Raw genomic sequence first — 288,358 nt, 5'->3', positions numbered from 1 at the left:
CCCACCCCACTAGACACACACACACACACAAGCACCCCTCCTATTTGACAGTGTGAGGAGGTGTACAGTATAGGAAGCCCTGGTGTCAGCACTCCTGTCCTCCCTCAGAGCTCACAACACTACTGCAGAGATTAAACCCTGCTCTAATGTATGGGAGAGCACTACCGGCACAGGGCTGCACACTGTGTGTGTCCAAGTATGTGTGTGTGTGTGTGTGTGTGTGCTGGCAAGCAGCCATTATGAGGTTTTCCTGCTAAGCCCTTATAATTGCCACTTTCACAGCACTAACTGCATGCTGCATACATGTCAGCGTGTATACCTGTGTGTGTGTCTTTGTCTCTGTGTGTGCTGGTTTCTCCCTGCACTGCTTTATACTGTACTGTATGTGTGTGTGCAGGGGTTTGGATGTTGCTCCCGAAACTCTATGCGTCAATTGAACGTGGCTGAGCATCCCATAACAGGGATATCCATGGTCACTCAGGTTAATATCCTGCAGTTAAGTCCCTCTTAGGTAAGTGGGAGTCATTGTTGCAGGAAGCAAGAGTGGAGCTAAATCCTTCTGATAAAAGAGTAAGTATTGACAGCTGTGTAACAGAACTGAATTGTGTTGTCATCTCTGTACAGTATCTTAGACACACACACACACACAAATACTCTTTTGCACTCACTCAAACGGAAAAAAAGCAAATAAGACAGATCTTTCTCTCCCTCTCTCCAAAAACCCAGCAACAATAATTCGGCCGCAGTTACCGAGGAAGGCTGACGGGGAGACAGTTCCGTTGCTACGGGAGACCATGACGCTGATCCCGGTTTCCACGAACGGGACGGAGAAATCGATGACCTCAGAACGCTCCTCATTGATCGTCAGAGATCCGACGGCCATGACGGCTTTCTTATAGACCACCTTTGAGGGGCAGAGGAGAGCGGAGAGTGGAGAGGAACGTGGGGATAAAGGGAGGGAGGACAGATGGATGGGTGGATGAGAGAGATGAGTGATGGAGGAAGGAGAAAGCGGTGAGGACAGGGAGAAGTTGGGAGATGGATGTGAAGAAAGAGGAGGAAGACAAATGGTAGAGAAGCAGTGGGGAGGGGTGGAAGAAGGGAATAAAAGGAAGAACATTAACATCATATTGTTCAGGTATTCACAGTGGTTTCCCACAAGAGAGGGACTCAAATGCAACAAAAAATCAACATAATTTCAAAAGACATAGCCACCACATGAAGCTACAGTACACTCATTATTGTGTTTGTATCAAGTGACTAAAAAGTGAACTAGGATTTGAACAAAGGGCAGCCAAACAAACCGTCAGACTGACACTGATTTTTACAAGATAGCTCTTAAGTTATACGCTGCAGTAGTCTACAAACTCCATGTACCCTCTGCTAATTCATCTTAAAGGATAGTACAGTAAAAAATAAAAACAAAAAGGAAAAGTAAAAAGCAAAGCCATGCAGCAGAATGTGAATTTCATTGGTTGCACATTATTAAAGTTTTTAATCTGAGGTTGACTCTTAATCAATATAATCTACATGCACACAAGCGTCACCACTGAATGAGATGAATTTCAACTGAAGTGAATAAAGACGCCATAAAATATACGGACAGCTATAAAGCTTATGGTGTTAAAATTTACCTTCAAGTTGAGGCTGGTAATTAAAGCTATGCAAAGGAGTTTTCTGCTGGAGTAGCTAAGAATGTTTACTTTCTGAGCATTTACAGCTGCTGCAGAAGCCTCATAGATGATTTTCTTTTTTTAACCCTGCGAAAGTTTTGCAAAGTCAACACTTAAACATTCTTTTGGAGCATACGGAGCAAGAATATCCTTGGCTTGTATTTTGCATTTCGAATGTCCTACAGAACTTAAAGTGATGACGAATAATATTGTTCCACATCAGTTCGGCATTAAGCATTGCCACCTCTTTAATAGAATAAACTCTGCTTAGACAGGTTACATATTAGTAGAGTCTGAAAAAACTTCTATTGACTGAACTCAGGTTTAGGTTGAATTACACACACACATACAGTACAGACACAAACACACACACATTGAGGCATGTCCATCTTACCTCTCCCACCATCCCATTCCAGACATTGTTAATCTTCTTGCCATGCTTGCCATTGGTTACCAGGTACAGGTCATAGGTGAACTTTACGTATTTGGCAATTTTCTTCAGAATATCGATGCAGAAGCCTTTGCAGCACTTCTTGATGTATGTCCCACCAGCCTCTGTTGTGTTGCTGCAGAAACACAAACAAGAAACACACCCACACATCATTAGATGATGATTTTGAACAGCAGCTGCTTCAGTCAGGTATCGTCTTTGGTTCACCCCTGTTGGGAAATGTCAGGGAACAGAACAATTCACACAGTCCACATTAAACTTATATTGAGTGTGAAGTGAATCCGCTCTTTGTGAAGAAAAACACTGACCATGTAAATCCGTGTTTTGACTTTAGACTCATGGGATGAAAACAAACAAAACAGGATTTGCCTCTCTTTCCATCATCCTTGTTAAATTTTTTTTGAATGCACCAGTGAATAAATGTCACCCTGGGACTTTTTCACCTTTAAGTTGAAGTTGTTCTACTTAGAAATGACATCAGAAGACTTGAAAAATATGTTTCTCCTCTCCTTCTACCTCTCTGTGTCTCTAGAGAAGGGGGTTGTGACGGCACTGCATCTGCAAGCCTTGTACCATCTGTGTGTATGAATTTGAGAGCAGGAGAGTTCAGACAGTGTTCACACACACACATACAGGCACGCGCGCACGCACATACGCACGCACACAAGAGTGCACATCAACTTTCAGCCACCTGGGACTCTCATTTAACTTTTAGATGTGTGCTAATTAGGAGAAGATAGCCTCGCCCTTTAGTTTAACAACAACCTGGGCACAAACTTGATGGAAAGTGAGAAAAAAAAAGAACATGCCACATATGCGGCTGTGACTCTGCAGTTACCTTCAGAGCCGAAACTCTGTCACTTTGAAACAATTCTGTAACGCCAGAAATTATTTTTCTTTTTTTTCCGCCCCAAGTGCAAACTCCTGTGTAGTCACCATTGATCTGTCAAATGAATGTCATCCCAAGTGGATTTTTTCTTTCCTGTATCAAAACTTAAAAGGAATTTCCTCTTTATGGTCTAATAGGTTCACACAAGACAGAATAGGTTCATTTGAAAAAAGATGGAAAAAAAAGAAAAGAAAAGAAAGAAACACTGCTGGCTGGCTGATCAGTCAGCAGTTGTAAATGACTCTTTTTTATGAAATGTTGCAATCACCCTGGGGGGTTTTCTACGGATGTAACCAGAGAGTATATGAAGCAGCTGTTGGAGCTCATTTAAAATGAAATAAATAAGCAAATTCTCAAACAAGCCATGTGTCAACAAAATCAGGCTAATTAATTGCCATTATAGGTTGTGGTTCCTCATCAAAGGGTAAAAATTAAGACTTTTGAAGAAAAAAAAAATCCTTTGTAATGTGACATGTGTTTGCTGCACAAAGCTTCCAATGTAGCACAATCGTTATGGTAACAACTTCCAATAAGATAAGGCAACATGGATTAACGGACAGTTACAAAGCTGGACTATGGTGGCTTGTGGTTCACTGTGTATAGGCCACTTGAAAGGCATTCAATAACTTCAGTAAATCAAATTTCGATCTCTCATTTTCTATGCCGAAAACCAAAGAAACATGACTCCTAAGCATGGTATGTTATTACGCTATGTTATGCTACGCTACTGTGACTACATGACAAATAGTGGCACAGAGAGTGGGCGGGGAGCGCAGGGAATGGAATCTGTGATAGCAAAACAAGGACAACGAAGTCAGCTCTCCGGCAGGTTCAGCTGGCAGGGCAGTGGCAGAGCAAGCATATAGGCCAGAGCTGTAATAGCTGCATTTATGAACACAGTGTACCCACTTAGGCAGGCCATAGTACAGATCAGGCAGTGAGAGCATGTGATGTTATGGAGGCTGTTTGTGAAGTTGCCAGGCCAACTTGATATAGAAACACTACAGGGCCTGAGGGGTCTCCAGAGAGGGCAGTGTGGGTATATGTGTGATTGTGTGTATATGTGTGTGTATTACTCTGAGTATGGCTTGTTCTTAGGCCCAGCCTGGATGAGTGAATTTGTTGGTTCCGCATGCATGGATAGTCCACCCACCACCCCCCTCCCCACCCCCATCTACACCTCCCCTCACCCACTCCTCCCTCTTTCTTTCTGCCCCTTCCCTTCCCTCCATCTATCCGTCTTTCTCCAAATGGACAGTATGGATGCTTGAGTGGGAATTGCGCTGTGGGAGGGAGGAATGCACCCGGATGCATTGGCCTGTGAGTGAGTGGACATGTGGCAACAGAGAGTGTATATGAGCTTGTGTGTTTGTCTTCCTCCTTGGAGATGCTTTATCCTCCGCCCTACTTCACAGTGATTCTGGATGAAAATCTCTGTTGGCCTCTTCCCTGGGACCCTATTACCACCTAATCAGCTCTCTCTGTGTGTGTGGCCATGTGCGTAGTAGTTATAGACATTTTGTGTACATGCATGCATGTATATACTGATAAGAGTGACACAAAGTGTAACGTCTACAGTATGTCCCAGTGCAGAAAAATTTTAGTATTTTTGCAAATGGGTATGAGAGAGCACAACATTGAAGCCATACATCAGAAGTGATAATGGCATACTTGAAACATGTGTTTGTAGGTCTGTGGGTAAAGCCTCAAGTTAGGTCCTTTTACCTAGTGGAGACTCTTTTTTTGAAAGTGAATATCCACTATGTGAGGACTGAGGATGGTGTTTATGTGTAACTAGAGTTTATGATTAAAGTTTCATCGCTGCTTACAACTCAAACACCAACAAAAACCTGAAAATGTGTGAAAATGACACAAAGTGTAAACTGTATTCTGTGAAAACCGTAGCCATTGAAATACAGATTTGCGGCAAAAATGCATTAGGTCTTGTAAAATGTTAGATGTCTAAATGATGTTTTTATGTTAAAGTATGACATAGCAGTAAGTCTCCAAACAGGTGGGTTTTGCAATTTTTTTTTTTACAATATCTCTTCCATTCATTTTCTATGGGAAAATTCTCACTGTTTTTCACCATGGTTACTCTGCTGAGAAAAGTCATGGCACACCATTCCTGATCAGGCCATGTTTGGATCTATAATTTATCTGGGTTTTCTCAAAGCTCCCAAACTAATGAATAATAATAATAAGAGGTACAGTATGTAGGATTGCAACATGCCTTCAATGCTTTCCTTCAGAAACTCTCAAGCTCAGCAATAAACACAAAAATAGTAAGTGTGTGTAAGCTACTCTCACTGTGATTGTGTACACAAAGTACATACTATAGGGGGAGGCTAGAAATTTGGGCATTAGAGAGAAAATTGGTGAGGAAGGAAGTACACTGCTGAGTTCAGCAGTTGCCTCCATTTTCGGGGAAGGAAAGACACGGCTGCATAGATCACTCTTGCCATGCTCATGAGAGAGCGGACACACACAGTGCAGGGGAAAATGGAAAATGTAATCTTTATCACCTTGCGATTACCAAATACACTGAAAAAAAATAGAATTAAAAATGGAATTAAAATTTCTGTCATGCTCAGTCCCACTTGGATGGATGTGACATTATATTTTGGTCTGTGTCACTGTGTCGAACAATAAAAGTTACAGCCTTGAACCCACAGTACCACAGTGTGAAACAATTTGTGGAATTTCTCATTTAATCACAACGCATTACATTTTTTTTGGAGGTCAATGCCACATTTGACACTGACGATGGATAGTTGTTCACCGCATTTAGCTTGTAGCTTTATGCTGAGCGGAGTCAGTCACACTTTAACTGATAATAAACTAAATTTGACATTATCCAGTGCACCATTTCAAAGTGATAAATCTGTCTATCAGGGTTATCTACACCATCAAGCGTTGGTACTTTATTTTGTCCGGAGCATCCTTTCTGAACATATTATGTAGATAGATAAAGAGCAGACTTACTCTTTGATATGCTTTCTGCAGGGGACAGAGTTCCTCATGCAGGTACCAGTGAGCCTCTCTACGTCCTCCACAATAACGAAAGGTTTCTCCTCCAAAGTGACAATAGACAGGTGGTTGTCATCAAGCTCAGCATCACCGAAGGAGTTGAAGCGCGGCCACACCGGGTACTTCAGTGTCAGGCTGCCATTGTCCAGTTTTCCCATCTGGAAGGAAGAAGAATGAGGGGGAAAAACAGGTGAAATTATAATAAATACGCTGCAAAGTCTCTCACTGAGGCAGTGAGGTAGCCAAAAATTAGAACAGTTGAATTCACATTTTAGGTATTTATCCAATACTTCATTAATATTGTGCAGGCTGGGAGTCAGCATCTGCCTGAAGACATTTTCTGTAACAATGGAACTGGCTGTTGCTGGATTTCAAGCCATGAGCTCACACTGAAAAGACAGTGTCTCAAAACATTTATATCCCACAGCCCTCAGAACAAATTTAAGCAGACAGGAAGTGGTGGGGAAACTATGTCCACCAGTCACTGATCATAACACGGCACCATTTTTTTGAGAAACAGAGTGTTACTTTTCTTCACCTGTAATAAATAATAACTCAAACCAGGCAGGAAGTAGAGCTGTCAATGTTACATGTGTTGCCTACGACTTACACATACAAATATGAATACATGCTGCTGACAGACCATAATAAATGTGGCTTCTGGTATGGCTGTAGGAGCAACATAACAGATTAAAAGCATGGTGTCTAGGGATGCATGACAAAATGCACACACAGGAATAACACTGTGCAGTATAGCTCTGAATGCAAACATATATAAGGAAGAAAGTGGGGTGGTTGCAGTATGATAGTGCTGTGATGCTGTTAATAATTTAGAAAGTTTTCAGAGCAGTGATGTCACACATTCCCCTATGGATGCTCTTTACCTATCCACAGCTGTCAGTGAGTGCATGTTGTGACTGTGTGCGCGCATGTGTCAGTGCGCATACGCTATTTACGTATGTTTTTGTCAGACAGGGGAGTCAGAGAGAAAGAGAGAGACAGCAGCAGGCAGCTAGGCTTTTGCTCAACTCTCAATTATTAATGTTACAGGAGCCAGAAAATAGCAAAACCTCGCTCTGGCTCTACCTCCATTTCACAAGTCTTTCTTTTTTCTCTTCTGTCTCTTTCTCTCTCATTCCAATATTCACACAGCTGCGGTGTGGAGTGAGGTGGATAACTTTATAGCCAGTTTGTGTGTGTGTGTGTGCGTGTGTGTTGCACTAATAAACACATTCGGCATGTGTGCATGTGTGAGTAAAATCTTATTTGGAAAGTATTAGAAAGTTAAGCGCACACCATGAGTCATAAATATACAGTAATATCGCAATGCTAATATGTAACCTCTCTGACCCCGGGGCCACAGGACAGTGGTTGTTAGCCACACGCACGCACACACACGCACACACACACACACACACACAAGTTGCTTATCCTGCATGCCTGGCTAAGTCATTAACAGGCGAGCAGAGAGGAGGAAGTGAAATTAGCATTTTAATTGTTTTGCTTTGAGTGGTTTTCTATCCTCTGACAGGGATTAGAGTCTTTTCTCCGCTCTTAGACGGCACCACTGTCAACAGCTCACTCTGCTGTCGGCTACATCTCTCAGTGTGTGTGTGTGTGTGTAGGCATTTGTTGAGGAGGGGAGGAGGGGAGGAGGGGAAGGGCAGGACGGTACGCTGAGGTGGCATGTGTGCTGTTTCTTGTGTGTCACCTTCACTCTCCAGGGAGCAGCCGCATTTGTCTATCTGTCTTACCCCAGCTGTTTTGGATTTCACAAGTGAGTGAGTTTGGTGGTCATATCTGCACACACGCCCATAGTGTGTGTGTGTGTGCGCGCGCGTGTGGTGTCTTTGGGGTGGAGAGAAAAATTAGGAAAAGGGATTGGCAATGTAAAAGTGTGCACGATAAGTACGGCAAAACTTGTGTGACAGAAATAAAAGGGGACTGGGAAAAAACAGAAACAAAAATGCTTGAACTACACAATATAATGTGTAATTTAATTAACACTCTAAATTAACATGTTTTAGCCCAATTTGTCATCATCTTCACTTTTTTTTGGCTTAGTTTCCCTTCTTGTTGCACCTTTAACTGTCATCTACTGTATTCAGACCGCACACCGAACCTGAAAACTCACAACTCAAATCTGAAGCATTCAATCATTACATAAGCTTTTGAGGAGTGGCCCTGATTTGGTTGGATGAGTCAATAAACTCTGAGGAGAGATAAATGCTCTGCTCAGAAGATGTTTGAAAAGAAGAGGAGGAGGATGAGGAGGGTAAGAAGAAGCTGACTTCAGCAGCTATTCTGATTTCCTGTCCTCCTGCTCTCCTCTTCCCCCTTCCTCTCTTTCTCCCCCTCTCTCTAATTAAAGAAAGAGGGGTTATAAATTAATGCCCGGAGAGAGGGGAGAGGATTCTCTCTCTATCGACCGGCCAGGCAGCAGAATGTTGAATCTACCGTTATGAAATACCAGATATTACACACACACACACACAATACAAAGAAAGTAGTGCATGTGCTTGTGTGTAAAGTGACAGTTAGGCCAGTGGGAGGTTATGATGATAGGGCCTGTGGGATTACTGCATTATAACAGCCCATAGCGGCAATCCTATCGCATCATCACCCTGCGACGGGTTTAGAGCCACTTGGTGATGAGATGACACTCTGCCCCAGAAGAGCTGTGTTTTGTTTCATCTACTACTCTTCCTTTTGTCAGCTCAAACCTGGCCTCCTTTATTCTGCTCTCTCTGTTCTCCCCCTTGTCTTTCTTTATCTTTATTTTTTGAAAGGCCTTGTTCTTTGTTCCTGCATGTCGTGCTCTCTATTTCATCTTTTGCACACCCTCCTCTTTCTCTCTCACAGTTTCTGTCACAGTGTTTTTGACCTGCACGCACGCACGCACGCACGCACAGGCGAAAACACAGCTAAACAAGTGACTGATAAAAGAATAAAGAAAAACAAGGGTCGGGGCTCTTACACTGAGCACCTTCTTTGTGCCAGTCTCACTGGGAGAGTTATCGTTGTGGCAAGTTGCATTATGGGAGAATGAGTTCCTAATAGCGTGGAGAAACCCATTCAGTCATAAAACAGTATCTGTCACTCCTGTCAGACAAAATTATGTCGGCAAAATGGATTCTGCTCTCCCTCTCCTACGCTCGCTCTGTTTATATGTGTGAATGTGTGCGTGTGCCTGTGTGCATGCATGTGAAAGCATGCACGTGCGTGTGTGTTTTGTATGTGTGTGTGAGAAAACAAGGAGAGAGAGAAAGAAGATGACGGAGTGGAAGAGCGGAGAGAAAACTGCGTGCATGGATTAAGACATCTTTTCTTAAAGTCAAGCTCTTTTATTAAGACTCAGAGAACAGTGATGCCTGAATAGGAAATGCATGTGCGTGTTTGTGCGTCAATTTGGGAGTGCGTGTGTGTGTATTTGTGTGGACACACGTGGGCTTTTCTGCCTGTCTGCTCTCCATATTGTGATTCTCCAAGCACAAATCCCATGCTGTCTGTAATAATTATTTTGTGAACTGGCTGCTAACACTGCAGCAGTTCCTGAAGCAATTTACACACTCCAACTACTCAGCAGGAATAAAACACAACATCCTGGTTCTGATCGGTAAATAAACTTTTCTCATCCAGTTGCTGAAGTTATACTGTAACTCTGAATATAGGAAAGAAATGCATAATCATTTCTGCCATACCATTGATTATTAAGTTTCTCCTGCTGTGACATGGTATTGTGTTTTAATACATATTTCAGGGTTCCTACAGTACACATTTGAAATTTCCAAATTCCATACTTTTTCCAGACCCTAATTTCCAGACTTCACGTTAAAATATTCATATTATTTGTGATATGAGTAAATATATATATATAATATAAAAAAAGCATGCAATTTATCATTTATTTTCATTATTCTGAACGTGTTTGCCATTATGTAGCCAAATCATTTCCTGGAGATTGTAGCTAGGTACAATAGCGCATACAAAATAATTAACCCAAATAACTTCAGATGAGACCAAACCCAGAGAACTATTAAGAAAAATATATTTCCATATAATAGTTTCCATTTTCCATACTTTTCCAGACCTGGAAATGTATAAAATCAAATTCAATACTTTTCCATACTTTTCATACTTGCGTAGGAACCCTGATATTTATACACATTTTAATACATGGTCTCCTCCACAACCAGCATCCTGGACATCAGCCCCACTTTGGCTTTTTTGACTGAAATTTGAAATAGTTTTTATGGATATCCCCTTGAGATGAACAGCCATTTTGTTTACAAGGGGGATAGGGGGTGTTAAAAGTGTAACTTAAAGGCATTTTAAGTGATGGAACAATGATAACAAAACCGTTCAATATGTATTTTAATCACAGATCCGTACATATGGGTTTGTGTGTTTTCTATAAAACTTACTAGTTTGATAATGTGTTAAAGATTAATTTAGTACAGAGGATTAGGGCACTACTATGTCCTGATTTTAAGAAGAACCATAAGGAAGCAACAGCTCAACTGTTCTGGGATCAGTCCAAAGATTTATCATCTTTAAGACTAGTAATGTGTGGGATTATGAATATTCAGTTAAAGCTACATATTCAGATTCAGATCAAAGGCAAATACATATATGAAGTAAACATTTTGCAGAGTCAAGCCACTCATGTGTTTGTGCACATGTTAATATGGAAAGGGTGGGGGAGGGGGGGAGTTATAAAGTAAGTTTTAACCAAACCTACTCTCTGCTCGTGTGTATGTGTGTGGATTTTATCCTCAAAGTAAAACTGAAGCTCCATTAAAACTCTTTGATACTCGATTAATATATTGCTAAAAAAAATCATAGCATGCACCATCTTGATATTATGTGTCGGATATGACTTGTACAGCACTTTGTTCAACAACGGTTGTTTTTAACTGTGCTATATAAATAAACTTGAACCATCTCTTTTTCTACACAGACTGGAAAGCGCCTGCTGACAAGGCCACATCCATCTCATCTTCTTTCCTGATACTGTATCTTGTGATTTCTTCAGCACATTTCTTCCAGATAAAAGCTTAATTTGGGATAATTCCCTCATAATGCCACACTGGATCCAGTCAAAGCCACCCACATGAAATGCTGCAATCGGTGCCTCTTTTGAATTAAACTGTAATTTACTGGTGAAAAATTCCAACACCGTACACATCCAGCCAAACAGCGGTTGAAACTTTAAATGACATTCTTCCCAAAACTTAAAAATCTACCGTCTCACCAAGTGCATACGTGTTGCAGAGAACAGCAGGTGCAGGTGCTTTGAAAACCTGAGTGCTAAACACCTGTAGTGGGTGAGAATGCATGTGGCGATTGCTCAGTTCCACGTCTCTCTTCCTCTGTTTCCCTCTCTTCCTCTTTCCTTCTCCTTTTTCTTGTGCTCATTTGCTCTTGCTATCTCGGCCCATCTGTCTCTATCGCTCGCTTGTCTCGGTAACGCTCCATATTGCTCCCCTCTTTCTGTCTCTTCCTCCTCTGCCCCAAGGGGACACATTTTATATTTTTAGTGCATATCCATATTTTAGTGCAGTTACTGAATTTTTATCTCTTGATCATCATGGAAGTCTCTCTCTCTCTCTCTCTCTCTCTCTCTCTCTCTCTCTCTCTCTCTGTGCCGCTGATTTCTGGTGCATGGGTGGGACGGCTGCACCAGATAGAGAGAGAGAGAGAGAGAGAGAGAGAGAGAGAGAGAGAGAGAGAGAGAGAGAGAGAGAGAGAGAGAAGCTCCCAATTATGTTTCCACTTTGGGTCTCCGTGTCTCTCTTGCCTTCAGTCTCTTTCTCTGCACCAGAGCGAAGTGGTACTGATCAATTTCACAGGCTTTCTGTTTACAACAACACACTCTACCTCCCCTCAGCACACCGACAAAGGGTCTTTTGTGTGTGTGTGTGTGTGTGTGTGTGTGTGTGTGTGTGTGTGTGGGTGGGTGTGTGTCAGTATGAAATATGAAATAGTGAGTCTCAAAGATTGGGTGGAGACTGTGCGGATTGCGGCAAACTAAACCGAATACTGTAACACGCACAGATGTGACCTGAATAAAAATCAGATTGGTTGAAACACAAGTCCCTTGAATGGTGTTTCTGTCAATAACCTGTGTGGGCGGGGAAACATACACACACACACACACAAACAAACAGGAGCAGTGACCCTTCGCCATCCCAATAATGGTGGTCTAAAGTTTTGATTAACTGACCACGACAGCTAAAGATAGACAGAGTGCCCAGATTATCTGGCTTGGGAGAAAAAGTGAAGGAGATGGGATGGAGGGAAATAAATGGAAGAGATGACGGAAAGGTTGTGGCAGAGAGGAGAAGTAAAGAGGTGGGCAAAGAAGATCAGGAGGAGAGGGAAAGAGGGAGAAGACAGATGGGACAGTGAGGTAGGATGCAAGATGTCATGAGAGAAAGAGACAGTGGGAGGAAGGAGACAAAATGTGGTGGGGATGTAAAGGAAGGAAAAGACGAAGAGACAACATCCATCTTCCTTTCTTTCTTATCCAAATCCTATCTTTAGCCACACCTCTCTTTTTTGCTATTCTTCTCTCAAGCTTGTCTTCTCAGCCTCACCCACTCTGAGCTATGAGCAATCGGGGCATTAAATATGAGGTATTTAAGCCTGCATGAAGCCCAGCCAGATGTAGGTATAAAGATACATTGCTGCCATTTAAAGTCCATTAAAATGACCAGAATAGTCAGCCATTTAAAGTGGCCATTCTTTATATAAGTTTCCTTCCGTTAACCAGTTTAAGAAACCTATGAGCGTGTTGGTAAATGAGCTCATTGATCAACATCAAGTGCTGCATGATGAGACAGAGGCATCATTTTTAATCCTGGTCTTCAGCACTTTTTGCTGCTTTTGTTCATGCAATTTATTTCTGAGGTCACCTGCCAGCCAATGGCTTTAGACATTAGTGTAATGGCTTTTTTCTGTTTCTACAGATAGCAACCTTTTGTCTGTTAAGCCACCATGATTATCACTGCTGACTCAGATTTGCACGTTTGGCAAAATAATAATAATATTAATGATGTAATAGAGAAAGATAAAGGACAACAAAAATATAAATAGTAAGGAATGATATTAGAATAATGAAAAGGCAAAATGGAGAAACATACAATAAACAAAAGCAATAAAAATGCAGAGGAAAACACAAGATGAAAGACAGCCAGGATTTTTGTTACGAGTCCCCCAGTAGGTTGTAGGAACCTTATCACTCAGTCACATTTGCCTGTGCTCCCGCCAAAAATTACATACATTTCACATTTCATTAATTTATTGCACTATTCAATTATATTTTCTTTATTTTTGAGCTCCCTGTTGTAAATGTTGTTCCCTTTTGTTCATTTAAATGATATAAATAAAATAAAATAGTCTATCTAAAAAAAGGGACAAAAAATATTAGAGTCCATCTTAAAAATCCAGCATGTGGAGAATAAACCTCCAAATTCCTAGAAATATTAAGGTGGACTCGAACCCTGTGACAGGGATGTGACACACTTTTGCACACATACAAGCACCAAACCAAGATACAAGCAGTTACAGAGACCTACCTTCTCCCACTCTCTTTCCTTGTTGAGAACAATGACCACCAGCTTTGGGTTTTCCTGGTAGCCATCCTCTGTGAATGACAAGTCTCTGCCATCCCATGTCACATTCATCATGTACCTGAGAGTGAGAGAAGTGGAGGAGGACAGTGGCGAGGAGTAGTGGGGCAGAAAGCGATAAGAGATACGATGAGGAAGAAGGAAGAGGTGAAGGTTGAAAAATCAGAGAATGAGGTAGGGCATAGAAATGAATGCAAGTGAGAAAAAACAGAGGAAAAGGGATATTGAATTATATTAGCATGAGAAAAAAAATCCATTTACAATCTCCTAGTATTGCTATCCTGAAATATTCACACAGGCTGTTTTGCATTGAAAGTTGTACGGCCATGTTTCATTCATTATAATTATATTCCAGAAATAAAAAGCAATTGGACAGGACAGTCAAAGTATAAAATCTGTAATAGTGAGGGATCTATTCAAATCCAAAAAATGTGTGTGCCTGTGTGTGCACCTGTGTGTGGCCAAAATTTCTAAAAATGTTCCTATCACTTCTAAATTACAGGATTATCAGCTACAGACACAGGAAAAAGTCTGAGAATGAATAGCACATATACTGTAGTGATAGTCCATACTATCACTACACACACACACACACACACACACACAGTAACGAGTGACCCACATGGCAGGTCACATTAGCTAAGATGGAGGGCAGTGGGAAGATATTCTTGGGTCCACATAGCCTCCACATTAATCATGGCTGTCCTTCCTCACTCTGTCTCCCTCACTCCTTCTGTCAGCGGTCATGTACAACACGGCAGAGACGGCTCCTCTTCTCCTCCTCTTCTGCTCCATTCTGGGGCTTCATGCCGACAGGGCACGCTCCAAGTATGGATGTACATGCGATGTGGCTTTGAAAATCCACAGCAGGTGAGCCGTTTCACACAGTGTAGGACATCATACGGGAATGTGGCTCTATATGAACTACTGATGTTGTACAAATTGTGCCTTGACAGAGATTTATATCTTACTTCATTCAGAAAATTAATTGATTAGAAGGCAAATTTCTACTGTATCTATTTGGGTTAATTAATGTGGTCTTTTCCTTTCCTTTACATAATGCCAAATTCGCTAAATATAACAATGAGTCACAAGGCAGAAAAGGCAATAGGGCACTGAGTGGGTGTTGTGATTGAAATGATCTGATTGGCCTATGAACAACCAGGTGAAAAGTATTAAGGCATTTGATTGGACGGGGTGGGGATGCAGCGCTGAACCCAATTATGTGCGACTACAGCAGCGAAAGAGGGACTGGGATCAATACCAGCATCCAGACTGCTCTCTTAGACAACAGCTCATTCTGTGCTTTGTAGCCATGTATGTGGAAGACACAGACACACAAAGAGAGACACACAAACACAATGGAAGCCTTTGCTGTTTTTTTCCCCTTTGTTTACTTTACAGTTCACTCTTTTGTTGTTCATTTGATTCATTTCCTTGCTCTTTCTTCAGGAATCTCTTTTTTGACACAATCCTGCAAAGAAAGTGGTGTTCAGTGATCCAATAGAAAGCATTTCAGGTTAGTCTGATACAGCTGTGTAGAAACGTATGCTTGATGTTAGAAGAATGAGTGGGGCATCCTGTAAGGTGAGTCTGTAAACAAAATTATTTTCTGCGGCAGCTGGTGAGGTCAGTTAATCCCTCTCTGTCTTGATGTGAGACCCTGATGTGTTTTAACATCGTCGTAGTTCAATAGTGGCAAATTTGTGTTTGTAAGCGAGAGCAGGATGCAGACAGGATGAGGAGATTGCACGTGTATGTGTGTTCATATCTGCAAGTATGTTTGGGCTGACGGCCACTGAACAGGTGGACCTGATAGGGCGTTGCTAGGATACAAACACAGACGGGAGTGTGTATGCCGGAAGATGACCCTAAATAACCCTGGATGAACATCCCTGCACAAAGAGAAACACAGACAATTACTTCGCACACCTCAACCATTCTCCACGTAATGTTTCCTCTCCTGTAGCACTAAGATCATAGTATGATCCAATTCCTCTCACTTCCCAGCCTCCATTATATCAGTAATCTTTCTATTCATTGGGGGTGGAGGGGGGGACAGGAGAGGTAGCAGACAGCGAAGAAGGGGCAACAAAAAAAAAAAAAAAAAAAGTGAGAGAGAGCATGAAGATAAGAGAGACCAAGTGAGAGAGATGGAAAGAGGAGAAGTATGACGAGGGAGGAGAACTAAGCCTCGACAGAGTTAGGATAAAAATATCTTCTGTGTTATTTTTTCCTTCCTCCATCTTTTCTCTTTTTTTGGGGGAGTAAATGGGGTTGCGATGGGAGGGGGGCACTGCACCAGAGTTAACCAGCGCTAAACATACACTGCAGCACGCAAGTAAGAGCAGACACATAACACTGCATTACAGCAGCAAGTGCCAGATACTCTGCATTTGCGCTGCTTCCTTAATCCTTCTCCACTGAGCAATGACAGAGCATTAATGCTGTTAATAATAAAAGACAGCGAACATTTCCAAATGTACTCGGTCATTGTGTTTTACATAGACCAGACTCTCCGTAACTGCCGGCTCCTCTGGACGCAGCCTTAAGTCCCTCCTTGTCAAAGGGCTCTTGACACATATGATATAATATCTCAAGTGTTCACTTACTCCAAGTTGCTCTGGATCTCCCCATGTTTGGACAGACTTAGCTTGCAATACAGGCTACATCTTATCTGAAGTGGTTCCACTGCAGGGAAGAGTCTCCACAAATATATTAAAATGAATGATGAATGATGACTGTACAAGGTGAAGCAGATGCTAGTTTAACAGTGTGTAGGCCCCTCCTGTGGCCCCTGGTGTGTGCGTGTGTGTTTGTGTGCAGTAATTTTCCTCCTTTTTTTGTTTGAGTTTCAGCAGCACAAGATTAATGCTCACAATTACATTTTGTCTTTTCTGAGCTTGCACTTGCACCATAAAACGCAACACGTGTCCACACTGCAACCTCAGCAGCATTTGCTTTGTTGCACACAATAGGGTTTATGTGGGTATTGGCCTGGGATCCTTTATACTGTGGCTCAGTTGGAATATCATGGGTTTTCTCCGACGAATCCAATTTAAGGACAGGAATCAGTGCCTAACTGTAGAGCACCTTCTTAGATATCCTTTCCAGTTTCCACTGATGAAAAATTAATAATCTTCCTGTGCATTGGGATTTGCAGTAGTTCACACAGCCACTGAATATACTCCCTCCCATGTCTCCCTATCTCTCCCTTCTCTGAGCATTCAAAGCAGAAGCAACTTGATGGTTCATAAATCTTTAGGATGTAATGCACAAACTGTTGATTGCATGGTGCTTAACACCATGCACCCAACAGTTGCAGCCTACAAAGCCCAAACGCAGTAGTTACATTTGACTACACTAGTCACAGTTAGCCTTAGTGAAGTAACTTTACCAGCTTTTTCCTTGTAATTCCAAAATGAGCTTTGATGATCTAACATTTTAACAATAGAAGTTAATATACTACATAAGACAGTAGTTATATCTTATAGTGGGGAATCTGACACCAGATACTATACTTCCTTAAACCTACTTAGCCTAGGGTAGATAATCCATGCATTTTCCAAATGTGAAATTGTTTTTAGCTGCCTAATGCAATAATAGTTGGACTATAATTGACATATTGGTTTGGATTGAAAATAGCAGCATCTGCCTTTTTTTCCTGTAAAATAAATGTAGCTCTGTGTGAATTTGCCATGTCATTGATTTGATTAAAAAAGATTCAGTCTCTGTCTTGCAGACTGTTACCTACAGGGGAAGCTAATGCTCAAGCAGACAAGAGATATTTGCGGGGTAAGATGAGCTGCTGATTTTCATGATTGCAGTTACACACACTCACACCCACACGTACACGCAGCATGTGTAATGTATCAATGACTCAGTCTCTCACTTTGACTTCTAGTAGTGCTTCTTCTCGCTCACTCACCTGAAGTGTTTGGAGCTTTGTACCTCCAAAAACCTGAGCGTTTACAGAACTAAATTGTGTGCCTTGTTTATATTTGCTTTTGTGATTATTAGTTTCAACACAGTAACAATGACACCAGACGTGAAACTGTTTGTTGTTTCATGATTTTCACCATGAGCTCATAGCTCATCTGTACCAGCACAGGGGGATTTGAGGAGGTAGCCATAGTAATTATAATAAAAGTAAGGGAGGAAGTCAGTCAGGTTACATAGTACAAAGAGCAACAAAGTCCATTTTAGACTAATAATAATCATCGTTATATTTTCTAACTATGACAGCTCCACAACCTTGCATTATCTAGCTTCATCAGGTTCGGTTGTCGTTCAGCTTCGGTGAGATAAGCTTCTCCCCCACATAATTATTACTGTAACTATAACGATGAAGGCATAGCGCTCCTGCCACCACTGGGGTGTTATGTTAGAAAACAGTCTTATAGGTAGGTGCAAACTGATATGGACATTCAGGTTGGCTGATTGTTTGAATGTGAACAACCTTTCACAGTGTATATCGGTACAGTATGTAAATTCCTGATCACCTACTGTGTGTAAAGGTATTTCTCACAAATCCCATCAATTGCTGACATAAATGTGATTTGAATACCATTAAAAACACACACAGAGTTAGCAATCAGTCATGCAGTAATGTCGTATTTAAGAGCAGTTGTTTCGCACCTGTAACAGAAAATATTCACAGGTTATGTCTCTGAGTCTTGAGGAAAATGACAAAACAGCAATTTTTGTACAACATATAAAGACAACATGAACATTCAAATACATATATTGGAAAATTACTACTCTGTGATGGCATCTTATTAACTAACATAAAATCTGTAAGGGATACCCTGTTTTCCTTTCTCAGCTGCATTGTGTGTTGTGTGAGCACAGCTCATATGACAGCTGGCCCAGGACTCAGTATGTGTGTGTTATGTGTATGTGCCTGTATGTGTGTGCTTTTCTTGAGTTCTGACCCTCATATATCACAACTACAGACTGAAATTACCTGTCAGAACAAACAGACATGCACACGCGCACACACACACACACACACACACACTCACAGAGAGAAAGAGAGAGAGAGAGTGAGAGAGATAAATAAGTGCTTAAGTCTTTTAAGGCACACTGTTCACCACAGCAAGGAGAGCAGGACACAGTAAATCGGTCATGACAGAACATTTTCTAAAGGGGGGGATATTTTTCATGTTTCTAACATACACACACATGCGAGCACAGACACACACAAACCCTCAGACATACACATACCATCATTTATATGGCTGCACAAGTTGTCACTTGGTCTGATTGCTGCACTGGCCAGCTCTCTTAGTCGGTCATTTGTCTCCTGTTTTTATTTAATTTTATTTTTCTATTACTCTGCAAAACATATTCATCTTGGACGTGTCACGGTAGATTTATCATCACAGCTGTCACAGGCAGCGTGAGTGAGGTAAAACTTCAATGAAAGACCACACGGCACAGTTCAAGTCACCAGAACAACAAACTTTTCTGTGATTTCAGCACTGACTATCAATTTTATTCTCATCAAACTAAGTTTATCTCTGTTGTGACACATTTTTGGCTCAGTCAAGGACAGATGCAGCTTAGCCACTGTGAATCAAAGTGTTGTCACAAATCACAGTCCTGAGTCTGAGAGGTGTTCGAGCAGAGAAATGAATGCATTTTGCACATGAAGCTGATCACTAGTAAAATGACAGCTTGTTTACAACAAGGCAGTAGATCCACAGAAGAACCTGCCTATAATACTGCGACCACAGTCTTATAATGCAGCTCTGTAATGCGTCACACTGGAGCTATACATGTGTTCTTACAGCTTGTAAACCACCGAGTGAGTGTGTGTGTCTGTGTGTGTTCATGTACGTGCACCCACTGGTCATGTTCTACTATCTCCCCTGACAGCCGTTGATGGTCTAACAACCCACACTGGCTCGTCGCCCCGACCTAAGCTTGACCAATCATGTTCCTCATGTCCTGGCCCTGAAACACTATTGGCTGGGCTCTCTCACCCACAACAGAGCCATCTGTGGCTACTCATCACCTGGGTAACAACCTGAGGCAGCAGAGCATGCTGGGAACAATGTCAGCTGGCTCCAGATATTTGGTAATTCTCTTCGGTTTACCTGTGTTTCCTGACAAAACGAGTGTTATATCTGTGGTGAATTGCCATTTAAAGTCCTGCTGAGGTTATTAAAGTTGCAATCAGTCATACTTTACTGTCTCTTTGCACAGAATGACCATAATTTAAGAGAAGAGGGAGCTCATAAATGTTGCCGAACAATGCCGGTTACTCCTCTGTTCCCTAAGTGACTACTGCGATTTTAAGCTCTCTAAACAGGCTGAGTCAAGAGTCAGCCCAGCAGTAAATGCTGTAATCTCCAAGGCTTCCTGAACTACTCACAGTGCACAATGCATCTTGTTTGTTTTCTGCAAAACCCCGACTCAAAATTGGTTGAAAGCCAGAAAGTGTATCAGACTAAAAACATCTTTAATATTGATGTAGTAGGTAGCAGGCAGTATATTAGCTACTCGCATAAGTAACTAGTGATGTAATGTTCCAGTACATGAGCCAAAAGAGTTCTGATTTATTGAGCAATGACATGAAAACTTTTTTAGACTAGACAAAATTTATAGGCCCTTGTTGTAAACTGCCTGAAGAAGAACATTCTAGTGTTCAATCTTGACTTAAACTAATATTAGTTTAGCAGAGGAAATAACTGGGACCTAATCTGATCCAAAAGTTCTGTTGTTACACTAATGCCAAAACACTAAGTGCCCTAAATGTACCTGTTGCATTATTCATCCCTTGCTGCATCACTCTCGCTCAGCCTCTCATCTGACTTTGTTAGTTACACAAGCATTTCAGGGGATTATGGGTAAAAACCAACAACTAAGCCTCCAGAATACAACCCCCCCACCCCCCCACCCCTCCCCAAAAAAATAAAAATTTGATTCACATTGGACAAGTTGTTTTTTCTTTAATGTTGGTTATTTTGGCTGTATTTCAAGCTTTCCTCTGACAAAAAAGTAGACTTAAGTGATTTATGTTTACTTACAAAATAGACCAAAATTATATTTATGTGCCATCTTTGCCAAAATTTTGTGCAGACTGTTAAATAGCAAACACATTTGAGTGCTTTCAAGGGTGGAAAAAGATGCTCTTTTTCATAATTTTCTAGTTAAACCGTCTTAATTGTGAGATAACATAATATTTCAGAAATTTGCAAAATGTAAAGTTTAAATATCACAAATCTTAAAAAAAAAATAAAAAAAAAATACAATATTGGATGTAAACACAGGTCATGTGTGTCTCTCTCTCCTCTGCCAGATGGAGAGCCAGACAGTGCTGGCAAGACCTGCAACATCTCCCACTGGCTGCTGGGGAGCGAGTGCATGATGAGAAAGAGAGCAGATGAGAGTGAATGAGAGATGGAGAAATACATGAGAAGAGGAACAGAAGGACTCATCAAGGAGCGCTTCAATTTTGGAGAGCACTCATTTGTAGCGGCTTCCCGCTGCTACTCCAGTCTCAGTTTTTCTCTTTTTTTCCCCCTCTTCCTTCACTGCCTCAACTCCCATTCACCTCTTTCATTCTCCTGTCTTCCTCTGACTCCTACACCTCCTCTATTCTCTTAGCTCTAACTCTCAATCCTTTGGTCTTTCATCCAGTAATTGCATCACTCTTCAGTCTCGATCCTTGAAGCAAACTTGGTGGAAACTTGGTGGAAGTCTCTAATTACTGAGGACAAAGGTGTAAACAAACAGACTGTTACATGAAGCCACATACTTACTAGAGCTGCAAGCAGGTATCAGCGGGGTCCAAGTCCCCCAAGCTGTTTATGTCGGACCAGTTTGTGGCCAGTTTGCAGCAAATTAGTGCCAAATTATGAACAGATACCTTGGAGTAATGTGAAGAACTACTGCCCTAAGTTTCCTAGTGAAAGTAGTGATTTATCCAAAGATATGCAACACTTCCTACTACAGGAAGTTGTGACTTTAAAAAAAAAAAAAAATAGTTGTTGATAACTTTTGAACATGAGCATGAGATTCTGTGTCCAAAGTGCAGATTGGACTTGAATTTTGAATCTTCGAAGAGGACTTCGAAAAAATAGGTTTTACACATTTTGTAATAGGTGTGGCTTATATTAGGAGACTCAGCTACTTTCAGTGTACTATGTGAGGGTAGAGGCCAGAAACCTGTAGGTTGACATTTGTCTCTCTCACTCTCTTTCTCTCTCTCTCTCTCTCTCACACACACACACACACACACACACACACACATATGCATCCACACTCTTTGATGTTATGAAAATACTAATCTATTGTAATTCTGTTGTTTCTACACTGCCCTTCTCCGTTGCTCACTGTATTTCACGGTAATCACTAGACATTGATGCCAGAACAAACACATCCACACACTGTCTTTGCTTACTTATGCAGTGCGCTGGGTGGCAGCTTGCTTGTCTTCTCCATCTGGCCATAACAGGATGTTTTGGCTTCGGGGATGTCGCCATACTCCTCCAACATGGCTGCCGCTGCTGACGTTATGATCCCTAGACCGTCACGAACACGCGCCTCCAACGGGTAGTCCCAGTCATCGTACGACACTGAAATCATTCCTGACGGGAAGTCGTCGGGCGTTATTTCAGGGTTACCAGTGGTGAGTGACGGCACAATCCAGATGTATCCAAACCCGGTGAGGCCCAGAGAGCGAGCCTCATCCAGGATGTAGACCGCTTCGTCCTTGGAGCAGTAGAGCAGGACCACTGGGGACTGGACCTTCTTGAGCATGATCTGAGACCGGCTGTCTTCCTCCACTGCGTCCAAAGTGATGATATTCTGCAGGTCCCAGCCCACAAAACTAAAGCACGAATAAAGGGGACAGGAGTGAAATGTTAATATTTAACTAATAGACTATTAACTTTGCTCAGGTGTTGGCAAGGGCAGTTATAATTATCCATTACAATTAATATCATTGTTAAGTGTGACGCGAATACTAATAGGTGTAAAGTGCTTATTGTCAGGGGAAACACATTAAGGCTAAATGGAATGCAAATGCTAAAGCTGGTCCTGTATAATGGCGCTCAGCAGGATCCAGCCCACACAACTAAAGGACAAGGAGAACAAACGCTGGCCTGTTAATGTGAGAGGGCCGGTGCAGTGCCTGTGGTCAGTGTGCTAATTGGTGACAACAGCTATCACAGAATAGCGCTGCTATCAACATCATCATTGTTAGCGACCGTGAGCTTCTGTCTCACCTTTTGCACAAAAGTAGGCTCATTAATATTGCACCTGCACAACCATGTGGCTGAAGACAGCTGTTTGACATCGAGTTTTAGCTTTGTGGAGTGTCGCGACTATAATGTTCAAAGCAACTGTGAAGGAAAACAGATTTTTTTTTTCTAGTTCTGGAGCCAGTTAGCTACCGTGGGTAAATGTAACAAGTGCTCATTAAAAAGATAATGCATTTGTTAAGTATCTTTTTTCATCCAGAGGGACTGACTGCTCTTTTTCACAATGTCCAGAGCGATAATATCCAGCAGCTCCCAGAGCGCAAGGCTAAAGAGTGGCGCAAGCAGAGGAAATGACAGTTATGTTAGAAATTAAAGAACATAATATGTCATAAACTGGCAGCGTGCTCTGGTGTCAGGAGCACAGGTCCTTCATAGAAGAGCTGGCAGAGTGAGGGACAAAGAACACACACGCGAACACATGCACGCACAGACACACACGCGCACACGTTATATTGTCAGAGTGGGATGCGTGGGGCAAGGGAAAAGAGGAGGAGCAGTTAACCCTCATGTAAGAATCTAACAATAGACAGGTAGTGTAACATGAGAGTGATCTGGGACTTGCTGTCCTCTTCATGCTGTCCAAAGTGATGATGGTCTACAAGTCCCAGATGACAAAACTAGTAAAGAGACACAATGACACACAGAGACACATTCACAGAGAAAGACAGAAAGAGAAAGAGAGAGAGAGAGAGAGACATCAATGAGAACAATTAAGGGCGGATATGATACAGGTATGTCCAAAAGAATGTTCAGAGATGATCCAGATCATACACTTTCAATATAAAACCACATTGTACAGACAGGATGACAGACAGCAGATGGCCTACACCTTCTGTTCTATATGTAGCCACCACCAAAATACAGATTCTGTCGTTGCATTATTTATCTGGCAGTGCTACAGGTACTAATACAGTGTGTCTAAATGGTAAAGTCTTGACTCACTCTGTTGGCTGGTCTAATTTTCTGATGTGAATGATGGAAGTTAATTGGTGTTAAAACGGTCTTCCTATGACTAAGTCAGCCGAGCACTGACACAGGAACTAACAACAGGTTATTGCAGGTAATTGGGATAATCATTTCTTTATTCATGGATGACTGTCTGTTATTTTCACAAGGAGGTCAACAACACTTTTGGAGGGTCTAGATGTTGACACTAACCTCTAATAAATTGGTAATATAGTCTTTTTTTATTACAAGCCTGTGCATATTCCATTCTCAAATCTAGTGTAAACAAATGTACTGTATATGGACTACATGTTGATGTTAATGGGTATGCTGATGTAAAGAACCTTACTCAAAGGAGCCTTGGACTTGTTTCAAGCTGGAAACAGTTTTTGTAAATGTATTTTATGAAGGCAGCAGTATACCACTGTGCAGGTTCATGTGGGTAAAATAAGATTAAAAGAAACAATGGGGAACTTGTTACAGCCAGTTAATTGGCCAACCTTCTGACTTTGCTTTCTGCTCCCCAAATTATTGGCACATTCACAATTTTCTTTATGTTTTTGTTCCTTACAGTAAATCTCATGATCTGGTGTGAAAAACAGAACAGTAAACATGAGGTCGATCTATACATCCATGTGTATGTGGTTTCCTACATCAGCAATTAAAACGTTAGGCAGAATCAAAGTGTTAAAGTTGACCACATTCCCTCCCAAAGCTTTTTGAAACACAGGCTTACATGGATGAATTTTAAATGTGCAGACTCATACTTGTTCATTTTTTTCAATAACAACAGCAACAGCTGTTATGGGGACAAATTCCTATAATCTTTTTTAATTAGACATGTAATGACCTGTTGCCACGGCTTGTAATAATCGCAGCTCTAAGTGTCATGAAACACAGACAGGCAGAGAGTTTTTGAGCTCCTGCTGAATTTGACATAAAGAGTAACTGCTAATGAAAAAGACCCTCCTCAGCTGGGCTTCTATATATCACGAGTGCAGCCACCAACCCTTGGCAACATCTCAGTATTACTGAACATGTATCACTCATTTGACATTTTTTTTCTGCCACAAATTATGGCCCTGCTGCTCTCTTCTGCAGTTTTCTATCTATCGCTTTCTCTCCCTGTGGAGAGCTACAGTATCAGTCAAAATGACCTAAAGTCGCAGCTAACAACATCCAAACCATATGTGCACTGAGGCCACCTGCCATCTACATTCATTTTAAAAAGGCTGATAAAATCCTTCAAGGTTGCTGTTTTTGAAGCACATAGTGGAGGAGAGGGGAAAAAAAGCCAAAACATGCAATAATTCTCACAGAAAGAAAACTTGCCCATTCTCTGGGGGAATCTGCAGTGGTAATAAAGAAGATTACAGGCTTGGAGAAATGTCAGCAATGGGAACTCTTTAGAAAACATACCTACAGTTCCTGTTATCTTCAGTTTTTCTTGCAAACTGTTGGCACTGAGAGGGAAGAATGGACTCTATCCAAAAGGTTATGTAATTATACTGCATATAGTGCATATACATATCAGTCACTTATCAGCACTAAGATAATATGTTGCCAGTGTTTAAAGGTTTTATTGCTTACTTCTTATTACATTTGCGGAACAGTTTATGTTTTAGTGCATTTAAGTTTCATGTTTAATATCAGTGAAAATCAATTTTAATAGTGTCTGTCTGTTGGTTGATCAATCCAACACTTTGGTCAAAGCTCAACAGCTACTGAATGGACTGCTGTGAGATTTGGTGCATGCATTTGTTTATTGGTGAAGCTTATGCATTCATCAAGTCAGAATTACTGTTCTTCCATTGCTTTATGTGCGCAAACAATACACCCTAACAAAGATGGTGAACATGTTCAACACGATTGCAGCTTAACATCAACATATTAGCACTGGCATCGCATCCATGGTAACATACTGATGTTAGCTTTTAACTCCAGTAGAGAAGGGCAGTAGGCACAGCCTCTCAGGACCCGTCTTGGTTTTTACTTTACTTTATTTGACCAACTCAGCCTGTGCTCTATCCTCTACCCTGAGCTTCTCCAAATGAAAAGGTGCCACATGGTTGTAACATCTTGAGCAACAGCTTTATGCTGCAACACCATCTTGTCAGCTACTGTTGTGAAAAAGAATAATGATAATATGAATAATACGACTTACAGTAAGAAGGTCAACCTGTGGAGGGCCATGCTAAGTGACAGATCCTACCTGTTGTCCACGGTCGTTTTCAGGATGTTGATGAACTCCTGGTAGCCAGGGAACTTCGACGTGACGATGGAGAAGATGTGCCAGTCGTACTCCTCCATTATGTTCAGCATCAGCAGAGCCTCCTGCTGGATGGAGGCACCGAACTGGAAGAATGTCGACTTCACATCCTGAGAGAAGAGAACAGGAGCAAGGCGTGGAGGGAAGGAGAAAGGGAGGATAAAGGGAAGGAGAGAAGAGACTTAGTTAAAGATTTATTTGGATTTCCTTTTTTTTTTGTCTCACTCTCCATCACCAAACTGCATCTTAAAAAAAAAAAAATCAATCTATAGCGCAGCATTTAAAGATTGGCACATTATGAGTATGCAGAATCTCTCTCTCTCTCTCTCTCTTTCAGACACACACACACACACACACACACACACACACACACACACACACACACACACACACACACACACACACACACACACACACACACACACACACAGATAGAGAGTAATAAGCTTCTTTGTGGAGGAAATATATGGATGAGGGGCTCAGAACAATTCAATTAAGTCCAAATTGGATTGGTGCAGTACTGGCGGGCTGCAGAACTCTGTGGGCCGGGTTCTGGGGGAACAAGGGCTGCATTCACTCTGAGTCACTCGTATCCACTCCATTAAACCTGACTCAGAATCATTTGCCACTTAATTTAGCCAAACTATGACATGGGCTTGGACAGAACAGACAAGCACCATTACAGGTGGACAAATTAACTCTATTCATTTATGTTGCGAGGTTTCCTTTTCAGTGACTCATTAGGGTGTGGAGGTGGAGGTGAACAAACAAAACATAACAAAGACAAAAAAAAAAATACGAGGGGAAGACAAAAGCACAAAGCATCACAAAATGTGTGGAGTGAAAAAGACAAGCCTTGTCTTTGGTTGTTTATTGTGTGATTTGAAGTGTGTATGTGGGTGCCTTTGTGTGTGTGGATTTTGTTGTGGATTTCTGTTACCATGAAATGTCAAGTTCACACATGGCTTATCTTGACACTACTTGTCTTTGGGAGTCTAATTGTGATAGACTTGCAGGTCGTTGTGTGTGGTGTGCATACAGAGAGAGAGAGAGAGAGAGAGTGAGTGTGCGTGCGTGTGTGTGTGCGCGCGCAGTGGCAACCTGACAGCTAGAAAAGAAAAAAAAAAAGCATGAGGTCTAAGAGACACAGAACAAAAGGTTGGTGCGAGAGATAACTGACAAATGAAGAATAAGTGACTCTGCCCCGGTGTCACTTTGTGAGATGACACCTGCTCTCAAAATGAAAAAAAAATGCACCACATGCACTTGCACACACAACAGCGACACACGTAAATGCACGTGCTGCATGTACACACTGCCTGCAGGCTGGATCTGCAGTAATTCATCCACCATGTGACTAAACTTAAAAAAAACTGAGTTGGTGTATGATCAAATTTACAGTGTATTAGCACTGATACTAAATCCCCGTTGAAAACACATCTTAAAGGAAAAATAAATTACATAAAAACATAATGTGGTGTTGTTAATAAGGTAGCTTCATTACTGATGTAATCTCCAGCTGTAATTGCAGCCTTATTGTCGGCTACATTTGTTAAAGCACATATTCACTGGTGCAATGTGAGTCACAGCTTCCTTGGTGCAGTTACATTAACCTTGTTAATTTGTTATTGGGTATCTGCGTCGAAAAATAAAAAATAACATAAAACAGTGTATAAGCTTGCGTGTGGTGGTCTGTCAGACTGTTTCACAAAGTAATGTGTTGCAAAATTAAAATAGAAACACTTTGCAATCAAGTTTTGGTGCCTGTGTCATGTCTTATGGAGGCAGACTGCTGGAAATCCCTCTTCACATTTAACTCAAATGATATTGCAAGCGGCAAAAATCCAGCTTTATTCACATAATTTTTCTATTATCTAAATGAATACACAGGTAAAACTATTTCTATGATGTGCAAAACTCTGATGGAATCTCAGCTACTGGTGCCACAAAGCCTCCTTCCACAGTGCAGATGACATTAACATCTCCGGTGGGTGCACCTGTCTGAAGCTTGTGGGCCACTTCAACCATGCAGCTTCACACATTCAACACTGCACTCTCTATCTGCACTGCTCACTGCAAACATCAATAATATGTCATCACTGCTAAACACTAGCAGCAGCATTCGAGTTAGTCCTTCCCTTTAGAAGACACCTGTAGGCTCTGATTACAGTTTGCCATCAAGTCTGCTTCACTGAGGAAATAAGTCTAAAAAAAACTGCATCTGCTGTCCTGCTGATAAGACACACACATCCAGTACATTGATTCAAAGAGAAAACTGCAGGATTATGTAACTGCTGACACATAATGAGTCTATCAAGACAGAGAAACGTCAAAGGTTGTCAGTGACTGATGCTGCATGTAAGTGTATGAAACTTTTTTATTAAATTATTAACTTTCTGTTATTTTTGTGGTCAGTGCCCCCCTGGTCTGCTGGTCTATTACTATGCAGCTCTTTTTCCATGGACAGATTTCCACATGTAAAAGAAAGGAGGGCATTAGGGGAAGGAAATAGATACAAGTAGAAAGCATGGGCCGAGTGTAGTGAGTGGTATTTGTGGCCATATCAGTGTGCTGCATGTAATTTCATCGCTACATGCATGACCTGGCATTTCCTTTTCAATTGTGCTGATAGCCTCTGAATAATGTGAGTGTTCACTGTTTGAATTATTTGTGTGTGTGTGTATGTATATGTGTGAGTGTGCATAGTGTCTCCTCTATCAAGACTCGTGAGTGCTCTTTAATGGTATCGTATCTGTATGTGAGGCAGGGCGACTCGATGCTCAGACTCAAGTGCTCTTCAGACGCTCTCTCTGCAGCCGTGTGTGTGTGTGTGTCCTAATGGGCTAGAAACTGCAGCAATGCTTGAGCATGGTGGGATAGGAGAGAGGTCATGCTATAAGACATGTCACTTCCTGTCTTCATCACAGCAGCGGCCTATAATCCCACACTTTGCTCCAACATACAGAGGACTGGGACCAGCACAGGGCCAAAAGGAGCACAGAGCAGTCATGACAACTGTTTGTTTTTTTCCCCCTTTTGTCCTCTGCTGTTTAGATGCTGATATCTACACCTGCCAACAGCAGGGAGTTTTTCTGTTTCTGTTACACCACTGTGCTGAAGACTGCTCACGCTGAATTTATATATTTTCCTCAGTGTGAATTTTGCAACAGGGTTATTAGTTCAAGACATAGCAGAATTCTGTTCATGTACAAAAAGCAGTATTCACAAAAAAATCTAAAAGTTTCTGGAATCTTAATCATTGTTTTATAGTGAACAGTGACAATATATTCATACCGTTTTTTGCACAATTAAGTTTGCAAAATCAGCCACTGGTTATGAATAATAATAGCGTTTTGCTATTCAGTGCTTTGTGTTTGTGTCAGTGTTTCGTGCATGTGTGCATGAATGTATGATTGTGTCTTTGCCTGTCTGTGCCCCCATCTGAAAGGATTCAAGCATCAGGCACCTCAGGGGAGGGAGCTAAAATCTACCAGAGACCCAAATAGAAATCTTCCACTAGGAAAATATTTACTCTTCTCTGGTTTCAAATTAGACTGAGCATGTTTGTGCAGGCCACAAACACTGCATCTCATCGCAGAGACTTGGTTCAAATCTCCCCAGCACAATCTGGAATGAGCCTCATTATTTTATCTTAAAGAATGACAGTTTATTTTGGCATGACCTGTAATTCAGTCGCCTCTATTGAGCACTTGACTGATGCGCAAGTATTGACTCTTGCGGACAGGAGTCTAAAAAGGCCTGAATAAAAATGACTGCTCTGTCTCAGGCAGAGAGGACAACCACACCTTCTGCCACCTGATGACTCCCCCCACGTTTCTCCTTCTGGCATGACAATGGGCTCCCTGCATTTCATGGAGCTTTATTGCTGTCCAATCATTATCTAATCCAGTATGTATCAATTATAGCCTATTTACACTGCTTCACAGTTTTTTGGAATGAAGCTGAGTGAGAAAGTAAAGGCAACAGGACACTGAGGAAGGAACGAGTATGGCAAACAAATTGTAAAGTAACAGATGGAACATAAAAGAAACAATGACTGAAAAAGCATGCAATGATAAAGAATTAGCAACACAAATACTAAAAGAAAGCAAATTAGCCTGAGAGTGGCAGACAGAGAAAGTTCCACAGAGACATGAAATTAGAGACAAAAGAGGGAGGGGATTCAGATGCAGGGTAGACGGAGAGAGAGAGAGAATGAGAGAAAAGAGAGGCGATGGGTAGAGCAGTGGAGAGGGGACTGATGGAGTGACTAAGCAGCGTATGATTGTTTCTAATTGGGACGGCTCACGATCCGTGACATCAGAAAACAGCCAATCATATCCTCTCATTTCACCCTTGTCAAGTGTGACATGTCTCCGTTTCCCACTCACACCTTCAGCTCGCGGCGCCCACATACACAAATGCACACACGCACAATATTATGTACATAAACACAGTCTGTCATCCCACTCACCCTGTCTATCACATTCGCAGTCTTCCAACTCTCAAATTCCCCACACACACGCACACTTACACACATACACGCAGCTAAAATGATGCAAACACGCACCTGCCCCGCAGGGCAGGACAGTGTGTCTAAGTTGAGATAGAGGGGAGTTATAAATAGTAGTCCTCATATCCTCTTCTGCTGATAGCATCATGCACTGTCTGGTCTGATGACATACACACATGTACAGAGGAGTCACACACACACAGATGAGTGTCTAGTGAACTGCGTGTTGAGTTTGGGAGGTACACACTCACCAAGATAAAGGGCTGATAGTAGCTACACGTGCACGCCAAAACCTGCATATATTTGTCATGTAGGAGATGTCATATTTATCCGCATATCGCCTCAATCTGCCGCAGATACCCTGTTATCTGCTGGGTTTAACAGCTCCGCAGTGTCCACTGGAGGAGAAACACACCGATATGACAAAAATTCCTCAGTGGCCAGTTACTAAATATAAACAGACTGGCATAAAAATAGTGGCGGCAAAACAAAAGAGGGAGAAACGCCTATGGAAACAAATTCAAAATGCCAAGTTTACAGCACTCACCATGTAATCCGCACAGAAACAGCCACAGATTACTGTATCAACACTCTAAGTCTGCTATGACCTGACTGAAATGTGTTGTCTGTGCTGATATAACATTTTATAGCTGTAGGCAAATGTGTGTCATTCAAACTTCGAAAAGCAATTTTCTGCCGTTTGTGATCACCAAAAGTGTAAAATGTCCCTGGTGCCAAAAATCATGACAGGCGATTACCCAATATGACAATGGAAAGTGCAGCATCCCACACACTGTGGACTGAATCTGGCTTTGCACCCTGGCCTCGCTGTAATCTTTTTAAAACTGTCCTTTTGACAATCTACTGTAGCCACTTTTTAATTTTGCTGTTTGGCAAATGAAACAGGTCTACAGTATCTGTGTGTCTGCAGGGCTGGTCTGGCACTGATACAATATTAGATAGACTAGTGCCAAACAGATCCACTGAGTGTAGAAGATGTATACACTAATTCCAAAATGTGCAAAATGTGTCAGCTTATAGGCTGGCACCACTCGCTCCTGCCTCCCATTGTGTATTTTAGAGGAAGAAAATAGAGGAATAACAGACAGGCCAATTAGAGAAGCTAAACTTTGCCGAAGTAAGTGCTGCTTTGTGACTTGAATGCATCCCAGGCTAAAGAAATGAGCCATATTCATATGTTTTCCACAGTGTGTTCTGTATGTTTTCCAAATAGACGACATCACTCGACTGGCAGTTTCCAGCAGGAGGAAGTGACATCATCAGCTTTACACCGATTAGGTATAACATGACCACCTTTCTAATATTGTGTTCGTCACCCTTTTGATGCCAAATACGCAACAAACTGCGATGCGCTGTGTATTCTGACACTTTTCTATCAGAACCAGCATTAACTTCTTCAGCACTTTGAGCAACAGTATCTTGTCTGTTGGATTGGACCACACGGGCCAGCCTTTGCTTCCCAAGTGTACAGTATCAGTGAGCCTTGGCGGCCCATGACCCTGTCGCTGGTTCACCGCTGCTCCTTCCTTTGGGCCACTTTCAGAAGTTACAGACCGCTGCAGACTGGGAACACCCGACCAGACCCAGTCATCTAGCCATCACAATTTGGCTCTTGTAAAACTTTTTCAAATACAGATGTTTGACTCTGCACCTATACATGGGTACCATAAAACATTGTCACAAAATAGTTAACAACACTTCATTTGTTGAATTAATGAAACAGAATTTAATTTCTTTCCTTAACAATATCAAATTAATACAAGAAAGTGAAACATGTGATGTTTTATTCACAATTCCCATAACTCTCTTCTTTTATGGAGACTAATTTAGGCGATGCAAGGCGACCTCCATGTGGGTCGTTCATCTTACTGGCATAGACCAATGCACTGAAACCTAATATTATGCAAAGACAGTAAAAAGTCTACCTGATGAGATCCCGCTCTGCTGCAACAGTTTTCTTTGAATGTGCAGTTAGAATGGTTGTATGTATATAAAGCATGGTACTTGAATAAGAGCCTCTTAAGATCTATATACTTTAACATCTAATGTGGAGCTCTTTAAAATGTACTTATTCTGTAATTCAATAGCATCACATCCTGCGATATAAATCATTTTGAACAGCACAGTGGATAGTGAGAAAGGAGACACATCTCAGTCTCAGTCATAACAGCTGCCTCTGAAAACATAATAACCAGCTTAAGTTTATTTTCACTCAAGCTGAAGTATTATATGTTTCTCTGTGGACTCAACTCACTGCTTTATGATACTCTTTAAAACCACTTTGATAATGTCATCTTGATGGCATCAAGCCATAACAATGTTATTCATCATGTGGAGGAGGAAGAGCACTGATACTCAGACGTCTGAGATGTAGACAAACTGCTTTGATAAAGTCACAGGTGGGATTTAAGCAACCGTATTGTGATGGACAGATAGATATTACCACCTTTTCTTGGAGCAGAAAGTGAAACCTGCGTCCCTCTAAGAGCTGCTTGGCAGAGGCGTGTATTTAGAAGAGACACAAACAACTGCACTTGTGGAGGAGGAATGCCTCTTTATCTTGTTCTTTCCATTTCATAATGGCCAGAAAGGAAATATGATTGCTCTAACAACATTGCTTCACTGTCTTTTACTTACAGCACGTTATGCAAGTTTCCTCTGTAAATGGCTCTGTCAGAGTCTTATGAAAGTGCGGAGCTCATTGTCTCTTTGCTAGATTACAGTCTTTTAAACACGGAGCAGATCTCACAGTGCCACTGTGAATAAGAGTGTCTGTTCTTTTAAGTGTGTTTGTGTGTTGTGGAGAACGGGTGTTAATAAACTGCTCGGTGTGAACAGAGGGGAGCATATATCCTTTGTTTGTGTTAGATAATGATTACAGGGAAACAGCAGCTTTCAGCTGCAATATAGGCTGCACACACACATACACTTACGCACAAACAGATTATTAAACAAGGCTGTGTTTGACGTCAGAGAAGAATATTTTTGGCATGAACGCAGTCCATTTTAGATAACACACACGGAGGGAGAAAGAGACCTATGCAAAGTTTATCACACAGGAGCAGTGTCTGTTTGCGTGCATGTGCATTTGTGTGTGTCTGCATGTGTGTATGGCTGTGGTTCCTCTGTCAGGACTTTTTAACAAGCAGTCGAGCCCCCACGGGGAAACACTGACAAAATAACATCATCCCTCCCCTCTCTTTGTGTGTAGCTACCGTCGTCTGTGTGTGCCCTCCTCTCCCACTCACTCTCTTCTCTAATAAGTCCAATATCTTCCTCTCTGTGTCTCCCTTTCTTTTCGTTAACTCTCTATCCAGGGGCTCTGTCTTTTCTCACCTCCCTCTATCCATCTTGCCCTCTCCCACCCACTCCCTATCTCTTCTAATAAGGCCAATATTCTGCTACATTCCTCTGGGACCTAACCTTACATCTAAGCAGGAATGGCTGTTATCAGTGTGGGAGGATAACTTCACAATTTAGCCAGATATTGTAGAATAAACAGACACATAAAAATGGCATGATGCTTCAATTGATGCAATGCCCCCAAAATACTCAGTTCTCTTTGTTGAATTCCCACTGTGGCTAATTATTATTTAGTAGTACAGTGTTGACAATCGGCCTATATTTAGATGTGACACAATAGTTCCCGACCCCAGGGTCAAGACCCTCACAAGGGGTAAGAAGATAAACTAGAGGGGTCGAGAGATGATTAGCGAATGCATCCAAATATGCTAATAAAGCAGGACAACCGGGCCTTGAGCTGAACTAGTCAAGGCGAGTACACGCTGCTTCGTTTAAAGGGGTCACAAAAAGGTGAACACCTCCATAATTTCTCTTTTAAATTGCATCATACTGAGTAATCCGATTACTTTATCCTCTAAAGCTCTGCTTGTTATGTGTCTCTGCATCATTATGCCTGCCTTCACTAGACTTTGACATATTGTGCATCTCACACCTGCCACATGCTCAGAGATGATTGGTATCATTATTACAGCCTCCACAGTCATAATGGAGTCATCATTATAAAAAATAAGATAAAAAACTGCCATAACCATCATAATTAATCACTGCATCTAAGCTGTCCAAGCATGTTCCCCTTATATCCTTCGTTTTCCTTCCTTCCTCTCTCTCTCCCTTCCTTCCTTCCTTTTTATTTAAAATGTTTAGTTATTTTCTCCCACTTCTTTCGTCACTGCCTTCATTCAGTCTAATCTCACATTTTTGAATGAACAAAAAAAAAGAGCAAAAAATCCCACTGGATGAGTAAAGGTGCTAATCACAATGAAATAGGACTTTGAATTAGAAGTCGCAGCACATCCTGATCCTCAACGCAGTGAATACCTAAGTAATATTTCAACATGAAACCTCTTTGTCAGGATTACTTGTTGAAACATGTTTTCTTTTTAAAAGTATTGAATAAAGTAATCCTGTATGGAGGCGCTCTGTGAGCCTTATGGGGTTTTAAAGAATTGAAGCACTAACAGTAGGATGGGAGTTCAATGGAAGGCAACAGGATGCAGAGAGATGAAATCGCGAACCTAATCTAAGGAACTGTTTATTAGGACAGATAATGCACAAGAAAGAGGCAGTTCACAGAGGAAGACACACATTTACTCAAACATAAAGGCACAAACAAACGCTTGTGTATGTGGTCACACTGTGACGCGCTCGCTCTCTCTCTCACACACACACACACACACACACACATACTCTCTCTCTCTACTCAAAATAAAAGGGATTTATAAATTGTGTGTGTGTGCATCTGTGCCAGAGGGCTGTGTATCATGCTGAGTTCATTCCAAAGACACAAACAACATAATATAAACCTCAGCTCAAACAGAATGGATAACACCGACTGCCCAGGAAAAACAAGAAAATCAAAGGCCTCAAAGGCCAGATTTACACAGAACAAAACACCTAGACCTACATCTATGGAGTCATAAAGCAGCGCAGAACACAGGCTGAGGTGATGTGAGGAAGCAAAAGTCCTGGGGGGGAAATCATTTTTTATCTTAATGTCACGTTTCCAGGAACAACATTAGAGTAGTTTAGCTGAATTCTCTGCACAGCACAGTAGTGAGGGAGTTTAATCTTCTAGTTACAGTAAAAAAAAAAAAACCAATGAAATTCAATGAAAATGAACTGTGCCGGGTCAACACCACGGCAAATATTTTGATGTTGAACAAATTGCCGACACTAGCGCTGAGCAGTTTTTCCAAAATAAAAGTTGTGATGACATTTAATCGCACCCATAGTTCAGTGGAAGCGGAATTTAATCATCACACGTCAACACTGTTTTTGAATATATTTCAACATGCACTATTACTGTCACATCAGATTGCAAACATTGTGCATGCACTCGTGTGACCATTCACCTCTGGCATGTCGCTAAATACTGTTGTTTTGTTTGTTTTTTTCACATGCTTGCAGAAGCTGTGTAAACTGTGCATTAGTGTGTGACTCACTTCTGAGTTTTGTCCAACCATTCCTCTTCCCTCTCAGATGGACATTGCTAACTGGGTGGTTAATAATTTGAAATCATCCAGCAGTATCCTGTTTAGCAGAGATATGGCAGCCACAAAGGCCTGAGGCCAGAGGCCACCGTTTTTCAACTACAACATACAAGAAAATGCTTATTCACTTTCTTTTGGCAAGTTAGACGAGAAGATCAATACCACTCTCAAATCTGTCTACTCAGTAAGAAGCTACAGCCAAGGCATGGTAAGTTTAGCTTAGCATAAAGACAGGAACCATTAAAAATGCCCAGAGTTGCAATTCTGCTCTCAGCTCTTATCTGTGGGTTATAATTGATGTATATAGAAATCAAGTTGTTTAACATTGATTTTAACCATGCAGGAAAAAACAAAAATAAATATTTTAGTGTATGTATTTTTGATATATATTTGTAGCCTTCTTCATTCTTAATTCACGAAGCACATAGAAGGAAAGACGTATGACAGTGTAAAAGACATGCCAACCCCCATCATATTACCCTCTGCTTCTACTCTGACATACAACTATGAGAGGGCAAATCAATAGCGCATAATGTGCTGATAGTTTCCCCCACAGAGATGCATCAGTCAGCTGTTATGGTCATCACTAACTACGCTGGCAGTATCAGTGATTCATCACCGCTGCCACCGACAGACAGTGACACTGCGAGATCTACTTTGAAGAGGACGAAACAGAGCGGGACAGTTGGGCAGGAGGGAGGGGTGGAGGGAGGAAGAAGGGATGGATGGATGAAGCGAGTGGTCAGAAGACAGCAAGGAGCAATGTCGGAGAGCAAGAGGGGGGCGGGAGATGAAGGATGGAGGTGAGAGGGCGCTGTATAAGAAGTGTGGTGGGTGATTATGTATTAAAGGAATAGTTCAGCATGTTGCGGAATGGGATGAGAAGATTTTTTATCTGCTGTCTCGTTTGTTGCAGTAAGAGCTTGTGTGTTTAGCCTATGTTAGCATAAAGGCAGGAGGCAAGAGCAAAGCTGCAAGAAGTGCTGCTGAATTTATTTAATTCATACAAAGAGAAATGCAGCTGTTTGACCTATGGTCTCTCGGTAATAATTTGAATCTACATCTATCGCCATCCGAAAAAAAAAAAAGCAAATTACATCTCCCAAATGGTAAGGAAATCCTGCACATTGCCAGTAGTGAAAAACAAACACGTTTTTGAAATACGCTCACACACACACTCTGAAGTATTCATCATCAAAACATAAGAATGAGAGAGAAAGGCTGAATCTAAGTTGTTTCATGTGGATACATGAGCTTGTGCACACGCCAACTTTGCTTTACATTAACCAACAGCAATATAAGTGCTATGCCCCAAACTCCATCATCATCTCTAAGCTTTCCCATTTCCATTTGATTGGCTGCCAGCGAGGCCTGCAGAGTAATTGGCTGCATTTCATTGGCCAAGCAGACGGACAGCACCCCTGGGAGGAGTCCATCGTGCTATATCTGTTAACAATGCGTACAGACGCACAGAGTTTTTACACATACACACACACAGGGCCGGAGGGGAACTCCCTAATGCCTAATGTACCTTTTGCTATCACAGATGGGTCACTTACATTTGTGGGCACAAGAGTGATGGAGAGAGAGAGAGGGAGAGAGAGAGAGAGAGAGAGAGAGAGAGAGAGAGAGAGAGAGAGAGAGAGAGAGAGAGAGAGAGAGAGAAAAAAAGTGGAGTGGAAAAGATTAGAGGAGAGGGGACGGCAGGAAAAGCGCGGAGGATTGGATAAAACGAGATAAGGAAGAATAAAGGAAGTGCGAGAACAGAGTACAAAAAGTTCAGCTGTATTTCAGCTAATATACAGTGACTTGAAAAAGTATTAGGAAATTATTTCTGAGGCTGCACTTTGTGTGACTGTGTAGCAATGCTCTGAGGAAAAATGATCATGTTGAATTACAGACAATGGAGGAGAAAGATTTGAAAAGGACTTAAGTGTATAGTGTCAGGGAAAGCACACCACAGCAGGGCTTCAGACCCTCACCACATCTGTGTGACGAATATCTGCCTGTGTAGAGACGTGTGCAAAATTATCTCCAGTTAATATCACAAAATGAGTTTAATATCATTAATGTGTCTCTATACACAGTTACAGCTACAGCTCTACATTAGTCTGACTAACATTCCCAAGTGATGTAGGTTACTGCACTTAACTTCTCAATATATCACATTTAATTTATTATTAATATACATATAGTATACACTACCAGTCAAAAGTTTTGACACACCTTCTCATTGATCTTTCTTTATTTCTTTTATTACTTTCTACATTGTAGATTCATACTTCAACGTCAAAACCATGAAAGAACACATATAGAATTATAGTAAACAAAAAAGTGTTAATTAAAACAAAAATCTTATCTGTGACCTGACCTAAACCTACAGTAACTGAGATGGTTTGGGATTAGTTGGACCGCAGAGTTAAAGCAGATATCAGTGGAATGTTTTTGTTAATATAAGTCCTAAATAGTCCTATTTTCCGTCAGCAATCACTTACTGTACATGAAGTATTTCAGCCTAAACACGAGTCTCTCCGTCACTCTGCTCTGCTGTAACCCGAGGAGAAAATTTTCCTTGTGGGATACAAGTGTTATCCAATGAGGAGAGAGAACGGCATGAAGGGCTGTGTGTGCAGCCAAGGGATGCGCGTGAATGTGGTGACGTAGCACGAGGACCAATTGATGCCTGACAAGGGCGGGGGCGGGGGCTGCTAACTCATGGTGCGTTCAAAGAAACTCGTACTTTGTGTTTTTCCTTCCTGTGAAGTCATACCAGTTCGATCTGGTACGAGTTCACGGGTCGGAAGTTACGAGTGGCCGTTATAGGGAACTTTCACAGACAACAGGATGGTAAAAACACGAGCTACGGGTTACCTGGAACGCTACCAAGTCGTAGTTGTGACTTGAAGCTGTAACTTACGGTTTCAAAAGCCTGCCTTGAACGCAGCATTAGCCGAAACGGCCGCGAAGCTGATATCTGCTTTAAGGCAAAAAAGCCAACAAGTGGCTGGGTAATTTTTTTAAATTTTTTAATTAAGACAAATACTGTTTTTTTGTGAATCGATAAAATTATGTGAATAAGTTGCACCAGTGCAGTCGTGTCAGTTCGGGCTGCAGTATTGGAATGACTTCTGTGATAAAACCTTATGTAACAGTCTTAAATATTGCACCCCTAAATGCAGTGAAATTCTGATTTCATTTCATTCTTTTGTTTGTGGAAGTGTTCTGGTTTTATACAATGGGCTCTATGCACAGTTCCACTACTTCCTGAACTTAAGGCTGCTCTTTTATTTCCTGTCTTACATTATTGGACAAACTGATTAATCCAGGTGTGTCTGAGTAGTCACAGTGGTCAGACACACCTGGATTAATCAGTTTGTCCAATAGTGTAAGACAGGAAACAAAGGAGCTGCCTTAAATTCAGGAAGTAAAGGGGCTGTGCATAGAGCCCATTACCCCTAATTAACCCTTCCATTGGTATAGATATAAAACAGCAGTGGAGAACATTTCCTCTTTTTTGCTGGGGCCGACTCCATGATCTTAAGACAAGCCTGATAAGCAATTTGATTTATTTCTCACTCACTAAATGACAATGCAGTTCACTGGTTTTGATCTACAGACCCATTGCAGTGGAATCCAGGGTTGTGGATTTGGCAGAAGTTGCGTTAAAGTATCTGAAGGTCAAATGCATAAACTTCATGACATTTTCAGCCATTCACTCACAAAAGCTGTGGAGACCGGACTGTGTCACATTACAGTCTCCATTAAATCCATCCATTTTTTGGCTTAGTGCTTCTTTTTAAGTAGCTTTTATTCATAAGCAGCTTTTTGTGCATTATCTTTGAATTAAACTTTTGAACAACAGCATATGTGTCAAGATGATAAAGACAAAGAAGAGGAAAAGAAAAGAAATCCATCCTTATCACAGGAGGGTTGAAACAAACATTTGAGTTCACTTTTATTCCCTTAAGGTGCCGGGTGAAGCAGATAGGGGCAACTGGTAAAGTACACATTTTGTTCAATGCGGATATAGTGTCTTGTGCAGCAAAGCAATCACTTTCACATTCATATTCCATTCTACTGTAAAGTCCTGTTCAGCACACTGCTGTCTGCACATCTGAGGAAAAGCTAAACAATACCCGACATTTATCTATTGACATTTTAATCCACATGTTGCTATTATGTGAAGTTGTCTGAAGTGGTAAAAACAGAATACTGCAAGATATTTATGTTCATTATAATTTTTCAATGTGTGTGTCCATGTAGAGAGAAAAAGAGCAGCTACTGTATTTTTTTCAATCCAGTGTCCAGTGTCAATAGGTCAGTGTGGACAATGTCATTTCTGTCACATTGGAAGGGTTTGTTTGCATGTTGGGAAAGTCTGAGTTATACTTAATAATTATAGTTAATAAAAAAGATGATTTCATGCAAATCGTGAATCTTAATGACATAATTTGCGTTTGGGACCCTTCAGGCCTTTGTATACCTCAGCATCTTGAATCAGTATCAGATGAAGTAGGTGAGAGCGGGCTGTGACTGTCATCAGCCTATCATTATTTGTTATTCCACACGCAAAAAAAGTAAAACTTACTACAGTGAAAGGAAGCTGTGTTAATTTATCAAAAAAATATTTCCAGTTTGATTTTCAAGCATGCAGCATCCAGACTCACAGTGGTGCGGTGTTTGACTAATTTTTTCGGTTGATCTTTCTTTGCTTTTCATTAGAGATTAATTGACTTATTTGGATTATAGACAACTCATTGATTTGCTGGTTCAAGCTTTTCATGTGTAAAAATGTGATGCTTTCATTTGTCAAACTGAACATTGTGGGTTTTGAACTACTGACGCAAAGACAAAATCAATTAAACATGAAAATAACGGGCTGATTCATTCATGATGAAAACAATTAGCAGAGTGGAGCAAAGTAATGTACATGCACACCACTAGTCAGCCCACTGTCAGCTTAACGTTGGAAACATTCTGTTGCATCTGTATATAAATGCTACAAGTGGCTGTCAATTGGAGATGTATGGTGTGAATATGAAAAGGAGCAGTGTTGAAGATCAGTATACTGAGACAACGTTATCTGGATAAATGAATAATAAAAAGAGGCAATTTAACTAAAGTGTAATGCAGTCACAGAGTTAACATCCAAGTGTGACAGAAAATAAAAATGAGTCATCTGTGACGTTGGTTTGAGGCTGACAAACATTTTGGAGGATCAGGGTCGTCCTCACGTGGCCCCGCTGTGATCTCTCGTACGAGGACGGAGGACAGTAAGACTATCTGACTTGAGTCGTGAGTGGAGAGGAGCATCTGTGGATCACTGCTCACACCACAGAGGGAGAGAGACTCAACTGGGTCGCAGACACATTTTGTACAGCAAGGTCTGAGCTACATGGGTTTGTGAAGGCAGACGCTAATGTTTTCACAAGGATTTGGTGTTTTTCAGTAATTTTGTTTGTAAAGCATATCAAATATACGGTGGCCCTGAAGTGCAAATCACAATGGCAAATCAGAAAACACAACAACAAATCAGAAAACACCACAACAAAACGGAAAGGGTAGGTACCCTACATGAATCGTTGCTGATTGGACGAAGGAACTGGTCTGTCCTTTGAACCGGAAGGACATGTTTATTCAACAGCTGCAGCTGTGCTGCGTTTCCCTTTCTCATACAGTCGTACACAACATATTACCAGTGATTTTCAAGTCACAGTTCACATCTATAGTCCCGCAGTGAATATGCTTCTGTGAGTGATCTCTACGTATACCAGCCGCATAAAAAAATAGGAAGTTAGGAAAATTGGTTTAAATATTGGTAGCTAAATCACTCCGTCAGTCGTCTCCTTTCTCGTTCTCTCTCTATAGTTGAGCCCGCTGGGTGGTCGGAAAAAAAAAGCTCCAGGAGAATTATTCTCGTTAATTTATTAGAGATTGATCTCAGGTCCAGATAAAAACCATCACACTGTCCAAGTCGGACCGAAGTCCACCATTTGGTGATATTTTCTTCACTTTCTGTTTTTTATGTGGCTGGTACGTAGAGATCATTCACAGAAGCATATTTGCTGCAGTACTGTAGATGTGAACTGAGACTTGAAAATCGCTGGTAATATGTTGTGTACGACTGTCAATTTGTGATAAAAGGAAGCACAGCTCAGCTGCAGCTGTTGAATAAAGGAACCAGTTAACCAGAAACCAGTTGGGCCAGTTCCTTCTTCCAATCGGCAACAATTCATGTAGGGTACCTACCTTTTCAGTTTTGGTTAATGTTGTTGTCGTTTCTCTTTTGTTGTGGTGTTTTTTGATTTGTTGTTGTGTTTAGTAATTTGTTGTTGTGTTTTCTGATTTGCTGTTTGGATTTGCACTTCTGGGCCACTGTACAAATGGCATTTTGACCATCATGGTAGAGGAGAGGAGAGGAGAGGAGAGGAGAGGAGAGGAGAGGAGAGGAGAGGAGAGGAGAGACAAAGTTGCTGACCCACTTTACAGCTCCCAAAGTTTCAAATCCTCTTTAAAGAGAGAGTGAGTTGTGGCCAAGAATTTGGCAAGACACACATACACTCACGTACTCATCATACATACATTATATGCATGCACAACCACATATACAGACATGCATACACACACACACACACACACACACACACACAGAGACACACAATCTCAAGCCTGTGACCCCAGACACCATGAATAATGAACCGAGTGCTGCTTTTATTTAACACCGCATTAGCTCTTTACATCACCTAATAATGGCAGCACTGAACCACACTAACACACACGCGCAGAGAGGCACTCACACTTCTGGTAGTGCTCGATACGGTTTGTTAGTTTTCTCATTTGACTTGGTTTATTTTAGTCCTGCAAAACCCTCTTTCTCATTCCTCGTCCCTCTGATCCTCCTCCCATTGTCTTTCGCTTTTATCTTTGCTTTTCTTCTCCTTCATCTCTTTGGTCTATTCTCTTCCTTTCCCTTCCCATAACCTCTGTTGGTATATCTCTTCCTTTACTCGTCCCTCAGTCCTTCTACCCTCTCTTTCTCTCTTTCTCTATTTCCCTCCCTCCCTCCTTCCCTGGCCCGCTCACTCTCTGTCTTAGCGTTTTGTTGGTGTCAGAGATAAGATCAGCATGTGATTGGCTGGGCCAGATAAGAGATAAGACTGTGTTTGTTTATGGAGCTTTTCTCTCCTCATCACAGTCCCGCAGACTGCAGCGACATTAATGAACATGCATACACATACAGTCACAGTGACGCACACCGCATCTGGGACAAGAGGAGGGAAGATTGAAGAGTGGAGTAAGAGAGAGAGAGAAGAGCAAAAGAAAGAAAGAAAGAAAGAAAGAAAGAAAGAAAGAAAGAAAGAAAGAGTACAGTTATGGGAAAAACAGTTGCCCTAATTTGCAAATCAAAGACATTATGAGTCACATATTTATAGCCAAATCAGCCAAAGGGGAAAATATTTCTCTCTTATTCCTTCTCCCCTTTTTACTTCACTTTCATTCCCCAGTTTTATGTCTGCATCATGCTGCTTGTTTGTAAAATGGTGGTCTTAAAATGAAGTCTACTTTGCCCTTACTACCCTTAAACTTGAGTTACTGTTATTTCTATCCTCGTTGGTGAAAGGAGTTCTTTCCAACAATATACAGTATTTCACACTTCAGCACTCAATATGTCAACACACACTGGTATATTTTTTATACATGTTAAGAAAACCTCATTACACATCAACTGGTAGCTTGAAAAACTCCACATCACCCTTTAGTGGGCTTCTCTCAGTGACCATTGGCACTTTAGTGGTGCTGACAGTCTATAGTGAGAAATACTGTAGCCTCATTTTATACAGTTATACAGTATGTGGACATACTCGACCAAGGTACCAGGTAAGGGAGATATTTACATGTGTCTGGCTCTGTGTTCTGCTTGTGCTTTTTCTGATTGATTTAGAATGAGGTGGACTCTTTTGGGAAATGTATTTTCACACACTAATCAGAATTCAACAATATAAGAACAGTAATCACCGTCAGATGGTAATTGTTGGGTTGATTACTTACGCTGCCAGGCAGACTGGTGCTAATGAAATCCCATTAAAACAAACTAACACAGACCTTACCTTTGCCTTTAAATGGGGTTATTGCTTGTTTCAGTGCAACAGTTTAAGACTAAAGAGAAATACTTAAAACCAAGAAGGAGAAATCAATTCACATGTGTGTTTTTTGTTTTTGTTTGTTTGTTTGTTTTTTCTTACTCTGACATTATGAGGTCTGTGTTGGACTCTAGCAATAGGGGTTCTATTTCATATATATGCTATATATTCATTGCATTGTGCATATCGTTTTATTATTGTGGAGGAAGCCTAAAAAGGTTACTGTCATCATTATCCCTGCAGCAGCATTAGGTCTATACCTGTAACATCGCTACTGTGTGTGTATGTGAGAAAACGCTGAGGTAGAAGACAGGTGAAATGGAAACAATAGACCGCTTATATTTTCCTTCTGGGGACATTGCCATTATGGGTCACCAACACTGATGCACAAGCGCAGGCACACACACACACACACACACACACACACACACACACACACACACACACACACACACACACACACACACACAAATGTTGTTTACGTTTTGCTCAATAATAAAACTAAGGCTAAGGCTCCAGTGTTGGCATTACTGCACACAAATTCCCCTCTTTGTGTGGATGTGTGTGCATGTGTGCGCGTACTGCACACAGCATCTTCTCCCCCCCACTGTCTGGAGGCTGTACACACCACACATGCCATCATGTCTCCGCATGCAATGAGGAATGAGCCTGACATGCTAGAAAAAGACTATTTCCAGCACATACATGTAGTTAACAGTGTGTAAACAACAGTGGACATTATGTGATTATGTAATTGTGTTTGTTTGTTTTTTATATCTTTCTGAATCTCTAACAGACAAGCAGAGGCAAGACGAGTCAAAGAAAGAAGAGACCCACAGCAGAGCCCTGCAGAACCCCACAGTGGTGTCTGCTTAAAATTCCCTATAAAGACAAACTGAGTCAGCTACCTTCTGAGTCAGAGGCACTCAGTGCTTAGGGCATTCAATTAAAACTGCATGATCAACTTTGTTAACAGCACAGGTAACAGGATTATGATTGAGCTATATTATGCGTCTGACCTTTTAATGAGATCATTTATGACTTTAAAAGTGTCTGTCTATGTGATGATCTCACATGTCACTGATAATATAAGGTTAAGTTTTTCTTTGCTCATATAACCCAACACATAGACGCAGTATAGACGTGTACAGAAATAGCATATTTCAGCACATTACAGCCTGCTTAGTCTCTGCCATCCTGGAAATAGAGTAGAAATAGAGAAATATAAGGGACCTTAGGTTGGCAGGATGACAGACAGTACTGAGCAGTTGAAAGGTTAGTATTTCAACACCTGGCAGTGACAGACTGGCAGTTCCTGAAGATAAGTACCCCAGAGAAAGAAAGCAGTTAACCTTAGTGTATCCATAATCTAGAAGCTCGGTTTTCTGCAAGTTGAAAACATTGATTTTTCTGATGGAGCTTTACACTGAAATACATGATTTTTTAAAGCAAGTAACACAAGCAAATCACAAGACCCCCGGTTCAGTAAGCTGGTGAAAATTAAGGTTGAAGTACATGGCCTTTATGTCATTGCATGAATAAACCCCCTCACCACCACCACCACCACCACCACCCCCTCCATGTTTGTGGACATTACCAACGCTGGCGCTGACAGCAGTGTGCGGCTGTGCGCGTCAACTGTGACCTCCCCATTCCCTTTTGAAAACAACCACAGCTCCATTTTTCCAAGCAGTGGTCTCTTTTCAAACACACTGCGCTGTCTGCCTCCGATTTCAAACAATAAGCTGTCTTCTCTCCTTTGAAAAAAAAAACTGGGAGGAAACAAAAAAAGACTTGACTGTCTGTCCTGCTTTAACAATGCAGTGGAATCTTACAGTAGATCCCCTTTGCAACAACCCAGGGAAGACCCCTGCAATCTAACTGAAAGTGATAGGCCTGCATAGAAGAAAGGGCACAGTAAAGGAGTGGCAAGAGCAACACCTAACCTTTAACAGGCTGCTAAAGCCAGCGATCAGTGGAGTGTTAAACCCGGTTACACAACCAATAATTGACTCATGACTGTTCGCATTCACGTGTCTGTCGCTCTCTTCCTCCAATGTATTTCCTCCCTCTTTAGGTATTCCTATATTTCCATCTCCTCTCTCCTCCCGTCCTTCCACTCTCCCTCTGCCGTACAGTCTTTATCCTATTACAGCCTCCTTGTGTCTGTGGAGCAGTTTGAGACACAATGAAAACTGGCAGGATACATTACTTAGCGCCACTCTCCTCCCAACCTTTCCCGTTCTCCCTCCCTTTTACCTTCCCCCTCTCTTCAGTCTTGCTTTCAACAATGAATACATTTTTTCATCATACTGTTTTTTTCTACTCCTCCTTTGAGTTTGTCTTGCTCCAATTTTTCCTTCCTTGGTTGGTTTTTTGTGAGCTATCACTTCCTTTTTGTTCTGCAGCATGCACCTGTCTGCCAGTGACTGATTAGTCCTAACTATTTATCTGTCTGCTCACCTAGCTATCTGCTGATGTCATCCACTCCGTGCTGCATTCATGTTGTTGCCAAAACTAATGGTTAAGAACAACCTCGACAGTGTTTCCTCCTGCTGCTGTTTTTTTCCTTCATACAGTAGCTATTCAGCCTTCTTGCTTTAGGCAAGAAGATGGGAACATGGTGGATAACAGGTTGATGTGCAGCAGGAATTTGAGATAGGGCAACACCAACTGCTGCTGAGTGTGAGCACGTGTGCACAGTGAAGGTCTTCCGAATGGCTCAAGGTTTACATTGGTTTCTAGAGATAAAAAACAGCTCAGGAGAGAAGCTGTGACATTGAAAGCTTCTGAGTTAGCACCTCTCGAAATTAGATTTAACCGGATAGGGTCACTACAAGTCCTCCAACCTAGATGATCATTTCGGTCATTTTGTTCCTGTCTTTGGATTTGACCGTGGAGTGTACAACCAGCAGATGCACAGACCTTATGGTGGTAACATGTGGTTAAGGTTTGCCGAATGGTTGTGGATTATCAGCTTCCCCCAGGAGACAAATACCTCTTTCTCCTTTGCTTTCATCAGCTGCTACAAAGTCGCCAAACATTACAACACATTTACGGGTCATAATAAGGTGCTTGTCTTTTACAGGACAGTCTTAAAAAGAGATTCTGTATATTTAGGGCCATGCCTTTAAAGGCTGTGACAAATAGCTCTGTCACTATTGATATTTTACTTATCCATCCAGTATACATATATATATGTATATATATATATATACCCTTATGTATCCATGTATGTATGAATTCATGATTTAAAGGTTAGTAGCCTGTCTCAAATGTCCTGTGTTTCAGTCATTACAATATTGTGTATGAGTAAAATGCTATTTACTGTAGCCATGGTTTTAGATTCAGCATAGATGAATTGGTGTGATTTGTTTTCACTGATGATACCCTCATAAAAGCCACTATCAAAAGCTGCAGATTGATACATACTGCCTCTCCTGTTGTATCTCCACGATATTCCAGCTTGGTCTGACTATCTCTATCCCTCTGTCAGGTGCTCTAGGTAGCTTGGCAGCGACCCAGAGCAGTCCCCGCTGATGGGAAGGGCTCTGAATAAAGTAGAGGTTTTATTTGACGAGCCCTGCATGGGGACCTGATGGCCGACTGGAATGCTCCCAGGGAGTGAGAGAGCTGATCTCTTTATCTGTCCGTCCTGTATCCTATTAGAGTATCACCTTCCATCACACCCTCCATTGAAAGGATGAGAGCAGCTTTTACTAAGCTGCACGCTCCCTCTCGCCCTCTCTTTACCTTGCAAACTGCCGCTTTTGCCTCCTCTTCCCTCACATCTCTTTCGTTTCCTCTCCTCGTCGGCACACACTTTAACTGTTTGGTCTGTCATCTCTGATCTGCTGCTGCTATCTGTGTTTACATGTTACATAAAGTATTCAAAGATGACGTCTAGTGTTTTAGGCAGAAACATGACTTGGTTAAGAGAGACACAGAGGTCACGGTGAAAAGAAAACTGCTGTGGAAAGATGGAATGGGAAGCTGTCTCTAGCATCCAAGTTTTGTTTTGTTTTTTCTTTTTTACACCAAATCATCCACCTTGACCTCTTCCCCCAGAGGTTTTCTGGGTTATAAAAAACATCACACTATCTTCCTTCTGGGAGACAACTGACATAATTTGCATGGCCACAAAAGGTCCTTGTCAGGTAAGAGTACACATTTGTTCATCATCTGAACAGATGACCATTGCTGTCACTTTTCTATTCTTTCTTTTTTTTTATCCTCACTTTTTTATTTTTTCATAGTAGCAGCTGCTGGCCTGAATACTGCTGAGGCTGCACCGGGTCCAATTTCTGGAGCAACACGCAGACCCCAACAAAGAGCTGATACCCAAAATACAGTGGCAGAGAGATGGAGAGAGAGAGAGCGTGACAGAAGAGTTCCCGGTGCCCAGAACCGTCTGCCAAGAATCGATGAGGGATAGACCAATGACTACAGAACAAGCCCACTGGTACAAACAGTTGCAAACTACTGTACACACAAACACACACAGGAGGCAAACCACCCAGAAAAGACCAGAGTTGCTGAAGAAGAGTTATTCATTATCAGTTTATCCACGTTTTTTTTCCTCTTACTTCATGTATAATACAAAATACATACAGCATAGATATTTTAACATTTCCGCATGAAGCTTCATAATATAAAAAAATCTTGTAGCTGCATGTCTCATTCATTTATTCAACTTTGCGTGTGTGTGTTGAAAGCAGGGAAAGTGTGAGAGAGTGAGAGGAGATGTTGGTCTGTATCTATCAGTGTGTGTGTGTGTGTGTGTGTGTGTGTGTGTGTGTGTGTGTGTGTGTGTGTGTGTGTGTGTGTGTGTGCGACATGCATGTGTCCATGTGCGTGCGAGCAGCAGCCAGATTGACACCATTATGTCTTCTCTCCCTCCCTCCACTCCATAAGCCAATTCACCCTCATCACTCTGCTATTAAGCAGCTTTGCATCGGTGCAGCTATGACTGCAACTGTGGGAATGTGTGTCTGAGAGTGTTTGTGAGAGCAAGTGTGTGTATGTGTGTGTGTGTGTGTGTGTGTGTGTGGGGGGGGGTATCTTACTACAAAAAATGTCCTCATCTCCCTCTAATATCTACAGTACACTACCCTCGTTTCACTCTCCTGCACTCTCCATTTTCTGTCTCCCCCAACTCCCTCCGTCTGTTTTTTTGTTCACTGTAATCTGTTCAGCTGACCCAGTCTTGAACTTTTCATAGCATTCAAACAATAAGGTGAATGCAACAGAACAGTGAACCCCATTTTAGGCAATGGTACAATAATGTATTATGGCCTACTTTGCTTTGCCAAATGCTATTTATTTACTACAGGGGGTTTGGATCACAACAGAGTGAAAAATGTCCGTTTTAGTCATGGTTTATTGTGAGAGGAAACATGCAGAGCTGATAAGATTATAGTACAAAGTCAGCATTGGTTCTCCTGGTTCATTATTCACATTAAAAGAGCACAACAAAGCAGTTACAACTTTGGTGCAGTTGTCAAAAATAAATCTGAAAGTATATGGCTATTGGTGTTTTACTAATATATGACATAATCTAAATAGTGCAGGAGATTGTTAATTGTTCTGTTAGACAGGAAATATTAGTAATTAGTAATATAATTATACTAACAACAACTCCCCAATTATGAGTACGTCATGTAAAATTGCATAGTTAGTTTGACTCTTCTGCATAGCAATACGTCTTCATTCCCTCCCCCTCTCCTCTTTTATCTCACTTCCTTCTCCTTTACCTCCTCCGTACCCCGCCCCCTCTTTTTTTCCTCCATTCCTCTCCTCTCTCCTTTTCTTCCCCCATTATTCCTTTTCTCTCACCTCAATCACTCATCTCACACCGTGCCCCAGTCCTCCTCCTTCCCACTCTTTCTCTACTGCGTGTGTGTGTGCACATATCTTTGTGTGCCCGTGTGTTGTCAGGTTCACTAGAGGCTCAGTGGCAATCGATAAGTATTTGGGCAATGGCTCAACATAATTATAGAGGGATACTGAGAATCACCCTGACTGGACTCGGTGTGCGTGTGTGTGTGCATAGTTTCTACCTGCCAATGGTCACTCTCGCTGGCTCCACTTCCCTGCGGCCACCAGCCTTCCAAAAACTTCTTTCTCCATTGCAGTGCTGGTACTTAATAAATAACTATGATTAACTAGCAGTCATGTTTCCAGTCTCTATTCTCTAGCTGCAGCCTTATCAGAAATTCTTGATGTGTCTTTGCAACCAAAGCCTGATATGGGAAACACAAATTTTAGATTCAAACATGCTGCATGACCCTATCAACCATCTCTGTGTACTAAAAAATACTCCACTGTCAGATCCACATCCCAGTTGCCAGATTTATTTCCTTTTTCAAAATGTACTTCAAGAGAAAAAAGGGCAGGATCCAACCTCTCTAAAGAATGAAGTACACATCAAAAAACGGCCTGTGAATCAATGATGATTGCAGCTCTTGGAGTGTGCTGTGGTGCCTCTGATAAACCGTACACAACTTGGAATCATCTTTATTATCATGCGACCTGCCCGTGCACTATAATAACTCTGCTAGATATAAAATAATCAATTCGGAGTTGTCTTGTCATTATGATGGTAATACTGTTAGTGCAAACCTTTCAATCACACTGAAAGAGAGAAAATAAGGCAGTACCTTTTGTGTAGCACTCACTAAATCCAACAAATAAACACACACACCCACACACGGCAGGTTGTGTGTAATAAAGTGGGATTTTGATGACAGTTGCATCTGTATTTGATAAACAAGCCCTTCAGGCAGCTGTGGTATGATTGCAGTACATGACAGACATGATTATGTCTTTTAAGGACAAACAAGTGTTTTGGGTGGAACATTAAAATCAAACAACTCAGGAGGGTTTTTATAAAGGTACTGTAGACAGGGAGTGTGTGATGCATATTAGCAATGAGTGGGACACTGAAGAGGTGTGGGGGAGGAACAAATAGAGACAAAGATACATGAACACACACCTAGTAGACACACATGACTACAGTTAACATGCCTTGAAACATAATTACATTCAAAGAATCACGATTGATTCCCACAGTACTGAGACAGCCTGCAGCTCTGAGTCTCAGGACACAGTGCGCGCACACACACACACACTTAACACACACTTGACTGCTAGAGGGATGATGAAGCTCCTTTCATCCCATTTGTCCATCCGTGTGTTTGCTTGCATGTGTGTGTGTGTGTGTGTGTGTGTGTGTGTGTGTGTGTTAAAGTGGCACAAGGAGGGAGGAAGCTGAGAAAATCACATCACTCTGCTTGCAAAGCCCCATGGGACAACAATCACAGGGTATTTCAGGAAGTCTTTGAGAGGCAGACTCACCAGGGACCCAGGTGTGTGTGCATGCAAGTGTGTGTGTGTGTATGTGTGTGTCAGAGATAGAGAGAGAGAGAGTTATCTGAAAAGGAGGTACACAGACTCAGGACATCTTTGGACTCTGTCACAGTCCCAGCTTCTTTTGCACCCAGAGCACGACATTCAAAACTTTACTGGAAAGTCAAGTGGCAAAGAAGATAACAAAATGGCTGACCCGTCACTGCTAAATAAGCTTAAGTGAACTTCGCTCACACCAACATAAAGCTGCTATTGGGGCTTAATAAAAGATTTAGAGTTGTTGGTTGACAACCAAGACATTGCGTCAAAGAAACTATAATAATCCAAAGCAATTTAACCCCTTTAAACTGGGCAGTATAAATGATTCTATATAGGAATAACAGCGGATTTGTCATCTAATGACTGGAGAAGATTAAGAGGAAATTTTTCTGAATTTTTATCAGTTTAGCATTAATTTCAACTGGTAAGAAAAAAAAGTGTGATAACTACAGAATTAGATGGCTGAAATTTTTTTTGACTGTTTATCTGATAATTGTTTTAATTTTCTGCCCAAACTGTCCTGATAAATCCTTGTTTAGGACAAACTATCTCTAAAAATACTGATTATCTAATGTGGAAACCTGTCAAGCTAAGCGTGTAATTGTTTTAATGGTTTAAAAAAAAAAAAAAAGTGAGTTATTCAGCTGCACTAGGCACAGTTTTCATCTGCATGTATCTTAGATGCTAAATATATACCAGGATTAAGGTTTGGATGATATTCCTATCTCTCCACAGTGAAGAATGTTTAAAGTGACACTTCTCTTCCCTCCAAAATCCTACCCTCCTTCTCTCTCTCTCTCTTTCTCTCTCTTTCTCTCTCCCTCTCTCCCACTCTAAATCCTGTCTTATCTCAGCCTGTCCTTCCCTCCAGCTTCTTCTCATCATTCCACTTAAACTCTTTCACTAATGAGTTCCTCCTCCTCCCCTTCTTCACACTCCTCTTTCCTCCCTCCCTCCCTCCCTCTCCCCACACTCTCTTTGCCTTTTGTTTCAGGTCTTGTCTTCCTGTGGAAACAACAGGAAAAAGTCACAGAGGTGGAAGAGGGAGCTGTTCTGCACTGCAGCAGACACGTTATGTTGCTAATTCCATCTTTGTCATGGGCATTTACTTCTCCACCTGTTTTTGTGTCCCTTTGACTAAATGTTTGATGTTGTGGGGCAGGTCAGCAAAGAAGGGGGGGGGGGGGGGGGCAGGGATGGCTCCTTCCCTTAGAATAATCACACTGCAATAACAGATTTCTAATGAGCTGGGGTCTTTTCTTGTTTTTACTGTAGCAACTACAAAGCAGAGACAGGGCAGCTGTCATAAATAAATGAACACATAAACAAAAAAATACAGTGGCATGGACGAAGAAAAACACAACAATGATTGTTAACTATTGATCAGTGGACATGTAACCAGCATTGCTGGCTGAAATTACAAGGCAGTTATTAGCCAATTATACAACACACCCACAAGCAATTGGAGTTTGAAGGTTCAATACCTATGTGGGTGTCAGTGATCATAGAGGGGCTAATTTGATAGATTATATTGATGACTAAAGACTAGATAGGGAGCGGAGCGCTGCTTGTTTGTGTGTGTGTAGCAGTGTGAGCTCCTGTGAATAAAACACCATGTTTATCAAGAAACAATGCAGTAATAAACAATAACTGCTATTAATGAACAGTCTTTCATTTTTAACATGTAATCTTGACATTCATAAAACAAATATGCTGCCCTCTGATGCTACAGTAAATGCTGCTATTATTACTGTCACAGCGAGTTTCCTCAAACCTCAAGATATTGTAATTTTTTTTCTCCTACACTCTAGAAATATTGTATGAAAGAAATCTCTGCAGGTGGTGTCACCAAAAAGTCAAGAATGTGAATATGAATAGAGTCGATATTGATTTGTTTATGCAGAGTCGCCAAAAACCTTGATAAGAATTTGAAGTTGAATATCTCACATGCTCTTACTGTCACTTTCACTGTTTGATCCTTTAGCAAAACGCACATTCACACAGAATCATGTCCGCAAAAGCACCTTAGGTACAATATATCGTACACAAATCCATCACTTGGCCATTGCAGCTTAGAGATGGCTGATGACCCTGCAGCAGTGTGTGTGTGTGTGTGTGTGTGTGTGTGTGTGTGTGTGTGTGTGTGTGTGTGTGTGTGTGTGTGTGTGTGTGTGTGTGTGTGTGTGTGTGTGTGTGTGTGCGTGCGCTACACAACAAACTCCCTCTCTGACACTTGACCAGCAGAGAGCACGCTCACAGCACTGCCATGCAAAGCACAGCAGTAACGGCAGATCTTATATACTTTAATGCACTGGTATGCATTCCCCCTCCGTCTAATCCCTACGGCTCAACCCTTACTTACTCTACTCCACAATACATGTAGTATATGATACCGATAACTAAATATATACATTATCTTCACAGAGGCGATTTGCACTCAAACACCTCCTTTGCTCTAACACACTGCAGCAGCAGCAGCAGCAGCAGCAGTGTCAATCCAGGATATTTACAGGATTAGGGGATCGTGTAACAGTCGCCTCTGTATGTGTCAGAGCTCTATCTCTACACAGTAAATGAGTTTGGGGGTTTTTTCCAAGGAAATTTCAATTTCAAATATCAAAAGTGACAGTAATTTGCAGTTTCACAAATTTAATGGGGTTACAAAATCTATTGCAGTAAGCTACGTAGATGAAATGGTTATAGCATTCAAATGCACAATAACACTTTTTGCCCTAACTTGCAATAAAACTGATTGTAGGTGGTAAAATAAAAGACTCGGTTCACCATTATAGCTCATACATCATTGCTCTTGCTCTCAGACTTTGCTCAGTGATAACCAAACTTAATACTGAACATAGGAAATCTGTGAATTTTGCTCTGCACTTGAGCTGAGTAGATCAGCACCACAGGCTGCTTGTAAAATTTACCAGACTTCTAGCTTTTAGTTACCCGTTATCATAAATGCCCAAACAGTCATGATAAACCAGTGATTATTTCAGCTGAGCCCATCCAGGCATCTTTCTAGCCATCTCTCCCTTTGTGGCCAAGGTTAGTGGATTTCCGTGCCCTCCTGTTTCTCTCTGGTTGAAGGAGGCAAAGACTCAACGGGAGCCGATCGGGTGAATGGCCAAATCTTATTTCATGCTTGTTACACACGCGCAGGAGAAAAAAAAACACACACAAACACACAGTCATCCTTTCGTTAGCCGCAACAGGCTAATTGGGCTTATAGGCAGAGAGCAGCCTGGAGCGGGAGGAGGAGGCAGGGGAGGGAGGGAGGGAGGGAGGGAGGGAGGGAGGGGCGGCGGCGGGTCGAGGAGGTGAGGAGGAAGAAGAGGCTGTCATTATGAACACTGTGGATGGAGGAGATAAAGGTTAGTGTTATCGAATCCTGATGCCCCACATTCCTTCCCCTTCCCTCGTGGAGGAGACGGAGATGGTACAGATACAGAGGTTGAGAGAGAGAGACAGAGAGGAGGAGGGGAAGGAAAGACGTGAGACACAAGAGAAAGAAAAGAGAGAAACCACTTCAAAAGACTAAAGAGGTGAACTCGGACAGTGTGTGTGGAATATATTTGTGTGTGAGTGCGCCATGGGTTAAATGTGTGCGAGTCGTTGTCTCATAACCAAGGTCAGTTCGCCTGAAGGCAGTTCATCCCAGTTGGCCCGACAAACATTGATGCACAGGGACTCTCCTTTCTCGCCATTTTCCCATCATGCCGTCTGCCTGGCCTTTCCTCGTGCTGCTCTTCTGCTTCCATTCTTCCCCCCCTTTGTCTTTTTTTTCTCCTATTTCTTTGCCCTTTCAGATTTAAACCTTATTTTCTTTTGTTCCAGTCCCTTTCCACTCTCTTGTCCCATCACAGCCTCTCTTTCCACCGAAGAAGAAAAAGAAAAGCTCTCCATGAAAACAGTAATCTCCCACTATAGAAACAAATCTGGTTTGTGACTAAACCCTCTTTGCTTCCAAAATTCATTTGTCTCTCTCCTCCTGCTTCACTGAGACCTTTGTGCTTCAGGTTTCCCCCTTGCTATCTCTTCCTCTATCTTCTGTTTATCCCATGTCTCCATAACCAGGGCAGAGACAGAGAGGCTCTCCATTATCTCATAAAGCGACACTCCTTCCAAACAAATACTTGAAATTCACAAAGCTTCGCTCAGAATTCACTGGAGGCAAAGGGTGGGAGGAAGTCTCAACAAGATGGAGCTGTCACTTCAAAAATCCATGTTTTTCTTTTAATGTTTTTGATCATTGGTGAATTGCTTGCTGTGCACGTACTTGACTTAAACGACCCCATATCAAGTGATGTCGCCTATAGAACAGCCTCTAAATAAATTACTCAACTGAAACTTGTGTTTATGACATTGACATCACATACAGTCCCATTTCTCCTCCCTTAACACTAGCACTTGGTTTCGAGGGAGAACCCTAACCCCTTGACGATGAAGTGAGGAGATCTTACCCTACGAAATGGGACACCATTTAGCGTAGCCGAGCTGTGTTCACCTACATCACAGTTAAGCCTTTCCTTAACAGGCAGGACCTGGAGATGGCGATCAATGCTTTTATCAGCTCAAGATTGGACTATTGTAATGCTCTGTACATTGGTGTCAAACAATCTTCACTCTTCCGCTTCCAATTGGTTCAGAACACTGCCGCACGCCTTTTAACTGGCACTTCACGCTACAATCACATCACTCCTGTCCTCCACTCCCTCCACTGGCTTCTAGTTAAGTTCAGAATTTTTCCGTAAGCACAGCAGAGCTCTTCACTCATCAGATCAACTCCTCCTGGAAGTCCCCATGACTTGCTGTATACAATGGGGCGATCAGGCTTTAACTGTGGCCGCTCCTAAACGCTTTCACCCCAGAACTAGGAGCCATGAATGATCTGCCAATTTTCAAATCCAATCTCAAAACGTTTTTTTATTTAAAATGGCTTTTAACACAGAGTGATGCTGTGACAACTTCTTGTTTTACATGATTTGATTTAGTTTCTGTTTAATGTTTCAATGTTTGTTTTATTCTTGGTGTGTTCTTAAGTTTTAATTTTCATTTTATATCTTCTGTAAAGCACGTTGATCATTACATTAGATTCTGTAAAGTGCTACATAAATAAACTTTGATTTGATTCGATCATGCGTAGCAACGACGTAGGAGCCACAACCTGTAGTGGGTTTTCATTCAGGTTTGAAAACGCCAGCCCCAGCAGTTGTGTTACTTTTTTCGTTTGATGAACCAACGAGTCCTCTGTGCCCGAACTGTGTGTGCGTGCACAAATGGCAAGTAAGTCTCTTGACTCTTGACTCTTGAAGAAGAAATGCAGAAAACAGAAGACACCTTCGCAGCTTTTCATCTTGTACTACGTTCAAAGTCTGCACCTGGCCTCTCTCCGTTTTAAGGCGTGGTTTTAAGGGTTGGAAAGGACTTCCCCTTGCTCTTAGAATTGGTGCTACTGTAGGGCCAAAATCGAGTGGAGGTGGTTAAAATGGGACAGGGCCGTAATCTTTGATTTAATGCCATGTAATGTAACACAGGACATGGAAAATGCTGATCCCAGTCCTTTTTATAAATCAATAACTATACCTATGTCCCATCATGTGACAGATAAGCACTTTGGAGACATAAATGAAGGATGCTCCATTCACATGTCGAAGTCATAAAAGTGAACCAGCGTGTTCAAAATGCCACTGATGATGGTTTTAACTGCAACTGTGACTTTCCTGCTGTGACACGTCAAAATATCTGCTGTGAGAAAGGCAGTCCATTGTTAAAATCTGGTTATGAGTAATAAATATGGTTTACTGGGAACTTCCTGTGCAAAATTGAATCAGAGTGCATCTCACTTTGTTAATATAACAACAGAGTCTGGGGCCGTGTCAATACAAGGGTTGAGCACTTACACTTTGTCACATTCCTCCTTTAAAAGTCCATATTCTTGATGACGTTAGTGAGTGAGTGTTGTGTAGGTTAAGCAGGGTAAGTGAGGATATAAAACGCACTACTGCAGCTAATCTCTTTTATGACAGTAAGTGGCGATAATGCTGTGGTATGGTAGCAGAAAATGGGAGAAGACAATTTGGTTTTTTCCTGCAAAACACAGAGAAGGGAGACGACTTTGTTTATATTTAGCATCGATCCTCCTCGTCTGAAAAATCAATACTGTGTAAAAAGACACACATATTGTTGTATCAATAGTTATATTATCAAGGCACCCTCGTCATTAGTACTCAAGATTCAAACTCAAAATGAAAAGCACTTGCCTGTACACCCACACAGGCAAACAACACACCAACCAAGACACGTGCACGTGCACACACACAAAATCTTTTGCTGAGTGCGAAAGACAAAAGAAGCAGGCTTTATTGTCTGAATAATTACTTTACACGCCACACTCACTCTGGAAGCAACCACAAGACACACAAGAAAACACAACATACTCTGGAACAATCTACACACACATACACACACACACAGAGTGGATTACACATCTCTCTGTGGTCGATACCAAACTCCGTCATGCTGCTTTTGCCACCAGGAAACAACATAGCAGAGGAGCAAGAATCTGTGTGTGTGTGTGTGTGTGGGCGTGTGTGTGTGTGTGTGCGCGCGTGTGTGTGTGTGTGTGTGTGTGTGTAGGATGTTTTCTCCTCATGCTTTAAACTTGGGATGTTCCTACAGTCACCCCATGTTCAAGTACAGCTCTGATATACACACAGCACATGCACACTCATGGGCGTATCTAACACACTTATCATGGAGACTATGATCCACAGTAATGCAGCCTTGCGGCGCTCAGGCGTCTCTGTTGCGACTGGCACAATGTTGATGTGATGCTCCCTGAAATAAAATGCAGTTTCCATTGTTTTGTGATAGGTACCTTGCACGCACACACACACACATATATGTATATGAAGACTGAAGAGCGATGTGTATCTACAGTACACTAATCTCACAAATGTGTCATTTTCTGTTTTTTTCCTACATCTGTGTCTGATCACTCATTTTTTGTTGCTATTATGGTTTTTTTTTGTGACTTCCCTCTTTTTCTCTGCAGGAAAACAGTGAATTGGCCCTTTAAGGCTATGAGCAAGCTCCTGCCCCTACTGAAGGAGTTCAAGTGATCTGAGAAGCCAGACAAGTGTATCTGAGCAACTGATAGGAAACATTTTGTCTGGACCAGAGGTCTCTCAAATCAGATGACACCACTACACGGGGAAGTCCCCCTGCTGTGAAGGTGGTGGATTTGTATAGGAGCTTCACAAAGAAAGAGGAGCAGCATGCAACCAAGATGCCTCCCTGTGGAGGTATGAAGGACACATCCAATTGGAGAACAACCCCGAGGGCAGACCTAGAACACAGGGATTACATTTCCCATCTGGCCTGGGAACACCTCATGATCATCCAAGAGGAGCTAGGGGACATGGCAGGGACGAAGGCTGTCTGAGCTTCTTCTTTCACTGGAACTTCAACCAACATGGATGGCTACTTCTAACAAATAACAATAACGATACATTTCAGGTTCCTTAACATCTGCTGGAAAAGCCTGTTCCAATATTTTGTCAAAATCAGAACAGATGCGACACGAAAAAACAATCCACGACAGAAGCTTCACACTGGTGATAGTCAGGTCCCTCTGTCTGTCGCTACAGCATGACTGACTTAAGACAGGCAACATCTGAAGAGGAAGAAACTGAAACCAAACTGCTTCAAGGCCAACGCAGTGTGTGTCTTTTTCATTAATTTACTGTATCTAATCAAAACAACCAAGAGTGAAAGTTGATTTTCACTTGTTTGTGTGTTGCAGTTTTGTTCTCCAACAGATTTTAAATTGTGATTCAGAGTCATTTCATTCACCTGTCGGGAGAAGAAATCTCTCTAACTCTTGGTCTCCCGGTCTCTCTCTCTATGGCAGCTCTCATCTCATCTATCTATCTACTGTATGGAAATTCGTGTGAAAAGTAACCTTGTGTGAAACGCTGACTAAAGTAGTATTAGACCTTAATCTGGGCATGTGTTATGCATGGATTGTGTTGTAACAGTCTTATTCATCACTAGGTTGATCCTTTTTATATCCTCACCAGTCACACATGGCGTTTTCTCTGCAATACCGAGGATATCACACAGAATATCTCCTTGTCAATCAGGCCTCATTATCCGTTCTAATAAATTCACTATCACACAGCCGGGGCTCCACTGGACCAGCTGCAGATGCTCACTGACAATATTTCGCCACAAATCACGGGGCAAAAATCTTCATTAGTGTACTATTTTCTGTACTTACATGGTGAGATACTGTGGTCAGATTTCATTATCAGGGACCTGGCTCTGCTCGGCAGAGCGACAGATGCTGCCAACACAGAGACAGCTTTGCAGCGCTAGCCTCCGCTTTCTGGCATGGACATATGTGGGTTGCCGGGGGCTGCGGCTGTCACAGGCTGTAGATCTTCTCAGAGCTAGCTGATGCGAGCGGATGGGGTCGATGTGATTGGTTGATAAGAACAGAGCTGTTTCGTGTGTGCGTGTGTGTGTGCATGTGTGAGTGTGAGAGAGTGAGGAAGACAAGCAGAGTGGTTAGTTGAGGATAGGTGTGCTTTTTTTTTTTTTTTTTTTTGCATCATCAACATCTGTAAACCAACAGCGGCACCCAACGAAACCCACATACACACACTCACGCACGCACACACACACACACTTATCATCTCCCATACACACACATATTTAAAACATGCACGTATCTTCCACACACATGCACAGGCACGATAACACAGTCTGAAAGCCAGCCATGAAAAATGTGAAGAAAAAAAAACTGACTAGGAGAGACAGATGAAAGGAGAAATAAAGGAGGTGTGATTGCAGGGCTGACGAGAGAGGACAGAAGAATAAAGGATGAGAGAAGATGAAAGACAGAGAAAAGAGATAAGGCAAAAAATATGAGGAGCGAGGGATGGTGAGGGAGGCAAAGAGGGGAGAAGGAAGGGAACAGAGGAGAGCGCAGGGGGAAGAAGGGAGGGAAGAGAGGTTAGCTGGATAAGTGGGGCAGTGCTGCAGCGTGACACATCAGCATTCTGAGCACAGCGACACAGAGCAGCGCAACGAACGCAGTGGCACCCACAATCTCTCTCTCTCTCTCACTCACACACACACACAGGATGCAGATACTGTATGTATAAGACACACGAACAAGCTTCAAACATGTACGGCACTGTCAGGAGGAGCATGCATCAAACACATTATCGCAGAAAACACACACAGAAACAAGCTTTAGGTGCTGTGATAAAAGCACAAATAGCCGGGTCGAGTTATCTATTTTAACACACACACACACACACACACACCTGGGTGTTCCCTGAAATCAAGTAGCATCTCAGACTCCACCAAGAGGATGCTGATGTGACTAAAGCAGCCTCTTGTTGCTCCGTGAGTCTCACTCCACTCTGTCAATGCGCTGATCAGGATTCATTATCTGGATGTTTGATTGACACTGGTTGGTTGTCCAATGGGAATCACAATTCTTAAAAAAAAAAAAATATATATATATATATATACTGTTTCTTTATTGCTTGAATAAAGAATAAATCACAACCACACAGGCAGGCAGGGGCCAAAAAAAGGAAAAAGAAATCCCATGGAAAAGGAAGAGAAAATCTGTCTGCATTCATTGGATAATCCATCAGTTCTGTGTGCTGTGTTTTTTGTTTTGCTTTTTTTTCTTTATTACGTGTCCAGCCAAGAATGACAGAATCTGGCTGTGGTAAAAATGTGTTTTTAAAGCTCAACCAACAGTTGTAACAGGTGTTTGTTTTGTTTTGTTTTTTTCTTTTTTATTGCTTAACTATCACTGCTTTCTGGCTCCATGGGACCTTTCACTCCATCAGAGAGCTCATTCAGAACAATAAAAACCGACTTATGTGAACAACCCCACTTAATTAAGATATTAAGTCTAAATCAACATTAAATCACTGCATAGAAAACTGACTGCAATAACTCCACAGACAGTATTACAGCAAAAAGCACAGACAAGTCCATCAGGCTTAGCTGAAGTTACAACGACGGGAATCCGATTTGTTTTGACTCCCTCCTGCCGCCAAAAACTCATGGGAGCCGAGGAGATGACAGGTTGCCATGAGTGTATCCAATAAATAAATACGAGTGGCAGGAATGGATACAGGTTACTGATCTGAGCAAGTGTATGATGTGATTTCCTGACTTTCTGTCATCTCCCAGTTGTAATATGAAAATGACTGTGTCAAAAATACAACACACAACACAACACAACTGGCCTTCACTGAGGGGAATATGTTGAAGGCTCAAACAGGCTACAATAAACCTGACCAAACATTAATAATGGTATCCAATAACAACTGAGTTTGAGGAAATCTTGAAAACATCCATAAAATGGCCAGAGGTGAAGCAGTTCAACAAAAAAAATAAAAATGGAGTGAGTGTACTGTAAGTAGTAACCGCATCCAAGAGGTAGACAGGTGAGGTAAAGGTCAACACACATTCACTTCAGCGATCCATTTACTGACAGAATCTCAAACCCAGTAAGAAAGAGCCAAGCTGCAGGAACATGGATTAAGTGAAATGATCCAGAGAATCAAAGAGGGGGGTTGTCTATGATTTGACTCCAACTACTGAAGGATCAGTGAGAGCCAGTGTCCGTGCTGCACTTTAGTACTTAAGTAGAAATGTTTGGCAGACAGCAGAGTATGTCTTAAATTCACTTTCTGTCACTCCAGGGAGGGGATGTAAACGGCAAATATTGACTTCCATCATCTAGCATGAGGGAGGTTTTTCCACATAAGTGTTTCTAAATAATTGAGAATGAACATTTTGTCATTAGCTGAACAAATGGTTTTCTTTATTTCTATTTCAGTCCGGATTGAATGAAATTGATTTTTTTTCCCTTTCTAAATAGGTCCCCTCTTTTTGCAGGATCTGATTATTATGGGAAAAGATACATACAGTATTTGTGATGTGTGAAAGATTAGATTAGAAAAAAAAAAAGTTGTTTTAATGATAAAAAAAGAAAATATGTTCTGGTATTTTTTAAAGATATTTGCCTGCTCTGCTTTTCATAAAGATATGACTAATCACCAGATCTTTTTCCACCCACTGCTAAGATCAGTAGCACACACATATTACAGTATACCAAGGACGATTCAGATCCTGCAGGAAATCTCATAATTCATATACATGAACTGTACATGTTTGATCACTGTTTGCAGCTCCCTGCCTTTATGATTCACTAACTAAATAACTGAGTAACTAAGACTAAATGCAGACATGTGGAGATGAAAGCAGGGTGCAGCTGAGAAGCTTGAAGTTTAAAATTTGATAATGAGCTAGCCCTAAACTCAGCATCAGCATCAGCAGTGTGCTGCTGCATGTAACACAGTGTGATCTGTGAAGCAGATGTGAGTAATAGGGAGCCTCTAGTGGTCAGCAAGGGTAACTACAGCCGTAACCACACACCCTCACACTGTGATAAGAGCATGCTGATATGCTGTGAGTTTGGTAATGAAATCCACAGTACAAAAAAAAAAAAAAAATCAATCTCCTGAATAGGCCTACATGTACTGCCACAGGATATCACTACCATGTAGATGGATTCAATTTATGGTGTTAAAGCAGGTGAACTGCTATAGTTTAACCCTCTCATCTGCCTCTATCTGACCCTATGACCTCTGACCTCTCTGTGGAGGGAAAATAAAGATAAAGGCCATTCTCATTCCAGGATCAATTAGGAAACTATTGACGATCTCATGCTGCGCCGTCTACTGCAAAGGTGACTAGATGGTTAAGACATAATGACATGAAAGACCTCAAAATGTCAGTAAATGTATATGAGTGTCTGTTTTGTCATATGAACAGGGTTTTCATTTTATAAGATATGAAGAGGGTGGGATTAGGGAGGGGACTTGTGATTGCAATCAGTGAGGAAAATGGAGCGGCCTTTGATCAGAGGAAAAATAGAGTAGGCTATGCAGTCTGAAGCAGCACGCGTCCATTGTTCCTATGTTTAAACAGTATCTCAGAAGTGAAAATTAATCACTTGTGTGCAGTGTGTGTGTATTATGTCATTGCTCAAAATAGTTTTCTGTGGAGAGAATAAGAAAACTCCAAATCAAGGGGTAAAAAAATTAATATATTATTATTATTTTCTTTATATGGAGGCATACTGGGAACTGCTCCAGATCGAGTCATGCTTCTGTTCAATGTTGTTGTTGGACGAAGAAATTAATGTATGACAATGATCCAGAAAAAAAGGAGCATTAGTAATATTTAGCACTCTCTCTTCTGGCCTTGGTCACTGAGGAGCCGTCATGACTTACAAGAGCTCGGGCATTTGTCCATGTGCGAGGCTGGAATCGCCTCACTCTCTTTCTTCCTCGATTCCTCTCTGGCACTGAAATTTGAAAGGCTTCACTGAGCATGTATGATTTTTATTTTTTTTCTTCCAACCAATGGCCCGCCCGTCTCACATTCTCAGTCTCACACATTCACACAGGGCAGCTGCCCAACCGGCCTCTCAGTAGAAACTCTACAGTCAGTGCAGAGGTAATGGGACAGTGACAGACGCTAACAGTCCCTGTGCAGGTTTTCCCACTCAGGCTGCAGTGTCCAACTGGCGACCTTCCCAGCACAAGGCCATTTTGTCCACTTTGGTGCTAGTGCCATCCATGGAAAGAAGTTTTTTTTTTTTTTTTTTAAGATCAGCTTGGAGGAGACGTAGAGGCTTCATTCTAGTTGCTCTTCCATCTACAAAAAAGATGGAGAGGAGCGCCCAGAGAGGGCTGTATAAAGGAGAAAGCTGAGAGTCTAAATCTACTTTATCCTGCAGTATTAAAGGTACACTCTGTGTGTGTGTGTGTGTGTGTGTGTGTGTGTGTGTGTGTGTGTGTGTGTGTGTGTCTGTGTGTGTGTGTGTGTGTGTGTGTGTGTGTGTGTGTGTGTGTGTGTGTGTGTGTGTGTGTGTGTGTGTGTGTGTGTACGTGCAGAGAGAAAGAAGATGACCTAGTTAGTTGTGTTCTCAGTCTCTTTAGAACTGTAACACCCACAGCACTTCTGCCTCAATTTAGACTTAATTAACAATAACACACATGCACATACACACTTTTTCTCTTCCTTCCTCTCTTTCTCTCTACTGTCTCTCTCTCCCACATACACACACACACACACACACACAAATGCAACTATATGCACGCACATAATTACTTGACACCTGAAAATACAGTAGAGAAGTGGAACGTATTAAAGCTAAGACTCTCTATGTATGTATGCAAATGCTTAAGCAAGCATAAAAATATGACTGTACCAACTCATCATTCGCTCTCACACTCTTCTGGTATCTGACAGACTGGTCAAACTGGACTTGAACTAGCAATGAAAGTTGTGGATGTCCAAACATGAGCCTAAGACAAAGAGATCTCTGATTCATCCAGCACAGTTTTTGCATTAATAATGTCAGATGTAGCGTCATCGTCTGCTGGCTCCACCGTAGCACCACCCACCTGATTCTACCTCGATCCGCGCAAACAGAAGCTGCTGCAGAATTAGTGCCACAATGTGGGGCTCTCACCCTACTTTCTGACAGGAGACGATGTGAAATGCTGAACTGAGCTTGATCACTGCGCTTGAAAACTCAGTCAGCAACATCAGCCTGATGGTGAGCTAGAATCTCTGACGGCTGATACAACCCTGAATATTTGGAGCAGTCACAGCCATTTTGAAATGTTTCCTCGCACTGTTTGTGTTTGGTACATCTGAGAGATGAATAAAGGACATTAATTTCTGAACTGCCGCTGAGCATTTTATTTTTACTCTATCATAGTATCCATTTTCATTATTTTGTACCTTTGTGTTTTTGTCTGAATTTACATTTCCACTGCTTTTGTTGTAGGGCAATGGAGCATTTTTCATCTTCATTTTCTCTCTTACGTGAGGGCAAGAAAGAGAAGGTATATTCCACTGTTTGAAAATGACTTGAAATGTTGTAGTCCAATCAGTCTTTCTTTTCAACACCAACAACATGAATGAATATTTGGATCCTGGCCAACCCATATAAACCTGAGTAAAGCAGCCCATCATCAAACAAATCCTGGTTCACTCCGCAGGCATGTTGTATGATGCGAGCATAATTAATGAAGCCATACGGCGAGACCTACATTTTCCTCCTCCTTATTTGGTCTCGCTCATCTCTACTGGCCCCTTCTCTGTTACCTCTCTTTTTTTTTCAACCTATCATTCCCCTACCTCTTCCCTTTCCCCCCATCCTCCAGCCCCCAAGAGGAAGAGGCAGATGGCAGGTCAGGTGAAATAAGGTGAGGAGAAGACATGGGGGAGGTGTGGGGGAGGGGGCAGGGGACCAGATGAGGGAAGGAGGTCACAAAAGTTGGGGTGGCGGAGTGGATGATGGAGGAGAAGAGGAAGCAAGAAGATGGTTGAGGGGAAAAGAAGATGAGGGGAAGATGACGGTGGGGGAGCTGGAAGGATGGGCAGCAGGAAAGGGGGAGGGGATGTCAGCGCAAGAGAGGAGCTCGAGCTACGAAGTAAGAACTGGGGGGATTGCAGAGATCGTGTTTGATATGATTCATTATGGGAATTACATGCATGTGCACTGTGTGAGCATTAAGATACACAAAACCCCATAGTAGATATGGCTGTTGGAAACACGTGTTGAGGTGAAGACGAACCCGCAGCCCGCTGACTCGCTATCTAACAGTCTACACACAGAGACAACCAGCACTGAGAAGACATGGGCTGAACCTACTCATGCATGTGCACATGACTGTCAGCCTACTTATATATGCATTCATTGGCATGTGAGCGTCTGCATTCTCGTGCAAACACACCTACACACGTTTCTCTCATTAAAAGGACCTGATGAAACTGAATATCAAGTATACATAAAATTTAAAGAAGGTGAAATACAAAAAAAAAAGAAAGAAAATCATACAATTATAAAGACATAATTAAGCACAGGTCCTTTCAAACTGCCACATACTTTACCGTCCACCTGATAAGGTGGTATTCACCTGTGCATGGTGACACCCATTCTACAGCTGACAGAAACTCAATAAACTGACAGCCAGACAAAAAAGTAATACACTGTACTATCATATCAGTTTATTTCATGATATTATATTATTATAACTTATGTTCATATTAGAATAACATTTGAATAAAACAGCACTGTTGGAGAAGTAAAGGCCAGGAGATTTACTGGACAAACAAGCACACCATTATTGCTGATATCTAATGAAATCTATTTTTCAAATATATTACAGCATTGTACTAAAAAATCTTTGTAATCTCAGCTCATAAGTAACATATTTCCTCTGTGTGATAACGGCCTTGCCTCGGTCCGCATACAGCAGTTCACAAGGTCAGCTGGGGACTACGGGCCTGGCTGGTTTGTCAATACAGACCACCTATCGATTACACTCCCATCGATTTCTACATCATTGGGAATAGAGCAGCCAGGTTTCTCTGTGATGTGTCTGACAATACAACAAGACATGAACATCTGTCATTTACTGATCTGTTACTCAGCTTGTCCCGCCTGACACGCAGTAATCTCCCAAAGGTGAAATCACTGAGTGCATAAATTAATACAAATACATGAGAGCCATGTGAAGACAAACGCGTGTAATAATATACACGATCACTCAGAAAAAGGCTCACACTGAGACGTGACTGTGGATAAACTGTGGATGAACACACAGCCTACTGCAGATCAGAAATAAACTACCGAATCCTCAAAACCACATTTCACACAAATATCATCTATTATCCACTCAACCATCACAGAGAGAGTAAAGCTCTGACCCCTAGAGGCAGCGTCTCTGTCAGAGTCTGTGTGTGTGTGTGTGTGTGTGTGTGTGTGTGTGTGTGTGTGTGTGTGTGTGTGTGTGTGTGTGTGTGTGTGTGTGTGTGTGTGTGTGTGTGTGTGTGTGTGTGTGTGTGTGTGTGTGTATTTTGCTGCTATTAAGATGCTGTGGCTCTAAACAGTCTGTTATTTGATGGGTCCTCTTATAGAATCATCAAAGTGCCTTCATTTAATCAAAATACTCAACTTTTCAATCCAGGTGCACAATAATAAAAACTCCCTGCAGTTACACACACACACACACACACACACAGTAGTTGCAACTTCGAAGAGAGTATAAAACAAGAAAATCCAATCTCCTGAAAAACATATCAATTCAAAAACACAAAGATGAAGTGGGAGACGTTTCCTCCAACCCGCTTCCTGCCTTACAGTACCATTACTGTCCGTCTACAGTAATACATTAAGTAATGCTGTGGCCAGCCAGGAGTTAAAAGCTCATTTGGTGAAAGAGACAAAAAGTCGAGCGAGCCAACGCAGAAATCGATGGAGCTAATGTGATTTAATAAGAAGCTCTCTTTACTCCTGCGATGCCGGTGAGCCTTGATAGATATCTTATGCTGCAGCTTTGGCAATTTCATTTGGAACACATTCAGGGTCTTGTGGTGGCTTTAACAACAGTAATGGAGGACGGTTGTGAGGGGGGGGGGGGGGCAGTGATACAGACAGAGAGACAGAGAGAGAGAGAGAGAGAAAGGGGAAGTGAGAAAAAGAAGTGGGCAGCAACTGATAGGTGAAATGAGAGGTGATCTGGGAGATGCACAAACAGAGCTGAACAACAAATATGGAGGTAGGTAGTTCATAATATTACATGGAGATGGAGGGGGCACACACAAACAGTATACTGTAGGTTTGATGCTCCTCTTAAAAAGTCCATCCATTACAGAGAGGTCAATACAGCCAAATCTGGACATGTGTGGTGCCACAGCGATATACAAATACTTGTATTCTCCTCTTCTCATGTATTGTACACATGATGGCAAGAGACACACAACAACACACACACACACACACACACAACTCCACACACAGAGATGCGCGACTCCATGGGGTAATTAACTTACAATGGAGATAAACGAGGGATGCGGGTGGTGGTAGGTGGAAGAGAGAGAAATAGAGAGAGAGGGGATGGAAGGATTGATGTACTGAGAGACTGTTAAACTGTCATGCGTTTTACACAGGGTAATGAAATCTCCCCATTGTCCCATTTTGCAGAGAGAAATGGGAAGCCGTGTGTGTTTGTGTGTGTGTGTGTGTGTGTGCGCGCGTGTGTGTATGTGTATGGTACGTATTCGAGCACATGTCTTCGTCTTGGTGTGTGGGTGTGTGCGTCCCTGCATGTGTGTTGGTGTCAGACAGAGAGACTGTGTGTGGGCATGTGTAATGCATGTGCCAGTGAATGGAAATGTACTAGGTGTGTGTGCGTATGTGTGTGTGTGCGCAATGTCTGCAGTGAATTATTCAACAGTAGAGATGTTGCAATAATGGCAGAGTCAGCAGAAAAACTGCAGGGCCTCTGTCTGCCAAGAGCTGTGAGTGTATATGAGTGAGTGTGTGGGGAGAGAGATACAGGGGCGATCAGGGTACCAACAGGCCGGAGGAAGAAATGATGCGGGACGGGTAGAGGCGTGAAAAACGAGTCAGCATCAGGTCACAGGTAAATGATACAGGCGTCAACAACCTTTCTTTTCTGCGTCCTCAGTGTAATTTTTTAAAATATAATTTCCATGTGACTTTCAGCTCAAAGAGGTCTATATAATGATATAATTATCTAATGTGAATTCACTAATTTACCTTTATAAAATGAAGAACTGTGGTATTAAGTCAAAAAAAGAAACTGCAACTCCGCCACTAAATCTGGAATCAAAATGCAGCACATCATCAGAAAACGCTATGGAAAGAGCTGAGAGGTGTAAATGTATCACAAAATATTTAAAATAAGACGTATCTTTCAATCAACAACAACCATTCCTCTTTTTTGCAGTTTTTGGTTGTTGGAATAAAATAATTTGTTTTTAAAAATGAAATAAAATGTTCAAAAAGACGGGTGCAGAAACACTGCGGCAGCAACCAGGTAAGGCAATATGGAAATCATGTGTGTGTTTGTGCGTACATCGAAGTGCAGGGAAGAAAACTGAGAAATTAGGGCAGAGAGGGGAGGGTGGGTAGAAAAAATAGAAAGCAAACTGAGACATAAACATACTGTCAAAGAGGAGGAGAACAAGACTGATAATGCAAGTGGAAGAGAAAATAGATGCAGAGACAGTGAGAGACAAATGAGGCTGAAAATACATATCAAGCTGTTCCAACTTCAGACAGAAGGGACATTAACAATTAAAACCAAGTGATGCAAAACAGGTACCATATAATTTGGTAATCAATTAGAATAATATTATTGAACATCCCCTGTTAATTGTGGCTTGTTTGTTATGCGGAGATGGATGCTTTCGCGTTTCATGCCAGTGAAGCAATTTTTACTTTTGACAATGTGGTGAGAGTGACACAGACCAACAGACATGGAGAGGTGTGTCTCCAGCTGTGGTTTTAATGGTGTGTGTGAGCAGAGCAGATGGAATCGTTAGCTCCCTGGGCCATCAGCCCAGTTCCTCTCTCAAGCATACATCATCAGTGACACACGCCCCTGAACTCACCTCAGCATTAGCTCTGGAATCACCTCTTCTAACGCTCACTTCACCCAAACATATAACTCAGTGTTATTTAACCAAGTGTCAACATTATTACCTGCTTTATGTGCTGGTGTGGTCACTTCCAGCTCACCATGACCTGACCTTTCCTAATGTTATTCTATGTGTAATAAAGCAGCAGTACTGCATTTCTACACACACCTAGTAAACACCGCTATACCATAGGTTTGTTTTTGTTTTTTTAAACAGCATAACACACTCCAGTCTAGACAAATAACCTGTGGTGAAACATCTGCTTCTCCAACATGGACTTCATCTCTATCAGTGCCAGAATATAATTGCTCTTGTTCCTCCTTGTTTCAGTGTAAATACAGTATGTCAACAATGATGGTAGCTCACCAACATCTGGCCAGTGATCCACAGAGTAACTCCACTGAACAGAGGTGGATGGTTTCAGAGAAAGTCCTGCTTTTAATACGCAGATTATGTATCAAGATTAGCAGCACTCATACATCAGAGAATCTTTCAGATGTGTGTGTTAATGTAAAAAACACCTGCAGGGGCGCCCTTTAGCTTAGTGGGTAGAGCAGGAAGCCAATATGCAATGGCTTTGGTCCTCGCTGCAGTTGGCTCCGGATCGAATCCTAACTCGGCTGGCCATTGGCTGGCCTCCGCCTCCCCATTTCCTGTCTCTCTCGACTATACTATCAATTAAAGGCAAAAAGCCCCAAAAAATATACTTTTAAAAAACCACCTGGTTATTATTGGTAATCCATTGATACATATGATATATTGACACAGAGCTATACTGCAACAAACCGTTTGCACAATTTTATCAAATAAAAATAATCATATTGTATCATAATAATATGTCAATTCTGATACATAGTTGAATATAGTGAAAGTGAAAGAGAAAATGTCAACATTTATCCCTGAAACACAAATGTTACATCACTTATCAAAAGAAATGTAATGTGATGCATGACCTGAGATGACTTTGACTCCACTAGTTCAAGATTCAGTCATTTTCTTTGCTGGGGCAGCATCAAACACCATCATTTTAATTCTTCCTCCATTGAACTGTTTTCTTCCCCAAAACATGCAAATGTTCTGGTGGGAATCCACCAAGAAACAGGTCAGTGACCCAAGGTCTGAAAATCTTACTCCCTAAACTTCCCATTACTCACTTAGCATACTACACGCACTGCATGACCAACCTCCAATGAGTTACCACAAGTTGCATCATAGCCTGAGTAGCATTAGTGACACAGGCCTACAGTAGTGCCAGTCACCAGATAAACCACAGCATTATAGTAGCACTTTGTTGGTTCAATGCCACATGGATGTACAGTAAATAGATAAATAATAGATAATAAATAAAAAAGATAAATCAAGCATATTGGCGAGGCCATTCAGTGCAGTCTAATGGCTCCAGAGTCACTGACTATAAGGACCCATTTTAGCTGTAGAGCAAAACAGCCAGGGAGAAAGAGGAAAGTGGGAGACGGGGAGGGGAGAGTAAAAGAATAGAAAATGACAGAAATGCAGCCAGAGAAATGAATAGGGAGGGACGAAGGGGAAGAGGAGAGGGAGGGGAGCATGTGAGCGAGGGAGAGAGGTGAGTAAAGCTCCTTTGTTTTGCTCAGAAACCCATGAGGGAAGTATTTGAAAAAGAGAGAGGGAGACAGAGAGAGAGGGAGAGAGAGAGAGACCGTGCTTTACACTGCACTGCGCCATGCTCCTTTCTCATATTATGAGTCTTTCTCCATCCTCTTTCAAGTCTCTTTTTCACATGAGCATACACACCCAGATGCTCGCAAGCACACACTCACACACGCTCAGTAGTGAGACATAGCGATAGATAGCCCCCTAACCATCTCAACAGTGGGACTGGCAGAATCAATTATGGATAGATTTCAAAGAGAAGAGTGCATATGTCTATGAATTATAGACTCACAGCCACACACTGCACACATCACACTGGAGCAATGGAGCAAAGCACAGCGCATGTTAGAAAAAGGCCTAGCATCGCGCTAAATAGATTGTGAACACGCTGCAGAATGGCGCAGCATGCACAGTTGCTCCTATGTAAAATGATAAAAGATACACAGATGAAGCTGTCCCGGGTTACACTCTATACTGTACATATTTGTTGGCGTTTCTCACAATAATCTATATTGATCCACATGGAAGTAATTGGAAAATCCTTGGCTGTGCCAGAGCCTAGTGCAGGTTGTGTGTTGATGCACTGCGATGTGCAGGGGGGCAGCTTCTGCAACTGGTTAATGCACTTCCCTGAGGCTGAAACAATCATTGCGGTGATAGATGTTGCAACACGCCTTGACAGGTCTCACGGAGGCAAGAAGAAACCCCCTGGAACACATGCGGTCTTTTCACCGTCTCCTTCGTGCACTTTTGTGTTCTTTTCATTGTCTTTTCATGAAGGTGCACTATATGTAAAATCCAAGACACTGCTGCTGCAGAGCTCCTCTAGCGTAAACTATACTGTATACACTCTTCCTTCACAGCAAAAGATGACACTATTCCCCCCCTGACTGGCTGGCAGGCGAAACTCTCTCACGCAGACAAAATGGGTGAAGCCAACTTATCCTGCTTAACATTAAAAGCTGAATAAATAAACAGGAGGACTCGTCCCCCTCCTCTTCTTCAAATTGGCTCCAGTTGTGATGCAGCACAACCGCTCATCCCAACTCCGCCTCGGCCAAGTAAAACCCAGACACTGGCACAGCTGTGCTGAGTAAAAAGATATGGTAGTAAATTATACAACGCGTAATTTCAGCCAAGATATCTGAAATCCGCGATTCCGAGTGTGCTGACAACTCCTATAAAAGTAACTGTAGTTCACAGGTTGCTATGACAACGCTCCCCAGTAAGTGCAGCTAGTTAGTGACCTTTCTTTGTCTTCTCTCGATTGCCATTTTTATGTATGCAGATTATTTTGAAGCTAAACTACTCAATTAGTGCGCTGGCTTTGTTAGCGATTGCATAAAAAGCAGAGATGCAGATGCTTCTTTCTTAATGTGTATTAATGTCATCATGGACGCCCTCTTGGGTATTACTGCTGTGGCGTGCTTCCTTTATCATTTCAGCGCAGCACAGCGCGGCCTGGTTTGGCACTTCTCATCACAGTGAGCTCATATTCTACCTCCCGAATCAGCTTTGCTCAGTGCATCTTGGCCGAAAATAGTCCGGTTTGGCTCAGGTTGAGTCAATTCTGAACTGCACATTCACAACAGATGATATTTATCTCATCTGGATCAAGGCTGTTGCATCACACAGTGAGCAGCAGAGACGTATACCGTGTAATTTTAATGTTCAGATACCATTAAAATCACTATAAAACACAATTCAGCTTGATAACATTTTCAAAATATCGCAGAAAAAAAAGAAATGTCTGCTGATGGCAACCCTCAACATTACGGAGCAAAGTTTTAAATTTGGTTGCTAAACAAAGAGGATGAGAAGAGAGGATAGATAGAGTATCAGGGGATCTGATGGTTGACAGCATATTTAATTGGTAGCAAGGAGGGCAGACGTGTCAACGCTGTAAACGTGATGAATGGCGAAGGGAGAAAGAGGAAGAAGAGAGAAGGTCGAGATGGGGAGGGGGGGGTTTCACCTTTGCTTTGTGCTTTCATATTTTTCATCCTGTTACACGTCATTGAAATTGAGAAGTGACTGAAGCCCATCCAGACTTATAGCTCTGCCACCACAGCAAATGAATGAGATACTGAACGCAGTACTGAACAACCAACCTGACAAGTGTGATATTTTAGAGAAGATACACATACAGTTTAAATGTGGTTGTGGTTTATTCTCATAAAACCTTTCCTTTGGAAAGTATGTCACAGGACCAAGGCCAACCTTTTTTTCGCATAGAGTCTCATTCAGAATATTACACCTGTTAAACCTGTTCAGTCACATTAGCCTACTGTGCAGCATGTACAGGGGACATCATTTTTCTCAGCACTCGTGTAAATACTTCCATGGGACTTGTCGATCAGGCTGATTACACAGGAGGGAAAAGGCAGCCCCATGCAACAGCAGCCTGTGATTCATGGCTTTCACTACGGCGCTGTACTCTGTACTTAGTCAGCTCAGCATGACAGCCAAATGTTCTCTCAACACAGTAACAAGAAATACTGTAGGCAGGAGAATTTTGTTTGAAAAGGAAGATCATCATCCTCATCTGAATTCTAGTTTATTTGGTCAATCTGGGTTAAAAGAGAAAATAAGGGCATTGAATGTAAGAGGTTTTTGCATGACAACACTGTTAAATAAATATCTTACAGTGAATTACCATAATGTGGAACTATATCACCAGCTGCTTGTGATTCATAAGTTTCAAGTCTGGTAAATTTTTGTCTTCATTATTTACTGGGTACAGTATATCTCAATGATATTACTTATTCAGTGTAATATCAAAGGAGAACTAATTAAAAATCTATGCACAGAGATAATTTAATTATTAGCAGAGCTGCATAATGTGTCACACATACTGTATATGCACGCATGCATGTGCAGAAGAAGAGTAAATGTGTGTAACCAGTGACACACAATGCTCTCCTGGTTATAGTTGCTTAAACACATCTTTGTGTTGGATCGACGACTAAACCCTCCACTGAGATTTTTTCCCACACTCACAGCAACAACACATTTCCTCTTTCCTCAGTATTTCAGTTCTTTGTGTGACTCTCTTGTTTCTGTCCTTTTCTCTCAGTGATTTGCTTTACAGTTTATGTGCATTTCTGAAAGGTTTCCTGAGATGTCTGCATACAGTATGCATGACATCAAACTGGACAAACTGTGAGAATCTGCATGATAAAAGTAACCTATAATGACACAATAGTGCTCATTTCATGTTTAATTGTGAGTGGGGTTTTTTCTGTCATTTGAAATTGTGTTTATTTACCCTTTAAAGGACCTTTTGTGCATTTTGCCAACGCTACATAGCCAACATTAGCATTAACACCAAGTTTTGCAAAAAACTTCATTTATTTACTCACCAACAGCTCTTGCCTTGCTTGTATTTCAATCACTTTCTTTTCCTTACTGAAGTTAGCATGCTACCCAGCTACTGTAGCTCTAACCCAGTAGAATCATGGCATCACTTTCCAATACCGAGTCATTATAGCATCCATACCCTGAGAGAGCAGTACTGCTAAGAGGGTGTATTATAACCTATTGTACTGTAAATACATTGTTGGTTGAAATTCTTGGTAGGAAAAGTAAGTAAACAATTGTTAATTCTAACATTGTTTAGCAATAGCAGAAGTTTAAAAAAGCTCATTTAAGAAGCTTTAAGACCAAGTATTATACCAACCCAAGCATTACATTATGTTGTTACACTAAAAAAAGATATCTGCCCTACAGTTCATCATTCTAAATCAACAGTGGACAACCTGCCATAAATGAATAAGTAATACTGTATCTTAAGTGTACTGCATACACTACTAAATATCAAAATTACAGAATATTGCCAACTATCTCTAGCCTTCAAAGATTATTTTAAGTCGCTGTCTAGTTTTTGACTCAGAAATTAATAACTCTCCTATCGACTGCCATCTTATCTGAGTCTATTGCGTTCTTCCCTGCTCAACACTGTCCTCTCATTGTGAACTGATATCACATCTCCCCTGCCTCCTCGCCAATGAGAGCTGCTGGAGTTGAGGTTAAGCAACAGAAAATTAGTCCCCCTGACCATCAGTTGCTCATTATTCTTAACCTTCATTTTACCTGATCTTTATCTCATTCTTCAGTTTCTGCATAATAATCCATCTCCCTCTTCATTCCTATATATTTTGGCCTTAACCAGTTGTCAGGCTGATTATCTCCCAAATGGGAGGGTGCCATCTCAGACATCTAACAGTTGCCTGTGAAACTATAATAATTAGTATCATTTTCCTACAGTACCATTAATATAAAAACTCAAAACTGCACCGTGCTCAATTATGTTACTTTTGCACACAGATTTAGGTTATTTCGACACCCAAATCTAAACTGTGTACTAGAGCTACAGTAGCTTGCAGTATAGCTTGCAATAGCACAAATCACTCTGGAAGTCTGCAAGTTGTAACATGCGTTTTAAGTAGATGCACAACATGGGGATGTGCTCTAATTTTCAATTTAAGAATTATTTAAAATTGTTATGATTGTTGTAAATTACAATAATAAGGGATAAAGGATAACCCACCCCTCTCTCCCTCCCTATCAATCACACTTTTTTCCATCCAGGTGCCTCCCTCCTCCCTTAAGATTCTTTTCCCTCTGCTGCTCTTCTAAAACATTTTTCAAATATAACAACCCTGTATCTCTGTCCATATTATTCTGACATGAAGTCTACATCCTCAATTCTCTTCAGTCCGTTGCTCATATCTTCCTTTCTCCTCTCCCTCATTCTCCGTGCTTTCTATCAAAGTAGAAAGCACCTCTCGTTTTAATCGTTCTCTTGTATTTTTCTCACTCCTGCTGGTCTGAATTGATTAAAGTGTTCACATAGGTTTTCCCTTGACTCAACACCACAACACACACACGCATCACCCTTCCGTTGCCTTCACACCCCTGCTGACATCATGGCCAGCAGTGTTACTTTCAGTGTATCCATTAGCACCAACAGTGGCATCACCATCTCTCACTCACTCACACACACACACACACACACAAAACGCCACACACAAACAGTAAACACAGACCACACCACCAGATGTTTAGAGACACACACAAACTCTCAAGCACGGACAACACCAACATTTCACAGCTTTAAACACCTGGAGAAATGAGGTAAAACTGAAGTAGCTAGTATAATATCACACAACATGGAGTAAGCAAAACAAATGGAAATGAGCAAGAATAATGCCAGCAAAAGCTGACACAGATGTTTATCCATCCATCTTTTGCCCATAATGTACAGTAGACCCAAATTTGCTTAATTTTCTTCTTTGGAAAGAAATGATTAATAACATCTTTGTCTTGACATACTTAAGAAGACTCACCTACAGTACCATAATGACTATTTTTCACACTCTCTAGGAAATAAAGGATGCCAAAAAAGTGTTGAAAGTTTAAGAAACCCCACGAGCCAAAATATCTTAATGTGCAATTAATTCAAGTTCATATAATTATTCTGAACCTACCGTGGCCAGTGATCATAAATTAAGCAGAAATTCCTTGTCTTTATTTTAACATAACATTACCACATTTTCATATTAAATACCTCATTTTCCATACATGTTCAAAAGCTTCTGTGGGACTGATAATGTACAAAGTCAAAGATATTCAGGCTGCTTTATTTCCTCTAAATGTTCAAAAGAACATTTCCAGTTTGTTGTGGAAAATGTGATTCTGCTGTTGAATCAGCCATTCAATCAAGCTCTATGCTGTAATTACCTCCTTATCAAATAGTACAGACTATTACTGTTTAGAATTTATTCATATGGTATCCCAACAAGCTCAGTTCAAGCACCGGTGGGAATGTATGTGACTCTAAGAACCACCATATAATTATTGTTCAACCTCATTATGTTTGCTGTGTCAGTGCCTCAAAACCACAAGATCAAAACACACAATGTGTGAAAAGGAAAGGTCTTTTGTTTCCTTATAGGAATTGTTATTCATTAATATCACATTCTATGTCCAAATATAGACACGGTTCAATATTGTGCTCAATGCGACTGTAAAAAAGGTAGATAATAAGGATTATTGGGCTATACTACACACTCATCCAGACTGGTTTACAAAAACGAGAAGCTAAACCTCACCATGACATGTGGCGTAGCTGTTCAATCACAACACTAAATGAAAACCTAAATAATGGCAAAAGATATTGTGTCTGTTTCTTTGCCAGAGCTGCTTGTCCTTATTGCCTGAAGAGAGCCCAATGGTTTCATGCCCTTTGGAGTCCAGAGCTGAGTCGGGTCCCAGGACAGTCTTTGGCCATTATTGTTCCAGTCTGCGATGATTAGCCATTAGGCTCCTGTGCCGTGACATGCCATTGAGGCCTCACTTTCCCTGCTCGAATTTCAGCCAGAGATGAATAGGAAGAAAAAGATGAGAAGAAGGAGAAAAAGGGGGGGAGGATTAGCGAAGAGAGGGAGAACTTTCCCTCCCCCTCTCTCCCAGGTCCCCAACTAACACTTGTCCAAACACAAAGCGTTTTATCCTCCACTGTGCCCTTCCTTAATATCACAAGCTTCAAAACGTTCAAGCACTCGCGATTGTGTGAGAGTGTGGGTGTGTGTGTGTGTGTGTGTGTGTGTGCGTACACGCCCCATTGCAGTTCCTTTCACTTTCTCTCTTTCCTCCTCTCTCCTTCGTCTGTCTACGGGGTTATTGGACTTAGCGGCTCTCACAGAGCTGTTGATTTAGCATTATGTGTGTTAATGCAGGAGGCCAGGACGAGAGGAGTGCTGACTCCAATACACTTTAAATCCACCACATGCCAATAGATAGGATGACACCTGGACCTCTAGCTGGGATGCTCTGATGAATAAATTAAGTAGCCCTCATCTCTCCATCGATCTAAATGAACCTGCAGTGTGTGCGTGTACATGTGTGTGTGCGGTTATGTGCGCGCTAATGTGTATAGTGGAGGGCAGTGAAGTATGGGCAGGGGCGGACTGTAAATGTGGAAATATTCGTGCTCAAGAAAGGTAAGGGATTTGTCTATGTGTGTGTGTGTTTGTGTGTGTCCTCTCTGCTCAGGCCACTTTTTTTTCATACATCGATTGTCAGGTTAGAGAGGCTCAATATATGTATGGCAGCTGTGATAGCATCTTTAAGGCAATTAGCCTTGGGCACAAGAGTAGATACTGTATGCATACACACACCTACACACAAACAAAATGCACAGACACCCACCCAGCCACAGATTAATGCCTGCTTATACCTTAAAAGTGAGATAAACACTTAAATATATCCCCCCTGACTTTAGAGGATCTGGTGTTGTTAGCCCATGCTACAGGTGGACTAACAACATAAGTCTAGAATTTATAAATATAAATCAGTTCTTAGAGAGGCAGAATGAGACAGGGGTTGAAGGACTCACAGAAGACAGACTGGGAAAAAAAATGTCATAGCTGATACAGCAGAGGCTGACATATCCTGACTTTCTTTTCTCCAGTGTGGATGATGCTCCTAAAATGTTGTATGCTACACCTCCCAAAATACAACTCAATCTGAGTTACTTTAAAAAGAAAATATCATTTTAAAAATGGCTGAGAGGAAATAGCTATGACAATGAAACTGATCTTGATGCTTAAAATTAGGGGCCAAAGCCCAAAATATTAAACTTTATGACAGTAAACAGTTGGAAAAAAGCACAGGGTTCATCTTGCCCACAAAAAACATGAGAAAAAAGTTGGTAGACGTGGTCTCTCATGGCTGCAGCTGGAACCACTGTGCACAAAAGGTATTCACAGGGACAGCTCCTCCACCTCTGACTCAGAATCAGCACCATGGAGAGTTCCACAGCAAGCACTTTCTCATAGCAGAGGTTTAAATAGAAAACGCCTTGTTCAATAAGACTTACTTGACCTGAGCAGTTGAGGGCCCATCCCTTGGGGGTAGTTGTAATTGTGGTTTTTATTACATTTCACTTCACATGACTGACGCATCGAAATTGGGTAAGTAGAGAGGGAAGAGCTTTTGAATTCGGACCCATCCTGGATGCATATACACAGTCCCTGGACTGTATACGCTTGAACAAGCTTGTGAACTCCTGCAGAACTGTCTGGCAGCTGTTAAAGCTGTGACCTCTGAACTGAATGTGAAAGGGGACCTTTGGAAGAAACGCGTTTGAAAATGTCATCTGTCACCTCCGCTCCCCAGGAGTTTTCTGACAGAGCGCTTGTTTCCTGGCCCGAGAACAGCGGTCCGACACCTAAAATGGGCAACTCCACTTCCTCCCTCAGTCGTTTGCATTTCGCAACAAAAAAGAAGGTTGGAGTCGTCAGAATCATCCTATTCAGTACGTTTAGCTCACTTTTCATCTCTGCACAATGAACCTAAATACATTACTATAAATAGAAACCACCTCCAAAAGTTTCACAATCACTGTCTGAATGCAGGGAAAATGAAAAAAAAGGGAAAGAGGGAATGGTGTGAACTCAGTACCTGGAGCTAGAGACAGCAAATGATGAAAGAAAGTGAGGAAGAATAATAATAAAAATGAAAACAAAATGTGTGATGAACAAATGCATTCCTAAAGTGGAAAAAAATAATTCTCTCACTCCATCTCTCTCTATACCTCTGGTTTTGCCATTTGCTTTGCCCATCTTTCTACTCTCCTCTGTGCCAGCCAGTGACACTCTGAGCTGCTGCTCTGACTTCATGCTGTGCTGTTTGCACGAGTTACGTGTCTGTCTGCACACACAAACACACGCTGTATCAGTGTGTGTGTTTGTCACAGGGGAAACAAACCTGATTTGCTGCTGGGGTGGAGAAAGCCTAATAATAAGGCAGGGCAGGCATTGTTAATACATGTGTAGTGTATGTGCCAATGATGTCAATAGAAACAACGTTAGAGTAAGCTGAAAATTGTGTGTATATGTGAGCATTAATGTGTGTCATGACAAAACCAATTGCTCCTCACTGTTTTCCTCTGAGCCTCTGTGTGCGTGTGCGATGACGTAACACAACCTACATTTGCTTCCTTCCCATGTGTGTCTTTATTTGTGTGTATTTTTCAGCCTCCAAGAGATACTATTCAATGTGTCATCGCGGTGACTCACACGGATGTAATGTGTGTGTGTGTGTGTGTGTGTGTGTGTGTGTGTGTGTGTGTGTGTGTGTGTGTACGTCTTTCTCTAGACAGGTATTTATTCAAAACCTCTGTTGTGACGTTTGTCCATCCTACCAACTGCAAAAAAACAAACAAAAAAAAAACCTCACTTTAGGGTTAATTGTTTGGTTTTAGAGTTCTGATTGAAATGAGGTCACAGCTGGGGGTTAGGTATTTAGCTGTCATTGCTAAGGTCAAAGGTCATGAGACTGCATCATGTCAGTGAGCGTCCTCAAAGCTACAGAAACACGTCATTTGGTCGCTTGCTCTCTATGTTTTCTTCTGTGTCCAATGAAAGAAATACATTATGGCACACTGGTGCAATCAGTCATTTTCCATGTGTATAGTATCTGTGTATGTTTGTGTGTGTGTTTGTGTCCTAAAGTGAGTCCACAGGCTGGCACTGACCTGCTGTCCTGACTGACTAAATAAGCACATGTCTCAGGACCTACTTACTCATGTTCCTCACAATAATATTTCTTACATTGAGTCAGTCACAATGCTTCAATTCTTGTATCGTTTCATTATGATTATTAATAATCTATATCTGTAGCTCTATTCAGCCTTACTTTACTTCATGCGTACTGTTTGTGTCCCTCCTGCTGTCATTTCACGCCCACCATAAAAAAGGCTAAAAACAAACTGATTATACACTATAGCACTGGGTCGAACAAACCAGGAATAAAACATGGTCTCACATTCACCACATGGCAACTCCACTGAGATGGTCATGTTTTTATGTATAAGTCATGTTTTGGAATGTGGTTTCCATCACATTACCCACAAGAACTGTAGCTTTGTAGATCAATCTCTTCTTTTCTATTTTTGTTTTTTACTTTATGATTTCAATCAAAAGAGGACAAACACACATTTAGAAAGAGACACCTCCATAAAACTGGTGGATTCACGAGAGGCTACTTTAAACAAGACTGGTTAAAACAGGAGCGGCAGAGGTTCGAGATGTCTGGTGTGTTAGTCTCTAGAACGGGTCAAGCTTCAAAAACACAAGGTGCTACATTTCCCATAAATCCCCGCGGCTCCACAGTACGTTTCATGAGATCGTTTGTAATGCCACTGAAAGCTCCACAGCATATGGCACGGGCTTAGTAGAGTCCTCATGACAAAAAAACCCAACCTGTCAAATTAATGCGAATACATTAGTGCAATATGTGCTTTACATTACTGTCTAAAAGATACATTAACAATAGAAGCCTCTATTGAATAAGAACACTTGGTTATTAAGTCCAAATATTGTATTAATATGTGCACAAAGTGAAGCGTTGATGAAGTTTAGAATGTACAGTTAAAGTGTAAATAATAAAATCAGGAGTTAAGTGCCGACTTGTTGATTTCAGTTACATTCTGCTTTTGAATTTCAATTTGTCATTTCCTGTTGGTGACAAAATAGACAAAATCTTAGTGGAGAAAACTGAGAACGTCCTCAACATATCAGCTATGCTACTGCTGCATACATCAGGTTGCTGCACACATTTCACTATGCTACCCAGATGCAGGGAACTTGCATGCACTTATGGTTTGTATTGTGTGTGAACCGCTGCTGCTCACTACTATATGCAGGAGGCTACTTTAATGCCCTTAAAACAAAACTTATTCCTCCATCTGATTTCCCACACTTGCTTCCATGCGTGACGTCACACACACCCTCACACGGGCTTAGTCAGAGAGCAGCAAAAACCTAAATCCACACACATACTCAGAAAGAGAGAGAGTGACACACACACACATTCACATATACACAGCAAGAGTGAGAGAGATTAGGAACCCCAAGTATTCAAAAGAAGATTTTTTTCTCTCATTCACCCATTCACACTGACACACGCACACTCACACACTTTGCACTCCTTCAAGTAATTGTATTGAGAACGACGAGTCAGCAGAGTAGTCTAAGCTGGCATGTGGGGTTATGTGGAGGCTGACGTACGCACACACGCACGCACGCACGCTCGCACGCACACACACTTGCAGGCAATAGCAGCACTGCAGCTTCTTCTTTCACCATCTTACTCACTCTCTGTGACTAACTCCTCTCTCCTCTGCTGTATGGTCCTCTCTCACACTGAGCGCAGACAGAGAGAGAAAGGTGTGGTCATCCCTCCATCCTCCCTCTCTTGTTACCCTGGGGACTGAATCAAAAGCTGCACTATTCTACAAAGGGACTGTAATTCCTCTTTAAAGGAGAGATGATGGTGGGGAATTGTATATCTAAGCTGTAGGGAAAAAAAACCTTTTTTATTCACATCTGCTTCAGAAAAACTACCCGAACATAGACTCCTATCTTTGTAGCTAATTTACATGCTGTTCCTGTTTACTGAGGGCAACATGTTTGTCAGTATTCTACGCCTCCATTTCGTCCTCCCTACCTTTCATACCTTCTCTTCCTGTCATCCTTCTCTGTAACCCTATAGTGTTATTATTCCTCCTCTTTCACATGTTAATGGCTGGCATCATAGAAAATGTATTTTATCCCTCTCTGGAAACATTTTCTCAGAGCAGACCTCACTGACAAAAGAAAGAAAGAACATAAAAAAGAGGTCTGACCAATAAACGTTCTGCAATTAAACCTGTTTCCCTGACCTGTTGGCTCATTAAGCAACATAATATCCCCAGCAACGTGGAAACAGAGCCAGCATCAGCCATCGGTGCTGATGACTGATGCTGCTGCTTTCTTAGACGATCCAACATGTAAATGAAGCATGAATACTTATAATGGCTAAAGTTGCTGTTTTGTGCAGTCAGACACACAACCAGAGAGAGAGAGAGAGAGAGGGAGACACAAAGCAACACAATGTCAGTTTGTTTCAATGGAGAGATTTGGAAAAAAAAAAAAAAAAAGTTTATCTTATATAACTACAACACGAGGAGAGACAGCTGAGATAAAATAAGACACTTTGTTGATTCCAATGGGAGATGAATATTCAGAAGAAAACAAAGTCCAATCACCCAATCAGTGCTGAATGTGCTCATTAGGACTCTGTCTGTATCACTACGTCTCCGTGGACAAATATTCCCATTTCGCTGTAACTTGTGTGTCGTGTCAGTGTTGTCAAAAGGTGCCAGAAGAAGAAGGCGTCAGTATTGGAAACTACCACCTCAGTAAATATGTACAGCAGATTTGCCCATTTGAAGCAGCAGAGCGGGTTTAATTATCCCACCCGATTCCCGAATCAAGGATTTCCAAGCATTCAGTTAATATCAAGACTGATTCAGTACGTTATCGGAATAAGAATGTAATGCAATAGAGAATGCAATTTAAAAAGCAGGCATTTAAAGGGAAATTACAGCCGTTTTCCCCCACAACCCCATTCTAGGTTGTGACCCAGTGGAGTGCACAGAGACATGACTGGAGTGGTTAGAGGCCCTCGCTAATCACCACTTGATGAGAGTTCAAATCCCAAACCAATCTCTTCAAAATAAAGACAGAAACTTGATTTATTGAGATGAATGTTTGTCACACACACACACACATACATACATACTGAGTCAGAGGGGAGATGAGGGGTGGGAGAGATAACGAGAAGAGGGTAAGAGGGTTAATGACTGTCTCCAACACAAGGCCAGCTAGATCGCGCTCTCTCTCTCTCTCTCTCACACACACACACACACATACACACACACAGGTCAGAGTGATGAAATTGCACATGATAAATTGATGAGCCGGCTGATGCTACACCTCTTGTCCTGCTCCATCTCTTTATGTCACACAGGCCTCCCTGTCGGAGAGAGAGAAAGAGATGGAGGGAGGCGGTGACAGCAAGACAAAAGAAGGGATGAGAGTAAGTGAGGTGAGAAGAGAAAGAAAAGATGGGAGAGGGAGGGATAGAAATAGAGAGAGTGATTGTGTTTAAGCCAGCAGGGCAGCTTTTTGTCTTCCTAATGGAGCCATTACCCAAGGGTGTGTGACCCCTAAGGGTCAATCTCACACACACACACAGGAGACAATATAGATTATGGTATAAGTAGCCCTGCCAAGAGCTGAAGGACAGGCGACGACACTGTGTAATCTGTGTTTTATTACAGTTTTTACTCGCTGATATGTTCTGCCACTCTCTCTCTTTTCTCTCTCTCTCCACTCCTCTTCCTTTCTTCCACTCCTCTCCTTCAGCCTATCTCAATCACTATTTCATATCTTGAGAAAGATGTTAGAAAGAGGAGAAAAGAGATTGTGATTACATTCCTGAAATAATGAAAAGACTGCGTGGGAAGGAGGAGAGTTAAAATTTTTGCCTCAGCGCTCATTCCTCCTCTCTTCCTGTTGCTTTTCCTCTCCACCTGCCCGTCTCTTTTCTTTTACTCATTTACAATTAGCCACATTCCTCCAGCCAGATCCCCTCCTGTCCCACTCGTCCTCTTCCTCCACAACTCTGCTTCAATATCCTAATTCTCTTTCTCTCGTTTGCCAACCTTCCCCTCTTGCCGTCTCCCCCTCACTTTCCCTCTCCCTAATTTAAAGTGAAAGTGACCTTTTTGTGCAAATAGGTGTTGCAACAGTATACACACACACACACAGTAATGACACCCCCAGAAAAGATGTCTGGGAGATACCCTCCGCTGTTTAGAAAGTACACCCTCATTATTATGCCACTGTGTGTGTGTGTGTGTGTGTGTGTGTGTGTGTGTGTGTGTGTGTGTGTGTGTGTGTGTGTGTGTGTGTGTGTGTGTGTGTGTGTGTGTGTGTGTCCATCACTATGGGACATGAAATGCAATTTCACATGTCCTTGGGAACATTCCAGTCGGCTTCAAGCAAATTACCTATTCAGCAGTATCACACGTTTACTAGAAAAGGTGTGTGTGCATATGTGTGTGTCTCATGTCTAGTGCAATAACAACTCAATCTGAATGTTTATAATGTACACAAATACTACAATACTAGACAGCACTCAAAAGTGAAACTGGAACATGAAGAAACACAAAAACATCCACATGTGCAAAAATGTGTTTTGCAGCTAACTTGTAATGCCTTAGATGTAAAAAGAGAACAAAGTATCTGAATCTGATTCAGCAGTGAATCACTCTGACACACACACACACACAAAGCAGATGGACAGAAAACAGCCTGCGAGTCTGTGTGTCTCTGTTATTATCAGCACTCTGAGCGGGTGCAGTTGTAGAAAACAAAAACCCCAGAGAGGAGGATCAATTACTCCATGTACAAGACCAGCGAGATGTTTTCATATTAGACTGATGAAGTGTTGTGCCATCAGTACTGCAATATAGGCAGAGAGGAGAGAGAGGGAGCGAAACAGAATAAGAGAAAGACAGATGCAGAGAGAAGAAGAAAGAGAGGGAGAAAGATGGGATATGGTTTGAGCTCAGTTTGCCTCGGAGGAGGTGGAGGTGTGTGGAAAAGGAGTCTATTTTGTGTGTGAGTGTGTGTGTCACAGGAGATTTCGAGTGACTGAGAGTGAGCTGAGCTGAATTAAGTTGTAAATTGGGAAGGTTTGATTGCGCCCAGACTTGGTTATCACTCAGCTGCATCATCTCCAGCAGCCTGGTTCAGAGATACCGCGAGGAACAATGATGGAGACAGATTCTATATACCGTCAATATGAGAGACAGGCAGAGAGGGGATGGACAGGGGAGACGGACGTGGCCAGGGAACGGAGGGAGTGAGGGACTGAGGGAAAAGACGCAGTAAAAAAAAGAGGGGGGGAGAAAATGGAGGAATGCGAGGGGGAGCCTCAGCACTGAGTGACTTCAATAGCCTCTCCTCCCTCTCTCAGCCCATCGCTGCCTCTCAATTAAATTCTAATCAATGGAAAAGCCTCATTATCCCCACTGCCTGCATTGCTGTGGAATTGATCTCTGTCCCCGTGGTACAGCCATACAATGCAAAATTATAAAGCTTTTGGTAAGGAGGACCTGGAGTTAGTGCATGGTATCTGGTCTCTTATCTTGTCTCATCAGCGTGTGTCGAGGTATTGTGGAGAAATAAATGTAGCTGCAAATGAAATGTCAAAATGTGGGAAATTCACAGGTCAACAGCATCAACAGGTGAGATTTTCTTTCTGCAGTCTAACAATGCACCAGTTTTACTATTACAGCTAATTTCATCCCAGTTGACAATGAACCTGTGACCACTGTCAGGTAGGAAGAAACTGAACCTGAAAGTTACGACAGCAATGTGTTGTCATAGTGATTGTTCGTAATGGTTTCTTATAAATTCCTATAAAACTTAAAAGAGTAACTAAACCCCTCAGTTTTGGCTGACGTGCGTCTAAGCTGGAAATTCAAAAAATGCCTTGATTATGGGCGGAGCTCCAGGAGCAGCATCCGCAGTCGGTCTGCCGGCTCCCAGCTCCGCTGCCGTGCCCATGCAGGGGCCATAGGCCGGGGCAGAACCGCAAACGATCCACATCCAGCCAGCCCGGTGCTGAGGGGGCGGGGCTAACAGTCCGGGTTCGTGACGAAAGCTGTCTCCAAAAATGTCATCGCCCTCCATCTCAGCCAATAGCTAAATTTGATTGTAATAGCCGGGTTTCAACCCATAGAGGGCAGTCACTCTTACATTTTTACAACAAAATACACCAAATTGAAATATTTTGACTAAAATGTCAAGAGCTGGACCAGAATCAATCGACAACACTACTTCATACCCAAATATATACAGTATGTTTTCAGCAGAAAAAAGTGGTTTAGGGGTTTAGTTACTCTTTACAGTAAATAGATAGATTCATAAATACTTTTCAATTAACTTTCAACAATGACATAATTATTTTGTCAAATATCTGTCAGACTACAGGAGTTATTTTGTTTGGCATTTGGGACTGACATTCATTATTCTCCTGTTTTTCTTCTATTTTCTTTTTTTGTTAAATTTGAAGAAGTACCACAAACACAGAAACTAAATAAACATTTTAAAAAGCTATCTGAGGGGCCAAAAATATAACAGAATGTCATTACAATTAAGCTAGTGAAGGATAAATATATTAAATTTATTTATTTTATCAACTGAGTGGTGGTATTGGTGTTTTGTTTTTGCTGTTGTAGAAAACCTATGTGAGTTTGTTTCTTTTTATACACAATTTAAATTATTTAACAATATAATTTATTGATGGGCCGTTATATTTTTATAAATCTTTTACTCTATGTTTTATAACAGTGTTCCATAAGAGCTACGTTTTAGGTCTATATGTAATTTTTTTATCCACTATATCCACCTCTGCTAGTCACCAACACACCTGCCTGGTGTCAGGTTGTCGTATGACTTGACTTCAAGGTGATCGAATCCTTGAAATTGTGAGGAAAAAAAACTGTGTTGAATATTTTGTAAATGACTGATTTAATTGAATTTTTTTTTTACAAATGTCTGAATTAATTTTATGCTGCTACGGTTTCCTGTTGCAAATGGTTTTTGTCTGCCGTAGAACAACAGTGTGGAAATGGTTCACTGTTTTTTTCAACTGAAAATCTAGTGATGACACTCTTCAAGAAAACCACATGTATACACATACGGAGAGAGAGATGAACACACTCACAATGTACAATGTGTGTGACAGAGAAACGATAAGCATACTTTCAGACAGAGACAAGGACAGAGGTGTCCAGGGGGAGGCCTGTTTAGAATGCACCTGCCGACGACCCCTAAGGATCAGACAGATGATTCGCCACAGGGTCAGGAACGCCCAACAGCTCACGCACACACGCGCACACAGTACAGACAGAATACGCGAGTGCAAGCAAAACAAAAACCTTGAAAACAATTTATCATCTTTTAAGGCCCACACATAAACTCTCACTCTGTCTTTGATAGACACACACACACACACACACACACACACAGACACACACACACACACACACACATAACAAAGAGAGTGAGTGTAAAATGCTGTAGCAGGCAGAAATGGGGAAAGAAAAGCACAAAGGGAAGGATGATGAGAGAGAGAGAGATCCCATCATAAATGTTCTGGGCTCTTTTTTGAATGTATTCATTTGTTCAGTTATGAGAGGAGAAGAGAGGAGAGGACTGTGATCCCATTAGGCCATTTTATCGCCACACCCCACTGCCTTCCTTTAGCCATCACAATACTGGCTGAATAATCACACACTCTGTGCGTGTGTGTGTGTGTGTACACTTTTATGTGAATTTGGTTTTTGCACATGCTACAGTTACACAGTTTCCAAACATCAGTCTCAGCCCTTTGATTCCATCATTCTTTTTCTCTTCCTATAATTTGCTTTGGTTGGAGAATACTGCAAAAGTTTCAGCACCTCCTTCTAAACGCACTACTCTTGTCTTTATGTTCTTTTTTTTTGTTTGTTTTTGTTTTTAGTTTTAAAGTAAATCATAAATGACGTCTCATTCCAAATGTTATTTATGAGATCAAATGATAAAGAGATAACCGAGAAAACAATTTCTCTCACCACATGTGTGCTGGAGACTCTGCTCAGATTATTTGTCAGATGATAGTGACAGGTACAAAGTTTCTAATTAATTGTTGAGAGAGTTGTCTGATTTCGCAAAGTCGTACAGTTGTACTTGTGAATGAATGAATTATTACGGGTGTGTTGTCTTGACTTTGAGCTCTTATCTCTTTTATCAATGGACATTTGTCACTTGAAAACGATACTCAACACAAAGAGCAGAAAATGCAACACAACACATGGACAATCTGGCAGGAGTCACATTCTTGTGGCACACACACACACACAGGCACAACTGAGATAACAGAAATTACACACAGTCATTACAACTTCTTGCATTGACGCAAGTAGTTACACTATGTTCATTCTTGCATAGGGAGATGTGATACAAGCTACTGTATAAGTACTTAAGTTTAGAATAAGTATTTTTGCTTCTTCTTCTTCTTTCTTTTCTTTTTACACATTTTTAAGTATTAATAAATGTTCCTTTACTTTATCTGTGTGTTTCAAAATATTTTGTAAATATAGACATTGAAAAAGTATTACCTTCGAAGGTGAAGAACAATATGCTAACTTCATTGACAATGATTTGCAGCAACAACAAAAAAAAATAAAGTAAAAAATAAAAAATAAACTCTTTTAATACCCTCCAATACTGGTCCGGGGTTGAAATTTTGAATTTCCAAGTATCTAAATAAGTGCCCAAGAAAGGGTTATCATTTATCTTCATTTTTGGGAATAAATACACAAAGACACACCTATGCAGCACTAGTTAACTCTGTTTTCTTCACTAGTAAAGTTGCATTGATTGTTGGACTGAGGGGAGCTGAGTCAGCACGGATAAATGAACAACTGTATAGAATAAGAAACTGTTTTTACTGTTAGGCTTTAAGATGCAGCACACATTCACAGACACACACTTACACAGAGGCATGCATGCATTAAGTAGAATGCTAAACAAAGAGCTTCAGCCGGCCGTAGTCTGCAGTGACAGTGCCGCAAAGCCATCACTTATGTGTGTTCACAGACAGTAATAAATGAAAGTCACTGTGCTTCTGGGAGACCATAGTTAAATGAGGGAGCTTTTAGTCTTTATCAATAGCTAACTGTGCTTAACATTATGTGTGTGTCTTGGTGAGTGGTCGCATGTGGTGTGTGGCCTCAAAAACTTGTACTTTGCAGGGTCGCTGAGGGGGCTGGAACCAAACCCAGATGACATTGGGTGAGAGAGGGGGTTACACCTTGGATCACAGGGAGATGAATAGTGTTCATATTTACACCTAAAGGCAATTCAGAGTTGCCAAAACCCAGAGAGAAGCAGCACAGGCACAGGGGGAACATGTAAATGATATTACTTCCTGAGACAGTGCTAACCAGTGTACCACTCTGCCGCTTGTTCAAGTAAATGAGGAAGTAAATGATGTTTGGAAAATCTGTGCAGTCATTATGTGTGTGCGTTAGGAGGCGGATGATGTTTAGTAAAATAGCTGGGTTTGTGTTCTTTATGTGTGAGCACGCATGTCTCTCTCTGTCACAGCATATTTCTCAGTGGATCTGCACTAACAATGCCCTCCCATCCTCGCCAAGGTTGGACTGAACAAAGATTTCAAACACACACACACATATTCAGACATACAAAGAAGCTCCATCTACGCACAAACACGCAATATGTCACCTCATCACGACTCTTCATCAGCCGTTCCAAATGAGAAAAAAAGTCAGCAGTGTCGATTTATTCAAACTGCAGTCTGTATTCATTCAGGAGTTTCAGTGTTTGAGCACAGAAAGTCAGGGTCGGCCAGGCAGAGTGGGTTTACTGCAGTGAACAGAACAAAGGATCACTTCTCTCAAGGACAGCTTACCTAAGCTATCACAAAGTGGTGGTTTATCTGGAGACGGTGTTAGGAGGAAGTTCAGCCCGAGGACAAGGAGTTGGTTTGCTGGGAAGTTGGGCAAAAGCTGCACTTTAAAGGCGCACGTGTATCATCATATCAAAGGTTGTGAAGGCTTGTCACTCAAATTCTGGAATAAGATATCTTGAATAGAATGTGCCAGGGTGCCTACAGTTACTCCCCCTGTATAACATTTTATAAAAAACAACCTTTTCACAAACCAGTGATGGGTACGAGTTCATAAACCATTAAGAACTTTGCTGACGTCTGTAGTAGAGGACCATAGACAGGATTTTTGAAATAAACACTGAAGTTGATCTGAAGATGGTCCCCCTGCAGCTTCAATATGGTAACTGGTTGGTTTCAACTCATGCCCCGCAACACTGACTGAAGTTCTAAGTTGGACCACATCCTGTATTTGTTTGCAATGTCAGTGTGATCGCATTCTAACAGACATTCATGCATCTATGTCAAAAAATGGAGAATCAAATGGATAGCTGTGCATAGAAACAGGAGGATAAATAAGGAGAGAAAGTCATGAGACAGATGTAAAACTGTGTTTTCACTCTTTTCAGTTCAATCTTGAATGTTCAATTGTTATAATTAATACAAAAGTTGTGCTAATAAGATTAAATTATTTGGTGTCCATGTTGTTTTTGGGTCTGGTGTGGGCCAGCAAAATGGCAATTGCTCCATTTAAAGGAAAGAAAACGGTCCCATTAAATAAAGAATTGTAAGGCCTGGTTTATTTAAGCAACTGAAATACATTCATTTTAAAGAAAGATTAGCATAATGTTTAATTTTTAATTAGGACGGGCCTCTGTTGACTGCTGGTAGAGACAACACATTCAAGCCTCATTGGCAGCAAACATTGCCACTGGGCAAAAATAAATTACTACAATATCGCAGTACTTCCTGACAAAACTGGAGTCTTTTTTTTTTTTTTAAGAAAAAGAAAAGACCTCACACACAGAAAGGATGCTCAGGTAAATTACACTTCTATGGCCCCATGGAAAGGTTACATCGCTGCTCGCTGCTGTGTCTTTAAAAAATATGGGGGTTAGGCTAAAATACCTCCCTCACACCACAAATACTACGGACTCTCTCAGTCCCTCTTCACATCGCTCTCTCGTTTCACCCTCTCTCTTTCTACCTCTCTCTCCCTCTCTCTCTCTCTCTCTCTCTCTCAGGTGTTTCGCAGGTAAAAACCCCATTTCCCTGTTCCCCTTAGGGAGTGCTGACCTAACAGTCGGTGCTCCCCGGAGCCCCGGCTAACTCCGCAGACCCATTTGTCAATGCTGACCCTGAAACACTCCCTCCTTCCATCCCCCTCCATCCGTCTTCCCTCCCTTCGCATTCTCTCTTCCTCTGGTACCTCTGCTATTTTTAAATCCTCTGCACATGTCTCACTGTACGCCCGTCCTCCCAAAAAGGCTATAAAAGCGCCAGAGGCTATATAAGATGGACAGAAAGGGGGAGGATAAGGGAGAAGGACAGAGAAAAAGACAGAGAGAGAAAGGGAGAAATAGATGAAGAAGACTGAAGCTGATGCTGGAAAGACGCTGGGAAGTGGAACACCAAACTGGAACGTATAGCAAAAATAATGTGTCGTTAAGGGATGAACTTTTTTAACAGTTTCATATCGTGCAGCGTGTAAATGAGGTTGCTATTAGAAAATCTTAAAGCTGTACCCATCGTGGAGGATTATCATCTGACTCTGCAGTTCCCCTCGGCTTTATGGAGCAATTTAACACTCTCCGGCTAATTATTTTGGTTTGTACAGCCCACGGCTTCATTATTTTCATTCAGTCTCATCAAAAATAATTTCCAATTGCCACAGCAGGCAGATGCATTCAGCTAAGAAGCTACATAAGCCTCACTCCACCATGTTAGTGGACACAGTGGAAGATTTAGTTGTCAAAAAGGAGGAGTTGGTGGAGATCAAAATGGAGCTAAAAGGGGAGTAAACTTATGGTTAAATATTGACCAGTTTTCCATTTAAATCACAAAGGAAATGTAGCCAACACAGTTTAGTTGTGTTTAATCAGCATTGACTCAAACCAGATTTAAACAAGCAACTGTTTCCCCAACATGTTCAACATAACAAGGTGATGTCAGTATTCTTACCCTCTATTAATGTTGCTGTAAAGCTTTTCTTCTGTGAGTTTAGCTTGAATTATGTATCTAATTACATAATTCAAGCTAATAACACTATTTGTCCAGAGGGGAAAAGAACCAAAGATTAAAACATATTCAATGGTATTACTTATTTAACTTTTGTAAAGCTGGTCTTGTCACCTTGAACACCAAGAGGAGGACTGATCTGAGGGTCACACAGTGCTGGTAATAGCAGAGGTTGCGTACATTAATAGGATGCACACTGACTTTTCTCAGTAAAACCTTATCGCTAATAACCACACACTATCAACTTAATTAAAGGCTGCTTCTTTAAAAGCCCCACAGCCACTCTCCGGTTTTCTACACACTTCTTATTCTATCTGTAAATGTCTCACTGGTGCACTCTCTTTCCTTCCTTCCTTCTTTTCCTTTCTTCCCGCGTTGCTTTTTCAAGGTGAAAGCTGTTGAGTCACTCTTTCATTGTCCCCCATTCTCCTCCCCTTTATCTTTGAAGTGAACTGAAATCTACAACACTACGATCTAAAAGAGACAAGCTCACTGCACTAAGTCAGTTACATGATGTGACACGACACTTTAAGGACTACATATTAAGGACTCTGCAGTTAAAAAGAACCCAGAGTGCTGAGACAACTTGCAAATGACCTGAAAACTAAAAATAGTTCTCTCCAAAAAGTCATTCACTGCAGCATTTAAACTAGGAAGACAAAAATGTAGAGGGACGCATTCATAGTCAATGAGGCCTACATTATAAGCTACTGCATAACAGTGTTTGCAGAATACTTGCAAATCATGTAGCTGTCAAACTGACTTAAAGCAAACTGCCCCCCAGGTTTCATATGAAACATATAGTACATGCATCATACCTTAACTTTACACATGAAATGTCAGTCTAAATCTCTTCCACACGTTAGATGTGACAAGTTAAAACCCACAACAAGCCAAAGGGTGGATAAAAGCGTGAGCTGCAAGTATTAATATTTTGTTACTCTGAGTTCTAGAAAATGAAAAGTTTGAAGCACTTGTAGCTTCCAGCCCACTGTCACACTAAGAGGACACTCCAGTTTCACGTCAGGCTCGACAAGACCTCTTAAGTTGTCTTTCATGTTAATGGATGCAATGCGGCATCCTTTTTTTTTCAAAGCTGAAGTTTTAAGAGCAAAGTGCTGGCTGTACATTACGTTGACTGAGGAAGTGAAGGAGAAGTGAGGCAGACAGAGACAAATAAACTGAGTGTGCCAATAAAACATGAATAATGCCATTTTCCTGAGAGCCCCCCACGGTGCTCACAGCTTGTTCACTGCTTGTCACACAGGGACGTTCTTACAAGTTATCCCTTTTTTTTCTTCTCCATGCATCCATCCATCCATCCTTGCGCCCATCTACTGCGCTACTTCAGAACAATTAAGGTTGACTTCATGCTCCACAGGGCTTTCCATCATAATGGAGAGACGAGTGAAACAAGGAAGAGGCTCGTCGGAGGGATATTTAATTCATGTCACTCTCACTGCCCGCATCTCTCCATTCCCTGTCTTTTAGCACAGCTCACTGCCCCCAACATGGTGCAGTGCTGGGCTAGGCTACACTGCGCTAACGCTAAGGGAGAGACTATGGTCCATTTTAATGGAATTGTGTTGCTGTGAGAGAAGGGCTCTACACAGGATGCAGGGAGCAGGCGAGAGAAGCAAGCCAGCCCTATTCTAACATGATTGTGCTCGTTCACTGCAGACACTGCGGAGTAATGTGGCCACAGCATTTCTGCATGACTGTGTGTGCTGTATGTATCACTGTGTGTATGTGCGGTTGTGTGTGTGTGTGCTCTTTAAAGTCAGAAATAGATGGAGGAGGAGAAAGGGAAGGAGAGGGAAAGAGAAAAGGCATTAAAGGCAGGATAGCTGCATCAAACTCTCTGCTCCTGAAACCTAAAGCAGTGGAAGAATGGCATGGGACATAGCTTTGTTACATACTGTGTGTATGTGTGTGTATGTGCACGCATGCATAGAGAGAAAAGGGAGCGTGGCGTGCAGCTGTTGCCAACTCCTTTCGACACGGCTTCGATACGGCGAGAAATCTCTCACAACAATCTTCAAACACTTAAGATCGAACAAGATGGAAAAAGAAGGAGAGGGGGGGGGGGGCAGATAGACTTTCAAGATTAGATGAGAAAGGCGGATGAGGAGAGGAAATGAGGATAGAAAAAGAAAGCTACAGAGGAATGCAGGAAAACCTGCTTTCAAAAAATAAAACCCAGAAGCACTGTGAATATTCTGCTGTAACAAAATAAGATTTTAAATGGGACAGGCTGCACTGTGTTAAAGAACAGAAGAATTATTCCTTTTTTTCAGCTCTTTAATTCTGCTCTTAATGTTGCATTTGGCCTCCTTTATATTCCTGCTTATCAAAGACAAGTTGAAGAAGGTGATATTTCAATTCATAGCGGCTTTGTCCTCAGTGTGTGTTCTGGTCTTCTCTGGATAAAACCTCAGCGAAATGTCTCCTGCTCGATCTCCCACCCATCTCATGACCTTCCAACATCGAGCTTGAGGAGAGGGAGGTCCATTTTTCTTGCTTGTCTAATTAGATCAAAATTAGAGCGAGTGACTACTGCCTGATCCCCAAGCATAGTGGATTATAATTCAAATCCCAAAGCTGTTCAAAAGGAAGACATTTTAGTATGTTTTCTTTTCTTTTTTAAAAATAAAACACAAGCTGAAACACAAGTGGAGAACAGAGTGCACCAATAATCACAGTACAAAGAGACTACACTGCGCCAAAGTAAGAGACTCTAAGTGAAATGTCTTATCAAAGGCTCCCAGGTTTCCCTCATTATTACTGATGTTGAGGTCTAAACCTCCTACAGTAATAGTCCATCTGACCTGATTTCCAATGCTGCCTCTTTGAATTCACATTGCTGTCAAGTTTGGGGAACTATCAAGGAGACTGTATTACAGTGGCCAACGAGGTCAAACATGCTGCAATGGCCCAAACACATCCATGAGGAGAAACAAGCTGTAAATTTGGAAACTATGCTGATTCAAAAACAGTATTTTGGGGCATTGCAGTGTGTTGTCTTTGTCACTGTACTGTAAAAGTAGTCTCATACTCAGACATAATTTGCAAACCCAGCAGGTGAATTTATCAGCTGAAGCAACAAAAAAAAGCCATTGGCCTACTTGTAGATGCAGTTATTTGTGAGTTTCACTATGGCTAGTGCTACATAGCTAGTATTACTGTTAACAGCTGTTTCCAACAGATTCCCACAGTGTTGCATTTATAATTCAACAGGTCACTCATGCCCTCTGAGCAGAGCTACTTCTTCAGGGCGGACAGGACACTCAGTGATTTGTATAAATGACGAGAAGGACAAACCAGATGGGTACTAGCTGGTTAACATATTAAGTTAAGTAGCAGAAAAGTCTTAAAGGGACAACGAGGAGTTTCTATTCGGTTATAAAAAAATCTCACGTTAATTTGGATGAATCTCCGCTACCCACACTTGTTAATGGGCCCATTTTCGATAAACATATCATTCTGTCTCTATCGTTATTTTGTTATTATTAGTGGTGGCGGAAATGCTGGGCGAGCCGACCAGCGTTTCCTTCGTGGCGAGTCATGAGAATAACGCCGCCGAATTGCCGTTTATGGTCGGAACTATGACGGTATGTGATCGTCTTCCAACCACTGACTTTAATTATTGATGAATGAAAACATGAGTCCGTCTTGCGCCAGTCAAAGAACTTTACGGTGCGCGCGGAGGCTCATAAATGTAGTATGAAAACGCTACGCTTTTCCAAAACTCCTCGTTGTCCCTTTAATAGACAAGAGTTTATGTTTGTCTTGGTTTCCACCACTGGACACAGATTTTGGTGAATAAATTAATGAAGTTTGATCCTGACCAGTAAGTTAACAACTTATTGCACTTTTCACTCACTTGTAGTTTTATTTCACTTCTCTGGTGGTAATGATGCAATTTGTTTTAAATACTGTTTTCATTAATTGAGCAGATTTTAATTTTTTTTTACAAAAAATGTTTGTATTGCATTGTTTCCTTACATACATGTGAAAACAAAAGGTCAAACTTTGTTGGAGATTGTCCTGGAGTCATATCAAGATGCATGTCCATGTGGGTGGTAAATTTTTAAACCCTAATTATAATCTTGGTCAACTATCTAACTCGAGGGAGTTGTCAATCCATTCTCCCCCATCTGAATGTCGTGATGGTTGAAAACAATTAGAGCGATGCGTTTTGTGTTACAATACATATTCATGTAGACATAAATAAGTCATCAGATCAACATCCCCGAGGGCAAAGTTAGTTGATATTTATCTGTGTGTATCTCAGCAGCATGAGTGACAGTAGGTGGTAATAATACAGTCTGAAAACCAACCTCTCACTCACATCTCTGTCTCTCTCCTTCTACCGTAACTGTGATTGACAAGTCCTTCTGAAAGATGCTTCTAGTTAATAAGTAGCTGTCGCTCATAATGAAGCAGTTTGCAGTGTGCACCGGGAATTATGATCCACTGAGGTTCTGCAGTTTAAAAACTGAGTGTAGACAATTTAATCGGACAATTTCAACGTTTGGAAAATGAGGGAATGTGTCTTTGAAGGCTCCACGCTGATGCAATTGCCTCGTGACACAAAGATGAGGAATGAAAAGACTTTCACAGCCTGCAACTGCATGCATGTGTTATCTGTATATTAGTCAGGCTTAAGCTGAGACGACAAAATTCTCTCCTCCAAAGCTGTGATGGCTGTGTTATTCTCCATGTGCCTCTTCAGTCTCTCGGTCGCCAAGCTTACGTTATATTTATTGTAGGGTATTTCTCCTGGCTTATGGTGGCTGACAAGAGTCGAGTCAAGCAGATCAGAAATTCAATTTAGTGCTTAGACACTTGGGTTAATCAACAAGAACACAAAAAAGATGGATAGACGGACCCACCCCAAAAAGGCACGCACACAAAAACACACACACACATTAGGCCGACAGTCGCTCATACAGAAAAAAGACAAACAGACAAGAGGATTATTCAGATGTTAGCCGGGCTGTCGTTTGTTTACCCTTGTAACGACACCACAGAATGACAATGCATACACGTACAAAGAACACTTGTACAACGATAATGGCACTAGCTCCAAACAAACACTCTGAATAGATGTTAATGTTGCAGCGCGGCACTGATGATCCCGGTTGATCAATTCCAGCACATTGCCGCCCATCAAAAAAGCTCACTGAGCACGGTCCGGGCAGCATTAGAGCATCTCTCGCAGCAGGAGCCGCTCCGGCAGAAAGACAACGGTGACAAAGACGACTAAGTAGCAGCAGAAGGATAAAATGGAGAAGACGAAGTACATAAGGAGATTAAAGACTAAAGTAAATGCCTACACGAGTATAACATCAAAATCAATTTATATTCCGGTTTAGCTATCACAGAACTGAGTGTTAGGCCTCCCATCTCAAGCTTTGTCAATTAATTTAAGAGTTGCCTTGGATGCTGCAGTGTGGGTCATAACTTTTATTTTTACCAGGCCAGGGCTAACCCAGTCAGTGGGTTTTATTACAGGAAAGGGCTTTTACAGCTGCTGACCTGACTGGTCAACCTGGCTAACAGCTGTCACTGTTAAAATGCACTCTTCTTTTGTGTGTGCTTGTGTAATACTGTATGCAAGGTTGTGTGTGTGTGTTTGTTGCTGCTCTCAACTCTTTATAAACTGTTGCTGTACCTGAGGCTGATGCTGATGCTGAGGCTCTCCTGAGGAGAAGGAGAGATAGACGCTGTGAGAAAGAGAAGGAGGGCAAAAATGGGTGGGGGACACAGAGGTGGGAGGAGAGAGGAGAAAAAGGAGAGCCTATCGAAGAGGAGGGGAGGAATAAGGGTAGAGTGAGAGACGGAGTGAGAGGCTCTGCGCAGTACAAATACAAACTTTGTGCAGTTTGGAACGGATGCCATTTGGGAAAGTATAAGCGAGAAGAGGGAGATAAAGGAGAGAGAAAGAAGAGGGAAATATAGTCATAGAAAGAACTAACAGGTCTGTTTCCTCTAGTCCCTCATATTCATTCAAATCGATTCCCTTTGAGAAGTGAGAGGCAATTTCTCATCTGCACGACAGCTGCATCTAGCTATCGGAATAATACATACTTTCAGAGATACAGCACACACACACACGCATAAGTGTTTTCATATTCACAGTCACACACAGGCACCGTCATATATACACACACACACACACAAACACCATACAAAGTATACAAAATAGGGAGAGCTAACAAGTAAAGTGTTACCATGGGAATTTCACTGAGGACAGTCTTACTGAGTTAATAGGATATGTGACAGCACCCCAGTGATGTCATTATCGCAGTCTGGACCCACACACACCAGCACACAAGCACATACACAGCTATAGATGCACAAATTGCCTTTGTAGGCAAGGTACAGTATTGATAAAGTGCAAAAAAAAAACGGTACAAAGGCACATCCGCACCTCATTTATTACACACACACACTTGAATATTTTCTGCAGAGAGGTGTGTCCCAGTGTGGCGAGGCCTGTGTTTCAGCAGGCTGAAGATGCTCTAGTTAAATGACAGTGTGATTTAAGCCAAACCAAACCAAACGTCTCCTCACACTAATTGGACAAACTCATAAATGATATAATAAAATGTTATTTCTACCCACACACTCTCCGTCTCTTTCGCTCCTTCCTTGCCTTCCACTCTGATTTGTTGTTTGACACGAGCAGGCAGCAACAAACATCAGAGTGAGCGTGTGTGTGCCTGTGTGTGTGCGTGTGTGTGTGTGTGTGTGTGTGTATAATTATACCGCCTGAGGGGAGACAACAACAGGGATGGATGAATAATGTCCTTTGATCACAATAACACCACACACACACACAAACATTTGCATTGACTATATCAGTTTTGGCAGTTACATTGGATGTGTGTAGTTACATGTAGTTGATATAACAAACTTTTTGCAGCCACCAACCTCCATGACAGCTGCCATTTAACACACATACAAATTTACAAGCTCAAGACATGAGCAGTACGTCTTTATCTTTTATCAGTATACACATAACCAGAGAAAAAAGTCCTTATCCTGGGATCTATTGACAAATCTCACTGTTACAGATCAATACATCACATAGATAGATTGGAGTGTCTTGACATGTGTTTATTGGATGCAAGTCAGTGCTTCTTTGCTTAATGAGTTAAATGGAAACACTGAGTAACAGTGGCTGATGAAGGGGGTAGCCATCTGAATTGTCCGTCCAATCACAGTGTGCGTTTCCAGCAGATGACTTGTGAAGTCATTCTCAAGGATAAACAACGTTTAAAATATCAAACATTTCCCTGGTCAAGTAATTCTCCCCAAAGTTTAACATCTTGGTACATACTGTATACAGTCAGCTGTGTGCTCTGTCATCATCTTTTGTAGATATTGATGTTCGTATCGATTGGTTTCAAACACCTGAACGTTCGCCCACATCCGTGATTTGGTAAGGGGATTGAATCAGGTCTGGGGTTGTGCACACTGAGTACGAACAGGGAGCTCATCCTCCCACAAAGCCAGAGAAGCGAGCAGCTTTGTTAAATTCTTTTTTTTTTTTTTAAGTACGGATCAGAAATTGACTGACACAGCTGTGTACACTGTGGTGTGCCGACAGAACTATTAAAACTTTTACACACACCAGTGGCAACACACTACCATGTAAAGCTCTGGCAAATATCAGGAGCAATTGTTTTTTCAAGATCCACACAGACATCATGAAGATAAGGAGGGAAGAAGTGAACGGTTTTCCTGCCCTGGATTCCCTTTTGTCGTTGTTTATTTTTATATCCAATCTACATCTCAGTCTTAGGCTTTGCTTTGAATACCAAAGCATCTGAAATGCACGCTCCACTGAGCATCATGCACAATATTCATTAATTTGTTGGAATTGCTGAATAATTAATCAGCCCATGCAAATGAGGCGTAATTTTTTTTAAAGCAGAAGTAAGCGATCCGGTCGTTTTGGCTAACTTCCTGTCAGCCGATGGAGTTAGCAGTCCCCGCCCTCGTCCCTACGTCACCACATTCACGCGCATCCCTTGGCTGCACACACAGCCCTTCATGCCGTTCTCTCTCCTCATTGGATAAAGGTTGTAGGATACAAGGAAAGTTTTCTCCTCGGCTTACAGCAGAGCAGAGTGACTGACAGACCCGTGTTTCAGACCAAACACTCTATATAAGTGATTGCTGTCGGAAGATATAACTATTTAAGACTTATATTAACACAAACATTCCGCTTACTTCTGCTTTAAGTCACTCAAGGGATAAATTCTGTGTTTGTGTGTCCACGTGGCAGTTACAATCACATTGCTGTGCAGGAGTGAAGGCATCAGGAATGCACTCCCTAGGTCCCTAGGTCCCTAACCCAACCAACCTAACCATTACGAATGCACTTAACCTAAACACATACTGTACTTAACCAATTGCTTACGCCAAAGCTGAGTCTTAATTCCCAAATAGCCATTTAAACCTGTGGGGTCCAACGGCCACCACACACACACATACAATCATACCTACAGTGTTGCATCGCTGGGAAACATTAAAGATCATCTCAATATTTTTCAACCCTTTGAACACATTTTGTTTTATTCAAAAGCGTCTCCCATCGCTGCTGTTAACACATCCGGTGCATTCAGACTGTGATTAAATTCATGAGGTGGGCTCTGAAAACAGAGGGAAAACCAAGAGAAAAAAGAAACATCAGAGAGCATCAGACAGATCCGACTGGACGTGTCAACGGGCAGCTCCGAGTTAGAGACACTGACAAAGACTTGAGAAATACAGAGTGAGCAATGTCCATGACCAACATGATCCAGTTGCCATTAGCGACCTCTGAGAAAGTCAATAACCATTTAGCATGAGAATAACATGAAGCTGATCAACAAGCCAGGCCAGACACCCACCCACGCAGCTACAGCCTGTGAGGGAATGAGAGAGTGCAGGCCTTGAAAAGTTGATGCAAGGGAGAAAGGTGAAAACAAAATTGACAAATTCACAAATAAAAGATAAAAGGAATAACAGTGTAAGGTACTGTAAGAAACTTCAGCAATGAAGATAATACAAACTATGTTTTCTTCCTTTTCCTTCCCACCCAGTTTTAAGGAGCTGCCAGGGTGGTACCTCCAAGCTGAACTGCTTAGAATGCAGTAAGAGAAGACATTTCTTTCCTTAATCAATAATGTATTCTTTTCAATACAGGCAAGTGATGCATTATTCAACAAAGGCTGAGAGATGTATGTAACGGGCCAACACTGGGAGGTCCTGCAACATTTATCTAATTAACAAGTAAAAATTAAAGCTAACGAGAAGGATGCAGAGATGGGTGTAGGGACAACAAACAGAAAAAGAGAAAGAAAACAGAAAAGAAAGGAAAAGGAGAGAGAGAGAGAGAGAGAAAAGAGGCGCGTAAATAGCATCTTTTTTTTTTTTTTTTAAGGGGAAGCTCTCAGATAGTATTCTCCAGAGGTTCACATGGAAACGGCTTTGACTGGAAGTCATCAGCACCAAGAGATTTAGGCTCCAAGTGACAGGCAAAGGAAACACACACACACAGGGATGGATAGAGAGAGAGAGAGAGAGAGAGAGTAAAAGTATATTCAGTGCATGCAAAGGCATTAAATCATATATGCAGGGAAATTTCTTACACGTCTCTGTACACACAAGTATGAAGGCGTAATCGTGAATAGACAAACACACTGAGGGTCTTACAAGGCGTAATCATTGGAGGCGAGCTTCTCCTCATATTTCACATGAGGATTAGCGAAAATCTGCATGGAACAAGCGGCAGAAAGGCTCTGCTACTTACACTTCAGAGGGTAACCGTGTAAACCTTAACCTACAGAGGGTGAGGAGTTATATAAACTTTAAAAGGAGGGTAAAAAGCCTATGTAAACCCCACAAGGAGAGGATATGATGCACTGGAAGAATCCTAATCCTTGTTTGGGATAGAAAAACACACACTATATCATTCACTTAACAGATTTAACTGTCGCTTACAGTATATTTTGAGTGGCAGATATCATATACGTTAACACCATAACAGCCATGATCCAGTGTCTAAGTGTTAGGGTCTCTAATCATAAGTTCTTAAATGTGTTTGTTGTTTTTTAGACATTTATGGAAAAATTGTTTTGCTTCAATAAATGAGTATAACAATTTACTCTAAATATGTAGCAGCTAGTGCTTAAGTTTTAGTTATGTTAAAATACGACAGAGAATTAGTCTACAGCATTTTTGATAATTGACTACTCATATATTTGGTGGTATTTGTTATTATCTTGATTTGGGGTTTTGGCAGTTACAATCAACACTCCTGACCTGCAGATCATAAGGATAATCAGTTGCCATAAATACAGCTCATAAATGACTTGTGGGACCGTGATACTTTACTCCTCATATTTCAAAATTTCGCTCAAGCACTGCTGTTGCAAATTTCAATTTCTGGTAATTTTTAAGTGTCATAAACTTCAAATGTCCTGTTACATACAATCCCTATTATAAATTATCTTACAGAATTTAAACCTCTTCAGATGACCTTTTGGATAAAAACCTCTGGCACAGAGTACTGACGGTTGAAAATGACTATACACATTTGGTTCAAGTGGCTCTGCAAAAATTTAGTAAACCCGAGAGGTTTGAAGCGTTTCAACGGCATGAGGAGGCGACTGAGTTTGAAAGTAAGTGTGAAAAGTGAGAGACGGCTGCACATGTGCATCAGTGTGCAGATGTGAAGCTTGCAGACCGACAGGACGTGAGGCAGGAACTAAAAGGTGAGCAACAAAACAAAGACGAGACAAAGTGGTGGGTCGAGCTCTTTAAAGTGGATCATTTTCCCCTTCTCCGCTCCAGGAGGAAACACTCCTGCTGCAAGGAGCTCAATTGCTGCTGTTTCAATGACACTTGCTGACGGGGAACGTGTGTGTGTGTGTGTGTGTGTGTGTGTGTGTGTGTGTGTGTGTGTGTGTGTGTGTGTGTGTGTGTGTGTGTGTGTGTGTGTGTGTGTGTGTGTGTGTAGAGGTTGTGTGGCAGGTGCCAGTTAGGACATTCTGTAATTCCCCACCACTCAGCCTTCGCCTCTGGTCAAACTGAGGGATTATCCCTCACCCCTTCATTTCTCTGCTTCCCCTCTCCATGTCCTCTTTTCCAGCACTCACCTCCTCCCTCCTTTGTGTTCCCTCTCCTCCAACACTTACCCTTTTCTCTCCTTCCCTCCTCTCTTCCATCTGGTACGGCATCATCCTGCACTAACTAAGACATTTGTACATTTGCCGTAAACAAACGTGATAACTGCTGGGAGGTTCTCCACTGACCCCCACGCTGAAAGTTTTTTTGTGGGGAAACGAGGTCGGATTTGGTGGGAAATGTGCTGCACCACTTAAGAGTGAGATTGCTTTGTGGCATGAGATAAGAAGTAGGGAGTTATTCTTCCACTGCGACTGGTGCTAAAGATTTTCTTGCATTGGCAGGTCTTGCGGAAAAAGAAAGGTTTATAGAAAAAATAAATCATCTTGCAAGGAAAAGACCAACACACTGTAGGGGCAGTGGGCTGTAGGAGGGAAGCTACAGTGTGTGGTGGTTACTTTGAAAAGAAAAGATCACAACTCATCTTGACCATTGTTGCATTTGTTCACTGTAATTTCACCAAGGTGCTGTGCTATAAACTGCTCGACAATGATACATTGATGCTTCAGAAATGCTATATGTAGCATCTTTAAGGCTAGTCTGTCTAACACACTGTCTGGTAAGCCTGCTTTGATCTTCTGGGCAAATGACACAGATAAGAATATCCCCATTGTGAATCTGATGAATTCCAAGAGCTAAGCACTGCCTAGTGAATCCACACTATCGTGCTCTTCATCTGGGCCTATTCACAGTTCAAAGTGACTGGCAGGCGAGGGGCTTGCCCTATTCAGATGCGAGAACCAATCCAGACTCTCGCTCCTTGTCTGAGGGAATCCTGCACAATGAATGGAGGCTTCCTAGATTATAGCTCAGCGCACCAGTCAGACTGCTCAAACACCCACTCGTTCCGTGTTTCTTCCTCTCTTCTCACCCTTCTGTCTTTACTCGTCACTTCTTCTTCCCTCCCATCTGTTCTCCACCTGCATTCTTCCGACACTTCTTTGCAGATACTTACCTCATCCTCCTACCCTACTTTGCTTCCTCCACATCACCTCTTCCCACCAATGTGACCTGGGTTTCTCTATCTATAGGGCTCCCCTCGCAGTCTATTACTGCCATTTTTCAGGCGGCAGCCAAATATGTATAAACTGACAAGTTAGTGTTGTGCTTCGTTTTCTCCATCCACCACAGCTGCACCCAGAACTTTTGACAATTCACTCCAAACGAAAGCAACCCATCTCAATCTATTTATCCACTCATCCATTCAGTCTTTGTACTTGACCATCCATGCACCAGCAATCAACCAATCAACAAACATCGCTCATCCACACCCTGATCCTTCATACACTCTTACATACCTTATCAGCCATGATCATGGACGACCCTCCATGGATGCCGAGGATGGGTATAAGCGTCTGCGAGGAAATAAAATCCAAAATCTGGGCAATGGCCTCCTGGTCGGTGCCATCCCCAAACACCACGCCATGGATTTTGGTCCCGGACATCAGGTCGCACATGTGAGTGATGATGCTTTTCGGGTCGGTCTCATTGACCAGCAGTGTGACCACGTTGACGTCGATGGGGTCCTCCTTGCTCCACAGCGCCCGGATGTCCCGGTCGGAGATGTAGCGAGTGCGTCCCAGGATCACGGCAATGTTCAGGACAGGCACTTTTTCCGAGGCACCGCCACCTCGCTGCTTTTGGGCCGCCGCGGGGTCTGTAATGAGGGTCACCACCACCAGGAGGGCCAAGGGGAGCAGCACACTATTACCACCACTGCTACAGCTGCTGCTCCTTCTGCTCCTCCTCTTACTCCTTTTGCTGCTGAGGGACATACTGCCAAACCACTTCATCCCCTGCATGGAGACAGGATGAGGGGAAAACAGAGTAGATGAAGACGGATAGAAAGAAGAGAAGGAGATGGGAGGGAGAGGTGTGGACAGATGATGGTAGAGACAGAAAGACAGGGGAGAAAAATTGTTAATACAAGCCCACACACTAAGGTAGCATCCTTCTTCTTTATTCTACTTTCCTGTAACGTTATTAAACACATAAACCTTGCGGGGAGGGAGGTGGCCTTGAGAGGAAGTTGCGGAGGGGTGATAGAAAGAAAAGATGACTAACAAGTATCTACTTTATGGTCACGACAGCTAGGTGCAGATGATTCAGAAGCAAGCCATGCTATTCAGAAGAGGCGGGCAGACATTTATACAGTTTACAAGTGCAATATCTCAACACTCCACCTTCAGGATGGATTGACGCACGTCTTATGAGGAGGAAGCTGGAGTGACAGTCAGTGAAACTATGCTGAACATTCAGATCCTTTTGATTGTATTATACTTCCTGCCAGTTGGATGATTCAATTACATTTGCAATGATCTTTGCAGGACAATGGGTAATTTGATTTTCCTATTATGGAGTTGAAACTAATCTCACAGTACAGTACAGAAAAAAAAAACTACCTAAAAAATTCTAACTCAAAATACTTTATGACTCAAAGGCTAGCAATATCAGCCTTTCAGTCTGTCCGTTGCCGGGTCGACTGTTGTGTGGGCTCAGACTTAAATATCTCAATATCTGCAGGATGGATTGGGGAGATTTTTAGACAGATTAATGTTTCCCAGGTGACGTTTTCCTTTAGTGCCACCATAAGGTTCACATTTTGTGTTTTTGAATGAAATGTCTCCACAGCTGTTGGATGATTGCAATAAAATTTCACATTCATTTCCCCCCCTCAGGATCCCCCGATGAGCTGTAATGTCCTTGGTGATCCATTAACTTTTCATCTGGCTCCATCAGCAGCTTTCTATCCAGTAGTTTTGCTTACTACCGACTACCTTTGCAAAACAGACACCGATCAGCCTGCTGTCCTTTATGGTGGTACGAACATATCTTTATATCTTCTATTAGTGTTGTCCTTGTGAGGATGTTATTATGTCATTAAGATGTTTAGTTCAAAGCATCACTATGATTATGTACGGCCTCACAGAGTACCTAAGCTGTAAACTTTAGGTCTTGTTCACAGTACTGTATATCCAATGTGGACACACCACTCACAGCCTCCCAACACGAATCAAATGATGACTCAAACATTATATCCTTACTGCACTAAACCTACAGTACCCTTATATATTCAGGCAGTTTTACTTACTCCTCCACTGAAAGTATAAAAACTTTCAAAAAGTGGTACACCACATTTTCAATTAAATTCCTAATGGAAGGGGCATCATATTGTAAGCACAACCATTTTGGAGTTGTTTATAAGAACTGATAACAGAAATCCACCCATCCAGAGACTCTGATGTGACCATGGAATAAAATAAAAATGAAAGAATATGCTGATGTTTCCCCATGATGCTCCTTCTTGGTTCTTCACCTGTATTTACTCGATTCTTATATAAATGATCCAATGCATAGGGTGGTGACACAGCTGTCAAATTCACAGAGTTCAGTTTGTGTCCCTAGAGGTAAGTAAGAGACAAATTACATAAAGGCTGAAAAGAACAGACTAATATAAACAAGAGTGCTATAAATAGCTGGGGATGCCAGATAGTGTTCTCTTTCGTTTTTTGAAGTAGCACTGCAGGCCTCGGACAGGGAGGCAGAAGGTTGGGAGAGAAAAAGATGGAGGAGAGGAGAAAGCGGTACTGTAGGGGGTTCCTCGTTTGACAGAAACGTTGGTGTGTGTGTGCATTTGAGATTGTGGCAGCAGGTAAAAGTGAGATCGACAGGTAAAAGAGTGACAGTGGTCATCCTGCAGCAAAGGAAACACTGGAGTGAAGTGACATCATCATCTCGCAGAAGCCTCACCACCCCTCTCCCCACAGAGATAACACTCACTGGCCTCGACACCCAGTGCTCAGGGAGCATGAAACAGTGAGTGAGCGCGAGCGTGTGTGTGTGTGTGTGTGTAGGTTTATCATCATGTGTAAGACACAGAGCAGGTGTGTTGAACAGTAGAGCGTGAGCAAAATCAGAAGGGCATGAAACATATGGTCACATAATGTGTCCATGCGCACTGTTGAAGATTTATGGATTCACCGACGATGGGGCCGCGCGTTTTCACGTCGGCGTGGAGCCCGTTGGCGCGTGATTGATTCCCAGGAGACGTCGTTCATCATGCCACTGTTGGAGGCAGTGCAAGATTGAAGCGCAGAGATCATGAGATCATAAGAAACTTGTCTCATTTACACGCCGTTCCCAGCCATTAACGTAATTGACAAAACAACACTGAACACAGCGGGATGCCCACATGTTGCTAACCGATGTATTCTCAGAAACAGACACAAAAATAGCACCAGATGTAATAGCAAACAAAAACATGGTGCAGTTACTAGAGGGACAATATGATGTCATATCCATCTTTCGCTAAACAATCTCCTCCATACTGTTGCCTGTGCCACCTGCACCTTCTAATTGACATCCTGGAAAAACATTTAATATGGCTCCTGATCTGAAAACTACTTTACTTTATACTTTGTTAAAGTAGTGTGATTAAATTAATAGACTTTTTAAAAACTGTATGTTTTAAGTTCTCTGTTATTTCTCAAACCCTGTCTGTCTCAAATAAAGAGAGAAAGCTGTAGATTAGGTTATTTTCTTTAGGCTAGGATTTGTCATACCTGGTGGTTTTGCAGTGAAATTGAGACTCTAGTGGAAGACTCTATTGTGAGCTGAATAATGCATGTGGGCTCCCTGTGTCTTTAAACAAGCAGAGGACTGTGCCCCCCACAGCCCCCCCTTTACCCAACTGAGCATAAATACCGTTAGAGCAGACCTGAGGATGAATCATCCAAATCTCAGTCCATTCACTGCAGAGAGAGCACCGACGCCTAATGGATTCCTATTGTCTCTGTCAAGAAGTCAACATCTTCCTTATCCTGAAACTGCTGTAGGTTTACATGATGGCATCTGGCGAAATCAATTAAATCCACAGGGCGGATATCCATTACAACCACATACTTTGTTTTTTTTTTAAAAGAAAAATAGTTATCCATTCATCTATAAAAAAGGTACTACATAGTTTACATGACTTTTTCATCCTGACAGTGTATAACAACTGTCATTTATAATCTTCGCCAATGAACATTTCCAAACTGGTCCAGGGAATCAAACCAGCGTCTCTCCAGAGTGCAGCCTAGCTCACTAACCACTCAACCGTCACTGCTCCCATTTTGACCCCTGAGGAGAAATCCAGTCTTTTAGCTGCATACATTTTTTAGCTACAGAACAGCACCCATGGTGATGGTGCCCATTTAAAGTCATGGCGTAGAACACTTAAACAGGACGGGGTCGTCTTGTCAAGAGGGTTTCAACTCAAGGACTCCGGTTGAAGGACTGTCATAATTACTAGACATATCCCACTGCTGCTGCTGGAGCTGCCGCCATCCCTTATATATTATGTCTCAATATTAATATCACTGTATCACTGAGACCATCAAACTCTGTTAAAATGCATTTCATCAGCAGTTTCTGGAGGGTGTAGCAGAGTTAAAAAGTCAAGAAAATCTAGGCAGAGGAGCTGAATAAGAAATGCTCAGAATACTAAACAAACATCCTGTTACCTGAATGACTCCATATATTCTGTACACATACACTGCACACACAGGGGCTCAGGGAAATGTTTCTATAGGTAGCAAAGCCCTGTTTTTTTTTTGGATACTGTATACTGTCCATACATCGAGTGATGGAAAGAGGCTAGATAATTTCAGGGCATGTGCCTTAAAACACACACGGTAGGTAGTGCAGTAATGATGCTTGGCAAAACCAGATTTATAAAAAAGAAAAAAAGTATTAAACTGGTACCAATTTGACGTATTATGGTATTTATAGTAACAGGCGAGTCCACTGTTGACGAGATTATCTCTCAGTTCCAAAGGGTGGTGTGGAAATGTGACTAACAAAAGAGTTTTTTTTTCTCCCTCTCCTTGTCTCAACTCTGCAGCATCATTGGGGGATTTCAGGGAGAGAAGGATGGTGGAGGAAAATGCACCAAGGAGGAGAAAAACACAGAAACTGTGGGAGAGAAGTAATATTTGAAAAAGAGATAGATTTTTTTTTTTTAAAGAGGGAGGAAGAAAGAAAGGAAGTGGGGGAGAGAGAAGAGAGAGGGTGAGGGAAAGAGGGAGAGGAGAGAGTATCCCCCAGCCAAATCGGATTGGGGCAGTTTGTCGTCACACAAAGGCTACCGTTTCCTGGCACCACAACAGTAAATGATGTTTGGCAGGCATATCCATAGTACTGGCTATCATTCACACAAACAAACACACACACACACGTACATACACACACACACACACACACACACACAAACTCATATCATATTTCCTCACACAAAGCACAAACTGCGCATGTATTATTCTAAAATCAGTCACTGTCTCAGTGATTAGTGAAGAAGAAACTGAAAATGAAACAAAGGTTTACTTATTTTTCTCGTTTCTATATGAAACACAGTGCACACACACATACACACACTCTCACTCACTCACTCCAGCAGTGAAATCTCTTGTTATACCATTACCACAATTCCCATAAGGCTTTGCCGCCACAAAGCCCGCATTTCTGGTCCACATACAACTAGGTTTCACATGCATCAATAATTCAGCCACATTATCTTTACATGATGATTAATATGATTGCATTTACTGCTGCCATCGCATTCCTTCTTCCTAAATGGCATTAAAATTAGATTCACATAGTGTGCACACTCTATGGGTATGATTTATTTACAAAGTCAGTTTGATACTGAGGATGATAAGTGTGTGTTTTACTATGTCACGGCCCAGAGGACACGTGTGTGCGTACATATATATATATATATATATAAATAAATATATATATATGTGCATACCTTCCATCCTTAATATTGTATGTATTTTCCATCTCTCACTGGCTCCTTCCATTACTCTGCATTCATTCATCGCCCATTCATCTACTCACTTATCTGTCCATCCTTCCTTTCGTCTTTCATATCCCAGTATCTCTCCTCCGCCTGTTCTTTCCCACTGCATTGAGCGCATAATGTTTCATTCATTTTAATTCGCAGCCGCTCTTTGAGGACCAGATTCAACAAAAAAAAACAGAACATAATCACAATCATAGCCCAGTGCAAACTACAAATGTAGGTGTCTAATAAGGATCAGTGCTAATAGTGATAGCAGAGAAGATAAAAAACTGTACACCTGGTGGGCAGCTGCAGTGACAGGGAACCAGAAAGCAGCTTCTCAGTGAGTGATAAACCCCAGCCAGCCTTCGGTGCCGTGCAGAACTTGAAACATGGCTGCACATACACAGCACCTCCCCTCCATGGCCAAAGAGATGCTACAGCCCCATGTTTTGCTTACGTAATCCCATCTCCAAGCATCACTCTCAGGTCTGCGTCTCTGCAGAGTCCAAACACTCATTTCTTTCCTCACTTCTCTCATGGTCACACTGTGAGCTGCTCATCCTTTCCTCAGCAGCCACGTTGCTGGCTAAGCATTGTCTGACTTATTTGACTGTTTGTTTGCTTGTTCCTGGCGTTTGGCCTTATTTGAGATCTTTTTATTTATAATAAAACTGCATCTTCAGTGAAGCCACCCCCTTTTCATCTTTCTCATTTTCTTTCACTCTGTTCTTCTTTTTTCCCATCCTTGTGCATAATCAAGTGGTTCCATCATTCTTCTCTTCCAACTCTCTGCCAAATTATACAAACCCTAATTCAAAAATAACTTTCTTCTTTCTGCCTCCCTTTGTTCATCTGTCTAGTTCATCCATCCCAAACTATTTCCCCTCTCTGCCATCACTCATCCTGGATGATTCCCCTTTTCTTCCATCTTCAGGTTCTGAGTCCTACCATACCTTATTATCTCCAACAGTTTTCGACGTTTTTTGTATGAATGCAATGTACTGCTTACTTCTGGACCTTGCTAAGCCTTCATATACAAAGAATCATAGTTCTTATTTAATTATAGTCTATATAGTCAACAAATATGACACAAAAGAAGCTTTCACATGTACTATTCTCAGCACTTGGGTCCAGAGTAGACTCTTTCCCAGGGAACTCTTCTGCTGCACAGGAAGTGATGCATTTTACAGCAGCTGCTTTGGTTTGTTTGACATAGTCGATGTAAGACATAATATTTAGCACGACCAGAAACAGACGCTTTGGCTGAAGAGATAAAGAAAAGCATGCCACCTACAGAAGCTCAACATTTGTCCCAGGACAAAATGTCCCAGTACCACCTACACTGTTTTGTGACACAGCTAATCTAAATGCTGCTCTAAAGCATGACAGCAAGTACTGTGGAGCTCCACAGTGGGTGCATTAATTAAAGGGCTACTCCACAGATTTTACACTGTAAAACCCGTTTAATTATCACTGAGAGTAAAACACAGTCTGCACAAACAGTTGCATGACTTCAGGGGCTCTTACACCCTTTTCTGAGAAATGAACCCTACTGTATAGTGATGTAATCTGGGGTGATTACACATTTGTAAAAACCTTGTGAATTGGCAGTTAGGGGTCTGCAATACCCGAGCAAGGGGAGTGGAACTAAAGATGCTATGGGGAGTCATTATGGGACATGTAGGATGCAGTGTTTTTGAGGGCTGACCCAAGGACTAACCTTCACCCCTTGAAGGAACCCCTGACATGGAGAAACTACTCTCCATCTCTTGTTCTGACATTCTTCTCATTTGTCACCAGATTCCTCCATCCATTTTCTCCCAGCCATTCCCTCATTCACTCTCTCTCTCTCAGGCCCCAGCCATCTGCTCCGTGTGCCCTGACGTGTGCATGAGCGCCCATGAGAAGCCCAGTGGAAGTAATCGTCTGTTACCACTCAGGCTTCAACATGTTGTCTGCCCACTGCACATACCTCTTTAGCTCCCTACAAACCTAGTGTGTATGTGGTTGTGTGTGTGTGTAAAGAAATGTGTGTGTGTGGGGAAGAGAGAGAAAGAGGGAGAGAGACAGAAACAGACAAAGAAAGAAGTGAGATCACTAGTATTCTCTTATATAATAGAGGTGAACAGTGCTCTCTCTCTCTTTTTTTTCCTGCACCTGATGCCCAATACACACCTATGCCTCTGAGCCACACAGAAGGATGACACTCTGTACTACAGTGTCTCATCACTCCTTTATTTTCAGATCTTTCAGTGCTAATTGCATCAGTCACTTTCTGCTTCATTAACATGCAGGAGGCCCATATCAGACCATCGTCTCTATTTCTGAATTTTACTCTCTGCTTCATTGGCGTGACATGTAACTATACATTCACGCTGCCAAAGCATACAGAAAGTGATTATGCCACTTTATGACCCATTATGGTGTAATGTTAAAATACAAGTTGTCAGTCGGAGCCATCAGATGTTGGTTTGGTGGGTTATTTGTTGTCTGTCTGTTTTGCTGTTGCAGCAAACGACGGAGCTTCTCCTGAACCTGCTGAGTCTCAGTCTTCACCGAGAGGACTCCCATCTCTGAAGGCCAGAGTCAGAGGTGATTTCAGGTTTTGTTCAGCCATGAACGACGCAGATAAATCTGAAACACGTCAGTGCTGCTTTGCAGGAGCAGCCTGTTCTACTTGAAGACAACTTGAATTTTAACCCTTTACATGTCTTTTTTTTAGAAGAAGCGTTCTCTGACTGAATAACTTCAGGGGCTGTGGTCAGCTTCATCTATATGTAAATAAAGGTGCTATTAAAAATCAATCTCATCCACGTCTCTCTCCCTCTCACACAGTTTTCACTCCTCCATTCTTTCATCTTTCATACTCGCTGCTTCTGTCTTTGACAGTGCTACTGATGTATGATTGGATGGATGGATGCAGTAATACATAATAAAAAATCAAAAACTCTATCTGTCCTAAACACACACAAAAAAAGTACAAGCAAATAACAAGGTAGGGGCCTGGATTCACAATTTACATGGGTAGAGGTAGTGGGTTACACTGTAATACATTAGGCTATTTCCTTTTGCTGTCATAAAAATATGGATTGCCCTTCCATGGGCTGCGGCTGACGCCTTTATAAAGAGAGAGAGAGAGAGAGAGAGAGAGAGAGAGAGAGAGAGAGAGAGCTTCTCTGTGATAGGAGAACTGCGCTTCATCAACGTGACTGAGTCCCGAGAACAAGAGAAAGGGAGAGAGGGGGAAGAGTGGATATAAATTCAGACTCCATTCGGTTCAATGGAGCCAACACAATACAAGTGCGACCCCTAGTGGTGCAGCGAGGGCCTGCCTCCTCCACTCGTGGCCAAGACGCTCCTTACAGGCTAGTTTATTTAATTTTTTTTTAGAGCCGAGCCCGTTGTTCACTTTCTGTCACGATTCTTACATTAGCCTACATGGACACAAGGGTTTGGCCTGAAAATCGCATCGCAACATGAAACCATATAGGCGCTTTGTTGACAGAGAATCTCCCTGATGTGACGCTGCTGCTCCGTCCTGGTATGGGATGGAGAGGAGCTAGAAGTTGTGCCAACCACTGCCGCGACTCGAAAACTGCAACGTGTAAACCCAAACCTCTGGATATTATCACCAGAACTACCCGTATTTTTCATTTAGCTCTGCGTTAGGCTCATCTTTTTTTGTGGGCAAAACCTATAATTCGCACTGTTTGTGGCCAGCCATACCAGGTGATAACTGGAGATGCTGTGCAAGTGCCCAACTACCAAATCTGCACAGCTCTGTGTATTTCACCTGTGCGGCCAGTTTACTAATGCTTATGCGATTGTGTTGCAAGGAATGCACGTGTTAAGGCTGCCCTGGCCGGCTGAGAGATGTTGGATACAGATGCGCTTAGAGCCAGCCTGCGCTCCGCTCACTGCGCCAGCCGCACCGATTCTGAGGAAATTATAACATTTGACGTACAAGAGCCGAGGGAGAAGAATTTGTTTTTATGTGTTTGTTTGTTTGCATCACATAGTGCCTGTCTGGTGTCGTTTAAATCCCAGTTGACAGTGTTTTAGGGACAGCTGTGCTCTCTGTGGTGTGGGTGCCGCACTTTGGATAAAGGGACGCCTGTGGGTAAAAACCCGCACGACTGATGAGAGAGAGAGCTAGAGAGGGAGAGAGAGAGAAGGGGGAGGCAAGGGGTTGGCTGAGACGGCGCACGATCACCCCAATCCCCCCCCAAAAAAAAATTCAGAGAGAAATAACAGACATGGCAAAGTACTTACAGCATCTCCCTTCCACAGAGCTCCAAAACAGTAGTCTGAGATGACATTGCAACAGTCCCCTCTCTCCTCTGAGAAACCATGCAGCCTCTGATGGTGATCACTCTCACAAACACTGCACAGGAGGAGGGGAAAAAATCACCGAAATCTCTGGCAATGAATTATTCCCACCGTGTCCCCAAAAAAATGAAAGAAAGAAAAATGCTGAATGAAATCCCACGTTTGAGCACTTCACAGGCGCGCAGCGGCGAATAAATCACTGTTGTTGTAATCCAATCTTCATTGTGTGTGCGCCTATACCGCGGATTCTCCACTGCAATATCTGCTGGCCCCGCGCATTGTGTGGGCTTAATACCAGCCTCTGTACGATCAGAGCTCCCGGTATCCTGTTATTCCTGTCCCGGGCGAGGAGTGGAGCGCAGCGGAGGGAAGAGGCAGGCGAGCAGCCGCCGGACGCACACATAGACGCACACGCACATTGACTACTACAGCAGAGGCTCCGGCAGCCTGCAAACCGTGCATGGGACCCGCTCCCAACGTCTCTCTCTCTCTCTCTCTCTCTTCCCCGCTCTCTCCCTCTCTCTCGTCGTGCACGTGTGTATGTGTGTGCGTGACAGTGTACTGGTGTGCTGAATGTGCACGCGTGCGTGTGATTTGGCGTTTTGTCTATGTGTATGCCTGCGCGCTTCTGCAGAGGCAGGGGCAGCTGGATAGAAAGACGGACTGTCGGTCCGTCGGTCTGTCGCGCTCTCTCTCTCCCTCACTCTCTTTTTCTCTCTCTCTCTCTCTCTCTCTCTCTCTCCTGCGCTCTGCGCTAAAGCTCCTTCAGGATGGAAGCAGCTCACACTAATACACGCAGAGTTGGGCTAAATCGCACACACACAAAAAAAAAATGATTCAGGCAACAATTTCACCCTCCTCCTCGGGACATTTGACCATCTCCATTCACATTTTTTGTCAAGAATAAGCCTCTCTCTGGTAACAGCTGCCTGCCTCCATTCATGCCTTTTGGGATGTTCATGCAGTCAATCCATCCGTAAAACTGGAGCACAACAGAGCAGATAAGGCTCCACAAAAATAACACACACCAACTAGTGGTGCAAAAGCTAATACAATATTAATTGGAAATGGCAAATGAAAGTCAGCAGCTCCACCTTCACCCACCACCATGGATTAGTTCAAAATGTGGGGAAAACACACACACACACACACACACACAGGGACAGGCTGTGAGAGTGAGAGCAGAAAGCAATAAGTTTGCAACATAGGCTACAACAACTTCAAATGTTATCTCAAAGCAACAGTGATGGGGATAAGGGCGTTAAAATAACGGCGTTATGGCGATTGGCTACTTTTTTCAGTAACGACCACGAGTAGCCTAGTCCTACGTTTCACCGTGCCGTGCGCCGTTACTCGCTGTTATTATTAATAGCCTAATTATTATTACTCAAGAAGTCCCGTCACAAAATAATACACCCGTTTAAGTGTGCGTTAGCGTTAGTTTTTTCCGTCCATTCCGTCGGTATAAAAGCCGTTTATCAGGAACTAACCAACTCACTCAGTATTCCTCCGCACAGGCAGGCTCCGCGACGCTATACAGAAAAATGGAAGGTTTAATTCCGTTACTAACTCAGTTACTTTTGGGGGGAAAGTAGCCTACCTACTGTAACTAGCAGGCCTAACTATAACTAGGCCTAAATACTTTTTTTTAAAGTAACGTGCCTAACACTTAAAACCATCTGAGAAGTGAAAATGGTGTTTATGCAGAGAAATGAGCCCCAGTTTCTCATGAGCACCTGCAGAAGAAGATTCAGCTCCCTCTCCCTCCTTCACCTGCGTGTAGTGAGCTGTTTACCTGTGCATTCCCATGGAAGTGCTTTGTTGTTGTTGTTGTTGTTGTTGTTGTTGTTGTTGTTGTGTGTGGAAGTCTTCCTGCATTCTCCTTCTTCTGTTTTTTATGGCGGTTGGCAGACAGTTTTTACTCTTCCTTTATATATTGTATGTTTCTTTCAGCTCCTCATAGTTGCAGGTGAAGTTTCCCGGGTGGCAACGCGCTTCCGCCCTGGAGACAGGTGACACCTCTGTTGCGTTCAACTGTTCCGTGAAAACTCCGTCATCTTGGCTTCACCCGTGTCAAACCACTTTATTTCTCTTCATGGCTGTGTTTAAGCTGAGGGAGACGCAGTAGGCCTATTAGAAACATTCAGACAACAGGGTCGACTTGATTCTTGCACACACAGCAAACAACAGGCCCACAATAGGCTACATCATAAAAAAAAAAGAAAAAAAAGACGCATCCGCCAGTGCACAGACTCAAATCTCCAGTCTCCATAACGTAAGCTAAGTACCTAGCTGTATGTGGTTACAGTAATCCTCTCAAACTGTCACATTTCACATTAAACACCTGTACCAGTAAACTGGCCATATCAGTACGTACAGTAAGTCCTCCTTTAAGATGAATGAGGATAAACTACAGACTGTATATGGATAAACTGATTCCCCCTATAGAATACAAAGCACACTTTTTCAGCTGCAGTGAAATAGGTTACTGTCATGAGAAATGATAAAGAGGACAACATGGAAACATCTGGCTACTGTCTGAAGTTACAGTAATACTGGATTCCTATTTGGGTTTTTAGCAGCATTCAGAAGCTGTTAATCATATTTTATTTGGATAACATGTACCCAGAGCTCAGAGTTTATACAGTAATACAGGTTATATATTATTACACTGATTAACAGAGCATGGGCACTTATAAGTTAATTAGAAGGAGGAGCCTATCCTCCCACCTATAGATGATATGGTGGGAGGGGTTTCAAGAAAATGTCAGGCCAAATGCCAGATGCCACTTCCACTCAACTTCCCCATCAGGGAAGGTCAGAACCTCCTATCTATCTATCTATCTATCTATCTATCTATCTATCTATCTATCTATCTATCTATCTGCTGCATCTAGCAGCAGGTTCATCCTTAGTGGATCTCTACCTCCCCGTGACTTGAGAGCAGTCGAGTGAATTTCCACATCTCTCTGCTGTACAACCTCTCTCCTCTCTCTCCCCCTCTCCTTCCCACACTCGTTCTCGATCAGAGGAGCAAGGAAGAGTGGAGAGAGCATCAGAGAGAAAGAGAGAAAAGGAGGGAGGGAGGGCGTGTTACACGCAGTAATACGGACTTCACAAATGGGTATATAGTCACAATTCACACCTGACTGAGCAAACGACTATCAAACGACTGGAGAGGCACAGAGCAGGCTGTGTGTGTGTGTGTGTGTGTGTGTGTGTGTGTGTGTGTGTGTGTGTGTGTGTGTGTGTGTGTGTGTGTGTGTGTGTGTGTGTGTGTGTGTGTGTGTGTGTGTGTGTGTGTGTGTGTGCGTGCGCGTGTGCGTGCGCGTGCGCGTGCGCGTGTGCGTGTGCGTGTGTTAGCTTAAAGAAATGTAGTTGTAGGATTTATAATGCAGCCATGAGGCACCATGCTGACTCTTATATTGGAGGATAGTAAACAAACAACTTTCTATCAACCACTGAGCCTGTTACTGAACTAGAAGAGAGAACTCCAAGCACTGGCCACATAAATACCACAGCAAACCTGGAAGTAGCAAGGATGTGCTGAAAAAAAAAAACAATGTTACAAAATGCCATTGTGACATTAAAAATGCCATAAGGCCCAGACAGGTCATTATGGACTCGTTATTGGGAATCACAAACATATTACAGTGTCTCCCTACAGGAGTATTACTATACAATCAAAGATCTGATTACTGTTAAGCGCCATAAGGTGACTTAATGTGAATACTGAGTAGTTTATAGTGCATGCATGTTCCTCTAGGAAGACTAAAATATATTAAATTGGTGGATTAATAATACTACAATGATATAAAATGCTCTATCAAGTCCTACAAAGTGCAGTATGAATACAAAATGCCCATGCAAAGTGAGTAGAAGGAAAGATGCAGCGAGGGACCATAAAGCCACACTCCCTCTCCCCACAGGAATATAATAACAATATTCTTGTGACTTGGAGTGCTATGATATTCTCTGCTATCTTTGGAGGTGTAGCCTATAGTCCTCATTGTGTAAACTTAACACAATGCAATCCAGTCCCGCCTGCTCAGGAACTCCACTGTATCCTCTTTCAGTATTGATTTGACACATAAAGTATTGATTTGACACATAAATGGAGATGCAATAGCCTACATTTGACCAGTGTTTTCCACTTATTTGTTAGTGAAGCTTGGGGTTACACAGAATGCAGGCTCAGTCCTTTGAAAGGGTCAAATGGAGCCAGGGAGGTAACAGAAGCCCTCAGGTCAAATCAACAGTCCACCTATCTCTGGGAGAACATGCACTCTTCTTTATGTTATTGTTTTTGTTGTTGTTGTTGTTGTTGTTGTTTGTTTTGTTTTGTTTTGTTTTTACCATATTGTGTGATGCTTGAACAAATTCAGTGTGATTCATCTTCTTTAAAGATAATGGTAATGGCTTTTCAGTTTCACAAGATAACAGGGAGAGTGACAGGTAGTACGTAAAAAGGCAAAGTCAAGAGTCAGATTTCCATCTATAAGGACAGAAGCAGGTATGGAAGTAATGCAGAGAGTTAAAGGTTAGAGGGGGGAACAGAATATTTATAGTATGATACAATCAGCGTACCTTGTGGCTGCAGAGACAACAGGTCTGGAAAAGCTACTCATAAATCCCCAGTAACGTCCACTGTAGGTGGAGCAGCACATGCTGATGTTCGTACCTGATGTGAAGGTGCTTTCTCAGTCTGACTGTGTCACACTCTGCTGAAAACTGCTCCTGCACAAATCAGCGATCGTGGTTCACTGAAGCCAGAAGGACAATGTCAGATGGCACCCTGGTGCCTTCACATTGGACACTTTCCAGACAGTTTGGCTGCACCTTCTTCTGCATGAATGTCACAGTTAGGAATAGCGGCATGGCACATCCATACTGGAATCTGGTGCCTAATCTAAGTGCATTTGACGAAATGCCAAAAATGCTAATTCATGTCCCGAGATTCCAGCAGCAAGCTCCAGTAAGTTCATGCAATCCATTTTAAGAACTTGGGGGCGTTTATACGCATTTTAACTACTGGATCCGAGTTCCTCTATCCTCTGGAACGTCCCTGGAATTGCCATGCTGCATTTTGTGGTGTTGCAAGCTGCTAACTTGTCAAACACAAGTTTAGCTACTTGTGCACAGCATCCACTCAAGCACCAGCAGTCACCACCCAACAAATAAACTCAGGCTCCCCCTCTTCACGGTCGTTTCACAATGACAACATGAGCTCTACCCCCAGAGCTGTCGGCCTTTCAGTGTGTGTTATTTGGGCTGTATCTAGCTGAGTTATCTGAGTTGACCTGCAAATCCCCAGCCCTCAGTGCAGCAGTTGGCCATGGATGGTGTCCTCATGCAAGGTTCCTTTCAAAACAGGAGTCTTCGTGTACCATCAAGGAGAACCTGCTCTATTTCCAGCGCTGATCATCATCATCAAGGCCTCCGTGTTGACAGAATGTTGTGTTCTGACTCCAGCTATGAATGGACAAACCTGGATGATCAGAGCAGTGACTGAGTGGGACTGAAGGTGTTTGTGTGTGTGTTTCTGTGAGATGGCTCGGGGATACCAGTGGTGGCAGACATGCTGGGCTGCCATGTGTGTGGGAGTGTGTTTCTGTATGTATGTGTGTGCGTGTGTCTGTGTGACATGCTGTGGGAGGGAAAGGAGGGGTGTTACCAGGTCACCAAACAGCTGTCTGGGAGACTGAATGGCCGCGAGGGGTGTGCGACACACACGCACACACAAACGTGCACGTGCGCACACACACACACACACACACACACACACACACACACACACACACACACACACACACACACACACACACACCCATGGAGGGTAACCCAACCACAAATATGAGACTGACAGATAGGGAAACAGATGCTACAGTATCTAGCATCCCCAAACACACACATTCCCACACACACACACCACCACAACGCAACATATGGAGGTCAATTTGTTTCTTTCTTTTCATTGAGAGTATAATTCAGCACTTCCTGTGGTTTTCCAGACGCACTAATCTGATAATAGAAATCAATTCCTCATTTCTCTCTCTCTCTCTCTCTCTCTCTCTCTCTCTCTATCTCTATGGTGAGGGTGGGGGGAGGGCTGAGCTGTCCAATACCGACTGGTAGGGGGATCAGACAGGGCTGCCCCATCTCAGGTCTGCTCTATAGTCTGGCAGTTGAGCCCCTCATTTGTAGGCTAAGGAACAGGTTGAAGGGACTGTCCCTGTCACCACAGGCCCCCCCTGTTATCGTTTCGGCTTACGCTGACGATGTAAATGTCCTGGTAGGGGACCAGGAGGACATTGAAGAGCTGCGGCAGAGTTTGGGCATTTACGAGAGGGCAGCATCGGCAAGAGTGAACTGGGGGAAGAGTGAGGCTTGCTTGGTAGGGCAGTGGAGGAGGGGGGCAATCCCTGATCTACCAGGGAACCTCCAATGGGGGAGCAGGGGTCTCAAGGTGCTAGGGTTGTTTTTAGGCAGCGAGGACTTTGAGAGGCAGAACTGGGTGGGAGTGCTGGACAAGGTGAAAGCTCGGCTGTCTAAATGGAAATGGTTGCTCCCTCAGCTGTCCTACAGGGGGAGAGCTCTGATCGTCAACAACCTGGTTGCCTCGGCGCTCTGGCACAGACTGGCTGTGTTGGTGCCACCACCAGGCCTGGTGGAGGAAGTGCAGCGGCTCCTGGTGGACTTCTTTTGGTCAGGCCAGCATTGGATAAGGGCATCGGCCCTTTACCTCCCTGTGGCAGAGGGAGGGCAGGGGCTGGTGGACATCCTGTCCAGGACAGCAGCTTTCAGGCTCCAGACGGCGCAGAGGCTGCTGTACGGTGGGGGACATGGCTGGTTTTCCACCGCTCTGCTGCTGCTCAGGAAGGCGGGGGGGCTTGGCCTGGACAGGCAGCTCTTTCTGCTCAAACAAGCAGACTTGACTGGGCTGGTACCTTTCTATAGGTCAGTGATCAACGCCTGGCACATCTTGAAGGTCACACGGAGCCCTGACCTCAGGCCAGGGATGTGGCTGTTGGAGGAGCCGCTGGTTTACAACAACTTTTTTAGCAACACCATGGTCTCTTCTTCCACCACACTCAGGACTAAGTTCATCGAGGCCGGAGTCACCAAACTGGGACATCTGGTGGGGGCGTCGCTGGACCAGCTTGGTGGCGTCCTGAACATCAGGTCCTCCAGAGTCCTGAGGAACATCGTGGACGAGGTCTGGGGGTCCTTGTCACCAGCACAGAGGGGCTTTGTGAACAGGATGGCTGGGCAGTGGTCTGATGGTGTGGGTCATGGTTTCCCGGAGCTGGAGGTCAGTCCTGCCGTCCAGGGGTGGAGGGAAGACAGTGGACTCCTCCTTTCCTTCATGTCTCCATCTCTCGGCACCTTTGCTGCATGTGGGAAGAAGCAGCTGTACCAGGTGTGCGTAAAGGTGCTGAATTTCCGCTCCCTGGCCAACGTCAGGGCGTCGAGGTGGACAGAGGGGTTGCTTTCGGACTTTTCCCCTAAAGGCAGCTGGCGGGTCCTGTATAAGCCTCCTGTGGAGAAGCGTGTAGCTGATCTACAGTGGAGGATTATACATGGAGCAATAGCTACAAACAGACACAGAGCTCACCTTGATCCAAGCGCTGGGGAGGAATGTCCCTTCTGCAGTCAGAGGGAGACCCTGGAGCACCTGGTGGTCCAGTGTCCTCGGCTGGAGGAACTGTTCAGGCAGCTGAAGCAGTGGGTGGAGGCACTAGGGGAGGTTTTCTCTTTTCCTTTGTTTGTTTTTGGGCCAAAATACCAGGCCAGGAAAAAAGGGGTTTTGGTTTTAATCAATTTTATCTTTGGTGCAGCTAAACTGGCCATGTGGAGGACGAGGAAGCAGCAGATGTTGGGGCAGGGCGGGACTGGGGTGGTGCAGAGCTTGAAGAGGGTGGTGGCAGCCCGTCTGAGGGTAGAGCACACTTTTTACTGCTTGACCAGTAACCTGGAGCAGTTCAGAGCTCAGTGGGGGATCAGGGGGGTTCTATGCTCTGTGTCCGAGGAGGGGGGTTTGGTTCTGAACTTTTAGGTGTGTGTGTGGGTGTGTGAAAGGCTGTGAGATAATGTATTATTAAGGATGGTTTTATGAATAAGGAAGTGTAACTAATTAAAATTGGAGTTTTAAAATCAAAAAAAAAAAATCTCTCTCTCTCTCTCTCTCTCTCTCTCTCTCTCTCTCTCTGTCTATCGCACACAAACACGCACTGATCTATACAAGTACAGAACTCATCTATGCTTGTACAGTGCACTTGATGAAGAGCTTTCACGGAGGAAACGTCCTCACAAACATAATATTCTAATAAAATACATGGGTAACCCTTCAATTTACAGGCTGCTAATTACGTTATAATGTCAAGAAATAACAAGTAATTGTCTCATAATGTATAGAAATAACCTAGAAATAACAGTCAGTTTTATAGTAATTGATTGAAATTGACAATTGCAAGGAAAATTCTGGCCTTTCCCAAAAAATTCAAAGCATGAAAAGTGTGTAAAAAATGTGTAATCTTCTGTCTTTATGAAAAAAATGACATTATAATGAAATTGACCGTTATTTCTAGGCTATTTCTTGACATTACTACAAAATTACTTGTTATTTCTTGGCAATTTCTTGACATTATCACATAAATTAGGGCCTGTAAATTAAAGGGTTACCAAAACATGGGTCAATAGGATGGCAGATATGTGAATATACAGTATGTAGGCCAAGAATGAGTTCAAATAAAGCAAGAGAGATGCATGATAAAAATGAGCAAAAACAGAGAGCAATTTGTTTTATGAATGACATAAAATGGTTGATTAGAGGCTAAATGGTTCCTCTGGTTGACAAAACTCCAAAGTGTTAAATTAACTTAACGTCCTCCTGAAGTGGTATACAGTAAATTAGAAATGATCTCCTGTAACTGACTCTCAAAACAATCAGGTGCAGTCTTTCGGAGCTTATTTCGGAGTCTCATTGCCATGTAAGAGACAACTGTTCTTATTCTTATTTTGTGCTGCGATGAGTAGAACACCATGTCAGGTTTTCAGCATCCGCCCACACCTTCCTCTGAGCATTTCCAGACTAAGTACCTATAAGCCTCATTAGCTAGCAATGGAAAGATATGATGAGATCAGAAATTATTCCACTTCCCTAAGCAGCATGACTTCATCCGTGATTGTTACTGCGCCACTGGTTTCATCTCGAAATACCACAAATCTTGACCTTTTCTTGCATCCTGCTATGGTTAATCTGTGACCTCTGAACATAAAGCCTTTTCATGCCATCAAGCCAGTTACTATATGTTGTGTTTTTCCATTGAAAAGCTTTCACGTGCCTGTAAAGGTGCAGCTTTGGAGCGTTTAATTGTCTTTCCGTTTCTTCGTCAGTTAATTCATTGGTCTTGGTTAAGAACCACAGGATATTGTGACAGAACATGTTACCCCAGCAAAGCTACATGGAAATATCTTATACATAACATTTACAGAGATGTGATGTTGGTTCATTTATGAAGTGAATGCCTACCAATTGGGGGAGGACTGTATCCTCTAGTGTTCAAACAGTATACAGTATGAAGAGAACTTTTTATTGCAATTGGATGCCTCTGCTTCTGCCATGATAGTTTCACAATCTATCTCCATTGACCCAGAATTACATAAAAATGAAAATGTTGCTATAACTGCTGTGGCTAAAAAATCTTTTTGTGGTCATATTGAAACTTTTAACTTTTAAACTTTGACCATGAAGGAATTGTGAAGAATTCTTAAGATACAATACTGTGGTCAAAGGCCAAAACTGCATTTTGTGAGGTCATCATGAGCTTAAAGTTTAGCAACGAAAGTTTGATCAATTCTTCACGAGTCCAAGCGGACAGAGCCGAAAAACAGAGGAGTTTCAGGAGACCTGAGGTCAACTTGAGGAACATCTGGAGGGCCAGCAACCTGAAGCAAAAGAACAGACGGCACAGCAAAGTCTCCAAGCAAACCAGCCAAAATGCACCTCACTGGTACAAGGTGACGATTATGTGTTACCCTCTGATACAGCAGCCACCGCATATGAGTTATATCCTTCTGCCCCAGAGGATACAGACAGTTAAGTTGAGTGAGTCTCATGACAAGTCAAGCGTCAGACAACTGGTTCTACGTCTACCTGACCCCACTGAACGTTAGCTGCACCACAGATCAAAACGCCCACAGCAGTTCAGTCAAATTTAGCAACACTGAACATTCTTGGTAGAGTATATGAAGTTAACCCACTGCTGCGTCTTCACCAGCAGACCTCCCTCCACTGAAAAACAGCCTCGTCATCATGTGCCCCCCCTCCCCTCAACCCCTAGCAAATACACTTCTCTGCAGACACTTTTTAGCATTTCACAGCACCCACCCCTTAATGCTGTGCAAAGCCGGATCATAAATTATTTAGACAGTGTCCTACAACTGAACACACAACCTACATACAATACAGTATACCAATAAGGGATGAAAAATGAAAATGTATAGACCACATAAAGGTGAAATTGCAGCGTGGAAGAAAAGGAAACAATGCTAAAACAGACAATATTTATAGTCCATGTGGTGCACTTACGTATAACACCCTCTCAGAGCATTGCTGTGCTGTGCAACAGTGGATCCACATGGATGAAAAGGGGCATATTCATATAATCATAACAATAATGGGGCAATTGCAGTGACCATAACCTTGATTTCCCAAGGGAGCCTTAAGGCAAGAGTCTTTCCGAGCAGGTAAATGGCTTCTGACTCTTTTCTCTCTCTCTCTCTTTTAATGTGACTCAGTCTGAAACTCATCACTTGGGGCTGAACAAAGAATTCCTGCAACAAGGGATCACTTAGATGAATATCTCAGTGGCACATTCTAACATGTTGTTTCACCATATTTGTCTCTTGGGTGAAAGTGGCAGCTATAACGTTTCAGGTTAGTTTTTCTTCTAAAAAAAAAAAAAAAAAAAAAAGAGTGAGGGGGGTTATTCCTGGAGAATCGCACCTCCGTGTCCAGAGTCTCATATTTGATGATTGTAGCTTTGTTTTGAAAAATGATTAATTCCGTCCACAGATCAAACCAGTCTCAGAAATTGCTCAAATGAAGTACTGATACGCCAAGCGTGACCAAAATGGTATCTAAAGGTTTACAAAGATTCCCTCTTGACTTAACACATCAGGTCATCCATCTTCTGCCTTTTTCTGTATTTTTTAATCTGTTGGCTGCAGAGTAAATGCTACATGCCTCCCACAGACTGGAAACAGACTCTGGTTCCTATAGCTGGTCCCCTAAAGCTTTAAATCCACTAGAATTTATTTATAATATATGGATCTTTATTCTTTTTCCCGCCTTCAATAGGATGTCAGATCAGCCTTTCCAACTGAGGCTTACCTGCTGCCATGCTAGATGCAAAGTTTCTTTTGTACCGTTATAGCTGCTGTCCCGACAGACAAAGCTGTCATATCACCACCTGACAAAGCAACTTCTCACCTAGTCAAAGCAGGTGCTGAAGGAGGAAACTTTGTGAAGAACAGTATGACCAATCTTGTGGAGCATTTTGCTGAACAGCTGAAACGCGGATATCCAATTAAAGGCTGATAGCGGATGTTTCATGACACCATGAAGATGGAAAACCTGGCTGGCTGACAGGTGACTGACTTGTTTGAACAGCAGATAAGTGCAGAGACATATGGAGATGGGTGGGAGTCTATCTGCAAGACTGCCTTTTTAAACAGGCTTCAAAGAGAATATAAGCCAAAAAAGAGAGATGCTTTAATGGTCACAGGCAAAGTCAGGCTTTGATTGCAGCTTTGACTGGCTAATTTCAAACAGGAAAAGGCATAGCTGCACTGACAGCCTGAATCTGTCTTCTAACGTATATCAAAAGGTGCTACTGTGTGAAATGAACACAAAGCCTGGGAATGATTTTATTACAAATGGACAATAAATTAGAATTGAATGTGCAACTGTAACAACCAGACAAAGGCCTGAATAAATATTGGCATTTTAAAAGAAAAGCTGTTAGCAGGCACTGCTGCTTCTTTCAGGGGAGGACGGACAGGAGGCTTTTTATTTTTTCTGGGATCTGTCATCTTGACCTTTTACTTCTCACAGGAACATATTACAAGTGACATTGCTTCACTGACAAACACACACCCACACATGCATACTCTGACTTGCACACACACGCGCACGCGTGCACACACCACACACACATGCCCAGAACTAGAGGGGTTGCGTTTTCACATTTTATCTTGGTGAATATCATGTACAACAGCACCATCTACTGTTGTCTTGGATGAACATACTGTACTAGTGAAGTCACATTCCTGAGGTATCACTGTTCAGCAATAGATCATGTGATGAGCTGAATGTGCAAATATATTACTCTCTCATATTAGTAAAAATAAATATTCAAAAAATATGATAATTAGAATGTTTGAGGGGCATTAAATCACTCCCACCTCTACAGTACAGCATTGCTTGTTTCATTTGAAATGCTTTGCCATTAATTCTTCTAATTCAATCCAACCTTATAATTTGTGAAGTTACAATAACAAAGTTTATTCAAAAAGTGGAATGTAAAGTAAAATGAAGCAGTTAGGGACACATTTTCTGTATCTAAACAAAAACATTTGAGTATGAATGTAATCTATATGATAAAAAGACCAACTGGATCTACAATATGAAACAGCCAAGTTAAAAGTCTATGTAAAAGTTTGACAAAGTGAAAAAGCACCGACTAAGCACTGCACTGCGCCCTCATCAAGTTACACACACTTATTTGACAACCAAACATGGCCATCTAGTGGTTGGGACACGTTTCTACCGAAATAATAAAGTTGAATAATTTACCTGTGACCACATTTTTATGTAACTTATGTTATCTTAACCCTTTCATGCATAGATTATTAAAGTCAACATTTATTTTACTCTGTGGTTTGATTATGAGACATGAGAAAAATAACTTAGTTATTTCTTCTTGCCATTTTTGAGGGCTCTTAAGGGGAGATGTCTATGAATATTCTCATTCATCCAGGTAATTGTTTTCTCTCTCTCTCAAATTGAATCTTAAGGGGAGACAATTCCATTTTTGTGAAACTGAGATGGTTCTAAAAGACAAAAAAAAAATTGATAAGAGTCTACAGTAAAGATTTGATTTGGATACCCTGAAAACCTGCAGATACCAACCAGACGTATCAGGAACTCTGAGGTGTATGTTTCTTGTTGCTGCCTGTGCCCCAGTCACTTCTGGTGAATCATGGTAGACATCCATCACGGTCAACGCAGACACCAGTGAAGAGTTTGTCATATCTCACAACAGGAAGGCCAACTTACCGTCACTGCAGCTATGCATTTCACATCTCTGTGAATGAAAATATAAAATGTAAAACGATGTGAACACAATCTAAAGAAAATGCAAAACAGTAAAGCAATTGATCTATCTCTAGCCTACTACATGTGGTTACATTTTCTTTACAGGGTTGGCCAGTGTGGAATTGCAGATTGTGAACTCAGAAAGCTCAGAATTAATTGAAAATTCTGATAAAACAATAAGCACATACTGCAAAAACAAGGATGTCTGTGAATGTGCAAATCGTAAGATTTTGTAGAAGTTGTGTCAACTTGCACTGCTTACTTTCTCAACATTGAAGTCATAATAGCCTACAGTACACAGTTCACCAAAGCATCTACCAAAAGAGTCCAGTTCTAGTCCTTCCTTCTGTTTACAACATTTTTACACCTTTGCCTTGAGCTGATTTCACACAGCGTCCGGCTACAATTCTCTGCCACTGAATGTCTTTCCAGGAGCCGTTGCGATTGTTGCTTGACAAAAGCTTTAGCCATTGTTAAGTTTAGGTAAGAGGTTACAACGTACTGTTCAAGCAGTGCTACGTTGTCAGGGCCGAGTTGGTTGGGGCTAGAGTTATTGTAGAAGGAGGTGACTAGACAGGTTCCAGGGTGCCATTCCGAAGGGCCGCCACTCCGAACGTTTACTTTAATTTGTCGGAATGCCGACCCTTAATTATTTATGGGAAAAGGGTGCCATTACGAACCTGAAAGAAAGGGTGCCATTCCGAACCTGAAAAAATCTTGAATGGTTTACGGCACGGAGTGGACAAGTCTAATTGTGGTGGTAGCGTAGTGGTCAGAGCATCTATTTTTGACGCGGTGGATCAGGGTTCGACTCCCGGGGGAGATATTAACTGCGATTTTATTGGCCTCTACCTAACCTTTTTACTAAACTTAACCAACTCCTTTCTACATTGCCTAAACCTAACCAAAGCACAGAGCAGTGGCGTCCCTAGGCTAAAACATTCGGGGCTAAAGCCCCGGATGTTTTTTAATTAGCCCCGAATATTAATTTTCAAAAAAAAAAAAAAAAAAAAAGTGTTTTTTTTTTTTTTTTTTTTTTTTAAGATCACATCCTCAAACTACGGTTATCTTATGTTGATGCTTCGATAAAACAGTGTTTTTGGACAGGTTTGAGTAACAATTAATTATATTTTTTAAAAAGCCACTACTTTGGCTTTGGCACAAAAGTGGTTAACACCTCCAGGTCGCACTTGACGTCATTCACCCAAAACAGCGGCGCATTTAACTTGACAACAAATACCTGACAGCAGGCAGGTTTGACAACAGCAAGCTGCAGCTGTCTTTTGGTAGCTAGTAGCAGCTAAAGTGTATCAAGATGCCACAAAAAAGATTTCCATGTTTTCCCCCAAAGGTGGTCAGCAATCAAAAAGGTAATGGGAATAGAAATTATGTAAAAATGTATAATTTCGAAAAGAGTGTTGCAGCTGGAACTACAAGAGGGTAGTAGCTAACGTTAGCTAGCTAGCAGCTAGTTGATATTGCTCTGGTTGATATTACATGAGAAAAAAAGCAATCTGTAATTATTGGCATCTGTAAATGCAATTGTAGGGTGTGAGAATTGTGTAGGCTACCTAGAAATAACTAAGTTTGGGCTTCTTCTAGAGGGGAAAGTTGCTGAAGTTAATGTGCTATAACATCGAACCATCTTGTTTATTTTCTTTTTCATGCATGATAGCAGCTAGTTAGCAGACAGGGATCCCGCACAGCCTGCCTCTTTTACTGTAGCTGCTAATGTGTTAAATGGAAACACAATGTGTTGTTACGTAGCTAGCTAATGTCAGTACATAGAACTAAATTCAAAATGGGTCATTCATTTGATGATCTGTGGATTGCATCGTTTTCACCTTTTTCACCAATGATGGAGAATGTTAGCCTGATGCATCAGCCGCTTACTTCATTACATTTCATATAGCGTCTGAACACGAGCCATAGGGATTCGTTTGCTTCCGGGAGGCGGTTGCTTACATTTGCTTCAACTAATCGCTGCTGCTTGGTGGTCACGTGTGCTATACACCGGTTAAGCTCATAGGTTAATCTTGAGCGCTTGAGTTCAACGTCATCGCCTTCACTTACCCGTCTGTTCGCTGATTGGTCCGTCCGCTCTGGCGGACGGAGCAAACCGAAACGCATTGCTAGTGTCCTGACTACATGTTTGAGGCAAATGAAATTTGCCGGAACCAGTAGGCGGCGCTAGCCTGGCTAGGAGAATGTCTCTATGCCTAAAAATTTCGGCGCGCGCTCTGCACGCGCATATATTGCATGTGTCACTCTTCCGGGCTAAGCCCCGGATGTGTCAAAATCCTAGAGACGCCCCTGGCACAGAGCAAGGACATTTATTTTCAGCAGGAGTGCCGCGGCTGCATCAGACCATGGATGTAATGCATCAGACCTGGGTGGACCTGGGTGAAACTTTGGAGGCGGAGGGGGAGGGGGAGGGGCCGGTCGGGCGCTGTCCCCGCGGCGCGTCGTGTCAAGCCGGGCAGGAAGTCAAACCACGAGAGAATCCGGTCAATTTTCAAAATAAAACACATTCGGAACGGCGGCCCCTCGGGAAGTTCGAAATGACGGACCTTCGGGAATTTTCGGACTGGCAGACCGTCGGAATAGGCCCTTTTCACAGTGACGTCACACAACTTCCGGGTTGGAGGCTGGTGTCTTTGAGAATGTTTCTGCCAGCCTGTGTACATCTCCTAAACGAATTTTTGGGAGCTTGAGGAGTGACTGTGTGAAGTCCATTTTATTTTGAAAACACCGCTCAGTGAGATAGCGGAAGCAAAGACGGATACCCTGCTTCGCTCCAACCCGGAAGTTGTGTGACGTCATGTGAAAAGGGCCTATGGCGGTCCTTCGGAATGGCGGTCGCCCCCCGACTAGACAAGCTGGAACTAGCTGGTTAGTATGCTAACTTCAGCAGGAAAGTTATGATTTTCCACTGCAGGCAGCTTATTGCCTGCATAAGAACAAGGTTTGATACTTAAGTTATTTCCTCTCGTCTGATAAATGCTAGCTATGTAGCAGGTCTATCAAAACATTATACAATGAGCTAACGTAAGGAATTCCCTCTCAAAATGTAGTTGTACTTGAATTTCTAGTGTTACTGTAACCAGACAGAATGGTGCACTTCACATTTAACAGTTAGGATAATGGATGGATGGCAAATATTTGCCACAGGGTTAAAGTTGGAGTTAGGGTTAAAGCAGAAGTGAGTGATATATTTGTGTTAATATAAGTCTTAAATAGTTATATCTTCCGACAGCAATCACTTACATAGAGTGTTTGGACTGAAACACGGGTCTCTCAGTCCCTCTGCTCTGCTCTGAGCCGAAGAGAAAACATTTATCGTATCCTACAGTTTTTATCCAATGAGGAGAGAGAACGGCATGCAGGGCTGTGTGTGCAGCCAAGGAACGCCGTGAATGTGGTGACGTAGCGACGAGGACTGTTATGGTGCGTTCAAGGCAACTCGTATTTTTCCGACCGTGAAGTGGTACCAGTTCGATCTGGTACGAGTTCACCGGTCGGAAGTTACGAGTGGCCGTTATAGTGACTTTCACCGGTAAAACAGGTCGGAAAAACACGAGTGGGTTGCCTGGAACGCTACAAAGTCGTAAGTTGTGACTTGAAGCTGTAATTTACGATTTCAAAAGCCTGCCTGGAACGCAGCATTAGCGAAAACGACCGGATCACTCACTTCTGCTTTAAGACAATTTTACTTACTAACTTAAAGAAATACACAAATAAATGAATAATCAATAAAATAAAAGAAGAAATAAAGCAGACAACATGTGTCAGGAATAAAAAAATCTTGTATTTTTTAATTGACAGGGAAACATCCTTCAGGACAACGGTTGGTCATCACACAATAATCAGCAACGATACAATGTAGAGTCCGACTGTGTGCCGAGCCTTTAAACACCACCTCTGTCCCCTCCCTTCTCCCTCTGTTATGGGGAATAACGGAGGGCTTATTATTGCAGACACGTTGGCTCTCCTCTGACAAACAGAACACACCTCCTCCCCTCCTTGTAAGGCTTGGGGGGTTTGGGGGTGGGGGGTGTCTGGGCCAATCACTGAAGGGTTATAAAAAAAATGAAAGAAAGACAGAAAGAAAGAAAGAAAGAAAAGAAATCACAAGGCTTCTGATTCATCAAAGTCAAGTTCTATCACAGTTTGAACTTCCTGGAGTCTGCTGTTGTGGTAAAACTTGTTGTGTCGGGAGAGTGATCGGCTTCAGCGCGAGGCTGGACCAGCTCAAATTCAACCCAGAAAACACAACTAATTACTATCCTGATTTGTCCGTTACAGAGCATCAGGGTGGAGGCTACTCCTACATAAAATATACATCGGTTAATTAGTTTCACCATCACCAGAGTTCTACCATGTTTAGAGTATGTGAAAAAAGGTTCACCTCAACATTAAATAACATTGGTTCCAAACAAAATAGAACCAATTAGGTTTCCATCTCTCTATAAAACTGTATAAAGAGGAGCTCAGTCCTCATACAGTAAATAACCACCCAGTATTGCATTGGACAATAAAGAATATGGTCATTTAATCAGTATTATATCAGATACCAATTAATAAGAGCCCAGTGCAAGTAGGTAGTCAATCTACAAATGGAAACATCTGAAAATGCAAATATCAAAATCTCTAAAACATCCAGATGATTCTTTCCCAAAAGCTTTTTTTTTTTCTTAAATCAGAACATGCAATAGTCAAAACTGTTTCCTCAAAAACAGGATTTAAATACTGAGATCCAAAGATCTGTAAATAGTAAGAACAATAATGCAGTCACTCTACCAAACTGTGTTGATTACTATGGCAATATGCTGTAGATCGGGGTTGTCTGCACTAAGTCAAATAAGAATGAGACAGGAAGAGGCCGTCTTCAGACTACTTCAAACCTCCCATTTCTGACATTCTGTGCAGGAAGAGGACATGAAACAGGACAAAGCAGTTGCACAATAACAGTGTGTTCAAGCACATACTGTATAAAAAAGGACTTTAAACCAGGGAAGGACCAACTGTGCCATGTTCAGGAGGGAGGACAACATCTCAGAATCCGACATCAGATGAGGCTCTGCATGTCAAAACTGGAAGAAGAGTGCGATCAAAGGATGAACCGACTGTGCATTCATCAGCGGCAATGTTATCAATTTGTGATTTCCCTGCCCGAGAGCTTTTCATTCCATCATTTATCTAACTAACTCTGTTATTTTTGCCTAATTGAACTGACAGCACCAGCGCTGCACTGCTGAATGTGCCAACCAATCACAGGGCCGCGCTGTAGCACACAAAGTCAAAATGAAGCTAACATACAATTTCATATATATATATATATATTTTAAATTTTATTTTAGTTTGTCCTTTTCCGTATATTTTAATCTCAACTCGTTGCCCTCTACATGCATACTGCTTGGGAGATGAAGAGCTAATGAGAGAGTAGAAGGAGAATGATGATCAAAGGATGACGACAGTCTCTGCAGGTATCAGCAAACTCCAATGGCCTTACAATGCCAGTTTTAGGTGGATTTAAGACCAACTGTGTATCTGAGAAATAAACATAAATGTTGCCTGTCCAACCGTTAAAATACCGTTGAGTCTTTGACCCAGCAACACCTGAATGATAGATCATTTTAGATCATTTTTTTTCCTTATAAATATGAAGAACTAAGCCTGAAGTGATCATGGTACAGCATCAAAGCACTTTGGTTTTCACTCAGATTACCGAGGAGTTGTGCATCTTACATGCTGATCTTAAAAAAACAACAATAACAAAACAAAAAAAAAAGACATAAAGACATCTTTCAAGCCAGCTGCCTTTGAAAGGAGAATCAGTACCAAGCAGCGTACATGCATGCTTCTTGTGTGTCTGTGCCAAACCAGATTGTGCACAAAACAGAGACAGGTATTGTGCTGTGCTGGATTAAAAGTATGGCTTTGGTAAATCCATCCACTGGAAGGAAAAATGCCTGCGATACTTTTGTCATTCACACCTTAGATGATGTCATCAGTGGTGGATAGGTTCATTAACCATAACTCATATGTACTTAATAAATATGATGTGTTGATATATGCTGATTTGATGTGTTTGAAAGTCAGGCTAGGTTGTTTGGGATCAAAAAAAGAAGAGAGAGGTGATGAATGACTTATTGAGCCATCAGCAGGGATGCATGTCACTCTTCTGCTTACAATAACATCATCGGCAGGTGGGCCTGAGCTTCTAGACACATCTACAGTACCAGCCACACCCGCACCACTGCCGCCACACGCAGGGGGGCAAATAACCTATAGTAGCATGAACACTAGAGATAGAAACACTCTCAATTGTCATATAAAAATGGGTTTATATCATATATAGTAGTTCTACAGTATGTACGAACACAAGAGTGTGGTTGTTTTATATAGTGTAGATGTCACTATATTTTCCACAAGTATATATTATTATTGCACTCTGGCTACACATATTTAGTAAGTTAGTTAGTTTGGTTGTCTTTAGATGTACAGAAACGAAAGTGGTGTCAGAGCTGATTCAGCTTGAGAACAGCTGCAGAAGAGAGGCTTAGTGATGCCATGTCATGCTTGTTACATGAGTAGAAGACCGGGTTTTGTTTATGATGTATGTGTCTCACAGGCAGCAGCTAACAGAGATATTAACTGCCTGTGAGTACTTACTTTAATGATTTATGTGGATCAAGTAAAAACAAAGCAGTCGTCTTTTTCTGTGTTGGGTAAAATTGACTTTTGACTTTTTTTTTTGTTTGATCTTTTGGAATAATGATCAAATTTAGATTTAAACCTCTGCAGTAACAGCACACATGTTTTACTTTGAACCCTAAAACCTTGACACGAATTTAAAAGCTGTACTCTCTGCAGAGACAAGGAGGAAAAATACAGTATCTCAAAATCAATTTGTCTCGCACCACTGAGCCCACTTCTTAAGACTGTTATTTGGACACCAGATACATAGAAGTCTGAGACAAAGCTACAGAAACACATGACACCCCTGTTCTCTCCTTTCTCTTTTCCAAAATAGAAAAATAAAATCCCACTCCTCATCCTCAGCTAGTCTGTCTGAGAGGAGGGTTCGTCTCCGTCACTGCTCTCTCCGCTTTGAAAAGAAACATACATTCACAAGAGGACAACAGAGGAAAAACAAGCAACTTGAACTTCAAATTTGTGTGCAAAAAACATTTTAGATTTCTATAAAAATATGTGCATATGGATAGAGCTATTTTTAATCTCACCAAATACAGTATTTTCCTTTATTTACACTGCACAGATACACAGATAAATGTACACTACAGCTCTGCCCTGCTCCTCCTCTCTGTCGTTGCAGACGTAAGAATAACATGGCCGACTTCCATGACAACAGATTTGACGATACTCGCACATAGGAAAACACACACACACACACGCTCACTCACTCGAGCACACACACACACGTACACTTCTGCTCTGATCAATGTGATCGAGGAGCAGAGGAGGGGCAAGAAGAACTTCTGTAGAAAACCTGAAGTTGCATATCCCACAATTCCCCCCACGCTTGCATTTCTCAAACCGCTTCCTGTAAAAGGTCAGAGGTTGTCAGCCAGACGCTGCTTCCTGATTGGCTAGCGTGGGTAGGGACAGTGTGTCAAAAAAACTTTGGCTACGGAGTTAGGTGGCTTTAGTCCTGGTGTGTTATTAGTATTAGTCTGCACACACCATGTACAGTGGGTACTGTTTGGCTGGTACAGCCTTGGTGGATCTGCTGTCCTTCACACTGGGTTCAGGGAAATGGATCCATTGTGTATACTTCTAGGGCAGGACCTTACCAGTGTCTCTGTGGAAAGAGTAATAAATGTCTTTTCAGTATCCTTCAAAACAAAAACAATAAAAAGTCCCCCTCCTTGTAAACTTCCTTCTCATTCTTCCCCCAGCACCGCTCTCAGACGAGGTCAGCCGAGGTCAGCCGAGGCTCCGCTAACTCCAGCTTCAGAGATTTTGGAGCATAAAATTGACTTCCTGAAGGCAAAGCTCGATGTTCACTGGGCGGTCCTCCGGTTCTTTGCACTGAATCCCGCACCGCTTCCCAGTCTGTTGTCGAAAGGGGAAGAGCAGGTGGCTGTGTCAGTGTCTGACAGGCCGGCTGACAGGCCGCTCATGTATCTGGACTGTGGTTGGTCGAAGGTGAACTGGGGGAGGGAGATGCAGTCGCCCGCGAGAGAGGAGTGCCTCGCGGCCGGGGAGAGGGAGCGTGTCTGTGAGAAAGGCATAGTGTTCTGGACGAGAGGCGCATGAGGCTGGATGAAGATGTTTGGGCTGATGGGGATGTGCGGATGCGTGGGCGTGGACGGGTGCAGTGGAGTGTGTGTCGGCGTAGATCCCCGCGAGGGAGTCAGCGCGTGAGTCGGCGAGTGCGCTTGCAGTGGCACGTGGATGGGTGTTAGCCTCGTGTGCATCGGGGAGTGCGTCTGTGTGTGTGTCGGTGTGTCCGCTGAGATGTCTTGGGTGTGCGCGTTTAACTGGGTGTGCGGGGTCAAGTCATAGGAGGGCGTCCTGCGTCTCAGCATCATGCTGCAGTCGGCCAGTTTTGGGGGCGAGGCCATTTGGGGGTGTTCCCTCTCTGAGGGCGGGTGGATGGAGATACAGGGAGGGCTCATCTTCTTCTTCCTGTGGCCGCCGCCGACCGACTGCACCCGCACAGGAAATGCCTGTCCACTCTTTTCCCAGCGATGGGCCTCCTGCGGGAAGAGCTGGTTGTCGCCCGTGATGACGGCCTGTGGGAGGCAGACTTCGATGGAGTGGCGGCGCTGGTCGTCAGGGTTACCAACGGCCAATGACGACGGCTTATCCAGTAAGCCCTGGGTGTCAACACTAAAGCCTTTCCTAAAGTCACGGTCCTTCAGTCCTGCTGCGAGCAGACTGAGCGTGCTCCTCGAGGAGGAAGGCAGCAGCGGGGGAGGAGGGAGGGGGAAGTCGAGGGAGTGCGGGGAGGTGTAAGGGGAGAGGGAGTGGCTGCGGCCGGCCTTCCCTCTGCTGCTCTCCTGCGCGCCTCCCTCCTCGTCCTTCCACCTGTGGCGGGCCGAGCTGGTGATGTGATACACCTCCTCGTCGGCCGGGTCGCAGAGGGAGGCGGCGGAGGGCGGTCTGGGTCTCCGTAGGCTGGGCGGGCGCAGGGGGAGGCGCGGGGAGGGAGGCGGCGGGAGAAGGAGTGTGGGGGAAGATGGCGGAAGAGGGAAAGAAGAGGGGGAAGGCAGCAGAGGGGGGAGAGAAGACGGAGAGGGAGGAGGGAGTTGGAATGCAGTCGGGGAGCAGGGCGGGAAGGCAGACGGGGAGGAGGGCGGGAGCGAGAAGGCTGAGGGGGAGGAGGGAGGAGGGGGAGGAAAGGGAGATGGAGAGGATATGTGAGGAGAGAGGGGTGAGGGTGACAGGGGAGGCGGGATAGGGTTTGGCCTCTCCTGTTGCTCGTAACCCTGGGATTCCACCGAATCCAATTTCACCGCCACCTGCAGCAGGAGAAACAAAAACACACCACGGTGACTTATTGTCAACACACCACCTCTGTGACGGTGTGTGTGTGTGTGTGAATGAATTGAATTTATCTTTATATAAGTGTCATGCACCAATTAAGGGCTTACAAGACACATTTCATATTTAGACAAACAAAATCATCAGAGCACAGACAAAACAAAAACCACATGGAATTCACATAAATAATTCACTTTTTCTTATTGACCAGGCACCAGCACAAAGTATCTATAGTAAAGACTTCTTTTCTGAAGAACCATTCCAACTTTACCTCGTCATCAACCCAAAACAACTCAGGCTTCACATTTTGCATTTTCTTAAAAAAAACTGCCTGGCTTCGTCATATAACGGACAATGAAACACAAAATGCAGTTCATCCTCGATTACATTTAAATTACATAATGTGCATAGTCTTCCCTCCTCAGGTACTGAGTTAAACCTACGTACCTACTCCTATTGCCAGAGGGAGAACCCCAGCTCTCAACTGGGCACATAAAGATCTCTTGGATCTATCCAGTGGCGGTTCTGAACAATACACATTTTTCAACTGGCAGTAGGTTCTGAGCTTTGGTTTAAACCAGATATCATTAGCCCATTTTTCTTTATACTCAAGAAATAAGTTATGCTTCACAAAATTAACATTACAACGCAAACCATTAGTGAAAATATGCTGTTGATCTGCCTCGCTAAAAATAGCTTTCATGTCACGGTACCAAGGATAGTTATGTGTTTTATCCCAGTTGTGTGTGTGTGTGTGTTGACAGCTCTTACCTGTCTGCGCAGGGCATGTGGGGAGGGGCTGGGTGTGGGCGGGGCAATGCGGGGCAGCGTGAGGGTGGGAGGCGACCGAGGGTGGACGGGGGAGACGTCTGGTACCTGCAGCAGAGCGCGACTCTCACATGGCTGGGAGTGGACGGACGTCACCGAGCCTGAGGTGAACGCAGAGGGTTTCAATCACACACATGACACACTCACACCTACACACTGTAAATGCAAACACATGCATTTTTGCACCCAAACACATGCATATTAAGGCACATACACACCTATTGACAAGTTCCCATTACACTGGATCTAAACTCTCATCTCAGCAATCATTATGAAAACATTGTTGCTAACACTTTATTTTGATAGCATCTTTGGATGTGATAACAATCAAATTAAAATGTTACTTAATCTTCTAATTGACTCCTGCACTTTATTTAGAAGTCTTCAAATCTGATATCAAAATAAAGTGTTTTCTGAATAGAGATCATTAGCACATTATTCTCTCATGAAAACAGAAATGTTGTCAGTAAAGTAGCAGCAGTGAACTGAATATCAGGGGCAGAGTCATACAGTTCAGTTTTCTGGATGTAATTATCTGCATTAGATCCTGGTTACATTACAATTCCATGTGACTGTATGTACACAGTCATACCAGGAAGGTTTAAGGTCCTGATAGCATATAATAGTCTAATGCACACAATGCGAGTGTGACTGCAAAGAGACAAGGACTCCATCAATCTCTGTTTAAGTTGTGTAACCAGGGTCTTAGGCATTCTGCACACACAGGTCCAGAAGAGCTGAGTGTGCAGACGTAACAAAAGGAAAACATGTTCAAAAACATTTCAGCAAAGTCAGAGTTAGATCTTGAAGGGGAACTATGCAAGTCAGGTTGCTTTTCCACTGTTTTGCTAACCCTCATCCCTCCCCCCCGGCCATATGCATTTATTTTTAACGAAGCCAACGAGAAGGCGATCCGGTTCTTCTGGCAAACCAGAAGGCAATTACGTGTTGTGGTGCCGCCGAGACGAGAGCTGGGACACTGCAAGCACTCCATTCTACCCGTAACAAGTCATTTTACCATCACAATTAGCTGTTTAATAAATAATAATTTAAACTAAATAAAAGGTAAAAATCTTGCATAGTTCCTCTTTAAACAAGTTCATTTTAAGTCAGTCCTTCTGGTCCAAGCTGAAAAGCCATTTGATTATGAAACTATCACTTTTAAACTCAACACAGTGGTTATGATTATACTGCGTTATGATTACATACACACTGTTTCATGACTTTGCAGCTTGGCCTTGAAGTCAACTATCATTCTAGCTGAGTATTCAGCCATTCCGCAGCTGAGCAGATGAGCCTGTGAAGTGTATCAGCTCATCCACTACAGTGAGTACCTTGGGACAGAGCTGGGCCTGTCCAGAGCCTGGCCACAACCTGCCATTAGAATCTGACTGCAGATAAAACAGTGCTTATCAGTGTTTCTTCTCAGCAACTTTAATCTGCTTCTACTGTGACTGTTTACAGGCGGCTGCATCAGGACAGACAAATAATATAATAATACAATGATGCTATGTTTTTGTAATTTTGAGGTGTGTTGCTTCTTCCTAACGGATGTGAATCATGAAACATCTAAAAAGCATAAGGGAGGAGGAGAAGTGCCTTTAAAAAAAAAAAAAGCCTTATTCAATAATAGCATTAACAAATATACCAGGTGTATCCTCCATCATATTGTGTTACATTTTATTCGTCTGGTTCTTTGGTATGTGTTGTAGCAGCAGTCACATTGTCAGAATTTGATCCCATATTTCTGACCATCTCCAAATTTTGCATTAGTCAAAGCACCAGATTGGCTGTTGGTGGACGTGTCTGTAAAACCACCATACTGAACTAATAACCAATGATTTCTCCATGTTTCTCTCACAGCTGTTAACTTTCATCTCACACAGCGTAAAGAGGCTTTTAGAGCTGAAATCCATCTCCAAATCTTTATTCAGCAACCACAGCATGAAGTTAAGAGAACAGGATTAGCAGCTGTGCCTGTTAGAATAATCTCAGTGGCTGTTTAACACTAAGGTAAAACAAAGCACTGCAACTCCATGTTAATACAGTAAAATTGTTATATCATGCTTAATGTTTAAATCCTCAACAGGCACGCTACCTGAATGCTGGTGCTGGGGACTGAGATCCACTTCTTCCAGGGGGTAGGGGGCGCTGGCGGGCCGCACAGGTCGGAACATGTAGCTGTCATTAGGCAGGGAGTGCATCCTGGATACGGACATCTTCCTTGTTGACAGCAGGTCTTGGTCCTCACACTGGACCTCTTCCTCCTATAGGGGGAGACAGAGACCATACAGCTCACACACACACATACACACACACCACCTAAAAGTGCTCTGTTTTATTCAGCAACACTGCAACACACACAGTTTTAAAATGAAAGGACATATTGAGAACCCAGAAGTTGATGCTCCTCCGCTCGTTTGCACCATGGCCTACACATCCAGTGCAGTTCAGGATTATTAGTCCCCTGACTGACCAACAAGCAAGGTGACGCCCCTCCTACTGTACCTGTCCAGGTGAATGTGGACATGGCCCAACATAGGTTCCTCCCACTGAGCTGTTGTTGGAGGTTGTGCTTAATTTGCGCTGCCTCTCCAAGGCCATTTCCAAGGCGATCTCTGCATCCATCTCTGCGTCCTCTTTAGCCTCCTGCAAAGAATACATACAATGATTTACAGTACATGTGACGGTGCATCCCATTTTAGTTCAACACAGCAAAGACTGTCAGATCGACAGTAACTGTGACAGTAAACACTATATTCATTTCATAAATGTATCTGGGGACAACCTGGCTACAAACAGTCACACAGATGCATTTTGTACCCAGTTTAATTTCTAGTTAGTGAATACCTTGTTGCTTTCCTCTAGATGCTTCATCAAAACAGCCACCACCACATTGACCAGAACAAACTGGGCCATGAGCACAAAGGTGACAAAGTAAATCGGAGACACCAAGGGCAGATAGGTGAGACAGTGGCGGTCCTCTGGATGGCACTCCCTCAATGTGTCCTTCAGAGACACACAGAGAGAAAGAGGGAGAGAAAGGGAATAAGAGGAACAGACACACACATTAGCAGTTATTATAGGGTATGTAAACTGATCAAATGCAGGTCAGAAGTTACATAATAAACTCTTTTACATCTTTAAAACTTTACAGCCGTGGGAGTGATGCAGACACTTTGTGATGTCTGTTGAAATCAGAGTTGCTGTTACTTCTTTAACACTCTATGTGGTGACATCCACATATCTGATATACAGTATCAAAGGTTCCTGAATGGGGGAATACAGACTTTTAAAACTATTTAAAATTGATCTCATGCTGTATCACTTTAATTATAAATGATAAATCCTCCTTTCACACAAAGACAGACATTTATTTCATCTACTTTTATAGTACAGGTTAAATTGAGAAGGTGTGTGGTGTTGCTTGGAGTTGTCACTGCCCTCTGCTGGTATCTACAGTTGGTGTGTGACAGGACTGTATCAGCCACCACTGACACACACCGACATGATGTGACCTCCAAAGAAATGTAACACTGTGTAACACAATGTAAAATCTGATGAAAAATCAGCAATGGGTTATTCTGATTATTATTGTTTCTAAACACAGAGAGCCATAAGAGTAGATTTTTCTTCTTTAATGATATGTTGTATTTATAAAGAATGTGGTCCACAAGTCTGGGAGCACTTAATGTGAATGGGAGCGTGGACTTTTGGACTTCACTCTATATTTTTTGGAGCAGTCTGAAGCGATTATGTCATAAACCACATTTTTTTAATAGAGTAAAAATTAAGATGTGACATTGCTCAGCGCTAAGCTTCTTTATTACTCTATAATTGGTTTTGGAGGTCATTGCTCTCTCTGTGGTTATGAGATAATCTAGTCATCACTTATGAGGCAGTGTGTTCAAGCGTGTGTGTGTGTGTGTTCATACTTTCATAATCCCATTCCAGTTGTCTCCGGTGGAAACTCGAAACAGAGTGAGGAAGGCCATCCCGAAATTTTCAAAAGTTGCGTGACGACTCAAGCCCTCACACGGGTTGTTGTCGTTACAATCTAATCAACACACAGAACATAGACATTAATTACACTGCTCTACAGACATGTCATTGAAGGTAAAAAATAAGATGGATCAAAGTGAGACTGTGTGTGATGCAGGTGTCAGTATGTCAGCCGGACACACATACACACACACTGCTGAGCTGTATGTGTGCTTACAACACCGGGGAGGAGAACAGACAGCTGTCTTCTGGAGGACAGGGAAAGTTTCAGGGTCAGTTTGACATAAAGCCCTCAGGAGCCTGTTTACACAATCCTAAAATCCAAGGGACAATATTTTCCTTTGCAAGGGGAAGCTAGAGACGAGCCAGACTGTCCTCGGAGAATTAAGCGACTTGTTTCTCATCCTGAGTATCAGCCAGCGGGAGACAATCGAAACAACTTAATGTCAACATGCAGCTCAGGGGAAACAAATAGGAGACATTTCCATAAGAATACAGAGAATCAGATTATACTCTTATTGCTTTTTTCAAGCAAGATTGGAATACAAAGGAGAGTGTCACGAAGAAAGGGACGATATATCTGTAAGAGACAAAAGAATAATAATAATACCATCGGATTTTCACAATATAAAAAGAACACAGAGGAAAAGTGGGGATAGATCAAAGAGAGACAGATCAGATCTGTTAAACAAGCTAGAAGATACATAATAAAACCCGTGTGACTGAGTATTTGATTGTGTAACTAAAAATATCCATATCATCAGCAGTTCCTGAGGCAGATAGAAATACTCTCTCTCCCTCTCTCCACATCTGAGTCATGAAGCAGTGGCAAAAGGATGGGGGTGGAACTGGATTATTCTGGGCATTAAGTTTCAAGGGATCAATAACTTGATTTAGACTCAAATCAAAATATTTTAAAAAATCAGCCAGGCCCAAAATTCATACCCCCAACAGCTTGAATCCAACAACAAACCTCCTTCCATCTCTTTTCTTATATCCTCTTTATGACCTTCTCTTATCTCTTCAGCCTTCTGCAGACGCCAGAGGCAAAGAGTTAAGACCCCCAGAGCGCCAACATACAGCATCACCCATGTCCTACATGTATGTCTCTCAACGGAGTTTCATCTGACACTGTCTTTGCCTGAGGACAGAAAGTTGTCAGGAGTCAGTTACACCAGTTACTCTTGGTGCTTTCAATGATTCCAAAGAGTAGAAATATTTTTTTTCCACTGATGTAAGTGGGGAGTGGAAGAAGCAAGTAGAAATCCACAATACTGTAACCCCCAATGAAAACGACCATGATGACTTTGGGTGTTTATCGTATACTGAATTCACATGAACGTTTCACCTTTCCAACAAAAATCAAGTCCATCCCCGAGTCCAAAGGCAGGTTTGTATCAAATTTGAAGAAATCAAGGTGTTACTGAGGTCTTGTGTCAAAAAGAATAGGATGGATGGACACACGGACAACCTGTCCTTATGTCTGCACCTGTGACAGACAGAGCCAGAACCCATACAAGTGGTTTATTACTTTAAAGCTGCTTCCTCTGTGTCATCTGCCAGCTCACAAACAATCAGACACTGGCCCTCTGATGGAACAAGCCAGGTTCCTTTTATTGAAAACCTTTCATGGGAAATATACAGTCTAAAAAGCAGCAAAGAGACGTGTTTTGGCTATTTCATAATGTGAAATCTATCAGTGAGATGTCAGCAGCTTAATAAATAAATAAATGAATGAGGTGAGCCAGAAAAAAGCCCAACATACTGTACTGTAACCTGCGCTAGTGACAAGGCAAAAACTGTCAGGAACACAATCATGGATGTAGAGTAATAGCAGCGTTTCCTGCTTTTCAACAAGCTGTACAATAATATTCTCCACCATGCCTGTATCAGCTTTGTAAGCCTTAAAACAGCATCTACACTGAATTCACTCAGCAGCTCAGAGACAATCAACAATCATAGCAATCACTTTGACTCTACCAGACTGGAATACAGACATCTCTCTGTTTTCCCAGCGCTCTCTCAGCAGAGTCATATTAACATTCCACAAAATGCAAACCTCTTCATCACAGAGTTGTTTTCGTTTTGTCCCCTCCGGATGCCATTTTGTTAATCCTCCACCCTAACACATTGTTGCACTCTCAGAGAAAATGAGCTACTGTAGGGAGGGTGAGCTGGACTATTGAGAAATAAACGTGATCATGCAAATGTCATTTTCTCCTGTTTGAACCGGGCCTCTGGAGTGAGAATGGTGGGGACAGAGAGGAAGGGAGAGAGAGGGAGGATTTGACAGAGACTGTTCAGAGAGGGAAATATGCTGTAAGTCGTGACTGTGGCAGTAATGAGTGTTTTTTTCCTTTTTCTTTTTACCGAAGCTTGTAGACCAGGGTGTATGTGTGTAAGTGTGTGTGTTTTGTCAGTAGTGCGACTGACCCAGTTTGCCAAAGAGCTCCACTCCCAGTGCAGCATAGATGAAGAAGAGCAGCATGAAGAGGAGGCCGAGATTTCCCACCTGGAAGCAAAAATGCATGTTAGATCCTTCCTCACACACACCAAACACTACAGAGTCAACATTACTTCTTAAAAGCTGCAGGGAAGAGAAGGTATAAAGATTTATCTCACAGTAACATCATCATTTTTTTTTCAAATGGAAAGAACTTATTGACTAGACTTGCACAGTAAAGTGAACTGTACATACTGAAGGCTGACGTTGTATTCAAAGCCTTCACATATTTGTGCTACCCTGTACCAGTTTCATTTTCACACAGGAAACCTTATAAACTGCCTATAGACAACCACACATAACAACCACCACAACTGTCCAATATCACTGTTTTAGGCAGCAGTTAAAGCCCAGCTGGGTCAATCAGAAGGCAAATTCATACAGTGTGTTCTGCAAGGTAGCGCCAGAGGGAAGTGGTTCTTTACACCAGAAGGTAAACCGCCAAAAATATTCTACATGAAGTAACATTGGATTGTTTTGGTGGGCATTTTTAAAAGTGTCTATTTTTTCTGATGGCCCTGCACAAACAGAATTATCCCTTTAAATAAAAGACATGTTCTGTGTTGTTTGACATTCTCTACAAAGTACGTCTGCATTAAATAGCGTTATTGATGGCAGCTTGAGCTTTCTACACAGTACACAGAGTCTCAGGCAATGAACATACAGTTGATATATTTAGAATAATGATAATAAAAAAAAAGGCAGTCATCGTGATGGATCCTGGGCAAATCCTGAGCACTTCCTTTGACTGCATCTGCATCACAGCTTCAGAAAGCTCCCAGCATGCTGTCTTTTATCCTGTACCGTCAAAACTGTGCTTGTGCACTCTGTGCCCTGAGTGTTATATCTGTACACTTGACATTTAGAAAATAGCAATGGACAATGGAGTCTGTCACTGCATGTGCATCATAATCGTTAGTGATGCTACTCTGTGCCAGGCAGCAGGAGGAGAGAGAGAGAGAGAGAGAGAGAGAGAGAGAGAGAGAGAGAGAGAGAGAGAGAGGGAGAGACCTGAGGTACTCCCACAACATCTGTGGACACACGTTAAGAGGAGTGTGTTGACTAAAGAGAAAAAAGAACATTGATGACCAACATCAACTAATTCTAACTTGGCTCAATAAGGGAAATCCAAAGGATTGTGTCATATGTGATGTGTTGGACTGTTTCATAGACATTAAACAACACATCAAATGGAGGGCACTGTCCAACTGTACAGAGGTACGGGGAAGAAATGTACAAAATTCGACGTTTTCGGGTCAGCGTACGAAAGCCCACGTTAAATATTCATCAACAGGCATAAATCTTTCAGAGCAATTTCTATTCCAAAGAAAACCCTCACGCTGATCCTATATTCATAAAAAAACATAAATAAAAGGCAAATCAAAATAGCTGCATTGTGCTCAAGACCCTACAGAGTCGGTGTTTACCTGTGGCAGCGCTTGCATGACAGTATCCAGCAGAGCTCTCATCCCTGTGGCCATCTTCAAAAGTTTTAGCACTGCACGGAGACACAAGAGCGGCCTTTAACAGCGTCAACAGTCTTTATTTGCTGCAGAATTTACAATGGCACAGCACGATACTACTGCAGTACTGCTCTGTGGGGAGACACTTAGATTTATATTTATATCTGTAAGCCGGGGGTGGAGGACCTGTGACGTGATTTTTAAAGCTGGAATTACAAGAATATACATGAAATAATATGTTAATAAAAAGTGACTCACTATATATACGATGATACTGTCTGTAGCGATGACTCACGAACCAATACCTTGTTATTATGTACAAGATAAAACAGCTATAGAGTGGTTAGTGTGTGTGTGTGTGTCTGTGTGTGTGTGTGTACCTCGTGCTATTCTGAGTACTCTCATGATTCTGATGATGGTTGGGTTTATGGGCAGTGCTGCGTTCATTTTCAGCTCCTCCAGGGTGATGCCCATGATAGACAATGCCACTATAGCTATATCCAGCTGATTCCACCTAAACACACACATAAACATTGTAAAAAAAAAAAAAAAAAAAAAAAAGAACAAAGACACAAAGTGAAATTACACACTAGTCTCTTAAAAACCTGTTATTTTTCTTTTCAAAACTGCTGCTGTGAGTCGGTTGAAAAGATGTACAGGAGCACAGGAAGGGAAGCTTGCTAGGGATGCTACCTAATCTCTGTGATAGGAGAAACACTGAGTTTACTCCTGATAAAGCTCCACCATGACATCCTGGAATTGTCACCAACCAAACACCTGAACTCAGTGCACTGACATAATCAGCTAAGAACCTTACATATCATATCATTTAATGGACAGTAAGTATTACATTTCTAAATCTAAACACCCACAACCATCCCATTGTGTTACCTGTCTTTGAAGAACCTGTGTATGCCAAATGCCACAAGTTTGAGCAGAGCCTCGATGACGAAGATGATGGTAAACACGTAGTTACAGTACTTCAGAACCTCCTCTAAATACTGAAACCACAGACCAACACAGACACATCATTATCATGAATACCACTAAACAGATGTTTTTTTTTTCATTTTCCATGTCAATACTACTTTTTTTTTTTATCTAACAACCAAGACAGGCACCAGTATGTAAGTTACAACTGACATTCAAAAAGACTAAGTAGACAAAGAGGGAAAACAAAGTTATCAGGATATAGTGGTGTCTTTCTACTTAAATACATCAACAACAAAAAAACAAAGTCACTCTGTTCTCACTCTGTCAAAATCTACCTGAAGAAGGTCCATGACCGAAACATTGTAGTCTAATAAATTGACTTTTATTGTAAGTGCAGACAGTGTGCGGGTATTCTCCATTTTTACAAGAAGAAAAAAAAAAGTCAGCTTTCTCAAGGAGAATCTACAGAATCAGGAAGTAGGAGGATAAACCAGCATTTGGCCTGATGCTGGCTGAAGTTGTCAGGCATTGTTTTTTAATCTCTAAATGAGTGTTCCCTTGACAACAACTGTGTGGACTGGTCATGTTGTTTTTAGGGAGACTGGAGCTGCTTGCAAACACACCTGTGCTGTGGAGGCGGACTGAGCTGCAGAGAGAGTTTAGAAAAACCCAAAACACTTCTAGTGTCACCAGACTGCCTTGTTTTGTTACAGTATGTCTGCTTTAAGCTAGTTTAGCTAAATTAAGATAGTTTACACACCAGCCGTCTTTAGAGGACTGTTAGACTGTTCTATGCATGAAACTGTGGTGATGGGAATTTAAATGGAGGTTAAAGATATTTTGGCTTTAACTAGTAAACCATTACCCATGTAAATACTATCGCACTGTTTGACTCTCATGTTTGTGTCCTCATGTGCACACGTTACCTGTGGCTGATTATAGTGCTCAATGCTCATAGTAAAGACATTGATGCAGATGATGAAGGTGATGAAGAGGTCCAGGTAGTGGCTGGTGCACAGTGTGTGGATGGAGAGACGCACGGGAGAGTAGTCCGCATAGTAAGGCCTCTGCTTGGCCTCTGGAGCACACAAACACAAACACACACACACAAAGACCAACACAAGGAGAGAGAAACATGCAAGAAACAGTTAGAACGCAAAACAGAAGCAGAGGGCGACTGTGAGTGACTGCTCTGAATTTTAAACATCACATGTGTCCAGTGTTGTGCACAAGGACAAGGAGAAGAAAGGAGGGGGGCGGGGTGGGGTGAGAGGGTGACTACCACTGCCTTGATGCTGAGAATGCCAACTTGTTTTATGCCTTCATTAAACCAGGATATGAAGCATGTCCCCTGAGAGGACCCAGGCACTATTTTTGGCTGCATGTCACATCAGAGTGGCTCTTGAATTATCATTTCAAGCACCACTCTGCACTGAACTTATGACAAAAATGAGCCCTAACTATAACCCTGCTCACAGTGGTAGTAATGCCCCCCTTTTTTTGCGCCCTCACCCCCCAACCCCCCTTGCTTCTCAGATGCTTTGCACAACACTGCCTGTGTGATACACTCACACAGAAGTGGACATGAGAGTCACAGATTTCATAGGATATACACTACAACTTCTAACTACTGTAGGAAACCAAAGTGACCTGTTGACTTTAGATGCAGACACTGTACTTGGACAGCTCTCTGAGGAAACTACTACTATTACTAATGTGGTAACACAAGAAGACACTAAGTGTAACTGAGAAAGACACACATCTAATCCAACAGACAGATCCCTGACCTGTCACTGTATTGGACTAAAATAAGTTCACATCAGTCTTTTTCTGAATCCAATTAAAATAGCAAGCAGGTGTAATTCTGCAGTGAAATATGTCAGAGTTCTCCTTTAATTGAGGCATTTTTTTTACAGGATTCATTGCCTCTCTAATAATTAAATTCTTGTCAGGGTGGAGAGGTGTCTGCGTGGCATCAATTAAAATAGGCAGACTACAGACTATACTTTCTGATGGGTGTGCTGCTGCTGCTGCTGCTGCTGCTGCTGCTTTAAAGAGAGAAACTGTGAGCTACATCCCTGCCTCTGAATGATAAACAGACATGTAGGTGTGACCACACACAAAGCAGAGATTTATAAAACAATTCTGCTTTTGACCGTTTTTTCTATCAGGTTGTCCAGCTATGTTTTGACTGTGTACTCACATGTCCATGTTGATGATTTTGTGCGTATACGTGCAGCACGTCTATGTCACCCCCCCCGCCCCTCTCTTCCGCAATGTCCCAATGTTCACCATGCCCTGTCTGTCTGCTGCATGCTTACATGCCTTTGATGTTAACATCTACAGTTGAGAGGGGCTGCACAGGGTATGTTCAACAACACAACTTTTCACAATCATGACTATTAATGAGTTAAATCTTTATGAATAAACCCCATATTTATATTGGCTTAATCATTTATAGTCACAATGGTAACATTGCTTCAGGAAATTTCAAGTTTAAGGAAATGACTGTGATGTTGAACAAACACTGAAGCCACTCTCTGTTAGAAGTTTTAACCCTGCAGATGAATCTCATTAGTCTAAAACTTTGGAATTTGTGTGACCGATCGTATGGCCGAACACCAGAGTTTCATTTTTTTGAGAAAGTTGAATAGTTTATGTAACATTTGTCTGTAGTTTCAGCAGTTTTAGACCAGTGAGACATGTCACTAACACAAGATTCTGCTCACACCATTTACTGCCTTCTAGTGTAATTCTGTGATTGATGTGTTGGGTAGATGGATATAATTTTGTGTTGTGGCCAAACTGTGGCTGCCAATCCAAACCATATGTTTCTACCAATTTCCTTTCTTCAGCTTGACATATCACCACAACGATGGAATAAGTCCTCATAAAAAAAAACACTACTGTGAGGATTTGGACTTGGCTTTTGCAATAGGTGGTGTGTTTCTGATGTTTCTACTTCAGCGTGTGCTAATATTTTCTACAAGCTTTATCTAAAATCTTCTTATCGAACCAACTTAACACCTTTGTCACAGTTCTGTTACCCAAGATAGTTGCAGGTATAGCAGCCAAAACGTCTGCTATGTTTCTGAGTCTGCCAGTCAAAGCATGTTTACGGGAAATATCCTTCTTCTGTCCGTCTGTCGAGACGACTTGGAGTCAAAGTTGTGCATGCGCTCGGAGGGAAAGGGACTGGGCATTTGGTATACTACTAATAAAAGAAAATCCATTTCCTGACAAACAAGGAGGAGAGCAGCAACCTCACTTAGAGTCACATGCAGAAGGAATGGTCAGTGATGAAATTTGTAACTAAAGTCTAATTATCACACATATCAATAGGTCTTATTCTGTATTTAAAATGACATCAAAACAGGACTTGTTAGAGTATAAAAAAAATAAAGGGGTGATTACTGAATATGTTATTGCTGCTATTATCATTTGTACTCTACAGTATTGGCAGTTCTATAGTTAAAGGAGTGAGCATACAAGTTTTTAGTAAGTTTAAAACAAAAGTACTGTTGAGAGGTTGGTTATGATGGAACCGTATCGTAAGTTCTCCATGCAGTGTTGGGGATGGTTGAGGGAGGGCTGCAGTCATGCACTTACATGCATCAGACTGGAATAGCCCACGCCTTCTGTCAGTGATCAGTCACTGTTTGCGTGAGCTAGTCAGTCCTTCAATTTCTCCCTCTATTTTTTTCTGGATGATCAATTCTTATTGGATGTCTCTGTTTTCTCTCTCTGTCATTCTCTTTCTCTTTTTGTCAGGCTCTGAAAGCAGGCAGTGCTCAGAAAAATAGACTACCGACCAGCCCCTCCATTCTCCTTACTCCTGCGCTTTTTCTCTATCATTTTGAGCCTCTTCTCCTCCCGTAAACGGGCCTCCTCCTCCTCCTGGTCCTGCCGGCACTTGTGGAAGTTCTCAACCACCACGCCGACAAACATGTTGAGGACGAAGAAGCTGACGATGAGCAGGAAGGAGATGAAGTAGAGCAGCATCCAAGGGTTGTGGTTTCTCACAGGCTGAGAAGAAGAGAGGAGAGGAGAGGAGAGGAGAGAACAGAACAGAACATTATCTTCCTCAATAGCGTTTACTGATGTGCATGGTTGGATGCACAAGACACAAAGAAGCCTTACATATAAAAGTGAGTAAGAGTTTAAAAAGATGATCTCACTAGAAGTGCAGCGCTTACAAGATTTCTCTTGATGATATCACAGATAAAAGACTTCATTCTTTGGGTTTAAGTGACTCAATTTATTGTGCTCTTGTAAATGTTACTAGTTAATATAATGTTACACTATTTCAGCACATTACACCACAGGCAGTCCTGGATCTGAGGACTTGAAGCGTGAGCTATAAACTCCTCTTTTGAGTTTGCTCTTACTTAGAATCTGCAGGCACACCACTGCCATTTAACTTTATTAATATTATTATTATTCTTTCATGAAATGCTAATTCAATTGTTCACACCCACTCTGTCTCCTTTTCAATCTATACTCTAAATTGATCTAACAATGAGAATGGTGGGATGGCAGTTTCTGAGGCAGTTATTTTCATGTGTTGACTTCAGACGAGTTTCTACTGGAGGTTACAGTGACACTGACATGTTTTAAAGTTCTAACATATTAAGTCTATTTCCACAACAGTTTTATTGCTGGATTAAGTCTAATGCTTAATTTTACTGGGCTTTCATGCAGTGTGCTTTTTTCTGAAAGGTTCACAATAAAATCAGCAGCATCAATCACAGATTTGACGTATAGTGTTGTTGAGCATCCGAGGAGAGTGGATGCAGTTCCTTGGTGAGGATTAATATGGATTACAACACACATGGACTTAATGTAGCTGATACAGAGTCAATAAAAAAAGATTAGGCTCTGACTGCAGACCCGCAGGGCTCAGTGTGTTCCTCACATCATTACCTGTTGGTCCACACCCACTGCATCAAGGCCGTCATACATGATGTTGACCCAACCATCCTTACAAGACAGTACAAACAATGACATCAGGGCCTGGAGAGGAAACAGAGAGATGGAGTTCAACATAGGATATGTGCTTATAATATAGCTGTGGGAGAGAGTAAGAATGACACACAAGCGTCCTGAGGAATGATTCACTTGTTACTTTTAGCTCATTTAATTTGCATTGAAGACTGTATTATCATTATAGGTTGAGTCTGCTGGCCTGTACCTGGATCAGGTTGTCGAAATTGTACTTCCTTCGTATCCAGCGGTAATTAGCCTGCAGACAGTCTGACTTGTTGGTGATGTTTTTCGTGTCCAGACCTTCACAGTGGTAGAACTTCCCTTTGAATAGCTAGAGAGAGAGAGAGACACACACACACAGAGACTGAGAAAGAGAGGTATGCATGGCTATTAAGCTGCCATTTACACATTATCACAATCGCGCTGGAGCTTTCGGCTTTTTAAACATTCCTTTATTAATACCAGGAATAAAAGGAAGCTTCAGAGCACGTTCTTATCAGACATTTTTCCCCACAGTGCTTGGCTAAAAGCTGGCCTGGGGTTTTGTTGTCCCTTCTTACACTTACCCTAATTGTCATTCTTTCAAAACTCACGCTCTTAAAGAACAAAGGCTTATTGTCTATTGGATACTCAAGACACCTCCAGTCGTCCCTCGAGCTGCAATCACATACGGAGCTGCTCAACACGACTGACATTTAAGCTGCAAAGGTTAAAATGCTTTGCTGTTATGCTAAGGAAAGGAAAACGACGAGGAATTCATCAGTGGAGCTTATGCACTGGATCTTGATCTAGATATGATAAAATATGACTTCTTTGAGGCGCGCCGCAGTTCGTGTGTGTTACTGTGTGTGAATGCAAATTACCTGCACCCCCAGGATTCCAAAGACAATGAAGAAGGCGCAGCAGATAAGGACGATGTTCCCGATGGGTCTAAGAGAGGTGATGAGAGTCTCCACAACCAGCTTCAGTCCTGGGGCTCGACTGATTACCCTGGAAAACACAAATGTAGACATACAGATATTATGAACAAATGTAGACATACAGATGTTATTTGTGCCTGCAGACACACATAAAATGGATCGAAGCATGAAATACTGTAGGGTGGCTCCTGTATGTCTAATGTTTACATGCAAACATACTGTGCATGACATGTGCACAAACAACAAACTGATGAAAAAAAAGCACCTAAACTAGACACACTAATATAAATACACTATTTACCTGAGGGGGCGTAGTGTTCGTAGCAGGCGGAGGACTCTGAGGATGCCCAGGATCCTGTTTCCGCCGGTGTAGGCCAGAGAGACAAGGATGTCGACCAGGGACACAAACACTAACAAACCATCCAGAACGTTCCAGCTGGACTGGAGGTAGCTCTGATTCCCGAAGAAGAAACCGAGAGCTACAACCTGGTGTAAAATGTAAAAGCACAGAACACTGAGCCAGACTGAAACCCACATGGAATCGCTCAAACGTTACCTGACCTGCGAATCAAAGCCATGGCTAAGTAATTATTGATCTAGAATTCAATTTATAAAACTCAGCTCAACATACTCCAAACTGTTCAGCACACCAGTGGAATAAAAACCTTTACCTTCATGGCCATTTCAGCGAAGAAGATCACAGAGAAAACGTAGTTGGACACACTCAGAAACACTCGCTCCTACAGAAGAGAAAGAAATGAATACATAAACAATACAGGCACCATCTTTGAATGGAATAGTCAGTAGTGTCATTTGGTGCTTTGAGAGAGTTGTATTGTGGGTAATTTCTAGCCCTGAGAGAGTGTGTGTGTGTGTGTGTGTGTGTGTGTGTGTGTGTGTGTGTGTGTGTGTGTGTGTGTGTGTGTGTGTGTGTGTGTGTGTGCGCATCTCACCGTGCTATGCTGCTGTATGTCAGGTCTTTCAAGCGCAATGGTGATGCAGTTGAGGAAGATGAAAACCAAAACCACGTGGTCGAACATTTTGTGATTGATCACAGCTTGGCACCACAAACGGATTCTAAACACACACACACAGAAGCATGTATAAAATCCATGGTCGATTAAAACAATTGATCAAACAATTAACAGCAAGAAAGCAGAGAGAGAAGAGAAATGAGAGGAGGGACTGAGTAGAGCCATGAAAAACGCAGAAGAGGAGAGACAAAAAGAGAACAGAAGCCAATGGATGACACAACCACAATGACTTTATACTGAAATAGTGTGTGTGCGTGACTCACGGGCTTTCTGGAGAGAACAAATAAAGGTTCCAGTCTTCGTGCTCTTTGCACCACCGGGGCTTCATGTTACGGAGCTCTTTCTTAATCGTGTAGCACAGGGAACTCTGCAGGGGTGAAAGGTCACACATCACCAACAATAGTAACGATCATAGATCATACTTTCTTTGCATTTCATCATTAGAGAGGGAGAAAACGATCACTTCCAATACCATACTGCCACAGAAGAAACACCCAGGACCAAATGCAGCAATACACTGTGACTGCTGCATTAACTTTAAATTGTTTTTGGTTCATTTTACCCATATATCTACAAGACAAGTACATATGTTATTGCCATTATGCAAGTTATTATCTATCATGTCTCAGGATTCAATCAATCATATAAATATACAAAACCTTTTTCATGCACCTGCAGCACAGCCAAGTGATAACTGTAACTTTGTTGTATTTAACACACACAGTATTTAAGCATCTGCCACTGATCCCATAGTAGATAATATGTATGCACATGTTTTATGACTTCACCCTCAGAGAACTGAGTGTGGGTGACAGTTGTTTGGGAGGAACGTACACGCCTCCTCCACAATTACACGATAAATGCATTAAATAAATTAAAGACTGTTCCACGGCGTTGCTGACGTCAGCTTCTCTCTCTGCATTTAAATCTTGCCTGCGGACGGTTGGGGATAACTGGACGATAAGAGACAGACCTGCGAGTCCCTGACCTCAATAGAAAGTGTAGTGAAACTCATTAAAGTTTGTGATCCAACAACAATAACAACAACAGAAAAACACTTAGGTGCACAACTTCTGTACTTTGGGATCCTAATTAAAAACAGCCCAGAGTCAAGCAGCCTACAGACACTGCTTATTTGGCAGGCTATGTGTGTGTCCAAGTGTGAGTGAGTGTGGATGAAAAGAACCTATTGCTCAGATAAATTTAAGAGCTGAGATCCATAATCCTTGACACGTACACACACAAAAAAAAAAAACACATGCACACGTCTCAGCTGTTCCTCCCGCTTCCATACGATCACACACTGATGCATACTTTCGCACGTGCAAATGCAAACACACACACACACCCGTGCACGCGTACACTGTTAGAGGGTCCGTGCTAAGCTTCTATACTCAGTGTGCCCAGGGAGAGCCCTTTTGTTTCAGTGGATTTCATGGGTTTATAAACTCAATCTGGAGCCAATAAAACCATCAACACTGTTGCGACAGAGGTCATCCAAAACCACCGGGGGAGTACACCCTCCAACACACACACACACACAAAAGCACAGCCTCAGTGACTGTACATACGCAAGTTGTTTTGTACCCGCTGAGAAAACAATTACTGCTCAAGCCAATCAATTACAGCATGACAATTAGCGTCCCTGCAGGCCTCAGAGTGTGAACACAAAACACACCCCATAATATCTCCAAGTAAGAGAGAGACAAAGGGCAAAGAAGACGAACAAGAACTGGATGAGCAGGGAGGGGGAAAAAAAAGGTAGAAATTGAATACAGAAGGTGGATATTTAAAGATGAAGAATTTATATGAGAGCACAACAGTCAGCAGACCTGAGATAAGAAACCAGTCACCATTGGAAACCAGTGAGGTAAGGAATCTACAGCTTCTTTTATTTGATTTCCAAACACTGCAGAGACCGGCACCAGGTTACATCTCTGCACTGCTCATCCCCGATTCCACCCCCAGACCTCTCCTACCTGCTGACGGCTCTCCACTCTACCCACCCTGTTCAAAACCAAATGTGATGGAGCATTTTCAGCTGTTGTTGGATCAGATTACCACTAACAATTCCCCCGCTGCCGACACCTGACAACCTCTTTTAAAACTCCTCTTTTTTTTAAGCCTCTTAACTGTCATCATGATCTGCCTGACAAAACTCTGGCTTTTCTCTGTTATTTGTGGCTTGTGCAACAACTATTTGCGTTATTATTTCCAGATATTGTATGATTTTATGATTTTTACTTATGTCCTCCAATTTACATCTGTATTTTTATTTGATCCGCGCTGTGCTTTTGTTTGACTGCAATAATAAGTCATATAATTTAATATCTCTGTAACGTTTACTTTGGTTTGATGTTTATAGCTTCACAATTTCCTGCTAAGGGCTTGTCTAAACAAAATTTGAAAAGCCGTGACTCATGGTAACTCACGTCATCGTCCATGTCGTCTTCAGGCAAAGAGTCTTCCTTGGAATCGGAGTTCATGTTGGGGTCGTAAGTCAGGCTCCTCCCGTTACAGTCGCCATATTCTGCTATTATTGAAGGCAAGAGAGTAGACGCCTGCAGCAGCTCCAAGGACCCCGGCCGTAAACTGTTGTTTGCCCCGGCCTCCCCCTTGTCCTCCCCACCATCGTCCTCCTCTCCCCCCTCCCCGGACAACAGGCTCTCCCTCTCTCCGCTGGTGTCCCGCCGTTTGAGGCTCGGCGCCCTTCCCAGGCTGTTCCAGCTGGAGCGCCGGCTTCCCCACGAGCTGCTGGGCCCACGGGCGGGAAGAGGGGAGCGGTGGCCGGGACTTGACAGGCCCTGGAGAGACAGAAAATAGTGGTGAGCGTAGTGTGTAGCTCAAATCAACTTGCAAGACTCAGAGTAGTTTCTAAATGTCAATCAGAATCATAATGCTCTATCAATTCGATGTTGGTGTCAGTCTGTTGCAGTCAATGACAAAAAGCTTTTTTGTGAAGATATTTTCCACAAGGCTCCATATTGTCTAGACAGGAATTAATCATAGACAAGAACTTCCAGAAAATGCAATGCCACTAATACAAAGTTCACTAATCATGTAGAAGTAGTTGTCTCCTCCAAGCAGCATTCAGAGAATCAATACATCTGCCATGGCAGTAGCTTAATTGATTTCTGGGGCACCTGCAGGTTGAATCATTCAGGGAAAGGGATGTTCCGTCTACACTTCAGAGGAAGAGGAACAAAGTTTACTCCACTGCTGGACCAATGAAATCCGCTGCCAATAGGAGGAAGATTTAAATGGTCCACACCCCACAATTCTTTTTAAATATATTCATCTAAATGTATTAATGACCATAAAGAGACCAATAAACAGAGTCTGTTTTTGCGTTTCAAACTCACTAGAGAACGCTGATCATAGGCTAAGGGCTCCAAGGAGGCGGAGCTTCCACGGCGAGACCCTCCGTGATCAGTTCCTGCCTCAGAAAGCCCCAGTCCCACCTCTCCATACTGAGGCACCCCCTCTCTGTACATGAGCTCCTCCCCGAGAATGGATTCAGGTCCCAGGGAGCTCTTAGGGGTGGGCATGGGTGTGGCGGCCGTTCGCATGATTATAGGAGGAGCCATTGAACCCCTAGGGTCAACATGACCATTAGCTGTCATCATCAGGGAGTACATCTTTAGCTCTGTGCAGGAGAAGAAGAGAAAAAGTCATTTTTATGATCAGTATGTAATTAGTCAGTCATAAGAATGAATGAAAGTTAACAAATAAACAAAATTAATCATCTATCATTTTCCCTACCGGTGTCTCTGAGCTGCTCCACCTTCTCATCCTCCTCAGAATTGTCAGATTTTTTCTCATCATCTGACTCAGACCGATTAGCATCACCCTGCACAACACACACACAAAATATTTTTGCTGTATTATTTCCTCTGAGTGAAGCATCGTGCACAGGATTAGGTGTTTTCTTCTTTTTTTACTCAAACAAACTGAAGTGCACTGCTTTGAGGATGGATGATTGACAGCGCACTGTGCACCAGGGGTACAGAAGCTAACAGGGTTGGATGAAGAAGAGTCGATTATAATTATCACATAGGTGGACTTAATTAATCATAAGACAATAATCTTTACTCACTCTCCTGAAATTAGTAATGTAATTGGGATAAATCTCAATTTCTGTGCATTTACAGTGCATATGTCTAATGACTGGAGCATGCGTAAGATGGAACACATCTGTAAAAGTCAGTGGGGATATTCCTTCACCAACTATGTGATAAAAAATACAGAAACTAAACTATACATAACTATGTACTGTACAAATCAAAGTAGTGTGGAAGCACAAAACAATATGAATCCTGACAACAGAACTGCACTGTGCCAGTGTCATCGATACTTCATCTACAGAGTCTCCCTGAGGTACCAAGTGATGTGAAAGTCTCTCTCAAAAAGAAAAAACAAATCTTTGTGAGGTGCGATCACAAAGCTTCAAATCTGAAAATTCACTTCATCTAAAAAAGAAAATGAAATATTCTTTTGTTCTATTCTTTGCAGCTTTAAAGTTGCATATTAAACAATGACAGGTGTAACGTGAAGAAAAGACACTGGAGTAAACACTATGAAAAAAAAAGAAAAAGAAAAAAATCAACATAGTCACACTCACCTCAGCCTGGAAACCCTCAACCAAGATGGCAACCAGTAAGTTGAAGAGCACGTAGTTGCCAAAAGTCATGAGAGCTACGAAGTAGAGAGCCGCCCATGGAGAGGTAGAGGCCATGCCGTTATACAACACCACGTTCCAGTCCTCCTGGGTGAGAATCTGAAGATCGCAGGAAACACAATGGCACAGACAGAGATTAGGCAGAAATAAGGTAGAGATGGAGGCAGAGAGATGAATAGAGGCAGACACAAAGAAGGAGACAGGGGATGTGAGGCTCAGAGGCGTATAATAATCATGAGAAAGTGAATAAAAGGTCCACGGATGTAAAGACATGAGGGACACTGATGGAAAGGTAATGAAAGAAATGAGGGATATTAGCCTTTACACTGCTTTGGAGCTGTATGTATGTTATAAAACCCGTCACTGAGTTACTTTTAATGCCATCCTGCCATAATACTCTAACTCCATATACATTGGTTTGCCATACATTGAGACTGAATCTACTGTATATGTGGGTGTGTGTATGTGTGTGCCCGTGTTTACATACAATGTGAGTGATGAAAGCATTTAAAACTAGGACGGCGTTCATGATGCAGCATGAAAGCTCACTTCGTCACTGCCCACTCATTTAAAGGCCGTGGCAGGAAGGCAATTCATTGTGCTGTCTGTGCGAATGTGTGCACGCACCTGCATGTGTGCTGCATGGATTTGTGTGTGTTGTAGCTACTCCACAAAAACTATGCTAAGTGTATAGCGAGCATTACTTCTCCACATGACAGGAAGTTCTGGATAAAATGCTTCTTCAGCTTCTTGTACGCAAACACACACACACAGTGAGGCAGTCCGCAGCGTTCTGTGTTCTACCTTTCTGCTGACACATCCACTATAGAAAAGAGGACAATCTATCTGGAGCGATTGGACAATATCTCTCCACATGGGGAGAGCAAAAAATAGAAATTATAGTGAAGGGAAGAAGGTGGGTGTGCATAAGCAGAATTTCACATTTCACAGCATTTTATTAATGAGCAGAACTTGGCAGTTAAGTTTGGCACACGCACACGTACACACACAAACACTGGTGTACACATCACCATACTGAGAGCTCAGTTTGACGTTGTGATTTTGGACTATGTTGGGATAAAAATACAAGACACACACTGCCCAGTGTGTGTTTTGGAAGTGTACTGCACTAAGGAGGTGATGCTCTCACTGCCATTCCCCCCTCCCCCCATCTTTCCTGACTCAATATGGTTTGAATAAAAAACAGTAAGGAGGATGTTGGAGCTCTCGTTCTGGAGGGGAGCTGGTTATAAATCCGTCTCACTGCAGGAAACCTTTCCAGCTAATATTTGACAGCAACATCACCTGTCCGGGTTCATCTACTGCATGTCTGAATACAGTGCAGATATGAATATTCTTAAAAACAAAACAAAATGAGGCAATGGTGTTTATATTATATAGAAGTGTTAAACATACATGATTTACTGAGGAAGAACACTCAAAGCTGATGGATTGCAAATAGACAAACCAGAGACATTCAACAAAACAACAGACTATATTGATGATATGACAAAAACAAAGTAAACATTTCAATTAAAGGAATAGTTTGATATTTTGTGGAATTCACTTTTCTCTCTACTAAAGAGTTAGATGAAAAGATTGATCACTCTCACACTTTGGTATCAATGTTTTCATCACTCAGAAGGAGATGCAATACATGTATTACTCAGTATATCAGACTATTCCTTTATGTCAGAGTAACTTAAGTGTTGGAAAATAAATGAGACCAAGAAAAAGCTGAGAGGGGAAAGTGTGAATAATGACCAGCAGACACTAAACAACATTTGAACTGTGATCCAAATTGGAAAACAGGAGCAATCTGTAAATTATGGATACAAGAAAATTCCTTACCTGGAAAACAGTGACGATGGCCCAGAGTAAAGAGTCAAAGTTCTTGCGGTCAGGGATTGTGTCTCCATTCTCCATTTGGAGGCTGAATTTACAACCAAACAGATGCATACCCAGTATACTGCAGAGGAATGAGGGAGTGCAGACATTAGAGTTGTAATGTATACATTTTGTATGTGATTAGATTGTCATATAATACCACATAATGTCCTTCTTTTCTGAGGATAGACATGTGGGGAAGGTTTTATGTTTTGATGCTATGTGTGAATACCTGAAGGTGAAGATAAAAAGCATTAACAGCATGCAGAAGGTGGCCACATTGTCCATGGTCTTCATCAGCACGACCAGTTGTCTCCTCAGGGCAGGCAGGAAGCGAACCAGCTTCAGAACCCGCAGGAGGCGAAATGTTCGCAGCACTGACAGTCCACCGTCAGACTGCCCTATTATTTCCCACACGCTGAAAAGCACAAACGAGTCGACCTTGTCTTAAAATGTTATTGCATATTTAATATAGTTGAGCTTCTATTTGATCACTTCTATATACATCATTTATATGGCACCAAGAATATATTGTTGATAGAGTCTCTTATCTTTAGTATTTTTAATGAAATTTTACATTTAATCCTTCATACTGCTGTTGGGAAACAGATGTAGTCGGTCCAATTCAATCTAAAATTTTATTGCACTACTGGAATTTATAACATACAAGCTGAGTTGTATTTATTGAGGTAACTGCCCCTTCAGTAATGTAAGTAGCACAACGGCACATTTCAAAAAAGACCTCTGATCCGATATGAGCTCTATCAAACTAAATGACAGCCACACACTGAACCTCCACTCCTGACAGGATCAAGAATCTGCTGTGGCAGCAAAGCTGCTCCTGTGCGATCCATCATGACTGTGTCAATCCTAGCTCCCGCAAAGATGGATGCTGCAGTAGTGAACCTGACGCTGGAAACTTAATGACTGACAAGTGGGAGAAGAAATAAGACCAGGGGGGTGGCTCTAAAGAGAAGCTGATCTGGCATGTGGGTTATGTGTCTTTGCATGCAATGGTAGTTACTGAACCTGGAGTAATTGTAACTGTAGGAGCATGTTTTAGCATGGATTACTACAGTAGCTCCCATAGGTGTCACCCATGTTAAAGTTTGCCTTTCACTGTTTAAAGCTTGTTTGTGCATGTATGTGCAAAGGATGAATGTTACCTGATGATAACAATGATGCTGTCGAAGATGTTGTACGGGTTCCTGATGTAGCCAAACAAACCGAAAGCCAGCAGCATGAAGCCCATCTCCAAGACAAACATACTGGTAAAGACTATGTTACTGATCTCCAACACGTCAGTCAGCTCCTCGGGCTGAAGGGAGAGAAGAGAGAGGAGGCAGAAACAAGACAAAAGAAAAAAAAAGGGAAGAAAAGAGAGAAGAGAAAGTTAATATCTCCCTGCTATTATCCCAGAGCTGTAAAAACCCTTTTGGTCTTTGTGCCCTGAACTGAGACATTATCAATCAAGTTCAGAGCTGCAGTTGGGGCCAATCAATCACACGGGACCAACAGCACCCTTCTATTAGAGCTGATCCACTCCACTTACCTCACAGTCCAGTCAGTGATCCAGCACAGATTTAACTGAGACCCCCCCCATAAAGCATGTAGTCAAGTCTTTTGAGGAAAATGCATCAATTTTGTGCTCTGGTAAATGCATCATGGAGACACAACTTTCTGCAGTTTGGCTTGAGCTGAATCAGTGATCTAAATACTAAATAGATTTACAATATGTGACACACACCACCTACCCTTTCCAAATGTATCATGCCAATAACTATATGTATGTATGAGACATACAGTATAGCCTGCTGCCTGCTTGAAAAAAGGACTGGGTTTTATATCATCTTCTTGAAAGTGTTGCTTCTAACCTTATATAATTTTCTCATTTCCCTCCTATTCTTCATATTCCATTACTCTTTTGTACAGTATCATTATTCCTTGGTAACAAACTTTGTGCAGTCCAACATTCACACCTAATGAATAATTATGACCCGGGATGACTGAATCTTTCCAAACCATGAATTCCTTAGCTGTATTCTGCCTAACAGTTCAAAAAAAAAGAAGAAGAAGAAAAAAAAAAACTTAATTCTCTGCTCCACTATTTAATTCTTATGTCACGCTAGGCAGACTAATTAAAACTAATTGCAAATCTTTTCATGTGGGAGATCAACAAGGAACAGGCCCAAAGCCCATTTTGTATCCTGGCCCATGGTGTATAAAAGTAAGCCGACCATATTCTGGACTAATAAACGCGCTGACATGATTAATGTATAAAATCCCGGACACGGTGCTACCATCACAGGGAGGAGTGAGCCTTCACTCTGTGTTACTGTGCTCCATCAGCTTCCTGCACAAACTCTGTTGGCTGTTATCTGTAGTCTGATACAGTAAACCTAGAAACATTTATTATATAAAAGTACATTACATAAAGTCTGTACTATCCACTATATCTCTGGTTTAAAGTCAAAATGAAAATGTAATCATCCATATGTATGATCATACAGTGTGATATTAAAAATTCCTTTAGTCTGCATAAAAGTCTTTTATAATTATCCATTCTGATTGAAAGCACAACTTTTCCAACCCACTCAGGACACTGATGCTGGCTGCTGAGGATCCTAATGATGATCACTGATAGAGGGCGCCATACTACAAAGCACATTCCACCTCACTCCAACTCAAGAAACTCGAGAAACACACAGACACAGACCTTCCGCTGAAGAGCACACTTTTAAGACCAGCAGTTACTCATGTACAGTTAGTATGATGTAAATTTTTTTATTTTTTTTATTTTATTAACTAGGTTGAGTAATCAAAAGCATACAACATGGCTGCATGTTTACTATTTTCAGCCGATGAGCTTCTGAATGAACTGGGACAGTCATGAAGCAGATACACGTGCGCGAGTGTAAAAAAAAGGACACAGATGTGATGTCAGGGGACTGAAGTGTAAACTGTGGTGTTCAGCAAATAAAGCCATGGGTTGAAAAGAAAGAAGAAAACACAGAGGGCTGAACACACACTACAGTATACTATAGATACTAGACATTTGCTGCCCTGGTTGTTTGTTTCACTGACTAGTCAGGCGGCACATAAACATTTTAGAGCACTTCGAAGAAGCTTTAAAAGAGCACTCAGCCAGCTATTCTGTCTTGAACACAATACCCATATAAAGACCCATATATAGTACTAAGTTAACATTAGACTAGTGGTATTTTCATGACCTCTATAGACCACTGCCTCCACACTACATAAACAAAGGAGCACATGTGATAATTTAATGTCATGTATGCCAGACATGGCTGGTTAAAATAGCATAAGGGTTACAGAGGCCGGTTCTGTTCAGATGTGGGAGAATGTGGATGGGCAAAATGAACGGGAATGCTCCACATTATATTAATACATCTGATCTACATTAGGAGCCTTCGAGTGCTACCTCACCACATTTGTAGGAGGAGGTCTAGGTTGCCTTGATCATCAGAAACTAAGTGGTTCCAAAATCAGCTCTTAACCATATGGTCAATTACTTTATGTACCCTGCTCTGGTCCCCAATGAATATTAAAAACTAGAGCTTTAAGACACGGCTTTTACTGAACCATCGTCAAGTTTGATAGGCCAGGTGATCAATCAATTAAATACTCTGCCTCTGCCCTGTTTGTGTAGGTGAATACAGCTCAGCATATGACCTTGCCCTTAAGACTATGAGGAAACAAAGTACAACAGAGAGTTGCACAGTCACTTATAAACACACACACACACACACACACACACACACACACACACACACACACACACACACACACACACACACACACACACACACACACACACACACACACACACACACACACACACACACACACACACACACACACACACACACACACACACACACACGCTTCTCTGGCAGAGCTGAGAAAAGAACAACCTTGGTTGTTAAGCAGGACACTGGTCTAAAAAAAAAATCCTGAAAGACACTGTGATAATGTTAATCAAATTGTATATTTCAGCATATATTTGCACAGAGTGCATCAAACAATAGATAGTGGAGTGTGGCATTCTCTACTTCATCTATCTGCCCTTTAATGTTCTGGATCAAACTTTGTGAACGTATGACCCAAGGCTGTGCAGCATTGATTGTAAAGTTTTTTTTGGATGAGCAATTCTCGATAAACATAAAAAAGAAGCTACCACATTAAGGCTGAGGTGATATATCCATGTACTGTAACTAACATCATCAGTTATGAACAACGTGCCCACTCAGAGCTTGTAGAGCTGCAGCTACAAAACCTGTGCAGGATCATGTGAAGTGTGGGAATATTTTAGACAGAGACCCATGCTTTGCAAATTGGAAATGGCCTCTCACAGCAGTAAAACCGCTATGCACAGTCACTTGAAGCCAAAGCATCCCAGAGCACTATGTTGACAGCGAGAGACAGCACCGTTTTGTTTACTTTTGCTCCCCAGCCAAGGCCTGATATATTAGGATTCTGAGCAGGCAGAACAAGTCATTTATGCACCACTGCTGTTATGGTCACATAATATTTCAGCATGCATCATCTAACGTTGTGTATTTTCTGTTCCCTTTAACGACCATGTATGACTGCGAAAATGGCTTAAACTAACATTACAGACTGTTCTTACAGTCTGTAATGTTTCCAAATATTTTCCTTGCTGAAGTAAAAATACATTTGCCAATGACTTTCTTAATCTTCTTGCATGTTACTCCGTGGTAAAGTAAATCCATGCCGTACCTAATTGAAGTTTCAAGTCAACTTCTTCGGTAAAAATACAAATTCTCCAGTTCTCCAGAAAGGGTTGCTATGACACATGCTGATTAAATTAATACAAATAAATTATTACAGCCAGACTGCAATAAATCATCCTCTAATGGAGATTATAATATTCAGTTTTCGTTCAATCTGCTGGAGAGGACGTTGATTTATTTAAATGGTCATTTTGAAGCCTGGAATTTGTGCTGCTCTAACTCGTTGTCAAACCTAATTCATACAGTATGAATGGGATGGACAAAATATTAGGAACAGCTCCCTGACTAAGGTAGGGTTTATTGTGCTTATTTATTATTCTATCTACTTACTTTTTATTGTTTTATGTTTCAATTCTGGTTCTAGTTACTTAAGTGTTGTGTGAGTGTATATGTAGTGTATGTAAGATCCTTTGAATTTAAAGTAAGTATTTTTTGATGAGATATATGACAAATAGAGCCTATTATTATTTATATTATTATTGTTAATCATCAATCCATGAAACGTAAGTGACACGAAAATTAGATGACAGAGTAAAATATTTAATTTCTACATATTTTGAACAAAATTAGGGGTAAGATACGTCCACCTTCAACAAAATAGCATCAAACTCACACATGCTTAACTACTGTATGGTATTAAGATCAATATGTACCGAGCAATATTCTATTGTAAATCTGCCAGACTTCGAACAAAGAAACTTGGAACCTTTCTTCTTGAGTCTGTTTGGCACACACAGATACTGTAGAGTGAGTGTTAAGTAAGTACAAACAAAAGCTGCCTGTTGGATCTCCCAACTAAACATAAATAATACATTACTACAATTACAGTAGTGTTTGCCTACATTTTGCATTTCTTTGTTTTAGGTTATCTGGTAAATCTGAGTAGTTTTTCAGGCATGTCTAAGGATTTACAACTCGTCCTGTTATTTATGATTGATCAAGTTGGACTTATGTCAGACATTATTAAAATATCTGCATATCAACTAACAACGTCTAGTTGCATGTCATGGCCCAGAGTCATGTTATTATGTTGTCAAGGCCAATTAGTGATGCTCTTTATGTAACTTTAATTGCAACGTCCTGAAGAGTGTGAGGTTAAAGGCAGTTTAATATCAAATGTAAATGGCCAGACAATGTGGTTTGAATCAATTTACATAAATCATTTTACATGTGGGCTTTTACTTTCATGCAGACTCGATAACAACCATCTATTTTCAATCTGGAATCAGTGTAAGCCAAATCAGCGTAGCCAAAACAAGCATCAATCATCTCCCTCTTTTTCCCTCTGCACACTCGCACAGTCTACACTATACCTCCTACATTCATTCACCTCTTCACACACATGTACACTCATAGTCTCATAAAGTTTGGCTAGGTGTCACAGAAGAGGGATGATGAGTACTGAGGGGAGGAACAACTTACATAAGACTGTGTGTGTGTGTGTTATTGGCCCAATAAGGCCATGGCTCTCCCAGTCACTCCTTATGTTTATACCACAAAGATAGAAATACACACACACACACACACACATACACACACATATCCTCTGGAGAGGGTATTAGAGGAGAGGCAGGCAAATAGAGATGGGGAGAGGAGGGGAGGGGATGGACTGCATGGAGGCACAAGAATCTTCTTTTTGGGGCTTTATCCATCTGCTTTCCTGGTTTGAAGTGAAAAAGGTTGTGTGTGTGCATGCATGTGCATATAAAATATATTGACTTCGGTGTAAAAACTCCTCAAATGAATGCGACTGTGCAACCGCACAAGATTTTGTCATTGTGTGAGACGGCAGAGGAGGGGAATGGGAAGCGGTATTATTAGGCCGATACGTCCCAGATGTTGGCCACACAGGGTAAACTGGAAACCTAATCCCGGGGAGTGTGTGACAGTGCCTAGATGGCTATTTGTGTGTGAGTGTGTGAGAAAAAAGGGAAAGAAATACTTTGCCACTCCTCCTATTTCTTCCTTCAGTCTCCCACCCCTGTCTACCCCACCTCCTCCTACCCGCTATACCCTCATTTCCTCTCATTTAGACTCTCAGAGATAAATGCCATTTTCACACACAATTACTATTTCTGACAATCAACACTCATCAAACTGCTTATTTTGACATTAAGGTCAGTCTTATCATTCATCTTTACTGCTTAGAACTTTCATTCACCCCACACTGCACATATGTATGTATGTATTCTTACCTGCTCGTGGTACTCAATCCCCATGCTGAGAGTGTTGACGAGGATAGCGATCATGATCCCTCGGTTGAAGTATTTACTTTCCACGATCCTCTTCAGTTTTTCTCTGAAGTTAACCCAGGCCCGAACCACTCCGTTTTTGTACTCCACGACCCCCCGCTGCCTGCACCGACCTCTTCTACCTCTCAGATCCCCCCCCTGGATGAGTCATTCAAAGTGAAGCAACCAAGGTGAAAATGTTGATTTAGTGATGTGTTGGATAAATATTGTTTTGTTGAGCAGTAGTCCTTCAAACAACTAAACAACTAGATTTAAATCATCATACTAATCACACTAAACCTACATGCTGAAATTTGGCCTCCATCATTAATTCCACCGTTAATTTAAGCCACTACCTCCTCTACCTTCATCATCACTGTTTATCACTGCACCACCTTGCATTCTGACCTGGGGAAAGTCGTGCAGTCCGTCTACCTCTCCTCTTCCTCCCTCCAGGTCTCCCAGCTCCAGCTCTAAGGTCTCCAGGCTGCGGGCACAGAGAGGGCAGCTCAGCAGCTCCAGGAGCAGAGGGCTGGGCACCACGCCCGCCAGCTGGTACAGGAGCCTCTGGCGACCTGAAGGGGGCAAATGAGTGGAGATGGTCAGCTATGGCAGAGGGATTGTTCTTAGTACTGTCCATGTGATGTTTTTGTCATGGTGATGGTTTGGCTTTATTGAGCAGGACCAATGTGTCACTGTGTGTAAATACAGCTTTGTGATCAAACACTGTTTACACTGGATCCAAGCCAACGGTGCACATTTTAAAATGCAGTATTTGCAGTAATTATATCTGAAACTAGGTTATAATGTTTACAAACAGAATCATATTAAAAGACATAATTGTACATTTTGTTGCCACATAGCTAGAGCTATATAGCTAGCGTTAGCATTGAGCAGTGGTGTGCGGTCAGGGGTAGCAGGGCCAGCACTGCTAGCCCTGTCAAAAATGAAATAATTATTATTTTTTATAATTGAAAAGTGATTCTGAAATGTGTCTGGAGTCAATTACTTGTTCAGTATGCAACTTTATCCAGAAAACGATTGGTTTTGTGGAACTCAAATTTCCCATGTCCTATAAACGCATCACAGCTCCGTTCCTCGGCTGGGGCCAGCAGTAGTTGCATTGCTAGCCTTTGGTCGAAGCTGGACGCTGCTATTGGGTTAAAACGTTGAGTGACAGTATCATCAGCCAATCAGATTTTGATGTGTTATTGACAGAACGCCCCAGGGCCAGCGGAGTTTCTAGTGCTGGCCTTGGTGTTGTCATTGAAGTTAGCCTGACTGATTGGCCCATGGGCAGCTGCGTGATGACGCACGTAGTCTGTTATTCTGGAAAGCTGATGGCGGGTGATTTAACAGCAAGATTTTGTGATACGACTGCGGACCTTTGCAGAAAAAAATTGATTTTTTGCAAGACAGACGCCTAAAATGGATGCTAACTACAAACCAACAAGCTTTGTGTGGCATAAGGTGGGAAACTATGGTACGACTGGTTGACAGCTAGCTCGGAGCACAACAAGCTGTTCTGATGGACATGTCCACTCTTCAGTACAAGCCGTGGTGATGGGTGAGTGCTAGTTTTTTTTTTTTTTTTAACTTTCTCAGATTGGCGCTGCATACTGTTGGGCTAATAGGCTACTGTATGCTTTTGGTGTTGCTTCTGGGTCAAAAACTCTCTGTCTCTCTCTCTCTCTCTCTCTCTCTCTCTCTCTCTCTCTCTCTCTGTGGGTGTGTCTCAACCATTAAGAGATTGTTAATTTTTAATTTTTGTGGGCACGCTCTTTGGCATGGGTCTGTTACAGAAATTGATTTTATTTTTGAAGTGATTAAGAAGTTGGGCAGTAGGTGCTGTTTTTCATGTTTTGTGTCATATGGTGCGTAAAGTGGTGAGTGATCTAAGGGAAGATGATCAGATGGCGATGCTGCACAGTGGTGTCTTGATGCGTTGTGGTTGTTCAGCGGTCGTTGGTGTTGATTAAGTAGTGTTGCACAATAGTGGCATTTAATTTTTTTATTTTTTGGGGGGGAGGGGGGGGGGGGGGGGGGTTGAGGGTGTTACTGCTGGCCCTGACTGAAAGGCCACCGCACGCTACTGGCATTGAGGTAGGGCAGACCATGCTGTTTGTACTGAGAGGCAACAATCTGAAAATCATTCACTGCTGCTCATTAAATTCATTGCTGTGAGTGCAGCATAACTGAAGGCGACTTTTCTCTTCTCTCATCTGGACTATGTTGGCTTTAGTGGTTTCTCTGACTTGTGTCAAAGGAAAGACTTTATATTTTAAAACAGAGCACAACAGGACAAGAGAGGAAGAGGAATACATGAGTGAGACGCCATGGTTTAATGATGAAGCTGGAGGAATATAATGTCAGTGAAATTTTACATGCAGTGCTGAGGGGATGTCCTATTTCAGTACAGAGCCAAAACAAGTTTCTGCAGCGAGTGCTGTGAGCTCGCCCACACCACGAGATCCTGGCTGACTCCTTTCACCCTCTGTTCTCTGACTACATCCTCTTAAAATCACTATGGAGGAACTGCAGAGCACAGCTGAACACAGACAGAGGCAAAACATGACTCCTGGAAACGTCAGCTCCACAAAAAGCAGCTTCAAACAGGACACCACGCTGTTTACATCATTATATAATACCTATAACTATAGAACTATACAATACTACAAACTTTAGAAAACAGTTTAGAGAAATTATGTTTCATTGCCTTTTATTTTGTGAATAAATCTCTCTGTTGATCTAAGCATTTTGATTCCAACTTTTAACAGCTCGTTTGCATGCTCACAAATGCTTTTAGCAAAAAAGATTTGTCTGGCATAAAGGTCACTCAAATTCAACCCAACCCCAAATTATGTTATATTACATTAGGTTAGATACGATTAGATCTATGCTACAATTAGATTTGAGAGTCGCCAATTCGAAAAATATTCCTCAGACCACTGGGAAAGCTTTCTGAGGAGGCTATTCAAACAAACGGGAATCAAACTCTTTGATTACGTTACGAGATTTAGCTAGGGCCGACTTATCTGACAGAGCTAAAAGCAAACATTTGGAGGACAAGTCCAAAAATGACTGACAGCGCCTGGAGACGACATTCCCATGCATACATTTAAACTTTCAATCAGCCGCAAATTGAATCACGGTTGATGAGAGTCAATCTAAATCGTGTCATCTTTTACACACATCAGTGTCTGTGTATGAGTGTGTGTGCTGCTGTTGTCTCACCCCGATTAAAAGTCCTATATAAAAGTGAGTTGTCTTTTTTTTTTTATTGTTAACCAGGACTAAGTTCTATGTAAATACTTAAAGTATCAAAACACATGGGAATTTGCACAGCCCATATTGAGAACTGTAAAAGAAGCTTCAAAACTTTCTGAACTTTTGTGACATCACAACGATACAGTCACAGTCCTCAGCCACTCCCCTTACATGGCTCACCTGGACTAATCGGTCAACTATTTTTTTTGTTTTAACTTTAATTAAAAACACTAATATAAGAGAGCAGTGGCTTTGGTTTATTTGGGCTGATTTCAATGCTGACTGAGTTTTATTATGCTGCAGTATTATGTTTAAATCCGTGTCTTACAAAGAGCCAATCAGAGGAGAAAAAAATCCAACAAAAAACATCTTGTTCTGGCTCAAGCTCGAGAGAGAAGCATGAGAGAAGAGATGTAAAACTATTTGTACATGTTTTTGGAACTTCAAACCCCAGATGTACCTTCTCATGAACATCAAAACCTCAAATAAAACACCAGAAAATTGAAGAACAAGGGACGGAACAGACAGGTCTATTATAATGCTGCTGCTTTTTCATTTTCCTTTGCAACAAACACTGGTTCATGTTGTCTCCTCTGTGCCTGTTCTGTCATTTTCTCTCTCTGCCTCATGCTGTACCCTGAGCTAACCTTCCTTTTTGCCTTCCTCTCCCTCCGCTCTCTCAGTTTTTTCTCACTATTGATCTAATTTATTTTTCTCTCTGTCTCCCTCTCTTAGCCTCTCCTTTGAATCTTTCATACATTATGCCTCTTGTCTACCTTTCTTACCTGTGTTTTGTTTATCTTGCTTTCCACTGGCTACTTCTCCCACTGCTACTCCCCACACGCCATGTTGATTCCCTTCAATCCTCCCGTTTATCCACCTCTCTGCGCTAATGATTGTAACACTTGAGACATGGATTTCCTGTCAGGGCTCTCTAAGTGCTGCTTGAGACAAACGCACACACGCAGCCACAGCAGCCGTTGCCACAGGCTCAGGTCAAAATCAGGAAGAGGACATGAGGTACTTGAAGAAAGAAATGTAGATGAAACCAGGAGACAAAAGTGAGAGTGATAACAAAAAATGTAATGGAGCCCAAGGGTAATGTGAAGCAGCTAGTTCAGAATCAGAGGGAAAATTAAAGTACAGAGAAACAAGGAAATTATTCAAAATGATTCTACTACAAGCAGACATGGGCCTCGTTCAAATATTTTCAAGTTGATCCATGACATTACAGATGTGTACAATGTGTATGTCGTCTTACTGTGCTGTCCCATGAGCTGGTAGAGCTTATTCAACGTCTCCGTGTGCTCGGATGCCGGGTGGTTTGGCGGGTGCTGCTCAGGACTGGGCCGGCACTGCTGGGAGTGAGGTGGTGGCGTCTTACTGCTGTAGCTGCACACAAAAGACGGCAGGATGGTGGGATAGTTCATCCCCCCATTCAGCCGCCCGAGCAACGCCCCCATGCCTTGGGTTACAACAGATGGGTTGCCACCGCCTCCGCCGCCACCATTGCCGTCGCCGTTATTTCCGTTCGTGCTTCCTCTCCGCGCGGGAAACGACCTCATCTCGAGCTCCTCACCTCCCCCGGTACCTCTCTCTCCGTCTATGTGCTCGGAGGTTCCCGCGCCGATGCTGTGCTGCCCCCCGTTGCTGAGGCGACAGTGCTGGTGCTGATGGTGCTGCAGGAGGTTGTGGATCGGCCTCAGCCACAATGCGCTGTTTGGGCCCGAGGCTCCGCAGCCGCGGCTGGAACCGTGGCCGTGTCCATTACCGCCACCATTACTGCCTCCACCGGTGCCATTAGGATTCACCTTTTTACGCCGTTTACTGGGCAGGATAGACGAGACATGAACATGTTGTTACTTCCAGCTCTGTGTTTTTGAGCGTTTACATCTGAATGCATCTCTATAAATAATTTACGCAAGACAGTTCCGTGAGATACACAGTTACCAAAGCCGGCTAAATTAAATGCTCATAATAAAACACATTTTACTTGCCCCACATGACCCATAAAGTGTTGCAAACTGACTCAAGAGGACTTGCAAAGACTGAACTGCTGGGCAAAGCCATGATTAATTTAGCCAGGGGAAAATGTTTGATTATTATTTCAATAAAGGGAAACCTCTCTTGATATTTTCATAATATTACAGAAAATCAATGAGCATGCGTGAAATGGGTCTAGTTGGTAATGTCAACGGCAGCGGGGTGCAGACATTAAGAGGGTGCTGCCAATTTCTGAATTGTTTTTGAATGACCCTGAAAATTATTGAACGATGATGTAAATTGGAAGAGAGACAAACTACTACTCTCTACACTGATTTGAATTTGAATTGAAGCTTTCGCATTCAGCTTGTTTTGAGTGCAGAAGTGATTTGCCTTGGTTTTAGTGTCTAACCTATGCCATCCAGAGTATATCCTCTGCAGCCTGCGTGTAAACTTGCGGTACAGGTGGCTGATGTAGCGCAGCATCTCCTCGTAGCACGAGCCTGGTTCGCTGTAGCTGGCCAGCGTGGAGTCGTTGGACATGTAGCGTGCACGCTGCTCCCTCATCAGGGCGTTCTCCCTTTGCTTTGTCTCGGAGAACTGGGTGGCGATGACCACGAGGCACAAGTTGATCATGAAGAAAGAGCCCACCTGGTGGAGGGAGTAAAGAACAGCTCATGTGATATAACTGAAAATCAACACTGTAGCAACTTCATCAATTAATCCATTTATTTAAGGAACAACTCACTTCAAGGTGTTGAAAGTGTAATAAGAGGCTGTGTTATGGTCATTTATCTATTAAGAAGATGCAGCCTGTTTGACCAGATACTGAGGTCATCAAACTCACTTAGAGAATTATGAGTTTTGAAATACTGTATGCTCTGATGAAATTGCCTTAACAGGAAGCTCGAAACATCCATCTCATCTGCTGTATCATGAAACGTCTACCTAACATCTTATCACTGCATTACTGAAAGCGCAAGACGAGATTAGACAAGCACGCTCTCCATCTTTGTAAAGGATTTCTCTCTCTGACATTGTCATATATCCTCATTCCTGTCTAGCTCAGTTTCTATACGAACCATTGTGTTCATCATTTCCCTCCTCCAGCCATTTCTCTTTCTCACCCCCTCTTCACTTTCCCCCACTTTTTTTCCCCCTCCCTCTCTGCCTCTGAATGCATAATAAGCACTTTTACATCAAACGACAGGCGGGCATGGAGCTCATACAGAATAGTAGAATACAGCCTAAGCTGGGATCTTTGTAAACCCACACAACAGCACGATAAGAGTGAAATTGTACAGGATAAGACATCTACAAGGTCCGACAGAAGGGAGTTCAGCTCTAAGCACAACTTAGTGCTTAATTTTTAGCAGGGTTATTCTGGGTTTTCTAAAGTACAAATACACAAAAATGACAACACATCATACACATGAACATTTTTTTGAGTATTCAGACCAAAATATTGCAAATTTTGTAGAGTTGTATGAAGATGAAAAGGATTGTAGAAATGAGTGGTTCATGCACAACTGGGTTCAGAAGTTGTCTTGGTAAATCCTGACTAGTTTTAATCAATCGAGTCTTGTAAAGTGTACTGAGTGTGCTATGTTTACAAAGTGAGTATTTAAAGTATAATCACATACATGACTAAAAATTCTGAACCAATTTCACCTTTAATTCATGAGTGAAATTTACAGTTAGTTGTTGCTCCAATAAAAAGCCAAGTTGTTTTAGAAAATGACAGCAAGTCAGGATTACACCAGAGACTGAACTGAGCTGGGTTTGGGCTCATTAAATGCTGGAATGATTTTTGCTTGGACCGTGCTGGTCCACGTGGATCTGGCACAGATTTAGGAACCACTCCAACATCTAATGTGAATTCTCTAAAGATTGTTTTTTTCCCGCTATTTTGAGAAACACACTAAAATATCAGAAAAGGTAAACTCAAGGTGGTACTTACAATAATGAGCAGTATAAAATATATAAAATTGTAGAAGGAGTGCGCATCCATGACATAGTACATGATATCTACCCATCCTTCTAGGGTGATGACCTGGTGGTAGAAGCAAAAAGACACAAAGAGAGACAAAACATTAGTGACTTGAAAGAAGTAGAGAACAAAGTTGCTTGCTATTTCTCCCCCAAAAAAAGAAAACATGGGACAAAGCCACCCAATCATGCACTGAATTGTGCTCACAGAGTATTCAAAGCACACAGCAGCCAAATGGACGACATTTCAGCTCTTTAATGACTGTTTCTCTGAAGAAAGTTTGTAGTGTCCCTCCAGCCTTTTATAAGTATATGTTTTTCTGTGTGTGTGCACATCTCTTTCTGTGGCTGCGTGGATTGAAGCCAACATTGTGAGGACATGTTAGCATTGCAAGGACAGTTTGGCCAGTCCTCGCAACTTCAAAGGGCTATTTGATGGCTGGGACTTGGTTTTTTTGGGGTTCAAATTAATTTTAGGTTATGGATTTGGCTACAGTTACAGTAGGTGTTCGTTTGTGATGGTTAAAGATAAGGGGCAAGGTAATGCATGAGGTCCTCGAAATTGTGGCAAGACCAATGTGTGTGTGTGTGTGTGTGTTTGTGTGAGTGTGTGCCTGCCAGGGGACTGACGCGGCTCTTTCATGTAGCCACAATGCTAATGAGCAGTTCAGATGCTGAGACATGAAAGCGGTGGCTCAGCTCAGCTCAAACCAATAATACGCTCACACCTCAACATCTACACCTCGGCTAGCATAACGCATTACACCACAGACAGTCAGAGCACACACACACACACAACAATGGCATGAGTACATATATAAATATATATAAACACTGAACAAAAACCCACCTGCCAACACATGCATGCAGACCAGTGTGTAGATAAAGAATCACACACAAAAATACCATAAAGAAACACCACACATTCATATCACACACACACACTCACATGTACACCCTCAGACCAAGAGATGACTAATCTAATCCCCTCTTCACTGAAATATTCACTAGATTAATACAAACACACCTCTAAATGTGCATATATTCATTCTAGTCAAACAACAATCAAAACAAAAAAAAACCCAAAAAACAAAAGAATAGAAGAACCGTTCATGAAGGACTGTGAGCTGTTGAGTAAACGTGACTGTCAGCCTTGATGTGTGTGTAAACTGTCAATGATCGTGAAGAAAAGGAAGAGAGTCCCTGTTGACATTGGTGATTTAAGAACAGAGACGGAGGCGATAAGCTGAACAAATCACTCTCTGACCACAAGGCTCACCCTCATCCTCTGCTCCCGACCCACCCTGAAGATCAGAGGAAGCTATGGAAGCGTTCGGTCTCGTAATTCATGCTAATGACATGCGTGTGGAGCAGAGAGCACGCTCTCAGGTGTCAACGGTGAGTCACTCAGCCAACACATTGTTCTTGAACACTAAAGGACCGTCTGCCAGAGAACACGTGTGTCTGTGTGTGTGGGAGGTCAGTAGTCATTAACCAGGAGGCTGATAGAAACACCGGCCTATTAACCCTTAGATGCCTGCTCTCATTCCTTATCTCTCTACCTCTTCACATGACGTCCCTTTCTCTTTTCTTCTCTCATCGTTTTATCATTTTGTCAGTTTAAACCATACGTAAGGACTGGGTTTGAGTGATAATTTACATCCTTCTGAAAAACCAGTCGCTGTCTCTTGCAGTACATGGGTCAATGATGTGATGCACCCCAATGTCAAGTGGTGTAACTGGTATTTTTTCATAAAAATCTGATTATATGAGTGCCGGAAATCGTTTGCGTCCATGGACCAACCCGACCACTGCCTCCCGGTTTCACTAGCTAATGGCTAATATTTATAGCTAATCTTTGCACAGATGTCCTCATTTGCTGTTGTAGGTCAAACAGAGACATCAGCAGAAACGAGAGACTTTTCCATATCCAGTTAAAAGTTCCTCGTAGGGGCTTTAAATCCACTGTGGATACAATATTTATTATTTAACATTCTTTTGTGGTTACACCATTTGACATTTTCAGGAGCATTCTGTCTTACTTTTGTTAAAAAGGTTCAAATGTCATCTCAAATTACATAAAACCAACATGAATACAAAATTTAATGCATGCTTTTAAAACATTTATTCATTTATTTTCATTTATTTAAACAACACATTTGTCACTGACTCACATAATGAAATTTTGCCCTGAAGTCAAGAAAAAAATGACAAACAATAAAATATCAAATGAAGTGAATGCTAAAAGGACTCAAACACCTTATTAAGGTAAGTCCAAGAGAATGTTTTGAAATACAGGGTCTAAAACATAAACCCTGACCCTAAACAAACCTGGATATGCCAGACTCCTTTGGCTCTCTCCAAAGACCAGTGCTAGAGATACCTCTAAGGTCAACAAAGGAATCAAGAAGGGAAGCTGCCAAAGTGTATTTAGTGTATTGCCAAATGCTAGTTGGGACCCAATTAAGCCACAGGCTTGGTTGTATTGGGTACCCAACATGACACGTTAACAGCTTGTACTCGGCAGCAGTCCCAGGGTAACCCTGAATTAAATCAATTTGGAGCCCAGGGCTGAAATGATTTCAAAAGCCTGCATTGAAATGTATAATTCATGTTCTTTATATTTACAGATACTGAGGGAATAAAGCTGTAGACTGGGATAACAAGCCGAGCACCTCATTTAACATCTAACATTCCTTCTATCTCTCTGTGTCTGATTCTGAATCGCCATTCCTCTTCTTATTCTGTATCATCTTCTACTGTTTTCATGTCAACAAATAATGTATACTATACAATACTGTCATTAGATTAAATAATTAAAATGCAATAACATTTGATCTTATGATTTTTGAAAATGTAACCAAATATTATCACTTGCAGCATATTCAAATAACACTCTGAAAATGCTAGCTCTCTTTTTCTAAGCATGTAAACAAACTTCTGATCTGAGCTCATCGTGTTACACATGTGTCTGAAATGCAACTTTTGCCTCTACCACACTGGCAGCTACAAGAGAATCATAAAATAGTAAACTGAGTCAGAAATTAAATTTAACATGAAATTAAATCTCATTTTATGCATACATGACTTGAATATTTATCTCATCCATGCCTCAACATGATGCTTTCTAACCCATCTCAATAGAAACAAAGAAAGGACAACTCAAATATTTAAAGCCACTGACTGTGAGCTGAGACCCTCCACACACACACACACACAGAAAAGTTTTGAGAACAGGGATTAGTATGTCTGTATGTCTGTGTGTGCGTGTGCGTGTGCGTGTGTGTGTGTGTGTGTGTGTGTGTGTGTGTGTGTGTGTGTGTGTGTGTGTGTGTGTGTGTGTGTGTGTGAGTGTAGTATTTCTGGGGTCTAATTTGTAGGTAAGACTCAGTACAGCTCTTTGAGAAAGTCATGTTGTGCAAGTCAAAGCCCATTACACACAGAGACAGATCTATCAGTGGGTCCTGGACAGATCTATTAGAAGGCCTGGAATTCATATCACAACAGTGCAGACAGTATGAGCACAAAGACTGTGATAGGAAAAAATCCTGTCACGGTCTCATGGGGAGCTGGGATCAGCAACAGAGGGAAAAGGAAAACATATTCTCAGAGCCAGCGTGTGGAGAGGAAGAGGCTTTCAGGTAAGGATACAGTACATGTCCTTTGACGGCTTAAGTAATTTCTGACAGGATGACTTGGGATATAAGCTGGCTAACTGGAAAGTGGGACAAGAAATGTTCACCCCCAGCGTTCTGTGTTTTAACTTCCATTTACAAACTTGTATTTTATGCTCACCTGGAATATGGCTATCCAGGCGTAGCCGATGTTGTCAAAGTTGACAGCTCCCTTGTGAGGGTTGAGGTTCCCTGGGCGACACACATTATAGTACTGGTTCCAGTTAACACAGCCATTGACGCTGGCCCCTCCCACCAAAGGGGCTAACCCAGCAGCCAGTGAACACTCCGCCCCGCCCTCGCTGTATGGCGGCACACTGTGGCAGCGCAGCATCCCATTCTCGCGGGGGGCCGAGCAGATAAACGGGCTGTCTTCGCCTTCCTCGGACATGTAGTAAGAACTTATGGACAAGTTGTAGATTCTAAAGAGAGAAAAAAGAACAAGATCAGAAGTGTAAAACACAACTGTGGCATCACAATTCATTACTATAAGACATTTCTTATGTATGACTCAAAATGCAGCTTTGCAGGATCTTGAGCAGTATCTTATGTGTTTTATAATCCCGAGAAAGAAATCCCTAACATCTAATCCTTTTAATTTAATCCTTTGTTTTGTTGAAAACTGCCTAGTTGATAGTTTTCATCAATAAATTATAGAGTACAGGAACTTCAGAGTTTGGATTAGTCTCATTTTGGTCACTCCTCATCCTACAGTGTCATTGAGACACCAATTCTTGTCCTTCAGGTTCTGGTCTGAGTCCCCAAGAAGAGTCTTGGCATTATTGATACACAACTGAGATGTATGGCCAAATTAATAAAGGAATCTGGGAATCTGAATGCCATAGTAACATGTAGATAAAAGTTAAAGCATTTTAAGAGTCAAAATGAGTTTGCTGTATGTAACACAGAAAACAGATCCCAGTTGTGTGCAGATGATGCACAAACACTGTGATAGATAATGTTCCTTCTGTTAATACTGTTCTATATCACAGAGAAAAACAAAACCACAATAATCATCAGCCATCACACCATAAAGTCCATGAGTCCCTGTCCAAGTCGTTGATGGAAATTCTTGGAAAGTTGAGTCACGATTTTTGAACATTCATCTCTGACTGGAGTCTGAGTCACAGCTGCTCTAACCCAAAATGGAAGAATATAATATATAATATAAAATATCTATCTATACTCTCTTTTCAATGTGTATTTGTGTATGAATCTCTGAAGGAGAAAGTAGAATATAGAAAAAAGGAAACCATCACTTCATAACACAAGTCAGTCATGCTTCAATTAAAAGGCGAACATACCATCTATTTCATCATACTCGTTAAGGAAAACAGCACATAAGTCAAGAGATCAGTGAACAAGCCATCAGGCAGTAGCCATGGTGACAGCTGTTTGCCACTTATGGTAGACAGTGGCTAATGCTCCCTACAGTTTACCTGCTTATTTATATTCTCCCCCTTATAGTGAAGAGCCCTCCACCACAGTGAGTGCCTTTCTGCAGAGTGACATTTGCTCTTCAAGTACAGTTGCAGAGGGACCGGTTTAGTAAAGGGTCTAACGCTTGGTGAGTGTCTGCTGCTTTAATCCTACTGCTGTTACAGCCATTCCTGCTTTTTTCCCTGTAAGCTCTGGGTTTTATTTACCCTTAAATTTACATCCAGACTCTTCAATCTCACTGCTGCCTTCCTGAAATGGGCTGATCTTTGTAAAAAAAAAAAAGAAAAGAAAAGAAAAGAAAAGTGCATCCTACAGTATGTGCATCCATATCTTGCCCATTTGAACTGGTGACATAATCCTGCTTGTTGCCGGTAGAGAAATGTATGTTGCTTCTCTCCAGGCACTTGTAGTATTCTGGAGATGGATCTTGTAAAATGATATCCAGAAGCAGCAACAGCACTTTAACACACAGTAGCACTGTTAAATAGGCATATACTGTAATGGGAAGTATCTGAGAGGCTAGCTACAGGGGAAAAAAAAAAAACTCTCTGACGTACTGTATATGATCAGCCATGTAGAGAATATTAGTTTTCTTTGCGATTTCTAAAATTAACTAAGACCTAATGCACGGTTATATGCATTCATGTGTATTAGCTTCATCAGACAGTCAAGATTCATAATGTACCGGAGGAGTTCAACACAGCAGCCTGAGCTATGAAATATTAAGCCACTGTTCTCTTTCTGTCTTTGTCTCTTTCTCTCTTACACACAGAACGGATTCAGCCATATTAGCACTAGTACAATTTGTACCATTACATCAAAAAAAAAAGAAAAAAGAAGAAAATAGTTGAATGATTTAAAGATTTCAAAGTGACATCTCTGGCTTCATGAGGTTATGGACCTTGAAGTGGCTTTCTTTGCTCTTTGTCTCTTGTATAATTTCACTCCCCTTAGCGAAACTGATGACTCTGATCTTTTCTCTGTCTGTATTACGATTTGTTTGCCTTATTTATGAGCGAATGATTGTCTTCACATTTCTCTCTCTCTCTCTCTCTCTCTCTCATCACTAGAAGATCTAAGACAAACCTGTGGAAATGGGTTTTTCTAATATTTTTCACAACATGTGCGGTGTGGAGGGAGCCGCAGCTTTCTCTCCAGGTCTCTTTAGAAGGTGTGAACACAGGCTGTCCTCTCCAGGCAACAGGTCTGTCTGTGCCAAACCTTTTCTACTCGCTGCTATCTCAGGTTGACAGAGCTTGTATCTTGTTAAGATTTCTCTCCGTTCGGGGTCAGTCTCAGCAGTCTGCCATTTTATACGGTCTGGCCTGAGCAGGATAAGTATGAAATTGATTTGGGGATTTTATCACATCCTTCCACAAAGTCTGAAGTGTTTCTTTCGGTTTATAGCAATTTCCCGGGTTGTTGTATTATTATTTTCAATTACCCTGGGTGCTAATTCAATCTTTTTTTACTCTGGCAGGACTTTTCTGGAGTATTATTAATTTTGTTCATGATGTTCAGGCTTTATTTCATATGATTTTAAAGCTAATGCAAATCTGCAAAGAACACAGATTTTATGACTCCCTCTTGATTTTCCTGAACTACAGAAAAATGTATTATCAGAGATATTATTACATCCTCATCTCATTATGCATCTGCATTTTCCTCTACATCTGTGAGTCCATACATCCAACATACATCCAAAGGACTCTGTTTGCATACAAGTTACAGTTTCAGCACTGTAGCTACGGGGAACAGCTGACGCTTACTGCCTGAGACAACTCAGCACAGGCTCCAACATGATGAAAGAGAGTGCAAAAGAAGGCAGCAGAGAGGAGGAGGAGAAGGAAGACGTAAAGGAAAGGAGAGAAGGAAAGGGGTTAGAGTCCAGAAGAAAGATCATTGTTTGAATTAAATGAGTGAGGCATGTTGGAAGATTTCATACGTGCTCGCTGGAAGGACAGTCGGTCATCATGTGAATGTAAGTGGAGGACAGCACTTACAAAGCAGAGTTTTGGTGGACTTTGGCAGTTTAATAGAGTTTATATTTGTCAGTGATTGCTTCTTCCCACAAATCTAATCTGGATTTGACTGAGATCTTGAAGAGGCAATTTTCTGCGAGCCATTTGCTCTCAACCTTCAGCCACCGCAGGAAATTAGGAAATGCAAAATATAGTATATCACAGAACCAAATTCCTTACGCTCTGATATCCTCTCCCAGGAAGCAGCGGTTGCGCAGAAGCCCCGCCCACAGCTGGACTCCCACGATGCCGAAGATGAAAAAGACGAAGAAGCAGAGTAGGAGGACATTTCCTAACATGGGCAGGGTGTCCAACAGCAGTGTCACCAAGATCCTCATACCTATGGAGCAGGACACAAAGATGTAATCATCAGTTATCATTTCGACATGTGCTACTGTACTGTACCACGTGAGCGAGCAAATGCATGTTTGAATTTGACATAAATGATAGATACAGCATGAGATTCTTCTAGCCCTTTGGTGACCATACACCCTGATAACCTCTATTGATCTTGTGAGCTTGGAACTAACAACTTCATGCCCACAGCCAATACACTTAACAATATAGTGAAAGTGACAGTTTGACATGATTTCATCCTCTGGGAGTTGAACTTGCAGCTTTCCCGTGGCTAGTATTATCTAACCACATGCGTTCAGCATCTATCTCCAGCTGTCAGATGGGCTCAGCGTCAGCAGAAGCAGGGATCCAGTCCCTGAGGTCCTCACAATGTGTTCTGTCCCCTTTCACATATATCACAGCCCTGTCACACTGACCACGCTCGCAGTACAGTAATATCGTTCCATGGCGGTGCCGCGGTTTAACGCTAATTTTGACAGCGGCAACGACGAGGCTCTCCTCGAGTCGCCAACATCTCCAGAGTGTTTGCGCTGTGTCATTGCAGGAGAAAAGTCTGAACCCCCCCATTGTTTCATGATTGGTGACATAATGGTTTATTTTAGGGGTCACATTTGCGCTATAACCTCACCAGTGATCCTATTCATTTTTGTGTCAGAAGCTAAATACTGTATATTATTTTCCAGTAAAGAACTCTCACTCAGTTGTGTGGAAAATGATAAATTATTTAGGCACATAAGTAAACATAGAAATCAATAATGTAAATTCTTGACTGTCTTGTTCTTTGAATTAATAAAAGCTGCAGTTATTCATCTTGACAGAACATTGCAATCTGTTACTTAGTCTAAATGTGTTGTTAATGGTTTCATGAAATGACATGTTTAAAGCAGCATTATTACATATAATAACGCTATGTATAATTATTGACTTGCAATTTCAAATTTAGTCAACACTGAAAACAAAATATGAAGATCTGAAAGGCTCCTCTTGTTCACAAATGTAGAAAAGGATCCTGATGTTGGAGCACTAACTGTTCCCGCTCAGAGGGAATGACTCATCAGTGTGTCTTTTTGTTTTGTTAATCCATGTGTGCGTCTTTGTGCGCCCATTAGCTGCAAAGATTTTGTCTGGGACATATTTTCTACACTTCATGCTTCAGCATTAAATCCACTGGGATGACTTTTTTTTTTTTTGCTTTATTCTTCGCAACATCCGTTGGACAGAAAAGTTAAAAAGTAGTCTACTCTTATCATATCGATCCTCCCTTAGTGACTGGATTATTCACAGTTCAGCTGCAGATCAAGAGTCAAGACTTGAAGAGGAATGGAAATAGCTGGAATGGTCAAAGTTGCACTATAAAATCATGGATAGTTCAGTAAAGTAATTGATCACCTATGATTTTCTTAATGTGACAGTTTACACTCCTGCTTCTTAATATCTGCCAACTGACTATTCTCTTCTTCACGCTAGAGATTGCACTGTACACAGCAGTAAAATGGGGTAAACCTGAAACTCATATAAATGGTATTCAATTCTCACCATAAAGCTAGAGAAGAGTACATCTGTGTGCATACCCCAGAGATGCATTATAGAGGCTCAGATGCTGCGTGATTCCAGCACGTGGAAACATATTATGCAAACACACACAGATGCCTTACTATGGATGCATCTGTGCAGAGAAATCTACTGAGCAAACACAAACATTTCACAGCACTGACATCTCCAGCGCAGAATAATGTTGTTGTTTTTTTCAGAAACCATACACTGACTTTCACTGATTGGAACAATACAAAAAAGACGACAAAAATACAAAGACTGACACCATATTTACTCCCAGGGTAACGGTGCCCATTGAAAACATTTAAAAAGGAAAACCAAGGGAACCAAGATTCCACAGGTCACAATGTCTCATACTGATACAGGATAAATATTATTTTAGCTGCTAAGATACGAGACTTGTTATTTTGTTGAGAAGAAATAAAAAGAGCAGAATCAAAATGGGTTTGCTTTGTCGAGCCGTTGCGAGAAGCAGCAGGATTTACAGACTGAGGGTTTCAACTATGAACCTGTGATAAAACCACAACACAGATTCTTAGATTAGATATCGGAGTAATTACCCATGTCTCTGTGGCCAAAGAACCTGTGGCTGCAGCACACAGATAAAGTAAATTACCAGGTCATCCACAGTGAAGCTGTCGGGCAGGTAAAATACAGTATCTACTCTCCAGCTCCTTGTGCTGCTAAAAAGAATTGTGACATCATACATAGCGGTGCCGTGCGTGCCGGTTCACACGTGCGAATGCGGTGTCAGTTGGCAGAGGGTTTGCAGAACCCCCTGCATGAAGTACTGTAGCTTTGTAAACATGAAATAAACAGAGAGCGCTGCTCACTGTATCTAAGCTACAGCACAATAACACATTTAACATCTGTTCAACGGTAGATATTTCCCTTCCACTTAGGCAGAAAGACAAACAGGCAGGACAGGGTGATGGTGTGTGACAGAGACATTAAGTAGAGAGAGAAAAACTTAAGCCTGGCTATTAGCCTGGCTTGCTTGCACCCTTGAACACTCGATCTCTGATAAGTACTGAAAAAGTAAACAAAAGGACAAAAAGAGAGAAAAAAATGGAGAAAGTAAACTGGTTCTAACCATCCCTCAGGTCTCTCTAGTTGTGTGCACCTGTGAGTATCATGTGTGTGGGCTTCAGGGAGTGTTGGTGTCTGTCTGTGTCTACACTGACCTTGAGTTTCCAGCCCCAAGTACTGTAATACCTCTTTCATTGTCACCCTCATTGCAATTCCCTCCCTCCGTCTTGTCTCCGTCCACCTCCCTGTGTCAGACCCTTCAGGGAGTGACTGAAAACTTGTTACAATAATAAATGTTTCACTTCATCTTCTCCGTGGCTGTAAACATTGTTTCTCAGGGCTGCCGTTAGCTTAGCAACAAGGTTATGGTTAATGTTAAATTTTCTTTCTTCCTTTTTTTCCCCCTGGTTCTCACAGAGATAGACTTTTAGTGGTGCCTGTGTGTGAGAATGTTTGTGATGATAGCTTGAGAGAAACAGACAACCTGCCATGCTTTATGATTGTGTTTGGGTTATCTGCAGCGCCTAAGGCATACACACCCCACCACACACACACAAACACACACACATAACGTCATCCTCTATGTGGGAGACTCTCAGGTCAACCTGTGTCACATGCTAAAAACTGGTATATTCTGGGGAAGTGGGGTCATTATTCACACACACACACACACGCACACACGCACACACGCACACACGCACACACGCACACACGCACACACGCACACACGCACACACGCACACACGCACACACGCACACACGCACACACGCACACACACACACACACACACACACACACACACACACACACACACACACACACACACACACACACACACACACACACACACACACACACACACACACACACACACACACACACACACACACACACACACACACACACACACACACACACTCTTTTAACTGCAGCCAGACAGCAACCAGATGTCTATAACCCTGACAACATATAGGCTACTTAGTCAAGTACTCATATGTGCCAATAACCTCTCATAGGTTCTCTAATGTAAGAGATTTCAATTGTTTCATTAACAATAAAACGGGGTTAACCACTATCAGCTTCACATCAGACTAAAACAGTTTAGTAAAATAAATGTTTAAAACCACCTCTGTCACAGAGTTGTATTGAATAAAATGGCTCCCGCTGCTGGCAGACAGAGTCTGAAAAACAGCTTGGCTGCTTGCCTAATGTATGCTGGTTAATAATCTGGTACATTGTTATGACACCAGTGTCTAGTGATCCTCTTTAGCTGTAGATTCATGGCCACTTGTGTCACAGAGCTTTTAGGAAAATGACAAACTATGTGCGAGTTCTCACTCTATGCTGGCACGGTGCGACCGCTGGAAGTGAGATTAAAGCAAACATGAAGTCCCGGATCATTGGTCAACTTACCGTTAAGTGGTGCGAGTACAGATATCAAAATAAAACATACCAGCAAACAGGTTCACTTGTGCATGCTGCCACACAGACTTCTGGGTAATAAGTGGCTAGAGTCATTTTAAAACTTGCAGAGACTTGTAGTATTTTACGTGAGAAGTGCATAACTTTCTGTAGAACACTTTTAATAATAATAATAGAATATTATATCAAGTTCATATTAAAACACCTTTGCATAATCCTCTGTTGTAGTAAGACAGTGATGGGATATGAAAGACTGTTTACTGTGCAGCAGATGAATATTCATAGTTGCTCATGAAAGACAGTTCAAAGTAAATGCAAAAAGCCTCCATCTTACTGAGTTAACTGCAGTCACATCTCAGGTGCTGCTCAGTCACCAGCTGCTAAAGTGTAAAACTGTCAGGATTCTGGGGCACAGGCAAAAGAGCAAATAATCACAGACAGGTAAAGTGGGTTTTTCATGTGCTCACCATCAGTCAGGAAAGGTAGAGCTCTGGGACAATCTCCAAAGGTATATCAAAAAAGAAAAGAAAAAAATCACTGTAAAATATGAACTTACTTGGAACTCTGTTGATGGCTCGCAGTGGTCTGAGCACTCTGACGGTACGGATGGCAGACAGACTGGCGTTATGGCCGTCCAGAGAATACTCCATCACCCTGAAGACAGTTTCAGTCAGAGAGAGAGAGGCAGAGGGAAGTTTAATTATTGTACTGTGATTTATGTCAACAAAACAGAACACACACACACTACACAAAGAACCAAAGACAAGAAAACTGAGAACATCAAATTTATAACTATGCCTCTAACATTTGCAGCATATGTTGAGGCTACTCAGCTAAATGTTGTGTTATATATATCAACTCAGGAGTAAAGGTTAACCGACTTCCTCTTTTTGCTTGTTTCCAACTTAGAACAAAAGATTTCTGTTGCCTGTTTTCTTTCTACAGGTAAAAGTTCTGTTGGCGATGCCACTAAAGACACAATTGGTGTGTGATGAGGCTTGAGAAATAGAAAACATAGTACAATTACAGTATATAAATATACTAACATTGTGTGTGTTGATTGCCTCTGTGCTTGTTTACTTCATGTTCAACATCGGGGTAATTAAATGTTGCTATTATCAAGCTGCAGATGACAGGGAGAACTGAGCAATTTGTGGTGATGAGCCCATAAAACATTGTGGGATACGAACCCTGCCATGACAATGACGAAGTCAAGCTGGTTCCACTTGTCCCCAAGGTAACAGTTGGGGCCAAAAATTCCCAGGGCCACCATTTTGATGATCATTTCCACAGCGAAGAAAGCAAAGATACAGTCGTCCAATACCTGGTTACACAAACAAACATGCAGTTGGAATTAATGTTTGATACTGACAACAACAATAACAACAGGAAATCGACTTCTTGCCAAAAGGAAAAGGTCACATTCTTGACCTAGATGAGTTTCCATATCAGTACAGTGAAAAAGAGCTCTTGAATCAGAGTTCTTGTCTCCATTAGCTGGTTCCATCCCAGCGGGGAATAGCTCTGGCTTAGCACGGTTATGGCTGTGTCTCAATTAATTAGACATCTACTATGGCAAAAAGAACGTCTGTATTTAATGAGCACATCTCACTGTGCCAAGAATCAACATTGCTCAACGGTAAGAGCACATTGAAGCATAATGATGTTGATATAATGAGATAAGAAAAAGAAAATCAATCTAATTTTCATCAACATTTATTAACCACCTGCTTTTCTGGACTCCTCACATCAACCTAAAAATTGAATTCAGAAGCAGTTCCTGGTACAAACAAAACTTTGACTCATAATCAGTAAGTAACATTATTATAAAATGAATCATAATAAGCAGAAATACAGTACAATCAATACAATCTATGCATTTCAAAGCAAAGGGGACAGATACAATTCAAACAATCACAACCATAAAAACCAGTGAGCCATGTTGAGAGAAATAAAATGGAAAGTCAAACCAGGAAAAGCTCTGGGATAAAAGTATATTTTTTAGAAGGGACTCCAGGGCTTTGGGACCCAACTGTAAAATCCCTTTCATTTTCAGCCAGGGCTCTAGGACAGACATAAGACCTTGGCGCGAGGATCTCAAGTTGTGTAGTTGTATATTGGAAACTAAGAGGTCAGAAATGCAACCAGGGGGCGGTGCGTGGCGCAGTGGTTAGAGCGGCCGCCCCATGTAGAGGCTACAGTCCTCAACGCAGGCGTCCCCAGTTCGAATCCCGCTTCTGCCCGCGTCGGGCAGACATTTCCTGCATGTCATTCCCCCTCTCTCTGCCTCCCCCTTTCCTGTCTATCTCACTGTGCTATCAAATAAAGGCAAAAAGGCCAAAAAATATACTTAAAAAAAAGAAAGAAATGCAACCAGGACAGATGCCATACATGGAGAGCTTTGAAAGTAATCAATAAAAAAGTTAAAATCTATACTAAAACATAGTCAGATCCAGTGTAGAAAGGCTAAAACAGGAGAGAGGCGATCATGTGCCTGGCAGCAGAGGACGATCAATGGATTTTTGGGTGAGACAAAAGACTGTGTAAAATGGCCTTTAAAAGTTGAAAAGGCTCAGATTTTAGAAATATTTCTAAGATGATAACAACATGATTGTACAAATTTTGTGGTGTGCTGCTTGAAGCTAAGATTACAGTGAAACCAGACACCAAGTGGTGACGTACGTGTGTGGAGACAACCACAAGATAGAAGAGTTCAGGTGCAAAGGGGAGAGGTCACACTAACCTGCAGGATGCGGCACCACTCCGACTGGCAGGTGACGTCTTCACAGGGCTGGAACATCCCCAGAGTCACACAGTTGAGCAGGATCACCAGCATGGACACGTGCTCGAACCACGTGCAAGAGAAGGTTAAGGCCAAAACCCATGATGGGATGTGATTTGAAATGATCAGCAATACAGAAAGAAGATTTTCTTAACACAAAGGAAGAAAAGCTAGTGAGAAAATCCAAATAGACACTGCATATCACTATTTAATCCAGTCTCCTTTTTTAAACCATCTTAACTCATTGAGTGTCATTGACATATACTGTATATATGTCAATCAAAATCCAACGCTTGAGTGCCATTGACGTATATATACGTCAAACGCAGTTTTCTGCGGCTGGTAAAGGGGGGCGAGGGTGAGGGGGCAGCAACTGCAGGAGAAGTAGGAGAGCAGGCATCACTCTGCAGAGTAGGACTCCTACTTGTTGTATTTTAGTTGTTGTTTTTTTTGGTTGTTTTTTTTTATTGTACAATGAAAAAACATGTGAAATGAAATTTTCAGATGTCTTACATGTTTTTGAAGCCAAAATTAAAACGGATAAATCACTGTTTTTCTTGAGAGACTCTCTTTCACAAATATGCATTTTTCTCAGCTTTCTAGAAAAAAAGTGGTCTTTTTGGTGCAACAAGGCTCTTTCAACTTAAGATAAATCAAGAATCGAACAAGGTACAAACAATTTTTTTTCCCTAATTAAATGAGTCTCCTCTTTCCTTTGAGCTATTTGGTGTTTTCAGAGTCATAGTACTAAATATTCTGTGGGTCTTGAAATATTACTCAAAATGCCCCGAAACGCTGGCACAGGGCACTGACCATTTTATAAAAGGGCTGGCAGTCAATGAGTTAATGTGACATCCTCATCGGTATGGCTGGAGACTGGAGGTTGTTTTTTTCTCTCCACCACCACCACCTGTGGAGTGTGAACCGCAGGTGCATCCAGTGCAGACACAAGCAGGTGCGAGCTACACGCTGAGGCAGCACGGTCCAAATGGGCCTGTCCACGTGTCTGTCGCACGGTGTTGTTGCAGAAGGGGAACCACCTGTGTCAGTCAGTGAGTGGACACACAGGGAACTGCAACAATCCTGTGATGCTGATCCTCATTTTGAACATCAGTGGTTTAACAGTGTCATCCAATTAAATGAGCTACAGAATCATCACAGGGGTCACCAGCTAAACAGGTAAATACTGTAGAACCCCCAAAAGACAAGACTGCTTTAAAATTCAAAGTCACTAAAATGACTGTATGTTTCTATAAAACTAATCCAAACTCATTTTAGAAAAGATTGAGGATGAAGCAACTTAGGTCCATGGTAAGAGCATGTAAACAAATGTTTCACTAACAACACTGGAAGCGGATGTCAATAGGAAGTTTAGTGCGAGCCTAATGCATCTAATGGCTCTAATAATGATCCAGTGGGCCTGGCTGCTAATCTGATTACAGGCAGTTTCACAATTTCACAAATAAACATTTTAATGGATCTATGTCTACTGTATATCCTGTTGTAGTGCTGGCTAATACTGATTAATGGCAGCAGCAGGAGTTGTGTGAAACTGTAAACTTCTGTACTTCTTCCTCCCTTGCTTCCTTTCCTATCCTTTTTGGACTAACTGGTGAGATTGTCTCTGCTTTCATTATTTCGGTTTCTTCTCTGTTCTGTTCATCTGTCTATTGGAAAGAGTTCTACATAACAGTGTGGCCTCATTGGAATATTATGTATTGCATTGGAAATCATTTGATGTGGTTTAAATGCAGCAACATTGTTGAACCTAAATCTGCGTCCTCATTTCAACACTCTTAGAAATGAGGGTTCTAAAAGGGTTCTTCTAGAAGGGTTCTACCTGGAACCATTTGCTTCTGAAAAACCCTTTTCTGAAGAAAGGGTTTTTCAAGGGTTCTTGGTAACACTAAGGGTTCCAGTAAGAACCATTTTGATCCTATGAGGACAAGCCGATAACAATAAACCGTTATATGGTTCTACTTAGCACTTTTATTTCTAAGAGTGTACTGACTAAATGAAAAAGCCAAAATCCAGTGATGAGATGCCCTATACCCAGTCCAACAAAAAGGGGGAACTCATCATGAGGACAAACACGTGGCTGCACTCTTATTCCTAACAACTTCATAAATCCATCACTGACAGCACAATGCAAAACAATAATTCACATCACGCTACAGAAAAACAAGTAAAGCAATAAAGTGTATATGGGCGGCGCATCAGAGGGCTTCTGCTGCTGAAGTCATTTCAGAGGATGTCCCATCATCATAATTAGAAGAATACTGTAAAAAGCAAGTTAAGTCAGTTAGTGCAAAGAGAGGATGAGGGAGAGAGTGAGGCGGAAAATAGATGAAGGAAAATGACAAAAGAGAACAAGAGCAAATCACGTCTCCTCAACTCGGACAAAAAAAAAAAAAAAAAAAAAAGATATATAATACTGATGCTGCTGTTTTTCTACTTGGGCTTTTGTCCCAGACACATGCACAGACAGCAGAGATCTGGTGTGCACTCTGATTTGTGTTATTGACATATTCCCAGGATGAGGTACTGTTCTAATTAAAAGGAGATACAGCAGAAACGAGTGACCACTGTCATCTACATTATTCACACCACAGAGGCATACACACACAGACCCACAAAATATACAGGCAGATGCTGTATAAATCTATTACATACACACAGATGGGATGTTCTGCTGTGATCAGGAGTGTGTATCAGCGGAAAAGTTTGACCTCAAACTTTTTTCATCCAGTGTCTGTTCCAGTAAGTCTTTTAATTTCCTGTGAATCTAATTGTATAATAACCATTTTCACTGATGAGCATTTGAGATTTTAACGTTATAACATCTGATCTTACGACAATTTCTGATGAGAGCATGAGACATCAGACATTTCCATAAGATCATTACCAACTCTCTGAGAAAAATTAACCTCCATTATGATGTGCTAGAGTTAATGGACACAAAACATGGGTTTCATGCTGGCAGAGATAACTGCAGTTCAACATGTGAGTGATATATAGTGATATTCAAATTTGATTATGCTGATGTGCGCATGCATTTACTAAGAAGGCAGGCGCCACACAAAGATGTAATGGAGATGAATGCACAATGGAGTTCTTGACGCTTCTCGGCTTCACTGTGGATTTTCATTAGATTTTTATAGTATGGATCATATTGACTAACGATGAGTGAGGTTTTAATATTACGACAATTTATAAACAACAGGACAAAACTGCCAACTGAGTGATTTAAAATACTACAACAGAAATAAATGTTCCACAGAAAAGCCTCTGCTCTGCTCCCTGCAACACATCATCTGTATGCCGGCCCATTTGCAAGTCAAACAGAGGATTTCCTGAGCCCTGGCTGCCACTACTCACCTATGTCAGACTGCTTCATTAACCAAACCTGATGAATGTGCAACACACTCTGACAAAATGCCAAACGCCTTTATTCTCTCCACTGATTATCTGTTTCCTCTCTCCGCTCTGAGGACAGAGATGAAAAATACACGGATCTCTACATCAATAAAGCACATCTGCTAATAATGATGTGGATCATATTTATCCAGGGCTTATAAAAGCAAGCTACTTCATATCAATTTATATTTTGTTTTGTTTTTTTCAATCTAATGCATAAAGAGGGATTTTGTTTTTGTATGATTTCTGGCAATACACTAAACTCCCACCGTTGTGGTCTTCATCATGAAATAGCTGGATATTCACGTTACCGGAAGCACTGCTACTGTGCGAGGTGGAAAAAATGCAAACCCTTGCTGCTTATCCTCTGGAGACACATAAAAAAAAGAATGAGGGGGAAAAATAAACCATGGGCATGTGAGTATTGACCGTTTTAAAGGGTGCAGGATGTGAAAAAAGAGAAAAAAGCAGCAGGCAGGGTGAGGTATTTGTAGTGTTCTGAGGGGGCTGTGCGGTTCAGAGGTCACGTCATGTTCACACACACTCTGAGCCATTAGGGTTGTTTGGTTGTGTTGTACATGTATATACAGCCAGTCTACAAATGGGTTAGATATGTATTTAGAGATTAAATCAGTGTAAAACATGTATTGCGACGTCCTCAGGGGAGCAGCGACAAAACACTTGTGTTAATGTGTTAAGTTACAACGTGTTTTCTTTCAAAGACAAAAGCACATTTACAGTCACATGGGAAATGCCTCGGGCCAGTCTGTCGCTATACTGTATGTGCTTCACACACACAACACAAACACACAGATATAAAGACACACATACTAAGTCAAGCAATGTAATGTCGATCCTTCCTTCACAGATGAAAGATTCAGTAATCTGCAGCAGAATTAAAATGAGAGATTTGAATATTCGCAGAATCTCTCTCTCTCTTTCTGTCACTCTCTCACTCCTGTCGCTCTGTGCCTCCCTGTGCTCTGCTTTCTCTAATTCCTTTTTAATCTCAGCAGTCAACACCTCCTGAGCCCCCTTCTGTCTTCAGCTCTCCCCCCCACACACACACACACACACACACACACACACACACACACACACACACACACACACACACACACACACACACACACACACACACACACACACACACACACAGATGTATGCATCCATAGACATAAGCTGTAATGTATAAGTTCTAAAAGTCAATCCAGTCCGACACTGCAAAGCGAGAACTGCGTACGAACCGGTTCACGGTAAACAGGAAACAACGATGATCCTGATTTTTTATAAAAAATCTGTATGCCGTGCCGTCTGCCTCATAAACACACAAGCACCCAAACACACAAATGGTGAAGTATGGGTTGTGTTTGCCCTATGCTGCTATAGGCAAGATCAAACATGGTGTACAATGCTTGGCTTTTCTCCCCTGGCAGTGAGAAATCCAGCCCTGGCAACACACTGCTCCTGGCCTCACTTGTTAAGGTCGATTTATGCCTCTGCACTTTGAGCAAATCCAATTAGGCCTCTGCCGTGTCACACCGGATGTAGGCTATTGTGGGTATTCATAGGTCTAGTACTGGGCGAGTCCGATATAACCATTTATCGCCCATCCATAGAATACACCTCAATGTTGTCCACCCAAAATCACAGGATCAAGACAAAGCAAATCCATTCAAAAACAAAACTGTACTCATTAACAATCAGTTGTTCTGGCCCATTATGGTTTGGTTGTTCATACTACTGTTGGGCTTTTGTCTGAAATAAAATATGGTTGGTTTACATGTCACAAATTCATTACCTGTTGTGGGAAACAGTGACAGTGGGAAATAAAATACTCATGACTAATAGTGAAAGTTAAATAAAACCTAGAGCAGGATATACAGTATGATTATAGATTCACAAATGTGACATGTTGAAATTTGAAAAAATTAAAGTAGAAAAGCAACAAAGACAGCACTTGTCCTGTGTAGTTTCCTACCAATGGCAAATAGAAAAAAAGACACAATTGCACTGGTACTGTGTATTTGCTTTTAGGACTGGGAGCACTGTTGTTCTTTACTTTACATTTCAGTGCCAGGAACTTTGGTAATGATTTTGAAGACGTAAAACTGTTTTAAACAACATTAAGACATTTGTAACATGGATAGCTTGAATTCATTTCTGTCTAGGATTATTTCTTTATTTGTCCACTGAGAGGCAAAAGATTGTGAAGCAGATGTTTTGCAAAAATTAAAGCACCTGGTTGCCAAAACTGACATTTTTACTCGACTGGTTTATTTTCTCACTATCCCACCCCCACCCCACAATGCTCTTTAGCTGATCTACTGGAGCAAAAGTATAATTATGATTATAGTATAATTATAAACTGCATTTGTTCAAGTATTGACATATCATCCATACCAGACTGACAGACACATGTCCACACACTAATTAAAACAGTTTGAGACGAAGGAGAGACAAACTGCAGCGTGGAGGACGGAGAGCTCTCCGAAAAAGACAGATATGAAACATCAATTACATTTGTTTGTCGCTGTACGGTATAATGGGTAATGAGTGACTCAGTGTTTGTCGCCGGCATCTGCTGTGCAAATATGCAACAATACAAGCCTTAAGCCTTCCAAGGTAAACAAGACACGAATACCACAATTCAATATGAGGCATTTGTAAGAGCCTGTTGAATTTGTACCAGACTCTTTGATAGCAAAGTCTCACACCTACAGCAACTGTGATAACACTTACACACAGCCACTCAGTGAACATACACACACTTACAAATGCATACTACTTGTATACACGTGTATACTCAGCGTGTGTGTGTGTGTGTGTGTGTGTGTGTGTGTGTGTGTGTGTGTGTGTGTGTGTGTGTGTGTGTGTGTGTGTGTGTGTGTGTGTGTGTGTGTGTGTGTGTTTTGCTGGACATGGAAGGCACAGTAGCACCACACCTTTGCATGGTCCAAAGAGCTTCACTATCATTGGGCTCACTCACACACATATTTAGGCACAAGTGGCTGCTGATGCAAGACAACAACAACAACAATTCCCCTACACAGGCTCTTAGGCATACATGGACGCACAGAAGCATGAATACACTGGAGAGGTCTCTCTCTCACACACACACACACAGTCAAGCCCACTCCAGTTGAGCTGTCAGGCCGGTGCCAGTGCATAATAGGCGGCTCCAGGGAGCGCAGAGGGGAGGAAGGAGGGTGCAGTCAACAGTAAGCAGCAGCCCTGACGCACTGCAACCAGAGGTCCATTTGTCTCCCATCACAGCAGTCCATCTACAGTCAGTCACTTTGCTTTAACTAAATTAAGGCCGTATTACTGTGTAGTCCATTTACCTGCTTCCATCCCTTCCTTCCCCTGACTTCCTCCCTCCCTCCTTCTCTCCTCCAAGCTGCCATGGTTCTCAATGTGTCCATATGTGTTACAGAGGAGCCACAGTGTTAAGTCTGAGCTCACAAGCAGAACTTATCCCTCTGTGCTCCACGGCTTAGCTCTTTGTTCTACCATAAGCTACAATTTAAACTCGTCCCTCCTGGTAAAAGCTCTAAAACTTTCCTTTTCCTCCTTTTTTTTTTGATGTGCTCATAGAAAACTGTCCTCATGTGATGCCATTGCTTTACACTTTTGCATCGTTTATTCAGTCCAAGCAGCATCTTCTCCAGGAAGTGTTTCTCTACAGACGTCATTTGTCACAGTTTGTGGTCCCAATTTACAGAGTGCCGTCGCTCCTGGTCCAAGAATTTCACCATGCGTGCGGAGGCTCATGGTAAATGTAGTATGAAAACACTTTGCTTTCCATAACTCCTCGTTGTCCCTTTAAATTTCTCAGCCAAGCGCATGAATTTCAACCCGTTGTCTTTTTTGTTTTTGCTGTGTTTGGCTTATTACACTGGATTTAGACCTAAAAGGAACAGTAATTAGTGCCAGTGTTAAGATTAAGATTGGTGACCGGTCACAGCACTTGACTAAGCCATGGAGACAGATGGCCTGGTGGAAGCAAATCTATGCATATACTGTATACGAGCTAACGTAAGAGAGACAGAGAGAGGGACAGAATTGCGAGCAGAACTTAAACACCTTCTTCAAGTGGTTTGGAGGGAAACTGAGCTCTCTGGCTAACTGCGTTGATAAATCAGAGCGAAGCGAGCGGGGGGAAAAAAGACAAAGGAAAAGAAAGGCTGAGCTGATGGATTGTGAAACTGTGCTAACGTCTTTAGGTAGAATTTACCGTATGTGAGAGAGCAGAAATGGGTCACACACACCGTTGCATGTAAACAGATTCTCCCAAGAGGTCCATTTGTGTGACATAAGCATTTATATTTGCTTTTATGTTGTTCTGCCAATAACAGACGATTTCATCCATTTTATCTCTTGGCTCCGAGTCTATGCAGAGACCTGTGTGCAGCTGATTTTATTTTCAAATATGAGATGCATTACGGCTGCTGTCATAGGTGGTTTCAATTCAAAACCATGCAGGAATATTGACCTCATCCCGCTGAAAACAAGGTTAACTCCCCCTTTTTTCCACGCTCCACCCCCCTCCTCAGCAACCTTTCCATCCCTCTCTACTCCCACTTTTCCTTGACTCTCACCTTCACCCCCCGTCCCCTCTTTCTTTCCCCTGCTGCCACCTCCATATCTCTACATTATCCACTCTCCATCTCTCCTCTTAGCCTTTCACCTCCCCCTCTTTATCTCTGCCTCCCCCTCCATGTACTTTTTCTTCCGCCCTCTTTTGCAATCCACTTCTCTGCAGCCCCGTCCTCGTTTTTCATGCCACAGTCCATCTCGCTTTCATTAGAGGAGAGCAAACTCAATCCCATCAGATGTAATAATCTAATCACATTCTCTAATCAGGTCGATCAGCATGGCGGCAGTGTGAGTTTGTGTATGTATCTGTGTTGCTTGTGATGTTGAGCATACCAATTTAAGCTGCAGTGTCATTTGTCCTTTCCATATCAGCTGTGTATGTTATTACTTTGTACCAGCTGGTGTCATAAAATCTGCCTGACAGTGTAATGCTCCCTGTCAAATGCCAAAATACTGCACACACAAACCATGGGGAGGAGGTTGGTGGATGGTCGCGTGCACACAGCCCAGGATTTAAAAAGCAGGGACCACCCAGCAGCACGCAGCCGTCCACCAACATCGTTGGACATTGATATTTGGATGAATGTAGGTTGTGACCTCAGATGACTGAAACTCAGTCATTCCAATTCATGTCAGGAAAACGTATAATGCCAACATCAATTTTGTACAATACTGTCGGCAGATGGTGCTGACACTTTGTTGGTTGCTAATTCGTGTTGCTAAGTAATTAAAATCCAATGTCTCACACCCGTGGCATCCAGACATGGAATATCAATGGAATGGAATTTGCAGACATATAATAGTATAAACATCCTCATCTAGTCCTAGGCCAATGCTGAGTTATGTCCAAAATCGAGCATCGGTCTGGTGTTAGTTCTAGAGTCCAGTGTCGTTCTGGCACTTGCTTTAAGGTAAAGGAAAGAGAGAGTTTCTGGTTTGATATTAAAAAGTCAACACATTCCACATTGACCTTTGTAAAGACCATGTTGTTCTCAGAAGGTCCGAGTTGCTTTAACAGAATGATAAAAGCATTAATCCTTTTTTAGCTGCTAGGACTGAATATTGTACATGAATCGCAATCTTTCTTGGCAGAAACATTCGGTATGAAGGTGTGCAAGTATGGTCAATTTAAATGTTTCCCGATAATTTGATCAAAAACACATTGACATAATGCGTTCTGACAAATGTAATATATGCCGTACAGAATAGACAGAAACAATAAGAATACACTGAGGAAATTAAACAATTAGAACCACAATGATCAGTTGATGAAGAAATTAGTGGATAATCAGAGAACTTGAGTTGTAACCGCTTGAATTAATGATTAACAGCTCATTGGAAATTTGCTGCTTTTCTTTGTTACAAGTGATTTAGTCGACAAATCATCTTTAATTTTTGGACTTCTGGTTTAAAAAAATGAGACATATTTCACAATTTTACAGACCAAGCTATTATCTTTAGCTTGCTATATTATCAATCCATCAAGAAAAGGATCAGCATATTAATCCATAATGAAAACAATTAGTTGCAGCCCTGCTGAGTATATGAGGTTGGTAAAATTCACATTAATGAAAAACAGGGATCCGACCAGATGTTGAGCAGCTTACTCATGCTGCCAATTACTCCTTGACACTCATTTTAAACGACCAAATTAAAGATTTATGATATATCTCCAGTTTTAATCTCCAGGCTTTTCAATAACTTCTAATAAATCTATTCATCTGTAAATTCATCCTCCTATTTCAGAGAAAGTCATTTGTAATACTTTGGTATCATTATACAATATGCTGATGATTCAAATGTGTTTGTTTGTATTTGTAGTGTTATGAACATTGACACTTGTAGACACTATTTAAACACCTTTCAGTGATTTGTTGATGAAAAAGTCTCAAGGGAACTTATTACTACCTCAACCACCCAGCAGCTATGAATAGTCCTGCTGGATTCAGGGCTTCTCCAGCTGCTGGCATCACCCTAAAGACCATCATAGGCTGTTTGTCCTCCTTCCTTCACTCCATCCCCTGTTAATGAGCTCTGTTCCCCCTCGGCTGTCCTTTCCTCCTTTCTACCCTCTATCGCTCCCATCAAAACCCAAAAGCTGTGAATCCCTGCTCCAACCAAAACCTGCCATTCCTCTCCATCATGTTTTGTCCCTCTCTCCCTCTCCCTCTCCCATCTCTCGGCAACTCTGCCATTCTCTCCATCTCTGCTTCTCCTCCTCTGCGCCTCCTAGTGATCTGTCTCAATCTGTCGATATGGCAGTGGAGTGCTTCCAATCCAGATTCCAAACCGTGTTTGATGGGGATGATTGTTCATTTATTTCACCATCTGCCACAGATAACAAGACGTGCACACTCACACTCACATTACCTCAAACATAAAAAGACCCCCCCCCCCCCCCGCTGTGATCCACTACTTTCAGGGTTTTGCCAGTAGGATGACTGGTTGCACAGCCGCATGCGGCTCGTGTGTCGACTGCGTGAGCGTGTTCTCGGTGTGTATGTGTGAACTCCAGATTGGCTCGTCTCAGCGAAGTCCCCAAAGACGGCACGATTCAGAAACAGAAACTCATAAATCAGCCTGTCCCTGAACTCTCTCCTCTCCTCCTTGTCTCTTTATTTTTTTCTTTCATCTCTCCTTCCCTGCATCCCTCCATCCCTCCTCCTCCAACGCCCCTGAGAGGAGGCTGAGGCAGCAGTGACGCATTTACACCAGGATTCCCTCTCTCTTTCTATTATGGTCTCTCCGCCGTGTGCTCTTTCATCTCCCACTTATTTCCACAGCCTTTTTTAATCATCCACGCTTATGGCCGTTTTTGTTCACGGTGAAATGTTTTCTGGGCAACTTTACATGAACTATAGATCTGATAGTTCCCTTTTCTGGTTCCCTCAGATGTCTATTTCAAAGTAGTGGAGGAAAAAAAAAATCTGTGTTCTATGACAAAGAGCAGTCTTTTTCAGTCCGGTGCAACAAAACAGAAACAGTTTAGACAAGTGTTTGTTCTCTGCTGCGCTGCAGTGTGCAGATGGTGTAGTGGACTGAAACAATCCTGACACGTAACACACCTGAACAAAAGGCATCCCAAGGTGAGACGCTCTTTCCTTTGGCATCTGTCCCATCATGTGCATGTGTGTAACATGGCGTGTCAAAGAGAAAAAAAAAAGGGAGAAGGGTATGAAAGAAAGAGAAGGAGAGATATAGAGAGCCCTAAATAGAGCAGCTGCATCTGGTGGGGCCTGGCCTTAAACCTGTACCTTCTCTCTCTCTCTCTCTCTCACACACACACACACATACACACACCAGAGGCTACCCAACATGCTTGAAATGGTTCAACCGTTCAACTCGACCTTGAGGTATTGGCTCCTCTGCATGCACCACACACAAGTTAGTATCACCCATTTCTTTCAACACTGCTGATGTTGTATATACTTTTACAATAAACAAATTCTATGTAAAGACCTGAGCTAACAAGAAACTGACTCTACTAACAACACTGTCCTGCTGCTTTATACACTCACAGGCTTATAAGACTTTGACTTGTTCCCAATGAAACACATATTTGAGACCTATAGTTTTACTGATTTCCATGTGAAAAAGTAATGCTTGGTTCGAAAAGTATTGCTTTTAATGAAACTAATGTAGCTCACAATAAGTAAAATGCAGCCTGTAATGACATTCTCTTCCTGTAATAGGAGGCATTTCCTTCGGGCCTGTGTAAATGATATCTTTGGTGTGTGTTAATGGTGACAACATTCATACCGTGGAAGACGTAAACATCCTGACTGATTATAGCGATTAGGAGGGCCACTTTTATCATGTGTGGTTTTCTCTCCCCGTCTCTCTGACACAGTTTCGACAGGATTGTGGTTGCTAAGTAACCGGCCACAGTCCAAGGATTCCGGCAAAGTGTCCACAGAGAGAAAAGAGGACAGGGAGGAGTGTTTTGTGTCTGCATTTTGGCCACCATGTTTACATCTTCTATGATTGTTTCCTCTGGTTTTTTTTCACCATGCATTGCCTTTCCACCGTCCTTCCACTCTCCCAGCCTGCTCCTCCTCCTCCCCCTGGACGAGTCTCATGCTCCATCGTCAAGGGAGAGGGGGAGATAGATCGTCTCCCTCTTGTTTCCCTTTTCTTCTCTCCACTCCCTGCCTCCTCATGCCAACTACATGTCACCAATACATGTCATATAATCCAAGTATAATGCATTACATGAGTTCTAATTTCGTCTCACGCACTCAAAACACTGTAAGCTTCTCCCTAAATGTATTCTTCTGTTAATCCTGTTTAAACTGTTCTGTTAAACTTCCAGAGGATCGTTCATCACTATCACAGCGACACTGTGGGGACTGAATCTTTCTGATAATGCATTACACAAAGGGGGTCCAGCTCATAATGAATTGAAAAGGAGCTCCTGCACTTGTCCAGTTCATTTGCTGCATTGTTACAGTGCTCTAGTCAAGTGTTTGTTTTGGAGCCTTATGGCTCTCAAGAGGACCACAGTGCTGACCCCACAGTATTGTTTTTACTGCTTCAGTGTGTTTCATAGATCAGCCGCCCTGGCTGCTGTATGCGATGGAGCCAGTGGCTGCAAGGGGAGGAAAGTAGCAGACGGAGAGCAGAACAAATCACAGAGATGAAGAAGAAAAATAGAATTACTGCCTCGCGGTTGTTTGCCTTCACTGCTAGCTTCAGGTTACATCACCAGTGTCATAGGGGAAACTAACCAACTACTACTAGATAAAGTATCTATCTATCTATCTATCTATCTATCTATCTATCTATCTATCTATCTATCTATCTATCTATCTATCTATCTATCTATCTATCTATCTATCTGTTGATTTTTGCCCTTATTTCACTTGATCAAATGTAAATTAATGTATAACCTTTATATGATGATATTATTTCTGGGTTTTTCATATCTCTATGATCCAAACAGCTGAACAGCGGAGTGATACAGCACGTTGCGGAGCCGGCCTGTGTGGAGGAGTACTGAGTGAGTTAGTTAGTTACCTGTAGTTCTATGATAAACAAGAACCTGTGAAGGACATGATTATGTATTGCACTTTTTCTAACAAGCCTTAGACATTCATTATTTTTATACAAGAGTAATATAGTACATTCTTAGTTTAAATGACTACACAAAGGCATGCCTACAATGGAGCTTTTACTACCATGACAAACATCGTTTTTGCAAAATCTATGTATAACAAAACTGTCAAATTACATCAAAAGACTAAAATAAGACTAAAACTAAAACTGATTTCAACGGACTACATTTTAACTAATAACAAACAAAACTAAATGACTAAAATGTGACTTTAACTAAATCTAGTCTTTGGTGAGTGACTAAGACTGAAATGAAATCAAAAGTTCTTGTCAAAATTAACGCTGAACCAAATGCCTCTGTCTCTGACTGTTGCAGGCAGAGTCATACAAACAGGAAGTTTTATTGTTTATGTTGCTGATATCAAAAGTGTAATAATATTAATGTTGGGCGCAGCTCCTCTGAGCTAAAAACATAATTTTATTCTTCTCAAAGCCATTTTCTGTTTATCTAAATCAAATCATACAGCAAAATAGAAAGATGCTCAACAGGAGTCATGTGAGTTCAGTGTGTGATGTGAATACAGCTTTTGTTGTGATGTTGGAATTAGTGTTCAGCATTTAAAATGTTAGTATTTAGCAACCATTTTGAAAAAGCAATATGAACAAATGTGAAGGGACCTGGAGAACATCAATGTGTAAAGAGACAATGTGTGAAATGTGTGGTCCTTTCTAGCTGGAAGACGTACTGTAGGGCGCACAAACAAATGAAACCAAACTCCTGTACAGTGCACACACCTAATGTTCCTAAAGCAATCAATGGCAACAATTGCACGGATCACGTCAGGAGGCGGCTGCGTGATTTTCAGTTCAAAATATTCTAACAAAGACCTGGATGTCAAAGTGACTTCCACAGACTGACGAGGGAGAGTGATGCCAGAGCTGCTTCCTGGCTTTTATTATATCGTTCTGTCTAGAAGCTTAGAGAAACATGAAGCACTGGATTGCACAAGCCTCCCATCATGCATCTGCCCCGCATTACTACTTCAAATGCAGTCTGGGAGATTTCAGAGGGAAAACAGAGCGTTCACATGTAATTCTGTAAAACTCCTCAAACATCTGAAGAGGAGAAAAATAAAGAAGTTTATTTCATTTTCTCCCAGAAACAGAGCACATGCAGAAAACACGGAAAACAAATTATGGCTCCACCTACTGCAATGATGTGAAGCTGGCTGACAAATGAGCCTTAAACACACAAGCTCCATTACTGAAACCAAATAAAAAGGTCAAAGCTTGTTGGTTGTATTTCTATCTTCCACCAGATGGCCATATGCCCTGCCCTGCCTGGCAGCATATGGACATCTGGACACAAACCAAAACCATGGGCTGCACACACACACATACACACACGCACGCACACACACACACACCTTTATGCAGATACATATGCTCAAACATGTATATGTAAATGAACATGCATATCGACATCAACACTTCATAATTATGCACCGCTCATTCACACACAAATGCACAACATACGGTTCCATTAATAAATGCAAACAAACATTGCCAGGTGACCCAACCGCACAAAAACACACACATACACAGCATCCAAATCAGCGCCCACGATCTGGGTGAAAATCTATATTGTATCCAAGAATAATCCTGTATGGCATCTGTGTGTTCACCTGTATGTGTGTGTGTGTATATATCCTCTACGTGAACCTGTGTGTGTCTGAGTGTGTGTGTCTGTGTGTGGGGGGGGCATCTTGGCAGCTTTGTGTGTGAGCTCACCTGATTCACTTGCAGGCTACAGCCTCTAATGGCCGAACACATTACCATCACACTTAATTATTATATAACCCCCCCTCTCTCCATCACGCAGGTTTTAATCTTATGTCCATGTTGTGCATTAGTGCTGAAGATAATCACTGTGGAACATCACACTGTAGAACCAAATTAGCCTGAGTTACATGTTCAATGGCAATTAGCCACTGCTTTTATGTAAAGGACAGAGTGTGACATGAAGTGTGTTGTTCAAGCTACTTAGATTTAAGAATCCTTGTCCTTCTACTCACTATTTCTTTTGTTTACTTTTCATACAATAACCATTTCTCACCAAATCTGGTAAACTGTTTCATCATGTACTTTTACAGTTGAAAAATGCAAGTTAAATGAAATCTACAAAGCAGCATCCACTGCTGTATGCAACTACTTCAGCAATAAGACTTTTCTTTCAATATGGAGGAAACCAGTGTGTTGAAGAGTGCATGCTTGGAGCGGAGCTGATAATATTATTTACTGTGACTTTTCATGACCTAAATGAACAGCATTTGGTCAACAGAGATCAGAGACTGAGGGGAAAACTGTGGATAGGCTACATTACTGCTGTTCGGGTCGGGAACCTTGCAAACATGTGGCCAAAAATCTATTTGTGAAAACTGAGTGTTTTATTCAAAGCACAGTTTTTGTTGCACCCAAAATGCTGCATGCTCTGCAGGCCGCTGGTTTCAGGCACTGAAATCTCCTTTTATTCCAGTTCTGGCGCTGGTTCCAATGCCTTTCAACGAGTCACCAGTATGAGGAGGGTTTTTTTTTTGCAACAGCTGCCACTTAAACAGTGAAATCACTCACTGCATTTTGTACAAGCATTTTCAATAACCTGATGTTGCACACAAAAAAAAAAAAAAAAAAAATCAAATTCCAAGCAGACGTTTGGCTGAAATTGATTAGCAACACAAATTTGGTTTAAGTAAGTAAATACACAACTACTGGCAGCGATTAAAAAGTGCCAGAAACAACCAGACTAATGTGGACTTCTGGCAGTCGCTGAGAACAACAGTAAACACTGAACAGGACTCTGCTCAGCCAATGAAAAGCAGCATTAAGCAGCACGTCTAGTTCATATAGTCATTCTTACTTCTGTGTGCACTGCAGCTGAGTCATAATTGAAAATATCCCACACTCAGTCTGACACGACTGTGTGTCAGACCTTACCAGTGAAGCAAAACACAACCACAGATAACACCTGTGCATGCCTGCGCGTGTGTGCGTGGACCGTAAATGTGTGCACCTCACTTTCACTTCTGCTGTTACAGGGTGAAGACACAAGCCCTCAGGCATAATGAAGTCCCTTTTATCACAAGCACATTGAAAGGATTAATCCAGCCAGCAGCAGAAATTTGGGATTACTAAAAGATGACATTTGTCTCTTCCATAAAACTTGTTCTGTTGGGCTCCTCGTTTTTCATTTTGGGAACAGAAACGATGGGTCCCGCGGTGGAGCTGGAGGAGCCAGGAGGGGGAGAAAGGCAGAGTGACAGAGAATAAAACACTGGATTAATAGAAAGACCAACTGGAAAACAAGAGAGACTGCAGAGAGATAAAAATGTGAAAGGAAACTGCAAGAAAGGAACAAAGAAGAAAAGCAAAGAGCTTCCAACACACAGTGGTAACACAGTGCATTTCTCACACACACGCATACACACGCTCACACACACTCTGACCGTGGTTTGGCGCGCTCTACAAAATTTTCTGCTTATTGCCTCAGAGCTGTAAAATAACTCCTCTTCACTGCACTCATCCCGGCACAGCCAAGCATGCACAAACATAAACAAACAAACACACACACCTACACACGCACACAGACCGCCAAAATCTGAAAAAAGACAGATTGGCGAATGTGTCGTTTCAAGGCTCTCTTTCATTTAAAGCCTAGATTTGCGGCACCGAGACGTGACAACTTCCTTCCTATACGAGCTGGTTCCATATCGCCTCTATATCTGAGTGAGGGGGAGCAGGAGGAAGACGGACCGACTGCGTCACACACAAAATGGAGATCAGAGACAGTGAAGGGCAAAAAAAAAAGAGAGAGAGAGAGAAAGAGTAATTGAATTTGTTTCCATATTTTGAGGTCGTGTTACCATAGGAACCACATTTCCATAAAAGCACATCCTTCAGCACACGCACACACAAACAGTGTCTTCGCTCCTCCAATCCAGTGGGTGTGAGATTACAGAAAAAAAAAATGTTGATCACAGTCCGCGGGTAAGGGAGCCCAGGAGGAAACTGGAGCGCACAGCTCATCCTGTAATTGTTATTTATTAGGTGCAATTAATGCAGTTAAAGAAAGAGTGCGCTCCAGTTTCCCCCTGGGCTCCATTGCCGGTGATTCTGATCTACAATGACCCGTCCTCCGAGAGTGCTGAGGTACCGTCTGAGGTGCAAGATGGAGTGCGATGTGATAAGTGCGCCTTCGTCTGTTTACTGTGCAAAAGAGAAATTGCGAACATGCTCATTGCCCCTCTCATGCTCCGTCTCGGCTTCTGTATGATGGGAAAATGACATTTTAATTCTACTGTATGTTCAAACTAAACAGAACTGTCGTCACAAACAGGATATTAATTATTTACATTTAATAATCGGGGGATTTACTCATAAATCTGCCCCTCCTTCCCTCATTTGTATTCATTTTCATGATATTGTTTGAAGTTTGACATTATTGTAGCTTTATACGTAGTTAGATCTCTTTAGAATTAATGTTAAACCAAAGCAAAATCTAAACTATGTGCCTCTAACTGAGCCAAGTTTTTAATTGGGCCCTTTAACTAAAGCACTTTCCATTAAAGGGAACTAAAACAATTGAATTTCTACTGTATCCTAGAGTTCTAGGTTTAATGTGGATACACAGTCAATGTCAACTATCACCTCTCATGTTAAACACCTTTGTATCTCAAATATTTTGAATCTGGGTGTGTGATTACAGTGGCATTTAGACATTTAGATCACACCTAATATTGTTAATCGGATTATTGAAAACCGGCAGAAGGATGTAGCCTACCTGATGTGCTACTTTAAAACTCAGTGTCTCTCACACTGACCTCTACTGTATCATCTCAGCTTCAACAATATTTTACTCTGAGCAGTGACTCAGTGTTTTCCAGGGTCAGGGAAAATGAATTATCTCATATCTCAGCTCCTGGCTCGGCTTCGCTGGCACACAGTGATCGGTAAACAATAGTAAAACTGTATTTACCGTAACCATGGCAACGGTCGACAACAAGGGATGCACCTGGGGCAGGTACCGCAGGTTACCATAGTAACCACTCCATGGCGCCACGGGGGGAGTGGGGTTAACAGGAAGTACAGACGTTAATATTAACTAGTGTAGATAAAAGAGAGGAAAGTGTTGATGTGTCTCTCTGTGAGCCTCCTCCTGCTCTGTTCCTGCTCATATGCAGAATGAACAATTTAAATGCCTCCTTACATCCACATCACAAACATCCCAATATATTCTGCATTAACAAACAGGCCATAAGCCTAGTGAAAATTACCATGGAAACAGAGCTTACATGGACTGCCAGAATGAACAGAAAGCAGGAAAAGCCATTTCAGGATCACAGGCTAAAAAAATTGTTGTGTTTTGCATTTTCCAAATTAAGATACATGCGTATCCTTGCTATGGAAATGGGATACGCAGTGTTATTTATAAGCAGCATCTAAAGACATGAATAAGTGTGCATCCCAGACAAAGATTCTGAACAGCTGTGCATGGAAATATGATGCATTTTGAATCTGGACCTTGACAACCACCTGCTGTTAACGGCTTTTTTCTGATGTGATTTACTTAGTTCTGGTCATTTGAATAAGATGTAAGTTTTCCTCTCATGACCAGAGTGGAAGGTGTGGATGAGAAAAGGCCATACTGCACATACAGGCCCCGTTTCACGCATCATGTTATGATTCAAGTTTGACCCCCCTGCAAAATAAAAGACTCAATATATAGCAATACCTACATATGAGCAGAACGGGATTCAGTCAAATGTCATTTATGTATCACAGGAGAACCAGACCAGATGTTTGTGCTAAAAATTAAACAGTTGAATGTTCAATGTCTTGTATGTGACTAGATGATATTGAATTTTACTTGTCTGTGTTTTATGTTTGATTAAGTTTGAATACTAATTTTGATTTTGTCACCTACTGTAATTTTTCCTTGTTGTCCTGATTTGAAACATTATGTGTCACTTATCATTATTATCCAAGTGAAGTTAACATTTTTGTCCCCAAATAGATGCCTGCCTGCTCTGTCCATAAACATCTGACAGTTGTGTGAAGGATGCCAGATTAAAATTGCCCCCGCCTCTGTTTTTGTTTCCTCTCCTCTTCCCAGCCGTTGGTCCATCTCCAAAGCCTTTTCCATCCTTCTCTGCCTCTGTTCTTTGTGCCGTTCTGTGTTTCATCTTTACACCGCTTCACCTGTCGCCCCCTCTCTCCCCTCAGTCCTCCACTCCAGCGTCAGAGCTAAACGAAGTAGGTAGCGTTTCCTCCCGCGGGAAAAGAGTGCAGTGCAGCTTTGGTATGGCAAAGAGAAAGTGACAATACATTCATTACTTATGCCCACATTCTCCCTTCCTCTCACTCCAGCTCCCTGACAAGCACACACACACATACATGATACATGAACAATCTCTCATCAAGAGCAAAAGGGAACTGTGGACTATTTTAACCAGGTTTCCAAATCACTCTCACAACAACATGTAAGTGGCGGTGCATACGTTCTCCCTAACACACCTAGAAATATAGAGAGATTTCTACACTGCAACACATGGTGGGTCAAACCCAGACCAGGACTGATGTACTTGAGTCTGTTATTTAGTTTCACTATAGTGTAGCAGCCTGTATTTCCAATATCCAACATCTTAACATCTTAAAACGCCTCACTCTACTTTATACCGCATTGTTTAACATGAGTGCTCTTTGGCAGTAGTGATTAAAAGTATTCCCTTATTCACTCCTGTGTTACGCAATCGGACATTCTTGCTCTGGTGAAGTGCTATTGACTTAATTGCATAACTAAATCTCTGCAAAATAAAATGTAGAAGAAACAACTTTTCCCTTAGATCTGCTGTCGGGACAGAACCACCCACTTAAAAGACATGCCTCTGTCTCTCCCAGACTTGTCTCGTATTGTTTTCAAGGTTACATCATTTTTTTTGCCTTTTCACACAATAATGTGAAGTAGTTTGCTGAAACATTGTGGAGAGACAACACCAGACTGCACTGCTGCACCAAATCTGTCTAGTGCTCAGTACAGTCGGTGTGTGTGTGCGTGTGTGTTTGAGAACGGAAGTGCACACACATCTGTTTCTGTTACATCCGTGTTGAAGTGTGTGCGTACACATGCATACAGTGCATGGCACGCCGTTTCATCTACAGAGGAGGACGGACTAAGGGGGCAGGTACGTGGAATTGATTTCTTGGCTGACTGCGTCTCAAGTTGCGGTTTCCATAGTAACAGATAAAGTATGTACACTAGCCTCTCTATCTGTGTGAATGAAGCTATACCATAATACTCCAACCGGTGTGGGCGGACAGGCACTAACTGCAGGAGTTTTTTTTTTTTTTTTTTCAAAGTGCAGCACTGTGCTCTGTCTGCATGCTCCCGACTTTGTAGCAGCCAGGAGCGTCTCATTCCCACAGAAATATTTAGCACTGGGTTCAAACAAAACAGAAAGTCTATCTGTGCTGCGGGTTGTGCTGAAGCTGCAGATGCTGATGGAACCAGCCTCTGTGAGCACACATATATATATATATTTATTTATTTTTCCCCATTACCTGACAAGAGATATATAGAGATGTCTGGTGTTTTTTTCTGACAACTGTGCTTATCTGAGATGGAAAAGACAAACAAGCATTTCAAATCTAACTCAACAATCCAACTCTACCATGAAAGACAACTGATTTTCTTTCCTAAGTAGATTCCCTCACCTCTCTTCACTGATATATTTGGTGTCTCATGTCAGTATAATGTCTTGTCTCAGACTAAGACGACAAAAAACACAGTGATGCTGCTCACGAGTACATGATAGTGGATAAATTAGGATGAACCAGGAAACATTCAGTATCTGCTCGTGGGATACAATTATGATTACTTTTGGTCTTTTCATGGAGTCTGTTGATAGTAATAAAAGGGACGGTAAAAAAAAAAAAAAATTTAAAGGGGGGGGGGGGGGGGGGTGTCATACTCATTAACTTTGATTGAGTACTCATGTCTGTGGTGCAGTAACAGCATGTCGGGGCTGGCTCATTAATGAACTCCAAGTGTAGGTCAGAATACCAAGACTTCTCATCACCATTACTCTGCTGTTTGATGTAATTTCCTGTCACTGTGGGAGACGCTGCCAGTGGATCCACAGTGTAATAATTTTCTAATGACTTCATTAAATTGTTTGGCAAGGAAAAAGGGAAAAAAAATCAATAATAAGGATATATAAGTAATGCCAAAATAACATTAACTTCTGTATTATTCTACTCAGCTAAGGTGCTTCTTTCAGTGGTTATTAATTATCTATAAACATCAGGAGAGTCTCTTTCTGTATACTGTAAATGAAAAGAAGCGTTCCACCTTCATGAAAGTTTTACTGCTCACTCTGTTGTTGCTGCTTCTGCGTTGTTGATTCAACTGTGTGATTATTGTTGTGTTGCTTCAGGATAAAGTAACAGACAAAGTCCATATTAACGTAGCTGTAGTTTCAGGTTAGTATATTGGTTCCAAATGTCAGTTATCATCTTCTTGACTCCTAACAACTGGTATCTGAATTAACCCAGAAAATAAACAATACAAGGATCCAAATAAATCTGCTGCAAAATGTATTGAGGTTAACTTTTCAGCGCTACTGTTGAGCTAAGAAAACAAACTATTAATGTAAAGACTTGAATCTTTTCTGACACCAGAAAACTTTTCTGCTCTTACACTGGTGTCAGCGTAGAGATCTATGCAGCCTGGCTGGTACAGAGATATTTCAGCCCTAACGGAAGTTAATTGAGCATAAAATCTCCCCTTAAGTAAAGTTGTGTTGACCGGAAGACTTAGACAAGTCTTGGACCAGTGCGTTGCAACATGCTGAGCAGAGAAGACATGGTATTTCCAAACAGTGATTCGCTTTTCACGCTGATGTTTGCAGGTGCACACCCTTTCTGTTTATCTTCTCATACACCAGTGATGGAGCTCTACTGCAGCCTGACAGTCCTCAATCCGGCCTTTTTTGTTCATATTAGAAACACAAGCGTTATCCAACAACCAGTTCCCAGGTTTTAGACAGCGTTAAGAGGAACCTGCTGTTATTTTAGTTTTTCAACTTAACTCAATAGCTCATCAGTTAAAAAAAACATGTGATGCAAACATCTCTGTCCTCCAGCACACTGGATTTAGACCCTAGGTGGAGCTGCTTATGGGATAACATGCACCTGGGGCAGGCTGGGCCCAGGTCATTCTCTCACTCTCTCTCACCACTTGCTGCCTCTCTGGTCTATTTGCTTATTCTTGGTTTTCTCATCCATCACACCATTCATACACACAACACAGCATTCATCTCTGACTTAAAAGACTACAGATTCTTGTACGATGTTGATTTAATCTTAGTTGCAAATAAATATTGGGCTTGATTTACTTTCAAACTTGTGTGGTCTCCCTCTTTGTCTTGCTCGCTGAGCCTGATCTATGACAAGATGAAACTAGTTCCACTCAGATACCAAAACAATACCAAAATATTTTTCAAGGCCTTACTTTCAATATGTCTTGGTGCAAATTGTTGTTGTTGTTTTTTTTCCATTTAACTGTTACAAATATTCATGTTATCAGTTGTCACACATTCAAATCATCAACTATTTGCTCAAACAATGAACCTGGGATATACATTCAGATTCAAACATACATGTACTGTATGTGCATGGTATAGTATAGTGTATATACTCTATGCATATGTAATAGTATGTTTACGTGAGTGTGTGTGTGTGGAGGTCTGTAAGAAGAAATAAGCCCTGCACTGTTCAGTCTACATATACTGGAGATGTGACTGGATGCCAGAAGCTCAACCTCACAGTCATTGTTATTGCCCCATCCTCTGCCCATTGAGCCACTGTATAGAGCCACAGCGCAACAACACTGCTGCCATCCAATCAACCCCGCCCCCTCTTGTTTAACCCTGTCTCTTCCTCTTCTTTCATTCTGATCTCTTTCAGCCTCCCTCTCCATCCACTAGCTCTCCACCGTCTTTGCCTTCTCCTCTCCACCCTTATCGCTCTCCTCCTGTCTGGGAGCTGTCACATGCTTGAGGAAGCCCAACAGAACACAGCGGCCCAGCCTGACAGCCTCCTGCTGTACATGTGTGCATGCGCAAGGGTGTCTGTGTGTGTTTGCTGTGTGTATTAAGAGAGAAATTATTGTCAGGGTGTACTAGTGGAGCATATCAGTATACAAGTGGCCCACTCCAGCCACAGGCTGGTAGTTTCTGGTCATATGGGAATACATTACAGAAACACAGATACAGTACAACCAAATACACACACATCAATACACTGTGCAAACATGTAAACACAAACATTTCCACAACTGTTCGGCGGAGGTGTGTGTGTCTGCAGTTACAGTGCATGTGTGTGTGGAGACATTAGTCCATTAGCTGGATCACACTTTTTACAAATAGAGCACAAAACCCAACTTTGATCCAGCTGAATACAACAGGATTAGCACAAAGCCTTTATGCACACAGACACTCACTTTGCCCCTCACACACACACACACACTCACTCGTCCTCGCCAGCACGCACAGACGAAAAACGGAAACACTCATCATCCACGTAATTAGTCTCTTTTATCCAACCTGTACTAAAACAGTCGGCTCAGGGAACAGTGAACTCCCAGGCTCTGTTACTATGCAACAAATGCACGTTTCCTAAAGCGCAGCTCATCTCTCCCTGTTGACACACCCATAAAGACCTCTCCACATTCACACAAGTAGATGACCACAACTTTTTTTTATTTTATCACTAGTAGCTGCAGTACTTCTTTCTCAGAGATACTTCAAATGCATAACTCATGTAGCTTGTCCTGAACTCACATTTCCATAACTTCTTGTCAAGCTCCTGAAAACCCCTACTATGATTTTCTCTCTTCCCCCCCCCCCCTTTTTGGTTCCTCATGATCTGTGAATTCAGTTTAATTAAACTGAATACATTTTTTTTTTTTAAACCCCACTTTTTAATGTGTAATTGTCAAATATGTAACAGGGTTTTTTGGGTTTACATTGCATATTTAAGTTTTCTTTTCTGTATCTCTACCACCATGTCTGAATCAGATTATTGCAGCGACAGCAGGAAGGCGTGCTGCAAAGATTAACGTCAGACTCTAAGCACTTCCTGTCATCAACAGCACCTTGCATATATTAAGACCTTCTCTTTCAGCTGATTAACTCTCTTTACAGCCACCTGAAGGTGGCAGGTATATGTGTCACCAGCAGCCTCCCCTAACTGCTGTGCATTGTCAAAGTGCGATCAAGCATCTTACATCCTTATTTTTACCAAGTCATGCTCCACCAGCACCAGGGCGTTACACTGCTCTGTTTTAAGTGAACCGTCCCCTTGATTCATAAAATTGTCGTCCCTCATATGTACTCCAAAAACTATAGTAAGTATAATTTTTAGAGAAATGAATGTATATTTTTCTACTTTACATTCATCACAGTTCCCTGTAGTAAGATAACAGCTGTTTGCAGACAACATAAACACTGAACTGGGTAGTTATCAACAGGAACATAAAGTAAGTGACATCTGAAAAAAATGTGTGCTTCGTTCTCCCTCTCACTTTCTACTGCCTCTCTCCATCCATCCTCCAGCTCTCCTCCATCCCTTTCCCTCCTCACTCCTTCCTTCCCTCCTTCCCACATTGCAGTGAAGTTAAAGGTCAGACCTGTCTCTTCCTCCGAGATAAATCAGCTCCCATCACATCACTGTGTGTACATCTTTATGCTAAACCACAACACACACAGAGAGAGAGAGAGAGAGAGAGAGAGAGAGAGAGAGAGAGAGAGAGAGAGAGAGAGACCCCCTGACAGGAGTGGCATTCACTGCAGAGTTGAATAAGAACAAGAAACATTGCAATGAACATGATTAAGAGAGTCATTTGCCATAACCTTCCAGGCTCACATGCTCATAGGTACACACACAGAAACACACACACACACACACACACACACACACACACACACACAGAAACACACAGACACACAGACACACACACAAATTCTTGTTTAAAGCTGTAACAAAACAAATGGTTGTATATTTGTAATGTCACATTTATCTTTTCTGTCACAGGCACTTATTGCTGAATTAACTGATACTGTACTCTCTCGCGCTCCTCCTCTCTCTCCGTTGATCACTCTCTCCCTGCACAGTGAATAAAAGGACACAGCGCGTTTTTACGACGCCAAAGCATATCTCTGTGCCCATTACTTTAAAAGTTAGAATGAGCATTTCCTGCTAGTGCTGGGGAATCGTTTAAACGCAGCAGACTTGGCAGCGACCTAGCCGGTGGTGTCACAGCAATATACGACCTCTGCCTTAAACAGAGAATACATTAAAAAAAAAGGGTTAAAGAGACAGAGGATGGGGAGGGAGGAACGGGGGGGGGGGGGGGGGGGGGGGCGTCAGGAGAAGATATACGAACAGACGGACAGAGAGAGATGTGTGTATGGAAGAGGTTTAATGTGGTTTTGATTGAATAATGGAAGGCAGCATGTTCTCCTCTCCGAGTTACTGAGCACTAGAGAAACCACATATGGCCTGCTGCTTCCACACTGCATTAGCAAAGTGTGTGTGAGTGTGTGTACGTGTGTGTGCATAGGTGAGTGAGTGAGTGTGTGTACGTGCACACGGTCTGGCCCTCGGCGTGTATTTTATGGTCAGAAAGAGATGAGGCACAGATTGATACTCTCTCCTGACGATGTTCATTCAACCTTCAAAACCCATTACTCCTCTCTCTCTCTCTCTCCCTCCTTCTCTCTCTCTTCTTGGTGTCTCTTCCTCCTCACCCTCCTCACCCAACGTCAACTCACACTAAATGTTATTCACCTGACTTCACTCCCTGCACTACTTCTCTCCTTCACCTCATTTCTGTCACGTGTACTTTTTTTTTCAGTTTCTCCCTCTTGCTCTCTGACCCTGATTTCCCATTCACTCTCTTCACCTCACGTATGAGTAAAAGCATCTCACTGACATCCCATAACATGAATGCCCCTAAATGAAAAATAACACAGCTTTTGAACATTTTTTTTACCTAATTTTCTATTAGTCATGCATGGTTTACCTCTAAAAGCAATTTTCAGCAATGTACAGTTCTCAGTGTTACTTTGTTTGTTTTTGTTTTCTGGTCTCTTTAGAAATTCTTTTTAAGTATTTAATTTAGCACTAAACATGCACAGAAAACTAATATGTGCTCATTACTGGAAGTTGTACTTTCCACTTCTATTGAGTTTTTCACTGTATGTGAGCCTGTAAATTACACCTACACACACAAACAAGTTTCATTGCTAATATTCTTTTTGTATGTTTACCTCACTGATTCATGGTAATGACCTAACTGAAAGTGAAGCCACATAAAACTACCTGTTTTTCATAGTGTAAACAGTCATTTACAGTGAGCTAAGAAATTACAGTCATATTTAAATTTGCCCCGTGGAAATTATTGGGAAACTAGAGTGTGGGAGTTCACCACTGGTGGCACATGTTTCATTTCATTTCTGTTCAGCAAGAAGATCCACTTACAACTTGAAAGCTAAGTTTGGAACTTGTTACATGGTAATGCAACAAGTCCATATACAGTGTACAATTATAGCTACTGTATGTTTAAAGTGTTCATGGGAAATGATCAACAACATGCACAAACACTGAGCAGGCCTGCATGCTGTGTACCTCTGCTTTCTGTTTTGGAAACCTAGACATCCCTCTTCTCTGAATTCTTTGCTGCCAAAAGATGACAGTTTAATGCTTAAAAGACTTGTTTTCCTCACAATTCATCTTCATGAAAGTATTTTTTAAAAAGCCATTACACCATTAACTAAACGCTTTACAGAACCTAATGAGGATGAGAGAAGAAAAACAAGCCAATGCATTCCTATTGAACCCTATCAAAATAGTCTATTTAAGTCAGTTCTAATTAAGGATTCGCCATAAACAAATTGTAGGTTGAGTGGTATTAGAGTAAATATGCAATCAGACAGAGTGTATCTTGGCCATTATGTCAGTGGTGGATGACACTTAGTGGACGAAACTCAATTTCTATTAAACGGCCAATTATCAGCCGAGATGATGATATGGCAGTAGGTGTGCAGAGATAGCAGCAGAGAGCCAACTTTACAACCTGACAGTATTTCAGTTTGAACTGACAGATTTAAAGGCCAGCTGGGAGACTCTTAAATGAGTCTACAAATATTATCTTACACTAGACTCCTCCTAATACTCTCTTCGCTCACCATCTTTCTCTGCGGCAGTTGTTTCTCTAAATCCTTCTATCTGTTCATCTCAGCATAAACCCCTCCTTCTGTACATGGTCCACGTTTCTTTGCAATCGAATGGTATCAAATCCAGCTCTCTGCACTGCCCACTTCCTCTGCCTTGCAGTGTGTTTGTGTGTGTGTGTGTGCATTAGAAGTGACTTACAGAGGCCCTCATTACTCCTAATGAGAGGAGCTAAAAGGGGGCTGTCATTCCATTAACCTCATCAGCATTGTTCTCTCTTATTAAAACACACACACACGCACGCACGCACGAAACAGAATCTCACATACACATGTGCTTGCATTTACAGAAATAATGATCTCCTCCTGTGTGGTCATCTGTGACTGATGGTGCTTAACTCTGACATGAGGACAGAGGAACGACACTATCTGGAGGCATCACACTGCATATTCCATATTCCCTCCACCTGTTCCAGGTTTATATTGACGCTGTGCTGTTTACACTGATGGATGTATTCAAATCCAAGGCTTCATGTTTTTTATGGCTGCAACATAAAAAGCCAGAAGCTGAATGTCTCGTGAATTTATCCTCTACTAATTTGCCTGACTTTTATTTAAAGCTTAGGTTCTTGACACAAGTTTAAAATAGCATTCTGTGGGTTTGACTAAAATCTGTCTGTGCAACATGAGCTTGTAATGACTGATCCACATATGGATAACCAGGGGTTAAGAACACTCCACAAAAATAGCAAAAAGGTTCCTCTCTCCTTTTGCCTTGATGACACTTGATGATTCAACAGCACAGAAATCCACTGAAAAAGAAGCGGATGAGAACTGACAGCAGCCTTAAGAGACCAGGACGCAATGCGGCCACACGACATGTCACGTTTTGAGTGACATGCGTGACTCACACTTCGCCCACCTTCATGCATAAACCGCAGCTGAAAGCAACAAGTTCCGAACGCTGAAGCAGCCACAGGATGAAATTAGAAACAGCCAGTGGCCGCGGTTAGAGAAGTCACTGAAATGTTTCAAAATGGGTTTTGCAAACACAGGCACAAACATCTCCTGAAGCTCCTCGGGCTGCCGAGACGCTGCTGCTGCTGCTCCACTGCCACTTTTTTCCCCCGTGACCACAAACATATTCAAACGTAAAAAAAAAAAAAAAAGGTTCTGCAGTACTGACCCCTGGCACCACACAGCCAGGGCCCGATGGGAGAAAGTCAGGGCCTATTTTGGGCTTTTACTGTACGTTATCATGTGTGTGAACTACTCAAGGGCCTGAACTGTTTTCCTATTCTACTCTGCAGAGTCATTCTTTATCTTGAAGAGCTCCAAGGAGCCATTAGCTGTCTGTCTGGAGTTATCCATTGTTTATTGTTTCTCATGTCCTTCACTGCTTTTATTCCCAGTCTTGCCCCGCCCCTTTTATGGCTATCTGAACCCTGATCTCACATTTGCTTGTGTGTGTGTGTGTGTGTTTGTGTATGAGTTAGCTTTTGGCATTTTCATATATCTGCATGCCTGGATGCTTCTATATTATCTGTGAGCACATATGAGGAGTGTGTGTGTGTGTGTGTGTGTGTGTGTGTGTGTGTGTGTGTGTGTGTGTGTGTGTGTGTGTGTGTGTGTGTGTGTGTGTGTGTGTGTGTGTGTGTGTGTGTGTGTGTGTGTGTGTGTGTGTGTGTGTGTGTGTGTGTGCTCCCTAAAGGCATTGCTCCAGATGGCCTTAAAACAATGAACAATCTCTCTGACCCTCTCATTGTTTTCTCTGATTCAATTAGCAGCTGATCAAACCAAGCGGGAGAAGCTGTTCACTTCTAGAGGCTTAGTAAATCACCTCACTGACTGAACACACACACACACACACACACACACACGAAAGCACAGCCACTGTATTGCACAGACAAAACAAATGCATGTCATGCACACACAAAATCCACACCTCATGTATAAGATTCAGTGTTTGTTAATGAATCCTGGGTAAGACACAAACACACACTAAAAGTTAACCGTTATTTTTAATTTCTAAATATCTCATAGCTGAGTGCAGTTAAAACCACATCTCTTGGCTTTGTGCTCCACTGTAGGAGACTCAACCCCAAGCCCATCTTCTAGTCTTCCCATCTTCCTCCTCCTGCCTTCCTTTTCTTTATTCCTCTGATTTCATCTCCTTAGGACCAGAGAAGTGTTGCAAAGGCCCTATAGTAATCCTAAGGCTTCTTTTTAATATTGTTGTTTTGATTGTGTGCTGTTGATTGTTGGTCGGAGGAAGGGGTTGGCAAGTTATACAAAATTGCCCCATCTAAATATCTCAAAGTAAAAGCCCCAACCTTTCACTTTCATCTAGCTATTACAGTAGAAGTACCAATACGGTTGTATCATAGCAATACTCTTAAAAAATCCTTTTGGTGTTGGAATTTAAAATCTATACAAGAAGTAATACAACATGATTTTCTGTGAATTGTCTTTTCTTTGTCACTTACAGGAGTCCCCTCCTCTAACAAACAAATTCCTAGCTCTCCATCAGTTTCCCAGTTTCCTGCTGCTGCCACTCACCCCAGTCCAAGTCCATTCTCACCGTTAGCTTTACATTCCTTTAGGCTGCTGCAATAAGCTAACTGTCACAGTGACTAACACATGAAGCTCGATCTGACAAAGGAATTTCGGACACAGTTGAAGTGTAATGTATCATGACTTAAAAGTAGTTCCCAAGGAGTTGCTGTTAGAGTCACTGAAGGGTTTTAATCAGAATTTCAATTATGAAAAAAAAACAAAAAAAACACTACACATTATAATCTGCTTTTTCGTGCAGAATGCAAACCCCATCAATGATCACCAATCTGTGGCTCTACAGTAATGACACGATAACTTAGATATGAGGTCACTGCTGAAATCCCAACTAAAGTCCAAGTCTTAAAATGTATGTTCTGAGTACAGTACAAGTCGTTGTGCACCCTTCAGCCAATCGAAGACCATTTCAATTGGCAGCATAATTGCGGTGTGGTTTTATTGATGGTGATCTCGGCCGGTCGGTCGGTCTGCCTCCATGGGTCCAGACTAAACAATGTCTCAACAGCTGTTGGATGGATTATCATGAAATTCAGTCCAGACATTGACACTCCCCAGAAGATGAGTCCTACAGACTTTTCTTGTACTTTAGTTGACACAAGTATGGAAAGCTGTTTGAGCGTTTACTCCATAATCAGTTTGAGGCTCACTTGTTGACTAATGAGCTGCTAAAGCTCTCAGTAGCACAAGTTCTTTTCTCTAACCAAGTCACGAACAACAGTTTTCTGCAGTAGTTGAGTAGCAGTAGTAAGAGCCAAAACGCTCGGTTGACTTTTCTCTCCAACGGACTCGCCTTTTTTCCTCCTGTTTACTCTTTGTCACCACATTTCTATTCCATTTCTCCTTTTTCCACCTATGTGTTGTTTACTTTGCTGCTCTTAAACATTTGAAGCTCTTTCCTCTAGTCTTGTCACTTTGCTCCTTATTTTAAACACATCTCTCATTTTCTCCTTTGCTGTGTATCATCATCTTCTTAACTGTGTTTACATGGAGCCCGTAACTCCATTAATAATCCGAAATACAGCCCAATTAGAGTAAGAAATGCCTCATTTAACCACCTCCATCAAAATTAGATGCCCACTGGGAGATGTAAATTTAATTTCATTAACTTTTTATAACTGGGAGACAGACGACAATTTGTTATGTAACTCTTGTTCCCGTTACTTTCTATTTTAAGAAAAACTACACATGCTTGGTCACTTGAAGTGAAGTCAAAGAGGTTTTCTTGGGTAGACACGTGAGTGTTGCGTCCTTTACAAGTGCACATTGCCGCTGGTGGTCTTTTCAACAGCTGCCCAGGGGAACAATCTGGGCTTTCACGATGTTTACTCATTTCCAGGAGGGTCTGAGTCACACGGGGTTCGACAGGTGATTCAACGTCTCCTGTCACATTCACATAAAATTGAAAGCTGCTTTTCGAGAAAGAACAACTTCAAGTGGATGATGTTGACATGTTAAAGTATACAGTACATGTCATTAGTTCTCTTTTCTTATACAGCAAATGAACAACACATCAGTTTAGCTCCATGATGAGAGACTACAGCGCTCCTCTTCTGCATAATTTTTTTCATGTTTATCGTACTAAATGTGTTTCCTAGATGGGTTCCACTGCAGTGCTGCGACTTCAGCATGAACCGTTGCAGGTCTTTGGTCATACACCAAAGCATTCACCAATTTAAGAAGTACACAATGACAGAGTAAGACGTTGTCATCCTCCAGAGCAGTGTAATCTAGACGCTATCTTTCAATAAAAACGTTTTAGCTGAGATTATCTTGGTGTGTCACAGACCACAGCTTCTCGATAACCTTCTCAAGTGCAAATATGGTTCCTCTTCAACATGTTAGTCCAGTCCAGATGTTAGTTTGACTCATATGGAGGATGATGTGGATACATTATCCTCCAACTCAAGTGTTAATTCTGATCATAAATCTGAGCCGGAGGTACATAGCTTTACTTTGATCTATGATTATGTCTACTGTGCACCAAGCTATTTCTCTTCCCCGTATGAGCAATGAATCAGTGGGGCAGACCGATATTAAAACAAGTTATTATGCTACAAAAATAACATGTTTCCATAACATGTAGACACGAGCCGTTTTTCCTGGATCATTTTGCGTTTTAAATCTGTCCCTGCATGAGTCTGTCTGTCTCGGTCCATCCTTACATCCCTTCTTCCAGCGCGAGCCCCGGATGACAGCTTCCTCTTCAGATAAGTGCGCACTTCAAACGAGTACAGACACAAAGCTAGGTGGGCTAGGATGAGTGTAAAATTAGCAGCTATCCACGCTGAGCCGCTGATGCCACATCCCTCCTCCCACGGACGACATTGTTTTATCCCTCTCAATGGGTTCGTATCAAATGCTCAAACAGAGGCAGACACATTTAGAGGTGGAGGTCATTTTCTACAAGCACGAAAATTCCAGCATGCCGGGGGTTACATCACTGCTCATTTCACAGGCCTTTGTGTTAAAAGTAAAACTCGTATTGTGTGACTCTGTCTTTTTTCTCTACCCTCCCCGCCCGCTACCGTCACGGCCCAGATCTTTCTCCCACTCCCAAATGGCTTCATGCTTCAATGTTGCTTCACATTTCTCTCTCTGCTTACACAGGAAGCAGGATTGCCTTCAAACAATAACACTCTCAAATGTGTTAGCAGCGCACATACATCCGCAGGATCCACTCCACCTGATAGTAATCATTCAGAAAATTAAAAAAAACACTCGATACTTGTAAGGATACACACACACACTCTTTGTCACACACACACAGCATAGCTCACCATGTCAGATACCAAATTAGGAAATAATATGCAAGGTCGCACAAACATCGTGTTCTGCTCAGTCAGGAAAAGAAAACTACACACACACATATACAGGAGGTTGGTGCTCCCAGGATACCAGACATATTTAGTTGTTATTATAAACTGTTAAATCTGATACAGCCAGTTATTGGTTATTTATTAGTCGTCTGCCGTCTGAACATCTGGTTTTATATCAGATCAGACTCCCAACTGTGCAGCAAGGTCGCTGATGCATCAATATATCAGACGTTAACACTGATTTCAAGCTTAATCTGTTTTAAATTATGATACTCCAGGTCCCAGAGTGCTTACGTAGGAAGAGAGAGAAGGAAATCTGACTAATCTGGAGAATATCTAATTACATCAGCTCCAAGTCTCATTTTGGCATTTTACTTCCTCACAGCTGGTATCCAGTGTTGGTGCAGACTGCATCAACAGGGACTGGGCTCTGTGACATTTGATCACACCTGAATCTTCTCAGATCCTTAAAGAAACATAGATAAGTCAAACTTTAAAGGGATACGCCAACATTTTTTTTCGTGTCTTGCCTCACTCCCGAGTCCATGAGAAGCAGATAGACACCATCCTTTCGACTGTGTGTGCAGTAACAAGGGAGATAGAGCCCGTATCGCCCGTAATTAGCTTAGCTAAAATGCTGGAAGTGCATCGGTAGCCTGCCTCATACTGTACCCCAGCCGAAATCAGCAGTCAGAAATTCATTTTAGCTCTAAACTCTGTAAATATATCACTTTATCGACATTTCAAACATTTTTAGGCGAGAAAGTATCCGTTTAGATCAACAGTGTGTCGTTAATTTGTCTAAATACCAGCTGTTTGTGCTTTTACTTTGAAATAGGAAGCTAACCTACCCTAGCTGTAGCTAGCTTGAACCAAAATAAACCATCTTTGCTTGAACCCTCCGTTTTGACCGATCTTGTCCCGTTACCGTCATTTGACCGCTCAAGATGCCATACCAGAGAGTTTTGTCAGCTCTGAGACGAAGATCGGCCCGCCCGGTTTCCGATTAGAGTTGCTGAAGAGTGTCTCTGATAACTTTAGGTGGAGGCAGGCTAACACTACCTATACACTTCCAGCGTTTGAGCTAAGCTAATTATGGGCGATACGGGCTCTCCCTTGTTACTGCACGCACAGTTGAAAGAATGGTGTCTATCTGCTTGTCATGAACTCGGGAGTGAGGCAAGACACGTAAAAAAAAAAAAATGTTGGCGTATCCCTTTAAGGAGATGTTTCTACCAACACGCATTCATCATCCATCAATATCCATCATTTCATTGGGAGACTATCCTGAAACTAACACCGCCTGATTCACGCAATCATCTTTATCATTTCACAACCAGAGCCCAAAATGGAGGTGATGAGCAGAACAAAGCCTGTCGTGCATCATCATCTGGGAAAATGATCAGCTACATCAGAGAATAATGATCTGATAGTGACAGCGACAGAGAGCTGTAACAGGAGAGAGCAGGTGAGCAGTGGCTCCAGGAAACATGTGGGCAGCACTCCAGAGCCCAACACTGACAAAAAAGCTTTTTGCTTTCTCCCACTGAATTAACTTTTAAATAGTCTTTGAAACTCAGCTGAGTTCTGTGTGAGCTTCGCTTGTTTTAAGCGGTGAGGTTTTTCCCCTCTGGGCGAACTGCAGCTGCCGCCTGTGGACTCATTTCTGCAGTTTGATTAAGTTGCACAACTTTAGTGTCTGTTAGTCCTAATAATTAGTTCACATTTTTATTTAAATACTTCTAATGTGCCAGGTTATTTCTTGTATCTGCTGCTGTCAAGAGAAATAGCTTGGTGAATATTTGTTTATTCTGCTGTAAAGTAGTAACACTCTTTGTGTTATTGTTAAGCTGCATCAAAATTGCCCTGTACAATGATCAAGTCCAGAGATTTCATTATACAAACTGCTGTTGCCTAAGACCATGAGTTTATTACCAGATAATTAGAGACCTAAATCTCCATCAGCTGAAAGAGTGCTGATCTGTGGCTCGGGGCAAACACACAAAACTCTCTTTGAGTGATCAATTCAGGATGAGACGTTTTGTCTTTTGAAATTTTTGACATGGTTTACCTCTAATCATCTCTCAAGCTGCAAACGGTGATTTTCTATAATCGATTTCACCACACTTCAAGTCTGTGACTACCTGCCCGGTGCATCTCCCAGTCTTCTGATAAAGGCGTGTGTTTGCTTTAGGACACTGAGTACAAGCCATTATGCTGGGTCTCCATTTTGTTTACTTTTGGGGCTTTTAAAGATTTTTTTCCGCATCAGCAGGCTGATGTAGTGGAGGACAACAGGCCAATATGGACTTCAGTGTCGCTGTCCTGGCTGGGCTGACAGATGACGCTCCTCTCAGACACACATACCAGCACCAGCCCCCCCCCCCCCCCCCCCCCCCCCCCCTTCCCCCTTCACACATACCCACACAAACACACAGCGCCGCTCAGTTCCCGCTCTCTGATCTGTTCGTTAGCACAGTGTCTCGTTAGTCTGTGCGCCTGGCGCTCAGCAAGGAAGGGCCTGTCCAGCGTCCATCGCCATGCCGACACAAGGCCGCCAACCGGAACAAACCAGATCAGAGCTCGGTGCGTGGGAGGTCTGTCACACACACTCATGTTTGCACTTCTCTGCCTGCAGTGCGCAGTGGCACACACACACACACACGAAACAGAATGCTATTGGACACGCACACACAAGTGAACACACATAGAGACACACATGGAGAAAGAAATGCCGACTAACACAGAAGCTCGTTACAACTGTCCTCTTGCTGCATTATGCATGAACACCCACATACACATACGAACGTGCACGCACACACACACACACACACACACACACACACACACACACACACACACACTGTAAAGGACCAACTACCTGGCCTTTAATTGTATCTTTGTGTGTTTTTAAAGTGAAGGGGTGAATCGTTCTGCTCACTGGGTTAATTGCAGACTAAACCAACAACACACTGTTTTTACACCAAGTTTGTCCAACGAGCCTGTGGTGGGGAACAGATGATGCTGTTCATCAAGCTGTAGACATTCACCCCTGGAGGTCTATTGTTTCTATGTCGCATTTAACACTGTAACACAGTTAGAGCTTGAGAAATGCTCCAAGCAGCTCTCACCATATCCCTTCAGCTCCAACACATCTACAGCTGTAGCATCGCATATAGCTTCCTAATAAGATAAGAAATGTGTTTGTCTGTCAGCTTATCTACCATTTGATGGCCACGGCCGCCAACCACAGATTCAATGCATTACAGTAGAGTCTGGCAGGTCTTCATCTCCTACAGGCCTCTAACTGTGTTTTTATAGCTGCTGCAGTTTTGTGTCAGTGACCTCTGACATGCACATTTATCACAGGACAGAGAGGCAGCTGTGAGTACAAACACTGCTACCAAAAAAAGTTGTACACAATAATCTTTAGGTTTTACAGTGTAGATACAAACAGAAATTCTCATCCACGCTGGTGTTTTTATTATGATTAGCAAAGCAACGCTAAGCAGGTTTTCAGCTTTAGGGTTTTAGTGATGTGTTGCCAAAACTCCTGACTCTCAGGCCTACAGTACCTTTGATATACTGAATGGGCCAATTATATTAATAGGTGTTCTGCAGTTTAAGTGTATGACCATGACTTGGTGTGTAAATTTGTGTAGGAAGATAAAGAGGAGGGTAAACCAGCCACATGGTGCATTAGTACCTTCACATATATCATAGCTATCACTTTTAGTGTGTTTTGAATAACATTTGTGACTATAGTTTGATTTCTTCTTATACCCATATTTATATTTACAGTTACAGTAAATCAATAAATACATACATATATGTATAGGAAGGTGGACTTAGCTTTAATGCTTGTATATGGTTGTAATTTTGACACCTTTTTGTAATTAATTGTGTTGAAGCAGGTAGATTGTTGGTGTTGTTCATTGACGTATGACTCTCAACTCTCCAGACAATACAGACCGTATGGAGCAGCGGCCTTAAACAGCCACTTCAGCTAGAATCTGTTTAACACACGACAGCCCTCATGCCCCTCAGCTGGGTCAGCTGCTTCATGATGCCCTTTCATCTTGCACAGAGTGTGTGTGTGCTTGTGTGTGTGTGTGTGTCACAGTGACGGCTTTGTGTGTGCTGCAGTTTGAGTGTTTGAACTGTGATAATAGAGGTCCATTAGAAAGCAGACATTGGGCCAACGAGAGCAGCGTTCCTTCATTACAGCCAAATGGACATTAACCCCCCCCCACCCAACCTCCTCCCCCCAAACACACACACACACACGCAGACACGCAAACACAGACACACAGCAGCGATTGAGTAAAGCTGGCTTCTTTCTTCTTTCAATTAATGATGACTGTCTGTCTGAAGAAGATTAATCCATCTGCATTGATCCCCTGCCCGTGTGTGTGTGTGTGTGTGTGTGTGTGTGTGTGTGTGTGTGTGTGTGTGTGTGTGTGTGTGTGTGTGTGTGTGTGTGTGTGTGTGTGTGTGTGTGTGTGTGTGTGTGTGTGTGTGTGTGTGTGTGTGTGTGTGTGTGTGTGTAACCTCGATGACTTGAGACAAACAATGCCAAATTCGATCCAGTGAACAATAGATCATTAGGAGGAGGACAGTTCATTGGGTTTGGGGTTAATCACAGGGACGTGGGGCAGTCTAATTCGGATTCTGGTTCAGAACAGACCCCACTCCCACACCGCTGCCTTTCAGTTCACTGACGCTACTGTAGGACCGACATCATCTCTCCTCCAAGACACAATACAAGTCTGTAGAATCTGAATACCAACACTGAAACCGACACATCCACATTAGAATCCAGTGCAGAGTTGCTGCCTGCAGGATTTTGTGACATTAGGCACAAAAACAATTGAAATATCTAAAGAGAATGAACATGTGCATTTCTTTGGGAATTTAAAAAAAAACCGCCTCTTCCTGTACTTGGATGAAAAGCATTTTTCTTGCATGATTACATTGTAACTTCCTGTTGTTGTAAAATGGCAGTGAGAAATCCTCTGTAGGAATGAAGATCATTACAAGCTGTGACAGAATAACTGGAAATATTTATCTGATCTTAACTAACAATTATATTTAAACATGTACTGTAAGGAAGTCGCTCTTTCCAACTACTGTCAGCAATAGATTTCCCATGTTGATAGCCTGATTGAGGCCAGTGTAGAAAGGTTGTAATGACGTGTAACTACATGTATAGTAATGAAAGCCAGGACTGAAGGACACATGTTAAACTGTCATATTTAAAACTATCTCCTCGTGAATTCTTCCTGCTAAACTGTGCCAGGTGCTTTGTGTACACTCTTTTCTATTTTTTTTCCTAATGTGCAGTAAAGAATGGTTTTTGAGGCATGAAAGCCACTGCAGGTGCACGCACCTCGCGCTTCGAGCCGTTCTCAGGTGATTCGATTGAAAACTTCTGTTAGTTAACACGCCTCGGTTCAGGCAAGTTGACAAAACAAACAGATGTGACATCTTTTCCTGCCCTGTGTGTCTCTCTGTGAGTTCCCTGTTAGTTCAGTTTGGTGTGGATTACATCGTCCGCTGCGTATGAAGTCACCCAAGAAAAAGAGATATGAGCAGGAATTCAGAGTTGAGCGTGAGGGCTGGGTCAACTCACTCTGCCCGTTTGCTTTTTCACACTACCCCTCTCCTTTTCTTTGTTTTATGCAGTCAGTTGTGTGCTGCATGGCTCCACCGTTACCTCCAGCAGCGACTCGTTCACAGCCAGGTCTGGGCTCAACGGTTCATCGTGACCTGGTTAGAGGCTGTGAAATCTCTGTGTCGATTCAAATAACAATCTTGTCAGTGTTTTTTTTTGTAAGTTTCTGCCAAAGTGCTCCTAAATGTTGATTTAAAAAACTCCAATACATACAAGGTCTATTACCGTATTACACACGTGAGACACACACACAGGAATACACACATTCACCCTTGGTTGTCCCTCCCTCTCACTCTGTCCCACAAAACACACTCTTTTTGTATGAAATACTCATAAATAATATAGTTATTGACTCAGCACTCTAACACACACACACACAAAACACAGAAAGCTCAACACCCCCCACCCCCATTACTCCAATGTGCAGCAGTGCTGTCCTGTTGCCTAGTAACCAGGTAGAGTTTCTAGTAAGAGCCTCTTTGCAGAGAGAATCCCACCGTCCTAGACTTCTCTCTCTAACTCTGTCACCCACCTCTCTCTCTCACACACACACACGCGCACACACACACACACACTCAAACGGCAACAGTCATTTTGTGCTGTTTAAAGTTGCTTTCATTAAACTCTGCACGCGCACTTTAAATTCACTCGGCACTTTTCTTCACCATCAACCTTCAATCACCACTCTGCCATAAAACTAGGTTGCAGTAACTCTGTAATTCTTCACTCTTGCTAACCCTCTCTCTCTCCCACACACACATACACGCCCCTCACTCACTCACTCACTCACTCACACACACACACACACACACTCATGCGAATCAGCCCATTTTGTATCCAAAGCAGAGGCACGTGCTGCAGAGCGGAAAGTGAGGAAGAGAGGCAGAGAGAAGAGGCTGCAGTTTTCAGGTCTCTAAGGAGATGCAGTTAAGTATCAGGCTTTATCCATTATACAGTGCTGCTGTTAAAGCAGCTCTTAAATCCACAAATACACACGCACGCACAAAGACGGCCATCCAACAAACATGTAGCCACACATTTGGCTGTGGAAGAAGCCTTAAAAAAAACAAGGTCATGTTTACTCATTGAATTTAATTGCAAAACATAACATAAGCCTTTAATTAATTCATAAATGAATATACACAAGCCTACATTGTGTAGGTATTAACCCTTTTGACATTTCTTGAGCGCAAATTGACTATAGTTGATCTTTTCTCTCTGTGTGTCAGTGTATTCAGACGTAAAGACCTTCTTTGTTAGTATTACAGCAGCACTGAAGTCATATATGTGTTAAAATGTTGCAGTGATATGATCTCTATCTCTCTCTCTCATTCTCTCTGTCTCTCTCTCACTCACACACACAGTACCGTGCTGTCCGCATTGCCATGACAACCCACTGCTAGATTGTGATGGGTTTTCCAGATCTTTTATTTATTCATCCATCTCTGCATTACTCTTTCATACGACGACACACACACACACACACAGATGTGCATCCTTACACATGTGTGCGTCCATGCATGCAATCCCACACACTTCCTCACATACGCGGCCTCATTTACGAGCCGGTTTGATCATCACAGTTGGTATTACAGAGAAAATAACAGCAACAACAAAAAAAAACGGCTGTGTGAGTGATTTTGCTCAGACTGGTGTAAGCAATTTCTGCTGCCTTTAAAAAATATTGTTGTATGAAACGAAACGCTGGCCATTCCAAGTCGGCCGTGACAAATGTCTCTCTCCCTCTCGTTTCTATGTGTGTTTCTGTCATTCCGACCATCTTTCAGACAGTAATGTGATCAGCAGCAAGGCGAGGGGCTGCTGGGTTATTCATGTGGAGCTTGACTGTGGGGAAACGGCTCAGAACAGCAGGAACACACACACACACACACACAGAACAAACACACTCACCAAAAAACAAAACACACACAAAAAAAAAGCTCATTAGGAACAGCAGCGCAGCAACTTAACAGTAAATGCAACAAGGCAACATGACCTAAAAACATAACTGAATACTAAGCAACCCCCAGTGAAGGCAGGATGAAGGGAAGGAGCTCAGGATCCCAACCCCGGCATGATGCACTGTCCCTGGGGAGCCCTGCGCTGACCTCCCCTTCACGACTCCTCCTACATAAAGAGAAACGCATTAGCGCCTTTTCAGGTTACGTCTTGCGCCTTGAGGACCCTACCAGGTGTGTGTGAGTGTGTGTGTGTGTGTGTGTGTGTGTGTGTGTGTGTGTGTGTGTGTGTGTGTGTGTGTGTGTGTGTGTGCACTGAAGCAATGTGGTCTCTCTACATCTGTGGTACATCTCATTGTCTTAATTACACCTGCTGACTCTCTGTCTTTTCACCTCTTGCTTTACGACCACCGGCCTTGATAAAAAAATCAACTTAAACTTAACTGAACTGCTCACCAGATTAACCCCTTGCGTACCAGGATCTCACAACACCAACACGCATTAATAATTAGAGGAGCTGGGAGCCTGGGAGCCTGGGAGCCAGTCAGCGTCAGATGCTGAGACACCGACAGGAAGTGATGGGAGAGAGACAGATACAGCCTGATAATTTATTTCAGCATGTGGCCTCGTTATCAAAAAAAGATCCCTGCAAGTGTGTGCATGCAAATGAAAGAAAGACACACATATAAAAATATGCATGACTGATCGCTGCCTCCAATACAGCAACATAAATAAAAATGCAATCGAGAGGCGTTGGTGAATGTGCAGTCAGGACTTGCAAAGGTTTTAGCAGCGGGAAAAAAAAATCAGACAAAGGAATGAGAAGGGAAAGAAAGAGAAACAAAGAGAGAGAACACATTATTCAGCTGCAGCTTTTTTTTGGAGAGAGACAGGACAAGGGAGGGGGAGGGGGAGGGGGAGGAGGGGTTTGGTTGAGGGAGTAGTTGTGTCTTGAGGACGAGACTGCAGCAACTATTAACCAGCAGAGAGAGAGGCAATAACAAGCACAACGCAGCCAGAGGGAGCGGAGGAGAGCTACGTGCTCATCACTCACACTTGTGATTGGCCGAACGCCACGTCCAACTGTCAGTCAACAGTGCCATGTGAACTTGCGCGCACACGCACACACGCACCATGCAGAATAGATTGGCTTTTAAAAGACTGATTTCTGTCCTTTTACTTCTCTCCGTGTTCCTGCTCATCCCGCGCAGCTCTGCTCCTCCATCATCCCTCTCTCTCTCTCTCCGTCCTGATGCTTCACTTTATCCTGTTTATCCCTTTCATCCTCTTCTCCTCTCCTTGTTCTTGCCTCGACTTTTAACTTCCTGTCCCCGCCGTTTGACCTCCCTCGTCTGTTTTCTGTCCCAGAACACCATTTGCTCCCTCCTCCCTCCATTTCTTTATTTTTTGTTTGGTGTGTTCATCCATCCATCCATCCATCTTCATCTCTCTTTCTCCTGTCCACTCATCTGTCCCTCCCCCCATTTTTTTTCTTTTACATGCTCGTGTCAGCTTTGCCTGACACCTACCTACCACCTGCTGCACTCGTTCACTCACACTCAGTCATTTACCATCTCTGCTCCTCGTCTGATGCGACTTTTAACAGAGAGAGGCTCCGTCACATTCTCAGTGTGGATTTCCTTTATGAGAGTGACAGAGCAGGTTTTGGGTGGTGGGTTGATCTGTGGAAACACAGAACGCACTTCCAAGACCGTCATCAACATGATGCGTAGCCATGGCAACAGCTGCTTAAAAGCCCTCCCACACAAGAGCAGCACCAATCAGTGTGCCACTGCCACTACAGGGAACTTGACTGACAGCCCTCTGGCAGACTGGGCAGATTGAAGTGAGGCGGTATATGCGTCTCTTGTGGAAAAAGAAACTCCTTCAATCACTTCCTGTCTCCATCCACTGTTTCAATTTTTTTGTTTTAGCATCATCTTAAAAACTGGATAAAAATGTCACTAAAGTTGTGATATACCACTGAAATGGCCGGCTGCCAACTGGGACTGTCTGAACCCATCAGGGCCCAGATCCTTCAGGTGAAGCCCGTCACTGGCAGGGCTGAGGACGGAGCATCTGGCAGCGCCGTGTGTCATGGAGGTGGCACATGTCTGTCTGCAGCTCTGCCCAGGCCAGCTGTGCAGTTAGCAGTGACAGGGACTGCAGTGCAGAGGGGTTTGGACTTTCAAAGCTGATAGAAACAGAGAAGGGGAGAGGAGGAGAAGGGGGGGGATTTGGACTTCACGGCATCACAAATTAAACCCCAGGACACGGGTGACCTGTTTTTCTGTTTTCAGACAGCAGAGGGATGTTCAAGGACTCGACAGACAATAGTGTGCTTCTTAACAGATTGACCCTCTGACCCTAAACACCAGCAGTTACCAGCTTCACTCAGATTGACCTCTAACCTTTGACCCTGCAGACTCAGTATGCTCTGATTAACTGCAATCTGGTTGGCTGCTGGAGCGTCTCTCTGACAAACGAAGTGCATCCCTGATGTATACATCCCAGTGTTCTTTTCCACGATACATTTCTACCCTTACATTTTGGCAAATTGGCCCATTGCCATAATCCCCATAGGTTCGTTACCTTTTTTTGTCGGTGTGAGCTGTTTTTAGAACGGCGGAGCAGAGCCGCGAGCTGCTCAGAGCTACGCTACGGAGGCTAATGGGATTTCTTGCTTTCCCTCATCAAATACATCAAATACACAACTCCAAAACGCTGTCGTGGACAAGTTGTGACCTGCACATTCACCACGCTATGAGATAATAACGGAACATTACGAGTTTTTCAACGCAAATGCAGAGACTGCTTGCCAGAAAACTGCCCCCAATGGGAACGCGCATCAGCTGTTTTGCATGAATTTACCTCAAAAATAACTCTGACAATTGACAATCGATTGTGATCAATTTTATGTCCGCAAATAATCGATTATCTAAATATGGTAATCGGGACAGCCCTAGAACCTACTGCTATGACTATAGGGATTATGGCAATGGGCCAATTTGCCAAAATGTTGAACTACCCCCTTTAAAGGAAAAGCCTTGTGCCATATCTTTTATTATATATATATATACACACACACACACACACACATATATATATATATATATATATATATATATATATATATATATATATATATATATATATATATATATATATATATATATATATATATATATATATATATATATATATATAAAGCTGTGGATTTACTGTAGTCACTGTGAACAACAATGTCTGCTAAATCTAATGTAACACAAACCCACCCATGGCGATTGTGGCAAGTCACAGTGATTCTGCCCATAACCCTGGTGGCATTTTACAGACACCAGCTATCATCTGGCCGACAGCACAAACACACCAAATCTGAAACACACACTCCCTCTCTCTGGAGTGTTGTGTGGAGTCAGACACTCAGAGCCTGGGGCAAGAGAGGGTCACTGCCTAAACAACATGGTGTGTGTGTGTGTGTGTGTGTGTGTGTGTGTGTGTGTGTGTGTGTGTGTGTGTGTGTGTGTGTGTGTGTGTGTGTGTGTGTGTGTGTGTGTGTGTGTGTGTGTGTGTGTGTGTGTGTGTGTGTGTGTGTGTGTGTGTGTGTGTGTGTGTGTGTACATGCACGTAAATGCACACAAACACACATGTAGAGTCGTGTATACACATATGGACTCCTGCATGCACACCCACCAACCTCCCCAGTTTACACCGTGAAGCCCAGTGTTATTAGTTCCAGGTAATTTTACGAAGCGGTCTGTAAACAGTGAGCCTGGGGATAAACAAAGATCCTACTGTACTGGGAGTAATCCTACAACACACACACCTTAACACCTTGTACACACACACAAATGAGCCAACACAAAAGCACACAAAATAGCTTACACACACACACACACACGTCGACATAAACGTTAATAAATACCTGGAGGGCCGACAAACAATACCCCAGCGCAATGCGCATTTGTTTACTTGTACTCTTTGTCCGTTTAATATATTTCTGAACAATAACAATAACCACAATGGGGTGGGTTCTTTTGATCGTTTTATAGCAATTACAGGGTTCTTAAATGTTTAATGTTGTCTAAATACAAATGGCTACATGAGAACTTTGCCTGCATAAAAGTCTAAAAAGTAAATAATGATAAGACAGTATGAACCAGGTGTCTGAGCAAAGTGAGGAAAGTAGTACATTAAATAAATGTATACAAAAACATATAGCAGTTACTTTCAGTATGGCAGTGTTTTGGTAAAATGACTGTATTTTCACATTTCAAATTCTTTTTATTTTTTATTTTACAGCATTAATCTGCTAATTACAAGGCATATTTGATTTGCTGAGGTATGTGTGCTGCAGGCCAGAGCTGCAGTGCATATGCTTTGTTTCTTTATAACTGCAGGTATGTGGTTATACTTCTTTCCTTTAATAGAATAAAGAAATAACTGTTTTCATAATAGCAGTGTGTATTCTTCTCTTTGTCATTCTGGTTGGCACACTGAGCGGTTTTTGCCATGAGAGCGCTCCGTTTCTCTGGCTGTGCTGTTGCTATGTCTGGTGCTGAAATGCAGTTACTGGGAAGTGTGACGCGTTACCACTACACAACCGGAGACGTACACGTATACACAAACATGAAGAGCGCTACACACAGCAACACATATTGTGAGGACTGCGCATGGTGAGCCAGTACTTTATACGTCAGAGAGACAGGATCCCTCTGTCTCTGCAGTGATACACACCTCATGACCCCCAATCTGCTGTTATCATGAGCACAGGCCAAATATAATGAGTCATCAAACACACACACACACACACACAGACAAACTGCTCAATATAAATACTGCAAGATGAGCGCCGAGTCTGGCAGGGATGCACACAAGCCTATCTGTGTGCATTTACACACACACACAAACACACACACACACATCCCTCTGGATGCCTATCTGAGTGGCATGAGGAAAGGACAACCTGCTGACATCAAGGCTGACTCTCTTTGTCCGTCACGCTGCAGAGATGAAGTCATAAATACAAACACACACATACACACTGCAGACAAAGACAACAAAAAACGTCTGACATGATGTCTCACTGTTGGAGAGAGAGGAAGTGGACAATTCCACTACTTCCACTTCCACTTCAGAGTTGATTAGGGGTCATTTTATCACTGCTGCACTGCTTCATACAGACCCCCCCCCACACCGCCCTCTGCTCTCCGCAAACACTGAGGCCTGTCATAAAATTGAAATTGATATTTATCCTACATTTAAATGAGATCCTTCACACTGGGGACTTTGATTTGGACTGGTTGTCCGCCGTGTCGGACAGCTTTAAAACGGTTCTGATGAAACTTCACATCATCTCTGTTTGATTTGCTCTGTGACCAATGGTTCTCTAAAACATCGCCTGCTTAGATAGGAGTCAAACAACGATTTAAAAAGCAATCAAATATCAAATGACTCTGATCCTCCAAACAAGCAAACACAAAACCTTACGCCTGTTGTTGTTGTTGTGTGTGCTTGTGTGTGTGTGTGTGTCTCATTGCAGCCTCATCTGCATTCATTTATGAAGGAAGTGCAAGAGGCCCTCTCAACATGTTTAGAGTATAGGATGACTAATGGAGACAGATAGCATGATGAATCCACTCATCTGTAATGGATTAACCTTGTCTGGCCTCCGAATCTGATCTAATCAGGCTGAATCAGCTTGTTATTGTATCACACCATCTCGCCAGTCACTCCTAAACATTCAGCCTTGTGACAGTGAGGCAGCATCTGGAAAAGTATATTCAAGTATAACTGCATGCAGAACAGTCTCTACTGGACAGAGTCATTCCTCAGACCACACACCAGTACCTTTTTTTTTTCTTTTTCTTTTTTTTCACACAAAGTCTGAAACATCTAGGGAGTTACCAATTTTACTTGCAACTGTTTTTCTATTAATTTCAGTAGAGTTCTCCAATATTTGTAATCATCGATGAGTGAATTGTTTGATCTATAAAATGTACAAAAAGTGATTCATGATTCAGACTGGGTAGTTAAAACACAAAAGAGACAGAATTTACTATACAGTATGAGACAAAAATATACGCATAATTATAAAGCTGCAACCAAAAATTCTCTGAGTGGTTGTTCTTGACCTGATTTTGCTAAATCTACAGATTAACTGCTTGTTTTAGCTCTGGTTTGAAACTTTCTTAAAATAAATGATCCATCACAGGATAAACTGGGACATGATATTCATAGTTTTCGTTCATGTTTTGTTACGGTCACTAGAATGAGATATATTTGAAAATCACATCCTTATGTAAAGCATGACAATCCAACCCTAAAACATACAATGTGCACAGATGCCGATAAGAAGAGGTTGCTTCTCAGCAGCTGACAATCTCAGAGCTTTAAAGCACCGATAACACAAAGACTCACAAAGACCGCCTTGTTTAAAAGTGTGAAAATATTTTGACATCATCTCTACAATGAATCATCTTCGGTGGGTCATTGGTCTTTCTGTCTTGTTTTAAAATGAAAGCCAATACAAAAATCCATAGCAGATTCATCTCATCATTGTATTCCGCGGCGGACGGCTCCGAGAGCAAAGCAGGAAATAAATGAGTGTGTTTAATAGCTTGGGGCTGTAATTGTAGCTTGAGTAACATAATGCATTTTCTGGGCATCCTGAGATGTTTATGTACAGACAAGAGCCATCCAGCTGATCAGTGTTGATCAGCATAATAAACATGATGAATGAGAAAATGTTGTTGTGATGAAATGCTGCTCTGGTAATTGTGAGCAACTGTCGACCCGACTCTCCTGTCACATGTGATTAGTGCTTTCCCCGATACAGACGAGAGATCCTGAAGCCAGCTCAACGGGACTGTGAAGACTTTGGGTTTCACATGATCCCGTTTTGTTTGATCAGAGGCTTGTTTGACCTCTCCTGTAGACAATCACTTTGTTTCTCTATCCTATCCAGACTCGCGCTCTAACCAGCATGTGCATGCCTTTGTGTGGTTGAGTGGCAGAGCATTTATGCTGTGAATAATATTTACATAGCCCACTGTGGACCACCAACTCTGCGCTGCTTACACGGTGGGTCCCGCACACACACACACACATACACACATTTGCAGACGCTGAAGAATGAAACTCAAGAGAGCTGACCGGCTCTTGTGACATAACCTGGTTCAAGTGTTACAACAAGCAGGCATAACGCTATGCCAAGCATGTGACACTCTGCACCTCATTCATTAGCAATGTTATCTTGGTACAACCCGTCCCAACAGTCGCCACACAACAACACATCGCACAACATCGGCAGTCGGCTGGAAATCAGAGAGGTGATCAGGACGCGAGCAGCATAAAAGCGCACGTGCGGACCGTAGAAGCATGTACCGCTGCAGCATCATCCCCGCTACGGTCCTGTGAACAAAACACACATAATGTAACGCAACATTAACATCTGTCAAACAGCAGGCTTCCAAACCATATGTCCTGTGTGTTTAAGTCTGCATGTCTAACTGGATAAAGTTGGATCAGTTTTAGAATTTACCTCCTCTCCTGTCTTCATCTGCCTGCTCTAATTGGCTCTTATTTCAAATAAAACCCCTGTATGGCTGCCGCTTCTCTCTTTATCTTTTCAAAAGGATTTACATATACGGCAGCAGGTATAATGTTAAATCCTTCTCCTCTTTGGGACAATACAAGATAAGGACACAACAATGCTTAAACCGAGACAGAAACAGGACAAACACCCATGATCTTGTGTCACCCTGCAGGAAAGCAAAACTAAGCTACTTAGAAACAGTGTGACATGCTTCATCCACCAGAGAGCACTGACAAGGTGATTTTTTCTCCACAATGTCCTGCACAGCCTCAGAGGGTTTAATACATTTTCTCAATGTTCATCATAATCTACTACTCTGTCATTTTCATATTCATTTTGGTTGATAATGAGACATTATTCTCTTTTAAAGCATTTGGTTTTCAAGAATGTTATGAATTTATGAGAGAAAAAGATATGACGTGACTGCGTGGCCACTGGCCACACAAAGCACATGAATGATGTTTTCTCTCTGCGGTAACAGAGGAAGAACTACAGCACTGCAGCCACCGTGCTGTATCAACCAAATATGAACAACACAATTTTACAAAACTAGAAAATAACAATTAAAAAGCAAAAAAATACAGAGAATAAATTGTACTCCATTTTAAATTGGGTGCAGGTAATGAAGGGAGACGGCTGCAGAGGCATTCGTCATTCGGTTTTGCGTCTTTGCCTCGGACAGACTTCTCTTGACCATGATTTTTGTTCTAAAGTTGAACCACCATGGAGGCTTCAGTTATCTGTGCCAAGAGTTTAGAAGTTGGGGAACATTCCTGCCTGGGAAGCGATCAGAAGTTGGTGAGACTCTGTGAACATGGGATTCCTCCATCATGCAAGCACTTGCCTCAGTCAGGTGGAAATTAACACCTTCGGCAACATGGGACATGGCTGTATCCATCCATGTAGAGGTTTAGGCTTTACGTACACAACACACTGTCAGCACCCAAATAGTTAACATGTGTTCCTGAGAGGGGAGTTTAAAAAACTCCATTATAGTCTGAGAACAGAATGGGAAAGAATACGTCTCTGTACGCCGATTAAAGAAATTTAGTCAATGATGGAAAATATTCAGTTTATACGACTACTGGTGAATGGTACATTTATCTAAAAAAGGTCAAAAAACCTAAAAGATCCACATCAAAATTGACTGTTTGTGTTTTGTATGTTCATAAAAGTAGTAGTAGTGCTGATCTTCTTTTTAAATTCCCAAACAGTGATAGCGACTGCAGAAATCTAGCACTGCTCCGTCTATTGGTCCATCCAGCTCTACTAACAACTAACAAAACAGCAAAAAAAAAAAAAAAATCTTTTTCTTTTAACCTGACTCTTGAGAGTCAGGGTAAAAGAAACACTAAATCACTGCAGAAAACCTAAAATGATGGAAGCAACTTGTCCTGTCACATGTTTCCTTTCCACCACTAACAGAATTCTTTATGTATTCTCTGATCTAGTGAGATTTCCCCAAGTCCTGTGTCAGCTCACTCAGGTGTGAGCTTGTTTAGGCTCCTGCCACATGCAATGTCTTGTGTAATGAGGCTCTTGTAGCTTTTGCGGCGCTATGAAACGACATCTTTCCTTTTCTAGCGCTGACAATCTTTTACGAGGAAGGAGAAGAGAATAAATCATCACATGCGGCTTTGCGGCTACGTACTGATGAAACTACCAAACCATTTATCTACTTGTCTGTCTGTTTCCTCTGCAACTTAAAACACCTTGTCAAGAATCACTGACTTAAAGTTACACTTCCATCTTCAGGCTGCTACTGCCATAGGCCTGCATAAATGCAACAACAACAACAACAACAACAACTTCATGCATCACTAGGGCAAAATCAACTAATGCAGCCAGAGTCTGGAGGAGTCAGCCAGCATCAGCTACTACAGCTACAACCAAACAAAGGGAAGCTTTGAAGAGGAATAACGACATCAGCTTGCGTTTTATAATTTCACTTGTATTTTTATCCTCTCAGTTCCCCGCAGATTTGATTCCAGGGTACAAAAAAATGTACTTAGCAAATAAATATGACTCAGGACCTGATTCTCTTTTTACACCACCCACTTAACCGCATAAGGGATGAAAAAATATTGCAGTGGTTCATCTTCAAGTTTTTTTTTTTTTTTTCATAGTGCTTGGATTTGGATGCACATGATGTTCTTTTTTGTCTATGCTCAAGTGTGTGAAAACATCCCACAGATGAAAATTATCCAGGCAGAATGTTCAGCTGAGGGGTAATAATAGATACTAAAACAGACGAGCAGCTGAAATCTGAGTTCTCTTGGACTATTTGACGTCTCCATGTTAAATTTAAACAACTGTCTTTTAGCACAAAATGGCTGCCTGAAAATGACCTCAGAGATACAGAGTACTAAACTTGTACATTTACAACTTGTTAATGATGTTCATATCCAGGAGATGTGCATATTTGGAGTTGAATATAATGAAAGAAGAAGGCAATTAAACAACACAAACTCAGGTACAGTTGTACAAAACAGGAACTTAAGTTAACGCTGAGCAGAAAACACCATCTAGAAACCAAAATAAAGACAACATTGCTGTGTGGCCAAACCTACTTTTATCAGCCTTAAAACTGCTGGTTACTCAGACAGAGGGAATGCACCGACATGGTTTCCCTTGACCAACTGACCTCAAACCTCAAGCCAGCGCACGACAGAGTCTAAGTAAAAGTGTATCTACTGAACATCTACTGAACTTGAGCTCAAGACAGATGCAGCCACACCAGTTGTTCCTGTATGTACCACCACACACATGATGGTGTCACATGCTCAGAGAGCATCAGTCTGAACAAATGGAACGCGAGTGTTTGGAGAAATGAGCGGTCACGTCGTGTCTACAGCTGCTGCTTGTTTAGTCTTGTAGAAATAAGCAAAGTCGCTTCATTTACATGACAAGTGACATTGACAAGAGGTGATGACATCATCAGCTCAGACATGTTGACAGCGTATGAATCACACACCGTCAATCAGGAGGTATATGTAAGAGTGCAAGAACTCACACACAAAGGACTGAGGACATGTTTGGTCTTACCAGGGGGTCAGCCAGGGTTCGATTCCCAGCACATGAAAGGATATGGGTTACATACGACACGGAGACACCAGTTTCGAGGCCTTGTTGTTTGCTTTAAGCAGAAGAAGGCCACGGGGGCCAGGGCCGGGTACGGCTGCTGCTCCTCCTCCTCGGAGACGCAGTCCGGATCTCGGATGGGAGCCGTGATGCGAACTCCCAGCGTTCGTCCAACTTCCACTTCCAGCTCCAGTTCTTGCCCCTCGTGCTCCTGCACCTCAGGACTCCATTCACCTCCGCCTTCTCCGCGGCCGCTGCAACCGCTCCCCCTCCTCCTCCTCCTCCTCCCTCCCCTCCCTCTCCCCTCGGCCTCCTCCCTCTTGTCCTCGTCTTCATCGCGGCCTCCTCCTCCGCCGGGGTCAGCGTCGTGACCCGGGGCGTCGCTCCGGTAGAGCGTGGGCACGGCGAGCCTCACCTCCTCCTGCACCTCCTCCCGCTGGTGCTGGTGCTGGTGCTGGTGCTCCTGCCCCTCCTGGCACTCTGCATACTGAAAGCGCGCTCTCCCCTCGCCATCAGTCATGATAGAGCATCAGGCAGAGCCACTCTGGAGGGAGGTCAGACACAGGGAGGTTAGAGAGAGGGGACAACGACGTGACAGGAAGAAGAGGAGAACATTTGCAAAGCTGCAGAGAAACCATGACAGGAGGAGAAGGCGGTGGAGGAGGAGGAGGAGAGCCATCAACTCAGCAAAGAGCCACTGGAGACTAATCACACAATTGAGCCAAATAAACACTCTGACTATTTCCTCCTTTGATCCCTCACCGGCAAAAGTACTCTTCTCCAATCAATCTACACACAGATTTTCAGTGTTCGATCACTAACCTGGCTGCGCTTTATTCCACAAATCTGTGGAAAACATTTCTCTCTGTCTGCCTCTCCCATACTTGAACAAAGCCTCTATCCCTATGACAGAAGATTAAATGATCACACAATACTGAAAGTCTGGGTGGAATATTACAGCATTATTGTGTGGATATATGAGGGATACAGTTAACTCACTACTTAGCAACACAAAGGGGACAATTACTTCCTGAATTTGTGACACTAAATACTTAGAAACATAAACTGTATCTAATGAAAAAGAGAAAACACTTAATGCTTATACTAAAATATTATGGGAATAGTGGAAATTCGCTTCACTGTCACCCTCTCTCTTCCTGTTGCTATGTGATTGAACAGATGGACTGCTCTGTCTCTGGTTTACTGGAGCTTTTTAGCCCCCACCACACACACAGACACACATACACACACACACACACACACACACACACACACACTGACACACTGGTGGGCAGGGAATGCGCAAAAAAGAAAAACAAAGAAATGCCACATTAATCCTGATGTTTGTAATGAGTAGAACAACGCCGACAACACAACAATGGTCATCATAACCCAATAGACTTTTACTCTTTTGATGGCTTTTTGTATTTAATGGGCTCTGTTTTCTGCTCGTTTGTCTTTGTATTAGAGAAAAGCGCATCTGACGCTGGTGGCAGTTGTCTGCTCTCCTGGAGGAATCATACAGCAGAGGAGGAAAATATAATAAAGCGTTTTTATCATAATAGCTGCTGAAAAGTACTTACACACGCATTTCTAATGAAAAGAGAATAAAGCCGCCCGAGGGAATGGAGCGTCCGTCACCTGTGTGTTAGTCGTTGTTATTAAAAAAAAAGTGCACACAATAAATGCCAAAACATGACAGTGCAGAAAGAGAAACTTAATTCTTTCTTAAATACCTTATCGAGACGGAATCGGAAGTTCCCATAAGCATGATCCGTGACTTTCCGTGTTTCTAGCGCACCCAGCCTTTCTCAGCAACCCGGCGCTTTCCCTTCCTTTCCTTTCCTTTCTTTCTTTCTTCCCTCTCTTCTCTCTCCTCGACAAAAAATAATCTCCTTAGTTCTTTAGCGTTTCTCACAGATCAAAGGTAATCCGTTCAAAATGAAAAGAAAAAAAAATCACTGGAAGTAATCAAAGAATCACTTAGGAAGTGGTCTTGTTTTGCGCGCTGGGTGGTGAAACGGGAACATCTCTCCACATCCATGCCTCCATCTATCCGTCCATCCTCGCTGAGGTGTCGCTTACGCAGCGTGGAGCGGAGATGCGCGCGCGGCGGGAGGGTCGGACCGTGTGTGTGTGTGGGTTCGTTGAAGCTCCGTGAGATGATCTGACACGAGGAGAGAGAAAAGAAAAAGAAAAAACTTGGCCCAGGACCCGGGAGCCCTGACACGTGACGTGATGTCCGGCTATGGAGACGTAGCGCGCAGTGGGAGACACACATACACGCGCGCAATGGAGAGAGAAAAAAAAGGCACGAAGATCCACGCAGGGCGCGCCGCGCACGCACCACGGTGTTTTCACGCATCACCATGCAGTCAGAAGCAGATAATGGAAACGGTATGAAAAATATATTAGCCTGCACAGTCCTTCAGAGTAACTACAGAAACACAGGATCATAGCTTTTATTAGCCTACAGTTATTATTATTCTTAGTGCTGCATAAAAGGGGATTAGGCCACTTTCCACAATTTTCATATTTGAATTCACCATGATATTCTTCCAATATATGAATGATCCTTAAGAGAAGGGGGGCTGAACCAGAATTTGTTGCTTCTATTAGTTTTTAAACTAAAAGATTGTAGGACTTTTGATGTAAATATCTGTCCAGATGTTAATCGTTAGTACATATTGGGCTCACTATGTGTTTGGAATTTGGTTCTCATCCTGAGATGCAGGTGGACGCAGGTGGCAAAACCTGAGCTGCAAATCAATTTTGAAACAGCGGCCACAGCTGGATTTGCAGGATGAGAGACTTCGTTGGCACCTAAGGACTTTACCCTTCACAAAAAATAATTGACTCTTTAGTCATTAGGTTCAGTAAAAATAAAAGGTCTGAAAGAGGTTTTATTATTAGATGAATTTTAACAGACCAGAGTTGGTTGATTTTTGGTAAAAATGCATCGGATTTAGCCCATAAAATCACTTTGGGTAATGGTTCCATGCAGGATTAGGTCCAGATGAGCCACTGGAAATTGAGGACACGGTGGGTAGCACTCCTGCCTCCCAGCCAGAAGGCACCGGGGTTTGATTCCCAGTCCTGGGTCCTTTCGGTGGCGTTTGCATCTTCTCCCTGTGTCTGAGTGGGTTCTCTCCGGGTACTCAGCTTCCTCCCCCAGTCCAAAAACATGCACGCTAGCTTGATTGGCGACTCTAAATTGCCTGTAGTGCATAAATCTGAATGTCTGCATGCATCGTTCTACTCTGTATGTGGCCCTGCGATGGACTGGCGACCTGTCAGCTGATTGGCTCTGCACAGATACGTGGTATAGGCGATGGATAGCCTGGATACAGAATTATTTTCTGCAAAAGCCAGTGAGCCTTTTATCTTGATGAAAGAACATCTCATCTACTATCTACATTAAAAGAGGAGGGGTGTGTTAAACTGCACAATTTGATTGTTTTGAAGCTGCAAACACAACTACACTGCCACAAATATTTATTTTTACACCTTACCTTGTAAAATGCACCCAGTATCTGAAAGGAAAATATCTTTTTGTTTCTCCTGCATGACGTGAAATTAAAGCCTGAGAATTGGGAAACTGAAAATTTGGCTTTTTAAAATCGCTTGTTTATTCATGCAATCATATTCAACATTATCTTTCACATTTTGTATGGTTTATTTGTCAGGGTTCAGTGCTTGTGTTCAATCGGGCGACTGTTCTTTCTGTGCCGCGTCAATGTCTTTATAGGCAATTTGATTTGACAATCAATTTAAACTCCCATGCTGCCTGTGCGATCGATCACAAATGCATACTTTATATTTAATGAAGAGTGTTTTAGTGTGATAAAGGGAGAGGAGGAAATGGAGGAGGGGAGGGGGAGAGAGAGAGAGAGAGAGAGAGAGAGAGAGAGAGAGAGAGAGAGAGAGAGAGAGAGAGAGAGAGAGAGAGAGAGAGAGAGAGAGAGAGAGAGAGAGAGAGAGAGAGAGGAAATCACAGAGTGAAAGAGATGGAGGTTCATACCATGGTGGAGTTTAGCAGCTCCACAGCCAGGGCCCAGTCTGATGAACACCAGAGGAGGAACCTGCCGGAGACATGACAGTTATTGACATCAGGATGGCGGGTATGATAAGGAGTCAAAGCTTCCCTCTGGAATTGAATCCCTTTGGTTTTATTTTGATTTGACAGCTAATTGGTTGAAAATCTGACCAGTCAAACATCGTCACAGATAAATGACAAGCTGAATGTCATTCAGACACGCAGAGTTAGTGGGAATGCTTGAGTGCATAACAAAGGTTATGTCTGAAATCACTCACTCACTCACTCCTCCCTACCACTATGCTGGAAGCTCAGTGTAGAAGACTGGATACTGAACTCATAGGAAAAATGAAAAATACACTTTTGGAGATGCATGGTGGTATATTGCTTGGTTAGTGGCCATTGGTTGTACGGTATGTTTCGTAATGGAATGTGTGATACTACGAGTCCACGATATAGGGAGCAATAATTCTCACTATACGTTCAGACAGTATAACAAAATGGCAAACTCCCTATAGTGGACAGGCAGCAGTAGTGAGGGGTTTCAGATGCAGCCAGAGACTGAGAAGTCCTCCATGTGTTCCTGGTGGATCGCTCACTCTGGCACAGCACACTGACACAGAGAAACCAATAAAACTGTTTTCACTACCAGTGCTGCGTTTGGCTCCCATTGGACATCAAGGGGCGGTGAGGGGGGAGGGGGAGGCCAGTGGAAGACTACAGCTAAACATCAATGCAGAAACTGTGAGAAATAAGCCTACAAGGTTACTCATCTGAATTAGTCCTGAAAGCACTGGCTTGAGTTCCATTTTTACTCTTAATATATACGTTTTTTTTGTTTGTTTGTTTTTTTAATATAACACCATGACACCAGTTAGATCATTTTAAATATCCTGTAGTGAAAACATAATTCTACACACCCACCGCTGCTGCAAAATTATGCAGAAATAATTAGCATCTATGGTCATGGAGGGATCTGTTGGGCTGTGTGTTGTGTGTGTGCTCATATCTCATAATAGACAAGTAGAGACCGGGAGGCCAATCTCCCAACAACCTGATGTAATCCTTTAATCTGTGTGTTTATGCATACAAAAGGATATAATCTACATATTCCTCATGATCCTGTTGTTCCCACTCTCACGACTGTACCACACGAGGATTTGGAGCATTTATTCTCTTGTTGTCTATCTCTGTTTATATATATAACTGTAGGGATTTATTAACCTGACAACACAACACAGACCTGCTCCCCAAGTCCCGTAACAATGATATTGACCCAAAAATGTGATTTAGGTTTTTTTTATAATACAGCAATGAAAAATAAATGATAAGATAAATGTGAGTGCGATGTAAATTAAGAATAAATTCGTACTAAGTTTCGTACTAAACTCATTCACCTGGAGATTAGAAACGTCTGCACCGCCGACGAAGCAGCACTTGAGTTTTTATGGCCGTGTCCTGCTGCAAACTATAAACAAGGATTTATACTATTTGCTTCTCCCAGCTAAAAACAAAGGCAAAATGTCAGCTGAGTCAGACCAGATATAAATAACTTCATGCCACCAATCCATACTCCCTAATTCTCCTAATTTGAAATGCCAGTAGTCAGTGTCTCCATCACCTTGCCAAGTGGATCAAAACCCTAAATCCATAAAAGCCCGCATCACCAGAGCAGCAGTCATCCCCGAGCTGGCTAAGAAAATATTTCAAGTTTAGTTAGCCAAACTTCTAGCAGCTCAGCTCTTTGATCAGTTGAACATGTTACAATAAGATGTGTTGTAATCACGCTGCCAGGATTTCAGCCCTCTTTGAACAGCGCTGCCTTACAGCTATGTGGTGCAGTTCACAGATCACTCTGAAGCATCAGCCACGCTGGAACAAACTGACTGAGTCAATGCTGGGCACGAGGATGTGAGGCAGCCGCCAACCTTCTCGCTGCACAAGGCCAAAGCTGATCATAATAATCGTCGGCCTGGGCCAAAACGTTGATGTTCTCCTTCAAGACCCTTTGCAGCGGCGCCACGTTGCCGAAAGCCAATTACAGACTTGTTTGAAGCAGGGGAAGTGAATGGACAGCAGAGACGCGCCTGGGATTTAATCAAAAATATGGTGAACTTTAATAATATTAAATGATACAGTGGATTAAGTCAGTCACACATCCCTGGGTTGTTCACAGCTTCTAAAGGAGCAACAGTTCTTGGCCGAATCCCTCTTTCCTGTAAAACAGGACAGACATTATCCAAAGTAAAATCCATCATAAAGACTTACTGCTCCTAAAAACCCTTGTGTGTTTTTGTGTGTGTGTGTCAAATCATTCTCAGCTGTGAGCAAAAGCGGCCAGCGTGCTGACAGACCGAGCTCCGCAGCACACACCCCTCTGACACCTGTCTGTCTCTCCCCCGTCTGCCAGAGTTGGAGCTCACATCCTCATTACAGTAGGCTTGGCCCAGGAATGGCTCCCATGAGGTTTTTTTTTTTTTTCTTCCCCCCTCTTGCCAACGTTGGCTCCAGTTTCACTTTACTCTCTCAGCTGTGTGAGCAAAAAGCCTGAAAGCCTGGTTTGAATTTGCCCAAGGCACCTCTTACCAAATGATCTTCCCCACCAGCCCTCAGCAGCATGTTCTGCCTCAGAGAAGAACAGTATCCGATTTTGTCGGCTCGCTTCTCTCCTCTGTTGCACCGGAGAGTTGCGCCTGAGCTTGCAACTTTGCTGCTGCTTTGAAAACACTTATATAAACAACACACACTTTGTCAGAAAATAACAGACTGTGCTATATCTTGAGGGAATAAAAACACCATATCTCTTCACACACTGTATTTAATTCATTCGGGCAGTACATATTGCCACCAGTCGATATCAATAGGAATGCTCGTGCTTCCCACAGATAATCGATACTCCTCCGTCAGCCGGCACTCCCTCCCTTCCATTCCCCGGCTGTCCCGACCACTTCCCCATCCCCCCATCCCATCATAACCCATCCTCCCCTCCACTCTTACTCCCACGCTTTCATCATCCAGCCTCGTCTTCCTGCTTTCCTCATCTCCTTCTCATCAGCGACCAGCGCTCGATCCCGCTAAGTGGGATTTCTGAAGTACATTAACAGAGAGAGGACAGTCACTGCACATGCACAAAGTGACAGGGTTTCATTTCAAATTACATAGAAATCTTAAAAGAGACACAGACATTGACAGATGAAATTTTACAGGATGAGAGCTAAATCAAATCAGCCTTTCTTCCTTTTCTTTTATATATAGCACACTACATCATTTAGTGGAGCAAATCCTCCTGTGCATTATGATATAAGGGGTATCGTGTTTGGTCGCAATACCATTAATATGACTAAATTACATTACATAATGGTACAAAAGGGAAGTATAAGCAGCAAGAGCAATGGAGATGACAGAATACACCAGGGAAACCATAGTACCAAGAAAAACCTCTCTGACAGAAACTGCAGAGAAAACCATGTCTAAGTCCTGCCCTCACTGTTTGATTGACAGGTGATCTCCAGAGAGGTGCAGGGCAGGAACACAATAAAGACATCAAACATGTCTCCGATGTGATGAATGACAACAACAAAGTCCAGGAATAGTTCATGAAGGCATCAGCATCATCTGTGTTTCTCTCCGCTCTGTCTCTCCTCGTCCTCTGATCTTTCTTAGTTCAGTGCATCGTGATCCATTTTATCCTCATCCATTCCTCCCCTATCCCTGCTGCTCTGCCTCCCCTTGTCTCTGGGGACCGGAGCCTTCTCATCAGGCCTGGTGACGTATGTGAGGAGGGGGGGAGACACTCACACTGCACTTCTTTCTGAGGGCTTTCCCCAGCAACTCCATACTGTACATGTGCAGACATGAGTGTGTGTCTCGAGTGTATTGCACAAAGCCACTGAAATATACATATTCTTGATGTATTATTGAAATGCAGCTAAGAAAATTACATTGAGATACATACTGTAAGAATGCAAAAGAGAAACTGACAGAGTTACAAAGAGAGAACGAAAGAAAGAAAGAAAGAAAGAAAGAAAGAAAGAAAGAAAGAAAGAAAGAAAGAAAGAAAGAAAGAAAGAAAGAAAGAAAGAAAGAAAGAAAGAAAGAAAGAAAGAAAGAAAGAAAGAAAGAAAGAAAGAAAGAAAGAAAGAAAGAAAGAAAGAAAAAGAAAGAAATTTGGGCTGTTTTTCCTTTATTTTTTCTTTCATCTCTCATCCCTTCTGCTGCATGCCAAAGTAATCATTCTATTTAGGTAATGGGGGAGAAAGAAATATCTGTACATTCATAAACACTACAGGAAACAATTACATAATCACTCTCTCACTCTCTCACACACACAGTATGGTGCTGTATCACAGACAGCTTTAGAACAAAATCTGTCATGCCATAGTCCACTCAGCCATGAAGCTCTGTTGTACATGTTGACATGTGAAAGACACCTGTGAGTGACTGCGCGTGTGTGTGTGTGTGTGTGATGCATAAAAGAGCATTAGATCTGCTCTCATCTGTAATCAGCCTGTGTGCGCACACACATCATCTGTTGGCTCATCTGCATTCACTTGTGTGTTAATGTGTTATTCTTGATGTGTGTTTGGTTCTGCTTATGTTGATGATGTAATTACTACCTGTGATGCTCTATTTATACAGAGGAGTAGATGCAAACAATAAAATGGTACAGCACAGCTATATTTTAGACTCTTGCTACTCTTGTTTCCCTTAATTTGCTGCTGAACAATGCACACATTCATATCAGTTGACTGAAGCTGATCCCAAAGAAAAACGATTTGTTCCGGGTTTACGCTGCCTTTGTGAAATGAACTGATTTCACTCCAAAAAAAGTTCTGTGGCTGCACTGCATTAGATCCCACTCACCTCATCATTAAAACCCACAGAGGGATGGTCTGTCTAACGGCTTACAGGATGCAGCTGATTTTGTGGCCGATGTATTGTGGCTTTATTGCAGCAAATGAAATTGAACTGAAGTTAAACTCAGTGATTCATCACAAAGAGGCGACATCCTGCACGTCCAGCTCTGACAGGTGTGAATCCAGAGGGACGGTTGCAAGAGAATACTTCTGATTTGGTAAAATGATCCTTCTCTTCCGACAGATTTTTACAAATGTGACAGATAACGTGATTGATCGATTGATGAACTGATGAACTGGTTGATTAAGGACATGTCTTCAGCCATAGCTAACTCCCTAGAGTGGAAATCAGGTTTGTGCACTTCCACCAGAGTTCACAGTGATTAAAATATATAAATCAGAAGCATGCACATGCACAGCTTCATGAATTTGATGGCAGCAGCCAAAGCAAGTACAGTGTAGAGTTCTGCAGCACAACCAGAGGAATTGAGATTGTATTTGATGTGTTGTATGATGCAAGCCTCGGCCTATGACTGATCACTGTTAGTATGAAACTACTAGCTACATATATCTGTATAGATTTTTTATTGAGATATTTTTTTATTTTTATCTTAAAGCCTAACCAACTAATATGATGGCCCCAAATGATCTTAAGATAGTCACTCTTTAAACATTATGTTTATCTGTTTTATAACTCTTAAATAGATAAATAATTAAGACAGAAATAAAATTAGTCTCTCTTATGCAATCCTGGCAGACCGGCTCTCTCCATCAATAAATTATTTAGGTTGTTTTTTGGAACATAAAATTCCCGATGATCTTATCTGTGTCTGAGTATTTGAGTAGCAGTGAATCTGACATAAGTCTTCTTCTACATGTGGATGTGATTCCTGGCTGATGCATCTTCTATAGTGCGAGTCTGTTGTGTCTGCACCCTGTCCGCTTTCATCTGTTGAAAATAAAAAGAGTATACACATGCAGGAGTCGACCGCCCGCTGGCCTCTTGAAAAATATAACACTCATTTTCAATACAAAGACCTGCAGGTTTCCAGGGCGTTCTCACCCACACATACACCCCTACTGGTAGACTTCAAACCAGCTCAGAGAGAGACAGAGAGGCTGAGACCAAAATGAGAGCGGAAGTGAATAGAGAGGGATAAAGGTATACAAAGAGAAGGAGGGATGGAGGGACAGAGGGGCGAAGAGGGAGAAAGGGCAACCAACACACAGACACAGGGAAAGTGAGAGAGGATGGTGTCATAGCAGCACTAATGACAGTAACATCTGGATTGTAATCTGCTGTTCTACGACAGCGGCTGACAGCTGTTATTAACACATATAGTGGGCTACATGAACAGTCACATACAGTAGTAAACAACCACCCTGCTAATACCAAAGCTGGGTGTGCCTCACATTGAGCCCATCACCTATGCATCTATTCAAATTCTACAATCAAATTTGTGCAAATTCTTTTTTTTTTTCATTTCTCAGGAACAAACTGTAGAACGGTGGACAGACAGGGAGAGACGGGAACCCGTCAAAGTAAAAGCCATGAGGACATAAAAGTGAGATGATAAAAAGCTTTGGATTTCGTTTATTTGTTTGTTTGGAAACAAAAACAAATGGGCAGTGTGCTTTTTTTCTTGCGTTTGTTTGTTTTTGATGAAAAGAACTGACAAAAAAAAACATTTAAAGGGGACATATTATGGAAATATCACTTTTTGAAGGCTCTTTAACATATATATTTGGGTGTTTGTCTTGCCTTTCGGCCCCCAAAATGTGAGAATTGACAGGAAAATCTGTAATGTGCAGGCTTCATAGGTTGAAATCCACATGGTTTTACGAGCTGTTCCCTCAGTTGTCTTCCAGTGATGTAACTAGGATTCGAATTTGCATAACCCCACCCCTACCTGGGACCGGTAGAAGGGGTGGGGCGGGGCAAGGAGTGGTTCATTTGCATTTAAAGAGACAGGCACTGAAACTGGCCGTTCTGAACAGCACTGTTTTGAGAGAAAAGAGAGCTGTGATGTTTGATCCTTGCAAGCATGTCACCTGGGAACTATTTTAATTTGTGGAAAGGGGGCATGATATGTCTCCTTTAACAAATAATAAATTCAAGAACTTTTTAGATTTACTCTCTCTTTCTTCCATACTACTTTGTTACTAAGTACCGGTACTACTTGCTAAGTGATTAACAGAGTCACATTTAAATGGCCTGTCTTCAGATTCAGTTTTAATGAATCCAGATCCAAATTTAAAAACCATGACTCTTGAGGCTTCCTCTACTGCTGATGACATCAGGATTAGGTCTTAGTCACGTTTGATGGTAAAATAATTAAACTGGGAGTCAGGGGAGTTCAGGGAACAGTTAATTTCCTGAATACCCATTTATTTAAATTCCATCAGCTTTCATTTCAAAAGCATTACGGTACCAACTTCAAAATTAACAAGATTTCATAATTGGGAAATATCACAGTACAGTGACAGTACAATGCAGTTACTAAAAGGAAGGTATAGTTTACTTCTTTCATGAACATTGTTTGATGATTGTTTTGTTCTTTCGTGTTAAGTCATGGGACACTTTTGACTCAAGATGACTGTTTTCATTGCATAAGTGAGTGCATTTAGGGCAGTTCAGTTACATAGTTTATTAATCTAGAAGTGATTGTGTTAACCTCATGTCACTGTACGTGAAAATGTAGTTTGACTCACTAGTGTATAATATAGGCAGAATTCACCTTTTGGACACTAATGATCAAATCATGTTTATCTGTTTCATTCTCAAAAGCTACGTCATACTGTTGTTGACATGTCATTTTTTTGCTCACCTACCCACATGAAAATATTCCACCCAACAACACTACTTTGTGGAGGCAGAGTCTTGTGTGTGACAAAACATTTGAAGAACTCTTTCTCTATGTCACTCCAAAGACAGTAGTTAACACTTATAAACTAGAGCTCTTGTTAGCATCATGGGATGACACCAGCTGCTACTGTCTTCAACATGTTGACGTTCCAACCCATTAGTGCTCAGCAGAACATCATGTAAACTCAATTGTCACATGTCGAACCACACCCATCTTTGAACTCGGCCTTTTGGTAACAAGACAAGATGTGCAGGTACTTTAGCTTTAGGTGGTTTCACCCTCCTCCTCCATACTTCACTGACTATCATGAAGCCATCTGCCTTTTAAATCCATCGCTGTGTTTCTGCTCGACTTTCCACCTCAGTGAGTGCGTCTGAAACAGCTGTCAGATGAGTCTAAACTGTCTGTCACATTATGAGCGCCTGTAGAGAGACGCACATAAAGACTGTAAATAAGAGACGGAGTGTGAGCCGAGCAAAGATGCCCTGATACAGGTGAGACAGAGAAACACAGACAGAGAATGAGGTGGAGAAGAAAGAGGAATAGTAAAGAAAGAAAAAAAAAGATGAGCAGACAGACAGACAATCAGGAAGACGGACACTTCCACTGCTGAGTCACAAAGAGCTGTGAAGTCTCAAGTCACTACACTTCCAGAAATTTCTGCACAGTCCTGGCATACTCAGCTGTGTAACGACATACGTGTGCATATGTGTGTGTGTGTGTGTGTGTGTGTGTGTGTGTGTGTGTGTGCGATGTTGCAGCTGTGCATTCCAATCAGAGAGATTTAACCCTCTCGCCCCCGCTGTGGGCCTGTCCCCACCCCTTCTTGTCCACATTATCCACTAATACCCTCTGCCTTCATACCATCTGGACCAGTCACAGCCACCAGCGAGCATGTGTGGGTATTTGTCTGTCTCCAGCCTCATGTCTCAGAATCACAGAGAGAAGAATTAGCTGGTTTACGTTAACCACTCAAATCGTACCATCCACCTGAACTATGAAGAATACGCTCGCTAGACAATCCAGTTGCTGCTGCCATATACAGTACTGCTTCGTGATATATGGTGCATGCATATACAGAATGAGGACCCCGAGTTAACTTACCATGCTAATGCACAGACGGTTATTTCAGTCTACAGAGTTTTCTCGCCAACCACCAACCACCCACTGACCATGTTTACTGGCTAAATCTGCTTCTGATGGCCGTAGCTTTTACAATTTAGTGCAATTTAGTGTCTGTTTTGGGTCACGCTATGACCTACAGGTGACGAGTCATCGATCGAGAGGCCATTTCTCAATATAACTGGTAGTATAGGAGCAACAATTTCAAAAAAGCAGAAAACCAAAATGTCACGTACAGGAGCTTAAATCCCAGAAATAGTTCACCTTTCAGCCAACACTTTCAGATTTATATTGAAAGAGCCAATCCACATTTCCAACACTCGAAAAACAATGTCTTTAAAAATCTTTTGTCTGACCGACAGTTCATGAGCCAAAGAAACGCATTGTATAACTGTAGAATATGATGAAAGGCAGCAAATGTTTACACTTTAGAAACTAGAAGAGATATTTTCGACATTTTGCTTAAAAACAACTCAAGATCAATTATCATCCATCAAAAATTAAAAACTTTATATACAGAACTAGAAGTTGGAGGCTATAGTGCTCTAACAGGAAATGCTCCATCTCAACATCTTTGTGCCTCAGTTGCTTCACTCTCTCACAGGACTTTCAGCTTAGTTTCATCATCCCCCCTATCTGTTCACAAAGAAACACACACACACTCCCACACACACACGTGGAGGGCCTAAAACCCAGTAAATATGGTTTAATAGATGTGAGTGTGAAATCTTACGCCCCTGTTCCAATGTACCGAATGTGTGCGTTCTGTGTGTGTTTGTGTGTGTACATGAGGGGTGACGTGTGTACGTGCGTTTGTGTACTCCAAGGATCATGAGGTTAGAGGCGAAGACTCCTAACAAGCTCTGTGGCGGCATTGCCTCCACAGAGCTGGCTGACTGCTCTCACTAATGAGACTGTGTGAGACACACACACACACACACACACACACACAGGACACAAGAATCACCATTTCATCCGATCTGCCTCCAAACAACCCCACTCACTAATCCATTTCCTGGTTTGTAAGTGTGTCTCTGTGTGTGAGCGAGCGAGGGAAAGGGAGAGAGAGAGCGTGAGGCCAAAAGGTCCTTGTCCTATCAGCTTCTCATGGTTAATCCTCCCACCTCTCGCTCTCCCTGTGGCACCTCAAGCTTCTCTCTCCCTCTCTTTCTCCATCTTTTAGAGACAAAGCCTTAATCTTTTTTTTTCTTTTCTTTTCCTCTCCTTGTTTTGGCACATACATTGAACGACGTGTTTGCCTGACACGTGTGTGTCATATGGATAGCGGTAGGATTAAAACATATGTTCATCAAAGCAGGATTACTCTCCAGTGGTGTGATCTAATCTGAATACGGCGTTCGCAGGAGAACAACCTGCTGATACTGATCTTGCACACACACACACACACACACACACACACACACACACACACACACACACACACACACACACACACACACACACACACACACACACACACACACACACACACACACACACACACACACACACACACACACAGTCCTGACCTATAGGGCCTGTGAGGTCGACTGTGCTGGGTCACTGGAGCTACGCATCATCCAATGATAATCACCTTCCCATGCAGCTGACCAATCATAGCGCTGCCTCTTTGAAAACAGATGGCTTGGACTCTGTAATCTGACAGTATGATTTTGCCTTGAGCTTTGACATGTTGCCTTTCTTGAGGAATATGTGTGCCGGTCATCTCTGTTGCTCTGTTATTGTGTGGTGTCTGCATAAAATGTAGCTGATGCACGGGCACGTCAGAACTCTGGATGCTGTACTCAAGAATTTCTTGCTATCGAATTATAGTATGCAGTGCATACTATGCATGATGAAAAACTAGTGCAAACCTGCTGAAGCAGGAAAACATGCCACAGTAAATATGAACTCGTAGGTCAATTTACGTTCATCTAAGCTTCACCTGGCCTCCCTTGGTTACCGTTGCTATGCCTGTCAAGTTTTCCTTCCTCATGCGGTATGCTAAGATGACGATGGCAGATTTACCACTTTGATAATAATTTCGGAAAAGATTTTTTATTTTATACGTAGGTCGAAAAAAAGCAGGGCTCTCATTTCTAGCTGCTGACATTTCACTTAGCAACTTAAATAACAACTGCTGTTAGCATATTTTATTGGCTAGCTAAGTGCATTGTGGTTATCTCCATAGCCTAAGTGGTTGAAAACGTCTGTGATCCAGTTTCAGAATTGCACTGGTCCTAGTGTACACTTTTGTCTACATAGGACATAATGTTTTGAGACAGAAGTAAACAGTATGTGTCTCAGGACTAAACAGGGTCAAAACCCCATATACTGTAGAGCAGGTTAGCTTTAGAAACTTAAGCTTAAAGGGACAACGAGGAGTTTCTCCATTGGCAGAACGAAAAATTCTGCAACAATAAAAAAAAGTCTCATATTAATGTGGATGAATCTACGTTACCCACACTTCTTAATAGGTCCATTTTCGATAAATATATCATTTTGTCTCTATCGTTATTTTGTTATTATTAGTGGTGGCAGAAATGCTGGGCGTTTCCTTACTTTCGGTTTTGCGGCGAGTCATGAGAATAACGCCGCCGAATCGCCGTTTATGGTCGGGACTAGGGGTGTCAACGTTTACAATTTTTTCTACACGTGTAACTAACCGACGTGTACCCGGTTACACGGGAGATTATGATCTCTTTCTATCGCGGGGTGGGGGTGGGGGGGGTTTGTAGTGCTGTCTGGGAATTATCATGCTTTATACTCATGGACCCACAATGCATCATGCTAACAGTGTACAACTGTTGGTCACTAACCAAACAATATAGACCACAATAAGCAAAAATAAAATGTCCAGAAAATGGTCTACTGTGCAATGGAGTACAGCAGCGGTCCCCAACCTTTTTATCTCTGCGGACCGGTCACCGGTGGAAAATTTTACCGCGGACCGGGGGGGGGGGGGGGGGGGCGTTCTCTTCGGGGGGGGGGGGGGGGGGGGGTAGCGTACGTTCTCCTGTTTACATTGCATGTAGGCCTACTGTATAAACAGGACTACATGTTCACATAGCTTAGTTTTCTCTTACGTTTACGTTCTTTGTTACAACTCACCATAATATAGTATCACAATAATAATGTCAGTCATCCGGGGGTGATGCTCCGTGTGTTTTTCACTCTTTTACGTTTGTGCCTGCCTGTCAATTGCCTGTCAATTGCGCAGCGCTGGAACGATGCACAAACGGAAGTGGCAACATTTTCAAAATAAAACGACCGGAAGTGTGAAATAGACGAAACAAACGTTTTTTGTTTTTTTTTCATTTTAATTTAATCTTTCTGCGGCCCGGTACCAAATGATCCACGGACCGGTACCGGTCCGCGGCCCGGTGGTTGGGGACCACTGGAGTACAGTGCCAACGTGTTTTCTAATTTGTGAACTCTCACTACATCGCCTCTACCTAGAACTCTTTAATAAGTGACAGAGTGACGGAGTGAGTGATCGAGCTCGGACAGAACCTAAAAACTGACAAAAGCGAGGTTGTCTCACATATGGGCTGCACTCATCTGGCATTTTTAACAGAGCAGAACAAAGCACCTCTGAGGTTCTGCATCTTGCTCAAGGACACTTGAAAGCACCAATCCTAATGGACAACACTCTACCAGCTGAGCCACAGCCGTCCCATGCGTTGCAAAGTGACTCGGTAAGTGTGAGCTACACATGAAGAAACAAACAGGTCATAAATCTCCCCGGCACCACCGCTGTTCTGTGTTATATCAATCCATGTCTGTCTGAAGGTTCCCACTGACTCTAAACTGACCAATTGGGTTTTCCGCCTTAAATATGGTGCATTCCTTTGAGCTGTAACCACTGTGCGTTTGTTTGTGTGTGTGTGTTTGTGTGTGTGTGGCGAGAGAAAAAGATCACTTGTCAGTTGATTTATGGGCTTCTGGGAAGCTGCACAGTGCAGCTGCTGTCATACGGCAGATCAAAGGGGATTCCTGGGCAGGCGGGGAGGAGGAGGGGAAGGTGGAAAAGAGGACATGTTGGAGCGGCTGATGCAGTAAGCAGAACTTAATGAAGCTCTCTGTACTGGTGTCAGCTGGGTTGAATCTCTTAAACTTCAGAAGATGCTGCTGCTCTGTGGGAGAGTGATGAGGTTAGACCCCTCGGACCTCACAGTCTTGAGCTGATCAGTTTGTGACCGCTACTTGCTCTCAGAGGCAGAAGTCAAAGAAGCCACTGCAGCTCAGAATTAAACCGACACTGAGAGGATTAGGTGGCCTCCAGACAGGAACACCACTCTAATCAATAACAAAGGAAAAAAGTTGATTTTTTTTTCAGATAATGGACAAAATCCACGGTTCTGGTAAGACATATTGGGAGGGGAGCCCAAATGCTGAGATTTGGCAGCAGTGAATCGATGATGTTACACAGGAGGAAATCATGCAATATATCCCCACATCAATATTTTGTCACACCCTACCATTTCTTGGATCAATATTAAAAAAGTGCAGAGCATATGAAGGAGGTGAATGATTTTAGATTTTCTAAGTGACAGCAGAGAGCACTTACGGTAAATGCCACAACCATGGTACAATAATGTGTAGTACGAATGATGCAATACACAAAAGAGAATCCAACTGAACCGTTTCGTCCCGTCCTGAACTCAGACATTGCGACAGAACTGATTGTCGTTTTGTCTTCTTCACCTTGGACAGCCAATTTTTCATGACTGTATGTTTGTTCTGAGGGATGAACCAGCTCTCTGCTGCTGCCGCCACACTGGTATTAGAGACCAGTTCAGCCAGCACCACTTCAGCTTCAGAGTTTTTACGTTGGTGAACATTTTACTAGGGCTGACCCAAAAAAATCGAAGCTTCGTTCGTTGCCAAGCTTCATTCGTTGCCATGGTAATCGATTATGAAGTCTGTGATCCGATTTTTTTTTTCCTTTTTACACCGGTTCTCATCGGCAATTCTTGGCATCCTGGAAACGATTTTATGTCCGCGAATATTCGATTAACAAAATATGATAATCGGGACAGCCCTACATTTTATCCAGGGAAGTGATCAGACGTCAGTGGCGGTCAATGATGGATTTTAAGGTCCAGGAGATGCACACTTCATCTTGCAACATGCATTCCCTCTGCGCCATCTACACACTGCTGTCTATTCTAATCAGTCAAAATGGTGGACAGCTTTCAGATTTGTGTGTCATTGTTAAGAAATGTCATGTGGCCAGCTGTCACCATGGGACAAACAATCTATTGAATATACCATAACTTGGATTCTGCAGCTTGTGTAGCTGTTGAATTTCACTACAATGAATGCTCTTTTCTAACCCCGAATTCATTTCCAGCAGGTGAATTTACTGAACTTAAAGGTGAGAGCATATTCCATTTGTGTGTCTGCATCCCATTGTTATTTTCTTTCCTGGGTATTATATTTGCTGTCCCAGCCCATTATTCTCATGATGACCATTAATCATCTAATCTAATCGACAGAGTGATGCTGCTCTACCCTGCTGCTGCTCCTGCAGCCCTTGTAATCCAATTGGTGCGTCACTCGCTAATTCTGTGAAACAGCAGACGTCAATCCAGATGGCATTTAAAATCACCCAAGGACTCCAGAGTTTACACATACACAGTAAATTATTTCAGCTGGGACATTTTATAGAATATAAATTCTTTCTTGACACAGCTAAAATGCCTTTGGTAGAGGGCTAAAAAGAGAAATAACCAGGTCTCTCCTGATAGATCTAAAATGGCAGCAGAGAGAGTGTGAACATTAATATCCGTTTTATTTCCCAGTTGTGCTACAGGTTGTAAAAGAGAACTTTTACCTATCACCATTTACACGCCGTTAGAGGTTTAACAAAACCGCAGTTTGATTCACTCACGTCTATGAGTCATGATTAGCTTTTGGTGAGAAACAGCAAAATGCCAATAACACTTCATATTAATCTGTGAAAGTTTGTTTAGACGCACAGCTGTATCTCTATAAACTATAAAATGCTGAAATGAGAAGGGTCAGTGTTTCAGTTTAATGTATTGAGTGTGGAGATGGGATAAAAACAAAGTGAAATGTAAGGAGAGCCAACCTGTAAAAGTTCAAGTTTCAGGAGACAAAGGACAAAAAAGAAAGAAAGAAACTATCTGGAGGAAAATAGGAAACTGCAGTTCCCAGTAAATCAGTCAGTCTGAGCTGTCACACACACAGACGCTGCTCGTGGTCATTGTGAACATAAATCAGCGGACTGGTGCGTTGAGTGCCCTCAGCCAAAGACTAAAGAACCACTACAGCAGTCAATTGAGCTGAAGTTTCATGTCGCTTTGCATCTAAATACATTTTGCTCATGAGGAACAAAGCTGAACTTTTACTTTGAAAAAAATAAAAAACCTGGTGAGATAGCATTTAGATGACATTCACTGGTGATTATCCTTTGACAAATAGTTTAGGGTTTCAAGGCAAACATTAAAAACACATTACCACAACACCAGTGTCCTGCTCATTATTACAAGTAATTATTAATAACACAAAATGCAAACAGTATAGTATTCAAGGAAACATACCAACAAACAGCTGCTGAGTAAACCACGAGGATTATGATAAAGAACATTGTGTTCATTCACTGGCAGACCGTTTCACTGTGATAATTCATTTTTAAAAAGTAGGAGCTGCTGGCTTCAGCTACATATGTACTTCACAGAGAATGCCGGATTTCACGATGTAAAAGCTGGAGATACGTTCATTATATTAAACAAAATATTGGAGAAATTTGAACAGGCGTTTTTACTTGTCATAACAGGAAAAGCACAGGAGTTACTCATAATATTATGGCTCTATTCAAGTGACTAAGTACAGTAAGGCACGTGACAGTGAGCCAGCATGAACAAAAATAGGAACCTGAAACTCAAGCATTTTTTTGTGTGTGCAATTAAAGTGGATTGAACAATCATTCATTTTTATGATTAAACACCTGTGGTTTTTCCTCATATAAGTCCAAATGTCCTCCACGAAAAAGCCTGTTGTGAAATCTTGTGTTAACTTTACCTGCGAAATAGAAGTTACAATATTTTGTCCATACTGTAGTGCATGGTGTAATTCAAAATCCACAATACTGAGTGTAACCAATTTAATCACTTTTACTTTGTCAAGCAAACCAAAGTTTACAAGGTTCTTCCCCAACATCATAAACAAAACAGCTTCCTGCTGTTAATATACATTATATTAATAACACAATGAATAAATAAATAAATTGTTGTATTGTGTGATATGACACTATATTCTAATCCCAACAAATCTTTTGATGCTGCTTTAATCTTAAAACTAATCTGTGGAGCATAACCAGGTCAAAGAGGAGGACATGTGTCTAATCCTGGAAGACTACAGTATGACTGTGTTTGTGTTTTACAGGATCTGAATGAGCAGTTTAACAAATATTGGAAAAATGTGTCAGTGTCAAACTTCAGTCCTAAACAAGTCAGAGGAAGTGATGATGATGTGGAGAAAACCAAACATAGGGCTGAAACACCAAGGCGAGGAAAGTTTGAGCAGAAAACCTGAGTGCATGTGTCCACTGATGATCTGGGAAAGAGGGAGGGCAAGAATAGGATGAGGAGAGGGAGGAAGGGAGGAGGAGAGAGGAGAAACAGGCGGGTGCCAAGTGTCAGGAGGACTGTCGAGAAGTGGGACTGTGGGATAATATATGCGGTCAGCGAAACGAGGATGAGTCAGAGGAGGAGGGTATTGAGCAGAACTATGGGAGGTGGGGGTTAAGGAAAGGGTAACAGGAAAGACAGACATGGTAAAATACTGTAGGTAGCTCCTGGCATTCATTCAGCTAGACAGGTGGTGCTTACTGCATTACATACAGTTGATCATATAGACCATCATGGAGTATGTGACGCACTCAAACTTTGTTGCACTTTGAATTTCTGATCAAGCCAGTAGGGAAAAACAAACTACCATGTGACTCATATCTGATTAAACATACAAGTCCAGCAGTAGGAACAAGAAATTAAAGGTCAAATGCTCATTAGATGACATCAACTTAATCTAATAACCACAGCAACATCAAATGAGTCTCAGTCGTATAATGTGTGAGACAGTAGACAAATGAGGGAAACTGAAAATATGCAGCTACAGAGACAGAGGCAGGACTGCTGGACAACTGACGGTCAGGTCCAATTACCAGGAAAAAAACTCCTGCAGGCAAATGACGCTGTGGGTAGATGCTGGTCTCTGACAGGTGCGTGTGTGTGTCAGTGTGTCAGTGAGAGACTGAAACAGTAAGATATGCGTTTGAGTGTGTGTGAGTGGAGGAGAAACTAGGCTTCCATATATTACTTGTGGTTTTTAATTTACTGCCCATGTTCTTTCTGTCTGGCACCAAACTGCTCGCACAATTTCCTGCGACATATAAATGTACTCTGTTAAATAAAGTGATTGTGATTCAGAGCACAGCACAGTGTGTGTTTCTCCAATGAGCAGAGGAGTTTATCAGCGCTGGAAACACAAAGATCCCACCCTGCCTGTGACAAATTGTGTTCATTTGATTTTTGCTCACGTGAACCAGCCAGGTTCACATCGCAGCATTGCTCAGTGGAAAAACCTAATCTGGTCAGTGCAGGGGCTATCACGATATCTGTCTTAATGATAGCATTGTCTGGCTAATTGCTAACCCTGAGGCCTTTACTAAATGGAGAAATGTATTATATTCCTGTTTAGAGTAGTTTTATCATGATACTAGAATTTCAACCTCGATACAGATACCCAGGAAAACCCGTGATACTACGAGGGGAAAAGTGACGAAGAAAAATGAACGTGTCGCAGCAACATAACCTGGGACATCCTATTTTGACAACCTCAAAATAGGATGTCCCAGGTTTCGTTCACCCAAACCATCCCACGATGCATTTCTCTCCAGATGGCAGCAATGGAGAAAACATAAATCAAGATAATTTCCATAACATTTTCTCTCTGTGTATTGTTTGTGTTTTTCCTTCGTATTTTAATTTAACTCATTTGTAAATGCAATGGTGCGTAAGTAATCAGCTGAATGAGCTGCAGCTGTTAACGGTAGCTAGGCAATGGGAGCTGCACTCTGGGTAGGAGCAGAAACGCAGTCAAGGGTCAAAGGTCAGGAGAAAATATGTATCACAGTTAGAGAACAGAACAGTTAGAAGAAGTGAGAAGACTGCTACAACCTTTAATGATTACTACTATGTGTTACTACATGATTAGCTTAGCTTAGTTTAGCTTGACACAAAGACTGGCACTAGGAGTGAGCAGCTTGCCTTCAACCTTCACTGATTTATGTTCAGTCAGTTCAAAGACCAAATAGTGAAAATGACCCATTGGGGTTTACACATAGACTGTAAAAAGAATGGACGTAGCACCCGTGACGTCACCCATTGGTTTGGGGGGAAGTCTGTTTTGTGCCTCTACTGCGGGCATTTGAACTGCGCCATCTTGGATTTTAGTGGGAGTCTACTTTCCATATTTGGAGAGGTGCGGTGGTTTGCCGGCCGAGAACCCGCCCACTGAACTCGAAGCAGTGCTAGAAAACACCCAAACCCCCCCCACAGTGTTCACGGAGGTGGAAACTATCGGTAGAGACCAAAAAAATAAAAGGCACCAGGCTGTAAATATGTTTTTTTTAAGCTGTAAAGTCGGCTATTTTAACATGGCGGTCAATGGAGAGTTGCTCACTTCCGGTACCAGCCCCCAGAGGCCGGACGAGCACTGCAGCTTTTTGAACGCGGAAGTGGCCTTCACTTGTAGAACCCACAACTCCCCCCTTGGGTTTACAGGTGTTATGTAATGTGCCTAACTATTTCTTTGCACGGCACAGTGAATTCCTGGAGTCTGGTGGTGGATTTGGTTACTGGTTGGTTGTTACCCATTTCCCCTGTTTCTTTCTGCAAACTAAGCTATAAGCTAAGAGAGCTAATCAGGTATCAGCTTGAACATTAAACAGCAGCAGCAGCCATCTTCTCACCTTACCTCTCTCTATACTTCTGGCCTCAGTTATACAGTTTCACTGTACAGGCATTGCAAAAAGTAGAAAAACACGCACATCCCAAAAAATTGTAGGCCTGCCCTGGGTGCTGGACTAGAAGGTAAATACTCAATGAAAAGAAAGGGAAGTCCGCACACCAGAGATGGCTCCCATCAATTTATTGTGTAACGTTTCGGGGCCCCTTCCCTTTCTTTTCACTGTACAGGCATGGCAGTGGTATTAATCTTCTCATTAAACTCTCAACAAGACAGAAAAATGTCAAATTACTGTTAGACTTAGAAATGTTGTAAATATGTTCAATAAATTCAAGAAAACATTAAGTATTGTTAATTCCCAGAGGACAACGAATTGTGTCTACACTTGACATGAGTGTCCTTGGTGTCCTGCAGTACTTACAGCCCTGATGACATTGTAGAGTGCGGCCATGTTACTATATTATCAATGCAGTGCTAATAACTTACCTACAACAGCTAATGACAACAAGGACGTTCAAGAGGTCACAATATTATAAATTCACACAGTCTCACCACAGGTCCCTGTACGCCAACACTGGACAGACAAGCTAACCAACCAGTACAACTCACTGGTGCAGCAACAGGGAAAACGATTGCGTGCCTGCCTTAGACCATTAATACAGAACCTTCACTGAAAGCCCTATCCAGGCCCGAGGCACTGCTGCTGGGAGCTTTATCTCTTCTCCTGCTGTGAATGGAAAGCCTTTATAGCCTTATATTCGGCTCAGTAACTCAGTGATTACTAAATAGACCATTAGAATGAAGCAGAACGACAACTGATAGTGCTGGACGCCTCTGAAGACGCTTAATGAATGTGAGCGAGAAGGTGAGTCGAGCTCCGAGCTGAGCTAAACAAAGAGTGGAAGCATTTACAGTATCAGCATGGGTTTATCTGTCTCAGCCTGGAGTAGCCTTTAGTCTGCTTTGACACATTGCACCTTCAATCCCACACACATCCAGTCGCACACCTGCGTACGTACAGCACCCATTCACACAAGAAAAACAACCTGTCACGTGTAAACACCACTCATGCACCAAAATACACAAGTAAATCCCTTGCCCCAGAGTGTTTTCCCCTTTATCCGCCATGTGTGTTTGTGTGCGCTGTTATTCACTCAAAATGTATTTACTGTGAGAGCCCATGCTGTGACAATGGACCAGACAGATTGGCAGCAACACGTCACTGCGCACGACCACAATGGAAAACAAATCTGTGCCATTCAAAGGTCCCACTCCTGTGACACTATCGGTCTCTCTGACGTGATAAGCTCCGCTGAGCAGGATTCAGAAAAGTGATGTATGGCTGCTGCGCTGCATGCTGCCCACTGGTGCTGTGTGGACCCCATTGTGAGTGTCTAGAGGAAAAAAAACTGAACATGTGCACTGATTTCATGTTGTCATTCATACATCTGGTCAGTGTTGGACTTTGATGATGATGGCTTTTATCATGTATCATTACTGTGTTAATGAAAGGGCACCTTGTCAACACACTGGCTTCTCCTTAATCATTCTACAGTAATCAAAAAAGCATTTTGCTCTGACCTTTTAACCATTTCACATGATTGACAATCAAAGGGAAATGTTTTTATCGAATTGCTTAAAAGTAACTTTTAATTCATACAATCTCCATATTTTGTTCACCAGCTTATAATGCATGATCCACAGTAGGTGACTGTTCGAATCAGCTTCCCCCTATGTGTTTCAGAGGCCTGGGGCATCTTTCCATAATCATGTGTGGATCTTGCTAGTTCTCTCTTCCACTATCCAGACGGTTCAAGCCAATTAACCCAATCAGGGTAATTGGTGCCTGTAAATTACCCATAGGGGTGAATGTAAATGGATGGATGGATGGGTGTATTGTTAATAATATCCCAATGATACAGTGCAGGTTTACATGCCATCTCTAAAGTATGTTTTTTGTTTGTTTTTTGTAAAGTGGTTATAACTTGAGAAACTAATTAAATTACAAAGTTACATTGCATTTTTTATTACTTAAAAGTAAGTCATTGCTTATCCCTTAAATGCACACTTTATTTAATGGACTGAGGTTTTGTGACTACATGTGAGACTTTAGTACTTCTTTTTTCAGCAAAGTTTTAACAGAAAGTCTTTTCTTTGTCATGCAGTATAGTTTTATAATGTTTTATTATTAGATTTTCTTACATCAAAGATTTGACTGTTTCCATCCCCACAGGTTCTGCACAACCCTGTCTCTTCAACAATTAAGTTGCAACAAAGATATGGTGAATGAAAGCTGGTTGGAAATGCATTCAGAGTTTCAGTCCCTCACTCTCTTAGTGTTTTCAAATGAATGAAGCTGCAGATGCAATAATGGAAGTGGAGAGGATGATGCACATAGTGTGCTACTGTGACGCCAGAGACCACAGTTCACATCCAGAGTTACAGCCATCTGTAGAGAGGTTAATGAAATAAAAGCACTTTGGTGAAGGGGGTTTATGTGATTTTTGTTAAATTATATAGCCACTGAGAATCTTTTTTATATTGCAGACAACAGCATTTCTTAACCTTTACTAAACAAGTGTCTGAATAATTAGTGTAATACTCCTGTAAATGTTTTAATGACACATTCAGTACTGTGTTTGTTGTCACTTGTCAATCACATAATTTCACCACATTTCTCATTTTGTTAATGGAAAGCTTAGTATGGATGAAAATTTCCTACAAAACATACTTGCTCCAGCAGTTGTTTATAAAAGTGTTTTTTATGAGACAGAATTTTCTGTTGTTGACTGAGACCAGCTTTTGTATTCTTTGAACAAATGATAGCCCAATCAAACATTTTATCCACATTCAGAAACAATCTTTATGCATCGTCATCTCCAAATCCAACCTGTTGTGCATGATAGTGGTAATATCTTACAGCCTCATGTGCTGTGTCAGCGCTGCCACAGAAACCTGGGTTAGACATTAAAAAAACAAGCGTGGTGCAGGTATGTAACCGAGTACAGTTCACATCTATCATAGGCTTCTCATTGAATTAGCACCATGACACCCCCGGGAGACTTGGCAGTAAATTGAAGCTTAAAAGTTGTGCATTGTGAGTCAGGATTTAAGGGATTTAAGGAGTGACGCTGAAGTCACCAGAGTTAGGGGTTGTTAATAGTTCTGACAGCTATCCCTGCTCTCACTGACAGGCCTCCCTGCCTACAGGCTTTTTATTTATGTTTCTTACACAGTGTCAAATAAAATCAATCACTCACTTATCCGCTCTCTCTTTCTCCTCTCGTTCTGCCCCTCTCATAGAAGCACATACACAAAAATGCAAAAGAAACCTATAGGCCTGGCTGCAAACACACACACACACACACACACACACAAGCAAGAGAAAGAGAGGTGGGTGATGTCATCAGGGTTTCTAGGCGACCTGTCACTGAACCCTGAGGCCCTGTTACAGTGGAGTTGGAAAGATGTGGTCACTCGGCTGTCAATAATAAATGAACTGTAACTAATGGTGTGTGTTGGTGTGTAAACAGGTTACATGCAGTTAAGTACGGAAGGGGTTGTGCACACTAGTAGGTGTGATTGCAAGTGTGTGTCTGCGTGTGTACGGGAGTGTGTATGTCCATTTGAAAGGCTTGAGGTAATTAAAGCGAGAGGTTTATTGTATAAAACGGTCCTCAGCACAGTGGGACAGTAAAATCTCTCAGAAAGCGTTTACCTTGCGTGGACACATCACTCCCTAGATTACTTAAATCTCTCTAATGGAAGCCTGTGTGTGTATGCAGTTGGAATTGATAACGTATGTGAGTTTCCATCACTCACATTACTGTTGGCAACTGGTGCACTGCGCGTTATGATGCTAAAGGAGCAGTCGGTGATCAAAGAGTCAATAAATAAGGTTTTTACTATCAAATTGCACAATCATATCAAAATACTGAACGGTTGCTGGGGTTACTGATCAATAGTGACGTCAGTGACTCGGGATGATGATATTCATGTATTTTACCCTTAAAGCAGAAGTAAGCGATATTTTTGTGTTAATATAAGTCTTAAATAGTTATATCTTCCGACAGCAATCACTTACATAGAGTGTTTGGTCTGAAACACGGGTCTGTCAGTCACTCTGCTCTGAGCCGAGGAGAAAACTTTTCTCGTATCCTACAAGTTTTATCCAATGAGGAGAGAGAACGGCATGAAGGGCTGTGTGACGTAGGGACAACGACCAATAGATCCATGACGAGGGCGGGGGCTGCTAACTCCATCAGCTGACAAGACGTTATGGTGCGTTCAAGGCAACTCGTAACTCGTGTTTTTCCGACCTGTGAAGTCGTACCAGTTCGATCTGGTACGAGTTCACGGGTCGGAAGTTACGAGTGGCCGTTATAGTGACTTTCACAGGTAAAACAGGTCGGAAAAACACGAGTGGGTTGCCTGGAACGCTACAAAGTCGCAAGTCGTGATGTGAAGCTGTAATTTACTGCTTTAATTAAGACAATATTCTGAGTGTATTGACTTCAACGTGGTGATGTTTATTAATACTATAAATCATCAGTCAAGTGAGAAGATATACCACCCTCATGTCTGTTTGAAAACAGTGAAGCTACACCTAACCAGTTGTTCCACCTGGTTGTCCGATATCCTCACAGTGATGGCAAGAATGTAACTGTACAAGGGTAAGAAATACTGAACATAACTTGAATCTTTTTTTTTTCCCACTTAAACATCTGGCACATGACATGTTAGCTTGTTTTGGTAAGCTGATTTAATTTCCCTTGGACAGAAACAGACTTGTAATTGTCTTCTTTTCTACTTCTTCCCGTCTCTGCGCTAAGCTAAGCTGACCAGCTGCTGGCTTTAGCCTCAAATTTACTGTACAGACACGACAAAATGTCGAACTGCTCTTTTAAGACACATGGACATCCCACTGCCACACACACTCTGTCTCCAGATTTTGTCACAGTTTTCTCCACTAAGTACAAAACAGATTTTCTGTGTTTTCCCTTTATGGAGTGGTGCTTCCTGAGGAACCATTTTCACACACGTTCTACTACCTGAATCTACTCTGAAGTGTGTTTAAAAATACTGCTGCTCCTCAGAACAAAGATTTACTACAGATGCAGCAAGAGGAGGTAAAGCATGGCAGCAGTAATGCCCTCCGACAGTGTCATTACTAGTTAATCATGTTCTCCACTGTGGCATAAAGAAGCCTGAATGCTTTTTTTTTTTAAATATCCAACCCACAGAATTAATTGAAAAATTAGTCAGCTGATTGTTGTCCAGGGCGATAACTTATCAGATACTGTGCTATTAAAAAATAAATTAAAAAAATCACTTCTGCTGTGAGCTATTCTGCAACACTGTTGGTTAAAACCTTAAAGGGATAGTTCACCCAAAATTTAAATTTCACTCATTATCTACTCACCCTCATGTCGACTAAGGGCTGGGAGAAGTTTAAGAGTTATCCGTGGCAAAAAACATCCAAATACCTCCATGCTGCTCGTATGTAATGTCCGTCTTGTATTGAAGCCCCGAAATGCGAAATTGTCCCGAAAAAAATTAAATAAGTCTATATTTCAAGCTTGTTTTGTAGCGGAAGCTTCTCGAAGCTCCTCTTCCCAGTTCGTCAAATTTGGACAAACTGGGAAGGGGACAGACTTATTTAATTTTTTTCGGGACAATTTCGCATTTCGGGGCTTCAATACAAGACGGACATTACATACGAGCAGCATGGAGGTATTTGGATGTTATTTGGTGTGTCTTTTTGTTACGAAGACAGTTGGTATCCATTTGCAACCGTTATATGAACATGCACTGCTACGCCGAGACCCCCTAACTCAGAGAAGCCACGGATAACTCTGAAACTTCTCCCAGCCCTTAGTCGACATGAGGGTGAGTAGATAATGAGTGAAATTTCAATTTTGGGTGAACTATCCCTTTAACTCTGTCAGTGTCTTGTTGTCTATGTGCACATGTTGGGGTCGTGAGGAGAGGTCAGGCCTGGGTATAGATTATTGATGAAGTGATCAGTCCCCACCATGGAGGAGGGGCCTCTCTATCCCTTTACAACCCACTAAACCTTATTGGTGCATGACCACATGATAACCTGCCACACGACACGATTTGTTGCACAGAACCATCTGGCAGGGTTTCGCTGGAAATGGTTTGGGAAGGGGCAGGTGCTTTGAAAAAAAACACTCAGGTGTTTGGATGAACCATTTGTGATATCTTATGGCGTAGCAGGAGAGCACAGAAGAGAAAACACGACACCACAGTAAATCGTCTGAAAAGCTTTGAAAAACTAGCCATGGTAGACCAGTCGGACTTTGAAGCCTGGAAAGATGGACTCTGCTTGCAAGAAATCCAGCTGCCAGCTGAAGTAAAGCTGCTTCTGTACTTCAACCCCGCTAGCGTAGGGACGTCTGCCATGCACTCTGTCTGTGCTCCACATACTGCACTGTATTCAGCCTAAACTACAACGTGAAATCACATGAGCTTCATGTGGATGAAGGTCAGGATCCGACCACTCAGAATGTCTGCAGTATTTGTGTCAATTTTTTATGTTTTTAATCTTTGCAGGCCATGCCTTATGGCTGTTGACCTGTCATTAGTTGTATACATGGGCAGTTTTACGACATTACTCTTCTATATTTAACCATCAGGAGCCAGATTAGGACCAAACACAGGAGACAAGGAAATCTGGTCTTTGTTCTTCCTGCTGTCTGTGACAGTGATTACATAACCCTGCCCTCCCTTATATAAGTGTCATTAGTCAGCGGTAAATTTCAAACTGTGAAAAAGCAGTAGAAAAGCATTCGGCCTGCACTTCTGGTGGTGGCCTAGATTTACTGTGGTATCATAAATACTTCTGTTTCTGATGATACACAGCAATCTTGCAGCAGGGCAGCGTTAAGTCAGAAACAGCTTTTATATATTTATAGAGAGAATGTATCATATACTGTAGGGTAAAACAAACTTTGATATGACTGGGGAGCAAACTTCCAAAGAGCTGTATAGGCATGTAAAAAAAAAAGGCAGAAAAACATTTTAAAGTCTGTTGTATAAAATGATATGAAGATTTATTGAAATGATTATCAAATAATGGCTAGACTTTAATTAAACATATAAAACAGACAAACCACAAAGACGTCTCTTATATTTCTAATCTTCGCCACTTGGATTAACACTGATCTAAATCATCACACTGATGATCATGTTAACTGCATGCTCTTTGAAGACTGAGGAAACCGAATCACCCCTCGTGTCAGTACGAGTCAGTAGCCACATCTCAGCATTGCTGAGGCTTCGAAGCAACCAGCTGGTGCAGAGAACATTATGGCTTTGTGGCCGAGCCAATTTAAATTTACATGTCAACTTATTTAATTCTGCTCCCTGAAGTGCAATAACTCTATAAGATGGTTAACAATTACACTGAAAGCCACAGCACTGTCACCCTGGCAGGACTGCAGGTATACAGAGAGCTGTTATTTCAGACAAATGGAATGTAAAGTGATTTTTTTATTTTATTTTTTTACTTTAACAGTCTTTTTTTCCCCCCAAAATCAAATACAAATAAACAGATTTCTTTACATGAACTAAGCACTCTGTAGGATTTACCCAGTAAACAAGATGAGCTCTCAGCTTTAATTATCAATTAAAAAAAAAAAAATGTATATGTCAATGTACACCATGCAAATCTTTCAACTTCAAACTATCTATATAAAAAACAGCCACTTGGCACACAGGCAGTTATGAATTCCCATCAGTAATATAAGTTGAAACTGCATGTTCTAATTTTCAGGGAGAAAAAAAAGAAAAAGCATCTGTCACTGTAGCCTCAATAATCTGCTTTCTGCTCTCATTTTGCTCAGGTTTGGAAGTTCTTACACTCAATTCTCCAGCATAAATCCCTTCCAAGGGGCTGTCGCTGTGGGGCTTTGTGAAATTTGTGAATCTTTCTCACGCTGTCAGTCTCTTCCTCTGTATATCTTCGAGAAATAAAAACTTTTCTACTTGTACCATTCCTCTCCTGCACAGTCATGGATCACATTCATATCATCACGGCACTCAGTCAATGTAGGTAATGAACAAGGTTTTACTGCTGCACTTCATGGAGGCTGCTCTGGAAAATCTTGCCAACAAGGAGAACATATTTTAAGATATAAAACATGTTTATGTCTTTACTGAAGCATCATGGAGGGGACACGGTGCCCGTTGGGGAATAGAACAGCCTGGACTCAGGCCTCTCATGACTTTGAGTCAAGAGGACGCAGAGGGAAACAATGGCAGAGGGTGAGAGTACATCTGAGTGTGCAAGTGAGAGACAGAAGCTGTACCAGTGGTTTAAGACTCTCCTCTTTATCCTTCACTAGAGCTTTACTGGGAGTTCATGCGTTAAGCGGAAATGGTATGAAAAAAAGAGAACATCTGCTTCCTCACTTCTCCGTTCAGTTTATGTCATTTTTCTTTCCTTCTTTCAAGCTGACCTCTGCTGATCCCTCGCTCAGCTGAACACACTGCCCTAAAAAAAATTACGCTCCAAAAAAAAGGGAATAAAGAGCAAACGAAACCTTGCTGACTTTGTCTAACAGAGGTTTAAGGATTTCTTAAAGTCTGTGTTAGTACAATACGTAACACTGTCAAAGATGAAGGACAAAATCCACAATGCTCTGTGGGAAAAAAAGTACATTTCAAAGTTTGGCCTAAGTGAATATGAGGCCTCAGCAAAATGAGAAACGGAAGTATTCTGAACAGATTAGTGTGGAAGTGCATGCGTGTGTGCGTGTGCGGGGATCGTCCTGAACTCCTGCCTCTCTCAATTTATCAGCCCAAAACGTAATGGACAATTTATTGTTTTCAGCATTCAATTTAAATGGAAAGTGTTGTGGAAGATTTTTCATCTGTACGCATAACATAAATGCTTTGCAGAGGCAGACACAGAGAGAAAGGGAGAGGGCAAAGGTGAAATCAAGGATGGAGGACAGATAAGCCAATAGAGAGACACACACACACACACACACACACACACACACACACACACACACACACACACACACACACACACACACAGATTAACACCTGATGCAGGGACAGTGGGGGAGGAGTGAGAGGGAGTACGCAGTGACAGAACTGAAATTACATCTAAGTGAATTATGACTCCTCGTTTGTGTTAGTTATCATAATTTATGTTATCACTCGCAATGATGAATACAAAAACAATATATGCTGATTTGTACCTAGAGCAAGCAAAGCTTATTGAATAGTGCTAAATCGAAGTGAGCGGAGCGATGGGGTGAAGGGGAGGAAGGATGGAGGGGACTCAGGGGAGAGGCAATGATAGAGACAGCAGAGGGAAGGGTGTGATGCGGGAAGGAAGGGTGTGATGGAGGGAGGGCAGAAAGATGGAGTGATGGTAGAAATGATGGGGAGGGGGGAGGAGTAAACATTGTGTTGGTGTAAAGCTGAAGAAAAGAAAAGAACATTCACTTTGATTGGAAGTGGCAGCACGTACAGGCAAGATAACAGCGCGTGTGTGTGAGAGAGAGAGTGAGAATATCTGCTCAGTGCTGTTATCAAGCACCAATCCCTTGCATTATGGGTCAGCATATCCCTCCGTATAAATCCTGCAAAAGGTGACTGTGCTACACTTCATGCTAGTGTGCTTGATGTGGGAAAATCACAACAGTGAATTTGTGGAGCGAGCCTCTTCATAGACCTTAACATCACTGCATTTACATAAAGTGGCACTAAAAGTTTATTATTACTGTTCCCATGAAGAATTTACTGGAATATATACGGTATACACATATATTTCTTGGGGAAAATGATCCTTTAACACATCTGTTTACCACCAAGCTAGCTATCCATTAACCCCCTTCATTCCTCCCTGCGTTTATACTGTGTAGATCCTGCACATTCACCTGCATGTGTTTGCTGAACGAGCGAGGATGATGTTTTGAAAGCAAATAACCAGCTGCCATATGAAATTTATACTGCATGCAATAATCATTTACAAGGTTGGGGAGGGAATATAAAGAGTGGGGAATGACAAAGGGAAAGAAAAATACAATCATGGAGTCGGTGTTGTTGACGGTGAAAACCCGTTTGTGTGGTTCATCGTGTCTGCAGCTCTGTTGCTCACGTGTTGGATGGAACAGGCGAGCAGACGTGATGCTGTAAGACAAACATGCACACGTAGAATTATTGTTTTTGCTGATTCCAGATCTAATATTTACCCTAAAATCAATTCCTAACCTTCAACCAAAAGTCCTGACATAAAGGGTCTCTTACATAAATACACACACATACACACACAGACTCACATACTTGGATCATATATATTTGCAGTGTTGTGGGGATTATTCAATCATCCACAACAGTGAAACCTCTGTACTGGATTATTTAACCTACCGACTGCAAACGCTGTGATACCTACACCAGCACGCACTCACACACCACACACACACGTGACACGAGGTCACCTGACCACACACACAGTCACATTATAGAGACTGCAGCTCTTCTAATTCCAGGAGAAGGTATACCCAAATCTGAAGCAGCAACTTCAATGATGTTCATTTGAATAAATGTCTGCTAATTCACGACCTATTGCACAATGAGGTAATGTATGGTGACTGGCAAAATGATAAAAGCATTAATTTGCGATATTTACAAATCAGCAGTCTTTTGAACTTTATGAACTGGGTGTCTGTGGCGAGTTGCTGCTAATGCAAACTGAACATTTCTTCCTCCTGCAGCTTCACATAAAAGCATTTAACTGACAAAGGCTGACTTTTATTATGAAGTAGTTGCAGGAAATGCAATGCGCTTGTCAGTGAGCTTATCATTCATCGTAAATGGTCATTTTCAGCATTTTCTTTGACAGCAGATCAGCTTGAAATACTGCACAGAGTAATGGAACGAGAACGAGCAGCTACTGTGAGCCGTTAGAGGAGAAGCTGCAGGCGACAGGCTGCGCACCTCCAACTTCTTAGCCAAGTAACTCCAGCTCCTTTCACTCTGTGCCCTGCAGACTCATGGGCTGCATGGCATCAGATCAAGAGTGCACACAGAGTGATGGAATAGGGACAATTACTATTAATTAAAACAACAAGTTTGTTTTGCTGCCCTTAATTCAGTCACCAGTAGTATTAAAGTAACAGCATTTATCAAATGTCTGAGTGTATATGCTTACTGGCACCGAAAAGCATGCACATTTTCAAATGAATAGAAAGTGCCACCAACAGAGACTGTCTCTCCAGCTGAGTGGGAACGAAACAACTTTGTGAATGACAACACACATCTGTGAGTAATGTTGAAGGCAAATACTATTAGGATAGACAGTGCAGCCTCCACTTCTTGTGTCATTCACATTACCATTGATATCACTGCTGGGAGAATAACGCTTAGCTGAAAGTAGTTAATGTGCTAACATGCTGGCTGAGCCATCCTGTAACACTTAGGTGTTTTGAATGACCCTCATTTTGGTGCTCATGCTTAATTCATGAGGCACTGTGTCTGGATTAGACAGTAGCTGATGAATATGCATCAAGGCACTTCCTCTACACACACACACACAAGTGTTACTCAATAATTTCAGGTATTAGAAACTCTCCTGACACTAACTGCCCCATAGAGCGACTATTCCAGACTGCATCTACCTGTTTTTTTTTCTCTCCACTCGCACCGGGTTGGTGTGTCTGTGAGAAACTCATCACAGGAAATGAGACAGTTTGCATTTCTGGCAGCAGCAACCAGAGCAGTTTCTGACTTTATTTTTGTGCCACAGGTCAGACACCAATGGTCCATTCAGAAATCGTATTACCAATCATCAAAATCTGTCACCAACTCTCATTTTATGCTTTTTTTTTTTTGCTTCATTGTATCCCTGATGGCTTTTCATCTTTGCAATATCTACTTACTCGTGGTCTATTTTGTGTAATGTCAGCTCGGCATCACGTTTGTCTGCACACTGTTTACAGAGGCTCCCACTTGATGCCTATACCCTTAAGATGGATTCAGACAGGTATTCACTTACGGCCCTTCTCATCCATTAAATGGGGGAAGTGAGCTGATGTAATAGGAGAAAAACAACACTGCGTCATGTGCCAAAAAGTTTGTTTGAGTCTCAAACAAATCAGTCTCAACTTGCAACACAATGTGCTGTAGCCTAGCCCAGCAAGGCGCTCTCATGGCCAATCACATACATGTGTTTATTCCTGGTGGATTTAATCAAAGACTCACTACACAGATGTCTGCCTCTGCCTAGTTCATTCAGAATCATTTAATTATTAAAAACTTATGTGAAATTTGAAACAATTGCTGTTAAATATTGGATAATGGCTAAAAGGTATCTTACAAGGTCACTTTGACCTGAGTACACTACCCAGTTCATCCTTGAGTTCAACTGGACATTTGTGTAAAATTTGAATGTAAAACTGTAAAACTCGAGTTCCGTAGATGTTTTATACAAAATCATGTCTTGTGAGGTCAGCGTGAGCTTTGATCAATTACCACCAAATTTTAAATCATTACATATTTGAGTCTAAATGGCCATTTGTGTGAGATTTGAAGAAGTTCTCAGTTTCTGTGTTCACGATGCAAGGTTTTGTGAGGTGACCATGCCCTTGACCTTTGACCCCTAATCTGACAAGTTCATCCTCAAGTCCTGGTAAATGTTTGAGCCAAATTTCAAGAAGATGAACAAGGGTGTTACAGGGATATTGTGTCCATTAGAACATGATGTACATATGGACAGAGAAAACCTGCCAACATGATATCTTTGTAAAATCAATAATAAAGTTGTGAAATTCTGTCTGTGAGTAAAAACAGCCACTGATCTCTTTGTACATTAATCATTTCACCAATCAGACTTCCAATGCAATGCACACCCACCTTTGCAAGAACACAGCCCCAACTATGGACAGCAGCTCCCGTAGGTGCACTCAACTGGAAAGGGCAACCCCTTGTGGCTGAAATGGTCACTTCACTTGTACAATGTTTACGTTTTCAGGCCGTTCTGTAGCATCATTTCTAGTTTTTTAAACAATCGCTCTTAAACATGTCATTGTGAATTCACACAGCTGCACCATCAAATAAATTTAAGCAGCTTGCCAAGAAGAGCAATCACAGCTTTCACAGTGTCCAATAAAAATGATCAAAATCAAAATATAAAACACTATATGGTTCTGTTGTACAAGACTTGGTTATGTGTTCAGCCCAACAGCTGGGCAGACAACAACAAGATTGCTGCCCTCAGATTCAAGTAGGTCAGTGTTTGACAAAAGATCTCTGCAAAGTACAGAACAGAAACACTGCAGCCCCAAAACTGTCTTGTAATTTTGGTGCAGGTTGCCTGCAAAGTGACTCCTGTGACAATGTGAGTGGTTACGGTCAGAGAGAGGACACAGAGCAAGGGAGAGAGAGAGGATCCTAGCAGCTAAGAACTTTAAAAAGAGGTTTAGACAGTGGAGTGACCCCTCCTCTTCCTTGTGTCATGCTTGCTTTCCCTCCTTTTCTTTCCACTGCCCCCCTTTCAGACCTTCTCTCCTTCACCTAGACACCTGCCTCAGAGAGAGAAATGTTTTTGATGATGGTTACCTTCACTGAAAAGGAGGAAACCCTGGTAATATAAAATATACAATATAGCATGGAGCTTTCACAGCTATCTAAACCCCCTTCAGATGTGGAGCTATGTTGAAATCACTGCAGATAGGTCTGCTTCACCCCATAAAGATACTGGGTAGTGAAGAGCATCATTAAACTGGCCAGGGCCAGCCTGGCTCAGGCAGTAAAAACAGAGGTAATACCATCCAACTGTCCTCTTTTAATCCTTGTTAACTGTGGGTGTAAGATCTGATCCTCCTTCTGGGAACAGCCCCTGTATAAAAATGTGACAAAGTCAACTTTTTTTTATTGGTTTTTAATGTAAAACAATGAATAGTGCTGAGTGTGATGCACTTTAAACTTACTTCAACTGAATTTTCCCATTTGGGGTGCAGAGCAACATTACCACGATATAATCACCTTAGTAAAGAGGAACTAAGCAGGATTTTTCCGGTGGCTATGCTACATTTTTACCTTAATTAAAAAGCTCCGAGGTAATTGTGATAGTTAACTACATGACTTGCAACTTGTTACGAGTGAGAACCGAGGCTCTCTGCCTTCCACCTGGCGTCTCACGGCTGAAAACTTGGCCGCAGCCCCGGTGTCCCAGCTCTCGTCTCTACAGTACGCACAATGACACAAACGCACTCCGTAACCGGCAATCTTTTGTTTATGACAGACTAAGACTGCACAAATATACATGTTGTAACATCATATGTCATATAACGTTATCCACCGCTCCATGGATTGATTTTTTTGCCGGCTTCATTAGAAACAAATGCACATGGCCAGGTGGAGGGTTAGCAAAACAGAGGAAAAGCGACCAGACTTGCATAGTTCCTCTTTAAACTGCCATGGTGAGTGACAGCATGTGTGAGCAAACAGCTAATTTACAGATCCAGTGACTCCAAATGATTGCATTAGTCTGTCATTTATCAGGGGGCATGTTGGTGGCAACCTGACAAATGTACAGCACGTTGAATACTCCCTTCTTTTAGCACTGGTTTGGATCTCTATCCATACCTGAGGAAAGTACCTGGCTTTTTAGGAAGTAAATATTTCACTAGCTTCACTGTCTGGTTGCTAACTTTGTAACACTCCTGTTTAGTGCCACTCAGGTATGAATTTATCATCTTTGAAAACGGCTGCCCGCTGTGGCTACAAGAGTGGCGTAAGTAAACCAAAGAGTAAAGTTGAGAGAAACTAAAAGAAGTTCTGTAAAACTGCAGGAACTGCAGAGTTGGGTTTATCGCTACAAATGACCCCGTTTATACCAAGTCTTTAATACAATCACTTTAATGACAAATTGGAAAATTTCAAGTCCAGAAATGATTCTTGTAGTATGCATTAAGTCAATCAGCCATGTTGAGTCAGCTAGCCTTTGACTATTTGGATATAGTAATTTTATACTTGTGTGTCATAAGTAACGTATGACATAATGAGTTATGGCCAAATAATGAGGTCACAGAGTTTGCCCTTTGACCAAATTCTAATCACTTCATTATTGAATGCCAATGAAAATTTGATGTAAAAAGAATGTGAGGTCACCATGACTTCAACTTTTGTCGTCTATTGTCGGGGTTTTGGAGTTTGAGGGGACCACCTCTGGAGCTCTAATGCTGAAGAGAGTTTACTGAAGTAAACTGTGGGATTGAAGTGGGACCATGTTTTCTGATTTTCAAGGTCGCTTCTCTCCTCCAAAAAGTCTTCCATTTGACCTAATTAACATTTAACTCTCAAAAGATGTTATGTTCATGTAATACATCATTATTCATAGCAAGCACATAATATCAACAGAAGATGGGCAGAGAGGTCAGCTAATTAAGTCAGGGGTGCATCTTGAAAGACTGAGCTACAGCTGGTGGAAGGTTTCAAAACTCACTCACACACACAAAAAAAAACATTATTGAGATTGCTCAACAGACAGAACCCGCACTGTGGAGACACTGAGCTGGGCATTTGTCATTATGTTATTATATCATTATGTTTATGAGAAAGCCTGGATATCATAAACAAAACCATATTTAATCACAGAGACCAAATGTTACGCACCAACAGGAAATCTGGCGACTCATTAAACCAACTTCATAACAGTCATTATTAATGACTTCTTTAATGACTGTCTTGAAGTCAGCACAGAAGCTTTTACCTGAAAAGGCTGCCTCTTTGCTGAGCAATGTGCCTGACAGCGTTAGTGCAACTCCAGTTCTGCTTTGTTTTGCCTTCCTGTGGCAGGATTTAACTTTTCATTAATGTTTGGATTACTAGGTCATAGCAACGCCACTGCTGGCTGCACAGCGAGATTCCACATCACAATCATGCACATTCAAATCCAATCTTCTCATGTTGTTGAATGCATAAAACTGCACACGCCCTACCACAGCCAACCCTGGGCACTCCCTCGTTTTAGCACATTAAACACACCAAGTGGACGCATGCAGTGTCACATGTGTAAACAACCCATAATTGCACCACAGACAAAAAGCCTAATCGGAAGCTGCAGTTGTGTGGGTTTGCCGTTTTCAACTGTGTCCGTGATAATATTCCGTGTCATGATTACTGTTCAATATGGAGATGATGCCTCGAGGCTGCGCGCGACGATGCATCAGAGCCGCATCTTATCCGGTGACAGCGGCAATAGCGCAGCATCGGGAGAGTATCACAGCAGTCAAGTGGATGATAAAACTGAGTTTTGCAGCATCTGTTAGTACAGTGAATTATCTAGTGTACTACTCTACTGTAGCTACAGGGGTAAATTAAGATGTTATGCATATTTCTCTAACTAGGCCACAGGGGAGGTGGAGAGGGAACGGGGGGTGGAGGAGGGAGAGGTGGGGGGCAGCCAGTTGGGGTTGGTGGTTGTTGGGGGGGGGGGGGGGTGTAATGTGATTGCCAAGACAGACAGAATTCCCAGTTTGCCATGTGAGCTGAGGTTGGGTGCGTGAAAGGGAGAGAGTGGGGAGAGAAGAGAGGACGGAGGTAGAGGAAAAACAGCAAGAGATGGACAAAAGTGAGCAACTGTATGTAGTGATATTCAGAGTAAAAACATCAATATTCACCCACAGTATAAAGCTGAACCGCAGGGTTGATTTGATTTCCCTGTCTCTCTGTCGGTGATACTGCAGAACTGGGAGGAGGACTTCTTCCTCTCTCTTCCTCTTTCATGTGTTCAGCTCTGTGGAACCCACAGATAACGCGCAAACACAACGCGCATAAACACACACAGACACAGACACAATATACACACACACGCTGTGGTTGTTGTCTGAGCATGGCGGCGCACTCGGAGGTGAGTGTGTGAAAGTGTTACGAATGTTTTCAGGTTACTCTGTAGTTCAAACGCTCGCACAGAAGAGAAGAAGAAGAAGAGGAGGAGGAGGAGGGATGGAGGGGAGTGGGGTGATTCTGTTGCTATGCAACCAGACTGTGCTGTTTGAGAGCATAACCATCCACTCTGCAATGAGTTAATGCATGCGTGCGCACACATGCATGCACCCACGCACATGCAGAAACTGTGGGAATCTGCACAGACAGACCAACAGTCCCATGGCTGATTCCCACCAGATGCATTAAAATATTTGACATGTGTATCAGCACATCATGTCAGAGGATCTCTCCCCCTCTCTCTAATCCATGTGCATGCGGCTTTCAGCAGCACGTTTGCTGATTGGTCATCCGACATCCAGTGTCTTTTCATGGTGGTCAGAATAATGCCCCTCTCCTCTGTGACAGAATTCCCCTACAGGGAGAAACGATTCGAGCAAACCATATTGTAAATTCAACGAGCGTCACTCTGCTCTCAAGTGACCCACCAGGACAAATCACACAAATGCATGAATAGCTCTTATTATGCATTTCTATATTGGCCTCACGTCCCAGGGTGTTTTCCAGGCATAGCAATGGCTTGCATTTACATGTTTCAAATAGTCACTGTCCCTGAGGAGATCATCTGAACAGAACATCCTTCACACATCAGCTCTTGTACATGGCCTCCTATATGACCACAGCTAACCTGCTCATGAGGTCAGTCATTAGTATGCTGTTATGAAATAACTTATCAAAGATTTAACATAACTGAATAAAAATCAATGTGCATTTGATTTTGGGTTTTTTTCAAAGTCAGCTGTGTTACCATATCCTATCCCAGGACTTTTTACACTCACATTATCTGACAATTTGAGTCAAACTAATTGTCTTCAAAAAAAATCCCCTTTATTGAAAACTTTATTGATCTAAATTTCCATCAGGATCAATAAAGTATCTGGCTGTCTAAAACTTTTGTAAATGTATCAGATCCTGTGGGTCACTCGAGTGTTTCCAAATGCCAAGAGCCACATCAACATTTTGTGAAATGCATGAGCTGTGTGATATATTATTTACACACTTAAAACTTTAACCCCACTTCTAGCAAGGTAAGTATATTGATTCCAACTAAGGAGGAAAGTGAGAAAGCATTACAAAATCACATCTTATCAGTTCAATCACACCGGTTACTAAGAGAAAACTTTCAATGTGTTGTGAAATCTCTCGTGTAAATACGACATTAAAAAAGACATTCAAAAAGCAGAAGAATAATGAATAGCAGACTAATATTCTTATATTTAATCCTGGCAGGCCCTGTGGTTCCTTGAAAAGGTTATGTGAATGGCAATGGAATTTTAAAACACTTAGAATAAGTTTCTGGAGGACTGACAGCTGACATACGTTTTCCTTTGTTAGTAGTAATAAAAACTGACTTAAAGCAGAAGTGAGTGATCCGGTCGTTTTCGCTAATGCTGCGTTCCAGGCAGGCTTTTGAAATCATAAATTACAGCTTCAAGTCACAATTTACGACTTTGTAGCGTTCCAGGCAACCCACTCGTGTTTTTCCGACCTGTTTTACCGGTGAAAGTCACTATAACGGCCACTCGTAACTTCCGACCCGTGAAATCGTACCAGTACGTCTTTTTGTACAGTCTATGTACCAGATCGAACTGGTACGACTTCACAGGTCGGAAAAAAACGAGTTTCCTTGAACGCACCATAACAGTCCTCGTCCCTACGTCGCCACATTCACAGCGTTCCTTGGCTGCACACACAGCCCTGCATGCCGTTCTCTCTCCTCATTGGATAAAAACTGTAGGATACGATAAATGTTTTCTCCTCGACTCAGAGCAGAGCAGAGTGACTGACAGACCCGTGATTCAGACCAAACACTCTATGTAAGTGATTGCTGTCGGAAGATATAACTATTTAAGACTTATATTAACACAAATATATCACTTACTTCTGCTTTAAAGCTGAAGACGAAGAGTCTACACTGTCGGTCATTTAATTTAAGACTACAGCACAAGGCATCAGGCTCACCATAAAAAAGAAGGTATTAGCTATCACAACAACACATCAAAGCGTATGAAAATCCTAATATTTTGTTTACTCTCATAACTGCATGAGCTCTTGTTTGATCATTTGTGCTGCTTGGAGTGAGTCACGTGGAAGACAGACATCTGAAAGTCTAGTCCCCCCCCCCTTCCCTTTTTCTTCTTATCGCAGCCCTTTATTAAACAATATTATGGACACAGCCATAGATACAGGCCCACGTAGGACATTATCTATTGTAAACCCTGCCCGTCAACTGTGTCCTCGGAAATGCTGTGTGTGTCCAGGGGGTATTTGTAGACAATGACAATGTAGGGACAGCAGATAAGTGAGTCATAATTTTACATTTAATCTCTTTACTAATTTGCTGAGCAGCAGGGTCTGATGCCAGCTATCGTGTGCAGCTTTATTGTTCCAGTGCCGGATCTGGCAGCGTCCTGCTTCACCAGCACTTGTATCTGCTGATTATGATCAGTTTGGATTTTTCCCTTCATTTATCCCCGCCCTTTTCTGTTCATTATATGTGCCATATTTCCCGGTCCATGTCTTTTCCTCCAGTGCTTGGCCTGTTACTCCCAACCTCCTCCCCTTCAACCACCACCCTCCTCACTCTCCTCACCCCCACCATCCATCCCTCCCCTCCCCTCTAGTGTTGGTCTTCAAAGGAGCAGGCTGAAGTCTACAGCAGCTCTGCAGCTCTTGAAATATAGATTTTATTGCCTGTGGGACGCTGCCTTACTGCTCTGTACATTTCTAACACCAAAACACACAGTGATACAGCTGTACGTGTTGCAGCGCACATGGATTCCCTCACACACACACACACTTCAGTTTCTCACAATGTAACAGACACTTAACATTTTTTATTTCTCCATGTGTCCTTTTGTAATAAAGTTTATACTCTTGTGCTAACTTGATGTTATGACCTAAACACCTTTTCTAATAACACTCTCACCCCCTGCGCTCTTATCTGTATGGTCTTTTACTCTATCATTGGGGTTGATAACTATGTTTGCTCTAGATGCTACAGTACACAAAGAAAACTATGGTCTACAGCCATGCTAGCATGCTAGCTGAACCGCAGTCTTTGAGCTAAATGCAGCATACTGACTTCTTCAGGATAACATCACTAAAATGCTGATGCTGTCAAGTTAGCATTCTAACATTTAAACAGCTATGATTGACACATGTCTTTAGCTTTGCAGGTAATTGATCATTACTACAGAATTTTTTTTTTAAATGGACCATGTGAAACTTTGAAGTAACCAAAGTCACTAGTTTTTTTTTTTTTTTTTTAAGAACTACCAGTAGCTATGCAATATTTGATGAGAAAATTCAATTCGGACCAATAGAGAGCCTAAGCGGAAGCAGGAAGTAACGGCGCCATGGGACCTCAACTCTGAAAAACTCGCCATTCAAATGAATGAGACTGAAAATTTTATTTCGTGATCCGATTGAATTGTGCCATGAGAAAAAAATATGTCCTCTACCTGTTTAAAACATCACGTTTCATGAAGAGAAATCAGCCGTTTATCGTAAAACAGCAACAGAAGAATGTATTTTGTGTAAAGACCGCTCTACGGACTACAGATCTGTGTCCCACAGAAAATACGTCACCAACTGACACGGGAAAGGGCGGCAGTTGGTGTGTGACGTCACCTACGCGACCTGTAGTCTTTCTGCTTACAGATTCTTCTGAATTTTATTCTACAATAGCTTTACAACAAACTGCTGATTTCTCGGGATGAAACGTGATGTTTTAAACAGGTAGAGGACATATTTTTTTCTCATGGCACAATTCAAACGGATCACGAAATAAAATTTTCAGTCCCGTTCATTTGAATGGCGAGTTTTTCAGAGTTGAGGTCCCATGGTGACCGTTACTTCCTGCTTCCGCTTAGGCTCTCTATATGTTGAAAGGACAAATCCAAAGCCATTAACATCCCTAAAGATTACAATTTTTATTTTCTAACCATTTATATTCCACTCGCAGCAAAAAAGTCAAATGGGCCGAAGTCAATATGTCTTGACTTGTCTACAAAAGAACAAAACTGACCTTTTTGCTAATTAGGAGAAGATATGTACGAAGTGAACACAAAAATAAAATCAATGGTCTCTGCACAAATTCAAGCAAACAAGATGATGTAGGAAGGTTCCTCTGATTAACCAACTCGGAAATTCTCAGTTTTTTTAAATCACAGAGGGGAAAAAAAGGGGTTTTCAGAGGAAAGGATTTAGAGAATAATCTAGTAAGTAAGTATTACACAAAGCCCTGTTTTGTTTTGTTTTTTTCTGTTTTAGGGAGGGGAGTGTAATCAAGTTCTCCATCCAGATTTTAGTCTGGAACATCTACACATGTAAAGACTGAAAAACTGTGCCAACTCCTGAAAATTCTTTCTTTCTTTTTTCTAAGTATTTTTTGGGGCTTTTTGCCTTTAATTGATAGGACAATAGAGATGGACAGGAAATGGGGAGGCAGAGAGGGGGAATGACACAGAGCAAAGGGCACACCAGGGGAGTCGCAGCGAGGACTACAGCCTTTCTGTATAAGGACACCTGCTCAACTCAGCGAGCTATACAACGCTGCTTTACCTTTTTCCTACCTTCATGTGTTTGTCTTTCCCTACTTCCCTATCTTGTTCCTGTTACTCTAGAATCCATTTGACACGAGTTACCGTAAATATGAGCCGGATCACGAAAACATCTTGAGCACTTCTCAGTCTATTGGTTCATAATGGAACAGATAATCTTACCACAGAGATGCTTTTTGGGGAAATGGGCCAACATAACTCCATTGTAGCTGCTCTGCATTGGAAACAACTCTCGCGGGAGGGCTCTCCATCACTCTGTCTCTCTAGTTTTCAGCCACTCACCCTTTTCTTCCAGTCTTTCCTCTCATTCGAGCTCTTTCTTTCTTACATTTCCCATCATCCCATCTTTCATTATTGATTAGTTCAAAAACCTCTCAAATCCCAAAGAGTTGCCCTACCCAGGCTTGAGTATGTGTGCATGCATTTGTGTATGAGCGTTTGCTCTAGCCAAGTGGGACTCTGGGACCCACTTTGCTACATTGACATCAGCAGTTGCCGGGTGTGTTCATAACTATGGTGACCCTGTTGTCTGGGCGACGGCCATTATGTTGTCACGGAAGCACTCAGGCTAATGGAGAAGCCATATTAATGATGATGCTCTGTCTCCCCACCCTCTTCCTCTCTTCGTTTCCTCACACACACATACAGATATGCATACATTACTAATGGGCTTCCATACAAATGGCTTCTTCATTCCTCAGACGCCAACGATAAATCGATGACACTTTTACCTGACCTCCTTTCTTTTATCCGTTTGCCGAAGTGCACTCACAAGACACGAATGCACAGACTGAGACACAGCAGCTGTGTTTACCTGAGTCATTTCATCCATTGATTAAAGTTTTATTGAGGTCAATCATTCTCTGTAAGCAAAAGATGCACACATCCACTAGTTTAATAGACATGATCCGAGACAAACACACACACGGGAAGACAGTCTGTACACAAACACGATGGGAATCATTATCAATCATATCATGATTTTCTCCCTGCCAGGGAAATGCTACCAGTGATGCATGCTAACAAGCTAACCACTGTCAGTAAAGAGCAACTGTGTTACAGTCAGTATGTCTGTGTTTGTGTCTGGAATCTGGATGTGAGTCCAAGTTTTTGATCAGCAACTATTGTATCTGTGTGTGTGTATGCATGCCTAAATTTGATTGTGTGACTGTGGCTGTGTGTGTGTGTATTTCCATGGACAGCACTGGTCGGCTAGTCTTGGTAATGGATAATGAAAGTCAGACATGTTAGTGACAGGAAATATTGCTGAAGTGGAGGAAGAATGACAAATGGATGGATGATGGATGATTGGTGTCAGCTAGTCAGCATGTACACAGTGTCCCACAGTGAGTGTGATAGACGGGTTGGATATTAGATGTAGCCGGGCTACAGCTTGACAACTGACCACATCCCACCAAAAATAAAATAAAAAACAAAAATTATTGTTGTCAAGCAGTTGGTTTCCACAAGAAGCTGATGGTACATCAATGTTATAAGATGTGTGTTGGGACTTTTACAAATGTCATGCTAATCAGTTAGCTCACACCCCACAGTAGCTACTAGTTGGATTAATTAACTTGTATGGAACTTCTGCGTCTCACAATCAAAGCAATGTCCATTACCATGATGTAAACTTAGGATTTCACTAGATTGGAAAATTGCTAGAATATTTTGTGATAATGTATGTATACATTAATGTATATTAAAGTTATCTATTCATTTTAAACTATGCATTTTAGCTTCTGCCTCTACAGCACACATGTTCAAATAGACATATTGGAATTGCAGTAAAATGGGTGTAATTATGACTTTGACAATTGGACAATGGTCCATTCAACCTGATACAAACTTAGTGCAAACCAACTGTAGAAACTTCTACCAGATATGAGAACAAAACATAAATCCTGTACTTCTGTCTTAAACTGAAAGCCAAGTGATCTGCTGCCTTTCTCTCAGCAACGTCTCCTCCACTACTGAACAAGCTTTTCTCCAGACCTCAGTCAGTTAAGAAGAAAATGTGCCAAAGCCCTGACTGTGAAACTGCAGCACTGGTAAGTGACTCAAGTTTGAATGTGTGCAACCCATCCTCCATCTACAAATACTCCCCCAGGCTGTTACTGTAAATAAGGATGGGTCCTTAAACAGCGTGCCTGGTTGAATCAGAGCTAAAAAATCCTACACCAGCCTCCGAGGTCCCAGAGTGGAGTGGAGGTAGAGGGGAGAGGGAAAATTACATAAGAAAGGCACTCAAGGCTCCATCATTCCCCATTAAATCTCAATGATATCAGGTGACTGGGGAAGCACCTGAAGTCATCTGAAACCACT

General features: G+C 42.1%; 2 protein-coding genes across 2 annotated transcripts in view; both read right to left on the bottom strand.

Annotated features, from left to right (window-relative positions):
• Nucleotides 1-106,543, bottom strand: part of grin2aa (glutamate receptor, ionotropic, N-methyl D-aspartate 2A, a) — a gene marked incomplete at both ends in the record, with an annotated part of 126,815 nt that extends 20,272 nt beyond the window's left edge. Inside the window, 7 exons of the mRNA XM_083976378.1 lie at nucleotides 751-904; nucleotides 2,068-2,239; nucleotides 5,999-6,201; nucleotides 13,624-13,738; nucleotides 22,088-22,516; nucleotides 26,107-26,273; nucleotides 106,040-106,543. Of these exons, the coding sequence (XP_083832504.1) occupies nucleotides 751-904; nucleotides 2,068-2,239; nucleotides 5,999-6,201; nucleotides 13,624-13,738; nucleotides 22,088-22,516; nucleotides 26,107-26,273; nucleotides 106,040-106,543 (1,744 nt within the window). The remainder of the gene's footprint in view (nucleotides 1-750; nucleotides 905-2,067; nucleotides 2,240-5,998; nucleotides 6,202-13,623; nucleotides 13,739-22,087; nucleotides 22,517-26,106; nucleotides 26,274-106,039) is intronic.
• A 30,761-nt stretch (nucleotides 106,544-137,304) lies between these two features.
• cacna1ha (calcium channel, voltage-dependent, T type, alpha 1H subunit a) lies at nucleotides 137,305-243,393 on the bottom strand (the record flags this gene model as incomplete). Its single annotated transcript, XM_083976375.1, has 38 exons — nucleotides 243,342-243,393; nucleotides 241,602-242,149; nucleotides 190,511-190,622; nucleotides 188,958-189,091; nucleotides 188,324-188,421; nucleotides 183,585-183,744; nucleotides 180,065-180,365; nucleotides 176,241-176,333; nucleotides 174,693-174,931; nucleotides 173,559-174,124; nucleotides 169,439-169,605; nucleotides 168,995-169,189; nucleotides 163,191-163,342; nucleotides 162,257-162,442; nucleotides 161,989-162,106; nucleotides 160,081-160,236; nucleotides 159,222-159,309; nucleotides 158,822-159,105; nucleotides 157,892-158,263; nucleotides 155,723-155,826; nucleotides 155,379-155,502; nucleotides 155,097-155,165; nucleotides 154,727-154,911; nucleotides 154,369-154,495; nucleotides 153,711-153,836; nucleotides 153,443-153,532; nucleotides 152,332-152,545; nucleotides 149,446-149,597; nucleotides 148,478-148,587; nucleotides 147,967-148,100; nucleotides 147,551-147,621; nucleotides 146,054-146,132; nucleotides 143,554-143,675; nucleotides 142,469-142,627; nucleotides 142,127-142,267; nucleotides 141,717-141,885; nucleotides 139,562-139,719; nucleotides 137,305-138,768 (listed from the first exon to the last, which is right to left on the bottom strand). The coding sequence occupies exons 2-38, from the start codon at nucleotides 242,123-242,125 to the stop codon at nucleotides 137,305-137,307; spliced, it is 7,743 nt and encodes a 2,580-aa protein (XP_083832501.1). The 5' UTR covers nucleotides 242,126-242,149; nucleotides 243,342-243,393.
• Nucleotides 243,394-288,358: the final 44,965 nt, after the last annotated feature.

This window comes from Trachurus trachurus (assembly GCF_905171665.1).
Source record: "Trachurus trachurus genome assembly, chromosome: 8".
Classification (NCBI taxonomy): domain Eukaryota; kingdom Metazoa; phylum Chordata; class Actinopteri; order Carangiformes; family Carangidae; genus Trachurus; species Trachurus trachurus.
This window is presented reverse-complemented; position numbering and strand designations above follow the sequence as displayed.